Raw genomic sequence first — 288,358 nt, forward strand, 5'->3', positions numbered from 1 at the left:
TTTTTATATGCATAAAACTTGTTGGGGTATTTAGAGACGTAGGAGTTAATTAAGTTCAACTTGGTTCAATGTGTCTATTAGGAAAAATTGTATTTCTTTAGTATGTGTTAGTTGAATTGTAATTTTAAGGTCGTGATATGTTATAGACATGGAGTCATACAAAGGCTCATATTCTCCTCAATATTAATCACTATTGATCTGTAGCTAAACACCTAATTGGTCTATGATGTTTATTTAAAGGGCATGGAGGGTCATTACTGAAGATCGATTATGAGAAACTATCTTGTACAAATTTTCTTTTGCATTAATAAAATTTCCTTGAGTTGGTTATGCTCTTGGTGTTATAGTGGCAGCAATGAGGTTTGATCCTGGGTCTCCCGTGGATTAAACTTGATAGTTACCGATTCACCATGTGGTTAAAAAAAAAAAAAATTTCCTTGAGTGGCCACGTTGATTGTGCCTGTGAAATGTTTCCCTCTTAAGAGGGTTTAAATAATATAAAAACATTGGCTTTATGATCTTTGATTTAGCTGTGTGATTGGTTACTAAAGGTGTTCATCCTATATGGACTACCATGTTTTCTCGAATATGGTATCAGTGCTTGTTTAAAGAGTTGCTCCTATTGTTGATCGAGATCTTGAGCTTATGTTGCCACATTTCTGAGATATTTTATCTTCGTACTTTTGTGGCTTGAATAGAATATTCCATTGTATCCAGAACTATGCTTTCAATTAAGAACACCTTTTGTTTCATCTAAAAAGGTGTTCATTTTCCCGAGATACAACTTTTTTGTTAGATCCAAAGGTATACAATCTAAATATGCCCTCTTATAAACAAATTTTGTTACAAATTTCATATTTTTGTTTTTTTTTTTTTATTCTCAATTTGTTATTCTTTCCAGTTTTTGTATGCTCTTTATCATGCACTTTGGGCAATCTTGGAAAATAAAAGTCAGAGCATAAATTGTTTTGCTTTCTATATATGTTGTTTGTGATCTTAGCAATTCAGAAATAGAGAGAAAAATTACATTTTTGCGTAAGATAACTGAGAGATAACCCCATTGTTGGTGGATTTTGGATTTTTTTGATATTGTTGTTTTTTTTAATGAACACATTTTATTTTGGTAGGCATGCATTTTGAGGAAAAGCCCCAACAAAAAAACATTCCCCATCCTCCTCCATTAGTATTGTTATGTGTTTTGTGCTAGCCCATTTGGTTGAAAGTTACAATATTTAGTAAAATGTCTTGACTTCAAATCTCTGTTTTAAGTTACTTTTTAAAAAAGTTCATACAAACTTAAATTATTTCAACCTTATTGTAAAGTGTATTTCACTTGTATTAGAAAAATAAATCACTATAAAATAACTTCAATAATATTTTTTAAGTTATATTTTACATGCAACTCTCATTTATAAAGTAAATTCATTATAAAAGTAATTTTCACTTGTTTAATAAAAGTGGGTCACTTCATAAAGCAACTTATTTGTAAAAGTGAGCTTAAAGGAAAAGCGAGTAAAAATATTTTTTTTGTTTCTCGGAAACATTCATAACCACGTGGTCTAACTTCTACCTACCATGTGTCACTTTGTTACCATTAATGTCTTTCTTTTAAAAAATAGCATAACTTTCACATTCGAAGTCTGTTTTAGTGCTACTTTTTTAAACAACTTATTTCTTTGAGAATTTTCCATCGATATAGTCAATTCCATCTTTTTAATCCATATTATATGAATATTTTAATATGGCCATTCTAAGTGAGATTATCAGTACCAACTACTTCCCATTGAAATCCCACATGGAGGATGTACTAAGAAGTAAATGATTGTACTAGATTACCTTCGCAAAATAAAAATCTCACACTAATGTCGATAAGAAAACCAAATGAGATAATAAGAATGATGAAGCATGTGGATTAATTTAAATGTCCATTTCTCCTCATTTGTGATTTCATAGTCAAGAAATCAATGACCCTCATGAACCCTGAGAAAAGTTGAAAAATATATTTGGTGAACCTAATGTTATTAAATATCATTAGTTTGAAAATAAAATGATAACATTAAATCCTAATGATTTCTCTTGCATTGAACATTATTTATCTAAGTTCAAAACACAAAGACATTTACTTAAAGATTATCAAGTCAATCTAAAGGAGGACCAATATACACATTATTCTTTCCAAAATTAGTCTTGCATATTATGTTTATGTATCTACGTTTTATGTAGTTAGAGAAGCTCTAGGAGTTGCTTGTAAAGATCCAACTCTTGAATTTGTGTGACTCTCTAATTACAAAGCAAGACAAGATCTTATATATTGGAGTGATTAGCATTGCAAGTTGATCTAACGAGGTCTTAGTGGCCCAACAGAAAGACAATCCAAGAATTTAAAGAAGAAACATCCTCGCAACAACAAGAAAAACAAGGTTCCCAAACCCTCTCAACCGACTTCTACTCCCAAAGGTGACAAATGAACAAAATCAAAGAGTCCAAATGTTTCAAAAAGATGGTCATCTAGAGTGTAATTGTTTAAAAAAGATAGAGGCCTTGGAAGCAACAATGAAGAAGAATCTTGATTCTTCTTCTTCTAACATCGCTTCTCGTGGACATGCACTTTATGCTTATAATTTATCTTTCAATGAAACTTCTACTTCTTTTGATGAGTGGCTTATTTATTATGAAGAATCTTATCATACAACTAAGGATAAAGTCAATTTTCTAGTTGCAATGATTGTAAAACCAAACAAATATTTCTTAATTATGATAGATACCTTAGTGAAGGTATAGAATAGGTAAACTATATAAGGATCGTTCAATGATGTGTTATGTGTTTGAAGTCTTTCCTATAACCTTTTGTCAGTATATCAAATCAGGCATTCATGTGAAGATAAAACAATATAGTTTTCACCTCACCAAGTCATAGTCAAGGATTTAAAAGATCCTAAGCATCATCTTTCCACTAGAATTTTTTATGATATTACTAGGCTATACAAGTTTAACAACTTTGAGTCATCATCTTTTTCCTTAGTTTTTATTTCTCACAACAATGACTTGAGAAAAATTTGGCATGAGTCATTTAGTCATCTAAAGTATTGCTCATTGCAGCAACTATGTAATCAAAATATGGTGATTGGTATTCCTTTTGTTTCTTGTAGAGATTTTGTTTGTGTTGATTGTGTTCTCAACAAACATCATCAAGACATTTTTGGCAAGCATGCATCCGACCATGCCTCGACCCCTTTGCAGCTTATTCATAGTGATTTTTGTGGTTCACTTTCTTCTCCTTTCTCTAGCTGCAAGTACTTCTTAACTTTCACTTGATGACTTCTCCAAATGACCTTGGATTTACTTATAAAACTTAAAGTGAAGTTTTTGACTTTTTCTTGGCATACGAAGCTCTTGTAGAAAATAATTTGGACATCAACTACAAAGGTGAAGAATAGATAATGGAGAAGAATATTCCAAAAACAAATTCACAACTTACTCCACCACACAAGGAATTCAAATGCAACATATTATTCCATGTACATCACATCAAAATGGTGTTTTTGAGAGAAACAAACACACTTTAAAGGAAATGGAAAAATACATGATCCAATCTAAGGGATTAAGTCTTTATTACTAGGCAGAAGCAACCAATTGTGCAAATTACATAGTAAATCGCACTCCTGCAAAGGTTTAAAAAATATATCACTGGAAGAAGCATGGATTAAAATTATGTTAGATGTAAGTCACTTCTATGTAATTGGTAGTGTAGCATAAGATCATATTTTTAATGAGAAAATGAAAGCATTACATCCTAAAAGTGTGCATTGCATTTTTGTTGGATATTCTGAAGTTGTAAAAGGTTATAGACTTCACCTAATTCCAATGAAATAATCATGATAAGAAATATTAAATTTGATGAAAATATCTTGGCCTATGAACTGAATTTGACGTTTGTGCCATATTTGGCTTGTGAGCCATCTTCAATGCTTTTGCCACCTGTTGTTCCTATTTTGATTTCTTCGTCACTTTCTATTCCTATTTCGCTTTCTTCTTCAAATGATGATAGTGAGGATGAAAATTGACCTCCACCTGGTTATCTCTCTCAAAATGAGTCCATTGAACATGAACTTTCACTAAAACATACCTTCCCAAATGGATTCATTCAACACAAGAAGCAACTAGTGGTCCTATATATCAATGTCATACTCATCCACAGTTCCAGAAAGCCTCCTCTCTTTTGGTTCACATTTCAAAGACTTATGATCCAAAAACATTTTCAAAAGATTCATGTCATCTAAATTGGGAAACAATAATGACAGAAGAATAGTGTTCCTTAATGGGGAACAATACATGGGAACTTGTCCCTCTTCCCAAATGAAGAAAAATTGTCAAATGTAAATGGGTACATAGAACTAAATATGTGTCATATGGAAGTGTTGAAAGACATAAGACTCATTTAGTTTCTAAAGAATTATCTTAAGTTGAAGCAGTTGACTACAATAAAACCTTTTCCCTTATTGCCAAATGAATTCCATCAGTCTTGTTCTAGCCCTTGTTACCTCACATGGATGGGAGGTCCATCAAATGGATGTTAAACACACCTTCTTAAATGGGTATCTACAAGAATAAATCTACATGGAACAACCTCTCGGTTATGTTCAGAGTGACTCCAACCTTGTTTGTTGCCATCAAAAATCTTCTTATCATCTTAAACAAACCCCTCAAGCTTGGTATGAAAAAATGGGTAGAATATTTCTTGATACCAGATTTTCTAGATGTCATTCTGACCCTATTGTCTGTTGATAAATCTAGGGAATTAGCATTAGGTGATTTCTCTTCCATTAGTAACTTCTTGTGAATGATTTTTACTTATTTAGATTAGGATCTTCTTCATGTTAGATTATTAGTGTTCATCTTCATCAAACAGTAACCAATGCATGAACATAAATAGACAAGAGACATAACATGTAGGTTATAATCCAGGGCCAAAACCTCTCACTCTTGAGAGGAAAACCCACACAAATTCTTCTTATAGAGATTCCAATTGACGAATACCAAGACCAAGACCCTTGACCTATTAGCTACTCCAAGACCAAGATACAAGTCCTCTAGGTTGTCTTATCTTCCTGTTGACTCCTCTTCCTCTTTGATCCTCTGAGCATTGAGACATTGGTATCACTAAGACCTCATCTAGATCTCTTCTCTTGAGACCTATCTACTGTCATCAACAATGATTTTTGGTTATACCAAACTGTCATGTCTTCAAGACTGCTACTCTGCACTTGATGTGATACCTAGACAGAGAGACTCTTCGTTGCAGGTAACATCTTGTTGTCCCTTCAACTTCCTTCAGAAACTCATCAAAACTTTGAATATGTCTTGCTGCCACTGTGTACCGAGCTTTAGAGATCTTGAACTGTGTTATCCTAGACTATTTCATTGGCACTTCAATACTCCTTGTTGTCATTGTGATCTGAACATAAGAGGGATCCAAATTCCCTACCCAATCTCCATTATTCTGCCTTAGACCGAGCTCCTTTTCTCACATCGAACTATGTGAAATCTAAGAGGTATCTGAAGTCTTCACTGTGATAGAGATCCGAAATTCCCTATTTTTACCCAATAGAAAAGCTCAGATATAGATGTGAAATCTTCTCACTGTGGAATAGGATGAGATGGGTATATATAGTGGTTTGTTTGCATTATAAGCCGACATGAGTTTTTGAACCAACATGTCTCCATAATGTGAGCCAACATGAGCTCCTTCATTCATCTTGAGGCCAACATAGGAAGAGGATTGTGTGCTTGTCATTGGAGGGTTATTCACTATATTACATTTGACATGACATTGTCTCTTTGACAATACTAAGGCTCTCAATGGGAGCCATCTAAAATAAACCTCTTGCTCATGAAACCCATGAAGCAAGGCATTATAAAAATAATTGTATTCTCTTGTTTTCATTATTTACAAAGATCATAATTACATGTCATTATGAAGACCGAACCTAGTTACATTTTACAACACTCCCTCTTAACTAGGGAGGTATTCATATTGGTACTTGGTCATTCTCAATGTGAAGAATTTCTCATAAGAAGATTCAGATTGGTAACCCATCAGTCTAACATCATATCAACCAGCATTGACACATAGCAAGGCATTGACTAACAGATCTATCCACATGATCAGAGCACAATGTTAGAGAGACCAATGATTCATAGACACCATAAGCATTGTCTCTCAAGGTACATACTCCACCTGGGTGTTCACAGAGTATGACCTTATTTGGACTATTCTTATCTTGGGTAGCTAGTCCTCAAAGAATCTTGGTCCACTACGACTACTCTTATCTTGGATGCCCTATCTCATCCTCAAAGAGCATTAGATGCCAGACAATTACCCAATCCTCCATTTTGTCTTCCCAGGTGAAGACCAGAATGATGTGTCTATCTCTCCCTCTCAATTAGGGAGTACATATCAATTCCAACAATGGAATGCACTAATTCCTATAGAAGGAATGCACCTAAGCTCCCTCTTAGCTTAGGAATGCCCAGGTTTCTTCCAAGTAAGAAACTTGTTTTCAGGCTCCCTCTTAATTAGGGACCTACAATAGCTCGTCAATCAATTTCTTTGAAGAGCTCCTTTCTTGGATGTCATGAATTTCTTTGTTAAGGAGTCTTCATCTTTTGTGGCTTCTTTATAGGACACAGACCATCCATCACTTTCATCCATGGGTTAGTCATGTCATTATTCCTTTCATCAGAAAGTGATCCATCAGTCTTCATCTGGATTAGCTTCATGTCATGTTTCTTTCTTCATGCCATATTTTTTTGAAGGATCTAACATCCTTCTATATGGTCCTCTTGGAAGTCATCTGCAGTTCTTCCCTTTGGCAGACCTACATAAGCCCATCTAGATATTTGTTCAAAAATAAGAAATGAACACTTAAATCAAAATTACCTTTGTGATGGTCTTTCATCATGACATCTTCCTATAGGTCTCAGCATCCTTCATACACGTTGACACATTTCCCAAAGATATCCATTGGCAAGAGTCTCCATCTTTTTCAGACTTCCATCAAAGTCTTCATATCTTTCTGGGAGATTTCCTAGTCAAATCTTTCTTGGTCTTCTGGATGTTGATTGCTTTTACCATGGTTGCATATCTCAATATCTCTTCCTTCCATTCACACATTTCATTCCCAGGAGCTTCCAATCAGAGTTCCTCAATTGTAGTCAACCACCTCATACTATATATGAGGACATATTATGTTGATTTCATCTAGTGTGATCTATGCCTTCCTACATCCTTTCAGAGGAGGAGATCATTTTCCTTTGATCATGCTTCTCAAGATATAAGTAGTGATCTATGTTACCTACAACCATACGACATGACATTATAGTATTGAATACAGGCATACATACCTCATTTACCTTTAGGTCATCTAGGCTTATTTTAGCAGCTTCCTTGATTGAAAAGATCTTCAACCCCTTAATCTAGTTCATCTCTTATGTCATCATACCATCATCCCATGAATTCAAAAAGTTGGAGTTCCCAACGAAACAGTTGCTTCCACTCTAGATCAGTGAATCCTCTAATGAGGATTCCACTAGAGAATCTTAAGGATCTTGCATATCCTTATTCAGCAGATGTTTCCCTTCTGACTGATGTATGATGAGACTTGTCCTAGATGACTTCTTCCTTTGATCTTTCAATGAGGTCACCAAGAGTTATATCCTTCAAATCTGACTATCAGACATCCTGCATGTTTCTTATGTTGATGTCACGAGCTCTTACTTCTAATGCTTTTCCTCTTGCTTGGAGTTCCTTCTTTCAGCTTCCTCCACTTTTTCGGTGAAATGAACTTCTTCTCTATTCTTATTGTTATTGCCCTTCTTAAGCTAAGGACAATCTTTCTTGTAATGTACATAGCATTGAATCTTAGTTATGTTCTTTTTTTTCCTTTCGAAAAAATGTCTGAATCATTTCACTAGATTCTTCAACACTTTTTCCCTAAACATGTCTTCTTCTATCTTGCATAGAAACCACAAGTTGTTGAATGGGGTAGCCATCTTATCCTCATAGACATTGTTACATTTTTCATCAGTTAGGGCATTGATGATTATCTCCTTATCATCACTCCCAGATCTTGCAATTGAGATCTTATGAAGATATCCCTTCATTCTTTGATACCTTTAATTTTGTGTAGCTTAGTGATATGACATGCTTTATCACATCTTCAAAGAATAGTCTTACAAGCTTATCATATACATATCTTTAATGTCTCCAATGTTGCCATATGAGGGGATCTTTCAAAAGAATCCCTTTCCATGTATTTAGAGGAGACCTTTTTCATTGATGTTTTCAATGACTTCACTTTCTCCGAGGACCATGTCTATCCTCCTTTTTCCATGCAAGGAATTTCGATGACCCAACTAGCTTATAGATCTCCTTGCAAAATGAATTCATTTTACCAAATTTGATTATAGAATGAAAGATACTTACTTGACAAGTGAAGATGAAATCTTCAGCTTGATCACTTGATGGTGGTTGAAGAATATGTATTAGTGCTCCTTTTGGATGATCTTCTTCCAAATGAAAATCCCTTCTTCAATAAAGGAGATTGCTCCTTCAACACCTTTAGATCTACCTACCTTTTGTTGATGGTGGTTGATGAGGATGTTTTTTATGCTTCCTCGGATGATCTTCTTCATAGATAAGGAGGGGATCCTTGCTGCAATGAGAGGAAATTTGCCTTATAGCATTCGAAGATGATGGCAATGCCTTCTAGCCTTCAAGATGCTTTGACTTCTTTGGTGGTGAATGAGTGTAGATCATAAATGCTTCTAGGGTTTCAACTTTCTCTAAGATGATGTGATATTAGTCCTAGAAAATTCTTCTCTTGGGTGTCTATACTTGGGCTGCCATGCTTTGTAGATCTCTTCATCTTAATGAGGGTCTTTGTGCTCTTTTCATGGTCATGTAGACGATCCAAAACTTTTGCTGGTGTAGATTGCTTCTTTGATCTAGGGTTTGATTCTTCACAGTATATATTGAACTTTTGCTTTGATACCCTTCTACTTGCTCTGATACATTTCTAAAAGACTCGGTCCTTGAGTGTCTCTTGATAAGATGCCCTTCCTTGATTTTGACACCTTAGCTGATACCATGTTGAGAAATCTAGGGCATTAGCATTAGGTGATTTCTCTTCCATTAGTGACTGCTTGTGAATTCTTTTTACTTGTTTAGATTAGGATCTTCTTCATGTTAGATTATTAGTGTTCTTCTTCATCAAACAGTAACCAATTCATGAACATAAATAGACAAGAGACACGACATTTAGGCTATAAGCCAAGGCCAAAACCTCTCACTCTTTGAGAGGAAAACCCACACAAATTCTTCTTATAGAGATTCCAATTGACGAATACCAAGACCAAGACCCTTGACCTATTAGCTACTCCAAGACCAAGCCACAAGTCCTCTAGAATGTCTTCTCTTCATGTTGACTCCTCTTCCTCTTTGATCCTCTTAGCATTGAGACATTGATATCACTGAGATCTCATCTAGATCTCTTCTCGTGTGACCTACTTATTGTCATTAACAACAATCTATGTTATACCAAAATGTCATGTCTTCAATACTGCTACTCTACACTTGATGTGATACCTAGACAAAGAGACTCTTCGTCGTAGGTAGCATCTCGTTGTCCCTTCAACTTCCTTCAAAAAATCATCTGAACTTCGAATATGTCTTGCTGCCACTATGTACTGGGCTTCAGAGAGATACGAACTGTGCTATCCTAGACAATATTTCATTGGCCCTTCAATACTCCTTGATGTCACTGTGATTTGGACATAAGAGGGATCTGAATCCCCTACCCAATGTCAATTCATGTGCCTTAGACCGAGCTCCTTTTCTCACATCTAACTATGTGAAATCTTAGAGGTATCTGAAGTCTTCACTGTGCTAGAGATCTGAAATTATTTGTTTTTACCCAACCGAAAAGCTCAGATATAGATGTGAAATATTCTCACTGTGGAATAGGCCGAGATGGGTATATATAGTGGTTTGTCCGTATATATAAGATTACATGAGTTTCTGAACTGATGTGTCTCCATAATGTGAATTGACATGAGTTCCTTCATTCATCTTTACGCCGACATAGGAAGAGGATTGTGTGCTTGTTGTTGGAGGGCTATTTCACTAGAGTACATTTGACATGACATTGACTCTTTGAAAAATCCTAAGGCTCTCAATGGGATCCATCTAAAGTAAACCTCTTTCTCATGAAACCCATGAAGCAAAGCATTATAAAAATAATTGTATTCTCTTCTTTTCATTATTTACAAAGATCATAATTACATTTCATTATGAAGACCGAACCTAGTTACATTTTACAACATTATCTACACAAGAAAGTAGGAAGCCATCTCATAATCCTTACTCTTTATGTTGATGACCTTATCTTCACTTGTAATGACCCTAAAATTTTAACCCACATGAAATCAAGCCTTAAGAAGAAGTTTGAAATGATAGAGGATATTTTCATTATTTCCTTGTCCTCTAAGTATTACAAACCAATAAAGGAATTCTCTTTCCAAATCTAAGTATGCATGTGACCTTCTTTGTTGCTTTCACATGGGAGATTGTAAACTAACCCCTTCTCCCTTCCAAATTGTTTATTGTATTCCAACTTTGTACTGTCAATTTTTTTTATCCTCTTATATTTGACTTGCACTCATCCTGATGATTCCTTTGATGTTGGTCTTGTTGACTGATATATGCAAACAACCCATGAAAGTCATTAGAAAGAAGAAAAAAGGATTCTTTAGTATATCCAACATATAGTTTAGTTTGGAAAACATGACAATTTTGGGGGAACTCCTTTGTTGGTCAGTTTCATTGATTCATATTAGGTTGGTGACCCTAATGATTAAAAGTTTATTGTAGGTCATATTTTTAGTCTTAGCTATCGACATATCACTTGGGCTTGTAAGAAGCAATAGGTTATTGCTCTTTCTTCAATAGAAGCAAAGTATCAAGAAATAGTTAATGCAAGTCAAGAAGTATTATGGTTTCGACAAATCCTTTTAGATTTTGGTTTCCAGCAACAACATCTAACCACCCTATGGTGTGACAATTAGAGTGTCGTCAATCTCACCAAAGATCCATTTCAACATAAGCACAAAAAACACATTGAGCTACAAATGCACTTCATCAAAAAGTTCATTCATGATCAAGTTATTGAAGTTTTATTTTACCCAATAGATGATCAAGTTTTAGACATTTTTACAAAGTCTCTTATAGAAGCAAGGTTTTATAATTTTTTATTTATGTTAGAAGTTTAGGAAGTGTCATTAAGCGGGGAGAGGCTCTAATGCATCCTTCCTTCTCCTATTGTGTTAGGGTTGTAACTCTTTTGTTGTTATTAAGGGGCAATGTTAGGATAGTCATACACTTAAGAGTTAATTAAGTTCAACTAGGTCTAATATGTTTATTAGGTAAAAGTGTGTTTCTTAGTTTGTTTCTTTAGTATCCATTAGTTGCATTGTAATTTCATAGTCACAAGTTCTAGAAATAGAGTGGATTGATGACTTGTATTCTCCTCGATACTAATAGTTATTGATTTTTGGCTTAAGACTCAATTGATTCATGATCCCTATTTAAAGAGCATGGAGGGTCATTGTTAAAGATGACATTGGTTGTAGTCATGGAGTGTTCCCTTCGTAAAGGGTTTAAGCCACGTGAAAATGCCAGTGTTATGACCATTGATCTGGTTGAGTGAGGGGTTACTAAAGGTGTTTCTTTTATATATAATGCCCTATTTTCCCGAACAAAACCCTCATAAGAGGGGTCATAAAATCTTCGAAAGGGGGTGGAATCCTCCAAAGAAACCCCATAAAAACCTTAAATAATGTCCATTAGCCTTCAAAATATGTCTCAGATAAACTCCTATGCCTATACATTAAATCAAGGCACTTCCATGAAGCATGGGAACAAATTTCTAATTCCAAAATCTAGTCATAAAATCCCCAACAAGTGACGTAAAACTTAAAAGAGCACCAATTTTCTTTAGGAGTGCAATGCTCCAATTGAAATGCATGGAGGAGGCTTCATTTCAATGTAAGAAAGGTTCCTTGTCCACTTCCCTTCTAATTTCTAACAAGAATATATGGAATGGTCTCTCCCAAAGGTAAAAAATAACCCTCACAAGTCGACGACTTCTCTTCTTTGGCCAATTAGTCTTCAAACTATCATTTTAATTCATTTCCACATCATTAAAACACTTCGAGTGAATTCCATGTCATAACATTAACCTAACACCTCACTTAAGTGATATTCACATCATCAAAAAGTCATACTGACTCCCATGGTTGTCATAAATGCCCCAAGTGTAGGTCGGTCCTCCATAGTGATGAAAAACAACTCAAAATACCAAAAGGAGAGCACTCTATCATTTTACACGTGTCATGCAAAGGGGAGGTCCATGTGGATGCAAATACCCCATATTTGCCTTGAAGAGTGTGACCAATGCCTCAAGAAATGTGATATGCCTCAAAAACTATGAGACCATCTTAGGAAATGTGAAATTGTATAAGCATGAGTAGAATCACTTCCAAGGGCTAATGGCCAAAGCATGGAAAATAGACAAGAATGAGGGTGTCTATGCGGGGAAAATAGGTTTGCTAAACCATGGGTGTGGCAAGCCTTACAAAGTGCAATCACCTTTTACATAGCAATAAAGTGAGTGATTAGGGCTCTATAAATCATGTTCCCTAATAGATCCATCCCAAGATTCCCAAATGTCTGCCTAGGACATAAATGTTGAATAATGTAACTAGTGTCGGTATTCATAGTTGTACTTGAGTCATAATGAAATGTATTTATCAAAAGAAAGAAAAATAAATTTTATTATTAAATAAATTGGCTTATTAAAGCACGGGTTTCATGCTTGGGTCAATTGGTTTTAGGTCAAAGTCTTCATTGAAGACTTCTAGGGTTTATGTCAAGTGTCCTTGTCCATATCACAATGTAAAGAAACCTTCTTGGGAATTATTTTAATGTAAATTAGGTCAATTAGGCCTCCTCCACCAAATTGACCTTAAGGAAGGAAAAGTCGACCTCATTAGAAGAATTTTACCACCTAAGATGATTATATATAAGCAGAAAATTAGCCCATTTGGAGGGCATATTACACAAGTTTGAATTGTAGTAGTTGGGAAGCAGAAAAAGTGTGAAGTTCAAGAAGGAAGCTAGAATTGAATATTTTGGGTATCTCTCTCTCTCTCTCATGTGCAACGAAATTCTGAAGTTGCATCAAGGTCGAAGTTGTGAAGTTGTTGCATCAAGGTCGAAGTTGTGAAGCTGTTGGAGGGGTCGAAATTCTGCAGTTGCTGGGGAGGCCGAAATTTTGAAGCTACTGGTGAAGTTGTGCCCAAAAACCTGGGTTGATGTTGGGTTGAAATTGTTGGACAAGAAGAGAATATTAAAGGTTGTTGTATCTCATTCAAAGGATGGCTTGGTGGAGGAGGAAGGTTTGTTGGTAAGGTCTTGGTCGTCTCACTGTCATATGAATCTACCGAAGGAAGAGTTTTTGATTGGGTTTTCCCCTATATAGGGGTGTTGCCCTGGTTGTGTGCCTGCACTAGTGTCCTTGATCTTCGTGTTTTGGTTTTGGTAATTTCTTGATGAACTAAGATAAAAAGAAGAACACAATAAAGATAATAATAAATTAAGGAAATCACAAGTAATTATCAACAAGAGAAAATCTTTCTACCTTTCCGATTTTCCAACATGGTATCAAAGCTAAGGTGAAGAAGGAAGAAAAAGGTAGCTTGAAGATCTACTGAAAGGAGAATTAGGAGAATAAGGAGAATAAGGAGTCTTAAGAAGTTGAATAAGGGTCATCAAGAAAAGGGATCATATAAGGGGATAAGCCTACTATCTACAAGAACTATGTCTAACTCAATGAAGGGAGAAAACAAACTAGAAGGAGCCTCCAACTATAGGGCATGGAAAAAGAGGATAGATCTCATCCTCGAGAAGAATAAAGTTTTGGATCTAGTTCAAGGAAATGTCAAGAAGCCTACAGATGAATCAAGTGAAGCAGAGAAAGCAAAGTTCAGAGAAACTAAAATATTGGCCATGAACCTAATAGTGGATGGAGTAAAGGACAACCTCATTCCATATATATCCAACATAGATTCCGCTCAAGAAATGTATGAGGCTCTATCCAAATTATTCACAATCAAGAACATTGGTCAAATTGCAAGCCTCAAGAATGAATTAAGAACTATGAAGATGACAAAAGACGATATTATGGCATCCTTCTTTATAAGGATATCTAGAATCAGAGATGAACTTCAAGCAATAGATGAAATTGTACAAGAAAAGGAGCTCATGATTACTGCCCTTATAGGACTACCAACATCTTGGAGTGTCTTTTCATCAGGAATCAGCAGTTGAAAGGATACTCCAACATTCGAACAAATAAGGAATGCATGTAGTCAAGAAGAAGCCATAATATCGTTAGTAAGCAACAAGGAGGATGGAGAGGAGAACATCTCAAATGCCTATTCCGCTCATCAAAAGAAGGGAACCTTCAAGAAGTACAAAGGACCAAAGAAGAAGGTTGACCTATCCAAGGTCGAATGTTATAATTGCCATAAGATGGGTCATTATAAAAGCCATTGTCCTGAGAATCCACAGAATAAAATGAGAGACATGGATCAAGCAAATATTTTCGATGAAGCACTGCCTAAGAAGAACAAGATGGAGGAATCTGAAGTCGAAAACTTATTTGCTAGGGACTTTATCCCTCACATATCCTTCCATTCTAAGCTTTGAATTGTTTTCCTTTATGTTTTGATTTCTTGAACTTATAGATTTAACATGTCATGTTAGAACATATTTTATAAGTTGTAGGTTTCCCTCAAGATTCGATTAAGAGGGAGCTCTCACCATTTTACCAAATATAAGTATCTTACTCCTTGTATTGTCTTTTGTGTTTGGTTTCCTCTCTTATCAAGATATGTTTGTATTATATGCTAATAACATTTCTTTTTATACTTTCTTTGTTTAGGAAAACTTGTTGAATGCTCAAGGGTTATGGAGGAGACCTCAAAGGATAAACTTGAAGCATGGTAGAAGTTATGTTGCAAAGTAAGCTCTTCAAGAATTGATGTCCTACAAGGTTTGTTAAGAAACAACTCAAAGTTATGTCTCAGACCATAAGCTTTGTTCTCTTCATAATAAAATTATATTCATTCCTTTTTTTTAAATTTGCTTTATATTACTAGCATTGCTATGTCTAGGGTTTTGAATCTCAAAGATTCTTGTTAGGGTGATTAATCATTAGATTGAATATTGTTAAAATTGGTAACCAGTGCAAAACTTCATGTGCGTCATCTTATTCATGGCTGATAATATTTTTATTAGATTCCTCTCATTGAGAGGTGTAGGATTGATATAAAGATCATCCAATTCTGATAAATATTGATGGAGATATGAATTTATTTTGATTATGGAATTATTATCAAGCCGACCTACAACTCATGTAAGCTCAGAAGCCCAACAGTCGCATCTATTCAAACACCAACGTTGTGTATAAATATAAGAGGAATTTTCCTCATTTGCACTCACTCTTCTCATCACATCTCTCTCTCTCTACTGTGCAGAAATGAGTCTCTTGTCTACTGTGCAGAAATGGGTCTCTCTCTCACATATGTGAAGCCAGAAGCTGTTGAACCTAAAGCTGCAACTGCAGATCCAAAGATTGACCTGCGTGGCCTAGAAGATCTCCTCATCTGAACTGCACTATAGATTCATCTGAACCTCCTCTGAAAGCCGCAACTTTTGGTGGTGGAATGAAGTCAATCCAACGAACAGTTTGCAAGATATCGACTACCCTAGTTTGAAGCCGGAAACTGCTGACACTGAAGCTACAACTGCAAAAGTAAATATTGACCTGCATGGCCTAGAATATCTCCTCATCTAAACTATGTTTTAGGTTCATCTAAACCTCCTTTGAAAGCCACAACTTTTGGTGGTGGAATGAAGTCAATCCGATGAACGGTTTGCAAGATATTGATTGCCCTAGTTTGAAGCCGGAAATTGCTGAAACTGAAGCTACAACTGCAGAAGTAAAGATTGACTTGCGTGGCCTAGAAGATCTCCTCATCTGAACTTCATTGTAGGTTCATCTAAACCTCCTCTAGAAGCCGCAACTTTTGGTGGTGGAATGAAGTCAATCTGACGGTCAGTTTGTGAGATATCGTCTGCCCTAGTTTGATAATGAAGCCGCTAATGCTGATGTTGCTGATCTAGGGTTTGCTACTGCTGGTGTGAATCAGATTTATTGTACTATTTCTCTCTGCTAAATTATTGAAGATAAAAGAAGATTTGATCAAAGGGTTTCCCCACACATTGTGGGGTTTGTCCCTGGCTAGCCGCCACATCTTGTGTCTCTTGTCTTGGCTTGTTTTCTGTCGATCGTTTAATGTTCTATCTGCACTTTAATTTATGTACATGTGATTGCTAATCTATGGAATATAATAAGAAAAAGAAGTAAACTGTTATAAGCATAGAACATACCATAACTTAACATGGTATCAAAGCTGAGGTGAAGACAAAGCCTGAGCAAGAGCAAGAGCAATCACCGAAGAGAAGATTGGCAAGGCTATCCTAAAAGAACTGTGGGGTCCTCAACACTCTTTCCTGCCGAAGACAAGCTCCGTGAGAAAGATGACTATCACGCATGGAATATGTCTATCAATCTAACCCTAGAAGATCCAAGAGTGTTGGACCATGTAAGAGGAAATATTGTTGAGCCTCCGTCAAATGCATCCGTTGCTGCATGGAACAAATGGAAAATCGAAGAAGTCAAAATAGAAGATCATCCGAGACTCTATCGACAAGCACTTGGTGGCCTACATCTCTGAACTAGACACCTCCAAGGAAATCTACGATAGACTTGGAAATGGCACTCATGACTATTGGAGGATTACCATCCGAATGGTACGTGTTCAAGACTACTCTTCTGAACTATAATGTAATTCCTAGTTTCGAGGAATTAATGGCTAGATGTATTCAAGAAGAAACAAGGGAAGAAGACCAAGAAATGCCCATGCCTAAAGGTCCTCCTGCTGCCTTTTCTTCTCATGCTAAGAAAAGAAATAATTCTGGGACTAAATCAAAAGGAAAGGTTGGACCTCAGGGTGGAAGAAAAGGATGATGTTTCATCTGCAATAAAGCAGGTCACTATGCAAGGGAGTGCCCTGATAGAAAGGACTCACACCGGGACAATGATCAAAATCCCTCTGATGGAAAATCAAAGGAATGAAAAATTCAACAGAAAAGGTAAGAGGAGAGCTGGGGATCGAGGAAGAGGACAACCATTCAAGAAGGCTAGAAAGTCCAGGATGTATTAAATGCACCTAACCTCAAAAAGAACCCAGTGTCCATCTCGGCAATGGAAGACAAACGCTACAAGGTAACCTTCAGCAATGGCAAGGTATGTATATGGAAAAATAATGTTAAAGATGCCTTTACTCTTGGGTTTAGTGTTGATTCATTATATCAAGTCGATGGAAGTCCGCTAGATGTCATGTCTTATGACACATCTCTTCAGTCCGAACTTTGGCATCGGAGGTTTGCCCCCCTTCATTACAAAGCTCTACCCGATGTAAGACAGATGGTAACAGGGATGCCCGAATTCCAAGTAGAGAAAGAAGGTGTATGTCCAGGATGTGCCGAAGGAAAGCTCAAAAGGGGATCATTCCCCTCAAGCCAAAGCAAGATCTCTGATATATTACAGTTGGTTAATGGCATTAAGAGGGAGACTACTACACCACGGACTCCTGAGCAGAATGGTGTGGCAGGAAGGAAGAACCGCACGATTGTGGAAGCTGTCCGGGCCATGCGACATGATCAAAGACTTCTGAAGGTTCTATGGGCTGAAATTACAAACAATGCCGTATATGTACAAAATCGATGCCCTCATTAAGCATTGGGTTCCAAGACTCCTAAAGAAAAGTTCACCGGTAAGAAACCTGATGTTTCTCATTTTAGAATTTTTGGAAGCCCTGTATATTTTCATGTTCCGAAAGAGAAAAGAAATAAATTGGGTGCATTTGGAAAGAAGGGAATTTTCTTGGGCTATGGTGAAAATACTAAAGGCTGTAGAATCTATGTAGCCAGTGAAAGGGAAGTCGTAATTAGTCATGATGTCATCTTTGACAAAGATATGGCTCTCAACAAGGTGAACAATCTTCTGACTTTGAGGAGCTCTCAAGAAGCTGACACCAGGGAACCGAAAGAAAAGGATGATGAATCAATGCCTGATGTAGAAGAACCCATGGATCTGATTGATCCTCCTCCCCATGAGCCTTCCTCTTCTAAGAAGAGGCCTTCATGGCTTAGGGGGCTACTTGATGATGCTAAAGGACATGCTCCACCCCGAGGAACCTTTCGTGAAAGTAAGACACCTAATAGGTATCAGGGATACCTGATCATCATGAGCACGATCATACAAAATAAGCCTTCATCATTCTCAGATGCCATCAAGCATCAAGTATGGAAGGATGCTATGACCAAAGAATATGAGTCTGTCATGAAGAATGATGTCTGGGAAGTAGTTCCCAGACCCCGAGACAAGACAGTTGTTACTTCCAAATGGCTTTACAAGATAAAGCATGCAGCAAATGGAAGTATAGAAAAGTATAAGGCTCGTTTTGTTGCTCGTGGTTTCTCCCAGAAGGAAGGTATAGATTATGATGTGATATTTGCACCTGTTGCCAGATATACGACCATCGATCATAGCTCTTGCCGCTTCACAAGGATGGAACCTACATCAGATGGATGTCAAGACTGCGTTCTTACACGGCTCGATCAAAGAAGAGGTCTACATGGAGCAACCCGAAGGATTTGAAATTTATGATCAAAAATCTCATGTATGCAGGTTGAAGAAGTCTCTCTATGGGCTGAAGCAAGCACCCCGAGCATGGTATGAGAGGATCAACAGCTACTTGATGAAGCTCGGATTCACTAGGAGTGAAGCCGATCCTAACCTTTACTTTAAGGTTGAAGATGGCAAGCCTCTCATACTGGTGCCGTATGTGGATTACCTCTTTCTAACAGGTGCAAACCCTCTCATTCACAAATGTAAGAGGGAGTTGGCTTCTGAATTTGAAATGAAGGACCAAGGACTTGAAGTATGGCAGAAGCCAAGGGAAATTTTCCTATCTCAAGGAAAATATGTGGTAAAGATATTGAAAAGATTTGGTATGATGGACTGCAAGCCTGTGGCTACCTCGAGGATCTTAACTTTTAGAAGTTATATGGTAGTGATGGCAAACTAGATTTGGGAAATGCCTCTGAGTTTCAAAAACTCATTCGCATTGATGTTCTTGGTGAACCTCCGTCCTAACATATGTTTTGCAGTTAGCACTGTGAGCTCATATTTGGTTGAGCCTCACTACATTGATGCCAAGAATCTTCTAAGATATCTTCATGGCACATTATTAATGGATTGAGATACACTACCGGAAATATGAAACTGCATGATTATTCGAATGTTGATTAGGCAGGTAGTGTGGAGGATCACTAGAGCACTTTTTAGTGTTGTTTCTCTTTGGATTTTGCTTTGATATAATGGATGAGAAGGAAGTAGAAGTCAGTCGCCATAAGCACCACCGAGACCGGATACATATCTATGAGTATGATCTCGTATGAAGCTGCCTGGTTCGGGAAGCTCTTCAGTGAGTTGTTTGAACACATACCATTGTGATTCTCTGCAACAACCAGAGGTGGTATTCGATTATTGAGGAATCTCATATTCGTCGATTGCTCCAGTAGATAGACATCATCTGGGATATGGTAAGTCGATGAGCAAGGAGGCTCCATCGCATTAAGATGATGTACAGGTCGATACACCTTGTCAAAGCCCCGAGAAAAGATCTAATCTGTGATTTTCCCAAACGACTTGGAGTCATCAAGAAACCCTTGTACAAGGGTCCTGCATGTTGCATATATTGAGCTCTGGGAGCTCTGAGGGCTTACGGTTCTTACTGGAGCAACATACGACCACAGGGTGACTCACCCTCCCCTGGTGGTGTGCACTGGGACAAGATGACTCGCTCTCTTGTGGGACAAGATGATTCGCTCTCTTGTGGAACAGGATGATTCGCTCTCTTGTGTAGCAGGATTGGTGTGTTGTCCTGTGAGGCCTGGATTGATGTGTTCTCCATGGTGGCCTGGATTGATGTGTTCTCCATGGTGATTGTAGCACGATTGATGTGTTCTCCTATGAGGACAGGATTGATTAGTTCTCCTGTCGAGGCATCCTACCCATGTAGTTTGGGACTCATGGGAAGTACCTCTCATCTGATCAATGAGCAGGGAAATGAAGTTAGGGACCATAGTAGTACCGATGGATGCATCATTGTATCTACCGTACTCCCTACGCTAGGATTACCTCCATTTATCTGGGATCAATGATACTGGTTTGGGACCAGTGGTAGGAGTTGTAGCATACTATGACGCTGACTTCGGGTCGGTTGAGACTGGTCTCGGACCAGTGGTACATACTCCGAGACTGACTTCGTGTCAGTGCAGTATTGGTCTAGGACCAGTGAGAGTGGTACATACTATGACGCTGACTTTGGGTCGGTTGAGACTGGTCTGTGATCAGTGGTACATACTCCGAGACTGACTTCGTGTCAGTGCAGTACTGGTCTGGGACCAGTGAGAGTGGTACATACTATGACGCTGACTTCGGGTCAGTTGACACTGGTCTAGGACCAGTAGTACACTCTCTGAGACTGTGATACTGGTCTGGGACCAGTGGTAGGAGTGGTACTTACTATGAAGTTGACTTCGGGTCGGCTGAGACTGGTCTGGGACCAGTGGTACGCACTCTGAGACTGACTTTGAGACAGTGGAGGAGGATACTAGTCTAGGACCAGTGGAGTTGTACTCACTATGACGCTGACTTCAAGTTGGTTGAGACTGGTCTGGGACCAGTGGTACATACTCTGAGACTGACTTTGAGTCAGTATGATACATCCTCGAACATTTCTTCTTCTTCATAATTTGGACAAAAGCAGAGCAGAACAGAACAATGCAAGAGCAGAGCAAAACAAACCAAAATAGTACCGATCAGTATAGGGCAGAACAAGACAAAGCAAAAGAGGCAGAATAGATCATAGCAGGGCAAGGTTCAGGCTGTATAGGGCAGTGCATTTGATGGATGAATAGTAACGACCGACAGACAAATTGCAGATGAAGTTCTCCCTGGTTGAGAGGGAGTGTTAAAATTGGCAACCAGGGCAAAACTTCATGTGGGTCATCTTATTCATGGCTGATAATATTTTTATTAGATTCCTCTCGTCGAGAGGTGTAGGATTGATATAAAGATCATCCGATTTTGATAAGTATTCATGGAGATATGAATTTATTTTGATTATGGAATTATTATCAAGCCAACCTTCAACTCATGTAGGCTCAGAAGCCCAACAGTGGCATCCATTCAAACACCAACGTTGTGTATAAATATAAGAGGACTTTTCCTCATTTTCACTCACTCTTATCATCACATCTCTCTCTCTCTACTGCGCAGAAATGAGTCTCTTCTCTACTGCGCAGAAATGGGTCTCTCTCTCACACATGTGAAGCCGGAAGCTGTTGAACCTGAAGCTGCAACTGCAGATCCAAAGATTGACTTGCGTGGCCTAGAATATCTCCTCATCTGAACTGCACTATAGGTTCATCTGAACCTCCTCTGAAAGCCACAACTTTTTGTGGTGGAATGAAGTCAATCCGACGAATGGTTTGTAAGCTATCGACTGCCCTAGTTTGAAGCCAGAAACTGCTAAAACTGAAGCTGCAACTGCAGAAGTAAAGATTGACCTACGTGGCCTAGAATATCTCCTCATCTGAACTACGCTATAGTTTCATCTGAACCTCCTCTGGAAGTCGCAACTTTTGGTGGTGGAATGAAGTCAATCCGATGAATGGTTTGCAAGATATCGACTGCCCTAGTTTGAAGCCGGAAACTGCTGAAACTGAAGCTGCAACTGCAGAAGTAAAGATTGACCTGCATGGCCTAGAAGATCTCCTCATCTGAACTGCATTGTAGTTTCATCTGAACCTCCTCTAGAAGCCACAACTTTTGGTGGTGGAATGAAGTCAATATGATGGTCGGTTTGTGAGATATCATCTGCCCTAGTTTGATAATGAAGCCGCTAATGCTAATGCTGTTGATCTAGGGTTTTCTACTGCTGATATGAATCAGATTTATTGTACTATTTCTCTCTGCTGAATTATTGAAGATAAAAGAAGATTTGATCAAAGGGTTTCCCCACACATTGTGGGGTTTGTCCTTGGCTAGCCTCCACATCTTGTGTCTCTTGTCTTGGCTTGTTTTCTATCGATCGTTTAATGTTCTATCTGCACTTTACTTTATGTACATGTGATTGCTAATCTGTGGAATATAATAAGAAAAAGAAGTAAACTGTTATAAGCATAGAACATACCATAACTTAACAAATATGCCCTCATTATATTATTATTCTTGTGGAAACCTAAAAGGGTTCACCATAAAACCCTAACCTAAGGGTATGTCAATATTAATTATGAAACCCCAGTCTACTTAGGGTTTGGTATTGTTATGGGAACCCTAGACCTTTAAGGTTTGTTGTTAATATCTAAAGATATGTATTAAAGCCCTAGATCTTCAGGGTTTGATGAATTAGGGTTTATCAAAAAAACCCTTATATCGTAAGCTCCTAGGAATGAAACCCTAGGTGTATGATCATATATATATATATATATATATATATATATATATATGAGTATGTTAACCTAATTGTTGATGCTCATAGTTTGTGAATTCTAGGGTTTGTAACAAAGCCCTAGTAGAAGTCTGATATTCTAGGATATGATGATATTGTTTCTTATATGATCTAGGGTTTGCAACAAACCCTAGTAGAGTTTAACATATAAATTTTGAAAATTGTTGAACCCCTAAGATACATTATATAATTGTTATTTGATTTGTGTCTGTAAAATGGAATCTAGGGCTTTGTTGACAGTGTTCGACCCGCCAACATGTCAGGGGATCTCACTGGTAAGAACTCCCAACTAGACCTCAGACCGTTTGGTGTAGGAGTCCCAACATGGGGTCGTACAGTGTTGCCTTGACCGCAGTTGCGCGCAGAAGCAAGTAAGATGTCCCTGTTGGTAGCAAGGATGTGACATACGCACCAAGTCAAGGAGGGTGCATAAATGGTTCTAACACACGGAGGGTGCGGTGAATGCAGCCCTTGGAAACCTATGAAAACATGGAGTTAAGAAGGGAACATACGAGCAAACATGCATAAAAAATTGGAAGGCAAGATTGTAAGCTAGCAATCCAAAGTGATGGTTAAACCAACAACACATTTCGGTAAAATTCATACATACTTATACAGAAAAGTCCATACATGCATGCGTAAGCAAATTGATACATATATCAATAGAGTAAACAAGTTAGCTGAAATACAATAAAAACATATGCATGAAATGTGTTAGCTTTGTTATATTAAAAAGTGAAAGTTCCAATCATACAATACAACCATGACCAACCACTAGTTCCAACAACGGAACGTTACAGTCACTGCCACCTGCTCTTCCAAAGAGATATACTAGCTCTGCACTGTGGAGAAGCCAAGGCTCGTTACAATACTCTCCAAGATTTCTCTAAGATACTCTTGTCTGAAGCTTGGCTGACCAAAAGCCTCTACAATGAGTTATGAAGGACTATATAGAGAAAAGGGTGGGGTGACCCTTGACATTCCCCTTTGTGACTATTCATCTACCCTCATGACTCTTCATCTACTCTATGACTGTTACATCCAACTATCGACACTTGAACTTCCACTTGACAAGACGTTACATATAATCTGAACATGTACCCATGTGAGACAAAATAGGCTTGATCAAGCCATGCAAGACCAACTCTTCGACATCTTCACGATGGTCAACGGTGGTGAACTGATGCCAAGATTGGTAGTCCGTTATGGTGTCTGTGTACTCTGTGGTGACAACTTTCTGGAAATGAACTATTTCCTCCATTGCATCCAGGTACACTGCTCTGGCTCCTCTTTCCAACTTCTCTAATAACATGCACATCATTTTCTTGAGTGACGCCGAACAAGCAACATATTGATGCATGGTGTCTACACTAATCACCAAGTCTGCACTGGTGGCTATGCGAATCAACTCATCAAAGTACGATTCAAGCTCCAGTCTTAGTTGTGCCTTTATCTTTGCCTCGGTGAGTGTCCCAATAGATGGGATCACATGTGCGCGCACAATAGCATCCATACTCCTGAATACCCATGCATGGGAAGCCTGCAGACTAGTGATGAGCTGCGGGAGATCTTCATAGTTCCGGATCTGACTCCGGATGCATGCCATCAACTCGACTGCTTTGGGCTTCATCATCTTGGGCAAGTGTAACGGGGCTCCCTTTTATCTCATTGTCCATGTTTGCATGTAGTCAACAGCAGTATGCATGTTTGACAAGATATGTGCTCTCCTAACACATCGCTGTTGTCAACCGTTGAGATGGACAACTGCCTTATGCACGGTACCAATATTGGAATACAACATTCGCATGACTGTCTCAAGGGACGATGCTTCGTCCAATATCGCCTTCTTCAACTCTACTTGGGTCAATGTTGTAACTAGTTCTCCTCCCTGCTTGGTCGTATGTAGCTCCTTAGCCATTCACTCGTTCTCGGTTGTCAAGAAGCGACCACTCAAGCTTGTGGCTTTAGCATATGCTCTGGTAGCATCGGCCAATGTTGTTGGATGCTTGCACGTGTTAGACACAATCACTCGTTCCTCAAACTGTGCAGGAGATATGTTCTCATCCAAAGTAGACACTTTGCATGATTGCACAACTCTATGTTGCGACTCATCAAATGATATATTGTGCATCTCTTCTTCCGGATTGTCTCCAAGGATCTCAGTGTCTCCTTGGTCGCTTAGGATTTGCTTTACTTCTGGATCCGGTGAAGCTGGTGGGTCGACCTCTTGGTGACAAGGCATGAGGTCGATGTCTTGCTCTAACTCTTGTTGCTCCATATCCGTATCCATATTCTCAAGTGCTCGTTCAATCTCTTGAGCGAAGTCCTCCTCCTACCACTGCTCACCCTGCCTGCTTTGTGCCAGTTGTTCGGATGAGTCTACTACCTATACGGGTGCAGTTTCATCTGTTTGTACATTTTGTGCCCCCTGTTCTACCTATCCTTGTTGTGCTTCCTTCTCCTGTCTCCACAGCTCTTGTTCCTTCCGAAGTTTCTCCTTCAACTCATGCAACTCCTTCACTGTTTCCTCCATTCTCTTTTTTTCTCTCTGCCTTTGCGTGATCCTCCTGTCACAATGTTGCCTCTTCGCCTCTATTGCCAAAGATGTTTTATGCACAAGTGGGTATGCTCTGAACTTGCATCTTTTTTCTTCCTTTGTGCTCTCGACAATCTTTCTCTTGCCTTTTTCGTGCACTGGTATGTTTACCTTTGTTGTTGGTGCTCTCCTAGATGTTGCTTCACGCTGCTTCGCTAACCATTCCACAACGATGTCGAACAGTTCATTGGGCCTGAAGAAGCTGTGACAATATCTCCATGGGTATTCCTCTGCGCAATGACATGCCCCGTGGATCCACTAAAATTGTACTCTCGCGCAATGATCTTTCAAAACAATGCGGCTCATACGGATTGAAGCTTCGGATGTCGAAAGGATATTTCTTGATCTCCTATGTTTTAGCATCTACATGCTTGAGATTTTGTATCTCGTACAACCCGATCCACAATGGAAGGGTGGGCCAAGGTGCCTTCTTCTTCTGGTGTAGCCTAGCTAACAGTCCTGCCGAGATGTGGTATGATACTTCTTGCATGACGAGTTTGTCCATGGCAAACTTCGGTAAAACATGCGGAGGCTTCTCCGCACTGTACATTCGTATGAAGGTGTTGGACGGTGAGGCATACCAATCCGCTATGTCGATCAGTGCCTCCATTGTTGCCTTTGACATGCAAGGTGGATCTTGCTCAAATATCATCTTATACACCAGGGTGACAAAATGATATGACAGTTGTGTGATGACTCCTCGAAAGTTGCATTCGAAAAACAGTTTACAATAAGTATTCATAGAGGTTTCCGCTGATGTCCATGCCCATTTCAAGCCCAGGAACTCCTGACGGGCACAGATTGCATCCAAGATGTAAGCAGACATGTAAATTTTTGCTTTCTGGCCTTTGAGCAGCGGTCGAGCTCCTGTTACCTATTCCTTCAGCCTGTGAGCCAACATGTCGAACTAGTTGCATGCTTTGCCTTCACTGGCCAGTTGGTCCAACGCGATCACCCAACTCTGTGGGAAGGTCTTCGTGCTCTCTTGGCCATACAAGCGACATGCAAATATGACCAAGTATTGATATGCCTTCCGCAATATCTTCGTCTTGTAAATCTGGTTGAGTGTCATCCTGAATTTGGTCGGCTCCTTCACCCAGTTCTTCAATATATCCCTGAAGTTGGTATTGTTGCTAGCTATGTTGAAGGGTGTCTCCATGGCGATCACTGGCTTCAACAAACAGTACATCTGTTGATAATCCTGTGCCCTAAAGGTAGCAATTTTCATGTCGCTGACACTGCTCAATGTCATCGTCTCGGGATCAGTGTGCGAGACGATCCAATGTATCATGTCCACACATGGGAACGCGGGATCCCTGCATGCAATCTGATACAAGCCGGACTTGTGAATGTTCGCATAGACTTGGCGAGCTTTGAGATCTTCCCCAAATGTGCCTGAGAATGCATCACTGACCTCTTACCATTTCAACTTGATGTCTTTGTCTACAATCAGTTTAATGGCTTCATAAATTGGAAAACTCATAAAAACTTGCTCAATTGTTGCTCCAGTTGTGTTTCCGCTGGTGTCCTTTGACCCTGCTCTCTTAGAGGCCATTAATCCTAAACTGCTGAGAGATGGAAGAACACCTGCTATATTAGGAGACATGGTGACATGCATGGCAAGAAATTTGTCAGTTAAAACCAAAGAAAACTTGAGGGATGACATGCAACATACCTCGGGATTGACTAGCAAGGTTTATGCAATTTTCACTGGGAGGTCGGGAGACTGACTGCTGGAATTGTGCAAAAGGCAGTTCCGACTGTCAGGAGGCTGGTTGACTGTTGGAATTGTGCAATGTGCAATCTAGACTGGGTTGTTGGGTGTTGAGATTGCGTAATGCGCAATTTCAGCTAGCAAGTGATGCAAGCCCAAGTCGCATTACGCCATTTTCTGGGCCAGCAGTCACTGCCTCTCAGAATTGCACAAGGAAATACTAGAGGGAAGTCACTGGCCATAATTGTGCATTTTCTAGGAGGAAGGCAGAGCCTTCCCTCTCAAAATTGTGCAATGTTGTCTTGGTGGGGCAGAGTCTGGGCCAAGGTTGCCCAGACCCGCCGACAAGCAACTGAAATAAAATGAAGATGTGAATGCATGGAGATACTAAATGTAAGCAAGAGTGGATGATCGTGCATGCAAACAGCGAATCCAAGATTCAGAAAACAAAACAATATGCATGTGTGTGAAACAAGTCGTCGAATCAGTGACTGTTTGTGCAAAAAAGTGTCATGCATGCGACAGTAGTGAGATGCTAACCAAAACTGAAACAGTGCTTGTAAATGCTAACATGCATGCAAAAGATAGTAAGCGTTCATAGAAATCAAGAAGACAGCACTCCCACAAGCCAAAACACAAAAAGTGACAGAAATGATGCAAAAGACAAGTAAAGCGGACTTACCCAGAAATAGTTGAGCTGGATGTGTCAAAGACTCCTCTACGTGTTATGGGATGTCAGAGCTCCAAGATTGATGTGAAGAATGAGCTTTGAAGCATCGAATAAATAAGTTTGAGACTCATGATGCACATGCCACAAATCTAGGAAAAAGCGACACTTGGAGGAAGGTTTCTAAAACGATCTTTGCGTGTAACCTCTAGCGGCTAAAAATAGCTCCCTAAAATTTGCATGTTGGTTTTTTCTATTTCGAGAAAAAGCAATCCATGCATGCAAGTCAATTTTTCTCGGTCCCAGGTGGAACCAGGCAACCTGAGGGCACATGCAACAGCCTACTTGACTGTGAGGGATTTTTGCGCAATTTCTAGGAGGAAGTTGGGCTGGTTGTCCAGAGCGATTGCGCAATTTTTGGGAGGAGCAGTTGACTGCTACCCAGAATTGCGCAATTCCTGCGCTAAGCTGCACTGCTGGTCCAGATTGCGCAATTTCTTAGCCCAACAGGCTGCCAATCAGATTTGCGCAATTTATGGAGGGAAGACTAGTTCCCCTCCAGAATTGTGCAATTTTTGGAGGGAGCTTCTCAGCCAGTAGCTGGACCAAGTCCGGAGTAGCAGCCTGTGAGGGGAGTGAAGAAAACCATCTTGCATAAGCTGGCAAGCTGCTGAAAACCTAATGAAGCTTATGTACTTGATAGTGCAAGACATGTTGCTAAGGATGGTTGGTAGGGAGGCTCCAAAACGAAGCTAAGGAAAAATTTTGGAGGGTGGTTGTAGCCGCTACAACACTTGGCGACACACTGGTAGAAATCTAGCTCTCTGAATGGACCTTGTTTGTGAAAAGCAAGTCTAACACCTCTGGAAGTATTGTTCAGTTCTCTGTTCGTCTTGGTTTCCACACTTGCTTGATTGTAAGATGTAGCATCTGCCAAGCTCTTGGTCAATCGACACACATTCCAAGCCAAGCCAACACAGTTGTTTTGATTGGGGATGAGGGGTATATCAGTGCACAAGCAGTATGGTCATCGGATTTTTAGTTTCATCTCTGGTGTTGCTCCACTGCGAGCAGGCCTAGATAGTAACCCGCCGGGGTCACGCAAGAACACAAGCATCGCTCCGCTGCCAGTAAGCCTAGTCAGTACCCCGACGGAGTTACTTGCATCACCTCTCTGCATAGGAAGCCTTTCTCTTCTTTTGCCTTATACATTTTTCCTTTTTTTTTCGAAATTTTTCACTTTTTTTTTTTTTTCATTTCATAACTGTGCATAGCACTTATTCATTTCAGGAAGAGGGATCCTGACTTATTGAGGGCAGAAGAGGTTGTTCCTTCAGAGAATTAGTTTATATATACCTCTGATGTGCTTGTTAAGGTTTTCCCCCTCACCTTACTCTACTTAATTGAGCTTACAAGGATTAACCCAAAAACAACCGACTAGAGTAGGTGACACTAGTTAGCGCGCAAGCGTTGTGTTTTCACCAAGGTTCACTTCGAACAATACGTATTTTCCATTGGCATATCATGGACTGAAGATAACAAGTTCTTCATATAGAGGCAAGATGACAGATAACCAAGTATTGATAACTGCACAAGTTCTCTTGTACTTTACCCAGCTTGTTTCAAGAGTCGTGCACAGTTTCATGTGAAACTAACCTACGAACATAAACAAAAAAACAAACAACAAAACAAAGCGAAACCAGAAGTAAATGTGAAAGCAAAGAAAGTAAGCAAACAAGCATGCAAGCAAACAAACATTCAAGGTAAGAAGAAAACATACGTGCAAGGTAAGAACCAAACATACATGTAAGAAAACAAACCAAAAGCAACCACTATTCCTACTCCTAAGCTAACGGTGCATGGGCTTGATCACGTGAAGTGATACTTCCAAAGCAGCCACTGGCGCATTGGTCGACCCATGTTGGTAAAGGCATGGTTTGCGAACAACGCAGTTGTGTGAACTATCTAACAAGAAAGATATAACCATGAAGAAAAACACACTCCAAGTTTAAATGTGTCCACAGAACATAAGTGAGTGCAAGTGCATGACACGCAGTTCGTGGACTTATCACGGTGTTTTGCAACACTATGTGCAGTTGTTAAAAATATGCATACTCTTGACTGTGACATGCAAGAAAACGAAAGAAACAAAGACAACTTGTGTCGTTCACGCATGCTTACTATGTAAGATTCCTCCAATGCATGAGAGATGGGATCGTGTAGTTCAAGTGGAGGAAGCATGATCTGTGTGTGAGATTGATCTTCAATGCATACAGATGAGTGATGTGGAGCCTCGAGTGTTTCAAAAATTTCCTGATCAGAAGTGAAACCAACCTCAGGACAGTGAGGGCCTGACATAACCATCAGCGCGGGTTGAAGTGCCTCGATAGTCTGGTGGGTTTTGACTTCGTCAACGGATAGATCATCATAAACAGGTGGCTTCAAAAAATCAACTACGATAGAATCATCATCGTGATCGAATACGAGAGTAAATAGATCATAACAACGACGATCAAAAAAATCAATGATTTCATCGACATCCTCATGATCTGATAAATCAAACATAGGGGTAGATGAGAAGCGGAAAAATTCACCCTCTGTGTTTCTGGAAAAAATAGATGAAAAATCAAGTGGATTTTCAATGAATAATTTGTCCTCTTCGTTGTTGAATGATGAACTGACATCGGTGTGTTCTGCGAATGATCAACAATGGGTGCATCCGTAGACGAAGATACACATGCGAAATCATGGATGATAGACTCACCCAAGATGTCAGGAAAAAACGGAGGGGGCTTGGACAGAAGGGAGTCATCCTTCGCCGAGGTTTGATGCTCAAGCTCACAGTCATACTCTTCATGAATGACAATGCAGGCTGGTTGTGCAACACCAACTCCATTGATAGATTGATCCTCATTCACAACAAGTGTAGAGTCTGGAACGAAAGAACACAAGACAGTGCAATCCGAAGGATCAACAGAACACGAAGACAGAGGTTGAGGTAAAAAAGTCATGTGAAAACGCATGGGCTTCGCAACTAGATCTGCATGAAAAATGAGAGAAGTGATGTTGGGAGGATGTGACAGTTGAATAGATGTGTATGTTTGTTCTCCCACATCACTCTGTAGCGGTGGAGTTGTTTGATGAGGGGACAACGGACAGTCACTTGTGGCAGCAACCGTGTCCATCTGTGATTGCGCAGCTCCATCACAGAAGTATGCTGAGCGAGGCTTGATCTTGAACTTCTTCTTGGGGTTGACTGATTTGTTAAGACAGTATTCGAATCTGTCCCAAATATATGGAAATTTCATCTGACTTTTCAGAGCTTGAAACTGCAACACACGGAAGCATTCCCAAAATTCCATAGGTGATTCATGTGGGACCTTCCATTGTTGTAACAGTTTTTTGTCAAGAGGTTCTGGATCAAAATGATGGAAAGTAGATTCAATGAGATCACAGAACTGGTCAAGTGAGTGCACACTGCCAAGAGGCAGACTCCAGCACCACCGTTGTGGGGATTCGCGAAGTGTTTATGATAGCAGCAGACTGACATCTTCTGCATAGAACTCACCTGCATTCTCAAGGAATACATAGAAGTCTTCTCGGTACTCAGGCCAAGCTACTTCACTTTCACCATCATACGTGAATTCGGACAAGAGATCAAAAAACTCCCTCGTGATGTTGAGAGTTTCGACATACAAAAGACATCGTGAAGGGATGTGTGATGCAATCCATGATAGATGTACAAAGGTTCAACACAGGATGAGAGGACACAGCTTGTCATTTGTCCCTCCTAGCGTTAGAAATGTTGACAGTGTTGGACCCACCAACATGTCAGGGGATCTCCCCAGTAAGAACTCCCAACTAGACCTCAGACCATTTGGTGTAGGAGTCCCAGCAGTGAGTCGTATAGTAGCGCCTTGACCACGGTTGCACGCAAAGACAAGTAAGATGTCCCTGTTGGTAACAAGGGTGTGACATATGCAGCAAGTCAAGGAAGGTGCATGAACGGTTATATGACACAGAGGGTGAGGTGAGTGCGCCCCTTAGAAAACTGTGAAAGCACGAAGTTAAGAATGGAACTCACGAGAAAAGATACATCACAAACTAGAAGGCAAGTAAGCTAGCAATCCAAAGTGATGGTTAAACCAACAGCGCATTTCGGTAAGATTCATACATACTTATACAGAAAATTCCATACATGCATGCGTAAGAAAACAGATACATATATCATTAGAGTAAACAAGTTTGCTAAAATACAATAACATATGCATGAAACGTGTTGGCTCTATTATATTAAGAAGTGAAAGTTCCAATCATACAATACAACCATGACCAACCACTAGCTCTAACAGTAGAACATTACGGTCACTGCCGCCTACTCCTATAAAGAGATATAATAGCTTTTCACTATGGAGAAGTCAAGGCTTATTACAATACTCTCCAAGCTTTCTCTAAGATACTCCTATCGGAAGCTTGGCTGACCAAAATCCTCTACAATGAGTTATGAGGGACTATATATAGCAAAGAGTGGGGTGACCCTTGACATTCTCCTTTGTAACTGTTCATCTACCCTCATGACTCTTCATCTACTCTATGACTGTTACATCCAACTATTAACACTTGAACATCCACTTGACAAGACATTACATACAATCTACGCATGTACCCATGTGAGTCAAAATAGGCGTGAGCAAGCCATGAAAGACATCACTACGACTCGGAAAACTGTGGAAAGACCAGCTCTTCGACATCTTCACGATGGTTGATGGTGGCAAACTAATGCCAAGCTTGGTAGTCCTCAATGGTGTCCGTGTACTCTGTGGTGACGTCTTTCTGGAAGCGAACTCTTGCCTTTTTTGCATCCGGGTAAACTTCTATGGCTACTCTGTCCAACTTGTCTAATAACATGCACATCATTGTCTTGAGTTCGGTCGAACCAACAACATATTGATGCATGGTGTCTACACTGATCACCAAGTCTGCACTGGTGGCTATGTGCATCAACTCGTCAAAGTAGGAGTCAAGCTCTACTCGTACTTGTGCCTTTTTCTTTCCCTCGGTGAGTGTCCTAATAGATGGGATCACATGTGCGCACACAATAACATCCATACTCCTAAATACCCGTGCATGGGAAGCATGTAGACTAGTGATGAGCTGCGGGATGTCTTCATAGTTCCGGATTTGACTCTGGATGTGTGCCTTCAGCACGACCACTCTGGCCTTCATCATCTTGGGCAAGTGTAACAGGGCTCCCTTGTATCTCATTGTCCATGTTTACATGTAGTCAACAGAAATATGCACATTGGACAAGATACGTGCTCTCCTAGCACATCGCTGCTACTAACTATTGATGATCTAATAATCACCCTATGAGTGACCTCAGTTTGAAAATTTATTAAACAAAAGGTATTACAGACTCATGTGTTGGTGTGTGTGTTCTGTGTTATTGAAACAACAGATCGATCAGATTTCCAATACACAGAAAATAAGTGGAAAGACAGCAAAGAAACACAGTAAGCAACACAAAGACACAAGAATTTTTAATAAGGAGTTCACCTATTCTCGAGGGCTACATCTCCGGTCCAGCTCTCAGTGGTGGCCTTGTTTTATTGTGTCTTTAAGCAGAGTATTACACATACAGGGACTCAATGCGAGTTCTCCTGAAGCAGGTTTGCTTGGTAGGGTGGTTCTTAGATTCCCCAAGCCACTCAGAGTACACAGACTCTTGTTCGTCCTACCATCTCTATGACTCTTGGTCTACAGTGGAAAGAGCCAACTGTGATGCTCGATCCGGATAGATTCCTCTGTGGGAAGGCTTGAATCTTCAAGCTCTCTGGTGCTCGATGCTGCTTGTGGTCAGCTCGGCCCTCTGTCTCCTCAGCTTGGCTTTACTGCTCTCTGTGTTCACTGTCTCTCTTAGTTGCTTGGACTCCTCTCAATTCAGGTTTCCAATTAACTCTTCTCTTCTCTCTATCTCTTTTTTTCGACTATCTCTGTTCATGGCTTTAGTCATTCGATCCCTATGCCTGTTCGATTCCCCTCCTGCCTGCAACGATTCACCTTTTGTAGCTGCGCTTGGAATTCCTTGTTCGGCGTCAACATGAACGCTCAGGCAGTGGCCACATGTCTCCATCTAACTGGTGCCAGCACACTCTGTCAGTTCGTTTCTTCTGTTACGTCGTGTATGCATTCTTTCTCCACCGTGGCGGTCAAACGGACTCCAAATCTCTTTAGAACTCGGCTTAATCCCCTGTGGATTCTACTTCCTCCATTGGGCGCAATCTCATCCATCCGATCTGGGCTCCTCCAGATCCAATGTCATACGCACGTCGAGCGCGGTTGAGTTGCTCGATCGATAGCGCGCGATCAACGGCGGTTTTTCTCTCACCTCCGCTACCACGCATCGATTGCTGAGTAGGATCGCTCCGCTCTCCTCCAAAACCTCATACCATTCAAGGGCGCCCCGATCAATACCGCTGGTTTTCCAGAGCACGGGTCCCGCCTTTGTCCTTTAGCACTTTTTTGTTTCTCCGCCCGCGGTTCTCCGGCTCCCAATGCGACCGAGTGCTTAAGGCTCTTCCACTTTGGCCCTATTTGCCCAGCGATGCGCGATTAGTGCTAATCACGCATCAAAATCGCCTCCCTTTCCCGATCTGGGGCTCCCAAGGGCTGCTTTGACCTCCTGTGCAGTCTCCATGGGCCTCGGTTAGCGCGCTTTGACCGAGGTCCTCGTCGTTCTACGTCGATGGCCATTGCCACTAGTTCAAGGCATTTTTTATCGCTGTTTTGGAATTTTCAAGAATTTGTTCAACTCGATACAGTCAAGGTTCTCGACAATATTTTGTGGATCCAATTCGGATCATGACCTTCTCACTGAAAAAGCTTTTGGACCACCAAAAGTTGGTTTTCTTCAAGCATTGACTGTGAGGAAACTGTTGACTCACTTGTCCAATCTCAATCCACTTCGCACTGCTCGGCTTCGAACCCTTAAGCCCAATCCTGAGGTATTCCACTTGTCCACTGCGTGTCATCCTTACCTTCATGTCCAGCACTGTATCTTCCTGCAACTCATTAAGATATTCAGGTAGCAGGTCGTCAATAGAAGGTAATTGACTCTGCTCTTCGAGGTCCTCAATTATTGAAGGTTCAAACAACCTCAAACATTTTGCATTTATGACTGAGTAGATGTGCATGTAAGCTGGCAGCTCAAGGCGGAAGGCATTTTCACCAACCTTCTCAAGTATCCTGAAGGGTCCATACCTGATAGGTTTTAGATTTTTACCTTCACCTTGCATCCTGTCCTTGCTGATATAAAGCCAGACTTGGTCTCCAACTTGAAAACCATGCTCCATCTGATGCTTATCATGCCTATCCTTGTACTTGGCCTGGCTCTTTTCCAGTTGTTCCTACACTGCCTGGTGGATCTCCTGGATCTGTTCAATGAACCTAGCTGCCTTGTCCACATCACTGTGTCTATCAACCATGGTATCTTTACCAAAGACAAAATCCAAAGGAGACCTCGGTACGAAACCAAAGCAGGTCTCAAAAGGAGATCTCTGTGTAGAAGAGTGTTTGGCTCTATTGTAAGCATGCTGCACATAACACAAGTGTTCATCCCAAAGCTTAGGGTGTTTGCTGCAATATCCTCTCAGTAACTGGATCACCGTCCTGTTAACTACTTCTGTCTGGCCATCTGTTTGTGGATGAAAAGTTGTGCTTTTCTTTAACTTGGTGTCCATTAGTTCCCACAGACTTGACCAAAACTTCCCCACAAATCAGGTGTCTCGATCAGATACAATAGAAGTGGGTAATCCGAAATGAACCCATACATGTTCAAAGAATAATTTTGCAGTTTGTTCAGCTGTAATCTATTTACTACAGGGTATCAAAATACACATTTTGCTGAATCTATCCACAACAACATACAGATAATCATGACCTTTCCTAGATTTGGGCAGTCCTCCAACAAAATCCATGGAAATGATTTCCCAAGGGTGAGAAGGAACTGGTAATGGAGTGTATAAGCCTAGTTTTCTATTTTTGGGCTTTCTTTTTGCACACATAACACACCCCTTTACATATCTAGAAACTATTTCATTCATTTTTGGCCAAATAGCAGAACCTTTGTAGCTGTGAAACTGTTTTACTTACCCCAAAGTGACCTGATATCAAAGAAGTGTGGGCTTCCCTAATTATCTTTAGTTTCTCAATTTGTGGAATGCAGAGTTTCCCACAATGATATAAGAGTCGGTCCTTCACATGATAGTCCAATTCTTATACTCTTTTGCCTTGACTCAAAGTTGCATATATATCTTGAAAGTCCATGTCCTAAGCATACTATTCTATGTAGCTTTCATGCAGCACAGAATTATGCTTAAGTATGGTAGATGCTTTTATAATGGGTCTCGATAACATATCTACAACCTTGTTATGTATGCCCTTTTCATATCTGATGACTAAATGAAACTGTTGTAGAAAACCCATCCATCTGTAATGTCTTGATTGTTGCAATTTAGTTTGGGAGTGTGGATATTGAAGTGGCTGGTGATCAATGTGTATTACTGTTTCTTTGCCCATTAAGTAACGTTTCCACTTTTTCACACTCTGAACTAATGCATACAATTCTTTATCATAGGTAGGATAGTTAACTACTGCAGGATTAAAAGTGTTAGAATGATAACATATGGGTTTACCGTGCTGTGTCAACACTACTCCCATGGCATAGTCGCTGGCATCAGTTTGGATGTCAAATGGTCTTTGTAGATCTGGCAGTGCTAGTACAGGTGTTGTACTAATCTTTTCTTTCAAGGTGTCGAAGGCTTTCTGTTGTTTGCCTCCCCACTGGAACACCTTGTTCAATCCTGTCAAAGCATGTAAGGGGGATGCAATTGAGGAAAAATTTGAAATGAACTTCCTCCAATATTGTGATGCTCCTAAGAAGCTTCTCATTTCTGTAGCAGACTGGGGTTTAGGCCAGTTTACAATGACCGCCACTTTAGAGGGATCTATTTTCAATTTACCTCCCCCTACTATGTGACCCAAATAATTTAGAGAGGTTTTTCCAAATTCACATTTGGAGAGTTTAACATAAAATTTTTCTCTTCTCAAAACATCTAATCTCTGCTTAACATGCTTTAAATGTTCTTCCCACATTTTACTAAAAATCAGAATGTCATCCAGATACACAATAACAAAATCATCAAGAAAAGATCTGAGTACATCATTCATTAATCTCATGAAAGTAGCAGGACCATTAGTTAGGCCAAAAGGCATAACCAGCCATTCATACAATCCCTGCTTTGTTTTGAAAGCAGTCTTCCATGCATCTTTCTCTGCAACTCTGACCTGATGGTATCCACTGTGCAAATCCAGCTTGGTGAAATAAATAGCTTCCTTCAATTGATCTAAAAGATCATCTATGTGAGGAAGGGGATAACGATTTTTTATTGTTATCTTATTTAGTGCTCGATAGTCAATGCACATTCTCCACGAGCCATCTTTCTTTCTCACCAAGACAATGGGTGACCCACATGGTGATGTGCTAGGCCTAATGAACCCTTTCTCGAGCAACTCCTGCACCTGCTTCTTAATTTCAGCATTCTCTAAAGCAGACAACCTGTACATCCCAATGTTAGGCAAAGGAACATCTTGCTGCAAAATAATATCATGTACTATTCCCTTTTTGGGTGGCAGACCTTTAGGCTCTTGAAATAAGACATCATACTCTGAAACAATACTTTCTATATCAGCTTGTTGATCAACATTACAGCCCCCAAATACATTGGTTTTATCAAATTTCTTTTCCTTTACAACCATTAGTAAGAACTGTTTGCATGAATTTATCATTCTTTTCATCTGTCCTGAGTTGATGAGAGTATAGTTATTCTTGAGCTTATGATACCTTACAAAGTATTCAATTCCATCTTTAACAAGTAGATACTTGTTCTCAGCTCTATAGAAAATAGCTTTTCTATCATACAAGTAGGAACTTCCTAAAACAATTCCACATATATCTAAAGGAATTACATCTAACTCAACCTCATCTACAAATGCTGACCCAAAAGAAAACTTGAGTTTGCACTGTCTAGTCACTTGTAGTTGTGCTTTATCATTCAACCATCCTAATGAGTATGGCTTCTTATGAGGTGTAGTTGCTAATCCCAATTTCTTTACAATTGATTCAGAAATTAGATTTACTTGTGAGCCACTATCAAACAAAGTATCAATCTTTTGATTTTTGGAAACAACTCGAATATGGAAAATCTCATGTCTTTTTCTCTCATGTTCTTCATCAATAACAGATTGAGCAGAATTACTAGTAGATGCTTCAGAATTCTTACATTTTATACTTGTGGCTGCAATTATTGTTGCATCTCCCAAGTCTGACCCCAAATCTTTATAAATAGTTGCAGCAGTCTTCTTCTTCTTGCCCTCAGACTTCTTAGGTCTCAACTCTGGATGCAGAATCCAACAGTGCTCATCATCATGCCCCTCCTTTTTACAGTGAGTGCATGAAGCTTTGCCTTTTTGTGTAGTGTTAGCCTTCCTTTCTTTCCACTTCTGCTTCCTCTTCTCCTTGTTCTTGCTTACAGTGGGTTGGGATGGTCCCCTAACTTCTGGATTTCCATTCTTTCCTCTAGCTTCTAGATGAGTAGCTTGTACAGATACCTCATCTATACTAGTGGGATTAAACATGAGGATGGTATGCCTCATGTAGCTGTGTAGACCACCAATGTACTTCAGAAGAGTCTCTGGTGAGTCTAATGAGATACCCAACATCAAGGCTCTCTTTCTGAACTGTTGAGTATACCCTTGTACACTTTGCCCTTTCAACTGTCGAAGAGTTTTCCAACTCATCATGGCTTGTTGCATGTAGGCCAGTGGATAGAACTGCTTTTTGGTTGCAGCAACAAATTCACTCCAGACAGAGATGGTCTTACCATGCTTCTTCATATCAGCTTGGGTTCTGTCTTCCCACCAAACCAAGGCAGTGCCTCCTAGGCGTAGGCTTGCCAGCTGAATCTTACTCTTGTCTGAGTCTATGTTTTGTACCCTGCAATACACATCAATTTGTCTTATCCAATTGTCCAACTTTTCAGCATTTAGCTCTCCATCATATATAAGAAAATCAAATTTAACATCTAACTTAATCAAAGATGCTTTCTTATTATGCACAGGGTTATTAGGAAGTGTGAGAAAGCTTTCCTCTTTCCCCTTTCCTTTGGAGTAGTCATGGAAATGAGACTCATATTTTTCTTTATCTTGTTTAGAGCCTGATGAATCTTCATCCCTATGCTTTCTAAAGTCCCTATACATCTCTTCTACCATAGACTTTATAGCTAGGAAACTTTCTATGAATTGAGGGTCTGGCCCTATAGAATCTTCCTCTGACATTGTCTTCCGAGAATAAACTCTCGCAATTTCAGGATCAGTTTCCACCAACTCTCCTTCTCCTAACTTGAGCTTTGATCTAGTGAGCATTCACAGCTAAACCAACACAAGCTTGTCTAACCTTACGAACTAGAGCTCTGATACCACTTGATCTGATAATCACCCTATGAGTGACCTAAGTTTTAAAATTTATTAAACAAAAGGTATTACAGACTCATGTGCTGGTGTGTGTGTTCAGTGTTATTGAAACAACGGATCGATCAGATTGCCAATACACAAAAAATAAGTGGAAAGACAACAGAGAAACACAGTAATCAACACAAAGACACAAGAATTTTTAATAAGGAGTTCACCCTATTCTCAAGGGCTACATCTCCAGTCCAGCTCTCAGTGGTGGCCTTGTTTTATTGTGTCTCTAAGCAGAGTATTACACATACATGGACTCAATACGAGTTCTCCTGAAGCAGGTTTGCTTGGTCGGGTGGTCCTTGGATTCCCCAAGCCACTCGGAGTACACAGACTCTTGTTCATCCTACCAGCTCTGTGACTCTTGGTCTACAGTGGAAAGAGCCAACTGTGATGCTCGATCCGGACAGATTCCTATATGGGAAGGCTTGAATCTTCAAGCTCTCTGGTGCTCGATGTTACCTGTGGTCAACTCAGCCCTCTGTCTCCTCTGCTTGGCTTTACTGCTCTCTGTGTTCACTGTCTCTCTTAGTTGCTTGGACTCCTCTCAATTCAGGTTTCTAATTAACTCTTCTCTTCTCTCTGTCTCTTTTTTCCGACTGTCTCTATTCATGGCTTTAGTCATTTGATCCCTATGCCTGTTCGGTTCCTCTCCCGCCTGCGGCGATTCACCTTCTACAGCTGCGCTTGGAATTCCTTGTTCGGCGTCAGCACGAACGCTCAGGCAGTGGCCACGTGTCTCCATCTAACTGGTGCCAACACGCTCCATCGGTTTGTTTCTTCCGTTACGTCGTGTATGCGTTCTTTCTCCACCGTGGCGGTCAAACAGACTCCAAATCTCTTTAGAACTCGGCTTAATCCCCTGTCGATTCCGCTTCCTCCATCGAGCGCAATCTCAGCCATCCGATCTGGGCTCCTCCAGATCCAACGTCATACGCATGTCGAGCGCGGTTGACTTGCTCAACCGATAGCGCGCGATCAACGACGGTTTTTCTCTCACCTTCGCTGCCACGCATCGATCGCTAAGTGGGATCGCTCCGCTCTCCTCCAAAACCTCTTACCATTCAAGGGTGCCCCGATCAATACAGCCGGTTTTCCAGAGCGCGGGTCCCGCCATGTCCTTTAGCGCTTTTTTGTTTCTCCACTCGCGGTTCTCCAGCTCCCAACGCGACCGAGTGCTTAAGGCTCTTCCACTTTGGCCCCGTTTTCCCAACGATGCGCGATTAGCACTAAGGCGCTAATCGCGCATCAAAATCGCCTCCCTTTCCCGATCCGGGGCTCCCAGGGGCTGCTTTGACCTCCTGCGCAGTCTCCATGGGCCTCGGTCAGCATGCTCTGACCGAGGTCCTCGTCGTTCTACATTGGCGGCCATTGCCACTAGTTCAAGGCGTTTTTTATCGCTGTTTTGGAATTTTCAAGGATTTGTTCAACTCGATACAGTCAAGGTTCTCGACAGTCTTTTGTGGATCGAATTCGGATCAATTAAGATGGAAGATTGCCTTATGCACGGTACCAAAATTGGAATACAACGCCCGTATGACTGTCTCAAGGGACGATACTTTATCTAGTATCGCCTTCTTCAACTCTGCTCAGGCAAATGTTGTAACTAGTTCTCCTCCCTGCTTGGCCGTTTGTAACTCCTTAGCCATTTGCTCGTTCTCGGCTCTCAAGAAGCGAACACTCGAGCTAGTGGCTTCGGCATATGCTCTGGTAGCATCGGCCAATGCTGTTGGATGCTTGCGCTTGTCAAACACAATCACTCGTTCCTCAAACTACGCAGGAGATGTGTTGTCATCCGGAGTAGACACTCTGTGTGATTTAACAACTCTATGTTGCGACTTATCGAATGATATATTGTGCATCTCTTCTTCCGGATTATCTCCAAGGATCTCAGTGTCTCCTTGGTTGCTTGGGACTTGCTCTGCTTCCGGATCCGATGAAGCTGGTGGGTCGACCTCTTAGTGGCAAGGCATGAGGTCGATGTCTTGCTCTAACTCCTGCTGCTCCATGTCTGTATCCATCTACTCAAGTTCTCATTCAATCTCTTGAGCGAAGTCTTGCTCCTGTGACTGCTTGCCCTGCTTGCTTTGTGTCAGCGGTTCGGATGAGTCTACTACCGATACGGGCACAGTTTCATCTGTCTATACATGTTGTGCCTCCATATCCATATCCATCTTCTCAAATGCTCGTTCAATCCCTTGAGCGAAGTCTTGCTCCTGCAACTGCTCACCCTGCCTACTTTGTGCCAACTGTTCAGATGAGTCTACTACCTGTACGGGTGCAGTTTCATATATTTGTACATGTTGCGCCCTTTGTTGTACCTATCCTTGTTGCGCTTCCTTCCCTTGTCTACGCATCTCTTGTTCCTTCTGGAGTTGCTCCTTCAAATCATGCAACTCTTTCATTGTTTCCTCCATTCTCTGTTTTTCTCTCTACCTTTACGCAGTCCTCCTATCACGATGTTGTCTCTTCGCCTCTATTGCCAAATCTGCTTTCTGCACAAGTGGGTCTGCTTTGAACTTGCATCTTTGTTCTACCTCTACGTTGCCGACAATCTTTCTCTTGCCTTTGTCGCGTGTCAGTATGTTTACCTCTGCTGCTATTGTTGCTAGTGCTCTCCTGGATGCTACTTTGCTAACCATTCACAGCGATGCCGACTGGTCCATTGGGCCTGTAGAAGCTGTGACAATATCTCCATCGGTCTTCCTCCACCCAATGACACGCCCCGTGGATCCACTAAAATTGTATTCTTGCGCAGTGATCTTTCACAAAACAATGTGGGTCATACGGATTGAAGCTTCGGACGTCGAAAGGATATTTCTTGTTCTCCTCTGTTTCAGCATCCACATATTTGAGATTCTGTATCTCGTACAACCCGATCCACAACGGAAGGGTGGGCCAAGGTGCCTTCTTCTTCCGGTCAACCTAGCTAACAATCCTGCCGAGGTGTGGTATGATACTTCTTGCATGACGAGTTTGTCCATTTCAAACTTCGACAAAACATGCTGAGGCTTCTCCGCGTTGTACATCCATATGAAGGTGTCGGACGGTGAGGCATACCAATCCATTATGTCGATAAGTGCTTCCATTGTTGCCTTCAATGTGCAAGGTGGATCCTACTCAAATATCATCTTGTACACCAGGGTGAAAAAATGATGTGAGAGTTGCGTGATGACTCCTCGAAAGTTGCATTCGGAAAACAGTTTACAATAAGTATTCATAGAGGTTTCCGCTGATGTCCATGCCCACTTCAACCCTGGGAACTCCTAATGGGCACAGATTGCATCCAAGATGTAACCGGATATGTATATTTCTGCTTGCTGACCTTTGGGCGGTTGTCGAGCTCCTGTTACCTATTCCTTCAGCCTATGAGCCAACATGTCAGACCAGTTGCATGCTTTTCCTTCACTGCCTAGTTGGTCCAATGCGATCACCCAACTCTGTGGGAAGGTCTCAGTGCGCTCTTTGCCATTCAAGTGACATGCAAAGATGACCAAGTTATGATATGCCTTTCGTAGTATCTTCATCTTCTAAAAATGGTTGGGTGTCATCTTGAATTTGGTCGTCTCCTTCACCCAGTTCTTCAAGATATCCTTGGAGTTGGAATTGCTGCTAGGTATGCTGAAGAGTGTCTCCATGGTGATCACTAGCTTCGACAAATGATACATCTGTTGATAATCATGTGCTCTAAAGGTAGCAATCTCTGTCTCGTTGACACTTCTCAATGTCATCATCCTGGGATCAGTGTGCGAGGCGATCCAATGTATCATTTCCACGCATGGAAACACGTGATACCTGCATGCAATCCGGTACAAGCTGGACTTGTGAATGTTCACATAGACTTGGTGGTCTTCGAGATCTTCCCCAAATGTGTCTAATAATGCATCATTGACGTCTTGCCATTTCAGCTTGATGTCTTTGTCTACGATCAACTTTGTGTCTTCAAAAATCGGCAAACTCATAGACACTCGCTCAATTATTGCTCCAGTTGCGCTTTCGTAGGTGTCCTTTGACCCTGCTCACTTGGAGGCCATTGATCCTGAACTGTTGAGAGACGGACGAACACCTGCTATATATGGAGACATGGTGACATGCATGGAAATAAATCCGTCAATTAAAACCAAATAAAACTTTAGGGATGACAAGCAACATACTTAGGGATTGACTGGCAAGGTTTGCGCAATTTTCACTGGGAGGCTGGGAGACTAACTGTCTTAACCACACAAAAGGCAGTCCGGACTATCAGGAGGCTAGTTGACTGTTGGAATTGCACAATGCAAAATCCAGACTGGCATGTTGGGTGTTGAGATTGCATTGGCAAGTGATATAGGCGAGGGACTGCATTGTGCAATTTTCTAGGCCAGCAGTCACTGCCTCTCAGAATTGCGCAAGGCAATACTAGAGAGCAGTCACTGGCCAGAATTACGCATTTTCTGGGAGGAAGGTAGAGCCTTCCCTCTCAGAATCGCACAATGCTATCTTGGTGAGGCAGAGTCTGGGCCAAGATTGCCCAGATCCGTCGATGGGAAACTGAAAGTAAATGAAGATGTGAATGCATGGCGATATTGAGTGTAAGTAAGAGTGGATGATCATGCACGCAAACAGCGAATGCAAGATTTAGAAAACGAAACAACATGCATGTGTGTGAAACGAATCACCGAATTGGCGACCGTTCGTACAAAACAGTGTCATGCATGCGACAGCAGTGCGATGCTAACGAAAATTGAAACAGTGCTTTTACAGGTTAACATGCATGCAAACGATAGTAAGCATTCAGAAAAATCAAGCAGATAGCACTAACACAAGCCAAAACACAAAAAGAGACAGAAATGCTGCAAAAGACAAGTAAAGAAAACTTACCAGGAAATAGCTAAGTTGGATGTGTCGAAGACTCCTGGATGTGTTGTGAGATGTCAGAGCTCTAATATCGATGTGAAGAATGATCTCTGAAGCGATGAATAAATAAGTTTGAAGCTCATAACGCACATGCCACAAATCTAGGAAAAAGCGACACTTGGAGGAAGGTTTTTAAAACGATCTTTGCATGTAACCTCCAGCTGATAAAAATAGCTCCCTAAAATCTAGGGATGCTTTTTGCATGTTTATTTTTTATATTTCAGGAAAAAACAACCCATGCATGCAAGTCAAGTTTCCTCAGTCTAGGGTGGAACCGGTCAACCTGAGGGCACATGCAATAGCCTACTTGGCTGAGAGGGATTTTTGCGCAATTTCTGGGAAGAAGTTAGGCTAGTTGTTTAGAGGGATTGCGCACTTTCTAAGAGGAGCAGCTGACTGCAACCGAGAATTGCGCAATTCCTGGGCTGAGTTGCATTGTTGGACCAGATTGCGCAATTTTCAAGAGGAAGGTTGTTTGACAGGATTGCACAATTTTTGAGCCCAGCGGGCTGCTAGTCAGATTTGCGTAATTTCTGGAGGGAATACTGGTTCCCCTCTAGAATTGCGCAATTTCCTGAGGGAGTTGCTCAACCAGCAGTTGGACCAATTCCGAAGTAGCAGCCTGTGAGGGGAGTGAAACAAACCATCTTGCACAGGTTGGCAAGCTGTTGAAAACCCAATGAAGCTTATGTATTTTATAGTGCAAGACATGTTGCTAAGGATGGTTGGTAGAGAGGCTCCAAAACAAAACTAAGGCAAAATTTTGGAGGTTGGTTGTAGCCGCTACAATAGTATTTTAATGTATCATAGTAGAATCTGTCATATATATCTGAAATTAATAATGAGGCCCTAGATAGAATGAGACTGATTTCTTGATTAAGTTGGCCCTAGATAGAATGAGATTGATTTATTGATTAAGTTGCTTTATGTTGTAGTCTAGGGTTTGTAACAAAACCCTAGCAAGAAGTTGAAGTTTAAAAGTATGTGTCTCTTGTTGATTATGAACCTAACTAGGTTTAGGTATTTGATGTCTAAAGTCTAATGCATCCATTATTGTATTAACATGATTCTGATATAGTTAATTTCATATTTCTATACATGTATTTGGTTGTACTTGCTATTAAAGTTTTGCAAGTACACAATCTTCAATAAAATGTCCGTATAAGCATGATGATGAAGTCGTGATGTTGAAGAAAAGTGTAATTAGGTTCGATATTTACAAATGTAATTTTGATCTTTGTACTTGCCAAGAAAAAGAAATATTATTTTTGTAAATTATAAAAATGATTTTCTTGCTCATTTCATAGGTCCAGGAAAGTCAAAGGGTCAAAGTCATGTATAAAGAGCTCTTCTTGAGCCTATGTGTAAATGTATTCTAGTCTAAAAGGTCCTCCAAGACAAGCACAATCCTCCTGAAGACATCAGCTAGCAAAATGATGAAGAGAACAGTCATGTCGGCCTGCAAATGGATTAAAAGAAATGTCAAGTCAGCTCAAATGAAGTGTCACAACGATTCACTGCCATGTCGGCTTATTATGGAAGCATAACACCTATAAATTCGCAGTTAGGGTCACCACAAAGATAGGGAATTCAGACAAGCCTCTGTAATTGCGGAAGTGGACAGAACCTCTGAAATTTCGATAATCAACACAGTGACATCTTCGCATTCCCTTCTGTAATCTCGGACAAGTAATGAGACACAGAAATTGCAGATGGAGACACAGTCGTTCAGGAGAAGGACACCTACAGTATTTCGGATGATGCAGTGCCTTCAAATCTTGGGTAAGTACAATGGTTATGTGTTTCTTGGGTAGTCATCATGATCAATGTCTCTGGGTGCAGTCTCGAAGTAGCATCACAATGATGACAGTCTTGGCACATTAACAAGAATGAACTTGGTGCAAGGAGTGCACAATGATAGTCTTGATAAAGGAGGGAGAAGGATCTTGGTCATCATTGTCACAAGAAAGATCTTGGTTATCCTATAATGACACTCTGTCTCAGCATGTATTCTGGACGATGATGACCATGATCTCAATGAAGACATTGCTTCAAGATCATAATCAGATAATGATATTTATACAACACTCCTATATGTATATCCATACCTCGTTGTTAAAGAAGGTGTAGTAGTGTTGCAACAGAGAAGTAACAACAATCAATATCTTAGTGTTGCCATTATGACACAGGTGTTTTCCTTGATGGCAACTCACTCAGATGATAGATCACATTTCAGCAGGTTAACAGCGCAGAGTTACAAATCAAACTTCACTGAATGAGGAAAGAGAGGTATACGCAGGTTCACCTTGACAAAGTAGCATATACACGCGGATTAACAGACGAAAAGGAGCGTCTATGTACACATGCACTTTCACATAATGAAAGGCGCGTATATCTTGGAAAACTAAGTTTTGGTCCAAGGTATTTGGTCCATGGTATTTTGTTCCATGGTATTGGTCCAAGGTATTTGGTCCATGGTATTTTGTTCCATGGTATTGGTCCAAGATATATGATCTGAGGTATTTGGTCCAAGGTATTGGTCTTAAGTAGTTTTGGTCCATGGTATTGAGTAAGGCCTAAGACTATAAAAGGAGGAGAAGATCATTAGGCAAAGGAACTCAAGCATTGAATATCTGATAAAAAGCAATATCTAGTATACAAGTTATTGGGTTATGGTGCATAGCTGGATCTGAACAAAGGATGAACCTTAGTGCTTGATGAAGGATAAGATCTAATGATGGGTCAAGATCTTAAGGCTTGAAGTGAAGTATCTTTATGTGGTTTGATCATTTATCTGAATAATTGGCGCATGTTGTAGTCTGTAAATATAATGATCTAGGTATAACTGAAGTCTAAAATTGTTGTAAAGTTTAAATCATCATTTACAGATCTGTACGCAAGTTCACTTTAGAAAATGCGTGTATACACATTGGTTTTGCATATAAAAACAGCGTATATATCTTAAATTTGATTTGCAGATCTGTACACAGGTTCGCCTTGAGAAAAGAGCGTATGCACGTAGGTTCGACATAGGGAAGTAGCGTATACCTTATAAAATATGTTTTCGCTGCTTTTGTTTGTTGTTGCAGTGTTCTAGGTTCTGGCTTGGGTTCTGGTTACTGTATTTTGGTTACAACATTATGAAAGATCAGATTGAAGGGTTTTCAAAGTGATTGATTGATTCATTTGTGGTTGTTGCAAAGGAGATTGGTTGATGCAAATATATTTGATGATTAAATGATGTTATTGATGGATCCAGTCTGAAAATTTATGAAACGTGGTCCCTGGAAGAAAAGAGAAGGTTGTAGCCTTCTATAGGTCGGCACCTACGTACTAATAAACATATCAGCGAGTACAAGAGCTAGGGGGTTGTAGCTCCCTTCCATAAGAAGCTATAGAATGAGAGAAGGTTGTAGCCTGCTGCAAGAAGAACCCTGCATACGGGTATAAGTCTGCACCAGTACAAAAATTGTAAAAAGAAGTTTCTTATTCTTAAAAAGATAGAGACGATTGCAACAGGTGGTTTTCACCCACATTGGGTTTCCACTTTACATCTTGTGTTCATATGTGTGATTGTCTGTTTTGTTTTCACTTCACCTGGTTATTGTTTATATGGTTTTGATGCATTGATTAAAGATCAACATATGATGAATTATCTAAATCATAAGTTTGCAGTATATACGCTAGTTGCCTTAAACACAGTTGCGTATACACGCAAGTTCCATTAACTGAAGTAGCGTATATGAATCTGATTATGGGAATGAAAAATTATTGACTTGCTGATATTGATTCACCCCCCTCTCAGTATTATTTCCAACAAATCTTGGAAGTTGTAGCAATGGTGAAGTCGTAATGATATCAGTGATGCAACAGAGATGACCTCGGTATTGCAGCAGTAATGAGGAAGAGGATTGATATCTTAGTCTTGGAGTGGCCTATTAGGTCAAGGGTCAAAGTCTTGGTATTCGTCAATTGGAATCTCTATAAGAAGAATTGTGTGTGGGTTTTCCTCTCCAAGAGGGAGAGGTTTCGGCCCTGGCAGAAAGCCAACATCTTGTGTTCATGTCTCTTGTATTTTGGTAACTGTTTGATGAAGTAAGAAATACACACACTAATGATATCAAGATAAGATTGTGTTAATAAGCAAAAATTAAATACCTCACAAATAGTTATCATGTCAAGAAGAATCTCATTAACTGATTGCCCTAAATTCTTCAACATGGTATCAGATCTATGGTTACAGTCTAAGGAAGGGCAGAAAAGAGACTCTCAAGAATCAAGTGTCAAGCAGGGCATCAAAGTAAGTTGAAGGGTTTTGTCCAAGATTGAAGGATCAAGTATACATGAAGCAGTCTACAACTGCAAGAACTTGTGTCTCCACAGTAGACCCTCATCAAGATGTATACAAAGCAAGGTAACTCAGAGGATCTCAAAATCAAAAAATAGGTTGAAACCCTAGCAGCAATCCTGATCTACAAAAGAAGGCAAAGCATATTGAAAGAGAAAAAGCATTTTCATCATCTTCAAGTTTATAAAAGGTCATTTCCTTGAAGAAAATCATCGAAGAAAAGTAGCAGATCATCTTCATCAAAGGGAGCAACCTTTTCCATTGAAGAAAGGGTTTCCATCAAAGAGAAGATCATCCAAGAGGAAACTCCAATACATCTTCTCCAACCAACATCTAAGTGAACAAGTAGAAGAGTTCATCTTCACTTGTCAAGTAAGTATCTTTCATTTTTATAATCAAGTTTGGTTAATTGACTTCATGATTGCAAGGAGATCTATGGATTGGATGGGTCATCAAAAGTCCTTGCATGAAGTAAGGAGGATTGTCATAATCCTCATAGATAAAAAGAAGTCAGAATCAAGAAAAAGGGTCTCCTTTTGAATTCATGAGAAGGAACTCTTAAGGTCCTCTCATCCCTACATAGCAAGAAAGGAGACATAAAAGAGATATATAAAATGCTAGAAGATATAATCTCTGAAATGCAATGAAGAAGGACATATCACTTAGACCTGATTAAAGGTATCAAAAAATGAAATATATTCATGAGATCTCAATTAGGAGATCTGGGAGAGATGATAAGAAGACAATCATCATTAACTAAATGATAAGCAAGGTAACAAATGTCCATGAACAAGAAGTTTACCTCATTCGACAAGTTGTGGTCTCTATGCCAGATAGAGAAAGACAAGTTGCAGGCAGAAGTGTTGAAGGTGAAAGAACTCAAACATCTATAGAAAGGAAAGGAAAGTCTAGTATAGCTAAAGACTCAATGCTATGAAAAGAAAGCTCATATCGTCGAAAAGATGAAGGAAGTTGAAGAAAAGGGCCAAGGAAAGAGGGAGCAACAAATCTCTACTATGATTAAGATGGTATCCCTCACAAAAGGGTCCTATCATAAACTCCTAAATCTTTAGATATGACCATAATATTAAGATGCATCATGGCATCATGAAAGCATTAGAAGCAAGAGCTCGTGGCATCACCATGGAAATCATGAAGAACAAAATCCATGACAGTCAAACATGAAGAAGGAAAGGAAGAAGTCATCCAGGACAGATCTTATCATACATCAAGTCAAAAGGGAAACATCTGCCAAATGAGGATATACAAGATTCTCTGATAGAATCCTAATCGAAGGATTCACTAATCTAGAGAGGAAGCAAGTGTTTCATCAAGAACTCCAACTCATGGAATTCATGGATGATGTTATGATGACATAAGAAAAGAAGCAGATTAAGGGATTGAAGAAACTTCAATCAAGGAAGTTGTTGGAAGAAACCTAGAAGACCTAAAGGTAAAATGAGGTACGTATGCCTATATTTAATTTTATGATGTCATGTCGTATGGTTAGCGTGGATCATTACTTCTATCTTAAGAAGCATGATCTAGAGAAAAAGGATCTCCTCCTCTGAAAGGATGCAGGAAGGCATAAAGTCACACTAAGATGAAATCAACATAATATGTCCTCATATGAATGAGGTGGTTGACTACAATTAAGAAACTCTGATTGAAAGCTCCTGGGAAAGGAATGTGTGAGGAAGGAAGAGATCATGAGATATGCAAGCATGATGAAGGCAATCAACATCCAAAGGACCAAGAAGATTTGACTAAGAAATCTCCCAAAAAGATATGAAGACTCTGATGAAAGTTTGGAAAAGATGGAGACCCTTGACAATAGATATCTTTGGAGATATGTCAACATGTATGCAAGATGTTGATACCTACATGAATATGTCATGATGAAGAGCCATCTCGAAAGGTACAATTTGATTTAATGTTATGTTTTGATTTCTTGAGTAATATCTGGATGAGTTCATGCAGGGCTACTGGAACAAGAATTGTAAGTACAAGTACAACCAGCATTCATGTGGTGGATGGAAATTCCTGAAAGTAACATGATGAGGAAGAAGTAGCCATATGACGAAGGTTCTAGATATGTATCAAGAAGGCCACTTTCCATGAAGAAAGGAATGACATGAAAAACCAAGAAGGAAAGTGATCAATGGTTGATGCCCTACCAAGAAGTCTGAACAAAAGACTTCATGACATCAAAGAAGGAAGATCAAGCAGCTGAAGGACCCACTAAGAAGAAGTTGTTGATGAATGGACAAGTCCCTAGCTAAGAGGGAGTTTGAATTAGATCACCCCTAATTACAAAGGAGTGACAATTGTGTTTTTCTATTTCATGTGTCATGCACTAGACCAGGACTAACAGCGGTAAGTCTAGATGAAGGCCATGAATAGAAATGTAGACACATGATAAACACATCATTCTTGTCTTCACCTGGGAAGAAAGAATGGAGGGTTGGGTAATCATCTGGCATCTGATACTCTTTGAGGATGTGTAGGGCATCCAAGATAAGAGTAGGCAAGAGGACCAATATTCTTTGAGGGCTAGGAACCCAAGATAAGAATAGTCCTAGAAGGTCATACTCAGTGAACACCCGAGTGGGTATGTACCTTGAGAGACAATGATGAAGGTGTCTATAAGTCATTGGTCTCGCTATCATTGTAGCTCATGGTCTTGTGGAGAGATGGAGTTGTTAGTCAAGGTCTTGCACTATGACAATGTTGATTGATATGATGCTATATAGATGGGAATACCAATCCAATTCTTCTTATGAGAAATTCTTCAGATTGAGAATAACCAAGTACCATTGTAAATACCTCCCTAGTTAAGAGGGAGTGTTGAAGAAAGTGTAACTAGGTTCGATATTTAAAAATGTAATTTTGATCTTTGCACTTGTCAAGAAAAGAAATATTATTTTTGTAAATTATAAAAATGAGTTTCTTGTTGATTTCATAGGTCTAGGAAAGTCAAAGGGTCAAAGTCATGTATAAGGAGCTCTTCTTGAGCCTACGTGTAAATGTATTCTAGTCTAAAAGGTCCTCCAAGACAAGCACAATCCTCCTAAAGACATCAGCTAGAAAAAAGATGAAGAGAACAATCATGTCGGCCTGCAAATGGATTAAAAGAAATTTCAAGTCGGCTCAAATGAAGTGTCACAATGATTCACTGCCATGTCGGCTTATTATGGAAGCATAGCGCCTATAAATTCGCAGTTAGGGTCACCACAGAGATAGTGAATTCAAACAAGCCTTTGTAATTGCGGAAGTGGACAAAACCTCTGAAATTTTGGTAATCAACACGATGACATCTTCGCATTCCCTTTTGTGATCTCAGACAAGTAATGAGACACAGAAATTGTGGATGGAGACACAGTCGTTCAGGAGAAGGACACCTACAATATTTCGAATGATGCAGTGCCTTTAGATCTCAGGTAAGTACAATGGTTATGTGTTTCTCGGGTAGTCATCATGATCAATGTCTCTGGGTACAGTCTCGAAGCAGCATCACAGTGATGACAGTCTTGGCACATTGACAAGAATGAACTTGGTGCAAGGAGTGCACAGTCATAGTCTCGATAAAGGAGGGAGAAGGATCTTGGTCATCATTGTCACAAGAAGGATCTTGGTTATCCTATAATGACACTCTGTCTCAGCATGTATTCTGGATGATGATGACCATGATCTCAATGAAGACATTGCTTCAAGATCATAATCTTGATAATGATATTCGTACAACACTCCTATATGTATATCCATACCTCGTTGTTAAAGAAGATGTAGTAGTGTTGCAACAGAGAAGTAACAGCAATCAATATCTCAGTGGTGCAACAGAAGATGACCTCAATAAAGACACAGTGATAATCTCAGTTAAGGTGTAGCAATGGTGAAGTCGTAATGATATCAGTGATGCAACAGAGATGACCTCAGTATTGCAGCAGTAACGATGATGATCTCAGCAGTAACGAGGAAGAGGATTGATGTCTTGGTCTTGGAGTGGCCTAGTAGGTCAAGGGTCAAGGTCTTGGTATTCGTCAATTGGAATCTCTATAAGAAGAATTGTGTGCAGGTTTTCCTCTCCAAGAGGGAGAGGTTTTGGCCTTGGCAGAAAGCCAACATCTTGTGTTCTTGTCTCTTGTATTTTGGTAATTGTTTGATGAAGTAAGAAATACACACACTAATGATATCAAGATAAGATTGTGCTAATAAGCAAAAATTAAATACCTCACAAATAGTTATCATGTCAAGAAGAATCTCATTCACTGATTGCCCTAGATTCTTCAACACGTGAAAGGTTGAAGCTTCTCTGATGTTATAGAAGAAGAAAGTAGTTGATCTCCCTAAGTTAAGAAGGAGCCTAGATATAAGAAAGGGTATATCTCCCAATTAAGACAGAGGGCACATTATGACAGTGAATACTTTGAATTAAACAAAAGAACTACATATGAATGTTCAAGACCTAAGAAGTACTAAGAATGTATTTGGTGTTGTTGAAAAAATAAAAGAAGAAGAAAGCTTCTGACTAGTTACATATAAATAACTTAGTATTAATTGGCATCAGGATTATTGGGGACACTAAAGGTTTGTGTTTAATTGTATATGTATATTTAATAATTTATTGTCGATTGGGGTTTGTGTTTCTCTCCATAAACAGGTTGAACACTCTCGAAGCATGCTTGGACAAATGGATATATCTAGTTTATTAGGAAGAGTTGAAGCATCTAATGGCAGATGCTTGGGAGGACATTTGGTCGGCCTATGTGCGTTTGATGTCTAGATCATGAAGGAGGGTGGCGTTGGCCTTAGAGCTCTAACTTTGGATACACATATAGATCCATGGGTTGATGGTTAGTTAGTAAGCTTGATGGTACCTAGACTAGGTGAAAAATTTAGTCCATCTTAGCCCCACCCGGATAGATTACTTTGGTGAGGAATCTAGTTTGTGGCACTAAGTTTGCCAGAACTCTTCGTAGTTCAATTTGCCAGAACTCTTCGTAGTTCAATTTGGAGATCTTCCATGTACCTCTATAGATATAGGTAATTATGAATACCTCCCTAGTTAAAAGGGAGTGTTGAAGAATGTAACTAGTGTCGGTCTTCATAATTGTACTTGAGTCATAATAAAATATATTTATCAAAAGAAAGAAAAATAAATTTTATTATCAAATAAATTGGCTTATTAAAGCATGGGTTTCATGCTTGGGTCAATTTCTTTTAGGTCAAAGTCTCCATTGAAGACTTCTAGGGTTTATGTCATATGTCATTGTCCATATCGCAATGTAAAGAACCCTTCTTGGGAATTATTTGTCAAGAAATAAAATTATTTTAATGTAGATTAGGTCAATTAGGCCTCCTCCGCCAAGTCGGTCACATTGGAAGAATTCGATCACCTAAGATGACTATATATAAGCAGCAACTCGACTCGTTTGGAGGACATCTTACACAAGTTCAAATTACAGTGGTTGGGAAGCATAAAAAATGTGAAGTTCAAGAAGGAAGCTAGAATCAAAGTTTTTGGGTCTCTCTATCTCTCATGTGCAAAGAAATTTTGAAGTTGCATCAAGGTCGACGCTATGAAGTTGTTGCATCAAGGTTGAAGTTGTGAAGTTGTTGCATCAAGAGAGAAGTTGTGAAGAAACTGGAGGGGCCAAAATTTTGCAGTTGCTAGGGAGGCCGAAATTTTGAAGCTATTGGTGAAGCTAGGCCAAAATTTCTGGGTTGATGTTGGGTTGATGTTGGGTTGAAAGTGTTGGACAAGAAGAGACTATTAAAGGTTATTGTATCTCATCGAAAGGATGACTTAGTGGAGGAGGAAGGTCTGTTGGTTGAGGTCTTGGTTGTCTCACTGTCATATGAATCTACTAAAGGAAGAGTTCTTGACTGGGTTTTCCCCTATATAGGGGGTTTTCCCTGCCTGTACGCCTACATTTGGTGGATCTTCGTGTTTTGGTTTTGGTAATTACTTGATGAAGGAAGATAAAAAGAAGAACACAAGAAAGATAATAATAAATTAATGAAATCACAAGTAATTATCAACAAGAGAAAATAATTTTTGCCTCTCTGATTTTCCAACAATAAATCCCTGACATGATGGGAGTTACCACCACAAAGGGATAGTCAAATGGAGCAACAAAACCAAGCATCTTGAGAATGGGGACTTTAAAGGACCTACCATGATAGTCCACCATAGGGAATCTAGGCCACCATTGGCCAACACTTGTAAATCAAGTCATCCCACAAGGCCACATACATAGAAATCATCACACTTTGGGCTCATTAGCATGATCGTATTTCATGAAAAAATGTAGGGCACACTACAAAGAGGATATGAAGTAACAAATAGCATGGGGTAGCTTGGAGTTGGCCCAAGGATGCCTAGGTCACAATAGTGTTCATACAAGAGGAGTGAACACAATCATGTACATGGCTTAGGAAGAGAGATGGGGTCAATGTGGACTTGTGATGGGGAGTGTGGACAAACCTTGTTTATCTCCATCATTTTGGAGCCCTTATTGTAAACAACATCACCTGGGAACCTGCCATTTGTGCCCTTGGAGTGAAGCACTTCACTTATGTGAACCTACATGTGATCATCGTAAATTGCTTGCAAGGGAATGTCCACAATGAATTGTTGACCTCCCTTCTCATATATGACTTCACCTTACAACTTGTCATGTGTACCCATAGATTGGAGTGCTTCACTTATGTGAAGCTACATGTGATTATTGTAGATATTTTCTAAGGGCATTGGCCCATATTCTATCGTTGGCCTCCCTTACCTTCTATATATATATAAAGAGGGAGCCCTTCCAATCATCAACGTTGTACTTTTCTCTTGAATGTGGTTGCGTTGGAGTGATTCAATAGGGTTCATGAAGGAATCCTAAGAGAAGTTATGGATGGGAATAGGATATCTTTATTGGAGATTGTTTTGGTGACTAGGATTTATTCGTGTGAAGAATATAACATTGGAGATGTTCATCATTCATTAACAATTTTGTTCATCATGTCATTACAGATGTGAAAGAGGAGTGCATTAATCATCTTCTCTTTCTTGTATCTTTATTTGCACTCGGTCCCTCCCTTACAATTGCTAGTGTCTCTTGATTTCTTGAAGCATCTCGAAATCTAGGGTTAGGGTTTCATCCCATGGAAAATTGAGATTAAAGTTATGAGATGAAGCCTAGGATGTATTTGGTGAAGGATAAGAGAAAATGTTGTCTTTGAATACTTGTTTGAGTGATTCATCCACGCTCCTTGGTTGAACTAGATTTTGCATTTTGTTCCCCAGCTAGGGTTTTGGAGACGTAGAGGTTGTACTAGCCTTGTGATAAAGCTATGATATGTACATGAACTTCATATTATGCATTTTAATGAAGTTTTCAGCTATCCAACACATGTAAATCACAGATTTGATTTTCACCAATTTATGCTGTTCATGGTTTGTAATTTCCAGCTATCTGTGCTTTGATGATTTGATATAAGTTGAATTGTAACCCTGTCAAGTAATTTCACATTGTAGTTGAAGAAGAGAAGGGTTGTTTTGCTGCTATGTTTATAGTTGTAAACAATTGTTTTCCATATTTGGTTTGGGCATGATAAGATTGCCTTAAAATCCTAAAACTCATCATAACACTGATACATTCTCTTGGATTGCCTAGATTTTTGGGGTTGTTAAGTATTAAAATAGTCTACTTCTATCGTTGTTTTAATTATATTTTATAACATCCCTAACGTTGAAAATTCATAGGGTTGAGATCTAGGAAACCTGTGATTTTTCTTTTTTCATCGATTGCTATTTGTCCATACACATTCTACAGCTTAGGTCAATTTGTAAAGTATGTCACAAAATAATAAAATAAAAGTCCAATAAAAAAATAGTTAAAATGTAAGCATGACATCATTGTTTGATGGAGAAGACTTCCTGTAACATCAAGATGATGAATCCAAAAATAAGAGGTACAATCAATTACCCCTGAGTGAAATTTGTTCAGAATCCACAAGGCACAACACAAGACCAACTGTTCAATCAAAGAGCCTTGATGACTTAATATATGCTAATAAAAGAATAGTTCAAGTCAATGCATACCACATACTTACCAAGATGATTTCGCTCTGACAATAGCTCAAGATTGGTAACAAATGAGGGGCTTCTCTTATCTAGATTTACACTGGTTTTCTTCAACGTAGACAAGATGTTTTCAACTAATGATTCTGCAGCATCGTTATTTGAATTGGCTGCTGTTTCTTGAAATAAAACCTGACCTTTTCTATTTTTCATTTGAATGTTGGATTTTCTCATTGTTAATGAACTTCTACCAAGCTCACTAGTGAGGAAGTGACTGAAATCCAGATGATTGTTACAATCAATGAGCATTGATGACTCAATATATACTCATAAAAGAATAGTTCAAGTCAATGCCTCCAAAATACTGACCACGACAATTTTGCTCTGACAATAACTAAAGATTGGTAGCAAATCAGGGGCTTCTCTTATCTAGGTTTTACATTGGTTTTTTTTAACGTAGACAAGATGCTTTCAACTAATGAATCTACAGCATCATTATTTGAATCGGTTGCTGTTTGTTGAAATAAAATTTGACCTTTCCTATTTTTCTTTTGATTTTTGGAATTTCTCATTGTTAATGAACTTCCACCAAGCTCAGCAGTGAGGAAGTGATTAGTGTCCAAATGAGTATTACATCCAGAACAATCAACAAGACCATCCAAATTTTCATAGGACTGCTTTTTCAGGTGAGATTTCTCACTATCCTTACACGGTACATCCAACGTTTGAAGACCAGCATTGTTTTCTTCACTTCGTAGAATATTTTTGCCTTCTACAGCAATACAACTGTCTGCAGACCTGGTCCACTCTGCATCATATACCAGTGTATCAGAATATCCACAAGACTGCAGAGATGATATATCAAAGTCCTCCTGCAGTTGCATTAGCGAAGCAACATCAGGAGAACGATTATCTTGTAAACTCTTTTCATTGGAGGATGAGACTCTTTCTTCATATATTTGCACCACAATTGGCCCTAACTCTCCCCAATTTGCTTCGTCATCATTCACTGTATCCACACTTGTCAGTATGACCTCATTGGTAAAATCATGACTGACTGGCTTGCTCTCGTCTGCATTAATTCTCTTTTGTTTGTCCTTAAAAGCTCTACCACCTTGTTCTTCACTGTCCTGCAAATCATCAATGGGCCCTCTCCTCTCCTCTGTATCACTTCTCTCTGTTGTGTCAATATCCTTTAGAGTTCTGCCTTTCTGCATTTTGCTACTATGCTCCAAATTACCAACCTGCCTTGTCCTTTCTTCTGTGCCAGTATTCTTACGGCTCGCACCTTCTGGTTCTTTGCAACTCTGCTCTAAATGACTACTTGATGTTTTATCTTTATCATGTTCCCTCTCCGGAAACTTTTCACTGGAATATATCAAGTTGTATTGAATCTCCACTCTTGAAATAGCTTTTAAAAAAGAGGACAATTTCCCATACCCTAGCATTCTTTGATCGAGAGTGTATCCATATCTCTGGAAGAATAAAGATTTGAAGGAACTTATATGATATCCATCTGGGTTATTGCATAAAGCTTCATCAAGAAGTTTTTGACAATTGTGAACTACCTCTGTTCTAGACAGCTCGTTTTGGTTATAAATGACCACCGTACTGATTTCATCTGAAATAGATGCAAGTAAGTCTTCTACCTTAGAGAAACCATAAGATTTACTATCAAGCTTCCTATTGAATTCTCGGCTAAAAAGTGTCTCCAATTTGGTTATGGAGATGCTTCCATGATCTTTGTTGACAGTTATCAACCATTCCTTCAATACTTCAAAATTAGGGCACTGAACAGCACCATTTTCTCTTTCTACATTTTTATCATGCAAATAATTGTCAACACTTCTCAGTTCTTTTTCTTTTGTTAAGGACATGTTCTTGTCTTTAGGTTCAGGCTTGCACTTGTCGAAGGTTGAACTCAAAATCTCCACCTTATCTGTAGAAGCTGAATGGCTGTTACTATCTTTTCCAGGGATATTAAGTCTAAATGGAAACTTCCAAGAGCCTTCTTCCAGCCACTTCTTATCTTCAACCAAAATATTGATTAGATGATGGAGATTGTTTTGTCCAAGGTTACACAGCAGAATAGGTCCCTCTTTCTGGAGCATATTGATCATATCTTCTCTGCAAAAAGACAATCAAAATATTTTTATGAGAGTGAATTGTTAAAATAAAAAAAATAAGTGGAAAAAAAGAGCAAAAAATTTTATTGACATGCTGAAAAGCAGAACCAGCCAATCAAATCTCAGAAAATGAGTACTAAACAATATAAAGCATCAAATTTAACTTCAACTTGCCCTGTTTTACATGTTTTAGTTGTATAAACTTAATTATTTACAAATCCACAGCAGTTTTGAAAATGAAGATGCTGATTCCTTAAACAACAAAGCTCCAGTTGAACCTTTCCGCATCAATATAAACTGATTGAATTCTAAAACTAAGAGAGATTTGTGCTCCCAAAAAATTTCCTCTGCAAGAGAAATTTGAGCAGCAGCATAACTTTCACACCTCTTATTTTACTTTACCATACTCAACTAACAGCTACCACTTTAGATCATTGTCAAAAAAATCAGCGTTGGAAAAAAATTACCAAGATTCAAGACACTGGAAAAATCTCCGAAAAATCAGTAAAACCACCGTAATCATTTGAAAAAAAAAAACTTTTTTTTTCAATATTTTAAAAAGTATAAGCCAACAGAGGCATCAAATAAGCATGTTGGCACATAAATATAGAAAATACATCAACATATAAATGTAGTGGATGCCAAATCATGAATGATATATCAAAGTCGATACTAAATCCAGAATCTTAATAATTGTTCAATCAAGGACTCAAAACCGGAAGCTCAAAATCTCACAAAACTGACTCTGTAGCAAGATCTGATCACTGTGATGACTTTGATGCACCTGTAGTGGAACCAACATGATGGAATGTAGCAGGATCTTAACCATCCAATTACGCAGGCAATCTGGGGGTTAATAGGTCTCCCACACTCCAAGGAAGAATGCCACATATGCATCAAGACAAGGTCTAGCAATCAATGAGCAAGCTAACTCTATGGTTATGCTCATCACAGTCAATCAAGGATGATCAATACACCATGTACCGCACGTCACATGGAACACCCTCAAGGATCACGGAAACACTTTCAAAGTAACCCTGAAAGCTATAAAATGGGAGAGGTGTATAATGGAATAGATCATAGATATAATATCAGAGTCTTCGAGAAGATAAGGAGTAATCATGCCAAAAGAATTGGCCTAAAAAGGAGCATTATACAACCAAATTAAGGAAATTGTGACCGAGATATGGACAGAATAACAACTTCATAACGCTCTTTAGCCTTGTTGACCACTACCGGTCAACTACCCATGCAGTACCCCCCCCCTTTTTCTTTGCAAAAAGGGGTAGCACCTGATCGACGTGTCCGTGCCATCCTGCAGTCATCAACAGCTTGATCATCTTAATTGTAAACCCAGTCTGCATGTATGAATTGTAAATAATCTTAGCAGATATGAGTCGTTTATGTAAATTGCCTAGGTGGACCTAACTTTCTAATGATAATCTACGTCCCGGAAGGTTTTTCGTCTCACCGATCTATGATCGGCAGAGTTTTCCTTCAGCCTGACCCCAAAGCCGGGATGCATTTTGTTATTAGAACTTTAGGAGAATCCTAGTGTGTTAATCTGCTAGATTATAGTTGTGTCGCAGAAACTGGGTGATTTATGAGGGTCTATGATAAAGGGGTTTTCCCCCTTAAGATGTAAATTGTAAAAGTCATGATGTAATGTGTCTTGAGGGTTGGAAAATGTTTTAAATCCCCTCATGAGTCCTGAGTCCTAGGTCCTAGGTGATGTTTCCAAAGGCTTAGTTCGATGATCCATTTAAGAAAATAAATAAAATAATAAAATAATAAAATAATTAAAAAATTAAAAAATTGAAATAAATAAAAAATAATAATAAATTATAAAATAAAGCAAAAACCCTAAATAATAAAATAATAATATTTTGAGTGAATGCATGCAAAATATTATTTTTAATAATAAGTTAACAATTTCGACGGATGAGATTAAGAGATGTCTTGATCCTCATCGACGGTCGAGATCATTTCAACATGGATCAATCGAACTAGCCGTTGGGATCATTTCCTTTAAGTAGGGTGCTAGGGGTCATTTCAGATCATTGGATCTGTGAGTCTTGTACTGAAGAAGCTCTCTTGTAAACTGTTTCTGGTTAATAAAAGAAGACTTTGGGGTCCAAATCTAGTTGGTGTTACTCTCGGGAAATGCTGTGAGATTGTTTAATTTTCTGCATATTTTATTTTTCGGCCATTAATAATAGCTTATTGTAGAGTATTGTGAGCACAGGTATCTTGTTCACTTGCTAGGGTTTGAATGGTATTAGGGTTTCTGGAGTAATGGCAGGTATCTCCATTGCTTTCTGAGATCTAATATTGTTTTCTCCCTCTTTACTGATGGTTGAAGTGAGCTGTGCAGGGAACTCTTAATAAAGAAGATTAGTGGGCGTTTGGGGAAGTTCTCGGCTGAACCAGCCAACTCCCGCAAGCATTTTTTGTTGAGCCCAGTTGGATTTAATCCTGGGTCTATCATTCAGTTTATTTTTCCAATTTGCATGAGAGATTTTCTTAAGTGCTTCATAGTGAAAATCTGAAGTTTTTATTCTTTAAAATATTTTTGTGCTTATTGCTGAATCTGGCTGTTAAGGGGCCAAAATCTGTAAATTAATCAAGTTGATCTAGGGTTTCAAATTTTTGCTTTATGCAGTTTTCATTAGGGTTTTGTCTTTTTGCAATTGCAGGACCGCCGTCAATCTTCTCGCCCACTGCACCTGTAATGATAAACGCCAATCCGGTATATTTATGATAAATCAATGACAGTTTGTTCTGGATCCATTTCAAGGAGCGTATGCCTGTGTGTAAAGCAAAATTGCCGACGTAAAAATATTCTTCTCCAGCATTTTGATAAGCAAGTCGATATTCATAGGTATATATCAGTTTCGTGGCCCCGGATCGCATGTATTTTCTATGTAAACACCGCCGTCAAGGATATTTGAGCCGCAGACGAAGATCATTCACCGCAGAGAAAAGCGTTTAACCCTCATGATAATCAAATCTCAGTCGAAGCACTCAGGATTACGATTTTTGGCTCTGGTTATATTATCATTGAGCATTCTGAGCGTATGTGTGATTGATTGCCGTCGTGAACGTCTTCGATTTCCAGCCCCACGAAATCGTAGCAATTTCATTGCATACGGCTTAGCAGTTTCAGATATATCAAAACGAGGGTCAAGACCTTTTCCAATGCCATCCGGTCACTGAAATTTTCAGGCATCAAATTGAGTATGTACGCAGGTATAAAGACGCAGCAGTTAACGTGAAGTCGTGCCAGGATAAACTCAAAATCGTTCAGGTTATCGTTCCATTCGTAAACATTTCAGGTAAGCTTCCTTTCTATCCATTACGCCATTGAAATATCGTGCTACGCTTTCCTTTTAGAGTTTACGCATAGGTATTTTCTCACTGTTTTGGTTTTACGCATTAGTTAGGGTATAATTCTCCTTTTTAGATTCAATCGTTTTCAAATTTTATGTGCCTTCATTTATTTTATCAGAAAACAAAAAATCGTAATATATTTTGATTTACATTACGTTTTGATTTGTTTTTTTTTATTATTTTCTTGCTTTAGACTAAGTAAGATTTTCAATTTAGGCTTAGTTTTATTATTAGGTTTTGATGTTATGTTTTAATTAGTCTTTGATGTTTTAGATTTAGGCATTGTTAATTTGTAATTATTTAAATTTTTTTTATTTTTTAGTTTAATATTTTATTTTGTTTAGATTTTAATTTAATTTCATTTTTTGGAAAAATCATAAAAAATAAAAAATTAATTAATTAATTAATTAAAAATAAATAAATAAATAAAAATTAAAAAAAATTTTGAAAAGCATAAAAAGCATCGTGGAAATTTTTGCCAGATTCAGGGAGTTGTCATGTTATATCTTTATTGCCGAGATTTAAATTTTCAAGTCTGGATGCGAATATGATATCTGGTTAATGATTTGTGATTCTCGTGGTGGTTTGAAGCATTCATCTCTTCAAAATTCTCAGTTGTTGGATATCTTGCATCGTTCAAGTTAAGCTTTGATGATTGCTCTTAATGAGTTCATATTCCTGCAGCATCTGATAATTAATCGATTAAACATTAACTCCACAAGGCACTGGTCTTCTAACTTCTAAATTCTTTTAGTGCTTATCATATCGTGTCTCCCAACCAGCTGGTCGACAGTTGGTCTTCATCATATCATAGGGTCTACCCCCCTTAGCCGCGGGAGACAGGCTTAAACGGAGAGATCGGGGATCAGAGTGACAGCCCCCGGTCTGAGGGTTGTCGTGTCAATCTGCGCGACAACATTTTTTGGCGCCGTTGCCGGGGACACTTTTTTCTCGGTGTTTCAACGACAATCATCCTTCTCATTTCTTATCTTTTCATCTGGCCCGGCAACGCCAACATTTTTTGGCGCCGTCTTCGAGGAAAGAGTTTTTCTGGTCCTGGAGTTTCATCGACATTCATCTTCCCATCTTTCTCATCTCTCATTTGAGCTGGCAGATTCAACCTTTGGGATTATCATTTGGATCTTTTATTGCCTTTCGTCATATCAGCAGCATCTTTTCGGTTTGTTTCTTGTTTGGGTGGCGACTCCATTTTCTCATTTTTCCCAGACAAGAAGCCTTCTTCATATCTGCTTGTTGGTTGATTTTTGGATCTTAGAATCAGATTCATTGTTCAAGTGGCGACTCCACTTCTTTCATCTATTGACTTTCTTGAGCAGAGGTCTCGTTCTATCATCCTTTTAATCCCTTATCATTCATCATGGATTATTCATTTAAACCATGTCGTTTTACTGAACGTCTCCATGATTTTCCGGAAGAGGCCATTTCTAAATTACCTATTTTCTCGGGTGGTGATTCAATCGCTGTTAGAAGGCATCTAGGCTTGTTTACTCGCATAATGATCATATATTGTAGACCCCCTCAGTTTAATCATGAAGATATCAAAATGCGTCTATTTGTCCTTTCTTTAGAAGATGATGCTTTGAATTGGTTTAACAATTTTCCTAAGGATTCTTTCACTTCTTTACAAGACATTGTCAATGCTTTTAAAGATAGATATGGTTATCCAAACAGCGTGCCTTCTGCCCCTAAAATTGTGCAAAAGAAAGAAAGTAATCTTATAAAAGATCCAGCTGTTGAAGAAAGTTTTCAAGATCAGAATGTGTCATCCACCGGAACTATCGCAGACCAAGTTCATGATAGTGGAAAATCAGGGATAAACGACAACGAAAAGGAAGAGCAAAAGCAAATTATACAAGATCTAATGATGCTGGTGAAAAATATGGAAAGCAATCAAACTAATTATGTCAATGATGTGAAAACTTTATGCACCCACCTTGAAAAACGTAATAGGGAGATGGAGATTGTGCAAAATCAGCATGCTAAAGAAATTGAGGCCATGAAAACTAAGTATGAAACAGAAATTAGAATCATGCATAGCAAGATGTCAGGATTAGAGGAAAATATGGTGACCATGAAAACTGATCATGATAGGGAAATTGATTCTATGCAAAACAAGTTATTAACTATGGATGAAGAAATGACTATCATGACGTTTGATCATAATAATCAGTTGGCCGCCATGCAAGCAAATCATAAAGAAGAAATAAACTCCATGCAGCATTGCTTGATGGACATAAAGGAAAAGAACGATAAAGTAATAAAAGATATGGAAGAACACCATGCCAGGCAAATCAGTGCTATAAAGGTTGAACATTCTAGTCAGATGGATGCCATTAAAATACAGGTTCAAAAATTTCAACAATGGTCAGAGGATAAGAGAGACCAGGGGACATCAACAGATCAGGAACCTTCTCATTTGTCGCAACAAGTTCCATCCTATTATGAGGAGGTCATTGGTTTGATTGAAAGATGGCTAATTGAAGGTGATCCAGATAGACTGAAAAATGATAAAGATCAGATGCAGGATAAAGAAAGACATGTCACGCATATCTCACATACTTCATCTGATAGCTTTGAAACAGAAAGTTCCACGTCATCAGTAATACAGCCTGCTTCAAAGAAAAAGCGCAAGAGAAAGAAAATGAGAAGAAGATTTGATGCATCAGACGACCGCGAGCAGCTTGATTTTCGGATAGGAAAAAGTCCTACCTTATGCAGAATTGGACATGGCACATCCGACAAGCAGCCGACAGATTTTCCTGAAAGCAGGCAAATGCTCAATATACACTATATTGAACACATCTGATGCCATGGGGCATCCTTTGTATCGTATTTCTAACCCTATTCCTTGTTTTTTCCGCATTTTCATTTCTGTTTTAGGATTAGATTTACTTTTCTAGATAGTTAATAAGCGAAGAGCTTTTATCTTTCCTGTGCTTAATGTATATGATGATTCTTGGATGAACGCTACTTATGTTTTGTTGTGTGTTGCGTGGATGCAAATTCTGGATTCTCACATTCCTACAGTGCAGCAACGTGTCTCCAAGTAGAGCCAGATGTTGACCACTACTGGTCAACTACCCATGCAGTACCCCCCCCCCCCTTTTTCTTTGCAAAAATGGGTAGCACCTGATCGACGTGTCCGTGCCATCCTGTAGTCATCAACAGCTTGATCATCTTAATTGTAAACCCAGTCTGCATGTATGAATTGTAAATAATCTTAGCAGATATGAGTCGTTTATGTAAAATTGCCTAGGTGGACCTAACTTTCTAATGATAATCTACGTCCCGGAAGGTTTTTCGTCTCACCGATCTATGATCGGCAGAGTTTTCCTTCAGCCTGACCCCAAAGCCGGGATGCATTTTGTTATTAGAACTTTAGGAGAATCCTAGTGTGTTAATCTGCTAGATTATAGTTGTCGCAGAAACTGGGTGATTTATGAGGGTCTATGATAAAGGGGTTTTCCCCCTTAAGATGTAAATTGTAAAAGTCATGATGTAATGTGTCTTGAGGGTTGGAAAATGTTTTAAATCCCCTCATGAGTCCTAAGTCCTAGGTCCTAGGTGATGTTTCCAAAGGCTTAGTTCGATGATCCATTTAAGAAAATAAATAAAATAATAAAATAATTAAAAAATTAAAAAAATGAAATAAATAAAAAATTATAAAATAAAGCAAAAACCCTAAATAATAAAATAAGAATATTTTGAGTGAATGCATGCAAAATATTATTTTTAATAATAAGTTAACAATTTCGACGGATGAGATTAAGAGATGTCTTGATCCTCATTGACGGTCGAGATCATTTCGACATGGATCAATCGAACTAGCCGTTGGGATCATTTCCTTTAAGTAGGGTGCTAGGGGTCATTTCAGATCATTGGATCTGTGAGTCTTGTACTGAAGAAGCTCTCTTGTAAACTATTTCTAGTTAATAAAAGAAGACTTTGGGGTCCAAATCTAGCTGGTGTTACTCTCTGGAAATGCTGTGAGATTGTTTAATTTTCTGCATATTTTATTTTTCGGCCATTAATAATAGCTTATTGTAGAGTATTGTGAGCACAGGTATCTTGTTCACTTGCTAGGGTTTGAATGGTATTAGGGTTTCTGGAGTAATGGCAGGTATCTCCATTGCTTTCTGATATCTCATAGTGTTTTCTCCCTCTTTACTGATGGTTGAAGTGAGCTGTGCAGGGAACTCTTGATAAAGAGGATTAGTGGGCGTTTGGGGAAGTTCTCGGCTGAACCAGCCAACTCCTACAAGCATTTTTTGCTGAGCCCAGTTGGATTTGATCCTGGGTCTATCATTCAGTTTATTTTTCCAATTTGCATGAGAGATTTTCTTAAGTGCTTCATAGTGAAAATCTGAAGTTTTTATTCTTTAAAATATTTCTGTGCTTATTGCTGAATCTGGCTGTTAAGGGGCCAAAATTTGTAAATTAATCAAGTTGATCTAGGGTTTCAAATTTTTGCTTTATGCAGTTTTCATTAGGGTTTTGTCTTTTTGCAATTGCAGGACCGCCGTCAATCTTCTCGCCCACTGCACCTGTAATGATAAACGCCAATCCGGTATATTTATGATAAATCAATGACAGTTTGTTCTGGATCCATTTCAAGGAGCGTATGCCTGTGTGTAAAGCAAAACTGCCGGCGTGAAAATATTCTGCTCCAGCATTTTGATAAGCAAGTCGATATTCATAGGTATATATCGGTTTCGTGGCCCCGGATCGCATGTATTTTCTGTGTAAACACCGCCGTCAAGGGTATTTGAGCCGCAGACGAAGATCATTCACCGCAGAGAAAAGCGTTTAACCCTCATGATAATCAAATCTCAGTCGAAGCACTCAGGATTACGATTTTTGGCTCTGGTTATATTATCATTCAGCATTCTGAGCGTATGTGTGATTGATTGCCGTCGTGAACGTCTTCGATTTCTAGCCCCACGAAATCGTAGCAATTTCATTGCATACGGCTTAGCAGTTTCAGATATATCAAAACGAGGGTCAAGACCTTTTCCAATGCCATCTGGTCACTGAAATTTTCAGGCATCAAATTGAGTATGTACGCAGGTATAAAGACGCAGCAGTTAACGTGAAGCCGTGCCAGGATAAACTCAAAATCGTTCAGGTTATCGTTCCATTCGTAAACATTTCAAGTAAGCTTCCTTTCTATCCATTACGCCATTGAAATATCGTGCTACGCTTTCCTTTTAGAGTTTACGCACAGGTAATTTCTCACTGTTTTGGTTTTACGCTTTAGTTAGGGTATAGTTTTCCTTTTTAGATTCAATCGTTTTAAAATTATATGTGCGTTTATCAGAAAACAAAAAATCGTAATATATTTTGATTTACATTACGTTTTGATTTGTTTTTTTTTATTATTTGCTTGCTTTAGACTAAGATTTTCAATTTAGGCTTAGTTTTATTATTAGGTTTTGATGTTATGTTTTAATTAGTCTTTGATGTTTTAGATTTAGGCATTGTTAGTTTGTAATTATTTAATTTTTTTTTATTTTTTAGTTTAGGATTTTATTTTGTTTAGATTTTAATTTAATTTCATTTTTTGGAAAAATCATAAAAAATAATAAAATAAATAAAATAAAATAAAAATAAAAATAAAAAATTTTGAAAAGCATAAAAAGCATCGTGGAAATTTTTGCCAAATTCAGGGAGTTGTCATGTTATATCTTTATTGCCGAGATTTAAATTTTCAAGTCTGGATGCGAATATGATATCTGGTTAATGATTTGTGATTCTCGTGGTGGTTTGAAGCATTCATCTCTTCAAAATTCTCAGTTGTTGGATATCTTGCATCGTTCAAGTTAAGCTTTGATGATTGCTCCTAATGAGTTCATATTCCTGCAGCATCTGATAATTAATCGATTAAATATTAACTCCACAAGGCACTGGTCTTCTAACTTCTAAATTCTTTTAGTGCTTATCATATCGTGTCTCCCAACCAGCTGGTCGACAGTTGGTCTTCATCATATCATAGGGTCTACCCCCCTTAGCCGCGGGAGACAGGCTTAAACGGAGGGATCGGGGATCAGAGTGACAACCCCCGGTCTGAGGGTTGTCGTGTCAATCTGCGCGACAACAAGCCTTTAAATCGAATCCCATGTATTGTCATGCAAAGGTCATGTAATGACCAAGAAGGAAAGCACCACTGGCAGGGAGGGAAGTGATCCTAGGATAAGTATTCAGAAGCCTTGAAGAAATCAGTTCCAAAACCTAAAACTGTAGTGGAGGTTTGTCATGAGTTTTGCACATTTGTATCCACCAAGGCTATATATGCAGATGTGGATGACGTGGAGGATAAGAAGATCATGGATCTAGTTCAATAGTGGAACTACCATGGTGTGGAGACCAATCATCTTGAATTTCTCCATCAAGCTGTTATCACTAATTGCGAATAACTCATCAACTGAAATGAACCCAAATACAAATGGCTTCATCATTCAATGAAGCAAAACAAATTGGTAGCAAAGAAGATTGAGGAGCTTGTATATGTTCATTTCAACCTCTTCCTTCTATCAAATAAGAGCCCAAATTACCAAAAGAAGCCCACAAAGTAGTGAGAGATGGAGTAAAAGATAGCCAACTCGGTCATGCCCTTGAATGCCATGACTCATCCCAGTTTGACAATGATGAATCAGCAATCACTGCCTTAAGTGGAGCCTATGCATCAAAATCCAATTATGCCACATTTCCCAATATTTTCAGCCTCCCGCAAAAATTAAATGAACAAAGTAGAACTTTAGTATCAATATGATGAAAACATTCTTGATAATATATTACCAGCAGTATGACCAAGGCTCTATCCCCAGCAGGCATGCTCCTCCTAAAACAGTTGAGACAGGTGTTCTAGGTAATTTTGAAAGAAATTAAAGCCCTTAACTTGTGGCACTCTCAATAAAAAGTAGCCCCTCAAAAGGGACAAAAGTTTCCATAGAAAAAGGAAAATTATGTGCATACCATCATGTATATGTGGGTGTGTATACATACAAATCAATAGGAATAAAAATTGTAAGCAACAAGCTTGATATAACCAATAAAAAACTATCTGTTACCTTGACTTTGCTTTTGAGACAATAACAGAACCTCTGTTGCTCTGAAGATAACTCTTAACATCATTCCAAAATTCTGGCTTAGAGAATACATGATCATCTTCTAGTTGGGATAAAACCTGATGATCAGAGGTGTTTCCTTCAATATCAGCAGATTTATTTTGTCTATCAACAGCATCACCATGACAAGGTGAAGTCTGGCCAGCATTCCCTCTGAGAGTAGGTAGCCAACCTGTCCACGGACTCCAGTCCTGTGAAAGCCAGCTAAGAATTTGTGCAGTTGAACTATTAGACCTCTTAGAGTTTCCTTTGTCTTGTCTTTTCAATTCACACCCAACTCCAACTTCTGAAGATGATGAGTTGTAAATTGGAGATTTAGAAATCCATTCCCTGAAGGAAAATCTACTTTTTACTGACTTGTTGAAGGCTTCATCTAGATTGTTTTGGTGCTTCACATTGAGATTTCTTCTATCAACTCCCACGCTACCACTTCTACTATTTCTTTCAACAGCATCTGTGCTAATTTCTTTTATCTCTCCATTCTTCAAACCATGAACCTTTCCACTGTTGTTTACCAACCCTATTCCAAACCAGTTTCCTAAAAATCTGCCAATAAAACTCCATTGTGTCTTGGATGTTTGGTCCTGAATGTCATCAGACTGTCCCCCACTGGCAGCTGCATTTGTCACTTTCTCCTGTGCAAAATGGGTTGATTCTTCACCAATAACATAATCCTTTGAGTTTAATTTAGGAAATGAACTTGAGGATTTCCCTGTAGTCTCCACCTGTTCATCTCTTTTATCCTTCTCTTTGAGTCCATCAGCTGACTCAATTGGTAGTGACTTTGTTTTAGTTTTGGAATTCTTTGTGAATTTTGGATATGCATAATATATCCAAGTTTTACCATCAGTTGAAATACAACGGTCCAATTTTAAAATGTTTGGCATTGCAAGCAAAAAACGTAAGAATTTTTTGTACCCAAAATAATCTTTGTCAACTTTAATATCATTTCTTACAATTTCTGACTGCAGTTCTGCAATGTTTAGACCCTTTGGATATGAATACAAGATATTTTCTATCTGTGCCATCACTGTTTTAGGAATTTGACGAGGCCCACAGATTGATTCTTGATTAGATTCTGTTTCAAATCCTTCAGAACGTCGAGGTACTGTATTACTATTGGCTTCAAACTCTATATCTCGAAAGGCATCTTCAACAGGGCCAACAGGTTCACCATACCAGGAACCCGGAATACCATCAGGAGGATGATTGAATTGCTTGCCTCGAAGCCCTCTTCCTCTAACAAGCGAATTCCACTGCCACACAATGCTTGCAGCATTACAGAGTGCAGTTGAAGAAGTTTCTCTGTTTGCAACTAAAATATTGTAGTTCTTCATCCGCAAGCGGTGTACAATGCTAGAGAAATCTCCATCTCCAGATATCAGGAATAAATGTGCAGGTGGAGGGTTTTGTGAAGTCCAGAGAACCAAATCAACTAACAGAGCTCTGTCAGCACTGTCCTTTCCACCTGTTGTAGTACAAGTTATTACCATTCCCATTTCTAATGCATGTATCCAACATTGCTACAGAAGAGGAATTAAAGCAATTACAGCTTGACAGTGACAAAAACATGTTTCATATTCCACCTCTCATCAATGCTTCTGTCCAAATACAGAAACAAGTCAACAAATGACTTTAAGAAAATTGTTGAATGGTATTTTACTATTTTCCATGTTGGAAACAGTAAATGAAACCCTCCTGAGAAAGAAATATAGAAAAATACACATCCAAATGGTTGCATCAAGAGAAGTCATCTTCAGGGGGTTGGGGGTTGGGATAAACTTGAGAGGATTGCAAGATAAAATAACAATAAAATATAATTTTGAAGAAAAATAAGCAAATCTATCTCATGTTCAAAAAGAAAAGATTTCTTAGAAAAGTGATTAGCAATCAATGTCAAACATGTTATCCTGATTTGAACCCAAAGGACTCATCTCAACTGAATAAGAAGAAATGACATCGAGATAGAGGAATGGGACAATTTCAATTTTGAGGATATGTCACCCTACTGGGAAGATCATAATAGGTCAGAAAGTCTGTCTTCTCAAAGATAACATCTTCAGTGTCTGATATGCTATCTGAGAAGATCACAGGAAATGAGGATGCTGAAGAAGAGAAACACTCGGAACTTGCTATTTGCTAAGACAAGGAAAGATTTGGTTCGTTTCAGGAACATGTTTTAATAGTCATCTCAGAGAGTTCTGTTGTTCAACAACAGTAAATGCTACGATTATCATAACATGGGTGCACCCCTCTGTTATCCCAATGTTCAGGGACTGCAGGAGAGGGAGATGAGGTTCAGATCAGTATAGTTTGACTCGTGGGAGACTCCGCAAATTTGCTGAGTCTATCCAAATCACCGCTGAGAAATTTGTCTGGTTATTAAAGTCAACATGAAAGCTTTTGTAAAATTAAAAAGTTGAAGGTTTTACTAAAATAAGGTCCGAAGTTTGACCATGTTGCTACATCTATTAAAAAACAAAAATGTGATGAAGGATTGTGCAACTGTTCAAAATGTAACTAGTGTTGGTCTTCATAATATAATTCAAAATGTATCATTGACGTATTTATAATATTCATTTATTATACTCATTACTATATTTCATTTTTGGTCAAAGCATGTTCTTCATGCTTATTAGAGTCAAAAAGAAAAATTACTTTGAGTCAAATAAACCATACTTGAGTCATGTCCCATTTGGAAATGTATAGGAAAAAGAACTTTGAATTTATTATTGAGTCAAAGTTGGAATCGGGGCATCTTTCAAGACGAAGTATCAAATCCCTCCAGAGTAGCAGCTGAATCTCTGGTGATTCTAAGCCATTTCCCGCATGACAAGGGCTTAGCTCCTCCTAGGATTATTGTGGAAGAATGTCCAGATCGTAGTGTCCCATGGGCTTATTTCGATGGTGCGTCTGTTGATGATGGGCGCAGAAGCGGAGGGGGGTTCGTTCTTCACCTGTCAGATTCCCACTCATTTCGTGTCAAGCTTGGGTTGGGGAATGGTTCCAACAATTCTGCTGAGCTTTCAGCATGCAAAAGTCTTCTTTCCTTCTCATTAGAAATGGGGATTTCTCGCATCCAGCTGTATGGGGACTCACTCCTGGTGGTCAATTGGCTCAGTCAAACTCAACAGTGCAGGAACCTTTTATTGCAGCCTTTAGTTGAAGAGATCTTGCGACTAAAATTAACGTTCACTTCCTTCTTCTGTGCTCACGTTTACAGGGAGCGGAACCAGGCGGCTGACAGATTATCAAAAGATGCAATTCTAATGGAGCAAGGTCTATGGCATATTACAGAATTTTCAACTGATGGCTCACGTTCACACACTAGACGGCCCTATGGGGCTGAAAACTGACCTTTTTTTTGTAATTCTGAATCCCAGGCAAAGGGTTGTTTTGTGGCTTGCCATGACAAGTAGATGGTCAGGGAACTCTTAATCATCCAGGCAGTTTAGACGAGGATGTCTCATTACCCTCTGTTGGATACAGATTTTTGTTTCGCTTGAAAGCCCTTCGTTGCTTAACAAAAGCAAAATCATTGAAACATACCACAGGTATGTATGCTGAATGTAACAACTTTCCTTGCTCATGAATAGAAGTTACAATTTTTTCCTAGGAAAAAAAAGAGTATTGAGTCAAAGTCCACCAAAATGGTCAAAGTCAGCCCTTCTTGGGACAAGTCAGCCTGGGCGTCCGAGAGCCACCTATTCGACCTCCTGGAACAGCTATATATAAGAAGCCAGTTCGACCAATTGGAGATCATCCATTCAACCTACAAGAGGGATCTGAAATCAGCGAGAAAGAGGAGTCAAAAGAGAAAAAATCGAAGTAAAAGACGAGAAGAAATTCCCAAGTTTGACCAAGAAGAAGCTTGCACGTGTGGACTATAATTCTGTGCACAGAGCCGAAATTCTGAGGTTGCCACAGGGCCGAATTTTGACCTCCTACCGCAGGTCTGCAATTTCAGTACGTTGATCAGAATTTGGACAGTCTGACTTTCGTTGAATTTGACTAGAGTTGACCAATATGGAGGAGACTTGGAGGAGAGTTGGACTTGATATTTTGGCGGCAGTTTTGGGTCTTGGTCTTGAAGTCTCATTTGATCTGATTCGATAAAAGAAGGATTGGTTGGGTTTTTTTCCCTTGTGGGGTTTTTCCCTGGTTTGAAGCCTAAATTTTTGTCTCTTGCTTCTTTGTGATCTTTATATTTTTGAAAGACTGAATATTGTATAATTGTTTGATGAAGACACAATAATTAAAAGGAAGAAGATTAACATTCACAAGTAATTATCAAGATAGAGAAATCAAGCATTAAACTACATAGCCCTTGGTTTCTCAACATGGTATCAGAGCTAAGGTGAAGTAAGAGCACAGTTTGCTGATAATTGGGGACACTCTTACAAGACAAAAATAAGGCTTGAAGATCATCATTGTAGCAGTCATCACTCATTCTTGAAGAAGTCAATGTAGCATTTTGAAGACTTTATTGTAGCAGCCATCCTTGAAGACATCTCTATAACAGCCACAACTTAAGAACATCTTGGAGGCATTCATCAACATTCTTGGAGGCATTCTTTTGACAAGTAAGTACTCCTCTATACACTATGTCCAATCCTACCAATCAAATGAATCTATTTGCAAGGAAGGCAACAAACTTGATGAAGCCTCTAACTTCAAGGCTTGGAAAAGAAGAATTGACCTAGTTCTCAAAGAAAATGATGTCATGCAATGCGTTAAAGGGACAGTTCCAGCACCAGATGAGAATAATGCTCAACAAGTGGCCAAGTACAAGAAGAGATAAATTAGAGCTCAAAGGATTCTCTGAGTCTATAAAAGACCACCATACCACCTTTGTTTCAGATTTGTCTACTTCAAAATAAGTCTATGATACATTGGTTAAATTATACTCCATCAACACCACAGGACATAAGATATCTTTAAGGAATCAACTCTATGGATCGAGAATGGCTAAAGAAGAGAACATTGCTGCATATTTCATGAAGATTTCAAAGATCAAGGATCAACTTCAAGGACTTGGAGAAACTATATCTGATTCTGAATTGATCACCTCAGTCATCAATGCTCTTCCACCAGCTTGGGATGGTTTTGCAAGTGTCATCTATGCTATAAAAGAAACACCAACATTTGAAGATTTATGGGCAGCTTGTGTACTAGAAGAAACAAGATTGAAAGCTAAATATGATACCGAACCAAACAGTGAACACTCTCAAGCATTTGCAGCAAGATCAAGGAGGAAGTTTGGAAAGTTTGGAAGATTTGGACCTCATCACAAAAACAACAACAAGCCTCATGGAAAAAAGGATATGTCTAAAACACAATGCTTTGATTGTCATGAATATGGACACTTTAAGAGATATTCTCCTAAGAATGCTGAGCAACAAAAGGAAGGAAAGAGATGAAGCACATACAGCTGAAGATGAAGAAGCCGAGAAGAAGCCCAAGGTCGATGACAACAGAGATCTCTGTTATTGACAACAATGAAGATTATGGCTAGTTCCAGGTTTTCATTTAAGATTTTTTATTTCTTCTTTTCAAAAATGACAGTTGTAGCAGTTGCAGTCACATCTAGAGGATAGAAGAGTTTTTTATTCACAAACCGAGAAGTCGTGAAGATCAAGATTAAGAGGAAGCACATAGTCTTGGAAATTAGAATCATTGAAGGTGCCTTCACAGAATTCTAGAAGAAGCATTCATCCAGATGCATTCATCATGAGGATTTAGAAGAAGTCAACATCTCTTTGAGCAGCAAAGATTACAGGTTGACAAGTAGAAGCAGAATAATAGAAGAGTCAAAATCAACTTGCAGCATTATAAAGATTTCTATAGCATGGTATTCATCTCAAATCCCAGTAAAGATAAGTTGACTTATTCATCATAGAGTAAGGACAAGTATAGAACAGTTTGGAAGAAAGATAAGCTTTTGACAAGGATAAACAAAGGAGTTAGAAGGATGTATCTATGTAAGAACAGGAAGATTAACAGTATGCATTGAAGACAGTCAATTAGATGGAAGCATAGAAGCAAGCTTCAGAAGAAATTTCTATTATCCCAGATGGAGAAGGTTACTCCTATTTACGTAAGAGGGAGTTTCTTGATAGATCTTGTATTTTAAAATTAGTTGAAGAATCCAACAAGAACTCATGGATTAGGGATATCATCTTCAGAGTGAGTTGGAAGCTAAACATAATATATGTTACTTCTAGATAGTTGGGCAGAGAACACTTTTTAGATCCTTGTAGAAGATTGGCTGACAGTTCTCAGTTATATGGTAACATCACTAAAGAGTTTTTGATCCAGCATTATGGAAGCAGCTGATTGATTCAAATCTTGGACACATCGTTTAGATTGGCAGTTCTGTTATTGATACATCTGATAGTCGTTTCTAGAATTTGATGCAATTTCTTGGAAGAATGTGAAGCTAGAAGTTGAAGAATTTCGATATTGTACTAGCAGCTGATTAGTTCCTTGATATATTCAACAAAGAGATTGGATTGACAGTATGAATGATGATACTACTGATGATTGGGAATTGGTATGATTTCTTGAAGAACATAAAGCAATGTGAAGAAAGAAAATCAGCTATGAAGAAGGTTGGGAATTGGTATGATTTCTTGAAGAACATAAAGCAATGTGAAGAAAGAAAATCAGCTATGAAGAAGGTTGGCTCCGTAAGATGATTGATGAACTACCTGATTGCATGATGGATTTGATTATTATGATAGACTACCAGGGAACCAGGAAGGTCGAGACTCGAAGCACACTCTAATTCATGACATGATGCAGATAGGAGCCGAGGAGCTACAACAGATCTCCACAGACAAACCAGTAAGCCGATGTATTGATGAAATTCTTTTACAAGAAATATTGTGTGACAAGCTTAGGCTTGTATTTATCTTCTCCCAATTTGAAAGGAAGTGAAAATGGACACCTTATTCTCCATGTGTCATGTACAATGGCCAGGATTAACAGTCGTAAGCGTAGTAAAGGCACTAGCTTGGAGAAAGGTGGATTGGATAAGCATCAAGGACATACATTCTTGAGTCATGTGACTAGGATTAACATCCTAAGTTGGATACATGGACTTGGTAAGAATGGTCCAGAGGACGAGCTTTTCCTTGGGATGAGAAGGAAATGGTCCTGTGAGGACATACTCTGGGAACACCTAGGTGGGATATATGCCTAAGAGGCAGTGGTGTCCATGCCTCTCAGCATTGTGCTTTGATCTAGTGGAGAGATAGAGCTTGCTTGTCAAGGCCTTGGTATTTTGACAATGCTGGTTATGATGATGCAAATCATCATTGATGCTTATCAATCCGGATCCTTTTTTATATGAATATTTCAACTTGAGATTGTTCTGACAAGACATTATGAATACCTCCCTAGTTATGTTGGGCATTGGATAATCCAATGCTCCCCGGGTGTTTTTCAAAACGTGTGCTTAACCGCCTCTTGAGGATCCATTAACTCTGGCGATGCGTTCATTTACTAACACCTACGGGCTTTGATGTAACGGGAATCGTGATTCCAACAAGTGGTATCAAAGCCAAAGGTCTCAAGTTCAAAACACACCCAACTCGTGTTAGGGTGGAGATTGTTGGGCATTGGATAATCCAATGCTCCCTGGGTGTTTTTCGCAATATGTACTTAACTGCCTCTCAAGGATCTGTTAACTCTAGTGATGCATTTGATGTAACGGCAACCGTAATTCCAACAAGTTAAGAGGGAGTGTTGAAAATGTAACTAGTGTTGGTCTTCATAATATAATTCAAAATGTATCATTGATGTATATATTATATTCATCTATTATACTCATGATTATATTTCATTTTTGTCAAGGCATGTTCTTCATGCTTATAGAGTCAAAAGAGTCAAAAAGAAAAATTATTTTGAGTCAAACAAAATGTATGAGTCATGTCCCATTTGGACATTTATAAGAAAAAGAATTTTGAATTTAGTATTGAGTCATGTCCCATTTGGCCATTTATAAGAAAAAGAATTTTGAATTTAGTATTGAGTCAAAGTCCACCAAAATGGTCAAAGTCGGCCCTCCTTGGGACAAGTCGGCCTAGGCCTCCAAGAGCCACCTATTCAACCTTCTGGAACAACTATATATAAGAAGCCAATTCGACCAATTAGAGATCATCCATTCGACCTACCACAGAGATATGAAATCAGTGAGAAAGAGGAGTCAACACAAGTCAAAAGAGAAAAAATAAAAGTAAAAGACAAGAAGAAATTCCCAAGTTTGACCAAGAAGTTCACACATGTGGACTATAATTTTGTGCACAGGACCGAAATTTTGAGGTTTCCACAGGGCCGAATTTTGGCCTCCTACCGCAGGTCTGCAATTTTCAGTATGTTGACCAGAATTTGGATAGTTTCACTTTCGTTGACCTTGACTAGAGTTGACAATTTTGGAGGAAACTTGGAGGGGGGGTGAACTTGACATTTTGGTGGCAGTTTTGGGTCTTTGTCTTGGTCTTGAAGACTCATTTTGATCTGATTCTATAAGAGAAGGATTGGTTGGGTTTTTTTACCTTGTGGGGTTTTGCCCTGTCTTGGAGCCCAAATTTTTGTCTCTTGCTTCTTTGTGATCTTTATATTTTCGAAACACTGAATATTGTATAATTGCTTGATGAAGAAGACATAATAAGTAAAAAGAAGAAGATTAACATTCACAAGTAATTATCAAGATAGAGAAATCAAGCATTAAACTACATAGCTCTTGGTTTCTCAATAGCAACAACATGTCGATGACCACAGAGAAACAACTATAAGAAAGACTACTTAACTAGCATATGAAGGCAGGAAAAAACAATAGGGTAGCAAACAAGAAGGATTTTGGGAGCACGCCTACATTGTAGCATACATAGGAAATATTGATTATTTTTGTAGGAGTTGCCAGAACAACCACGAGTCAGGCAACACAAAGAGGGAACATGCATCAACAAATAACATGAGGAATTTTCCCAACATAGTTGTGAAGTCACTAGGGCATAGCAGAGGACATTTGAAGGGGTACCTATTCTTCGCAAGAGTTGCCAAAAGAAGATTGCCTTGAGCATGATCCTGCAAAATTCCCAATAGGAACAGTGTGCATAAACAACATCAAAAGTTTCAGCCAAGAATTTCGATGAAGAAAAGGAACTTTCCAACTATGTCTAGAACTTTGTGTGATTGTAAAACTCAATCTGCAAACAACTATAATTCTGCCCACAAAATCCCACACACACAAATATAGTGCTACTGAGGACACACTATAACCACCTAGATGGCAAGAAACATAGTGTTGAAACCAAACAAAGGAATGAGATGACATGGCTTGTTGTTGCGAAGGATAGTGATTTGGAAAAGTGCATGATATTTTCCCTCCAAGTATACCTGTAATTACCTGATTTTTACAAAATAAAATATGGAGAGAAAAGTGTTAATGTTTGTAGCTTGAGAAGGTATTTCTATACAGGCCTAAGTGTCTAGGAGTCTAGAAGTCACCCATAGTCTCCTTAGATACTTGCTATAGTGTGAGAAAGTTGTTGTAACTTAACCTAAGTTAGACTTAGGAAAAGCACATAAGTATTATGTTGGCTTATTGAGCTGAAGTAAACTAAGGAAAAGTTAGTTATTTTAGTGACTATGTTTTAATCTTAGACCTTGATCTCCAGTGAGGCGAGACCTAATCTCGACTGTCAAACACTTCGGAGATTAGGGTTAGGAATTGAGCTCAATGTAAAGTTATAAAATCAAGGCTAGGGAGAAGAAGAAGACACGCCATACTGCAACACAATATTGAGAGAGGTATATCAATCTCAGGCCATAAGAGGAGTTGAGAAATAACTTTTGGGGTGATTCTTGGAGTCTAAAGGTGGAAGCAAAAATGTGATTTTTGGAGTGAAACCATCTTGGCATTTTCGTTATATCTTTTCGTCAGTGATGTTTCGGACTGTGAAACTTGGAGAGGCTATAGAGAATTTTTTCATGTACCTATGGTTCAAGTTTCAAACCTTGATTTGTTATAATTTCAGAGATATGGCCAAAGGAAGTTAAGCTTCCTGAATGCTCATAAAATCCTCTTCAAACGGGTCAGATGAGCATTTTCATTGTAACTTTTATTCTAGGATGTTTCAGACCATGAAACTTGGAGCATACAGATAGAAGATCTTCATGTACCTATTCAAGTTTCAGACCTTGATCCGCTATAATTTTGGAGATGTGGTTGAAAAACGTTAGGCTTCCCAAATGCTCCTGAAATCTTCTTCAAACAGCCAAAAGCAACAAGTTTTGGGAGAGGAAGACATGGTGAAGGAAGAAGCAGCAGGTAGACCTGGTACGGCAGAAGCAACTAATAGAGTTGGTGAAGACAAAAGCAGCAAACATAGTTTTAAAAATCAATCTGGTCGAACCGAAAATCGGTCAAACCAGTCGGTTAGCTCCCTGAGATAACAAACCGGCCCAATAAATCCGATTCGTTGGTTGGTCAGGTCCGATTAGATACCAAACTAGCCACTTTTGGCACCTGGCCCGCAGATTTTGTAAAAAGTCAGCCAATTAGGAAGCCACATCGTTGGGCATGTTGATGGGACCTGCATGTGGTTTTTAGAGGTGGTTTTCGACAAACCATGGCAGGTTCCCTCCTAAATCTAGCCCCCTAAGCTTATAAAAGGATGCTTAAGCTCCTATTTGCCTCACACATTTGATTTATAGTGTTTGTGAACATATGAGAGCTTGGAAAGTTCTACAACAACATTGAGTTTTGGAGCAATAACAAGTTTGGAGGTTCTTTGTCATCTTGGGGTTGGTTTGGAGCTATCTAAAGGAGTTGGGGGTGTTGATCCTAACGCAAATCTAGTAATTGAACCAAGATCTAAAGGAAGTGAACCAGAAATACCAGGCATGGCACATGGTGACTCGTGAGGGAAGCAGTAGTCGTGCAGCTCAGCGAACTCATGCTTCTAGTTCTGCAAGGCCTAGTGTTGTTACTCATGCTACCACTAGTACTGCTATTGAGGATGGAGAGGAGTATGAGGAGCCCTCAAACTCCGAGCTAGATGATATTTATATAGCTCCTGGTGATGATCCCATGTGTAGTAGTGGTGATGAGTTTTATGAGTGATTTATAGTAGGCTAGCAGCCTAGTAGCTTGAGTTGTAGCATTGTTTTGGACTCTAGATGCCATTTGGGGCCTTATTGTAGCATTGCTTTTGGACTATCGAGGCTATTTAGAGCCTCATTGGTTATGTATTTCGTTGACCATATCATTTATATGTATTGCACTTGATGCCATTTTGATATATGCACCCTTACATGGTTTATAGATGAGAAGACTTTCCATATTTTGTCTCTAATGGTTTGGAATCATGGTTTGTAACTTTAAAAATAACTTCTTCTTTTTCTCCATTTTCAGTTTATTGAAGTCAATTCGATTCCGTTTGACCTGGTTCCAGTACAAGTCACGGTTCGATAGGCGGTCGGTTCGAAACTCGGTTCCAGTTTTTAAAACTATGGTAGCAAGTAGACTTGGTGAAAGCAAATGCAACTAACAAACATTGTGAAGAAGCAAGCAAGTAGGTTGGTGCCTACAAAGCAATAGAGGGGATTGTTGTCTCCTATAGGTTGGTGCCTACAAAGCAACAGAGGGGATTGGTATCTCCCGTAGGTTGGTGCCTACAAAGCAACAAAGGGGATTGGTGTCTCCTGTAAGTTGGTGCTTACAAATTGATGTAATAGTAGGTTGGTACCTACAAGATCTTTCATAATAAGAATTTTTGTGGTTTTATCTCGTACGGGTTTCCACGTATATCCTATGTTACTTGTTCAGTTTATGAGATTGATGTTTTATAATGTTTGAATGGAATTAAATAAGTAAAAGTTGTCATTATACTGATTAAACCTCCCTCTTAGTATAATTGTGAATTCCAACCATTGGAACCAAAGCCAAGTTCCTTCAGAAGCAATCTAACCACTGGAAGGTAGATCTCAAACGGACCAGGCAAGGAAGCGAAGACCGAGACCCATACATGGATTCAAGAGAATAAGTCCCCCAAGAAGGCCTTTTACATCCTGTTATCAAAATCTCTTTTATGGCTATTGTTTTACATGTAATAATTTTGGTCATAAGATAATAGATTGCAAAGCATATGTAAGAAATGACTTTATGAGGAAGAGGACCAAGGGATCATATAAGATCTCAAGGAATGCTTGTTTGAGCAGCAATCCTATAAGTTTTAATGAGAATGATGTCAAAAATTACAATTCATTTGCACCATTATTAGATCATGTTGAATGTTTCAACTGCAATAATTTTGGGCACAAAACTCATGATTGTAAAAGCAATTCATTAAGGCCTCTAAATCAAAGTAGAGAAGAAGATGTTGTCAGAAATGGAAATCAAAGAATAAAGGTATGGAGAAGGAAGCAAGAGAAGCAGCAAGAATGTGGTCTAGCTCTATCTCTAAAGGAGGTCAAAGGTCGTAGGGCCACTCTGGGAGATAATACAACAACTAGAATAATGGAAAAAGGAATAGTTAGCCTTGATAACGAAAAGGATGAAGTTGAAGATGTCCTATTTGTTGAAGGTTTAAAGCACAATATTCTAAGTGTAAGTCAAATGGTTGATAAAGGACATGAGGTCACATTTTATTCTAAAGGTTGTAAAATAAGGAAGGAACGCTCTGGAAGATTAGTCGCAAAAGCAATCAAGAATTCGGAGAATGTATATGTCCTCAATGAAACTAAAAGAAAGAATAACTCCTCTATGGGAGTAATATCCCTAATAGCTCATCAGTAAAAGGAGCAGCATCCAACTATAGTTCACTAGGTGCACTGCAAAAGACAAAAGTGTTGTTCATATACAGCACAGTCACAGGGGAGCAGTCTCAAAAGCACTGAAGAAGGAATGTTGCATACAGAAGTATACAACCTTCACAAGGGGAGTTGTAGTCAAAAGCGAAATCTATCTTTGTTCATCCAAAGGAGAATATGCAGAAATAAGGAGAAATAGCAAGTAGGGGGGGTAATTGCAAAAACCTAGAAAAATTTGCATACAGAAGAAGAGTTATAGATAAGGAGAAGCACAAGTTCAAGGGGAGCATCCCTTTGCCATTGATGTCAAACGGGGCGAAGTTGCAAGCACAAGGAGAATTGCATATAGGAGGAGTTTTATAGTGTTATTGCATAATTAACTAAGGGTTGCCATCAATGACAAAGAGGGAGATTGTTGGAAATATTGCTATCATTGATGTCAATGACAGCGGGAGACTAAATATGTCCAAGGTAAAGATTGAAAATGAAGATTGTTGGAAATATTGTTTTTGGACTTTTGATGCCCCAATTGGATACCCTATCTTTGAAGCCATTTTTACTCTAATTACCTAGTTCAAATGGGAGAACAGGATACATGGTTGGAAAGATTACTCTAATACCTTTCCAACGGTATATGGCACTCCCTCTAATTCCATAGGAATTAGGAGATATGAAATATTTTGTCAAGATGACCTAACCAAAGTACAAGCAAGCCCCATTTGGATGCCCTATCTTTGAAGGCATTTTTCCTTTGATTACTTAGCTCAAATGGGAGCATAGGATATATGGTTAGAAAGCTTATTCTAAAGCCTTTCCAACGATATATGGCACTCCTCCTACTTCCATAAGAATGACGAGATATGAAATATTTTGTCAAGAAGACTCAACCAAAGTACAAGCATACCAATCCAACCAACATAAGCGAACATACAAACACTATAAATAAAGGGCATATGAGTTCATTTTAACATCAATTCATTGAAGAACAGATCTGAGAGGAATAACTTTTGGGGTGATTCTTGGAGTCTAAAGGTGGAAGCAAAAATGTGATTTATGGAGTGAACGAGCCATCTTGGCATTTTCATTATATATTTTCATTTGTGATGTTTCAGACTATGAAACTTGGAGGAGCTATAGAGAAGATATTCATGTACATGAGGTTCTAGTTTTAGACCTTAATTCACTATAAATTTTGGAGATACAGCCAAAGGAAATTAAAATATTTTATTACTCCTGAAATCTTCTTCAAATAGGTTAGTTGGGAATTTTCCCTATAACTTTTGTTCTGAAATGTTTCAGACCATGAAACTTGGAGGATACAGATAGAAGATCTTCATGTACCTGTGGTTCAAGTTTCAGACATTGATTCTCTAAAATTACAAAAATATGGTCGAAGAAAGTTAGGTTTCCCAAATGTTTCTGAAATCTTCTTCAAAAAGCCAAAAGCAACAAGTTTGGGAGAAGTAGACTTGGTGAAGAAAGAAGTAGCAGGTAGCATAATTTTAAAAATCAAACCAATAACCAACGAGTCCACCTATCAAACCAGTTTTTGAACCGAAACTGGAAAAACCAGACTGGTCAAATCTCAATGAATCAGTCTTTAAAAATAGACATGAAATAATTAATTTTTAATTAAAATAATATACTTTTAAGATTTAAAACCATGATTCCAAACCATTAGAGACAAAATATGTAAATTTTTATTATCTATATACCATGTAAGGGTGAATATATCAAAATGACACCGAAGTGCAATACATATCAGCAACAAAATATAGAATCAGTGAGACTCTAAATGGCTCCAAGCTCACAACGAAGCTCACAAAAACTCCAAATAAGATGTGAGGCAAGTGAGGGGAGGAATGAGTTTATAGGCTCAAAGGGGTTATTTTTGGAGGGAAACAACCCCTTGTTTCCCAAAAAACCACTCATAGCCACCCTAAATAGCTTGGTGTCAGTCCACGGTCGTGCACAGTTATCAACAACTTGACCGAGTTATGACTAAACCGACCAATTCATCCTAGTTTGGTACCAAACTGGGGTCTACTTGGCCCAAACCAGAGTCATTGGCTAGATTGACCTTTGAGCCTAATGAACTAGCTGGTTTGACCAGGTAACAATTAAACCTGACTAGGTTTTAAAACTATGGCACGCACACCTGGTTGTTGAGAAATCTAGGGCATTCAATGTTAATAATTTCTCTGCTTGATAATTGCTTGTGATATGCTTGTTCTTCTTTTCTTGTGATCTTTTCACTTTGTTAGCTTATTAGTGTGTTCTTTTCATCAAGACAATTATCAAAGTAAATAAAGACAAGTGACACAAAATATAGGCTTCTCCAGCCAGGGCCAAAACCTCTCACCTCTAGAGAGGAAAACCCGATAAAATTCTTCTTCTAGATCTTCAATTGATAAGTACCAAGACCATGACACTAACCCTTGACTCTAGTATCCTCTTCAAGAACCTTGTCACCAACCTTGTCTTTTCTTGTCCTTCCTTCCTTTTCTTCTTCTAGAGAAACTCGGTCTCTACTTCTTATGTTGCACCTTCACTATTTCCCTAGAGAATCTCGGCCTCTAGGTCTTCTAGAGAAACTCGGTCTCTACTTTTCTATTCCAGAGGATTCCTTCCTTCGCTATCCCAAAAGAAACCTATTCACTGCCTCCCAGAAGATTCCTTCTTTGTTGCCCCAGAAGATATTGCTGCCCTAGAAGAATCTACTTCATTGTCCCAAAAGAATCTACTTCGCTGCTCTAGAAGATTCTGCTTTGATTTACCCAGAAGATTCTTCCTTCGATACCCTAGAAGAGTGTCCTTTTTACCTTAGAGAAAACCCTTTCTTACTGCCTCTTTTTCGCACTTCTTTCTGCACTTCTTCGCTGGAATTGAGTTCAAACTTGATGCTTAGAATGGAGGCCGAGTTCCCCTACTTATACCCCTCTTCTCTGGGTCTTTAGGTCGACTTGACAGCTAGATGTAGGCCGACTTGTTCTGGCAGCTCCAATGTTTGTAGGCTGACTTGAAGAGGTTTGGTGACAAGTTCTTTGGAGGATACTTTACATAGACAAGATGACCTTTTACAAAGTGTAACATGACTTCATTTACATGACAATGACTCTTATATTTTATGACTAGATGACAAATAAATCCTAAAGACTCTCAATGGGAGTCTTGACTCAAAAACAAAATCCTTGCTCATGAAACCCATGAAGCAAGTCAATATAATAATTTTTATTTTTCTTATTTACATCTCTTTACATAAAATCATAATTACATGTCATTATGAAGACTGAACCTAGTTACACCTATCAACACTGGTGAAGACAAACACAACTAACAAAGCTAGTGAAGACAGAAGCAGCAAGCAGACTTGGTGAAAGCAAAAGCAACTAACAGACATTGTGAAAAAGCAAGCAAGTAGGTCGGTGCCCACAAATCTTGCAACATAGGGGATTGATGTCTCCTATAAGTTAGTGCCTACAAAATCACAGAGAGGATTGGTGTCTCCTGAAGGTTGGTGCCTACAAAGCAACAGAGGGGATTGGTGGCTCCTATAGGTTGGTGCCTACAAATTGATGTAATAGTAGGTTGGTGTCCAAAAGATCTTTTACATTAAGAAGTTTTGTGGTTTTCTCCCATACAGGCTTCCACGTATATCTTATGTTACTTGTTTAGTTTATGAGATTGATGTTTTATGATGCTTGAAAGGAATTAAATAAGTAAAAATTGTCATTACACTGATTCCCCCCTCCCTCAATATAATTGTGAATTCTAATACAACGTAGACAACAGCTCGCGAGAGGGAAAATATGGACAAAGATAAGTTGTTAGTCCCCAGCCACTAGCAAGCAAGTCACAACACAAGATGACAACGTAATTTGACGCACAGCTAGAACATAAGGTAGACAAATAGGAGTGCCCAACAAGTCATGGGCAAATATGGCTAAGCAAGTAACACACAACAGGAAACCCAGCAAATCATGCAAGAAGACAGCCAAAGCATGAGTTGTCAAGTGTAGAAAAAGAAAAGTGTTGTGGGTTGGCCAGCAACTAGAGCTGACAGTAGGGGAACCAAGCTATAGCAAGGAGAAAAATCACGCCAACAAGACAGCATGTTTGGCCACCGGAATTACAATCCATAGAAGCCCTTCGCCACCAGGTCAAGTTATCCACAAGGACGTACCAAGAAGGAAATCCATTGTGCACTGGGCGTAGGAGGTTGGCAAGGAAGACTTTCAGTCACCACAAGTACGGAGGGCTAAGCGCAAGGGCGTAGGTGGAAAAGTTACATGCTCAAGGATCGAGTTGATAACCAAAATAGTAGTTGGTTGTCACATGCCAGCCCAGCACTAACAAGTTGCAGCTGCCAAGCGTCATGGACAGAGTCGTCAAGTCAGAGTGGTCGTAAGGTCAGAGTGTGGTTGAGCTAGCAAGCAACCTAGGCAAACAAGCACGCGAGCATGTCAAGGGTGGCTACGTGAAGAGGAGTAGACCTGTGCCAAAGGAAAAGTAGACCTGGCAAGTGAAGTATCCAACCGACAACAGTGATAAGTCACAGGATCGCAGCAGTGTGATTAGCAGGGGTCAACCCTCAAAGGGAAAGAGGGAGACCATACCAATAAGGGTATCAAAATTGGAACCTTTCAATTGATTTTTTGAAATGGAAACAACCGGTCTAAGGTTCGAGAATAGGTTAAATGGGGCCTACAACTTCAATCCATGGAAGGAGAGGATAGCACGAGTTCTCAAGGAGAACAACCTATGGGAGTTTGCAACCACCCAGATTACAACTCCTTCATATGCTACAGCTATGGCAGCTCACAAATTGAAATACATGAAGGTCATACATATCATCATAGATGAGCTGAAGGATCATGTGATCCCTCACACATCAGGGAATGATAGCTCCTTTGAGATGTGGACCGCTCTGATAAACCTATATAAAAGTGACAATCAAAATCGAAAAATGGTGTTGAGGGAGAAGCTCAAGAACACCAAGATGACTAAATCATACATCGTGGCATCATACCTCACAAGGATTCAGAGAGTTCGAAATGAGCTTCGAGTTGTTGGTGTAGCCTTGCAAGATGATGAGATTGTAAGGAAAACCCTAAGCAAGATCTCAAAACCTTATGCTCCCTTTGTGACAGGCATTCTAACAGGAGAAAATCTACTAGATTGGAATGGACTGTGGGATGACTTCACCCAAATGGAGCTGTAGAGGAAATCCTTGTATGGAGGATAACAGAAGAGCGAGATGATGAGAACCTTGCTCTTGCCAGTCAAGCAATGAGGAGCAAAGGTTCGAGCAGCAAAGGTGAGGAGTTAACCTCACAGCCGAAGAAGAAGGACTTGACACTATGCTTCACAATGGCCAAAGAAGAAGAAAGTGGGAAAGGGCACGCAGCGAGTTGTAGCTATACCTCGACAAAAGCTTTGGAGGAGTTTGTCAAGAATTTCAAGGCTAAAAGCATACGTGTTTCCTACCTTACCTTAGGCACATTACCAATGGGAGTGTGGCTACTAAATAGCAAAGCCACAAGACATATGATAGGAGCACAGGATCAATTCGACAGCCTGACCAAGTGGATTCAGAACTACATGTGGAGTTAAGTGATGATGCCAAACAAGCAGTTAAAGGGGTAGGAACAATGATATTCCAACTCGAGTCAAGAGGCAGGATGGAAATGAAGGACGTGTTGTGGGTGTCGAAACTTAAGTGGAGTTTGCTCTCAATCTCCATGATGGAGAAAAAGGGATTTTGCGTTGCTTTCTAGGATGGGAAGGTACTGATTAGACCCAACAGATCTAGCTCTAATGAGGGAAATGTCCTAGGAGTTAGAGAGAGCAACATTTACAAGTTGAAGGGCCAACATATTTGAGCAAAAGCATGAAGCAAAGTAGTGATAAAGAACAAGGAGCAGGCACCTCCGAAGGTTGAGTAGCTCAAAGGGAGTTAGCCTTCAAGTTCGAGAGGCGAGAAGCAGTCGACGGATTCCCCCAAATCTGTCAAGAAGGTCTCTTGGTACAAGATGACCTTACAAGATCTTCAGGAGCAAGAGGCTTCTAAAAACCAAGCCAAGGATAGTAAGTTATTGAGGATGTTTCCAGACGAGAGAGGAGGAAAGGATTCCAATTCAAAGGAAGCATCCATGGCAATGGATGTAGGATCAAAGTGAATTCCAAGTGGTAGAAGTAAATTCATTGCTATGAGGGAGTGTTGATGTTTGCAGCTCAAGCACGTACTTCTACACAAACCTAAGTGTCTAGGCATGTAGAAGTCACCCATAGTCTCGTTCGATATATACTCTAGTGTGAGCAAGTTATTTTGTAACTTAGTCTAAGTTAGACTTAGGAAAAGCACTTAAGCATTGTGTTGGCTTATTGAGCTAAAATAAACTTAAGAAAAGTAAAGTAAATTACTTTAGTGATTATGTATTAATTTCAACCCTTGATCTCAAGTGAGGCGAGATCTAATCTCGATCATCAATAGCTTTGGAGATTAAGGTTAGGGATTTAGCTCAATGTAAAGTAATAAAAGCAAGGCTAGAGAGAAGGAGAAGACACCATACAACAACATGGGATTGACAGAGGCATCTCAGTGAGTGTGTTGAATCCGAGGAAGGGGCAGCAAGGAGATCTAGATCAAACAAGGAGGGTTTAATTTGCTAGATCAGATCCAGTGTTGTATGTAATTCCTTAGTTGGGTCGTTTTCGTAGGAATGGATCCCAAGTAAGTTTAGAAGTTTAATCAAAAACTATGATTGGGTAGAATTTGTGTCATTTTTGTGATTAAGATTGGTAAATTTGCTTTCAGCTGAATTTATTTGGTTAATACCCTCGTTGGTGCTTTTATTCAATACACGTACCTCTGCTTGGAACTAATTGTTGGCTTGCTAGGAGTAAGAAAAACTAACAAAGATTAGTGCATGTGTGTTTGTGTACAATTGTTTGGGGCATCCAGAGAGATAAGAAAGTTATTTGTCTATTTGTGTTTTGATCAAATTTGGAGATATATGAATTTGAATTTTTGAATGATATTAATTGTTTAAAAATTTCTAAGTTTGGTGCTTGGCGTAATTTTGGAGAGATATGAAGGAAGGCACATAACATTGCTCCCTCAAGCTCTGGATAACAACCAGTTGACTTAGTCCAAATGCAGCATGACCACAAGTCTTAGCACAACCACAAAATCTATGGAAGCCTGTAGACACTCCATTAATAGACATAAACCAACAACAACTCAACACACCAACAATGAAAGGTGTGTTAGTTCACCAAAACTACCTTGAAGATATTTTTATCACAGTGGAATTTACTGAAACTGCTCCAAGACACTTTTACACAAATCGAAGTGGCTAAAATTGTGCTCAAAGATATTTTTATCTCAAAACAACCTAGATACATTTCAATTAAACTCAAGCATGGGCCACTTAGTTAAGGCCCTTAAGGCACACTATATTAAGGCCCTAATAAGCATTCACTATTAATTTATTTTCCATATTAAGAGGTCATCTAAAGCCTTTCATTGTACCTTTTAATCTTAATTGTACACTTGATCTCCTATATAAATATATATACTAAGGCGAGCTAGTCTTAGGATCATCAAACCTTGTCTTATACGATGTAATCATTGTAAAAGGAGGTTTCCCCCTCAAAGTGGACTGTAAATATTGATTTTTTATCATTTTTAAGACAAACGGTTTATAACATTTAGTTTCAGAACATGCAAACCTAGAGATTTGTTGCTTCAAACAAGTCATCATGGTATTTTCATCATAACTTTCTCCTGGGGATGGATTCAAACTATGAAATTTAGAGACGATTTAGGTGAGATTTCAAAGTACATCTAGTCAAAATTTCATGTTTTGGTTCGTTATTCTTTGGAGATACGTTGTATGGAAATTAGGGTTTGTGAATGGTCTTGAAATAAGTTTCAAACGAGTGATATTGAAATTTTCTCCATAACATTTCTTTTGGTCAGTTTGGGATGGTAAAACTTTGAGCATATTGATAACAAATATCAAGGAATATCTAGAAAAAAAATCAGATTCAAATTCACTATAATTTTGGAGATATACCTGATAATAGTAAATGACATATATCCAAACTTTACAGGTAAATTTTGGAAATAATTATAGAAGATGAGCGGAACAACACTAGCAATGACTTCAACATATCATCCATAAACAGATGGTCAAACAAAAATAATTAACAAATTTTTAGAGGGTTATCTATGACGTCATTTTTCAAAGAAGAAATCTAAATGGATGAAGTGGCTTCCCCTGGTAAAATGGTGGTATAATACTACCTATCATGCATCTACTAAAATGACCCCAGTTGCGGCTCTTTATGGATATTTGGCTTCCGGTATCTCATATTTTTTACAAAATAAATCCAAAGTACAACATGCATGTTGCATGCAAGCTCCTAACGAGGCAAATCAAGGTCCTTCTAGTCAAGACACAAGACTAGAAGTACCTCCTAAGCTACAAAGCTCAACACTCCCTCTTAGTGAGGGAGGTACTCCTTGAAGAACCTCCTCCACCTAGATTTGTCTCCAAGCCCATCTCAATATCTGTAGTTGCCCCCTCTGACACTGAAGCCTGTCCTGCTACCTTATCTGAAACCTGAGTTGAGAACCTATCACATCCAACCATGCTCCTAGGATCTTGCTCCTAAGCATCCATCAATGTCATATCATACCAGCTGAGGCTCCTGGCAGTACTTGAAGAATCACTCTTCCTCGCCACCTGCTCCTCAGCAACTAACATTGATCCTGTAACGAAGATCCCCTTGGATATAACAACAGGTTATCCCAGCAACCTGTATGCTTGCCCCTGTATGATGCCAAGCACTAAAGTTGTATCCAAGGTCACTCCCTCTGAATATAGAAGCACATGTCCATCTCAAAACAAAACTCTATATCCAACATCCTCCAAGGTTGATACTGAGAGCACATGTACCATCAACCTTGGAACAAACAACATCCCTATCACCTCCAGAAATCCTCCTAACTCTAGTTGGAATCTAACACATCCAACCCCCTTCACTGCATGTGTGGTGCTAGCTCCACTAAACACACTACGGTTTGAGCCTGCCTCTGAAACACTGCAGAACACTAACCTCATCCTCGTCCTGTGATTGGACGTTCTACTATCCACTAGCCATAACCCATTGTCATCATACACAACAATATTACTGTCAAGAATACAGGAAATATAGAAAATTCCTTATCGAATTTCTCTATAAAGTCATCAATCGTAGTTGATGCTGATGCAGCCACCTGACCCTCCTTCTTCTTCTTGTTGTGTGGACATTGGCTCGCATAGTGACCAGTGTTGTGACACGCAAAGCACTTCACTTTGGTCATGTCCTTCACAGAAATAGATACCCCACTTGCCTTTACTTTACCTTTTCCCTTTCCAGCAAGAGCAAAATTCGCCTCAACATCCTTTCCATCATGTTGGCGTGTAGTTTTGGAATGTCTCCTTGTCTCCTCTTGTACCAAGTCAAGGATAATTTTAGGGGCGAATGTTCGCCCTTTGGCGAAATTAAGGGGTTTTAAATTTTTAGTGGGCGAATATTTTGTATCAAAGTACATTTTTACAAATCACCTCAAATAGCCCACCTTATTTTAAGGGAGAGGGTAAAAAAGGTAAATTTAGCCCTTGAAATTAGGACTTACAACCTTCCATTCGCCCATTTTCAAGAATAGGTTTTATTTAAGTGAATCCATTCGCCCATTTTCAAGAATAGGTTTTATTTAAGTGAATCCTATGGGCCAAATACCATATTTATAAAAGAGGTATGGTAAATTAATAAAAATATAAATAAATGAGAGGTATGGTAAATAAATAAAACATTTTTTATATTTACTCCATAAGTCGCCTTATATACATGTAAGGGTGTAAACAAATAAAAATATAAGTAAAGTGGAGGTATGGTAAATAAATAAAACGTCTTTTTATACTTACTCAAAAGTTATGGTAAATAAATAAAAATATAAATAAACTAGACATATCGTAAATAAATAAAACCTCTTTTTATATTTAGTCCATAACCCTCGTTCTATTTATGAAGGCTCAAGAAAGAGGTTTTATTTAAGTGAATCCTGTGGGCCAAATACCATATTTGTAAAAGAAGTATGGTAAATTAATAAAAATATAAATAAACGAGAGGTATGGTAAACAAATAAAACATTTTTTTATATTTACTCCATAAGTCACCTTATATTTACGAACACTCAAAAAATGGGTTATATTTAGGTGAAACCTATGGCCAAAATACTATGGGACAAATACCATGGACTAGATTGTTATTAATACCATGCAAAAAACCATTATTAACCCTAATATTAGAATTAATAAAAAAAAAAATGGCACATGGTATTGACCCATGGTATTCACTAAAATGGCACATGGTATTGACCCATGGTATTCACCTGGAATGTAGCCTATTTAAATGGGGGAATTAAACCAGCATGTAGCCTATGCTAAGATTCACTAGGACTTTACAAAGTTTTATTATTTAGTGAAAGACTCGCCAAGATCTTACAAGATTTTATAATTGAGTAAAATATTCGCCATGCCTCGTGAGAGATTCGCCAAAAAATTATATCTACATATTATATTATTGATACAATCGCCTTCCATTTTTCCTATATACCATGGAGATTCGCCCATTTATTATATTTATAAATTTAGGGGGGGTTCTTAAAATTTTCCATGTACCAAGTCATCCCACAATCTATCCCAACTGGGCATATTTTCCCATGCGACAATCCCACTAAAAAAAGCATCCCACTTCGAAGGAAAGCCACCCAAGGTTGATTTGACGAACTCTTCATTGTCACTAGTTTCCCCCACCGCTGCCAAATCATCTCTAATATGAAGGATCCTGGTGAGGTATGATGTAACTGTGTTAGTTTTAGACATCTTGGTGTTTCTCAGTTTCTCCTTCAACACCATCTTCTTGTTTTGGTTTGTACTTTGGTACAACTTGGTTAAGGATGCCCACATCTCATAGGCATACTTCTTCCCCGTCACGAGGTATAACGTGGTCTGTAATGTAGTCAAGGATTATTCTCTTACTCTTCACGTTTATCTTTTTAAATGCAACCAACTGAGTAGGATCCGCAGGAATTGGGACAACCTTCTCCACAATGACCCACAACACCTATGCTTCAAATAACAAAACAATCTACTCCTTCGACATGCTAAAATTTCTTGCCCCATCCAACCTGTCCTTGTAATGTAGCCTAATAGCCATCTCTGTCAAACTAACCAACAACTAACTTTTCACCCTTTGCACGTTGCCCAGGCCCACTAGCCGAACCTACTGCACGTTGCCCAAAACTACTACCCGCTGCCCGAGCCTACTACTCGTTGCCCTGCCCGGACTCTGCTACCAGCACACTTCAGAAGTATAGTCTAGCAGTGAAATTTTTTTAATTAATTTTAATTGCAGCTCGCTGTCACATGCACAATCCGCAGTGACTCCTTGTCAACTCAAGACACCCTGCACGTGACCAATCACTCCACTGTCGTTGATCCTGTCGTCATTCACGTAGCCTACCCAACTTGTCCACACTTGTTCAACTCACATGTGTACGACATGCCAACCCTATGCCTACAGTTGGCTGCTTTCCTTACCTCTCACAAACGGCCTTGTCGTGAAGCGACTTCAACGACTTCAATTGCACATGATGATTGTCTTTTCTACGAGCCTTGTCTCTTACTGCTCGATCTGACAGGTCCGCCTTCTTAGTTTCAACTTTCAATGGCATTGCACCGTTGACGATTGTGGCTCTCTGCTGATTACTTCCTCGATGACCGATATGCATCCTGCTACTTTGCTTCTTGGCAGTCAATGACAACTCCTCACGCGACCCTTCAAAGCCTGATTGTCCCCAGCGACACTCCACGACTCTATGGCATTCGTTGTGGTGGTTAGTGCTAACACGGCTACTACGATATTGTGGTGGCTACACCGGTTGCAACCCTTCACTACAAGCACTCATGGCCCAACAACCTTGTTGCGACTTCCACCCACTTCATCACCTGACTCTTTTCCTTGCTCCCATAGAGGTTGTTGACCATTGAAGTGTACCCAAAGATTTTTTAAGACTCCACATGCCCAAAGATGTATCAGAGGCGTCATGTATCATCAAAGGTCAACATATCATCAAAGTTTTTCAACTCTACATCTTCACATCTTCTTCTGTTGTACTCAGATTCCATAAGCCCTGAGGGGATGATGTAAAGTGATGCTAATATGATGAGTTGTGTCATGTAACAGGCCTAGGTAAATTGGGACCTTATCATCAAGTGAGTTTACTCTAGGAGGTTTTTTCACTTGATTAATTATTGTATCCTTATGGAGACTTAATAATTAATTGAGTTTTTTCCTCCAAGCATAACCCCAAGCCGGAGTACGGCTTGAAGGCGAGGCCTTAGGTGAGTCCTAGTGTCTAGAGACATTGTATATTATCATACTAGATCACTCATAAAGTTTCGTGGAATTTGATTAGGTCTAAGGGTCATTTTTTTAATTTTATTAATTTCCCATAGGGTAGAAATTTGAATAAAATCTGAATGTAATATGTAAAAAGTGATGTCTAGAGAATTTCTATGGGGTAAGTGTGCTGAAAATTACACCTCTCACCCTCAAATTTTTATTATGAAACACTTTGAGTAAAAAATAAGTTCTAGACCCTCAAAACCCATTTTTCCTAAGTTTAGTGGGAAATCTGACAATAAATTAAACCAAAAATAAATTAAATGGAGAAAAATAAATAGCTCCATGTGACAAAATGACATGGAAATGACTTGGAAATTATCTCAAGTCAAAGGAATGAGTCAAAGGGACAAGTGGAGGATGATTTGGCACCTTGCATCATAAATACATGGCCCACTCAAGGAAATCGAATTTATGGCATTAATGAGGAAGTTGCTTACTTGGAAATTCGAATTTGTGGAGTTAATGCACATTTGGGGGATTTGGGAGAATATTTGGTAGAGATTTTTGTGGAAATTTGTCCCCACATTGGTTCCCACCCATCTACACTTGTCATTCCATCATGAAACACGAGTTTGCTCAAGGATTGTGTGGGCCTCTCTAGAGGAAATCGAATGGCCACTTGGGAAATTCGAATTTGCATGTAGAAGCATTGGGATTGTCACCCATGAATCCCACCATTTGCCTTGGGATTGACTCCCAAACTCCTATATAATAGAACCATGGGCTCTCACTTACGAGTTATTGTGCTTGAGAAAGCTCTGCTCTTATGTACACTTGTTCTCAATTGCAATAAAAGACTTTGGGGCTCATTCATGGCTTGTTGTTCCATTGGAGTATGATGGTTGGCTCACTATTGATATAATTTCCTTTGCTCATGCTTTCATTTATTTTATTTCCATATTCTTTTGTAGATTTGTTAGTGTAAAGCTATCTTGCATTGATAATTGATTTAGCAGTATGCTCTAGGTGTAGAAATCTCTAGCTATTTTCCAATAAATTTCTAGAGTTTTCTTATCATTTATTATTTGCTAAATCTATATGGGACTAATATTAGATTGAAGTTTTGTAGAGGAAAATCTTGTTGGATCAAATATCAAGCGTGAGGGGAAGTCCAAAGAGCTCTCATTGGTTCTTTGAATTCCATAGTCTATCTTAAAAAGTGATTTTCATGCAAGGATTTTCTTTGACATAGTTTGTGTTGATTTGTGGTAGCATCGGATGTGCTCTAGCCATGAAAATTGGTGGAGAGGCTAAAGCACATGAGATCTCCAAGACCCAGAAACGGTTTGGGCAGATTCTAACCAGTTTGGGAGATATTAAAATAATTAATATTTTTAATGGATTTCCTAAGTCTAAACTTAGGAAAAATAAAATATTAATGGGTATTAATATAAAACTGGGTTAGAAGGTTCCAAAAGTCATGGATCAAGCCAAATCTAGTCTTAGCAGTTGATTAGAGATTTAATCTCGGCCTTTGAAGGACCAACAGGAAAAATATAAGAAGAGGCTTGAGATTCAGTGGGAGAAGATACTGAGGGAGACTAGTCAATTCGATTTCTGAAGCGGGGTTAGCTGAGAAATTCGAACTAGTGGTCTGGAGAGCAGCAAGAGGCAACGGGTATGGAACAGAGAGTCAGGAACAGCACCAGAGGACCAGCACAGAGGTTAGAGAGATAGACGCAAAGCCTCTCAGGCAAATGCAGAGGCAGCAGAACTGCACAGTCACTGGAGGGCCTGCGTGGGTGACGCAGAGAGGCCCAGTGCTGACACAGAGAGGCAGGGGCTGACGCAGAGGGTCTCGGAGCTGCGCAGAGGCCAGCAAGCCTGACACTGACACTGGGAGAAGTGCTGGAGAATTTTTCACTGTTGGATAAGCCAGATTGGCACCCAGTTGTGCTGAAGAATCACTGAATAATAAAACCCTCATATCTGTTGCAATGTTTTCCCACATTGGGGTTTTCAGGGGACAATTGTCCAAAATATCTATGTTGATGTGTCTGATTCTTGTGCATATATTTGTTTTTGTATTATGGTGTGATATCTACAGCAGAATTTATTTTAATGTTTACTGAAGGGATTTCGTAAATAACTTATTGGGAAATAAGTAGGTAAAATATATCAGTTGCTGCAGTGATAGAATTTTCACATGGTATCAGAGCAAGTAATCAGAGATAAGAAGGGAAAATCAATTATGGGTCAAGTCCATGATGCAGAGGCATCTACATCAGAAGACTCGCACAAATTTTTAGAATATTGCACAAGAGACAGTAATTTCGATTTCTCTATGTTAGCTTCCCGGCTAGAAGAAGTGGCTTGTGTGACCAGCTTTGCATCATCAGAGGTATGGTATATAGACAGTGGAGCCTCTTGGCATATGACGAGAATCTGAAAATGTTTCTCAGATTATCAGGAGGAAAGGATGAATTTTTAGATCACCATGGGGAATAAGGCAAAGTGTACTCCAATAGGGAAGGGTACTATAGTTTTTCAAACAAAAACGGGAGAACGGTTTCGTGCTACCAATGTGCTGCATGTACCAAGATTAGGGATGAACTTACTTTTCGTGTCGCAACTTCAAGGCAGAGGTTATGATGTTTTCTTCATCAAGGAGAAAGTATACGTCAAACACCCGAGCTGGAAAAAGAAAGTGCAGATCGGAATCAAAAGTAACAGGTTGTACAAACTACAACTAGAATCACCAATGGCACCGATAGGCAGTCGTGGAGACAAGGATTTGAACCAACTATGGCATAGAAGAATAAGACATTCGCACCATGGGGCTCTAAGAATTCTCAGGAACACTGTAACAGGAGTTCTGGATCTTAGTACAGAACGAGATGATGTATGCAGAGGAAGTGCTCTAAGAAAGTATGCCAAAGCAGCATTTCTTAGAAGTAAAAACAGGGCCAAGAGTGTACTAGGATTGATACACTCAGATATCTGTGACCTATGTCCACTAAAGCTCTTTGTGGTGCCTAGTGCTTCGTCACTTTCATTGATGACCACTCAAGAAAAACTTGGATTTATTTTCTGAAAACCAAGGACGAGGTTTTATGTTGATTCAAAGAATTCAAGGCTTTGGTGGAGAATCTGACTGGGAAAAAAATAAAAATTTTGCGCTCAGATAATGGTGGAGAGTATGTCGATAAGGACTTCATTGATTTTTGCGCTAAGGAGGGCATCAAAAAAGAGTGGACAGCTCCTTACAATCCGGAGCAGAATGGAGTAGCAAAAAGGAAGAACAGGACTATCGTAAAAACAGCTAGGGCCATCATGTATGATCAAGATATGCCAAAATTCTTGTGGGCAGAAGCATGAAACACGGCAGTCTATTTTCAAAATAGAACTCCTCATCGGGCATTGGGCAAGATTACTCTAGAGAAAGTCTTCACAGGGAAGACACTTGAAGTCAATCATTTCAGGATATTTGGGAGCTTAGCATATTGCCGCATACCCGAGGAAAAGAGGAAGAAGTTGGATCAAACTGCAAAGAAAGGATATCTAGTGGAATATAGCGAGAACGTTAAGGCATACAGAACCTATCTTCCAGGGAGCAACAAAGTAGTAGTTCGACGAGATGTGAAGTTCATGGAGGACAGGGCTTTCAGAAAATCTCAAGAAATGCCTTCCGAGGAGCAGTCAAAAGAGGAGTCGTTGGTCAAACCTCTTCAACCAACAAAAGTAAAGAATTCTTCCTCGGATCAGGAAGAATCACAGGAGGAGGAGGAGGAGCTAACAGAAGCACCTGCTGGCAGAGGAAGAACGAGCAAGGAACTTCGTCAGATTCTGCGAGATGCAGAGGATTTCATCGGTGCACCAAGGAACAATAAGAGGGAGAGAAAACAGCCAGATAGATATTAGGCATTAGTAGCTCGGGATGGGGAGCCTGCCAGTTTTGAGGAGGTTGTTCAACATCAGGTTTGGTTGGATGCGATAGTAAAGGGGTACAACTCCATAATGGTCAACGATGTCTGGGAGGTAATGCCAAGGCCTCAAGACAGATCGGTGGTAGGTTCGAGATGGATCTACAAGATTAAATACGATGTAGATGGCAGTGTGGAAAAATACAAAGCCATGTTTGTGGCTAAGGGGTATGCTCAGAAGGAAGGAATTGACTACGAAGAGACCTTCGCCCCAGTAGCCAGGTATACATCTATTAGAACCGTGATATCTCTTGCAGCACAGATGGGAGGGGAGATTCATCATATGGATGTCAAAACGACATTTCTGAACGAGGTGATAGAAAAATAGGTACACATTGAACAGCTAGAAGGCTTTGAGACACATGAGAAGAAGTCTCGTGTATGTAGATTGAAGAAAGCCTTGTATGAACTGAAACAGGCACCCAGAACATGGTATGGTCGAATTGATGGCTACTTGCAGAAGATGGGATTTGTCAAGGGTGACCCAGATCCAAATCTCTCCTATCTGGTTGTATAGAATGAGCCCCTAATCCTAGTATTATATGTGGATGATCTATTCCTGACAGATCATCCCGGCTCATTGGGGACTGCAAGAAGAATCTAGCCACAAAAATTGACATGAAGGATTTGGGACAGATGCACTATTTCCTGGCGTTGGAAGTTTGGCAACAAAAGGGGGAGATCTTCCTTGGACAAGGGAGATATGCTACAGAAATTTTGAAGAAATTCAGAATGGAGGATTGTAGACCCATGGCTACTCCAATGATCACCAACTGGAAGAAAATTGATGCATCAGAAGACAAAGATGTTGATCCCACCTTATACAAGCAGCTCATAGGGTCCCTGATGTATCTGGTCAATACCAGGCCAGACATTTGTTACGTTGTCAACACCCTCAGTCAGTTCATGGTGGAGCCGAAGAGGGCGCACTGGGCAGCAACCAAACATGTTCTCAGATATATACAGGGAACAGTGGATTATGGACTCTTGTACACCAGGAGTAAGGATATCAGATTGAGTGGATTTACTGATGCAGATTGGGCTGGAAGTTCAATGGATCAGAAAAGTACCTCTGGGTATTGTTTCAACATTGGATCAGGAATGACCTTCTGGTGCAGTAGGAAACAGAAATCCGTAGCTCCGAGCTCAGCTGAGGCAGAATATATGGTTGCAAGCACAGCTTCGTGCAAGGCCATATGGCTTAGAAAATTGCTTGTGAACCTATTTAGAAGAAAGATGGAGGCAACCAGGATCATGTGTGATAATCAGAGTTGCATCAAGCTCTCTGAGAATCCAGTCTCTCACGATCAGTCAAAGCATATTGATATTCGGTGTCACCTTGTCAGAGACTGTGTCCAACAAGGGAGTTGTACAGTTGAGCTACACTCTTACAAGAGAACAGGTGGCAAACATCCTCACCAAGGCCCTTGGAAGAACAAAGTTTAATTATTTCAGGGAAAAGATGGGGATGATAAAGAATCCATTTCAATAGCAAAAATGGGGGGGATGTTGCAGTGCAGTGGCATGATGCAGCGTGACGAGAAGAGGGTGCAGTGCATATGTCGTGTTGTGAAGAAGGACAAATAGCAGCACGGGTGCAGAGGGAGTTGCAGTGCGGATACAGTGTTGGGAGAAAAGACCAGCAGAGCACGGATGTAGAGGGAGTTGTCGTACGGATGCAGCAGTGACAGAGGCAGAGCCATGGGCAGCATTATAGGATGCAGCAGTGCAGAGGACGTTGGGCAGGGAGGCCAAGCATCAGCATAGGTACCAGTGCCGAATAGTTAGAGTGATGCTCAGTATGGAGTATTACTAGAGCACAGTCCTCGCAAAGAGGGAGTGTTGATTTGTGGTAGCATCGGATGTGCTCTAGCCATGAAAATTGGTGGAGAGGCTAAAGCACATGAGATCTCCAAGACACGGAAATGGTTTGGGCAGATTCTAACCAGTTTGGGAGATATTAAAATAATTAATATTTTTAATGGATTTCCTAATTCTAAACTTAAGAAAAATAAAATATTAATGGGTATTAATATAAAATTGGGTTAGAAGGTTCCAAAAGTCATGGATCAAGCCAAATTTAAACTTAGCCGTTGATTAGAGATTTAATCTCGACCGTTGAAGGACCAACAAGAAAAATATAAGAAGAGGCTTGAGGGTCAGTTGGAGAATATACTTAGGGAGACCAGTCAATTCAATTTATGGAGCAGGGTTATCTGAGAAATTTGAACTAGTGGTCTGGAAAGCAACAAGAGGCAGCGGGTACAAAAAAGAGTCAGGAACAGCACCAGAGGACCAGCGTAGAGGTTAGAGAGGCAGACGCAGAGGCAACAGAACTGCGCAGTCACTGGAGGGCCTGCGTTGGTGACACAGAGAGGCCCAATGCTAACGCAGAGAGGCAGGAGCTTACGCAGACGATCTGCGAGCTGCGCAAAGGCCAGCAAGCCTGACACTGAGACTGGGAGAAGTGCTGGAGAATTTTTCTCTGTTGGGTAAGCCAGATTGGCACCCAGTTGTACTGAAGAATTGTTGAATAATAAAACCCTCATATTTGTTGCACTGGTTTTCCCACACTGGGTTTTTCCGAGGACAATTGTCCAAAATATCTATGTTGATGTGTCTGATTCTTGTCCATGTATTTGTTTCTGTATTATGGTGTGAAATCTGCAGCAGAATTTATTTTAATATTTATTGAAGGGATTTCGTAAATAACTTATTAGGAAATAAGTAGGTAAAATAAATCAGTTGCTGCAGTGATAGAATTTTCACTGTTTGTACACAAGCAAATACTTCTAAATTTAATCTCTTTAAAATTTGTGTTTTCATCGATTTATTTAGCCATTTAAGAGCATTTTCCAAACTAGGCAAGTGATGGGATTCACTCCCATCACTTGATTTGATTTTGTATATTATTTTGTATCATAATTACATGCTCTTTTACACTAATTTTGTCTTAGTTTTGCAGCCCATAGTTGGAGTGCTGACAACAAGTGCTTTGAGGAAAGACTATTGAACTCTTACTAGTTTCCTTGTAGAATCTCTCAAGCATCCAAGATTCATTTCAAGGAGGTCGTGGACACTAGAAGGAGCTGCAAATAAAGATAGGTCGTGGGCCTTTATGGAGATTGTAATTTTCAGAATTTAGCAAGTCTTCATTGGCCCTTGAGGTTGTTATTGTTGGAAGAATATTATATCTATTTCTAGCTCCAAATCTTGTGCTATTTCCCTTCACCTTTTAGGCAACCCTCTAAGAGGCTTTAACTCCATTGTAATATCATAATAAAAGATCTATTTTTCTTGTGGGAGCTTGGCTTCTGTTGTCGCCCGGATTGTACAGGCACCACGACAACGCTCAAGACGGGGGGTTGTCACTCTGATCTCCGTCCACTCCATTCTAGTTGTCTACCAACGGCAGCCTATGGGGGGTAGTCCCTATGGAATGAGATGAAGGAAAACAAGTTGGAAACCAACTTGTTTGGGAGACACGGATGAGTGGCCTAGCCAATTGGTTAAATTCGAGCAAGATTATTAATTAGATTAGATTTTAAAGTATGAGACCAATGATTTAATGGAGTCACCAATTCTTGCTTATACTAAATTGGAACCAAATGGCTGAATGGGCAATTGTTGGGGCCGAAAATTTGTGTTTACTGCAGGTCGAAAATTTTGTTGATGGGGTCGAAGTTCTACTGTTGGGGGGGCGAAATTCTAAACTGAAGTTGTTGTTGGGGAGCTTTCACTTGGAATATTTTGTGAATATCTATTGGATGGAAGGGTTAACTTGGTGGTTGGAGGAGGTCTTTCTCTAGGTCTAAAAAGTCTGGAAGTGTCTCATCTTGAATTGAATCTACTGAAGGAAGAGTTCTTGACTAGGTTTTCACCCTGGTTGTGCGCCTACATCTTGTGTCTCTTGTTCTTATGATCTCCATACACATATAATTTGGTAATTGCTTGAGGAAAGATAAACTAATCAAAAAGTAAAAGAGGCCAACATAATTTACAAGTAATTATTAAGAAAGAGGAATCAAACCCTAAATCCTACTAGTTTTGATTTCTCAAAAAATAATGGGTTGTGGAAGTGTCCACTTACAACGGATGATGCGTTTGAGAAGCAGGGTCTAGACTCTCTCAAGTTTGGCCCATTCTATCTGCAACAAGCTCGATCCCTAGAATTTGAAGTCATAAAGAATTGTGGGTCTAATAATTGCCTCCATGAGGTGAAGCTTGGAAGGGATGTCCTAAAACTTACTCTGAAAACGCTATCCCTCAATGAGGGTTGGGGAACCATATCCTTCACTGAGCCAACGCTGGAGTGTTTATCACATACCAAAATGTGGTCCTGTGAACTGTACCCCCAAGTAGGTGTAAGTGGTGGTGATCTCAACCTCAATGCCCTGATAATAGAAATGTAAATCTATAAGAGATTTAATTGATGCATTGAATACCAAAACCTTGATTTTACCCAAGTTGACCGTCAACTGTCGAAGATCTAAAAAGTTGGACAATGCATCGATCTGTCTCTGTAATCGATCAAGAGAAAAAGCCAACAAGACCAAGTCATTGGCAAAAATGATCGAAATCATCACCTAGTGTAGAAGACAACCATCCCCCTCTAGGTAGCTCATGTAGGAAAGACTCTGGCTCATCAGTATAAATCCAGAAGAGGGTCAGTGAGGGGGCAACCCTATTTGACTCCAACAGTACTCTAGATGAAATAGGAAAGGTCTTTTGCCAACTTGAGTCGTCCCAAAATTGACTCATACAATCTCAAAATGGTTTCCAGGAGGGTCTCAAATATGCCAATGTCGTGGAGCCTTTGGAACAAGGCCTCCCTCAGAATTGTGTCAAATGCTTTCCAAATAAGATAAAATAATTTTTTAATGTCTAACGAATGACCACAAAAGTAGGTCAATGGGACTAGAGGATACATCCAATAAGATTACAATGTGGGAGTGCAAATGTTACTCATAGAAAAGCTAAATCTAATACAAAGTGTATATATATATATATGTGTGTGTGTGTGTGTGTGTGCAAAATGATGTAATGAAAAATACAAACAATGGAACATCCACATGAACTTGAACATGTATAAAACTGTATCAACAGTCCAGTGAAGAGCCCATGGCGAGATAGAGTTGAACATGAGGTCAATGATGTCAAGAATGCCCGAGTCTGATAACCGACAGTGGAGAGGGCGAGGGGGGCGTTGGCTTACTGTCTGAGTCCTCTGGAGCTATCTGTGAATCTGGCTGCATGATCTTGGGGAAAGGAAGGAGCGAGGGATACTCCTAACATCCAAGGCCGAAAGAAAAAATCTTTGGATAAGTCTTTGGCTACTCCGCTACAGTTGGGAAGGAATCTATCCGAGGGGCACCCTGCTCTGGATCCACCTAGAACTGATCCCTCTAGCATTCTAGACATGCATTGTTGATGTGTTATACGGCACCTCTGAACCGGTTTCGAGGATACTGGTCGGTCACCTCTAGTGGGGTGTTGGGAGGAGACCCAACGTCTCACTACTCTACTATCTAAAGTATTATGGAACTCAACTCACCGCTTATTCCTTTGATCAGTCGGATCAGCTTGAAAGTATGATGTGATCGTCCGAGTCACCCCCACCTAATGCGACATATCTAGAGCCAAAGATTTGTATCTATATATCTCCCTGATGAAGAGGGCTAAGCATCTTTTATCTAGGTATCGAAAGAAAGTAGAGAGAGAGACCCCAGAATCCCTATAGAGGCAATGGAAGCGTCCTTTAATCTCATAGTATATGGGGCACCTAAAAATGAAGTGTTGCTTTGTCTTTGGCTCTTGTAGGTGACACATCTAGCAAATCCTGTCAAATCGCAGTATATCATGGTCAGTCTCCACTCGGAGTCGATGAGAACCAACTTGGAGTTGTCCTAAGGGGATCCTGAGTGAGTGCATCCAATGTCTACGTGTGTATGGGGGGCGGACAATGATACCATCCTGCAACTCCAAGAAGTGCTCAAGGTAGAAGGACATCTTCGGGCCCAGGCTCATCAGGGGTGAGGTCCAAGTGACCTGAATGTACAATCTATAGATATCCTCTTTGATGGACTAGTTCAGTATCTTCCTAGGCGGTAGAAGGTGGTTCAGAGCATCGAGGAAGAATCTGAAAGGGGGGAGGCGCTCTAGAGAGATGGTCAGTGACTAGAGAAGCCAAGATACCTATGAGAACCAACCACATGCTCAACCTATGGGCGCTGAAGCAAGGGCCTCCGAGGAACAAAGTGCAAGGTAGGGGTACCGATCTCTCCTGTTAGTTGAATCTCTGAAAGATCTAACTCTGTGAAGGAAGGAAACCAAGCAAAACATAACCTTCAGGCAAAAGAGCCTGAAGAATGGGGTGTAGGACTGTACATTTGCCTTGGATGGGATGATGTGCCTGAGAAGTAATGTCTAGACTCACTGTGTCTGGGCCCAATCTATCTATACCAAGCTCAATCCCCAAATCTCAAATCCATAAAGAACTTTTGTTCTAATAATTGCCTCCATGAAATAGAGTTTGGACAAGATGTCCTAAAACTGACTCTGGAAACATTGTCTCTCTATGAGGGCTAGGGAACCATACCCTTTGCTAAGTCAAGGCTAGAGGGCCTATCGCATACCAAAACGAGGTCCTATGAACTGCACTCCCAGGTAGAGGTATGATGTGGTGATCTCAATCTCTTCCCCCTGATAGTAGAAATGTATGTCCATGAGAGCTTTCTTCGAAGCATTGAAGATCATAACCTTAGTTTTACCAAGGTTGATTGTTAACTGTCAAAGATCACAAAAACTGGCCAGGCATCGATCTGTCTTTGCAGGCCCTCTGGAGTAGAGGCCAACTAGATCAAGTCATTAGCAAAGAGGAGCAAGGAGATTAGTACATCATGCATAAGGCAACCATCGCCCTCTTGTATGTGGTCATGGAGGAAAGATTCCAACTTGTCAATATAAATTTCGAAGAGGGTCAGCAAGAGGGGGCACCCCTATTTTACCCCGATGGTACTCTGAATAAAGTCTACAAAGCAACTATAGACCTTCAAAGAGCGACGACGAGCCTCCTCAATAACGGCTTGGAGAGTGAAGATGTGATCAATCGTCTAGTAGTTTGGCCAAAACTCTGCTTATCCTAGAGCCCTAAGATGACAACGCTCCAATTCCTTGGAGAGCCACTAGTGTAAAACTGTGGCATAAATCTTGGACAATGTTTGATCCGCCAAGATAGTTAGATAGATGTTTAGATCATAACTACTCCCTAATTTATGGATTAGGCAAGTAATGTTTCTTGTCCAAGACGAGGGGAAGCCTGAACATGCCACATGGTTAAATAAATCTGCAATATAAGACTCGAGATATGAGATGCCTTGTTGAAGGAATTCGTCTTGAAGTCCTTCCTCATCAGTATTGCTCTCCTAATGTCCCTCTCAAAAAATAGGTGGCATAAGGAGGGGGAGGGGATATGAATAATCGGTTATCCAAGAATGCCATAGAGAGAGGTTGTGTGAGGGAACAGGGACTAGCAATCGAGGTTGGTGGGATGGCTTAGTGTTTAGGAAAAAGAGCACACCAGAAGGATTTTGGGAAGTGGCGAAGGGTCTTACAAAGTTCCCTTCTCCTCCAAGGAAGAAACATTCAATTTTTGTGGCACGGGAGTTGACGATAAGTTTAGCAAAGGCAGGGGAAAGAAGATGGGTCATGCTTGAGGGTTAGATGAAGTTGTTTATTAAGGGATTTGTATTCATTTCCGAACCAACGGTTCATGGGACAAGATCCAGGGGATTTATGGTCATGTTGACGAGTATAGAGGGGGTAGAGTCCAGGGATGCCTCCACGATAGAGATAATGGTGTATGCGCACACCAACCTTTGTCTTATTACAAGGGGAGGGAGGAGTGGTTGTAGGGAAAGATAAATATGTGAGATATGTTTCCTAATGATATGGGTTTGGAAAATAGCATTGAGTTGGCATTAACCAACCTGGATCTTGTTGAAAGATGTAACTAGGTTCGGTCTTCATAATGACTCACGTACTCTTAATTTTGAATATTTGATGTAAAAAGAAAAAAAAGAAAAAGAAAATTATTCTTGAAGCATGGGTTTCATGCTCCTTTTTATTTGTCAACTAGGTCAAGCATGTTCTTCATGCTTCTAGTTGTTGAAATATGTAACTAGGTTCGGTCTTAATAATGACATATGTAATCATGATTTTATTTGATGTAAAGAGAAAAATAAATTTATTATTGTCATTCTTGAAGCATGGGTTTTGTTACCCACCATTTTGTAGGTAATATCCCTTGGAGGAAAAAAAAATTCTCCAAGATGGTCCTCAGCCAGCAGCCACCAGCTAGCTCATTGTGCCATTTTCTTTGCCACTTGAGCCAGCCATGTGGTCCCTCGCCCATCTGCATGATCGTATGTTTGAAGGTGGGTCTCCCGAATCTAAAGGTATGCTTTGTCATTTGGAAATTGAATATTGTAGTTTGATTATCATGAACACTTCTGGGCATGGATTAATGGGGGGATTCGACGGAAAGAATGGGCTACTATGTCTGTGCTTTTGTCCCCTAGATCCATTTTAGGAATTAACCTCGGATTCTAGTCCCATGGGATCTCGTTTATTGACCATTTGGTTCCAGGGATGGTATTTCACGGGAAACCCCGATTTTGGTTACGTGGTCCCACTCCCTTATCCACTTATATTACCCTCTTTCCATTCATTTTTACCCCATTCATAATTTCTCCCACATGGGTCCACATTTCTCCACTGGGTCCACATAGGGTTAGCATGCCCCTCCCCCTTGCCCACACCATGGGTTATGGCCTAGAATGAAGCCCGTAAGTTGATGCAGCGAAAAAAAAAAAGAAAGATAAAAGCATATATGGCCACATTCAACAAAAAAATGTACCACAAAATGCAAAAGATGGTTGGAATAAACATATTTAGCACGTGGGCAAAAGCCAATACATGAGCTTTACCCTATCATCATGGCCATTACTCTGGTTCCTACAGGTTCTATGAGCCTTCTTCATCATATAAGAACTCATGATTGTCCCAACCCCTGGTGGGCGATGAACGCCCCACCTTAAAGGGGGAATTCACTGCTATATCTTATACATCATGCTCTAACCCCTTGAGCCTCGAGCAGTTAATCAAAGAAAATAATGAAAAGGCAAAAGGCATATAAAGAAGGATGGAAAAATCAGGGTCGGGGCACCTCATGTACCACGATTGCTCCATCCTACACATTATAAACCCAAGTGTGGACTTCCCTCTTATTAGCTACCCTAGTACCCCAGCATGTGACCCAAGGTTGCCCCTTCTCATCCCCTACTCCATTCACCTATCTGTCACATGCCACCACCTCTTGAAGGATGTACCTTGACTATGTTATCTCCTTTAGAATTAGAAACCACCTAATAGGATCATTGGTTAACCCCATTTGGAGTTTAGGAGACATTAGCACATCTCGAATCCCATTATGGAAGGGCAGGCCATTATGAAGTCCCACATGTGGTCCGTGATTAGATAAGCTCATTTACTTGATTTCTGTAATGACTTGTTGTGTAGAAATTTCTCTATAGATCAGCTACCTCTAATACCATGTGGAAATTCTACAAATTCTCTCCAAATCTCGCACTAAGATCATGTAGAAAACCTGACTGTAGATTAACTCGATAATGCAATATACCAAAGCAAAATACTATAATCTACTTCTACTATCAAACTTGCAGAAGCTTAAAGATCGAGCTGAATCAGAGCTGAACACATATAACCAGAAGAAGAAGAATCAATGCACATGAAACACAAAAAATACTCAAGGGAAAGCCTCAGCTAAAAACCCCACTATCTGTATTATCATACAAGGTGGAAATACATAATAATTATACAAAGCCTTAGCTCTCAGTACAATCCTCCTGGATGCTCATAGGCAATCAAAGCTTCTCACAAGCCTTCTCCTCTGCCCTCCAAGCTCCTATTTCCTTGCGCAGTTACCTCTAGGATGATCTCCTTCACCCAATGTAACACTGCTCTCACACATTGTCAGAACTGCACAATCCTTAAGGAACCTTCCCTTGACTGCATGCATTGATTTCCTTTATAGTAAAAACACATGCAAGTGATAGTACACTGTCCTTGACATTTAGCTCAATTGGGTCTTTCTCAGAATAGACATGCATAAGTTTCTAATGAGGGAATCTTCAGTTATCTGGAGTACACTGGTTGAGTGGATGCATGCATCAACTGACTGATAACTCACAATTAGTTCCTCAAATTGTTTGGAACTAATTTAACTGGACTTAACTTAGTAAACTGAGCTAACTAATTACATCTCAAATATAACTCAATCTTATCTCCTTAATTAAGGGATAATCTCCTTAATTTAAGGGATAACTCTTGCATGACTTCAGAAAGACTTCTAACTTGAATTTCTCCAGCTAATTAATCCATAATGAATTAATTAATTATTTCCAAGCAACTGGTGAGACTAAATTCGAATTTTAATTCAATGACAAATTAAAATTGGAATTTCTAGATTCTATTTAAATTATTTCTTGTTGCTATTTTCAACATGTTGTACTAGAAGGCTAGGGGACGCATTGGACCTTATGCAGGATTGCAGATGGTTTCCATCTTGGGTTTGGTCTCCCTATACAGGTCGTAATCCTCCAGAGGGCTACATTGGCATATGTCGGGTGAGCATTGAGATCCATGGGCCTCCACAACAGCAGATTGCACTCCATGGACCCCCACCACAACCCTTCAAAGATTGCTCGTGGTTCATTTATAGGACGAGGAGGATGCACCTGATCCATCATTCCCAATTGGCCCCAGATCTACACCATACACTTGGTAGATGATCTAGGAATTGCACAATGATGTGGCACCACCTACACCATCATCCTAGCCCTTACAAGCGATCTACAGGCATCTTCAATTTGTTTGGAGACCCATGAGGACACTTGTGTGCCCCCACATGTCATTTGGAGCACCACAAGTTATTACAAGGGGCCACCCCCTTGCCCACTGCTTTTGAGGGTCCTTCTCTTCATTTATGGCGCTCGTGGACCTCATTAGGCCTCTTAGAGGGCCCTACGACATGCATGGATTATTATTTGTCCTCTTGAGAGGCTTATCTTTTCATTTATGAGCTAGTTTGGTGGGCTTGTCACCAAAAGTTGTATTATTAGAACATTATTTTATTTTTGGGGCTTATGTAGGCCAAGGAGGCTAATTCGAACTCCTAAGTTGTGTATAAATACAAGTGAGGTGAGATCATTTCTCATCATCACTTTGGTTTTGGATCTCTTATCTCTCTCTTGAGATTTTCACACTTTTTCTAAGGATGAATTGGAGCTTTATGGATGAGTTTTGATGTGTGGATATTGGTCTATCTTCTCTTGGAGCTTCTTTATTGTCAATTGTGAATGGTTGGATATACTCTATTACATGTAAGTACGCACCTTTTGATGTTATTCTTGTTTACTTTTGTCATATATGCTGGATTGGGATTTTCACTATTCTAGGGCTAATTGTTGCATGCATTTACTGCTTAATATTGTAGAATTTGTTTCTATTATAGCATTCCTCCAACGTATGGGCCATGTAATGTGAGCAAAATCTCCTAGGGGTAAAATTTGACCTTGACAAGCCATTCCTCTTGTACATCGAAGTATAAAAGCTGCGAGGTTGCTTCCTCTTGACCTAGAAGGCAAATCGAAGTAATCTTAAGGCCTCCTTGACTAGAAACCAAGAAAACATACTCTTACTCAACATAGACTCCATTCTCCCAAAGATTAAGGCACTGATCTACCAAGGGTGGTCACTAAAATCCATATTTTCTCACATCCTTCCGGGATTAGCCACATTGGGGTGACTAGGGCATCATTTTCCCGGCAAGTTAGCCATCAAAAAAATTTGATCTCCTAGGGTCTCCTGCGCTGGCCTTTCCTCTAGCCCTCCTCCAAATTTGAAATAATAAAGGATACCTAGCGAAGGGAAGGAGAATCTAAGTATGAGGAAAATGAAGTTTTTACAGATTGTTTTTAGGCCATTCACCTCACACGTATGAGATACTTAGGGCTACCATCTGTTGTTGAAGTACCGAATTATAGTCACACAAGGAAGTCGAGATTTATCTCTCAAGAATTCTTCATTGTAAAGTCGAGTTTCCTAGGAGAAGAAGTCACCCCATGTGAAGGAGGAAAAGAGGGTAAAAACACCTTATTCTTCCACACGTGCAGAAACTAGGGTTTCTACAGTAGCCGAAAATTGCAGTCCCAGTTGCAGGTCCGAAGTTGAGGTCAAAGCAAAGAGTTGCAGCAGTTGTGAAGCTAGATTGACTTGGGTTGACTTTGCTAGAAGAAAGTTCTTCAAAGGAGAAGTTTGACTTGGTCTTGGAGGGGTTTTGGTCAAGGGTTATAGGTCTTGGAATTCGTCATTTGAGGTTCTATAAGAGAAGAATTCTTGTGGGCTTTCCTCTCAAATGGAGAGGTTTTGGCCTTAGTTGATTTCCTATATCTTGTGTCATCTTGTCTCATTGTTATTTATGATTTGGTAGTTGTTTAATGATAAGAACACTAATTATAATCAAGTGAAAGAAGAAGCTAATTAAGTTAAGTAAAAATAAATCACAAGCAGTTATCAAAGTAAGAGAAATCATTTTCTCTGTTGCCCCTAGATTTCTCAACACTAGGTTTACTTGAGTCAAAAGAGTATTTATCATGTGTATAACACCCTTCTTGGGTTTTTGTATCATGAAAGAAAAAAATAGTGTCAAGAAAGTCAAAAGTACCTCCTTCACCAAGTCAGCCCTACCTATGACAAGTCGGCCTTGATGTGGCTATTCGACCTCTTGGAAAAGGTATATATTGGAGGAAACTTCGACCTATTTGATTATCCATCCATCACAAGTTCGATCTGCAATAAGAAGAAGAGGACAAGAAGTGTGAAGGTCAAAGGAAAAGAGCACAAGCCAAAGAAAGAAAGAAAATCAAACTTTTGAGCCTCTTATCTCTTACGTTTGAAGCTAGGGTTTTTGTCCTACTATAGGAGGCCGAAACTACGGGTCCGAATTGCAAGTCTAATCCAAGGGGTTGAAAAACAGAGTTGACCAGCGAAGGAAAGCAGTTTGACTTTCCTTGACTTTGGAAACTTTGACTCATCTAAAGGAGGATCTTTTGGAGGGCTGACTTGGTGATTGAGGAAGGTCTTGGTTTTGGTCTAGAGGTCTTGAATGTCTCATTTTGTCTTGGTTCTATAAGAAGAAGAAAATTTTGATTGAGTTTTCCCTTGAGAGCCTACATATTGTGTTCTATTATTCTTGTGATCTGCATGTTCTTTATGGTTTGATAGTTGCTTGATGAAAAGAAAACACAAGAAGATAATATAATTAAAAGGTATCACAAGCTTTTATCAAAGTAAGAAAATATTTCCTGGCGATTTTCTAACAGATCTTAATGATCCAATGCTAGAGTTAGTCACTTTTGATGATGGCAATACTCTTGAGGGGTCATCCTCCACACCAACAAATGCACAATTTGGATTGGACATATAGGAGGAGGAGAGAGCAATGGAAATAATGTTCATTTTGATAATTCTGACATGGTGGAGGACTACTGACAATCACGAGCTATGAGATTCTTCCATCTACATTTCTAGTGTCTACCTTGTTTTGTATTTTCCACCAACATTCCCACCTATAGTATTAGTTACTAAATATCTACATAATACATTTTGATTTCGAAGACTTGATGAGTTTACAACAGTTTATGGTTCTAATTTCTTGTGTGTTTGTCATTTGATCATCATTGATGTAGTACTAGTAAGTAGTCATTAATTGTATGATTGAATTTGTAGCATATAAATGTTCTAGTTTCTAACAAAATTTGAATCTTACGTCTATATTTCATTTTTGCATATATATATATAGATATATATATATATATATATAATGAAAAACAACATAAAATCATAAGAAATCAACCTCAATATAGGAAGAATGATTAGAGTAACATGTATAAAACATGACATCATAAGGCATTGGTAGAAGTGAACCTAAACATTTTTTTTAGGTTTTCCGAATTTCAAACCTCAAGGTTCAAGTTTGGCAAACCCTATGACATTGCATCTAGGTAGAGTTTGTGGCACACCCCTTCCAAATCAAGACTATCTTTATATTGGTTCAACCACTAAATTGCCTTTGGGGTTTTATTTTATTATTTATTCCTTCTTAACAATAAAATAATAAATTAGAAATAAAGGTGGGTAAGATAGAGAAAGAAATGTTCAACCTTTAAATTTATTTATAGTATTTATGAATAAACATTCAAAACCTTTTAATTAGTTAATTAATTTTCCCTGATACTAATTATTATAATATTTTGTTATATATATTTTTATCATTATAATAATCTCCTTAATTACTCAATAATTATTTAATAATTATTTATGACCTTTCTTTTCTTGGTCTTACCCACCCTTATTTCTAATTTATTATTTTATTATTAATTCCTTCTTCCAATTTATTTGAATGTTCAACCTTTAAATTTATTTAAAATTAAATTATTTATGAATAAACGTTCAAAACCCCTTTTAATTAATTAATTAATTTTTCCTCCAACAGCTAATTAACCCTAATCCTCTTTAAATTAATTGATCTTGCTCTCTCTTCACCATGAATTTTCAAGCTTACGGTCCCTAAAGATGGGTGAAGTGTTCACCCGAAACATCGGACATGTAGTTTCTCCACATAGTTTTTACAAAAAATTTGTCTCCAACGTGAATTCGAACTATGAAAATTTGTTTTCTCAGGATTTTCAAATTGGCCAAGGGTCAATGTGTGGTCAAAAGACCTAAGACAAAGAAACTCTAAATTTTTTTATTTTTTTGTGAAGTTAAGAGCCTTGTCAAACAAAGCTTGAAAAGAAGTATGCCAACGGCCAAGATCAAAAAACGAGACTCTCATACCAAATGTGACAACCAAAGATGGCTCACTAATAAAGTATCTTTAAAAAATTGAAAACGATAAAGCAATTCATTGAAGATAAAATATATATTGAATAATGTATGAGAGAATTGCAATAATGATGAGAGTACAATTGAGCCTCGTATATATAGCATATACCTAAGTGTGGAGTGCCCTTTCATAATAGTCATGTCCTTTAAGACATGTCATTTCACTTTACTAATTATTTAATTAAGAGTCATTATATATATATATATATATAACAAAGGACAAGGCAAAAAAAACATTCACAGCTCCAGGGGGAACATTCGAATATATTAGAACGCATTTTAGGTTGCAAAATGCGGTTTGACATTTCAAAGGGCAATGGATTATGCTTTTCACAACATCATTAAAAGGATAATCGAGGTCTATCAAGATGACCTCACCGTTTTCTCAAAGACACGTAGAGACCATGTTAGTCATTTGAGACAAGTCTTCAAGAGATGTATAAAATATGGGATCTTGTTGAATCCCAAAAGGACAGTGTTGGGTGTGACCGAAGGAAAGTTATTGGGTCATATAGTGTCGGAGGAAGGAGGGAGAGTAGATCCCGAAAGAGTTAAGGCCATTCAACAAATTCAACATCCAAGGAATGTGAAATATCTCCAATCATTCTATGGCAAAGTCAACTTCATCAAGGGTCTATCCCAAATATCACTGAAATTATAAAGCCCCTAAACAAGTTGCTAAAGAAGGGTGCCACTTACAAGTGGAATGGGGCAAGTAGAATTGTGTTCCAGAGTTTCAAGTATGCCATCAACCATGCTCCAATCTTGGTGAGTCCTAGTTATAACAAGGAATTCATTTTTTTTTCATTCGCTCTAAATGACACCATTTTTGGAGTCCTTCAAAAGAATGAAGATGGATACAAACAATGCATCGCATTCATGAGCAAGATGCTTAGAGATGCTAAGCTTAATTATACTATCACAGAAAAGCAAACTTATGCCTTAGTCAAAAACTGAAGCATTTTCGTATCTGTGTGGGCTATTCGAAGATAGTGGTGTTTATTTCCGATCCTACAATCAAGGAGATCTTATCACAATAGGATCTCGAGATCAAACCCACAATAGTTATTAAGAGTCAAGGACTCGCTAAACTCATGGTTCAAGGAAATGAGGAAGTGGTAAAATTGGGCAACTTCAGGTCAAATTTCCCCATAGGGAAACACTAAGCCCCATAGAAGCCCATCTCGCCCCAAAGATAAATTCAAGGGAATTATTGTTAATATGATTGGGATACTACTAATGTTATTATTTTTATGACAAATCAATATTGGGGTAAAATTCTCATTAAGAAAATAAATATATATTTAAGAATAAGGGCAAATTTGAATTAAAGAGGTTCCCTCCAAAATTCTTCATGGTTGGTTTTGTTGGTATTAGATGACCCCATCTAATTGTATAAAAAGGGACCCTCGTATCTCATTGTAAAGCATCGATCATTCTCTTCACTCCAAAAGGCTAGCGTACTTATATTTTATGGGGTTTGTATTTGATGAAACAGTGGTTCACATTTATTATGGTACACATAGTGTCGTACATTTTTCTATGCACATAATCTTGCACCTATGTTACAGACCCTCGCTCTTGGCATGCCTGATATATCACATGTCTCTTTGCTCTTAGTTATGGCACAGAACTATTATGTCATGACCCAATGGTCTCGCTCTCGATGTTCCTTTGCACACAAGGCATAATTGTGATCCTGCTAGTATACAGTATGTTCATTCTATGCGATATTGTTGATAGTTATATGTGGCATCGATATGCATAACTCTATAAGATTCTTCTTTGGGTTTGACATTGATTCACAGTGGCTTAGATATATCGCATCTCTGTTTCACTGTATAGTCACACTATTTGGCATCTCTATCTCACAGTATAGTTGCACTGTTTGGCACATTGCATCACTGTTTCGCTCACAGTTTCTCTACATTATATTTGTGGCACTCAGTTCCTCCGCATTATATTCACACAACTCCTTTGTATGGCATACGACTATATGTAAGGTCGATATAATAGTTGATATATGGCCTTGGGTCAGCAAATGGTTGACACAGTAGTTTCTTTTCTACATTCTTTGCACTATGGTTTATATATCTCATCCCTCCATACAGTATGTATGGTCTCTATCTTGCTCCAACGTCTAAGTATGGTTTCTATTTTGCTCAACATATATGAATGGTTCCCATCTCGCTTCAGCGTATGGCATCATCTCTGGTATCCTTGGCATGACAATTCCTTACAATTGTATCTAATAACAGTAGTTGTATTTATATGTTGCAACCCCATTTACAGTTTGACGAGTTATTGGAATTAGCATCTTTGTATCTCAAATCAGTAGGAGTATGGCAGAAAAGTATTAGTATTAGCATGGCACCATCTTATGTGTGTTTGCAGAGCCCTTGCCATCGGCAACCCTAAAGCGAATATTTGATACAGAGATGTTGCAGTGACCCTAATTTCATGTTGACAACGATTTTATTATCACTATCAGTGCTTGAATCTTGTTCACAAACGAAGTTGTGAAAAAGATTTGTTTAGGCCTTAGGTAGCTTGATGTGAAGGATTATCTCATGATAGTGTACTTTGTATCTCAGCTAAACAATTGATGAAATCTAATAGAAGAAGAAGAATTGATTGATGGTTTTCCCCCTTGTGGGGTTTTTCCCTAGTCTCCGACCAATCCTGGTGTTTCTATGTGTGCATGTTTTTCTTCCGATGTTCCTTTTATTGTTTTGCAGCATTGTTGATGATCTTGTTCTTTCTACATAATTGCTAATGATGTGATGATATTATGGGGTGAATGCATATGTAAATAATTTAAAATATATAAATGCAATTATCAAAAGCAAAGAACAATATAGCCCTAAGAGAAATTAACAGGAAGCCCTCAAGATTAAAGAAGAAGTTGGTGCCATGATTAGTGAAATCGCTCAAGAGTTAGAGAATATGAGTGGTATAAGGATATAATATATTATCCAAACATTGAATAGTCCTCAACACCTCACTAAGCATAAACATAGATTGTTGAGGCTAAAGGCCTCTAAATACTATTTCATCGATCAAGGGATGGGATGGCGAAGTCTTGATGGGATAATGCTAAGGTGTGTGAATCTTAAGGAAGCCCAAACCTTAATTAAGGAATTCCATCAAGGATTATGTGGTGGCCATCATGCAACTAGGACTACCACGCATAAGATCCTTAGGGGTGGCTACTTTTGGCCATCTATTTTTACCGATGTTCATAAATTCGTCTGAGAATGACAGTCGTGCCAATGTTTCACAAGAAACAAAAGTAGACAACATTACCTCTGCAATCGGTAATAGTGGAGACACCATTTCAAAAAAGGGCGTTGACTTTAACAGCGAATTCAAGGAAAACTCGTGTAATGGTCACAAGTGGATTATGACCACTACTAACTATTTCACTAAGTGGTTGGAGACCATACCCACTAAGAAGGAAACCAACGAGATCACTATACACTTTCTAGAGGACAAGATCATCCCTTATTTTGTTGTCCCCTTAAAGATCACGACAAATAATGCCAAGGCATTCAGTTCTGTGACTATTTTTTCATTGTGCTTTGATTATGGCATTATTTTGTCCCATTCATCAAATTAATATCCCCAAGGAAACGATCTCATCAAGTCCAATAACAAACACTTTTGAATATCATTAAGAAGACTATAGGTGAGAATAAAAGGAAATGGGATAATCAGATCAAGTACGCTTAGTGGGCCAATAGAATTACCAAGAAAGATTAAATCGGCAAAAGCCCATTCGAGGTCAATAAGAGATGGAACTAACTTTTCCTATCCATCTAAAACTTCTCGTATACCACATCTTACAACATCTTTCAATTGATTCTAACACTACGCAGGAAAGGATTTCACAATTGATCAAGTTGGATGAGAACGGAGGAAAAGCTTATGATTACTTTGTTAAGAGCCAAGAAACTACAAAGAAGAAGTTTGATAGAAGGGCTCATAAACGAGATTTTCACATCGGCTATTTGGTGCTCCTATGGAACAAGTGTTGACTTTTTGGTAGTTGTGGGAGGTATTCCCTAGCTACACAAGGTTAAAAAAATAATAATAATAATAATAAATTTAAATTTAATTCGCAAAGAGATGTACCTCTTGGGCACCCTACAATCACTATAAAAAATATTCGAACATCTCATTTTTATACACACTTGCTCATCACCTATGTGGGTTGCATTGTTTGACTATTTGACCAGTGTTGAAGAATGTAACTAGTTTCGGTCTTCATAATTGTCACTTGACTCTTGTCATGATGTAATTCTTATGTATCTATCAAAAAAAGAAAGAAAATGATGTAAAGAACAAAAAGAAAAATTATTTGTAAAGCATGGGTTTCATGCTCAAGTTATTTGTCACTAGGTCAAGCATCCATTGAATGCTCCTAGGGTTTGTCATGAGTCAAGAGTCCTTGTTATATTGTAAAAGACCCTTTCGGGCATTTGTATCAAAAGAAGGAAAATTATTTTTGTAAATAGAAATGTCTAGAAGGCTCCAAAAGACCAAGTCAGCCAGCCAACAAGAAGTCGGCCTAGAGAGGGTTGTTCGAGCCTCTTGGAAGGCTATAAAAGGAAGGCACTTCGACCTATTTGGGACATATTCAATGACACACATCTTGGATTCGATCTAAAGTTGGAGAAGGGGTGTGAAGGCCTTGAGAAGCAAGAAGAAGGACAACGAAGCAAGGAAGAAGCCCTTAGGAAGTTCAGAAGTCTGAAATCTATCTTTTGTTGGTTACACGTGCGAGTACCCTAGGATATCTAGGGTTACCTCAGGTCCGAAATTGCAGGAAGTATTGCAGGCTACATTGATAACCTTAAAAGGCTAGAAGAGATCTCATCTTGGAGAGATATTGTTTCGCTACCCTTGGAGCGTTTATCTTGCAGATTTGTTGGTTGATTTGGTCTCTTGGTGGTACGCCTGGTCTAGGGTTTGGTCTTGGAAGTCTCCTTTGAAGTAATTCTATAAGAAGAGAAATTATTTTTGGGTTTTCCCCTTGGAGGGGTTTTGCACTGGCTTGGAGCCTATATCTTGTGTTCTCTCTTGTATGGTTATGATCTTCACTGTTTTGGCATTTATTTGATGATTCTTAATTGCGGATCTACCTAGCGCTGAGAAGGATCAAATTTATTTTCACTGTAAAAGAGATTTACATATCAAGGGATTTGATCCCTCTTGACACTTGGTATATCTGAAGTTAAGATTGATCTAGGTTGGTTTAATTTCCCCCTTTAAATAGGCTACATTCCCATGAATACCATGGGTCATTTTTATTTATATGGGGTTATTTTTATTTTTATTTTATTTTATTTTATTTTGACCGAGTTAAAATGTTTATGTTACATTACATTAATCTTTTTATTTAATTTTATTTTTTAAAATTTATTTATTTTTATTTTATGTGATTTGACTTAGTCAAAATGCTAAACATTACATTACATCTCTACCATACTGGGCTGAAGAGCGCCTCTTGGCACAATAAGAACCTAAACATAATCAAGAACATAATATCACAAGTAAATGTCAAGTAAGGAAAAGTAAATTAAATGTTGCCCTAATCAATTTTCCAACATGGTATCAGAGCTAAGGACAAAGACATTGGCCGCTAGAAGATCATTGTTGTTTGAAGGCAAAATGGTTTCAAGTTTAGCAAAAAAAAAGGGACTGGTTACATTAGCCTTCAAGATCGATCCATCTAGAGGTCAACCCAAGAAAGAAAAAGGTCATTTTTGAATAGGATAGACCTATGAAAAGTAGGTCGAAGCCCTATACAATTCTGTGCATGAGACCAAGGTTTTTGCAGAGGCTGAAAAGGTTCATCTCAGGCATCATTCTCATCATTTTAGGAGATCCAAAAAGCAAGGTAATAAGGCCAAAGGTTATGGAATATTAGAAGAGGTTGAAGATAACTCTTGAAGCAGTCCTTTAAGTCAACGAAAGGGTCACCTTAAAGAAGATGGAAGACCGAAGTTGGTAGAAGGATCCTTGCCCTATTTTGGAAAGTTGTTACAATGAATATGAACCTCTAGAATTAGTCAAAATTCTTGTGCAAAAGTTCATGGGTTCTGAGAACTCAGGTGCCTAGCAAAGGAGGGAGATAACACTATTTGGGCTTGTTTTCTTCATGATTGTCTAGGCCAAGTAGGACGCAAACAAGCCAAGCTGGAAAATAAAGGAGTTGTTTTGTGCTCAAATTTGTGTGGTTTATCTTCCTTGAACAGGCCGACAAGGTAGCAAACTTGTGGTGACTAAGCCGAGCTTCTGAAGTGACTTTTAAGAGGGATGAATAGGCCTAAACAGGGTGTTGAAGAAGTCTCTTTGGGTAGCAAGTTACATAGGCTAATAGAAGGAAGAAGGTCGCAGATTTATGAAGGAGGTTTAACCATAGATGATGGGCTAACGTGGGCAACAAGTATGCCCTAACCAGTGATCAAGACTTCAGAAGGTACACACAACAGTTTGTAAATCCTTGTTGAGCTAAAGATGAATAAAATATCTGCATGGATTAGGATTTAGGGTTTTAATTTGTTGAAGGATTTTGGTGTCTAGAGATTGAAAACCCTAGATGGAACTTGGAATAGAAAACCCTAGTGAAAAACCCTAACCCTATTTGTTTTTTCCCTCATAGAAGCCCTAGCTTTTGTTGTCTAGGGTTTTGCAAGAAAAATCTAGGACATGGTAATCTTTATGCAAGGGATGAATTGAATGGAAATGTAGGATATGAAATCAAAACCCTAGGGTTGATGTTTCCAAGTGAAATATCAAGGAATTTAGGGTTTGTGTCTAAGTACCCTAGGAATTTACCTTCTAAGAAATCCATGGAAACCCTAGATCGTCATCATGCTCTTGTACTTGTATATATATTTTGCTTGGTTGCACATATCAGGGAATGTGGCAGGTACATAATGAAGGAAGCAAAATAAGCAAAGCAATCCTTATGCTTGGTAATGATAAGCATGATGGAAGGAGGGAACTGTAAGGACCTGTTGTGGCCAGCAACAACCCCCTTCTTATTTAGTGTTATTACTAATACTAAATAAGTGGGGACCCTTGTCAAAAAATTTAAAAATCAATTAGTGCTTGAATTTCCTTTTTCAATAAAACTTACCATCATAAATTTAGGAGAATACCCTTGAAAAATCTAAAAAAGCTTAAGTTTTATGATAAGGTAGGATAAAATCACTCCTTAAGAAATATCGCATCGCAAAAAGGATAATGGATACCTCCTTACAAACACAATTCTAAGGTTACGAGATCGCGATGCGAAACTTCATCGCATCGCATGCATCAAATATCACTTACGTTGAAAAACCTCAAACTGCTGATATGCAATGACGCATATCGCAAATCACATATTGCAGAAAACACATTAATGAATGATTGTCATATGCTACGCTCCTGCGATATAGCGATATTGCGATAAAGCACTATTGTGATGTTGCGATAAAGCGATATTGTGATGTTGCGATAAAGCGATAAAGCAATAGAGCGATGGAGCGATATTGCGATGTTGCGATCTGCGATATTGCAAAGCAAATCGCAAAATCGCTTCATCGCAAATCTTTCGGGCTCGTTGTTCAAAAAAGTATTTTCATAAACCGAGACCTAGTTATGTGCTTTAATGCTAATTAATGAGTTAGTTGTCAATCATTAATGAAATAGGGTTTCGTGCTTATCGAAGAGCCATTTCATGTAAGGTGGTATATTTTATATGTCTTCGGTATTTAAAGCTTTCCCGTCACCTTTCCCTTATCATGACTCTTACCTCATTTGTAAACTGCAAGAACAAAGAACAGAGAACGATACAAAGCGGTATTCTGAATACTATGGGAAAGAAAGGCAAAGCTCCAAGTTCTGAAGATCAAGAAAGGACGCCCTTGTATATAGACACCACCCGTAACAGAGACGCTAGTGTTACTACTAGGGAAGGCATGTATAGTTTACTTGAGGAAGAGAATCCCAAAATAATGGAGGTTACAGAGACTGCAGGCTCACATGGGTCTTCTGAGGCATCTATTACAGAGCTAACTTGCTCATTCTTACACCGAATAGCAGCAAGGCCCAACATTCTTCCATACACAGACATGGTTAAATGGGTACTAGACAGCGCTGACATCACAAACAGATAATTTAAGACTCAGTGTCAGCAACTTACGGAATCATTATTTTCACAAAATTTAAGCTTTATATTTGCTAACAAAAAGCGCGCAAGAGGCAAAAAATCGCACCAGGGAAGCCCGGATCAAGAAACGGAGGCAGTTTCCGATGCGCTAATCGCGCATCGCTGAGCAAAACCTCTTGAAAGGGAAAGCCTCTAATTGCTCAGTCACCTGTAAGCCCAGAAATTTGTAAGAAAGCAACGCTAGAGGTAAAAAAGTAAAACTTGAATCCTAAAACCAGTGGTATTTATCAGAAATATCTTCAAAATGGTATGTATATATGCTCAGCAACTGTAGACAGGCTGGAGACAGAAGGCTCAAGAAAAGGCAGAATCGATCAAAAGATTAACTAAGTTGAATTGGGATTCTTACTAGGCATATTTGGTAAAACCACACAGCCAGTGCATGACTCTCAAATGTATCATCAATTCTGCCGAGAAGATGGCGCCAGCTCTTGCCGATGTCGTTTTCGCAAGACAGTTAAAGTCGGAAGTCGGCCAGCCGACTCTTCTCAAACAAATGTTGAACACTTGCGATTTCAAGGAACAGATACAGAAATAGTTAGTTGTTAGTTTTAATTTTAGATTCAATGTTAGTATTGATTTTGCTTTATTTTTGCCTGAAATGAGGACGGTCATTTAAACCGTATCCTACATTTTTGTAATAAGTTATTTTTAGATTTAGTTAGTAGTATTTAAACCCTTCTCATGCATTTAGAGAAGGGTCCTAAAATTTTTCAAAAACTTGTCCTCAGAACATGCACTTTTGCACCCTCCGAGGAGGTTTTGATGAATGAATGGAACAGGATTTATTGATATCTGCATTTAATATCTACTACTGATGTTGCACTTCTGTACTCTTAGTGGATGTTGGATTAAGAAGAGATAAATCATTATCGCTTGAAGCTCATGAGTAGAACTAGTTATAAATGGTACTTCTATCTCTTAACTCTTTCTGCCTTTGTGTTAAAGTGATATTTATGTTCAGTTGTTTATATATTGATGCGTGAATGCTTGAGTTATCATTTGGCACTTCTGTATGGTGATAGCTATTTATTTATGCTTCATATATGAGTAGCTTATTATGCAACATGTTTTTCACAACTGTTTCGTCTAACTTTTTATATGAAGTGGTTTATCTCTATTGAATTCTCTTCTTATAACAGTTGAATGATCTTTATTACCAATTGTTATTTGAAATCATTTTAGATCGCATAATGGAAAGATTACACCCCGGGTTAGTGTAGAATTAGATATTTTTGTTTATTAGAATACAATTGCATGTTATTAGATTAGAGTTAAAGTAAAAGCATTTCACTTAGGAACTTTTAGAAAGGAAATATCAAATCTCAACACACACACACATAAATTGGGAAACTGGTCCCATATCCCCAGTCGGACCCACTATACCAAACGGAAAAGGAGCTGCTAACCAAGGTCCGGACCGGGTGGGTATCCCCCTTGTTGTAGACCCGATTTTCGGGGCTTCAACATATTTGGCGCTAGAAGGAGGGCCCTGAACTGTGAATGGCAAATAAGTCTAAATCTAAATACCATTCTGAGAGTAAATCGCCCTCACCATCTCTCCTGACTTCCCCATCGCACTTAGAATCTTTAAATCTAGAGCCAGAAGTCGAAAGAACAACAGCCGCTGCTACAAACCCTGACGTTTTAAAACAATCTACTATTGAACCTCCTGAAGTTGAATCTTTGATCCATAAACTTCAGCGATTTTCTATATCACCTCAGAGATCTGATAAATCTCAAGGCAGCGTGACTTCGCAATATAACCCTACTCATCCTCTTACCAGATTAAAGAGCGAAAAGTTTGGTGTTCAGCCAACCGAGTTACCTCTACCTACAAGAAAGAGAGTAAGGAAATCACCTAAAGGGTCTGATAGCGAGACTCTTTCATCATCATCATCCATCTCCACCTCTCCACCGCGAAGTCAACCATCCACTCCTCCACTTCAGATTATTGTCCACCAGTCCACAGGAACTTCCACACCTTTTTCTCAATCATCTGGAGTCGTAATATCCTCATCTTCTCAATTGCAAGGATCATCTTTTGCACTTTCCTCTGTTAGTAGTTCAGCGATGGCCCAATCTCCATGGAATAACCCAGGGGCAGTCTTAATGCCTGTGCCCTTGAGTCAGTTACCGGCCCATCCTGAAAAATGGTTGCCTAAGTTTAATCCTGAAGCAGGCATGCTAGCGGAAGAACATATAAATAACTTTATGTTATCCATAAATCTCAATGGAGTTACCAACGAAGATGTTGTCGTCCGACTTTTCCCTTATACTCTGCAAGGAGCAGCTGGATCATGGTATTTCTCATTACCGTCTGGATCTATCACTAGTTGGGATATCTTCCAAGAACAATTCCTGACTAAGTTCGGTGATGACAGGTCTACGACGACACTGATCAACGACCTGTCTAACCTTAGGGCCGAGTCAAAGGAACCTATCAAAGATTTTAATTCACGTTTCAATAAACTATTAAATAAAATTCCTACTGCTTCCAAGCCTAGCGAAGAAGTGCAAAGTGAGTGGTACATCTCTGCTTTACCGTCAAACATAGCAATCTTCGTTGATAGGGCTAATAAAACAACTTTAGCCGACAATATGAAAGAAGCAATAGCGATAGAGAAACGTATCATAGCTCTAGAAAAGAAAAACGCAATAGAAGAACGAAAATCCAAGAAGGTTACTTTCAAGGAAGACCCCAAGAAAAAACAATCGAAAGATCCGTTCGATTTAGAAGGATTGCAAAAAGTTTTGAAAACCATGTCTAACGAAATGGTTGACATTAAGAAACAAGTGGCAGAAACTTCTTCTAAAAAGTCGTACAAGCCTTATAGAAGAAACCCTTCAACCGATTCAAAGCCACCAAATGCTATCACAAATGCTGAATCAGAAGAAGAAGAAGAGGAAATTGTTACCGAAGAACATACCGATGAAGAAGAAGTTGTAGAGGTACAAGGTATGTGGGACTTCATCCTCCCAGATGAAGAGGATCAAGAGGCATCCCCGGTTAGTACTCAAAGTAGAAATCAACTTGATCCTCCTCAACCTACTCCTAAGCCAAAGAGCGCAAGCTCAATGACTAAGGATAAAGTCGCAGCCAAGAAAACGACACCTAAAGCAACTCAAACCAGCCCAGTCCAAACAGATTCATCAACTCCATCAAAAACACTGATTGTTTTGGATGAAATGGAGTATAATATCATAGAAGACATGAAAAAGACTAGGGCTAACATCACTTTTTACGAATTGAGCAAGTTAAAACACCAACAAAAGGTACTTTTGAAAGAATTACATGCTATACCAGTTGCACCTTTGCCCGCCGCTAAACTTCCCATGAAATGGGAAGACCTCCAACTAACGTGATTAATAAAGTTGATCCAAACGACATCGCTTTAATTGGAGGAAGGTCGAGATCTCATACTCCCCCATTTCTTCTTACTTATGAAATTTTCAATAAAAATTTGCATAATTGCTTAGTGGATTCTGGAGCTTCATCTAATATTCTACCAAAATCAATATGTGCAAAGTTGAACGTTCAACCGCAAAAATCTGTTGTGCGCATAGTTCAGCTAGATCGATCGCAAGTTGAAGTGATCGGCGAATTAAATCAGGTTACCATAAGGTTGTCATCCAATCCAAAGGTATGTCAAGTTATCGACATTTTAGTTGTTGATATTCCGGAATTTTATGGCTTAATTCTTAGCAGAGATTGGTCAGAAAAACTTCATGGATACTTTGCAACTGACTGGTCGCACATGTGGCTCCCTTACAATGGTAAACCAAATCAGATAAAAGTTGAGCGAGAAAGACATCAGAAATACATAGTAACGGAACTGGAAGGAGAGAATGAACCAATAGCATACAGCAATAACATCATTGGCAACTACTCAGTAGATTCTTTCTTAGGAAATTTTAATGCTCATACTTCACCTTACTTAGAACATTTTGTTTTATCTCAAGTAGAAAATTTCTCTCAAACAGATAGTTCTAAATGTATTAATTTTATAGATAGTCCTGTAAATAAATCTTTATTTTGGAAGTTATTTTTTGACGGTTCTAAGTCTAACGAAGGAGCAGGAGCAGGATGCGTGTTAATCAGTCCAGAGGGAAACAAAACTATGCTAACTTGTAGACTCGAATTCGATTGCACCAATAATACCACAAAATACAAGGCTTTAGTCCAAGAATTATACAAAGCAATCGGATTAGACATCAAATATCTTCAAGTTTTCGGAGATTCTGAAATTGTAATCAGACAGGTATGCAATACTATACATTGTTTATCAGGTCATCTAAAGCATTACCAATCTTTAGTTCAAGATCTAACTGAACACTTTATAGCATTTAATATTTCATCAATTCCCAGACTCCAGAATGCTAGTGCAGACCTCCTAGCTAACGTAGCTTCCAAGCTCATTCCTTCAGAAGACTATAGCCCTGATCGATTTTCAATCGAATTAATCTTTAGACCCTAAATTCCCGATAACATTACCAATTGGAGGATTTTTAACAACGATCCTGATATTGTGAGCTTTCTCACATCTGAAGGATCTTACAGCAATCAGATAATTAATGAGGACCAACATGACAGACAATTGCAACAAGATAACATTAATAATGCTATGCCAAAATCAGTAGTCAAATTAGAAGACCTTTATGATTTGAAAGATCAATTCAAAAGATCTACCAATTCAAAACTGCAAAGTTCAACTTTAAACTATGAATTAATAATCTAGGAACTGATGCCAAACCACAGAATATCAACCTAGGCCTTGGCCTAGCTCTTGAAGAAAAATTAGCGTATATTCGTCTCTTGAAACAATACAAAAGTGTCTTTGCTTGAAACTACAATGAACTCAAAACTTATGACACTTCTATCATCCAACATACTATCCCAATGCTAAACAATGAAAAACCTATCCAACAAAAGCTGAGAAAGATCCATCCCAATCTAGAAAACCAGATCAAATCTGAACTCAATAAGTTATTGAGAGCCAAAATCATTTTTCTCGTTCGACATTCCAAATGGGTTTCCAATATGGTTCCCGTTAAAAAGAAAAACGGAGACATTAAAATTTGCATAGACTTTCGAAACCTTAACAAAGCCTGTCAAAAAGATAATTTTCCTTTACCTCCCATGAAGCAAATACTACAGGCAGCCGCAGGATCAGAATTAATGTCCTTCTTGGATGCATTCTCAGGATACAACCAAGTGTTGGTTCATCCCAATGATCAATTAAAAACCACATTCAGAACCAAATGGGGCACTTACGCATATCAAAAGATGCCCTTTGGTCTGATCAATGCTGGTGCCACATTTCAGTAAGCCATGGACATCGCATTCAAGGGATTAGTTAACAAATCAGTGGTAATCTACTTGGATGATATAACTGTATATTCCAAGAAACGAGGCAATCATCTTAGAGATTTAAAACAAATCTTCCAACGTTGTCAAAGTTATGGAATTTCACTTAACCCGAAAAAATCTTTTTTCGCATTAAGTGAAGGAAAACTTCTTGGATTCATAGTGTCAAAATCTGGAATTCATATTGATCCTGACAGAATCAAGGAGATTTCCGAAATACCCCTACCTCACAACAAGAAAGCTATGCAATCTTTCCTTGGCTAGATTAATTTTGTAAAGAGATTTGTTCCAGATTTTTCAAGAATCGTGTCTCCTTTACAAGCAATGATTAAAAAGAACTCAAACTTCAAATGGGGCCAAGACGAACATGAGGCATTCAATCTAATCAAACAAGCAATTATTAATGCTCCATCTTTAGCAACTCCAAATTTTTCCGATCCTTTTATTTTATATACATTTGCCTCTGATAGATCATATGCTGCGATACTCACTCAAGCAAATCAAGACAAGGCAGAAGCTCCAATTGCTTTTTTCAGTTCAAATTTACAGGGTGCTGAGTTAAATTATTCAGATGTAGAGAAACAAGCTTATGCTGTTTTCAAAGCAATTAAATATTTCAGACCCTTTCTACTTAAAACCCATACAAAAATCATAGTACCGTTTCCAGCAGTAAGAAATCTCTTAGTACAGAAAGATGTGGGTGAGAAAAGAGCCAATTGGGTTACTGCCTTACAGGAATATGACGTAGAAATCAAACCAGCAAGTATTGTAAAAGGTCAAGGCTTTTGCAAAATGCTAGCTGGAGCATCGCTTATTTCCGAAATACCATCTACAGAGATACAAATGTATGAGGTAAGCCTAAACGATGTTGAATCATTATACGCTGATATCATATTTTATCTAAAGAATGGATATGCTCCTTCAAACCTCGATCATACCAAGAAAAGAGCTCTAAGGTTGAAGGCTAAACAATATCAGCTCGTAAATGATGTTCTTTTTAGAATAAACTATGATTCTGTTCTCCTTAGATGTCTTGAGAAATCTGAAGCTGAAAAAGTCTTGCAGGAACTCCACGATGGGCCAGCAGGTGGACACTATGTTGGAGACGCTACTACACATAAAATCTTACGCGTAGGCTATTACTGGCCCACATTATTCAAAGACTCACATAACTACGCAAGGAAATGTCAAGTTTGTCAAACCGCTGCTGGGAAACAAAAGAAACCATCATTGCCACTGCAACCGGTCAACATTGAGCAGCCTTTTGATCTATAGGGATTGGACATAATAGGTGAGATCGTTCCTCACTCCTCTAAACGGCATAAATATATCCTTACAGCAACAGATTACTTCACTAAATGGGTAGAAGTAGTCCCTCTCAAGACGGCTAATGCCGAACACATCATCGAGTTCATAAATCAGTTCATAATCACCAGGTTTGGGTTGCCTTCTGCTTTAATGTTTGATAATGCATCGTATTTTTCTAGTAATGCGATGATTGAATTTGCACTCAAAAGGGGTTTCAAGCTTAAATACTCTGCCAATGATTACCCACAAGGGAATGGGTTAGTTGGATCTACAAATAAAAACTTAATCAGAATCATTAAGCGAACCATTGATCAAAATCACAAAAATTGGCACAAGTCCTTAATATATGCTTTATAGGCAGATCGAATAACGCAGAAAGCCTCCATTGGCACTTCTCCCTTTAATTTAGTTTATGGGAAAGAAGTAGTTCTTCCAACTCATTTAGCAATTCCCTCTTTGGCCTTAGTTCAATATATTGATGAAGCACCAACTTCTTCCTTACAACTAAGGCAACTGGAAATAATTAAGTTAGAAGAGAAACGAGAACAAGCCAAAATAACGCATGCTCATCATCAAGCATTAGTAAAAGCTTCTTTTGATTCAAACATAATATCCAGAAAGGACTTTTAGATGGGAGATCTAGTTCTAAAATGGGACAAAGCTCATGAGGAAAAAATGAAACATACGAAATTTCAACGATTGTGGCTTGGCCCTTTTCAAATCGCAAAAGTCATAGGTCCATCTAACGAACAGTTCCTCAAAAAATATTTTCCATAGGAGATCATTCTTCTATCTTGTAGATTAGTTTTTTATTTTAATTTTATTTTCATAATAAAACCAGTGGTAAATGGTTACATTCGGAATTCACGAAAAAGACACAAATTCCCTGTTAGATTTTGTTTTTTCACTTGTATAAATAGAATTCTTTTAGAAAATTGATCGTTATCACTGAAAGATACAGTTAAAGGCTCTAGGCCTAGAAATGATACTAGTTTCAACCTTGTAAATTTTGATGAAAAACAACCTTTAGTGGGAAATTGTTTTGTATCAGTCCAATGAAAGGTATCAATAACAAAACGAAGATTCTCTGTAGAAAAGCTCTTTCCAAAAACTCTACCATTGTCGTCCAAAGCTATCTTAAGGAAACAATGACTTCCTCCCCACCTAGGAAATTACAATGTTCAAGGAATAATCCAATGATACACTTTAACTTAAAGAGTAAGAGGTCTCATCACGAGCTGACTTATCATGATCATAGATATTATAGCTTGCTGACTTTGTCAATACTGCATACCACAACAGGGCAATGACTCAAAGATTGTTGCAATCAAAAGACAAGGGGTCTCATCACGAGCCAGCTTATTCAGCAAAGTTATAAATCAAGTGAATGGCACTCTCATAAATAGGCTACCAAACCAAGACATTGTTCTTTAAGGGTAAAAAGAAAAATGAAAGTAATAAGTGTGAATATGGATTTCCCTTAGAAAATTGTATATTTCTCTAAGTGGGATACAAGATCATTGCTGGGTAACAGGTAACCCTGTCGAGGCTATAAACGCCTGCTGGCAACAGAGGCTCTACCTACGATAAAGGAGCATATTTAAAATTGATTTACAGAGAAGGCTTTGTTTTTATCTTTATAAACCAAATAGTGATTGATGTAGATACAAGGACTAGCTTGAGGGAGTAAATAATCAAAATTAAAAATAGAAGAAATGAAATATCATTGATAGGTAAAAACATAATGTACTTTGTCTCTCTATAATAAAGTTTGATTTTCTGGAAAATTTTCTGTTTTGGAAGTTTAGAAAATTCAAAAGAAAAGCAGAGATAACTGGTTCTTCCAAGTGAATCGCCAATTGTTGTGGCCAGCAACAACCCCCTTCTTATTTAGTGTTATTACTAATACTAAATAAATGGGAACCCTTTGTCAAAAAATTTAAAAATCAATTAGTGCTTGAATTTCTTTTTTCAATAAAACTTACCATCATAAACTTAGGGGAATACCCTTGAAAAATTTAAAAAAGCTTAAGTTTTATGATAAGGTAGGATAAAATCACTCCTTAAGAAATATCGCATCGCAAAAAGGATAATGGATACCTCCTTATAAACACAATTCTAAGGTTACGAGATCGCGATGCGAAACTTCATCGCATCGCATGCATCAAATATCACTTACGCTGAAAAACCTCAAACTGCCGATATGCGATGACGCATATTGCAAATCGCATATCGCGAAAAACACATTAACGGATGATTGTCATATGCTACACTCCTGCGATATTTCGATATTGCGATAAAGCGATATTGTGATGTTGCGATATTGTGATATTGCGATAAAGCGATGTTGCGATAAAGCGATGTTGCGATATTGCGATCTGTGATATTGCAAAGCAAATCGCAAAATCGCAAATCTTTCGGGCTCGTTGTTCAAAAAATTATTTTCATAAATCGAGACCTGGTTATGCGCTTTAATGCTAATTAATGAGTTAGTTGTCAATCATTAATGAAATAGGGTTTCGTGCTTATCGAAGAGCCATTTCATGTAAGGTGGTATATTTTATAGGTCTTCGGTATTTAAAGCTTTCCCGTCACCTTTTCCTTATCATGACTCTTACCTCATTTGTAAACTGCAGGAACAAAGAACAGAGAATGATACAAAGCGGTATTCTGGATACTATGGGAAAGGAAGGCAAAGCTCCGAGTTCTGAAGATCAAGAAAGGACACCCTTGTATACAGACACCGCCCGTAACAGACGTTGGTATTACTACTAGGGAAGGCATGTATAGTCTACTTGAGGAAGAGAATCCCAAAATAATGGAGGTTACAGCTACTGCAGGCTCACATGGGTCTTCTGAGGCATCTATTACAGAGCTAGCTTGCTCATTCTTACACCGGATAGCGGCGAGGCCCAAAATTCTTCCATACACAGACATGGTTAAAAGGGTACTGAACAGCGCTGACATCACAAACAGACAATTTATGACTCAGTATCAGCAACTTACGGAATCGTTATTTTCACAAAATTTAAGCTTTATATCTGCTAACAAAAAGCGCGCAAGAGGCAAAAAATCGCACCAGGGAAGCCCGGATCAAGAAACGGAGGCAGTTTCCGATGCGCGATTAGCGCATCGCTGAGCAAAACCTCTTGAAAGGGAAAGCCTCTAATTGCTCAGTCACCTGTAAGCCCAGAAATTTGTAAGAAAGCAACGCTAGAGGTAAAAAAGTAAAACTTGAATCCTAAAACCAGTGGTATTTATCAGAAATATCTTCAAAATGGTATGTATATATGCTCAGCAACTGCAGACAAGTTGGAGACAGAAGGCTCAAGAAAAGGCAGAATCGATCAAAAGATTAACTAAGTTGAATTGGGATTCTTACTAGGCATATTTGGTAAAACCACACAGCCAGTGCATGACTCTCAAATGTATCATCAATTCTGCCAAAAAGATGGCGCCAGCTCTTGCCGATGCCGTTTTCGCAGGACAGTTAAAGTCGGAAGTTGGCCAGCCGACTCTTTTCAAACAAATGCTAAACACTTGCGATTTCAAGGAATAGATACAGAAATAGTTAGTTGTTAGTTTTAATTTTAGATTCAATGTTAGTATTGATTTTGCTTTATTTTTCCCTGAAATGAGGACGGTCATTTAAACCGTATCCTACATTTTTGTAATAAGTTATTTTTAGCTTTAGTTAGTAGTATTTAAACCCTTCTCATGCATTTAGAAAAGAATCTTGAAATTTGTCAAAAACTTGTCCTCGGAACATGCACTTTTGCACCCTCCGAAGAGGTTTTGATGAATGAATGGAACAGGATTTATTGATATTTGCGTTTAATATCTACTACTGATGTTGCACTTTAGTATTCTTAGTGGATATTGGATTAAGAAGAGATAAATCATTATCGCTTGAAGCTCATGAGTAGAACTAGTTATAAATGGTACTTCTATCTCTTAACTCTTTCTGCCTTTGTGTTAAAGTGATATTTATGTTCAGTTGTTTATATATTGATGCGTGAATGCTTGAGTTATCATTTGGCACTTCTGTACGGTGATAGCTATTTATTTATGCTTAATGTATGAGTAGCTTATTATGCGATATGTTTTTCACAACTGTTTCATCTAACTTTTTATATGAAGTGGTTTATCTCTATTGAATTCTCTTCTTATAACAGTTGAATGATCTTTATTACCAATTGTTATTTGAAATCATTTTAGATCGCATAACGGAAAGATTACACCCCGGGTTAGTGTAGAATTAGATATTTCTGTTTATTAGAATACAATTGCATGTTATTAGATTAGAGTTAAAGTAAAAGCATTTCACTTAGGAACTTTTAGAAAGGAAATATCAAATCTCAACACACACACACATAAATTGGGAAACTGGTCCCATATCCCCAATCGGACCCACTATACTAAACGGAAAAGGAGCTGTTAACCAAGGTCCAGACCGGGTGGGTATCCCCCTTGTTGTAGACCCGATTTTCGGGGCTTCAACAGGACCCTGAAGAATCTAATGCTATCAAAGTCATTAAAGGAGTAAGCATGTATCCATGTGTTTTCTAGAAGAATCTTGTTTAGGCATGGCATCATAGATAAAAGCAAGTGATAGTAGCATACTGAGAATCTACTTAATTGAATTACTTTGTAAGAATCATCTAGTCTTTTAAGGATGAAAAGCTTAGGGACCATCTTGCATAATGTTCATCCATATATTGTCTAAACATTATGTTAGAGGTAGTGATTTTGCCAAGGTGATCCTCAAGATCCTATAAGAACCATAACTTTAGGAGGTTCTTGGAAAAAGGCATTATGACAAGGATTAGTATATATTTCATATTGTATGGAAACAATAATCTGAAAAAGGATGAAGAAATGCATTTGGTCAAGTTGCAAGCTCATTGTACGATACAAATAACTAGATGATTGTGTAAAAGATTAAAGAATGCAAGTTTAAAGTAACCTTTGGGGACGATTCATATAATCTTGTAAGAAAGGTTGGTCATATGCATAGTGAATCTTTCATTTGGATATATGATGCCTAAGAAGATGAAATTGAATTACTCTAGAATGGATAAAATGCTAAGAAATTTCTCACTAGAATATATTTATTAATTATCAACATCTAGTATAATCTTTGGAAGAGAATGGTAACTTGGTAATCAAGTTCGATCCTTGGGCACTATGATGCATGAAGGAAGAATCGTATGGAGATGGACCTTGAAGATGTTGATGATGAGAAAGTAAAATTTTCATAATGAGTAAGTCTGATGTTAATATTGTTGATTATCTGGTTAACGTATTGTTTTGCTGCCTGGAAAGATGTTGCAGGAATACATAATGATAGTCGAGGTAAGTTCAACTGTATGGATGGAATGTATGAAGAATGTTAAGGAAAGCTCATTATCTGGTACCTGGCAACTGTGAAGTCAAGTTGTGCTCATCTTGGGATTGAAAGGTAGCAGTGCGAAAAGATAACCCGAAGGTCAAAGAAGATCACTTTCTTGAGAAAGCTATAATCAGCATGAAGTCTGGAAAGGCTCAATATAATGCCTTCATTAATGATGACAAGAAGAAAGTGTTGTGCTAGAGTGATGACCTAGAACCTGTCACAAGATTAAGGGAAGAAGATGGCTCTATGATACCTCGGAAGGAAGTTGTTGAGAAATCTAGGGGCAGCCAGAGTAGATGATTTCTCTTAACTTGATAACTGCTTGTGATGTCGTTTTACTTAACTTGATTAGCTTTCTTCTTTCGCTTGAATATTATCAGTATTCCCTTCATCAAACAGCTACCAAACCATAAAGAACAATGAGGCAAAGGACACAAGATATAGGCGATCATCCAGGGCCAAAACCTCTCCAACTGAGAGGGAAACCCACAAGAATTCTTCTCTTCTTATAGACTTTCAATTGACGAATTCCAAGACTTATGACCCTTGACCAAGACCCTCCAAGACCAAGTCAATGCTTTCTAGCAACTTCTGCAATTTCGACTTCCCAGCAGATTCTTCTGCAACTTCGACTTGCCCAGCAAATTCTTCTGCAACTTCGACTTGCCCAGCAAATTCTTCTGCAACTTTGATCTGCCCAGCAAATTCTTCTGGAACTTTGACCCAACAGTTTTCCAACACTTTGACTTTCCCAGCATCTCTTCAAAACTTTAACTTGCCCAGCAAATGTAGAAACTATAACACAAGAGAGAGAGAGAGAGAGGCCCAAAACTTAATCTTGCTTTTCTTCTGCTTCTTCGTCTTTTTCCAGCTTCTATCTTGAGGAGATCGAACTTGCTTGAGAGAATGTCCAAATGAGTTCGAGTTCCTTCTTATTTATAAGCTTTTGAGGGGTACGAATTGCTATCTTTAGGCCGACTTGTCCCTTCATGTAGGTCAACTTGATCTTTGCACCATGACGAGGTCTTGGAGGGTCTTTTGACTCAACTTTGACTCAAATAAATTCTTTTAACAATATATAACATGCCCAAATGGATCTTTCATACATGGCAATGACTTGCTTTGACTTGTAGACTCAATGACAAGCCCTAGAAGCTTTCAATGGGAGCTTGACATAAAAATAAATTTTCCTTGATCATGAAACCCATGCCTCAAGGATAACAATAATAAATTTATTTTTCTTTTTTTATTAAATACATAAAATGATGATTACATGTCATTATAAGGACCGAACCTAGTTACATATTTCAACACTCCCTCTTAACTAGGGAGGTATTCATAATTCATACAAGGTACTTGGACATTCTCAATCTGAAGAATTCTCATAAGAAGAGTCGGATTGGTAACCCATCTGTTTAGCATCATATCATCCAGCATTGTCACATAGCAAGGCCTTGACTAACAACTCTATCTCTCCACAATATCAAAGCACAATGTTGACGAGACCAATGACTTAGAGACACCATCATCATTGTCTCTCAAGGTACATACCCCACCCGGGTGTTCACAGAATATGTCCTTCCAAGACTATTCTTATCTTGGATTCTCAGTCCTCAAAGAATATATGTCCTTTACGACTACTCTTATCTTGGATGCCCCACCTCGTCCTCAAAGAGTATCTGATGCCAGATGCTTACCCAATCCTCCATTCTTTCTTCCCAAAGTAAAGACAAGAATGATGTGTCAATCTCTCCCTCTCAGATAGGGAGGATATACCCATTCCTATAAAGTAATGTACCCAAGCTCCCTCTTATCCAGGGACTTGTCCAAACTCCTTCTTAACCAAAGACTTGCTTCTAGCAACTTTCTGCTCTAGGTGGAGATCGTGGGGCTATCAGCTGTGTTAAAATTGGCAACTAGGGCCAAACTTCATGTGGGTCATCTTATTTATGGCCGCTGATATTTTTCTTGAATCCCTCTCATCGAGAGGTGTAGGGTTGATCTAAAGATCATCCGATTTTGATACGTATTCATGGAGTTATGAATTTATTTGTGTTATAAGACAATTCGTCAAGGTCAGCCAGCAACCAAATAAACTCCACATGTGCTCAACGTTTTAGAATAAAAGGAGATGACTTGAGAGTTATTTCTCACACACACTTCTATCTTGATTTCTCTCCACTTGTCTTGGGTTTTAGTGTAAGAGAAATCTAGGAGTGGAAGCCCTAGACGTTGGAGGAAAGAAGACTAAAGGAGCTGCCCTAGCCCTAGACGTTGTCAAAGAAGAAGTCTAAAAAGATGTCAAGGAAGCATGCCCTAGCCGCAGTCTTGGAGGAATCTTATCAAAGCTAAGAGAGGCCCTAACGTTGTCCAAAAGGCAGCCCTAAACGTAGTCTAAGGGCAACCCTAAACGTTGTCTAAAGGGAGCCCTAAACGTTGTCCAAAATGCAGCCCTAAACGCAGTCTAAGGGCAGCCCTAAATGTTGTCTAAAGGAAGCCCTAAACGTTGTCCAAAAAGGCAGCCCTAAACGCTGTCTAATTGTAGCCCTAAATGCAGTCTGAAGGGAGCCCTAGCTACCTCATTTTTAAGATCTGAAGGTAGCCCTAGCTACGTCATTTTTAAGATCTGAAGGTATACGACCTTTATTTGCAGTTTTAGTTATTTATCTCTCTGTTTATTTCGGTTTATTTATCTCTCTATTTTTATTACTGGATCTATACCTTTCATTTCTACGTATGCTCTTTGCCCCACGACTCTGTGCGATCTAGGCAAATCAGAAACAGAAAAGAAAGATTTTTCTCATGCGTATGCTCTTTTCCACCGCACCTTAGTGTGATCTCAGAAAACCAAAAACATTGAGGAAAATATTTAGTTTTCAGTGAAAGCTAACTTCAAGCCATAAGGCTTTGTCTTTTTTTGTATGTCCGTGTGTGGTTTTTTGTTTCGTAGACAAAAATGGCTTTTTCAAATAAGCACGCACCCCAAAGCTTCAATGACTAAAAAAAAACCCTTCCTCTTTTCCAAAAATTACTAACCTTTTAAACTAACTCACTTGGTCCAAAGTTACTTTATGAGAATAGAGGTCTTGAGTTCAAGTCTTTCTTTTTGTTTGAGTTACTTTTTCAAAAAGCACATTTAACTTGTGTTTTAAAATTACTTTATGTAATTGTGTTCTCACCCATTATAAAAAGTGAGTCACTTATAATTCTAAAGTATCTTTATCTTTTATTTAAGTTACAATTTAGTGGGTAGTTCATAAAGTACCATTGTAAAAGTGACTTTCACTTATTTATAAAAGTGGGTCACATAAAATCTTTTTTTTTAAAGTGAGCTAATTAGATTAAGTTTGGGAGGGGGGGGGATGGGGTTTAAATATAACATTATCATTCACTTCCGCACATTCACGCACTTCGTCGGCATCTTCAACAACATTTCTTCAAAAAGCCATAACTTCTTCATCCGGAAGCCGTTTTCAGAGCTGTTTTTTTTAATCGGCCTAATTTTTCGAGATATTTCCATTGGAACACTTAGTTTTAGCATCTACAACTTCAATTTCTGTTAAAATAGAAAGTCCATGCCAAGTTATTCTTGATAGCACCAATTACTTCCAATGGTGGTCCTACATTTTGGATTTAGGGGGCGGGATGGGGTTTAAATCACTTCCGCACATTCACGCACTTCGTCGGCATCTTCAACAACATTTCTTCAAAAAGCCATAACTTCTTCATCCGGAAGCCGTTTTCAGAGCCGTTTTTTTTAATCGGCCTAATTTTTCGAGATCTTTCCATTGGAACACTTAGTTTTAGCATCTACAACTTCAATTTCTGTTAAAATGGAAAGTCCATGCCAAGTTATTCTTGATAGCACCAATTACTTCCAATGGTGGTCCTACATTTTGGATTTACTTAAAAATAGCCTCAGGCCAAGAAATTAAACCTAAAGATGAAGATAAGGCAGCCAAATGGGAAAATAGGCAAGATCAAGCACGTGGGTTGATAGGGATGTCTATTTCTCCAGACCTTAGATTCCATATCACAGAACTTAATACCCCTAATGAAGCAATGAAACAGCTCAATAAAGTTTTTGGAAATTAAAAATGAAATTAGAGCACATCAACTCGAAAATGAGTTGCTGACGTTGGACCCCAATAATTTTTCTTCCATTGAAGATTTTTTTGTTCAAGTTCAAGACCCTTAGACTTCTCTTGGAAGGTGAAGGTTAAGAAAGAAGATGGTAGCCTTATCTATTCCATTCTTACTAAGTTGGGACCAGCCTACTCTGTGTTTGTTTCTACCTTCCATTCTACTAGAGAAGCTTCTATTTCTCAAGGACAAAACTACAAGTCCCCCTCTTTTGATGCCTTTTGTGATTCTTTAATAAGAGAACAAGAGAAACTCTTACATCTTGGTCATCTTAATCTTGGAAACTCTTCTAAGAAAGCCTTAGCTGCCCAGCAACAACCAAATTCAAAGAATCTTAAGAAGCAGTATCCTAAAAAGAATGGTCCTAAACCAAAGGGTCATAAGCAATTTCAATCTCAAAATGAAAAATCAGTTCAATAGAATGATAAGGCAAATAAAAAGAAAGGGAAGAAGACTGATAGACATTGCCACTTTTGTAATCGAGATGGCCACTTAGAATCCAAATGCTTTAAGAAATTGGAAGCCTTGGAAGCAGTAATGAAGAAGCATAACATCCATTTGGAGCACTCTTCAACTTGAACTTCATCTTCAAGAATAGCATTTTCTGCATGTGGTTGTCAAGCATCTCAGTCTGGTTATGCACTAAATGTATCTTCTTCTTCTCATTCTCATGAGTGGCTCATTGATTCTTGAGCTTCTTATCACATCGCCAAAAACAAAGCCATGTTTTCTTCTTTAAATGATTGTAACACCAAAAATATATATGTTGGTGATGATAGATCTCTTAGTGTTGTAGGGACTGGAACTGTTCATCTAGACAATGGTCAATTTAATGATGTATTATGTGTTCCAACCTTATCCTGCAACCTTCTATCTGTATATCAGATAACTCATTCAGGGGGAGGTAAAACCGTTGAATTTTCACCTCATGATGTTGTAATTAAGGAACTAAGAGATCCTAGACAGATTTTAGCTATTGGCATTGCTAATGATTCTACAAGGTTATATAAGTTTAACAACTTTGGGTCATCAACTCTTCCCTCGATATTTGTTGCTCATAATGATGAAGTGAGCAAACTTTGGCATGAGCGATTCAGTCACTTAAACTATCGCTCCCTTCAAAATCTATGTAAAGAAAATATGGTGACAGCTCTTCCTATGGTATCTTGCAGAGATGGTGTTTGTTACGGATGCGTACTTGGAAAACATCATCGGGATAGTTTTGAAAAACGTGCCTTCAGTGCCTTTACAGCTTGTGCATAGTGATTTATGTGGTCCACTTCCAATTGTTTCATTCTCTGGCTACAAGTATTTCTTAACATCCATTAATGATTTCTCCAAACGCACTTGGGTATACTTCTTAAAACTCAAGAGTGAAGTATTTAACATGTTCTTGGCCTTTAAGGCCTTTGTTGAGAAACAATCTAGACGTCAAATTCTTAAGCTAAGATCTGATAATGACGGAGAATATGTTAACAACAAATTCATCAACTTTTGCACTAAGCATGGAATTCAAATGCAACATATTGTTCCATATACTCCACAACAAAATGGTGTAGCTGAAATGAAGAATCGCACCTTAAAGTAAATGGCTAATTGTATGCTTCAATCTAAAGGACTTAGTCTTAATTTTTGGGCAGAAGCACTTAACTGTGCAAATTACATAGTAAATCGCACTCCTACTAAAGTTTTAAAGAATATCACTCCAGAAGAAGCATGGAGCTCAATTAAACCAGATGTAAGTCACTTTCGTGTTTTTGGAAGTGAAGCATGGGCCCATATTCCAGATGAGAAACATAAAGCTTTAGAACCTAAGAGTGAAAAATGTATTTTGTTGGGTATTCTAAAGATGTCAAAGCATATAGACTTCCTTCACCTAAGTCAAAAAATGTTATCATTAGAAGAGATGTAAAGTTTGCTGAAAATATATCGACCTACGAGCCTAGTTCGGCGAATGTGCCACCTCTCTCTATCCCTTCTTCTTCTGAAAATATTTCTTTTTCAAATGATGACAGTGAGGATGACAATCCTTCCCCACCTTCTCAGGATCCTCCTTCAGCTCCTCAGCGTCCAAAATGGGTTCGTGCTACTCGGGATGTAGCAGGTGCTCTTGCAGGTGATCCTACCGATCAGCGACGTACACGTTCTCAGTTCGATAGAGCCTCTTCTTTACTAGCTCACGCTTCAGCGAATTATGACCCTGACACCTTTGCAGAAGCTTCAGGCCATCCATAGTGGGACGCAGCTATGAATGAAGAATATCGTTCATTATTGGCAAATGATACATGGGATCTTGTTCCTCTTCCAAAGGGACGAAAACTTGTTAGGTGCAAATGGGTTTACAAAACCAAGTTTGGACCAGATGGAAAAGTTGATAAACATAAAGCTCGTCTTTTTGCTAAGGGTTTTTCACACGTTGAAGGCATTGACTATACTGAAACCTTCTCCCTTATTGCCAAAATGAAATTTATCCGCCTTGTTCTTTCCCTTATTGCCTCTTTCAAATGGGAAGTCCATCAAATGGATGTTAAATCTGCCTTTTTGCATGGGGACTTGCATGAAGAAATCTATATGGAACAACCTCCTGCCTTTATACAAACAAACTCTAGCCTTGTATGTCGACTTAAGAAATCCCTTTATGGTTTCAAGCAAGCCCCTCGGGCTTGGTATGCCAAAATGGATAGCTTTCTTTTAGATACTGACTTTTCTAGGTGTCATTCTGACAATACTGTCTACACCAAGAAAGTGGGTAAGTCTCTTATCATTCTTGTTCTTTATGTTGATGATCTTATCCTTACTAGTAGTGATCTCAACCTTATAAACCATGTGAAGTCCAGCGTTAAAAAGAAGTTTGAAATGATAGACTTAGGATACTTGCATTATTTTCTTGGTCTTCAAGTCTTGCAATCCAAGGAAGGTATTTCCCTTTCCCAGTCCAAGTATGCATGTGATCTTCTATGCCACTTTCACATGGAAGACTATAAGCCAACCCCTTCTCCCTTTCAATCTGGAGCCAACTTTCAGTCACTTGTACTTCCCCTGAAGTTGACGTTACCTTATACCATCAGCTTGTAGGAAAACCTTTGTATCTGACCCATACTCGTCCTGACCTTTCCTTTGTTGTTGGCCTTATTGCTTGATTTATGCAAAACCCACATGAAAGTCATTGGAAAGCAGCTAAAAGAATACTTCGTTATGTTCGAGGTACAGTTCAGTTTGGGATTCATTACAGTGCAGAAGCATCTCCTCTATTGGTTGGTTTCACTGATTCCGATTGCACTAGTGACCTTGATGATCGGAAGTCTACTGTCAGTTATGTCTCACTCTTGGTTCTAGACCTATAACATGGGCTTGCAAGAAACAAAGTACCATTTCTCTTTCTTCAGCAGAAGCAGAGTATCGTGGCACCGTAGAAGCTAGTAAGGAAGCCCTATTGCTTCATCAGATCCTGTCAGAGTTTGGCTTTCAGCAGCAGCATCCGATTACACTTTGGTGTGATAATCAAAGTGCCATTCAACTATGCAAAGATCTAGTCCAACATCAGCGCAGAAAACACATTGAACTACACATGCACTACATTAGAAAGCTCATTCATGACCATGTTCTTGAAGTGCAATATTGTTCAACAGATAATCAAGTTGCAGACATCTTTACAAAGACACTCACAGAGGCGAAGTTTACTAAACTTAGATTTACGGTTGGAGTTCAGGAAGTTGTCACTAAGGGGGGATAGGCTCTAATGCCTCCTTCCTTCTCCTATTGTGTCAAATTTATACATCCTTCAATCTTATCCCAAGTTGTTCTTAAGGGGGGATGTTCGGATATTTCGACACATAGGAAATAGTTAAGTATAACTTGGTCTAGTGTAAAGTTAGGTAAAGTGTGTTTCTTTACTATGTACTTTTGTAACTTACAATCTGACGGTCACGATATGTTCTAGACATGAAGTGATCTGACGGTTCATTCTCTCCTCGGTATTACCGACACTTGATCTGTGGCTTAACACCCGATTGGTCCATGATCTCTATTTAAAGAGCATGGAGGGTCATTTGCAGGGTGATCGTTCATGAGAGAAGCTTATGTAAATTTTCTTTCTTTAACGTTAATAAATTGCCTGAAGTGGCCACGTTGGCTTAGGCTGTGGACTATTTCCCTCTTTGAGGGTTTTAACCACGTCAAGAATACTGGTGTATGATCTGCGATCTGTTTGTGAGCGGTGTCCTTTGGTGTTCTATCTGAGGAACCTACCTCTGAGTTCGAGATGAAGGATCTAGGCTTGAAGCATTACTTCCTTGGTCAAGGGAAGTATATTATTACGATCCTATATAGATTTGGGATAATGGACTGCAAGTCCATGGCCACTCCCATGGTGACCATTTAAAGAAGCTGAGAGGCTCTAACTCAGATTTTATGGACCCCTCTATGTATCGACAGGAAGAGCACATCAGGATGTTGCTTTAGTTTGGGTTCTGCTATGATATCCTAGATGAGCAAGAACCAGACATCTGTCACACTCAGCACTACAAAGATTGAGTATATTGCAGCTAGTCTCGCCAGTTGTGAAGCAGTGTGGCTTCGGAAGCTACTCGCAGGCTTGTTTGATCAAGTATTAGAAACAACTATGATGACAAGTCGAAGTAGAGTGAGATCAAGTACGACTACATCTGAGACATGGTATAGAAGGGAGCAGTGAGACTCCAATACATTTCTACGGACGAGCAGGTTGCTGACATTCTCACAAAGCCTTTGTCCCAGATGAAGTTTGTATACTTCAAGGACAAGCTTGAAGTGGTTGAGAATGCCTCCCTCTGCTGATGTTGTGGCATCAGCACATACATTCTCCCTAGGTCAAGGGTATTGACTGGGTGCCATGTAATGTGGCTAAGGAGAATGGCCCAGATAGCATCAAGACCCGAAGTGCTCCCCCGGTTAGAAGGTTCTAACCATATTGCCAAGGGTTACTTGGCTAGTGGGTAGAGTGAGTGCCTCAAAGCATCAAGCAAGTATTTTTACCATTCAAGTGCCATGTGACGACATGGGGGAATGGTAAATGGGCCCAAGGTTTCACAATTGTTCAAGGAGAATTTGACCTTGTTCAAAGTGACAACTTGGTTAGTTGGTGACCCGAGACTAATTATACCCTAGTCAGGGGATACCTGACCATATCGCCAAGGATATCTGGGTAGTGGATGATTCTAAGTCTACTAGTTAGAAACCCTCCATGCACTTTATCTGATTTATTCCTACCTACTTGTTTCGTTACTTAACAAGTTATTTACAATGTAAATACTGAAAATAAACACTAGTGCATGCTCAACATATTACAGATCAACAACTGAAGGAAACAGAAACAAACACACCAAATACGCAGTTATTTTTGGAGCAATGTCCCCAGAAAAACCCAATGTGGGAAAACCGGTGCAGCTATCTGAGGGTTTTCTTATTAAGCAATATCAAAGTACAATCTGGGTGCCAAATCCGGCCTACCCAACAGAGAATTTCCTTGGCAGCAATACCTCTCAGTCTGAGACAAATGTCCCGGCTGAAACCCCGGATAATCCTTCCGGCATCTCCTCCGCTCCAATCTGCCCCAGAAACCCCAGCGTCTGCCTTTTTGGACTGCGTCAGCCTCTCTTTGCCCAGCGCTGGCCCTATGTCACCCTGAATGGGTATGCATCAGCCTCAAGAGGCCCTGTGTCAGCCTTTTGGCCCTCTGCGTCAACAACGTTGGCCTCTCTGAAGCACTGCGCAACTCCTGGCTGCCTCTGCATGGCCCTGCGTGAGCCCTGGCTACCACTGCGTCACTCTCTCTGGCTCCTGCACTGCTCTCCCGACACTATCTCTGCCTCTCTGTCTCTTAGTACTCAATGCCCCTCAACTGCAACTCCAATCACTGATTTTATCTCTCTTAGCAAACTCCACTCTAGAGAATAGAATGACTGATCATCTGGTGTGCTCTCCAAGTGACCCTCAAGCCCCCTCTTATACTTTTCCCTTTGACATATCAACGACCAAGATTAAATCCCTAATCAACGACTAAGATTAGATCTGGCTTGATCCATGTCTTTTGGACCATTCTAACACAGTTTCATATTAATCCACATTAATATTTTAATTTCCCTGAGTTTAGACTTAGGGACTCCATTAAAAATATTAATTATTTTAATATCTCTTGAACTATTTAGAATCTGCCCAAACCCATTATGGATATTGGAGATATTATGTGCCCCAACCTCTCCACCAAATTTCGTGGCTAGAGCACATCCGATGCTACCCCAAATCAACACTCCCTCTTAGCGAGTAGTGTCTCTAGTAATACTCCTCACTGAGTATCACCCTGATCATGCGACATCGGTCCTTATGCTGATGCTAGGCCTACTGCCCATCATCCTCTGCACTGTTGCATCCTATATTGCTACAGGGTGGCTCTGCCACTGCCACTGCTGCATCTGTACAACAATTCCCTTTGCATCTGTGTTGTTGCTGGTCCTTTCTCCCAACACTGCATCTGCACTGCAACTCCTCTCATCATGCTACATCGTGTTTCCCACTGCTGCACTACAACTCAATTGCTAAGAAGTAAGTAACTGATCTCCTAACGCTAACCTCTCTGTTGGGCTAGAGACCCTCCTGATGTTGAAGCTTCCTCTGCCGCTGACAAGTGCTCCCTCTCTGACCTCTGCGCTGCTGCAACAACTCCTTGCACCTCGCACCATTACACACCTCTATGTGCCATCCTGCTCTGGTGCAACACTCCCGTGCCTCTCGCACTGTTGTAGCTTGCTAGCCTCGCGTTGTCTCGGGACTCCTGTACTGTAGCTCTCTTTGTTGCTCCATCCGCATCCATCTCTACCTACATCAGCCAGTCCTGCTACTCCTCTTCGAGGCTCCCATAGCAAGGTCTAATACAAGAGGTTGGATACCTTTCGGATCCTGCCCCTCATTGCATGTAGTCCTCCTGACTACAACTCGATGTCTCCCCACTTCTGCTCAAGTGGTGCGTGTGCACTCATGGCACAGTCATCGTCTGTCTCCACTTCCTTCTCTGCCCTTGTTGGCGCTGCCTTAGTCTTGAAAGACTCTCCCTTACTCTTCTTCCTTGGACACTAGGTCGCACAATGACCCAACTCCCCACAGTGGAACCACTTGATCTTGGAGAGATCTTTCTTCTTCTGCTTTTTTTGCTTTCCCTCAGATGCTAGGGCAACATCTTCCTCCTCTTTGACTTTGATCCCCTTACTACTGCTTCCCGCCTTTAACTGTCGTCTTATCTCTTCTTGGCGAAGAGCCACCCACATCTCATCCCAAGGTGGAAGTGTCCCTCTGCCCAGTATACTTTGGACAAATACTTCCCAGTCTTCTGAGACTGCACTCAAAGCTATCCTCACCATCAATTCCTGTTCCGGCGTGGCTTCTATAGCAGTCAACTAGTCCCGGATCTCATTCAATCCTTCGAGGAAGGTGTCAATCGGTTGTCCCTTCTTCATCTGATATGACCTCAACTGATTTTCTAGTAACATTCTTCTCTGCATAGAAGTATGTTGGTACAATTTCTTTAGGGCCTCTTGTTGGAAATAATACTGAGAGGGAGGGTGAATCAATATTATTAAATCAATTATTTTTCATTTCACAATCAGATTTGTATACGCCACTTCAGCTATGGGACACTGTGTATATACACTACTGTGTCTAAAGAAACCAGCGTATATCAGAAAACTTAAGATTCATTAATTGTTGATCTTTAATCAGTGCATCAAGTCTTCATTAATCACAAGAACAGTAAATAGGAGCAGTAAAACAGAACAGATCATCACACACATGGACACACAAATATAAGGTGGAAACCCAATGTGGGTGAAAACCACCTGCTGCAATTCGTCTCTATCTTCTTTCAATTAGAAACTTCTTTTTACAATGATTTTGTACTGGTGCAGTCTTATACCAGTACGCAGGCTGCTACCTGCAGAAGGCTACAACCTTCTCTCGTTCTCCAGCTTCTCCTGGAAGGGAGCTACAACCCCCTTAGCTCTTGTACTAGCTGAGGTACTAGTACGTAGGTGCTGACCTACAGAAGGCTACAACCTTCTCTTTTCTTCCAGGGACCACGTTTCATAAATTTTCAGACTGGATCCATGAATAACATCAATCAAACATCAAATATATCTGCATCAACCAATCTCCTTTGCACCAAACAAACTGAATCAAATAGTCACTTCTCTGAATGCTATACCCAGAAAACAATAACAATAACCAGACACCAATTCTGAACCCAGAACACTGCAGCAATAAAGAAAAGTAGCTAAAACATATTTCAAGAGACGTACGCTACTTCAATATGCAGAAACCTGCGTGCATACGCTTCTGTATTAAGGCCAACCAGCGTATACGCTGTTTTGATTTACTGAACCAGCGTGTATACGCGCCTCTGATGTGTCGAACCTGCGTACAGATCTATAAAAGATAATTCACTCTTTCAAATATTCAGACATCAGTTATACCTAGATTATTAGATTTATAGATCAAGTCATGCGCCAAATATAACAGATCAAAATCACACAAAGATACTACTATTCAAGACTTGAGTTTTGACCCATCAATAGAACTTATCCGTCTTCTTGTGCTCAGGTTCCTCCTTGATTCAGATTTAGCTATGCACCATAAACTGATCACCAGTATTCCAGATCTTGCTCTTCATAAGATATTCAATCCTTAAGTCAATACCTTTGCCAAATGATCTCCTCCTTTTTATAGTCTTAGGCCTTACTCAAACCATGGTCCAAAACCATAGAGAACCAATACTAGGGACCCAAAACCTCGGTTCAATACTTCGGACGCAATACCAAGGTCCAAAACCATAGGTCCAAATACCATGGTCCTAAAAATAAGCTTTCCCACATGTATGCGCTTTTCTGTGCATGAAAGTGTGTGCATACGCATACGCGACTTTTGATCGGCAATCCCACGTGTATACGCGACTTCGTCAAAGGAAACCTGCGTATACCTCTTTTTCTTTCATTCTGAGAGCCTGAACAGTGATTTGCCATCTGAGTGAGTTGCCATCAAGGACAACACCTGTGTCATAGAGCCAAACCTGTGGCATAATGCCAACAATCTCCCCCTTTGGACTTGATGGCAACCCCAAGTCACTTAAAGTCATTCTCCCCCTTTGACATCAAGGGCAAAGGGTTATGCTCCCCCTAAGTTCATGCTGAAATCTCTGCTCTGCTGTGCTGTCCATGCTCCCCCTGACTGTAGGCAAGGTCTGCAAGAAGATGTTCTACAAGAAGATTCATAACTTTATACATCATAAGTGACCTTCCTACCACCAAAGACTCATACATACATCCATCTCCCATCCAAGTGGGAATTGACTCACCCACCCAACCAAGTGGGGATACACCAAAAGTTTACACAAGATAAAACAAGAACATTACATTATCCATCCCAGGCATAGTGGGGAAATCAAAGAAGGTCGTTACATGACCTTGATAAGAAAAGAAATACATGACATAGAGACGAAATATCTACAACCAGACTATGATAGTTATCAACAAATATCATCAGCAGCATCTGTCAATCATCATTCAGACCAGCAACCATGTTCTCCTTCTGCACCTGTTCCTCCTGAAACCAAAACACTGAGATCTTGAACCAAGATCTTCTAGGATAATGCCAACAATGCATTATTAGAAGAATATATATGCTCCCCCTGAACCTGTGCCAGATGGTCTCTGTCAGACCCATATCAGACTCCTTTCATCTTAAGCCTGGCCCACTGTTTGTCTTCAAACCAACATATACGCAACTGTACCCACATAAACCGGCGTATGTACGCGGATCCTCCTCATGAAACTCGCGTACACCCACTTTTCTCTGAAATAGACAAGTTTCAACAGCAAGATGATGCTTCGACTACTCCCAGCTTCTGTCTAAGGTATTCAAATGTTTCCCTAGGCAGTGGTTTGGTGAGTATATCAGCAACTTGTTCCTTGGAGGGAACATACTCTAATTTAACCTTTTGTTCAAGCACTTGTTCCCGGAGAAAGTGATATTTGATAGGTATGTGTTTTGTCTTTGAATGCATGACGAGATTCTTTGAAATACTGATTGCACTTGTATTATCACAAAAAATGGAGATAGGTGGAGTACAAGTGATTTGCATGTCTTGCAATGTTTGCATCATCCAAAGGAGTTGTGTGCAGCAAGATGCAACAGCTACATATTCTGCTTCAGCTGTAGATAATGCAATTGAACTCTGTTTCTTGTTGAACCAAGATACTAATCTAGGACCCATGAAGAATGCACCACCACTAGTGCTTTTTCTGTCATCCACGCTCCCTACCCAATCTGCATCTGTATATGCATGAAGTGTGAGATCTATACTTTTAGGATACCATAAGCCATAGTTTTGAGTTCCTTGAAGATACTTGAAAATTCTCTTAACTGCTTGAAGATGAGTTTCTTTTGGATTTGCCTGAAACCTTCCAACTATTCCCACTGCATGCATAATGTCTGGTCGGGTACCTGTTAGATAGAGCAGACTACCAATCATGGATCTATAGGTTGGTTGATGCACTGCTGTTGATTCATCATTTGCGCTGAGGCTGCATCCTGTTACCATAGGGGTACATACTGGTTTCGAATCCTCCATCCCATATTTCTTCAAGATCTGCTTGAGATACTTGGTTTGTGATAGAAAAATACCGTCTTTGTTTTGTTGGACTTGTAAACCAAGAAAATATGTGAGCTCACCAAGCATGGACATTTCAAATTCTTTTTGCATCACCAAGGCAAAGTTTTGACTCACGTCTTCGTCATTGCTACCAAAGATGATATCATCAACATATACAACAAGTATTAGCAACTTATCATTGTCAATTTTTATATATAAATTGTTGTCTGTTGATCCTTTTGTAAAACCTTGTTGATGGAGGTACTTATCCAACCGATAATACCAAGCCCTTGGAGCCTGTTTAAGGCCATAGAGAGCCTTTTTGAGTCTACATACTAGTTTTGGATCATTTCCAAGGATAAACCCATCTGGTTGCTCAATATACACTTCTTCATCCAAGTCTCCATTTAGAAAAGCAGACTTCACATCCATTTGAAATACTTTGAACTTCTGAAAGCTAGAAAGTGCAAGGAACATTCTTATGGCCTCAAGTCTAGCAACTGGTGCAAAATTTTCTTCAAAGTCTATGCCTTCTTGTTGAGCATACCCTTTACAAACAAGTCTTGCCTTGTTTCTAATAACATCTCCATTTTCATTCAGTTTGTTTTTGAATATCCATTTTGTGCCTATTACATTTTTATCGTTTGGTCTAGGAACCAGCTCCCAAGTGTTATTTTTTTCAATCTGCTCCAGTTCTTCATTCATGGCCTTGACCCAGCATTCATCTTTGCATGCTTCACTTACATTTTGTGGTTTAGTGGAGGAGAGCAATGCTAGGTAGCTTGAAGCTTCTGAAATAGTTCTTCTTGTTTGTACACCTGCCTCTTTCTGCCCCAAAATTTGAGTTTCTGGATGATTCTTCTGAACATACCTGGATGGAGTCTTTTCTTCTATCCTTATCTATTCTTCTGGTGCCTCATGCGTTTCTTCTTCATCATGAATCTGATTTGTTGTTGAAGGATAGTCCTCATCATCTTCAAAATCTTCAGATTTTACTTGCCTAGGAATGTTTCCTTCTTCATCAACCACTACATCAATACTTTCAACAATTTTTCCAAGTCTTTTATTGTAACACTTATATGCTTTGCTGTGGGGAGAGTAACCAAGAAGAATGCCTTCATCTACTCTAGGTTCAAACTTACCAAGGTTTTCATCAGTCTTTTTGATGTAACATTTGCTTCCAAAAATTTTGAAGTATTTTACTGTGGGAGTCTTACCATACCAAAGTTCATGAGGAGTTTGAGTGTTGTTTACCCGAACGTTTGTCTTGTTGAGAATAGTAACTGCAGCAAATGCGGCTTCACCCCAGAAGGTTGCAGGAGTTCTAGACTCATCAAGCATAGCACGAGCCATTTGTTGAACCGTTCTATTCATCCTTTCCACTACTCCATTTTGCTGAGGAGTCCTTGCCGTAGAGAATTCCCTTCTAATTCCATGTTCTTCACAAAAATTGAAAAATTCATCCGAGGTAAATTCCCCACCTCTATCAGACCTGAGGCATTTGATTCTGCGATCTGATTCGTTTTCAACCAAGGCTTTGAATGCTTTGAACTTTTCGAAAGCTTCGTCTTTATGCTTCATAAGTCCTATCCAACACATCCTGGAAAAGTCGTCAATGAACAATATAAAGTATTCTTCTCCTCGAGGTGACCTTTTCCTAGATGGACCACATACATCAGTATGGACAAGTTCAAGTGGCCTACTAGCTGATCCTTCCTTCTCAGGGAAATTAGTTCTGGTTTGCTTCCCAAACTGACATGATTTGCATATTGTATTGTCTGGAATTCTGATGTCAGGGAGATCACGAACCGCCTAATATTTGCATGCTTTCCTTATTTGAGAGAAGCTTAGATGCCCCAATCTTCTGTGCCATAGCCAGTGTTCATCATTCTTGCTTAGATAGCATTGTTGTTGTCCTCCCTTGAGTATGTATAAATTATTTGGTGTTCTTATGCCTTTGATCACTGTTTCTCCTGTATCAAGCTCACGAACAATACATCCATTTGATCGAAATATTACCTCATTTCCTTGATCACACATTTGACTGACACTTAATAGATTATGCTTTAAGCCATCAACATACATAACATTCCCAGCTTTGACCTTTTCTTTCAAAAGAACAGAACCTTTACCTTTTATGAATGCAAGAGTGTCATTTCCAAATGAGACCTTCTTTTCTTTTTCTAAAGCACTATATGATTGAAGTTTTTCTTTATCACCTGTCATATGTTTCGAGCATCCACTGTCAATGTACCACTGGTTTTCCTACCCTTCCGCATATAAGGCTATACCACATCTTTCTGGTTGCGGTTCTTTCTTCCTCCATGTTTTGGGGCTCAATGAAGCTTGCTCCTTCTGAGTTGTTTGCCGAAACCTACTCCTGCATTCAGAATCTTTATGACCAAAGTTGTTACAAATAGAACATTCTATTTCATTTTCAAGAGTAGAAAAGTTATTGTAGGTTCTTTTCACGATTCTAGTCACACTCCTTTGATTTCGTGCTTCTTTGGTCATGATGGTCTTGTAGGCAACACATTGAGCTGCTTTATGTCCAAAGTTATGACAAGAGAAACATTGGCCATTGAAGAAATTCCTGCGATCATCAAACCTTCCGTCTAGGCGATTGTAATAGCCATTCGTTCTTGAGGCAAATTGAGAATGATTTACCTGCGGTTGGTTGTAGCTTCTGTTCATCCTTGAAGTAGATTGCCCTCGATTTACTTGGTGATCTCTGTTCATTCTTGAAGTAAATTGTCCCTGATTTACCTGATGATCTTCATTGTGCCTTTGCTGTCGATTGTCAACCTGTTCACTTCTCCTTGCTGCTTCAAGATAACTTTTGGAGGTAGATGGCTTCTGTGCTTGAGATGTTTCTTCAGTATACCCAAGACCAGTCTTGATTAGAGGAGAACGTTGCACTTTGATAATCTCATCTAAAGTTTCAGATCCTTTAGCAAATCTAAGATTAAGAGCTTTTGTTTTCTCAATGTCCTTTCTAAGTCCCACAATTTCACATTCTAACTTTTCATTGTGTTTTTCCCTTTCAACAAGTTGGAATGTCAGAGTATCTATAATCATATTCTTTTCTTCTAAACAAATTTTGAGTTTAGAAATTTCTTCATAAAGACCTTCTTCATCTATAGCATCCAAGAAATCATCATCTTCAAAAACCATCAAAATTCTATAATCATTACCTTGTTCATCTTTATCACTATTTGAAAATACATCACTGTCTTCATGTGTGTAGTAGCTCTTCTTACTTACATTCTGTTTTCTATTCCATCTAACTGGTTCCTTACCTTTATCAAACTTATCTTTATGAGGACACTTGGCAGCATAGTGACCAACTCTTCCACAAGCAAAACATTTGAAAGGTAGCTTACCTCTGAATCTTCCAGAACCCCGTTGAAGGTTCTTGACAAAATTTGATTCTTCCTCTTCTTCCGACATATGTCCTGAGTCAATGTAATCTCATTTTCCTGAGGCTTTGAATGCGGCTTCTCTCTTGTCTGATGGTCCCCCTTTTCTCATTTCGTAAGTGGTTAGGATTCCGTGTAGCTGTGACATGGTAATGCTCTGTAGATTCTATTTTTTTTCTATGGCAGAAACTTTTGATTCAAACTTAGAAGACAAAGATCTTAGAACCTTTTCAACCAAAACAACTTCTTTTATTTCTTCACCCAAATTTTTATACAATTAACAATCTCATCTATACGTAGGAAATAGTTAGCCACACTTTCATCATTGTGCATTTTGAGATTTTCATATTGAATTCTGAGAGTTTGTAGTTTTGCTTCTTTTACCTGAACATCTCCTTCATAGCTCAGAACGATCTTGTCCCATATTTCTTTTGCAGTTTTGAGCTGCATAAACTTGACGAATTCTGATTGAGATAGACTCCCTAATAGAGTATTGACAGCCTTTGCATTTGTTTCATACTGCTTCTTACCAGCCATATCTGTAGGAGTTGTTGATGGAAATGTGTATCCTGTTTCCACGATATCCCAAAATTCTGTACCAAGAGATTGAAGATATGTTGTGATTCTTACCTTCCAATAGACGAAGTTGCTCCCATCAAAAATTGGTGGCCTGATCGATGCTTCTTTCTCGTAGTTGCTCATGATGATAGATCTTCCTTCAAGCGATCAAGCTTCTTCTGAAGGACCTGCTCTGATACCAATTGTTGGAAATAATACTGAGAGGGGGGGTGAATCAGTATTATTAAATCAATTATTTTTCATTTCACAATCAGATTTGTATACGCTACTTCAGCTATGGGAAACTGCGTATATACGCTACTGTGTCTAAAGAAACCAGCGTATATCAGAAAACTTAAGATTCATTAATTGTTGATCTTTAATCAGTGCATCAGGTCTTCATTAATCATAAGAACAGTAAATAGGAGCAGTAAAACAGAACAGATCATCACACACATGGACACACAGATATAAGGTGGAAACCCAATGTGGGTGAAAACCACCTGCTGCAATTCATCTCTATCTTCTTTTAATTAGAAACTTCTTTTTACAATGATTTTGTACTGGTGCAGTCTTATACCAGTATGCAGGCTGCTACCTGCAGAAGGCTACAACCTTCTCTCATTCTCTAGCTTCTCCTGGAAGGGAGCTACAACTCTCTTAGCTCTTGTACTAGCTGAGGTACTAGTACGTAGGTGTTGACCTACAGAAGGCTACAACCTCTCTTAGCTCTTGTACTAGCTGAGGTACTAGTACGTAGGTGCTGAACTACAGAGGGCTACAACCTTCTCTTTTCTTCCAGGGACCACGTTTCATAAATTTTCAGACTGAATCCATGAATAACATCAATCAAACATCAAATATATCTGCATCAACCAATCTCCTTTGCACCAAACAAACTGAATCAAATAATCACTTCTCTGAATGCTGTACCAGAAAACAATAACAGTAACCAGACACCAATTCTGAACCTAGAACACTGCAGCAATAAAGAAAAGTAGCTAAAACATATTTCAATAGACGTACACTACTTCAATATGCAAAAACCTGCATGCATACGCTTCTATATTAAAGCCAACCAACGTATACGTTGTTTTGATTTACTGAACCAGCGTGTATACGCGCTTCTGATGTGTCGAGCCTGCGTACAAATCTATAAAAGATAATTCACTCTTTCAAATATTCAGACATCAGTTATACCTAGATTATCAGATTTATAGATCAAGTCATGCGCCAAATATAACAGATCAAAATCACACAAAGATACTACTATTCAAGACTTGAGTTTTGACCCATCAATAGAACTTATCCGTCTTCTTGTGCTCAGGTTCCTCCTTGATTCAAATTCAGCTATGCACCATAAACCGATCACCAGTATTCCAGATCTTGCTTTTCATAAGATATTCAATCCTTAAGTCAATACCTTTGCCAAATGATCTCCTCCTTTTTATAGTCTTAGGCCTTACTCAAACCATGGTCCAAAACCATAGAGAACCAATACTAGGGACCCAAAACCTCGGTTCAATATTTCGGACGCAATACCAAGGTCCAAAACCATAGGTCCAAATACCATGGTCCTAAAATAAGCTTTCCCACATGTACGCGCTTTTCCGTGCATGAAAGTGCGTGCATACGCATACGCGACTTTTGATCAGCAATCCCGCGTGTATACGCGACTTCGTCAAAGGAAACCTGCGTATACCTCTTTTTCTTTCATTCTGAGAGCCTGAACAGTGATTTGCCATCTGAGTGAATTGCCATCAAGGACAACGCCTGTGTCATAGAGCCAAACCTGTGGCATAATGCCAACACCTCCCACATCTCATATGTCGTTTCCTTCTCAACAATGTATGGGACTACATGGCCCTTGACCCCGTCAAGGATGATGCTCTTGGCCTTCGCCATTGCCTCCTCGTACTTGTCGTTATCAATTGGGTCGCCTGGGATAGCTATAATCTTCAAGGTGAAGTTCTTGACACGATTTCTGTCAAGTACGGATAAGATTCTAGTCTTCTAGACTGCGAAGTTTGATGCTCCATCCAGCTTGTCCTGGTCTCTTACTTCGTGTAGTGCCATGATGCTCTTTTACTTCCCTCTTGGAAGTTCTCAATCTGACTCCCTCTGAGTCTCGATTTCCGTCCTGGAAATCCTTTTGTCGATATCGAGATGCCCACTACTCTGATCGTCTATGCAACCGCACCACTGATCCGGGTTTCTCGGCTAGAAACCCTCGGTAGCAACTCCCTCCTCTTGGCCTTGCTCTGTCAAGTACTGTTCTGACTACAGTACCTCACCAGCTCCACTCTGCAATGTTCCCACAGCCTTCTAAACCCCAGCAACCTGAAGGTGAGAGCTCCTAGGCTCTGCACAATCTCGGCACCAGCAACCCAACCTCCTCAGCCAACTATGTCAGCCCTCCTAGCTTCTGCGTGGCTCTGCGTGAGGCTCCCTTTGCCTTCCTTAGCTTATGCGCTGCCTCTTCCTGGCTCACCCTTAATGACGTAGGCACTGCATCACCCTTCCCTTGTTGCTGCTCTTTTATAAACAGCGTTTGTCACCTCGGGACAGCTGTTTTCTGCTACTATTGCTCGGCTCGGTTGATGTCCTCAGTTCTCCTGTGATCTGCAATCATGCTCTGATACCATGTTGAAGTTTCTAAGTCTACCAATTAGAAACCCTCCATGCACTTTATCTGAGTTATTCCTACCTACTCGTTCTGTTACTTAACAAGTTATTTACAATGTAAATACTGAAAATAAACACTAGTGCATGCTCAACATATTACAGATCAACAACTGAAGGAAACAGAAACAAATACACCAAATGACACAGTTATTTTTGGACCAATCTCCCCAGAAAAACCCAATGTGGGAAAACCGGTGCAGCTATCTAAGGGTTTTCTTATTAAGCAATATCAGAGTACAATCTGGGTGCCAAATCCGGCCTACCCAACAGAGAATTTCCTTGGCAGTAATACCTCTCAGTTTGAAACAAATGTCCTGGCTAAAACCCTAGATAATCCTTATGGCAGCTCCTCAACTCCAATCTGCCCCAGACACCCCAGCGTCTGCCTTTCTGGACTGCGTCAGCCTCTCTTTGCCCAGCGCTGAACCTGCGTCACCCTGAATGGGTTTGTGTCAGCGTCAGGAGGCCCTGCGTCAGCCTTCTAGCCTTCTGCGTCAACAATGCTAGCCTCTCTGAAACACTGCGCAGCTCCTGGCTGCCTCTGCTTGGCCCTACGTGAGCCCTGGTTGCCACTGCGTCACTCTCTGGCTCCTACGCTGCTCTCCCTGCACTATCTCCGCCTCTCTGTCTCTCAATACTCAATGCCCCTCAACTGCAACTCCGATCACTGATTTTATCTCTCTTAGCAAACCCCTCTCTAGAGAATAGAATGACTGATCATCTGGTGTGCTCTCCAAGTGACCCTCAAGCCCCCTCTTATACTTTTCTCATTGACATATCAACAGCCAAGATTAAGTCCCTAATCAACGACTAAGATTAGATCTGGCTTCATCCATGTCTTTTGGACCATTCTAACACAGTTTCATATTAATCCACATTAATATTTTAATTTCCCTAAGTTTAGACTTAGGGACTCCATTAGAACTATTAATTATTTTAATATCTCCTGAACTGTTTAGAATCTGCCCAAACCCTTTCTGGGTATTGGAGATCTTATGTGCCCCAACCTCTCCACCAAATTTCGTGGCTAGAGCACATCCAATGCTACCCCAAATCAATAGGTTAGTTGGTGACCCGAGACTAGTTTTACCCTGGTCTGGGGATACCTGACCATATCGCCAAAGGGTATCTGGGTAGTGGGTGATTAGATCCTTTGCATGACGCCGATGCAAGATGCTTTCCACATGATTCTAGAATGGAACATGGAGTGGATGGATAAATTAACATAGTGGACTCATTAAATCTTTTCTTGGAATGGAGAAATTTTCGGCTAAATGGACCTCTTTAGGAAGTTAAGGTGAATGCCTCCCTAGCTAAGAGGGAGTGTTGATTTTTGGGTAATTGCGAGGGTATTCCCCAGCTACACAAGTTAAAAGAAAGAAAAATTAAATTTTAAATTAAAAGAAAAAAAATTTAATTTAATTTTAAATTTAATTTGCAAAGAGACATGCCTCTTGGGCACCCTAAAATCACTATAAAAAGACACTTGAACTTCTCATTTTTATACACACTCATCACTCACATATTTCTCTCTCTCTCTCTCACGTGTGGGTCGCATTGTTTGATTGTTAGACCAATTGAATTTTCTGCATATAATTGCTTAATGATTTCCTGGGGTGTGCTAACATAATATCATATATCATTGGAAGTAATTACTAGATGTAGAAAATTGTGCTTATCTAATTAGCACTAGAAAGTCAACAACAAGAAGGGCGAAAAACTAAGTAATCAAGCTAAGTTTGAAATTTTATGGTTAGGCCCTTACTTTATTGTTGAGATTGCAAATGAAAACTCCTTCCACATTGGTCATATGGAAAATAAGATACTTACATTGCATGACAATGGGCAATCTCTCAAGCTCTACTACAAATGTATAAATTGATGTTATCCGGGGCGTTTCGCCATTCTTAGTTGTCATTTTTGTTTGTGCGATTTTCATTTATTGATGTGATGTTATCTACATGCTTTAGTTTAATTACACAAATTGATTTGTCATTTGTATTTCATTTATTTCAATTTCATTACTTAGTTGTTAGTTCATTTTGATTATTGCTATGTTAGGAAGGGATAAGACTTTAGTTTGATTCTCTCCCTCTAATTTGCATCGTCTTGTTTGAGATTTTCAAGTTACAAGTGTAAAGATTATGGGGTTCTCACATCCTCCCAAGAAGAGCATGTGGAGCCAATTTTTACCCCTCGTGTCAGCGAGAGTACATATATTTTTGTAGCATTTTTCACCACTATTGTAAGCCCAAGGTCACAAGTCAAAAGCCATGTAACAACCATGTGAGGCCTTGTATTAGGTGTCCTAGACCTTATGATTAGTTGGTCATGTCCTATCCCTTTGGGTTCATCTTTGGTTCCTCTCGTCCTGTATAGGATTGGAGAGCCTTAGGTGCGCATACTTGGTGACTCATGGTTTTATAGAACCCTGCATTTGTAGGGGTGATCACCGATGTATAGGCCAGTCCAGCCCGTGTCAAGGTGCCCTATGTCTTACCGCATGGTTATGAATCTATAGGATCTGTAGGTGGCCTTGGCTTTGGTGTAGTATCCCTCAGACGGTTCTCATGCACGGCACATAGACAACTTTCACATTTCTTGAGGTAGTTCACATTTCCCAATGCAAGTGATCCCAGAATGTCAAAAAGTCAACTTGACATCATTTTGTTCATCTTGATCAAAGGATGTCATGGCACATAAAAAAATTTGATCAAAGCAAGTAGTGGCAAGTTACAGTTGGTTAGAGGTGGTCAAACAGGCCATACAAGTTTCCAAGTGACAAAGAGTTAGCATTGGGTAGTTTGGTACATTCATTATGTCGAAACTATTCTATGAAATGAGAGAAACAAAACCCAAGTCTCGGAATCCTCAAGTTCCTTAGCGCGTTAGAGAAACAGCACCAATGCACTGATAATGTGGCAAGGCAGTCATGATGTGGCAATGTTAAGCAGGATCAAGAAAAAAGGAGACATGTAGTTCAGATCAAGGTAGGTTACAGCAAACCCAAGTGTCAAATTGGTCAAAATCATCAAGGCGTTGAAGATCGTAGTCACAAGGGGCTAAGTCAAGTTTACTATTGAGCAAAAAGTTAAGTGAACTTAGAAGTGTCTGGCTAGAGAGGTACCTTGGACCGAGAAGTTAGAGGATGGACCAACAAACTAGTCGTTATGAAGTCAAACAAGTATCTCAATGATCAAGTCTAGTTCCCTCCCAAGCAAGTCAAAATGTCAACAACCAAGTCAAGCCCCCACTTAGACATTGGAGAGAGACGTTGGGATACTATTTGTTATTATTTTTCTATTTCAAGTCACTTTCAAAAGGAATGTTGGATTAACTTGGGTATTGTGGATCAATTCGATCCTTTAGTGGGCAAATCAAATTTTGTAATGAAATATTTTATAAATTTACTAAGTCTCCAATGTGGATAACTAGTAACAAAATAGATTTCTAGAGGAGTCATCCAAATAGATGTTATCTATCCGTTAGAAAAAAATTATAAAAGGCTAGCCCCCCCAGCAAAAGGTTGTTGTTTTCTTATGAAATAAGTTCCATCAATGAAGCACTATTACAATTATTGTTATTGGTAGTTTATCGCCAAGGGTCTGAAATTTAAATTATCAACGATATCAGAGAAAATATTGAAAATTATCGATAAACTTTAAAAAAAATACAAAAATAATCATTCTTTTTTCAAATTTTTATTCTTTTAAAGCTACATCAACATCAAACAAAAGCATTGTCACGCAAATAAGAAAATAAAACTACAATATAAAATGTATAAGTTGTCAAGTGGTATATCAATCATTGATACTAAAATATGATATATGTCATGAACCATAAGTTCTAACAAGATAATACAAAATCACATTAAAGCAAAAATAAATGTATCTCATGAGTTGATCATCATGAGGCATCTAGATAGTATAACAGTAATCCGGTAATCATAATGCACTAAGAAGGTGTGGCCAAGAATTAGGTTTCCCTCGCCCTTGAGAAGCTTGTGTTTCCCATGCAATTCCTCAGTTCCTCCTCCTAACCTTTCTTTCTAGCAGTGTCAAGAATCAAGTTTTTTGCAATAAAGTCAATGTTTGGGGTAGCTATAGAGCAAATATCCACTTCATGCCTTCGAATTTTGGCAATGTGGCATATCAAGCGGGTAATTCTACCAAACATTTCCATTCCACATAGCTTCAACTCAGCTTTGTTCTATTATCACTCTCACATGGTTCGCCATACTCCCACATTTGGTCCAATGGCTTTGCCATTTTGTATACTTCTAATTAAACTTTTAGAATTTGGACATACAACACAAAACAAATGTGGAAATTCAAAATCCAAATCCACAAAAAACTAGAAGAATGTTACAATTAAAATATTACAGTTATATAAGTATTAAATCTCTCATTAGAAGCCCATGGGGTGTAGAGCAGACAGTGACAAGGTGTTATGTTAAGGCACTTTGTGGTGTAAAAGTCATCGGTTTCAAACTCCATGGGAAAAAATCCAACCATGCTAAGGGCTAGTGTGGCCCAGGCTAGGTGCAATCCCCATATGATTTTGAAGGCTTAGATGCCCCTGCGTCGCAGCTGCTCGAGCCAAATGTTAGGCATGCTAGTCATCTCAAGACACATAACCTAGCAAAAAAACAAAATCTCTCACTAAAAAATGTCAAGAAGAGGCAAAGTCTAAATTTATACTAATCTTGGAAAACAAACAAAATGAAGGCAAAAAAAAAATTACATACCTAAAAATATGGATATGGTATACTAGAGTAGATCTCCATTCCAAAAATGCTCAACTGATGGCAAAGAAAACTATGGATTTTCTCTTGCCTACTTGATGAAAAATGGTCACAAGACTCACACTATCCTCAAAGCTCAATCTCGGCACAATAAAAAAAACAAAAATAACCTGAACCAAAACGTTATATCGTCATTTACAGCAACAGGGTGATAATTTCCCTTCAACTCGCAATAGTTTCAACTGGGCAAATTATCACAATAATATCGGCAACTTGGGTTTCAACAATAATATCATGATAATTTGAATATTATCATGATATGTCCAACACTGCAATAAAGAAATTTCAGTTACAAACCTGTGTTCATTTTGACACTAGGTGAGTTCATTTTTACTATCATTTCTTTTCTCAATTAATTATTGCATTTGGGGTTTAATCTAATAATTTTTCTAACAAGATTACACAAAAGCTAATGGATTGAGCCATCAATAGACTACATAGTCACGTGGACCATTCCAACAAGGAGCTGCAACCAAGAAGGGAGCTTGCACCCCATCACACACTCAAATAGAAAGTTCAAAAAAGTCACACTAGGGGCCGCTCCTAGTTGGGCCTGAAAGTGGAAGAATTATTAAGTCACAAGTGGGGGTCATTTCTTTTGAAAAATGTGTAACTAGGTTCAATCTTCATAATTATGAAATGGACTTTTGATTCTTGTAAATTGTAAAATGAAAGAAAATTATTATTAATATTTTTGGAAGCATGGGTTTCATGCTCAAGGTCTTTTATTTTATAGGTCAAGCACCCATTGAGTGCTTCTAGGGTTTGTCCTAGGTCAAGAAGTCAAAAGAGTCATTGTCATAAGTTGAAGACCCCTTCGGGCACATTGTAACTTGTAAAGAAAATTATTTTTGTCCTTAAAAGTGTCAAAATACCCTCCAAGATCAAGTCGGCCTGGCAACTGGCAAGTCGGCCTAATTTGAGGAGCCACGTCCACCTTTGAGAAGCCTATATAAAGGAGGAAACTCGACCTCCTTGAAGCAAATTCATCTCTCTCATTCAAGCGAAGGAAGAAGAGAGAAGGCATCGAAGAAGGAAGAGGACGAGAAGACTTTGTTTTGGGCTATTTCTCTCTCACACGTGCGAAGGAAGGTTAGGGTTTCTGTAGCAGATCTAGGGTTTTCCTCTACAAGTTCGATCTTGAAGAAGAGAAGGCAAGAAGGTCAAGTGAAGGTCACAAGAAGCCATCCTCAAGCTCCAGAAGTTAGAGAAAGCCAAGCAAAGGTCTAAGAAAGTCCTGCGAGGCTAAAAATAAGCTCACACGTGTGGCAGCAACAATTGCAGGACGGCTGAAAATTTCAAGTCTGCAATGGAGGCCGAAATTCTGTAGTTGGAAGTAGAAGTTGCGCTACTAGAAGAGATTTGACTAGGTTTGACTTGGACAAGGACAGCACATCATCCAAAAAAGGTTGGACTTGGTCTTGGGGGGTATTGGTCTTGGTCTAAAGGTATTGGAATTTGTCAATTGAAGAATTTATAAGAGAAGATATTTGCGGGTTTTCCTCTCAAGTGGAGAGGTTTTGGCCCTGGCTTGCAGCCTATATTCTTTGTTCTTATTCTTCTTGTTTTTGGTAGTTGTTTGATGATACACAAACATAATAATAATAAGAGAAACTAATAAGTAAGTAAAAATACATCACAAACAGTTATCAAAGAAAGAGAAATCACTCTAATCATTGCCCTTTAGATTTTTCAACAATTTCTACTGTATACTAAGCCCACTTCCCTGACAAAGTGCAATATCAACTTAAAGAGACATGTGTTTCAAAACCCAACAAGTGAAATATATTTATTTTGGTACATGGTATAAATTACAACAACCATTCTATTTCAAAAAACTCAAAAAAAAATATGTTTTAGATTAGGAAATTTTACTTGCTGAACTTTTTTTAATTGTCATATCATATAAAGCAAGTTTTTACCTTGGGATGTTGAAAACAAAGTAAAATCTAAGCCAAGGTTAGATACAATGAATTGGTAAGATTACTGAATATCTGTACCCTTGTGTATCTAGTGATTTTAGCGCAGATCTAGACATTTTACTAGTTGTAACTCAAGAAATATGCAACAAATATAAGGATTTCACTCTTATGTAATGTTCTCTACGAATTGAGGATGAATGAAGGACGAAATAGCCTATCGATCCCCATAGGCTACAATCCTCAATAAAGGCGAAAACACCCAAAATAGCTAATGTTTGGGTGAGTTTTGAGGTAGTTGGGCAAAGAAACCCAAAATTGGGGTTTGGAGTAAAATTTACTCAATCAATTAAGAAGAGACCCCTCTAGGAAATCTATAAATACAAGAGGATTGAATTCATTTGGAACATGACGTGGATCAACTCAATTGTTTTCTTGAGCATTATCTCTAAGGTTTTTAAGACCCCTTTCCTTCTTGTCAATTTCGATGGTGAAAGAATCCATCCTAGTTGACACAATTCTATCTTTTCCCTCTGTTCTGGCACAGAAATACCGTTTGGAGAGACAATGAAGTTCTATTTGGTATGGCACAAGAGTACCATTGGAGAGACAGCGAAGATTTGTTTGTTCATGATTCTTTGTTCTGGCACAGAAACACTACCTGGGAGGCAGCAAAGTTCTCTATTATGTTTTCTTTGTCTTATCCACAGGGAACCCACTGCAAAGAAGCAGCGAGATCTATAGCAGCCCGACTTCAACTCTAGGGTAGGGCATGTTGAAAATTTGGCAGCTCGGGGATGAATGTCTAAAAATAGAAAGACTCAAGTATAACTTTCCAAAAATAGTAAATCACCTTGCATGAATTGGTAATCAAGTATTGTTGATGGAAAATACCTTCTGATCATCAATCAATCCTAATAGTTCAATTTCGACTTAATCACCAATATTATCATTAATATTATTATTATTATTCTTATGATACTATTATATTATTATTATTATTATTATATTATTATTAAAAAGAAATTCAAGTCACTCAATCATGGCTCTCAATAATGTTCTCCTATACTCTCATTATTGGCGTGGCATATTCCTCTCACACTCTCATTAATGCTCTTACACTCTCTTACACTCATTAAAGCATGTCATAAAACATTCCTCATACGCACTCTTTAATGCATATGTTACACTCTCTCCTTTATGGCATAAGTTACTAAGGCAAGCAATTCTCTAATTAATGGCATAAGTTACGGTCCCTAATTGGCATATGTAACTCTCCCTCAAGGCATGTAAGTTACTCCTCTTTTATGAATCAAACTCCTTGCTCCTCCTATATACATGTGCCTCTCATCCTCACATCTTACTACTTGTGCATTGTGAAAGAAGACTTTGAACTTGAGAGAGAGTTGGAGAGAGTTGAAGAAGATTGTGTGAGAGAGACTTGGAGAGTAAGAGTAGAAATTGGTGAGCCAAGGTTGATTCAGTGCTTCAATGTTTCAATGTTGATTCAATTGAAGGGAAGGTTGATTCAATGTGTGCATCTGTTGTTGCTACTAGTGATATTCATGCTACAACTTGTTTAGATTTGGGTGAACTTACTCATTCTCTTGATCTCTCACTGTACTGTATATTGAACAATTGATTTCTAATAGAAGAAAAATCTGGTTGGGTTTTCCCCTTGTGGGTTTTGCCCTAGTCATTGGACCTAAATTCTCTGTGTCTCATTGTATTCTTGGTTGTCTTCTATTGTGCATTTGATTTATGTTCTATCTACAATTGTTTATCTAATATTGCAGCATAACGAAGTTTTGTAATAAGTGATTGTTACAGCATAGAACATCAGAATTTCAATAGGAAAAGGGATTCAGTGGTTGATTTACAAATCGATTTACGAATCAATTACAGGTTCTGTGTGGTTCAAGATTTCTGGTGGGAAAGGCAGTGGCAGCTTTCCTAAATTATGTTTTGCAATTGAAGATAGGAATATCATGAGGCAAGGGACTTATAGTACTTTATTGCAGATTCGTAGCGAGTTTTTCTGAGCACAGTCAAGCGAAAATCGTGTTTTTCTCTAGCGGTGCGAATACAAATTTTGTGGGTTCTTTAGCATATCTTTGTGATCGTCATGTAATGCACAAAGTCTTGAAGAAAGGTGCAGGTCCCGCAATAGAGTAACAAGGGCTCTAGTGGAGGCACGAAAGTAATTCTAGCAATCAGACTCAAAACTATTCAAGTGTGGACCTAAGGCGATTTGTTCAAACAAAATTCGCATAAGATTTCCTGCTTGTGGATTGGATGAGTACTTGGTTAGGGCAATTGTCGCATTGTTGAATTAAGTAGTTTTATCACTGTTGAATAGAGATTTTTCTATTGTGTGGATTTATAACATGAAACTAGCATGAACTATACAGTCGTATGGATTTGTTGACAGTGGTATTGTACTGTTGATTAACTACATCGTGCTTAATTGGTTAAATCTATTGAATGTTCCATTGAGTTATTACATTGTTAAGAAAGCATTATTCATTGAAGGAAGTATCGATTGTATTAAATTGTCGTATCAGAAGAAGGGATTTGTTGAAACCCTAGTGTCCCCCAAAGAACTATAAACAGTGTAAGGAAATCTAGTGGAAAATTGCCCTAGCACTTTACATTTTAACAAGTAACTCATTTAGAACCTTGCACTAGACCCCAGATTGAATTTACGTTGTTGATTTATAAAATTAGAATCAAAAATACATCTATCTCCGATTGTTTTCCAAGTAAATTTAAATCTAAAAAATTTCTGATATAGTACCCAGTGGAACTTGATAACCAGTTTGCAGAAATATAATTTCCAAGTTGCTAGAAATTGCTATTTTCTTTTGTCCAATGTTTGGAAGTGGTTTTATAAGACCTATATTTCATCCTCCAACCTCCTGAACCCTAAACCAGTGTTGTGAAAATCGCGATAATATCGCGATATTGTCATTTTATCGCGATTTTTTCGCAATTTATCACCGATGGTCAGGGCAGCGCGGTTTTATAAGGCAAAAGTCGATTTTTTTTAATTTCATTTGCACAGTTAGGCGCGCAGAGGGCAGTGGAGTGTTGGAGAGGGCTTGGAGAATTTGCTTGGAGAGGATTGGAGCTATTTGAAGTGCGTGGAGGAGAAAATCAAGAGGAGGAGACCGATTATCTCCATAGAAACGGTATGGGCACCAATTTTTTTTTGTTTTCATTGTTTTGAAACTTTGTTTATGTTTTTTTTCATTGTTTTTGGTTGGGTAACTTGGGTTTGGAATGGGGTTTATGAAATTTGCCCAATGTAAATTTTTTTTAGTTTTTTTGGTTGGGTTTGGAATGGGGTTTTTGATGTATTGTTTTTTTAGTTTTTTTGGTTGGGTTTGGAATGGAGTTTCTTAAAAATTAAAATGTATGTAATTTTTTTTGTTTTTGTACAATGTAAAAATTAAAATACTAAATTGTAAGTTTGTAACTTGTAAATACTAAATTGTAATCCTTATTTTCCCATAGGTTCACAACTTCACCAAAACACCATTCAAGTTTTCAACTTCAAAGTTCAAAAACAAACATGCCAAGGAAATTGGACCCTTTCTGGGAATTTGGTGAACCTAAAGCTCTGAATGATAGACTAAACTTGACTTGCAAGTTGTGTGGCCACCCTATGTCCGAGGGGGTGTACAGATTGAAGTATCACCTTGCACAAATCCCTGGATTTGATGTGGGGCCTTGCACAAATCCCTGGATTTGATGTGGGGCCTTGCACAAATACAAATCCTGAACTCATCCGAAGAGCCATGAAAGCATTGGAAACTTTAGACCAAAATAGAGAGGCCAAAGAAGAAATGAAGAGGCAACTAAAAAAGTCAGTTGAAGCAAGTGGCACTGGTTCTACTGCAGCATCAACCAATCCGGTAGCTGCCACATCATTTTTTGTTCCTCGAACCACACCTGGTTCACAGCCATCTATCAATTCAATGCTAAAAAGAACTGAGAAAGAACAAGCTGAGAAGTCGCTGGCAAAATTTATCCTCTGGAGTGATATTCCTTTCAGCATTGTAAGGAATAATCCATTTTTCCAACCTGTTATTGATGCTATTGCAAGTGTTGGCCCAAGGTACAAAATCCCTTCTTATCATGATTTCAGAGGCCGGATTCTTCAAAATGAAAAGCTTGACTGCACCCAAAGATTGGAGGATTTTAGGGCATCATGGGCACAAACAGGATGCACTGTTATGTCAGATGGTTGGACTGACCAAAAGGGGAGAACCCTTATAAACTTCTTGGTTAGTTGTCCCAAGGGGACTATGTTTATCAAATCTGTTGATGCATTTGCACAAATCAAAGATGCAAGAACTTTATGTGATTTGCTAGATGTGTTTATTTTGGAGGTGGGTGCAGAAAATGTTGTCCAAGTCATAACGGACAATGCTGCAAATTATGTTGCTGCTGGCAGGATGCTTATGGACAGGCATCCTAGTTTATTTTGGACACCTTGTGCTGCACACTGTATTGATTTGATGTTGGAGGACATAGGGAAAATTCCCTTTGTCAAAGATATTGTTGATTCATCCAAAAGCATTACAAAATTTATATATAACCATACATTTGTCCTTAGCTTGATGAGAAGATTCACCAACAACAAAGAGTTGGTGCGCCCCGCCATTACACGGTTTGCCACCAGTTTCATATCTCTTCAATCCCTCTTGAATTCTATGTGGGATGTGAAGAGAATGTTTCTTTCAGAGAAGTGGCGTGCTTTGCCAATGAGCCGCAAACCAGAGGGAGAGGTCATATGCAGACTAGTTTCATACCAGGTAGACTTTTGGGTGGGAGTGTAGGAGGTGTGCGCCGTTATTGAACCTTTGGTAAAGGTTCTTCGGTTGGTCAACGGTGAGAAGCCCGCAATGGGCTATTTGTATGAGGCCATGGACAGTGCCAAAGAAGCCATTCGGGCCCACTATGATGATAAGAGAAATGATGGGTTTCAAAGACAACTTCTCCTATGGGGAATGATTGATGAGCGATAGAACAACACACTCCATCGTCCCATTCATGCTGTTGGGCTTTTCCTGAACCCCACATCTTCTTACGCATGTGGTTTGTATTTGATACTGAGATCATGGATGGATTCTTATCCTGTGTCCAGAAGATGGTGTGATCTCCAGCAGAACGTATAGAGATCTCTAAAGAAATTGAGACATATAGGATGGCAGGTGGCACATTTGGCCTTACGATGGTTGTCATTGATAGGACGATTAAAATGCCAGGGATTTTTTAGTTTGTAACTTTGTTTCAAATTTCATTGTCTCTTCAAATTCCATTTTTTTCTTATGTTTATTTAAAATTTTATTTGTAATTTTGTTGTAGATGCATGGTGGAGAATGTATGGTGGCAGGGTACCGCTTTTGCAAAAGCTTGCCATTTGCATCCTCCGCCAAACATGTAGCTCCTCAGGATGCGAGCGCAACTGGAGTGTATTTGAAAAAATACACAACAAGAAGCGCAACAGGTTAACACTTAAACATTTAAAATATCGCAAATTTCCAAATAAATTTTTGAATTCATTAAACAATAATTTTTTTATAATTATTAATTGTTATTTCATGATCTTTGTACAGGTTGGAGTCCCAGCGATTTAATGACATGGTCTACATCTATTACAATCTTCAATTGTGGGTGAGACAACTTGAGAGGCCACCTGATGTGGAGGCCATCTCATTGGATGGGATTGACACCACTGCTGCATGGAGGGTTGAGGCCGAGAGGCCTCTCATGGAGTCTTGAGGCCGAGAGGCCTCTCATGGAGTCTGCTGATGATTGGTTAGTGCAGGATGTAGTGGAGGGGGAGGAGGAGCAGGAGGAGGAGAAGGAGGAGGAACAAGAAGAGAAGGTGACACCACCTGCTCGGGCTACCTCTGCCACCAGTAGAGGACGTGGTCTACCTCCTATAGCTCCTACTTCTAGTTCTTCAGCTTCTAGAGCACAGCAGACTCCACTGCCAACTCCACCAGCACCAGCATCTACATCTAGAGGGAAAGGGAAAGCTGTGGCATTTTCTCGCAAGAGGGGCAGAGGAAATCAATAGGATTAGACTTTAGTTATTTTCTTCATTTTATTGTATATGACATTATGACATGATGAGATACACTATTATATTTTTTGTTGATATTTTGAGGCTACGTTGGGACTCAGGAGTCAGTACTTACTATTCAGGGCATGATTCAATGTTATGTGTGATTTTAGCACTAGAAATGATATTAAACATCTTATATATTAGTTCTTTTATAATATTTATGTGTCAATGTATTTATTTTATGTTGTAGATGATTTAGATATTAAAAAAATTGAAAAAAAAATGAATATTTTTGTACCAAACGATTTTTTCCCGATTATTTCCCGATAATTACGATTTTTTCCGATTTTTTCCTCGTGCTGATATTATCCCGATAACGATTGATGCAACATTGCCCTAAACAACTATTGATTTAGGAGTGGTTTGGCACTCATTGGGTGGTTTGTTTGAGTGAAACAGGTTGTCCCTATTGTTTAGGGCAGATTTTGCAGTATGTTTTAACAGGGCAGCAAGTTGATTTATTCTATAGCCCCCATAACCAACAACCTTAACTCAAAAAAACTCCATAGATGGTTAGGAAATTTTCTCTGGACCATTTTTGAGTATTTATACGTCATATTTAACATCAATTGGTGTAGTTTTATGATGGTTTTAACTTTTTGCTGCACATTTAAACTCAGAAATCGACAGGGAAACCTTCATAATTAAATCCTCCATCTCTTCTTGACCGCATTTAAGGCACTAGTCTTATCTGAGGTTGGTTGAAGTATCAAGTGGGAATCCTCCCTTGGCCTTTAAGGAGAACGTTGGGCCTAAAGAGCGGGGTATTGGGCCAAGTTGGCAGTGGGCCCTTGCCCTATGTGTGCCAATCCTAGAATGTTGCACAAACCTTTGCAACCTTGCTAATAAGATTGGTAACAATAAGTAATGTCAAAATTCACCAATATCATTGCATTTCTATTTTTATAATTCCTTTAAGCTTTAAGGTCTCCTGTTATAATCTCCCTATCATGGTTGTGGGTGGAATTACAGGTTTTGTTTCCTCTTTCCTTGCAACTTTGGTCTTATCAACCTACCTTAGATGAGACCAAATATATTTTGTAGTCAATTCTAATATTTGTTTTTAATTAATAATTTCTATTGGGGATACCCCATCTTCGTTTTATTTTGATCAATGCCTATTGAAGCTAATGATATTTTTCGCACTGCTTCATTATTATCAGATTTTGAATTGTATCTAATAGTGAATCAGTGATTCTGTTAGCTGGGTTCAAATTTCCTACTTCATTTTCCTCCACTATTTTCAAATAGTGTATTGACTTGTCTTCATATCGATGTTCCAGAATCCATCACCTACCACTTCTGTGAAAAAAAATTCCACTGTAGTTTATCTCTTCCATGTTTTGGAGGGTTTTCCAGCATATTTTCCAATCTAATTTGTCCAAAATCCAGCAGGTATTTCCTGGAATCACAAGTTTAAGTTGTAAACTCTCCACAATCCGAGTGCCCCAGGGGTTTTTTAGAGAGTTGAATCCATATATGTAGTCAAAAACCCATTTTAAACAACAAAAATTAAGATTTAGACAAAAAAAAATCGTCGGATTCCGGCCAAAAACTCCAAAACCTAGCATGTTTAGAGAATGCCATTTTTTTCCTTCTTTGTTAATTCTAGCAATCAACTTTCTTAATCTTCTATTGACTTGTCAATTCCGTCACCTGATATCTTTGGTGTATCTTCTATTAATTTATCAATTTTGCCTCCTAGATCTTTTTACAACTTCTCAATTTTATTCATAAGTTATGTGGCATAAATGGCTTATCGTCATAAACGTGAACATCTAGTTGTAGGTTTCTAATGCCATTTTGGCATTTGTCCTCCTTGAGGAACCCACATTATCTTTAATTTTATATATTATGCATATAAAGTTATGAAATCAATTTATTTTAATTATACCTTTTCCAAAGTTTAAAAAATTAAAAATCAAAATAGAACAATAAAGGGATGCGACCTTAACGTGTACATATTGATAAAGTTGATCAGTGAAATCACGTGGGGATAAAACATTGGAATAAATGCAGCTGGAAATGAAAATGTATATGGATGTATAAAGAAGGAGAAGAGCAACGGGAGGTATGGATGCTAGAATATAGCATATTGATTTTTCCAGAGGAAGGACAGCAATGTACATGGAATTTTGTCCATTGTTGGATGTATGACGATACAAATGTATGGCAGAAAGGCAGAAAACAATGGCAGCATCATATGAACTGCATTTATTGTGGTAGCTGTATGGAATTTGTTGTGGTGGCTGTACAGAATTGCTATGACAGCTGTACAATAACTTCTTTTTGTGCGCAGATATTAATTTGAGATATAACAGTCTAAACATTCTACATTTTGGACTTTATCCAGGCACATTTTTCCGACCAGTTTGCCCAAAACCCAGTCAGAAATTTAGAGCAATCGATGGAATTGCATATATCCATTGTTGAGATTGCACAATCCGGGTGTAATAGGGATTTTTCCAAGGTGCTGAATCCATTTACGCACTCGAAAATGTAATTTAACCGAAGAAAAATTGCAATTTCACCAACAATTACATAGCTGGATTCTGATGATGGTTGTCCAAAAAAGTCCACAAAGTAAAATTTTTAGACTTGTACATTTGAGATGGTAGTTCTGTTGTATAAAATTTGCACATTGATGTGCAAAGTACAAGTCGTATGGTTGAAAATGGAATAAATCTATGGCAAGAGGATTCTCCCAGGACACAAACTCAGCTTGAGTGATTTGTGTTCAAGAGGAAGAAATGGATCAAAGACATCAAGATTCATGCCAGATGACCAGAAGAGTGTCCAGTTCAGAGGGAGCAGACAAGTTAGCAAGTTCAAAGGATGTCATGATGAAGGGAAGTGTGCTGAAGACCTGAAGAGAAGTCTGTGGTGACTTCCAAGTAAATCTACAAGATCTAGCATGCAGCAGATGTCAGCATAAAAGCGAGACCCATGGCAAGAGGCTTCTCCTAGTAAGAGGGAGAAGACTTACTTCAATTGTCAGGTACACTTCTATTAGAATTATTGTCCCTATGGTTTCTGTTGAAGGTTACATCAGATGGATGTAAATATTGTTTTTCTTTGATAAAGTAATTGAAGAAGAAGTGTACATAGAGCTACCTCAGGGTTTTGAGGTACATAAAGGAGTCTCTTGCTTACAAACAAAAGAAGGCTTTGTACATGCTCCTCAGATTTGGTATTCTTAGATTAATGGATCAAGATTGATTTTGTTATCACATGACTTGTTACTAACAATTGTCACAAGGACTCACGTGATAGAGGAAGTGGTCAAGCCCTCTTCAGTGACGGGGGGAGTTGACCTCTGGATTCGAAAGAAAGGATCTTGATCGTCGGACTTGATAGTTGATGCGCTTCAATGACTAGATAGCAACAGTGGCAGAGGAAGCAACCAGGGTTGCCACAGTACGATCTATTTTAGAGTGAGCACCCAATTAGGGTGACCAGAAAGCAGTGATGATGATGGCTCCAGCAAAGGAATTCGGTCAATTTATGGTTGAGCCAAGATATGCAACTCAGCATGTATTGAAGTACCTACATGGTACATTTGGACATAGATCGAGTGATGAAGTAGAGTTAAAGGGATACACAAATTTTGATAGGGCAGTGAGTGCAAAAGAAAGTAAGAGTTCATCAAGATATTGCTTCAATTTGAGCTTCATTATGATTTCTTGGATGAGCAAGAAGCAAACATCTATCGCACTCAATACTACAGAGACCGAGTTTATTGCAGCTTGGTTGGTGAGTTGAGAAGCAATATGGCTTCAGAAACTACTTGCAGGATTTTTTGATCAAGTGCAGGTGACAACCATGATGACAGGTCAAAGCACAGTGAGATCTAGTACCAAGACATGGTACAGAAGGAAGCAGTGTGGCTCCAGTACTATTCTACAGTCAAGCAGATTGTTGACAAAACCTTTGTCCTGGGATGAAGTCTATATACTTTGAGGACAAGATTGGAGTGATTGAGCATGTCTCTCTCAGCAAGAGGGAGTGATGAAATTGCAGCATCAAGGATAGTCATTCTCCCTAGGTCAAGTTGACCAGGATTAGGGAGAATGGTCCAAAGTGTTGATGTGACAGCATCAGGGACAATCATTCTCCCTAGGTCAAGTATGTTGACCAAGATTAGGGAGAATGGTCCAGCAGAGGACAATCATTCTTCCTAGGTGAAGTATGTTGACCAAAATTAGGAAGAATGGTCCTAGAGGCCCAGAATTACTCAACCATAGAATTGGGTGGGTGCCTTTTAGCATCAGCGTCAAGATTACTCTCTAGATAGGTTGAGTGAGCCCATTTAGCATCATGGCCTAAAATGATGCCTTTGGATTTGGGAGGAGGATTACTTAAATGGATTGAGTGTGTCCCTAGGGTTTCACCATGGGTCAAAGAGATTGACCAAGATGATGGTAAACTAGGACTAGTCTATATACCATGGGTCAAAGGCGTCGACCAAAATCATGGTGACTAGTTGAAGCTAATGATATACCATGGGTTACAGATGCTAACCAGAATTATGGTACCTAGTTGATGTTGTAGATTTTACCATAGGTCAAACTTGTTGACCAGGATTATGGTAATCAGATGAAGTTGATGTTTATGATGAGTTGTTTTAACCTTTTCTTAGTGAAATTTTTCAACAAGAGAACATCTGGATAGTCATTATGAATACCTCCCTAGTGGTGAATTTTTGTAGCTAAGGTCAGTCTTCATAATTGATATTTTAGCCCTCCAAATATATGTAAGACATGTTCTTCATGTCAGCTTCAAAAGGAGGGAATTTCGAATTTTCAAATATTGAATTTTTTTGCCTCCAAGTGTAAGGTCGGCCCTCCTTCAAGTCAAGTCAGCCCCAGTTAAAGAGACACCCATTTAGCCTCATAGAAGACTATAGAAAGGCTTCGACCTCCTCCTCAAAAGACAATTTGGATCACCATCTAAGACAGAGAGAAAAGGACAGATCTGAGGTAGATTATAGGATGGATCTAAGGCAGAGTATAGGATGAATCTGAGGCAGAGTGAGGACATATGTGAAGAAGAGTTTATGGGCATACTTAAGCAGCACGACCAATATTTTTAGGTGCAAAAGTAGACCAAATTTCGGCCCTAGCAGATTAGACTAGGACGAATTGTTTGGGCAGCAGATTGACTTGTCTAGAGGGCAATTTGACCAGGTGTGACCAGGGTTGTGTCACAAGTCAGTTTGTCTTTATGTTTGACTTGAAGAATTAGATGTATCTCTATTGAACTGAATAACTTCTCTAAGGAAAAGGTTGTTGGCTTTTTCTCCCATGTGAGTTTTCCTAAGATAAAATATTTGTGTCTCTTGTTTGGTTGTCTCTTTATGATCCTACTGGCATTTTGTTTCTACTATTGAGATCTTTTGTGTAATTTCTTTATGATGAATGTGAATGCAAGAAAGATCAATATAAGAAATCATAAGAAGTAATTATCAGATTAGGAGATCCTTGAAAATCAACAATACTAACCCACAGTTGGCCAAAAGGTTGGCTCTGATACCAAATGGAATAAAAAATTTATGTCTATCACTGAGATTGGCAAAATATTTCTACACTTGTAAATTAGAATATTGAATAATGATCATTTGTTATATTGATCATTCTTACAATGAGCCTCATGAATGTAGAGGAGTGTTTCCTTTGACCTTTCATTAACCTAATGATGATGATGATTATTATTATAACATTTTTGTATTGTTATATTTATTACAAACCTAAGTAAGTGGCATCTAAACATAGGAAAATTGTCGAATGTATTAAAATCATTTATCTTGTATTTAATGAAGGTTTGTAGAAATATGGCAAAGAGATTATTGTTGGGACTTAAACATTTTCAACGTTCAAAGCTATGTTGCAGGAAACGTGGGGCAGAAGGGCGTTTCCGTATGGAAACGGGTACGAAACGCTGAAACGCGTATGGTACGGCCCTGAAACGCGTTTCAGGGCCGTACGACCCACGTTTCAGCATTTACTTATGTTTTATTTTTTAATTTTATTTTTTATTTGTTTTCTAATCTATTGTTACGTTAGCCTAGTGACTTCTAGTTGCTTCCAGATGCCTGTCTAAAGTTATAAAAGTGAACTTTTGCCCTAGTGTTGATATGCAATTCATGGTAATGTTAAATTCTTAAAGTAAAAGTGATATTCTCCTTTATTTTTCATTTTCATCCTTTTACTTAAATTTTTAACATTACCATGAAATGACTCAGGATGTTTGAGAGTGGTTTCGCCCTCATTGGATTTCATATGGAGAAAGTAGAATTTTAGATCTCACTCAAAATCTAGCAGACTTATCTATTTTTCAGGATTTCAGGATTGGGGGGATTGCAATGTTTCCATTGGATTTTATCATGTACTAGGGTATGGAACTTGTATTTAATCAAGAGAACCAAGCCCTCCATGCAAGGGAGACTCCCAATAATCAAGAGAATGTAGGGTACTAGGGTATGAAACTTGTATTTAATCAAGAGCATTAAGGTCGTTCGACTATGTAGGAGGAGACTCCCAATCAAGCACGAGACAAGAAATTAGAAATTTCTCGTGGCTGATTTTGGATATTTCTATTTTCATTATGTGATTATTCATGAGTAAATGTGATGCAAATTTAGATACTTATAGTTTATGCATTGACAATTGACAGTTTTATCATAATGTAATAAATTAGAATGTATCATATATGCTTTATGATTGCACATATTTCTTAAATGTCCTAATATATATATATATATATATATATATATATATATATATATTCGCGTTTCCCCGTTTCCAAAATTTGGGGAGGTCGCGTTTCGTATCGCTTCCCGTTTCGGAAACTCGTACCCGTTTCCCCGTTTCGTGCAACGTTGGTTCAAAGTCAAAATTCATTTCATTTTCAAATTTCATTTATTTTGAAATTCAAATGTTTGACAATTGACTTCGAAATTCAAAAATGGTTGATGGTGACAAACACACTATGAGTTACATTAGCAAGGCAATGAATCTTGCCAAGGAGGCCATCAAAAGAAGGTATCAAAATGAGGACGCTAAATATATGCCTCTTTGGAATATTACTGATGAGCACTAAAATAGGCACATCCCCACTTAAATGTTGTTGGGTACATTATAAACCACATATATTTTATGATAAGACCATATTTAATAAGGACAGGGAGGTTGGTAGAGAGCTTATGACATGCACCAAAAGGTGCTTCGTTGATCAAAAAAGCCAAAGTTGTGTCCTTGGTCAGCTATAGGATGATTGGGCACGCAATATTGTTTGCCTATGCCAGTGCAAAGCTCAAAAAGAAGATTATCTTACCAAGTACCCTTGAAGGCTTGATCAATTCAATAAAATGACCCTATTTTGTTTGGTTTATTAAATTTTGTTATCTTTGTATCATCTTTGGCCTTCACTCTTGAACCCCAGCCACTTGCTAGCTCTTTGGTGGTGAAACTTTGGCAGTGATATGCTAGATCTTTAGAGATTTTCCACTTGAATCTTAAATCAGACCCACTGTGCTTTAGGTTGCAAGCACATTTGGAGCATTTTAGAGAAAATACATTCCAAGATGTGCAACCAATTAATGTGAAAGCCACTTCAATGGCCTTGAATGTCTATTACAATCTTCTATTCCACAACATGTAAACACAAGGTGAGATATGCGAGAGTTGGCTTAACTTATCTAATTTTTCAATTTGAAGGTTTGATTTAAATTTTAAAGTTTAATTAGTAGAGTTCCCGTGTCAATGTTTCATAATGATAACAGGTCTGAATGATGCAGTGATTAACCTAGAAGAGCTAGATCCTAGATTGGACTAGCTTTTATCAGAAAACTCCTCTTTTTCACCTTGAAGACATGGAGAACCATGAGAGTCAAGCAACCTCATACATAAGAGAAGTCGCTTCTTAGATTTCCTTTACAATTTAATATTAGTATTTAGTTAACTTTTATAAATGGATGCTTGCAGTCCTTGGTTTTGATCATTTTTGGACTACTACAATATATGAGATTGTTGGATTTTTACCTTGTTTAGATCCAATAATTTACTTCACAACACAAGGGCGCACTGAATGGGTAGGTATAGCAACAGATATGAACAGCAGCATTAAAGGTTCACTTATTGCAGATCCATACAACTGCAGTTTGTCTTGGTTCTGGTGCACACTAGTGTTTGAGGGAGGTGCAGTTATGTAGGAGAGTAGAGGGTGCATGCATGCTTTCAACATGCATGTGCCTATCATTGTATATTTTCAGTTTTTCCACCTTCAATTAATTCCAGTTTGCATGTTGTTTCAAATTTAGCAATCCCAATGTTACTTCAGTTCAACTTAGTTTCTAGTGCGGATTCAGCGTTACTCAGTTCTGCATGCATGACTTATTATTTGGAGGGCATAGATTCCTCATTAACTAGAGTGCTCTTGCATGATAAGGTTCCAGTTTAGGTAGAGGACATAGTTGCCAAGGAAAGGGATGCATGCTTGCATGCTCTAGTTCGTCTTCCAATTCAGACACACATACCTGGCACACTTATCCATGCAACTAGCGCTCACTAGGCGATTAGACCAGCGTTAGGGTTTGACTAAGTCACCTTGAGCACTTCATGCATGTGAACAAATACATTGAATCTTCCCTTGTCATCCTATTCTATGAAGGAGATGCAAGGTGCACCATTATGTTGCTTGGCAAGATTTGGTTTGAACTATTGCAGAGTATCTTCTTGTTTTTTGTATTCAATGCAAAATAGATGTGATTGAAATTTGAGAATTCAGATTTGTGTACTTGTTATTATTTGCTTGTAGATTCCAATATTTGAAAATTGTTGTTTTCAAAGGTTTCAAGATTTAAACTAACCAAGGTCTTTAGGATTATTCTTTGAGTGCCAAATCTGCTTACCATGGTTTGAAAAACAACATGGTATTAGAGTGGTTTTGCTAAAGGTTTCCAAGCATCAGCGCATGGATAGAACTGCAACTAGTGAGATAGAGTTGTCAAAGGGTTTCGGGAGTGGAATGTATGCTTCAGTAAATGAACCAAATCGAGACCTAAGAAGGGTTAAGAGGTGAGATGCCTAGGATCCTTCAATAATTGCAAGGTTGTGTTTGATCTTAATCGTTGCTTTGTTTTCATTTTTGTTTTGAGAGTTGCAATCATGACCAGTCGCTATCTCTAAGATTGTCACATGTCGGCGGGTGCTTCCAACATTGTTCCATGGGAGTGCAGCCTACAAAATCTCTTGGAAGAGGTTTAACCATGGTACCATGTGGAGGAGGAGGTCGCACTTCTTACAGATCCCATGAAATTGGTTGAGCACGATACGAAATTGGTCAAAGTGAAATGACTCATTCTGGAGTCAATGAAGGATCATTTAATCCCTCACATCACAAAGAAGAAGATAGCTAGGGAAATTCATATTTCACTCATCACCTTGTACTAGAGTAAGAACATGTCTAGGAAAATGCTCTTGAAGAACAAAATATCCAATACCAGCATCAACCAGTAGCCAACTATCTACTGAAGATCACAGAGTTGAGAGACCAACAATCTGCAATTGGTGATAAGATAAAAGAAAATGAGCTAGTTTGAGCCAGTCTAAACGGCTTTGGCCCATCTTGGCATCGTTTCATACAATGTATATTATGCTTGCAAGAAGCTGCCCTCATTCAAAAGCTTGTGGGATGCATTTGTCAAGGAGGAAAATAGATTGGAGATGATTCCAACCAACTATGAGGATGGACCAGACCTAGCCCTCATCGAAAAGGTGAGGAGAGGAGGAAAGAAAGAAAGATCCTGAAAGGGTCAAAAGAACAAGGAAGACTCAGGGTTTTCTAACCAACAGAAGAAGGATTTGGTTTATATCAAGTGCTTCAAGTGCAACAAGCATATCCACTATGCTTCTCAGTAACCTAAGAAAAAGGGGATGGGTAAGCAACAGCAGCAGCAAAAACAATCGTAGGAACCACAAAAACTTCAAGTGTGGACAAGTTGACTACCAAGCTTGATACAACATTTGCCATGGCATCATGACTTCCCACAAATACAGTTTCAAGAGTTGGGTGTTATGTTAATAGTGGAGCCTCAAGACATATGACAGCAGACAAATCAAATTTTCTTTAAGTTAGAGGAACAAGACATTGGTATGAAGGTTGAGTTTGGTGATGATGGCAAGTGCCCAGTGATTCTGGTTTCATCTCATTTTGCATGCTAGTGGGAACCACGTGAGGTATTGTAAGCACCTGGAATGACTAAAAAGCTGCTTCCAGTTTCTTGTTTAATAGATTTGAAGTGCAAGGTTGAGTTTCATGATCGTGGAGTGATCATCTAAAGTCATATCCCTGATCCTAGTCAAGTTTTGGCTAAAGGAGTTAGAGAGGGTAGACTTTATCAATTATACTAAAGTGGAAAGCTTTGTTGACTAGTAGTGACTGTCTGTATGAGCTTTGGCACAAAAGATTGGATCACTTCAACTATGGATCTTTGTCTCTATAAAAAATATGGTGATTGGATTCACTGACTTCAAGGTGGAAAGGCAAGGAGTATGCAAGGGATGTGCACTTAGCAAGCATGACAACGCTACTTTCCCAAGCAATGAGCACATAACAAGATGAACTCTTGATCTAAATCATTCATATTTTTGTGAACCTGTGTCATCAACTTCATAGACAAGAACTCTTCAATATAATGCTTTTCTTAATGATTCTTCTAGGAAAACTAGGGCATATTTTATGAAAAACAAGGATGACATCTTCAACAAGTTCTAAGAATTCAAAGCTCTTATCGAGAACCAAACGAGTAGGAAAACCAAGGTACCAAAATCAAACAATCAAGTGGAGTATACCTCCAATGGTCTTGTTTCCTTTTGTAGAAGGATCAAGAAGGAGTTTACAATGCCTAATAGTTCATAGCATAATGGGGTTGCAAAGAGAAAGAACAAATCCATTCTAAAGACTGCTAATTCTATGGTTCACAACTTCGATCTACCTATGTTTCTCTAGGCAAAAACATGTCGTACAACAATCAACATACTGAACAAGTGTCCTGATAAAATGTTGAAGGACAAAACTCCAAAAGAAGCTTTCATAGAGGAGAAACCTGGTGTTTCTCATGTTAATGTGTTTGGAAGTCTTGTTTACATTGATGTTCCAAAGTAGAAGAGGACACAGCTTGGACCCTCTAGTTTGAAGGGTATTCTAGTTGGCTACAGTGGGCCCTCTAAGCTTACAAGGTATAAGTTCCATCTCAGAGGAAGAGAGTAGTGAGTAGAGACGAGAAGGTTGATGAACATACATGGTATTAAAGGTTACAAGGACTTCTACCAGATGTTGAGGAGGTAGAAATAGTTGTTTTCCCAATTGCTGATTCACAAAAGTCAACAAGTACAAATTTAGATTGGGATGGTTCTAATACAAGTAGAGAGACATTTTTACCTTCTAAGACAGCTAGGAAGCCAAGGTGACTTACTGATACATTGCAGGAGAGCAGCAAGTTGATGCTCCAAAGACTTCTTTTCGAGCAACTCATCCTTCAAAGAAATTTCCCAGTTATGTTTCATTGATGCCTTCCATCATTTAAGAAGAACCTTCCAATTATGAGAAGGTAGCAAGTGAACAAATATGGCAAGGTGCCATGGTGGAGTACAATTCCATCGTGAAGAATGATGTGTGGAAGATTGTGCCTAGACCAGAAGGAAAATCAATTGTTGATTCTTGGTGGTTGTACAAGGTGAAGCATGTAGCTGATTGTGGCAAAGAGAAGTACAAGGCTCGATTTGTAGGAAGGATTTTCTCAGAGAGGGAATTGACTGTGAGGAGATTTTTGCTCCAGTTGTAAAGTATACTTCTACCAGGACTATTATGTCTTTAGCATCAGTTTTTGGTTGGCAATTATATCAGATTGTACCAGCTTTATGATAAAAGTTGTGGTATGTATATAGTACATTATTTCTTATATATATATATATATAAATATGAAGTTTTCAGCTGTCCAAAATTTGTAATTGCAAATTTGAATTTCAGCTTGCACTGTCTTTTTGATTGGTTAAATTCCAGAACTTCTTGTTAATTTTGATTTGGCGTAACATGGCTGGAATTCTTAAGTGATTTAACATATAACTTGAAGTTAAGAGAACACATTTTCTGCTGTAAAATCTGTTGTAATAAAGTGATTTTCAGAGCTGGTATATGCTTGGATAAGTGTGCCGTAAGGGCTATAATTTGTTGGCATTGAAGCACATTTGTTTGGTATTGTTTCTCTTGAGTTGCTTACTGATTTGGACTGAAAGGAAGTGTATTTCATGATGTTCCCTTCCGTAATTAAAAAAATAAAGAAAATAAAAAATAAAAAATAAAAAACAAAAAGGCAGCACTAAGGTTGAAAATTCACAAGGATTAATTAAGTACTCAAAACCTCCATTGAGGGGTTGAATTTCTGAATTTGAATTAAAATTCAGAATCTAGAGATTGCTACACGCCAAAACTTCTGCAAATCCAATTATTTGTTATTTCTTTGATAGATCTGATCTGCTTGTTTGTGTCATGTGTGTAGATGACCTGATAACATAGGGAGTTCTAAGAAGATCATAGCAAGGTGCAGGGCAGAGTTGGCACATGAGTTCGAGGTGAAGGAAATTGGATTGATGCACTATTTCTTGCGTCTAGAGGCACAAAAAGGTCCAGGTGAGGTGTTCCTTGGACAAGATAAGTATGCAGTTGAGATTCTAAAGAGGTTTCCGAGACTATAAACCTTTAGCCACTCCTATGGTACCAAATCTGAAGTTGCATGCTTATTTGGATTCAGATTCAGTAGATCCTCTAATGTATAAACAGTTGATTGGTTCTTTGATATATCTATAATTTGATTGAATTCCAAACCTGATATATGTTTTTCAATGAACTCCTTGAGCTAGTATGCGGTTGAGTAGAGGCAGATTCAATAGGTCATTGCAAAACATTTGCTCCAAGATTGTGAGGATGGTAAGTTGATGTTGCATGGGTTTGTTGATTTTAACTGGGTAGATGATGCTAGTGACAGGAGTATTACAGGCTGTTGCTTCAGTTTGAGATTAGGAGTGATATATTGGTTCAGCAGGTGGTAAGAATCAGTGGCATTGAGTCAGATTCGGCTAAGTACATGTCAACCAACATTGCTAGTTGTGAAGCTACTTGAATCCACAAGTTGATAGTATCATAGTAGAGCTAATAGATGAGATGTTGGAGCATCCTAAGGTCCACTATGACAATCGAAATCGTATCACTCTTTGAGAATCCAATACTCCATGACTAGTCCAAACACACCGATGTCAAGTACCATTTTCTCCAAGATAGAGTTTAGAAGGTGTAAAGTTTTGTAGATGTTCTATGCTAAGAGCAATTTCACTTTTCTCACAGCAATCATACAAGTAGATAAGCAAAATGCAAATAGAACATATAAGCAGATCTTACAGAAGACAAATCAGAAACAAGAAAAATGTATTTGTTTGTTTCGGCGGTCAACAGGATGCTTCAACCAGCAAAGTCTCCTTTGGTCAGCCAGCCCAGCATGTGTCACAACAACCCTCCAACCAGTAGATGAGTCAACCCAAGTCAGTTCTACAAAAGTCAACGCTGTCCTGAAAAACCAACGCAGGAGCAGCAAGCTAAAAGTCAACGCAGCAGCAAAACGGTCAACCCTTTGACCTCGATTTTTTGTGCCAGGTAGTATGGCCTTCAAAAATCGAACCTCCCACAAGTTTTCAGCTTGATTGGACCAAGCGTTGACCAAAGTCAACGCTGGTCAAACTTCTGCAAAACCCTAGCAGCAGAAACCCTAGCAGCAGAAAAATCCTCTTCGTCCTTCCCACGTGTGGCTGAAATTCGTCCTCCAGGTAGCTCGTACTTTTTAGGATGAGAGAGGAAGATGTGAGTTGTGTTGTGAATAAATTCTCTCCAACTTTTCCTGTATATATATATCCATCAATGAGGGTGTGTGACACATCTGTTGGGCATGTGAGCCTACATTACAAAACTGGCTGACCTTTGCACATATAATTTATTAAGAATAATAAATTCAAAATATAAGTTCTGCTCATCGGATTAAGACTATTTTTATATGGATTTTACACCTCTCAGAAAGAGGAATCCAACAAAAATATTAGCCTCTTAATCTGAGCATCAGAACATGGAGTTTGGACCTAGTTGTCCAAATTTAACAGAAGGAAGCAACAGCTTTAGAGTATGTTCAGACAGATTAACGGGTTCCAAATATCGTGACTAAGCCACTGGAAAAGGAGCAGTTCAAGATGCTCAGGGAAAGACTTTGTTTGATTGAGGACACTTTCCTCACTCAGAGGTTGTATTAGATTTTTACCTTGTTTAACTCCAACAGTCTTCTCCATAGTGTTAGGATGCACTCAGTCAACAAGTACAGCAGCAGCGCTTATTGCAGGTCAGTATAGCAGTAGTAAGAGCAGCAATTTGTCTTGGATCTTGTGCACAGTAGCATGTGAGGGAGACTCAATAAGTAGGAAAGTATTGGGTGCATGCACCTATCTAAGTATATTCCCAATTTTACTCACATTCAATAAATTCTAATTTGCATGTTGTTTCAGATTTAGCAATTCAAGTTTTACTTTAGTTCAACTTTCTCTAATTTAGTTTGTAGTTCAGATTCAATTTTCTTCAATTCTGCATGCATGATCCCTTATTAGAAGGGCGTAGATCTCAAATTAATCAATGTGCTGTTGCATGGTAAGGTTTCAATTTAGGTAGAGGACATAGTTTGTTGAAGGAGATCTGATAGGATCTACCAGGTGTGTCACCTTCAAGAGCCAGAGACAGAGATGTACCTTATCTTTCAGTGTCCCCTATACTATGAGATGAGAGGACGCTATCACCACCTCTATAGAGATTCAGAGAGCTCCCTCTACTTTCTTTCAGTACCAGGACCAGAGATGCTTAGCCCTCTTCATCAGGAAGATCTTCTGCCATGGATCTCAGATCTTGCACACCATGCCCCATCCTAGGAATGAGGATGACTAGACCAATCACTTCCTACTTCCCTATTGATCTGTCAAATAGGAGCAACAAACGGCAGGCAGAGATCCAAAGTGCAGCAGATAACAAAATGGTGAGACCCCAGGTTTCTCCTCAGCCTCCCCCTCTGGAAGACCAACTGATATTTATCAAGACTGGTTCAGCAGTACCGATCCTTGCATCAAGGCACAAATTCTCAGAATGTTAGAGAGATCAAGTCCAAACGGATTCAGAGTAGAACACCTCCTGCCCATCAATTTTTTTTCCAGACCCAAAGGAAAAGCCAAAGATCCATTTGAAGTTTCCTTCTTTTGAACTTGGATGCTAGAGCCTAGGAGTATCCCTCGCTTGTACATCCCCCCAGGATTATACAACCAGACCCCCCAATGGTTCCAGAGAATTCCGAAAACTAGCCAGTGCCCTGTTCAACTTCCTCGCCCTCAACCTTCAAACTCAAGAGTCTTTGACATCATCAGCATCATCATCTGATCTCTCTCTCTCTCTCGATAGGTACTTGAGTTATCCAAATTAACTCAGTGTCTTGTATCACCATACCTCTGTCACTGTATTGTAGTTATCCGTGCAGGTAGGATGCACTGGGTGATTAGACTAGGGTTAGAGTTTGACTGAGTCAACTTGAGTGCTTCATGCATATGACTAGATACAGTATATCTACCATCATCTTCCTATTTTGTAAAGGCACTGTGTTGGTTAGCTAGTTTTGGCTTTAAACAATCGCAGTGTATTTTCTTATTTTTCGTATTTGATAGAAAATAGATGTGATTGAGAGTCAAATATGTGTACTTTCTGTTATATTTTTATGCAGTATGTGTTTCTAAATGCTAATATACAGATATTGTTGTTTTGATAGGTTTCAAGCTTCAAAGTTAACTAGGGTTTTAGGATAATTCTCTGAAAGCAAAGTATGCTTACCATGGTTTGAAAAATAATAAAGATACCCAATAATCGTTTAAATTTTGGACATCTATTGATATTGTGCATTCTATGGACATGCATTTATTGACTATCAATGAAAAATGTTTTTTCATCAAAGCATCTATATTTTTGTACTCTTTTGTGTTTTTCTCAATTTTTCCTCTCTCCAATCTGATTAAAACTCTTGGTTCTTTTGCATTGTTGAGTTTTTGCCCATTCCAAGTCTAGGGACTTTACTTTGAAGTATTCTTCAATAGAAATTGCATCAACAGAAGTAGAATACAAAGCAATTGTTGGCACAACATGCAAAGCGGTCTAGCTCCAAAGAACACTACACGATGTGAAGATCTGATATCTGGCCAGCACCTTTTTGTGCAACAATCAAAGTGAGATGAAGTGATTAAAAATCCAGTCTTCTATATGTGGATGAAGCAAATGGAAATACACCATCACTATATCAAGTATCGAACAAGGTAGCCCTGAGGATTAGCTTAATCAGTTGGTACCACTATTACCGGACATTGCCAGTAATCTAGAACACTATGTAGGTCCCAGGTTCAATTCCCACAAGGTTAGGTGCACTAATTCTACGCCGCCTGCTTTACCTTAGGTACCATTCTCAGTATGAGAGGAAGTGCCTGAGAGTTTCCTGGGGATTTATTTCCAAGGAAAATGTACAGAATAAGGAATTCCAATTGGTTTTATGTAGGGCATAGGAACAAGCAATGGATATTTTCATTAAATTACTCAACATAGAAAATTTTGAAAGGTTTTGATATATGTTGGCTGTAATTAAACACAAACTAAACATTAAAGGGGGTGCTAAATACTAAATTATTTTAATGTTTCCTGTATCGTTTTAAGGGTTGTGTTAGTCCCCGGTACTTTACTGTTATTGGGCACTTATTAGGATTATTATTGCTCCATAAAGAGAATCATTAAGCATTAAATCAAGTCAAATAATGTTTAATTGATGACACAATTAGATAGTGGCATCCATCATTAAGGATATGAATCTTGTATCCATACTCATTTGTACAATGAATATGAATCCTAGTTTGGGCCACTCTCCAGATGAAATTATCAAGCTCAGTATTGATGACTTTAGAATGATTGATCGAAATACAAGCTCCTCCTCTACTTCAGGCACTGACTAAAGACTGATTTTCACCCGTGGTTGCTTTATTTGCTCTCTCCGATGTGATAGCACTTGCACTCTCTTAGTCTTCCTCTCCGTGGTTGTATTGCTTTATTGCTTTGTCAAGGGCTCCCCCAATCTAATTTCTGAGTCTAATTCCATTCCTGTTTGATTACTGTGTCATTTGATCTTCTATCTTTTAGGCAAGAAATATCCTTGGCACTCCTTATGTTTGCTATTATTACTTGCTGAATTCTCTAATCCCATTGACCTACTGCTTTGGTCGTTGGTGGACATTAAAATAATTAGATTTCATTTATCTATGTCTATAAATGCAATATAAAACTCACAGCAGAGGTCTGTTAAGAGTCTAGACTGCTGAATATCAACAAACAAAATGTATGTCAGATTGAGTAAGACTTTAACTGGATATTAACAAAATTGAATTCGATAAGTTTCTATGCCTAATTCCATTCAATGACCCGTATATTGTAAACATAAACACAAAGTGATCAACCACTCTCAGGCAGGCTCCCAAACAGGAACCTTATGAAATGGGACTGAGACACAAACAAAAAAAGTCCTAATGGACTGGATAAAAAAATAAAGAACTTAAAAAGATGATGAAGGCTGAACATCCAATGGTTTTTTTGATCTGGAGTTTCTATACCTTTTGTACAAATCAAATCATTTGAATTGGAACTCTCATCAAAGAAGTTCTCAAAATACTAGATGCTGATTTTGATAATTATACAATAATCTCATACCATTGAAGGGAAGAGGAGACTAAAATGTGTGAATAACCGATCCACTGGAACTTAGACTTACAAATCCTGCTAAAAATTTTGTTGCACTCCCCCTGCAATCCTATGTTTTCCAAGCCCATGCCCACACTTAGTGAACTTGCATAAAGAGTGGCTTTCATCTACTTGTTAGTAGGTAGCATTTGCTGACCGATAGTCAACAGATTGATACCAATGCGTCTGCTGCCATTCTAATACAGAACATGAGCCCCAAACCAACGGCAAATTGTATACAGGTAAATGGTCTCAATTACCTAGATAGTTCAGCTTGTCACAGGTCGCTTTATATCAATAGATTTGGAAATAACCAATAACATAAGCAAATGCCCAATACAGACATTTTCCACATTGCAGAGATCTTACCAGCTTATTTCTATGAAAGTTTTTATAATGGAATTCATTATGCCAGAAACTGTTGTAAATTGTGCAGTCTAAATATTCACAATTTTGTGGGAAGCTCGTGGTACGCACAGCTTCAACTTGGGGCCTTCCTGTAAGCACTGCAAAACAAGCTTGTACGTATCGCACTGCTCCATGATACCACAAGGCTCACTCAATTTGGAGTTGCAGTCAAAAGTTATATACACTCTCAACATTTGATGATTTTCACCGTTACCTGGAAGCGCAGATGTTCATCTGAAAACTCCTCCAATTTTACACTAAAAGTTGCAATTTTTGGACCTATAGTTGTCTGTTGTGGGTACCACATTTGTGGGCATAGCAAGATCTGCAGATACAGTGATGGGGCTTGTAGTTTGTATTTGATCCGCAAGTCCACAAGGCGTCAGTTCATTTGGCCTTGTGGAATTGTGGACGTGGGTGTTCAAGGAATGGAAGCTGAACAAGACACAAAATGGGGAAGGTCGAGAGACTACAGGAAGTCGAAAAATTAATTCTACTGTCGGTTTGGAATATGGATTCCGTGAACAGTTCTGCAATTGGGATGATTAATTGCACAATTTATTTACTGGTTAATGCAATAAAAGGAACAAAAACACTTGTGGAAGGTTACCGTTCTTAGTCAGTACTCTGAATCTGCACACTCAAATGCAATGCATAATTTCCAACAGAATCCTACTACAACTTATCCCCTTTGTAAAAATTAAGTATGTGTGATCATTAAGGTGTATATTTGGGCTTCCACTGCTGTTGGGGGTCACCGTTGAGACATAAAATGCAAAGGCAGTTTAGCACACACTTCTCAGACGCCTCTCATTCAACAATACATTCTAAACATAAACTGACGCCACTAAAATCTCATTAAAAGTAGAAAGGATATAAATGTGTACCTCTGGGAACATGGTTGAGGCGTATCCCGGATGCAACCAATGCCTCTTGTGAAGAACGAGATAACTGTACGACATCACCATAAGCATAGATTGCGATGGGACCCTTCACTCCACTGGTTCTGAGAGCAGCTGTTATACGAGGAGAGACCTTATGTACATTGACCCCAACAGGCACAGAGCAGTTCTCAAAATCCCACCACACAGAAACCCTTATATGACGACCTTCGTCCCCATGCCACCCGATTGTTTCTCTGGCACTTCCACCCGTCTCCTCTTTGCCGCTGCTCTGTGAAGCTGCTGAATACCTTGGACTCGCATTGCAGGTCATCCATGGATTTATAAGTCAATGGCAGGAAATGACAAACAATGGAGATGTGAGATACCCGACCGGTAGAAGAACAGATTTAGGCGTTTCATGATAACTAGATTACATTGGCAAAGTTGGTGGTGTTGTGGGACTTAAACCTCTCTTAAACCCTTTTACCCATTCTGGTGTCACATGACAAGCGAGCAATGTAGTGGAATGATATTTGGGTTGAATGATTTATGTTTGAAATAAACTCGAGAAGGCACACTCCGTGTGAAGTTGTTTACAAGAGATAACAGGAAACAAACCATGAAAGCTACTCGATGAATACTACGCTACCAAACCGGGAAGCCTGAATATATTTTTCTTTTATTTATAAAATTTTACAGGTTAACACCTAAATTTTGAAGGTTAACATAAAAAAGGGTCGTAGAATACATCAAGCTTAGAGTATATCAAGCAAATGAAGAAGCAATCTGTCTCAATGTTAAAATAATTTCTTTCTTTCTTTCTTGTATTAAGTTTCTTTGAAACTAATTTAGAGATGAAACACAGCTCAGGTGAGGCAGCCCACTTGATGGTGGCTATGGTGAACTGAGTACGTTGTTTCTGATGCAATATAAACATTTCTTAATTTAGAGGTCTAAGATATATTATATTTCTATCTTAATGAAGTTTACTATAATATGTCTTTTTATGGCATCTTATACAATTATATTTAATATTTATAGTTTAGAATCGATGCAAAATTTTTTCACTTTAAAAGAGATCTACATCTCAAAAGCTTTGATTCTTTTTGGTATTTGATAAATTTAAAATTGAATTGTTATTTGATAAATTTAGAACTAAAGTGGATCTAGGCTTGATTTAATTATTAATTATAATTATAATTAACAATTTTCTATTTTTTCTATTTTGTTTTTTTAATGTAATTTGAGTAATTCAAAATGTCTACATAACATATCAACATCTCTTCCATGTTGTGTAGGATAATTCAAAATGTCTACACAACATAAGAACACCTCTTCTATATTGTGTTGGGGAGTGAGTCTAAAAACTTTACACTTATTATATGAAATTTATTTCAAAATATTTTTTTCATCTTTAATTTTATTGAATCAACGTAGATCCAACTTAATTTTGAATCTACCAAGGGTCGAGGGATCAAATCTCTTGAGATGCAAACATCTTTTATAGTCAAAAGGAATGTGATCCATCTCATGGTAGATCCGGAGTTAAGAAATATCTAAATTGGTATAATATATATAGTTGACATGGAAATACACGCCCCCTCAATTTTTTCCCTGTAAACATACATTTAATTAATTTTATTCCTGGCTTGTTTTCAAGTCATTTGAGATAGGAACAAATGAACAGATGGATAGTGATGTCATTTGGGATAGGAACAGATGGATAGTGATGCAGAGCAGCGTTGGTTCCTCTACGAGTTAATATGGAGAGCCAAAGGGACGATTGCTCCAGATGTGAAAGTAGTGGAGTTTGCTCCAGATGTGAAAGTAGTGGAGTTTCAAAAGGATGCCCTGCCAGGGCTTGATTGTTAAGGAGAGGATGCTACAGCATGACTCGATATTTTTTAAAATATTACATATCAAATCCATATTAAGCACTGAAAGAATTAGAAATATCTCTCATACATTGAATTAGAAAGCAGTAATTAATGGAATAAGAACTCTCTCAATTTTTCTCTCTATATGTTTCATCTTAAAATCTTTTATTGAAATATTTATTTATAACTTAAGTTACATTTTTCATTGAATTAGAAAGCAGTTATTAATGGAATAATAATTTTCTCAATCTTTCTCTCTATATATATGTTTCATGTTAAAAAAATTATTGAAAATATTCTATTTATAACCTAAGTTTACACTTTTCTTTCTTATTTGATATTTTTAAAATTTTATATATCAACTCCATATTAGAAATAAAATAACTTGCACATCTTCCTAGCTATGGAAATGGAAAATATAAGAAAAAAAATCATTTAAATTACTTTATTTTTCTCTATATAAAATAGATATAAAATTATGTTATTTAATATGAACATTGAAATATTTTACTTATGGTTGGCAATAAAATCTTTTTGGTTATTAATATAGTTTTGTTTTAAATATCACATGTAAACTAAACATAGAATTAATTACACATCATGTAATATGAATAATACTATTTTATGTCATCTCCATATTAAGTAGTGAAGAAATTACATTTCTTCTTCGTAGTAAAAAGTAAATTAATAATTTTTGCTCATCTTCACATTAAGTAGTGAAGAAAATACTTTTCTTCATCATACGAAAAAGGTAAATTATTGCTTTTTACTTTTGGTTATTTTATATCTCTATATAAAGTCATATAAAATTGAGATGCAAATTGAAGAATTTTAATTGTGGTCTACATTAATTTCATTTGTTACATGACAACATATCTCCCATATTCTCCCATATTGGGTTGTTGAACTCGCGCAAAAATTCTCAATATCATCTCACATCTCACTTTCATTTTAATTATTATCTCATTCTTATCTTTATCTTCTAATATCCTCTTCACTCCTTTCATCACCTTTATTTTAATTTTTTAGCTATTTACATAATTCACAGAGTTATTTGTGGTTGATGAACATCGATAAGTGACGACAACAAGAGAGTGAAGGAGCCTGTCACCAAATGTAATGCATACATGTAGTGTGAAATGTGATGCAAAATCATAAATATATAGATGGTAAGGATCTGTTAACCTTGTAGGCACAGGCCGGGGATTACCCTAGCATAAAAATCATAAACGTAGAGCTAGTAAGGATCTCTTAACCTCCCATGTTAACCTTGTAGGCATAGGCCCGGGATTACCCTAGCATAAAAATCATAAACGTAGAGTTGGTAAACGATGATTGCCCGAGGTATTTCTCCTGTGAATTCGTTGTTAGAAAGGATACATCATCCAATGCAGAGACCTCATGGATTCAACCTAATGAAATTGTTGCCCCAAATGTCCAACACAATGAGCTTTTGACTTCTACCAAGCTTGTAGGAATGGGTTCCCATGGAGAGTTGTCCTAGAATATGAGAGTTTCTAGATTTTGTAGGCCTATGATTCAACTAAAAACCCTTTGGCTCGTCATTGTTCAACAAGTTTGACAAAAGTAGGTTTTTGAGTTATACGAAGGCCTTCAAAATAGGTCTCCTAAGCTTGTTTTCTGATAGATCACGGAAAAGAAATAATTCCTATTATAATTCGTAACACCATTGCCCATCATCGTCTATTAGAGTGGTGAGGAGTTGATTATGTTGTTTGAAACATAAGATAACTAAGAGGAAACACTAACCAACACGTGGTGCAAATATGGTAAGTGCCATGTATAGCTAGCTTGTATTTTGAAGAGGTAAATCCACGTAAATGTTGTGTATGCTTGTAATAGAAAGAGGTAAATGCCCAGTAACCTTGTTAATCACTAGTAATTAGCCTCAACAATGACAAACTCTCATATTGATAAATGAAAGGGAATTAAATCCATATATCTCAGCCTTTCATTCACTGGACATGATGAAGAATATGTCGATATCAATCTTACCTGCACGATATGATTTCGTGATTAAAAGACAGTTTAGCATAACTCCTTGTTTCCAACATAAAAACACCTATTGATGTAATTCAACCAATACTAAAGCTATAAATAGTTTATACATGAAAAAAATAAGTATAAACACTCACAAACCATAATGACAAAAGATATGCTTTGGAAAAACCTTACGAGAGAAAACCCAACTAGAAGGTGAGGTTACTCTGCTCTCTCTTTCTCTGAATGGAAATTGATGCAAGTACAAAGGAGTGAGACTTGTGGCACGTGCGCTGCTACAAAACACAAACTCTTTCTTTGCTCTCTTTGTATCCACTCCTAGCTATTCTACTCATATATAGAACAAAATGCACTTGAATAGAATGGAACCCTGTTTTCCTCTTAGTGGCATGGTTATAACATAGCCTAATAGTCTACTAGTGGTTAAGTTTTACTCCTTCAAGTCTTAACTAGGGCCACATTATTGACCCTTCTAGAGTCTTCTCCATCATGTTCACATTGCTAGCCCACTTTCCATGAGTAATGGGGTTGACATGACATCCTCTTGAATTAATGTGGTCAAAATAAGTAGGTTAACTTTCGAGTGGTATAACTTTTGCATATGAACTCCATTTGAGGTTTTTCTTCTGTCATTCTGAGTATATAATAGTGCCATGGGGTATAGCACTAGCAAGACCTTTTGGACCCAAAAAAGCTTCAGAAAATGCCTCAAACTACCTTTGAAAGGTTTAAAACCCCAATTTGCCAAATTGGGATCTATCGGTAAAAATGGTCTTGTGAGTTGATTCCTCAAAATTTTCCACCATAAAAGCATCAAGATGAATGGCCAATCATACAATGATCCAATCCAAATCATACCTCCCCATTTTGGTAGGATTTTGGTTCCCAAAAGCTTTTACGGAATGAAGTGACAAATTTTTTCATCTAGCTTCTCCCTAGAGTACCATTTAGCCTTTCTTGGAAGTTGTCCTTTCAACGCAATCTACCAAAGGTCATGTTGCCCATGTCTTGTAGTTATAGACCACTTTAGGAAAACTATATCCCCTATCAACTTTTCCTAAGCATCTAGTGCTAAATGTTGGAAATTTAGTAGCCATGGTCCGTATTTTCATATATAAAAGAAAATGACTAATTTGAATTTAATTTGTGACTCCCACAAGTGTTTGTAACAACCCCGGATTAAAATTTCATGTAGTAAAGTTAATAAAGGCAAAATAAGACCAAGGTCATGGGACATGTATTCCAAGTTGAATGTCGGGCAAAACATCATAGTGGGTGTCACTTTGATTTATTATGGCCAAAGAAATTGGCAAAGGCATTGGCAAAGGAAAAGAGGCATTAATTGGGATTTTATCTATGAAAATAAAGGAAAACATGAGAAAAGGGAGATGAAAGGTCACAAATTTGCATGAGAGAAAAATTGAAGGAAAAATAGAGGAAAATGAAGAAAATAGAGGCCTCAATGGTAAAAAGGCTTTTGAGGATCAGTTCACAGCTTTTGTCAGTTTAACTTTTGTCAGTTCGGTTTTGGAGCTCTCTCTATTCTCTCATACTATTGCACACAGAGAATTCTTGGAGCACTCTAGCATTCGAGAAAGGAAGGCAAGGAAAGAAAACCACAAGCAAAGAAGGTTGGATCAAGCAGCTTCAGTAAGAGGATTTGCAGGTAACAGGTTGCATGTATGATTTCCTAATTGGTTTGTGAATTCATGGTACATGCATTTGTGTATTTGGTTCTTTTGTTATAATTGGCATGGGTTTTTCCTGGTGTGACATTGGTTTCACCCTTGCCTTGCCATTTCTGGATAGCCAGGGTGTGATGGGATTCTTTTCTGATTGAGATTTGGATTGCTAGAAGAGTTTAGAACCGAGTGAGGTGGTCTCAGGAAAATTCCCAAGGGTTGGGGTGAAGGTCATTTAATCTATAGGAAGCCCTCAACAGGTGGGTGGAGACATGAAAATTCCTCAAGGTATTGGGGAAGAAACTCTGAGGCATCAAATCTTGTTTTTGGTTTAGTGATTTCTTGACCGGTTTTGGAAGGATTGCGGTAGCCTGAGGGTGGAGGTGCTTTAATCTCTAGGAAGCCCTAGTTGTTTATGTCTTGGTTTGCTAACATGATCTATTGATCGGTTTTGGCAAGATTGTGATAGCATGAGGGTGGAGTTGGTTTAATCTCCGGGAAGCCTTGGTTGTTTATGTCTTAAGATCCCACATTCATGCTTGGAATATGGCATGGGGTTGATTGGCTGAAAGAAAGATTTGGTTCACCCCAATCTATGCTTAGGTGGTACGTGGAAGTCCCTGGCTTGGTTGGCTTTTTCATAATTTAATAAGAGTTATTTTCCTATTGTAATTGTTGAGCACTTGTACTTGTTCTTATGGTGATTTGATGGTTGTTGTGTCATGGTTAGTAATTTGGTTATATGTTGGTTATAAGCATGGATTTGCAATATACTCTAGCTCTGTCTTATCCAGGATTTGATAAGTATTTGATGGTTAATGAATACATGGGATAACAGATGTTATTGCAACTATTATGAGAGGGCATTAGACCTTCTTGGTGATTCTCAGATAAGTTTCAGACTCCTATGTTCAGGTATGCATTCATGACCTCTAGATTACATGTTCGTCATATGCGTTGATGAAATGAATATCATGGATAGGATTCTGGTTAGGTCAAGACCTTGATTAAGTTATAACACCCTCCTCCCACGTTTACCCAAGTTAACCGATCCATTGGGGTAAACATGTGACGAGGGGTTACTGCAATCTTATTCAACTCCCCATGTACAGTTAAGGAAGTGGAATCAACACAACACAACCAATCTAACCTTCTACACATGTCACGAAACCTACAGGAGCCAACCAACCCTTCCAGATGATCAACCCATAAGACAACTTGACACTTCACTTCCCTAGAGCCTCAGTCGTTCTCATAACATGGGCATGCAAGTGATTGGGATCTTTTGCAGCTAGTTCTGAGCTTGCAACCCCAAATTTTGTGCCACCTTTTCAGGCTCAGGACTCAAGCCATTGCCTAGAACTCCATGAAACCTTCAAGAATAAAAAGTAACATCGAGACAATGATACAAATGCAAATATTTGAATAAAAGACTTGACTGGACCCCTACTAGCCATGACATGAATTTCGTCAAACATGTTACAAATATGCAATCGACATGTCATAAGAACATATCTGAGCATAGGGATCTCATACTTATATGAGAATCACTAAGAAGCATTGATGCCTTACCACATTAGCTACATTATCATCTATTAGGTCATGTATTCATTGTTCATTCATTTATAAATCAAAACATGATGAAAGCCATACATCATTATTGTCATAAAACATACTCATAACCAACATATAAACAACAGAGATAATAGGGATACATCAACCATAAATGCCACATATGAACCAATAGATTTGCGCATAAAATACCAAGGGAATGAACTCTTATTAATGGATGCAAAAGCCAACCAGGTATGGGACTTCCAAGAAACACCCAACCATAGATTGGTTGAACCAAATCTTTAATTCAACCAATCACCCCTGTGCCATATTCCAAGCATGAATGTGGGACTCATAACCAAAACTAAATCAAGGCTTCTCGAGGCTACACCACCTCACCCTCAGCAATAGAACCAGGCTTTACCACAATCCTCATCAGATCATTAAGCCCTAAATGAGCATGGATGCCACCAGATTTTCTCCATCTACATCGTGAGGAATTTGCATGTCTCCTTATCTTTAGGCTTTACCACAATCCACGTCGTATCACTAGGCCCTAACCGAGACTCCAGTCTTTGGACTTTACCGTATATCCCATCCCGGGATTCCTAGGCCCAATTGAGACTCCACCCTCCAGGCTTTACCGTATATCCCATCCCGGGATTCCTAGGCCTGATGGAGAGCACCCACCTCTAAGATTTACCATATATCCCACCATTCACCGGTTGAGGACACAGTCTGGTTCAGGGGTCACTAGGCCATGTGTTCTTTCTTTCAAAGATCCACCTCACTCAGTTTCGAATCCATCCGGCAATCTAGCTCAACCAAAAACATGAGAACCCATCACACCATGGCTATCCGAAAATGGCAAGGCAAGGCTGAAGAACACTGTCACACCTAGAAAAACCCATGCCCATGACAATAAGAGAACCAAGTACACACATGCATAACCCTGCATGCCAAAAATAGCAAGGAAAGCATACATGCAAATCGATACTTGAAAATAATCTCGTTGTAGTTGCTTGATCTTTGCTTCCTCTTACCTTCTTTGCTTTCCTTGATCCAATGCTTAAGTGCTCCAAGAAAACTCTAAGTGTCCAAGAGTGTGAGAGAGACAAAGAGCTCCAAAACTAAACTGACAAAAGGTACCAATTGATCCTCGAAAGCCTTTTTATTAATGAGGCCTTTATTTTCTTCAATTTTTCATTATTTTCCTTCATTTTCCTCCTCACATGCAACCTATGACCTTTCATCTTCATTTTCTCCTAATTTCCTTTATTTTCATAAACAAAATCTCAATTAATGCCTCATGCCTTTCCAAAGCCTTTGCCATTGCCTTTTCCATTTTCCTTAGCCATAATAAACCAAATGAACAACCACAGTGGGATGTTTTGCCCAACATTCAGCTTGGAATAAGTGTCCCATAACCATGGTCATTATATTTTCTTTATTAACTTTTATTACATGGAATTTTCACTAGGGTTGTTACACAAGTTTTGTATGTTTAACATTGCCTTCAAATCATTTATCATTCTAGAAAATCTCAAGAAGTTCTGGGCAGTGGTCTGGAGGCGAGGCTGGACTCGTGGCTCAAATCTCAGGACTGCACCCTTTGAACTGAGGATTTAGGTTACAACCGCACTCAGGCAGGCTTGTGCATGCAATTGGAGGGTCACAACCACACTCATGCAGGCTTGTGTATGCAGTTGGGAGTCTAGATCGCTGAAAAAGAAGTCTACCTCAAGGTTGGGTCACTTGGGGTGGTTGTTTGACACCTAAGTGTCATGTAAGCCCTATAGGCAGTCAGGTTGTGGTCAGTAAGTCTCAGTTTTCGGCCCCACTTCCATAATTGAAGCTTGGAGGTCAGGTCATGTCATGTTAACTCTTCATCTCATGTTTTCCCTGGCAGGCCAGTGAAATTGGGTAAATGTGGGAGGGAGGCTTTACAGATTTGTATCAAAGCGAGGTTACAACACTGAACTTCAGGGTAAAAGTGACTACCATACATGCATGTCAATGTCTATGTTGTTTTGATGCATGCATTATCATGGTTATGGTTGTTGTGCATGAGGTCATTGTATGCAGTTAGTGTTATCATGCATGATGTTGATATATTTATATGATTATGTATATACATGTATCATGTTAATCTGGATTGATTTTGCAGATGAGATAACCACCCCTAAACTTCACTAAGGTATGTTGATTATTTTTATATTTGGTTATTTGAAATGTTATGTTTGCGGGAAGAAGAAGATCAAAGATGACTAGCAAAATGGTGAATTACAATTCACATGACTCTCCTTATAGATCATATGAGTAACCAAGAGATGAATACTTTCCTGACATAGCAGATACCTTGAGAAGTCTAAAGGCTGAAATCAGAAGTTGCAAGGCAGATAATGACGAGATCATTTAGTCGCGGGAAAGACTTTCCAGGGAAAAAAAAACAAGCAGAGTTCAATGCATTTATCCTTTAGAGTTGATCAAATTTTCATAGATAGTGACAACTATGGATCAATTATAGGCAGGAGGACAGGACTAATGGGGCATATGGTGGCAAGTCTAATGGAGGGCACAGGTCGGGTAGGGATGACACAGTTAGAGATGGTAGGTTCTTGGATACACCTAACAGAAGAGGTAGTGGCTACGACTCTATTCTAGTTCTGGTTCAAACAGGTATTATGGTCATCATCATTATCATCCTTATGGGAAGAGTGAGAGGGGATACTTGCTATATGAGTTCACAAAAGTCAAGCCACCTACATTTGATGGAGAGTTGAAGAAACTGGAGGATGCAGAGGCATGGCTGTTTGGAATGAAGAAGTTCTTTGAAATGCGTGATTATACGGATAACATGAAAGGAAAGATAGTTATTTCAGTCTCAAAGGGAAAAAAAACATCTGGTGGGAAGATGTGAAGAATGTTAGAGACATCAGGACAAAGGAGTTGAGTTGGCATGAATTCAAGAGACTCTTCAGGAAGAAGTACTTGTCAGAAAGGTACTATGATGGTAAGGCTAAGGAGTTCTATGAGTTGAAGATGGGATCTATGACAGACAAGGAGTACATGACTAAGTTCCTGGAGTTGTTGAGGTATGTGCCTTATCTTAAGGATGAGAAGACAAAAGTTCAAATATTTATCAGTGGACTTCCATTAGCATTTAAGGATCAGATTGAGTATGATGACCCTCGATTGCTGGAAGAAATCATTGGAAAGTTGAAGCACTGTTATGAGAAATCAAAGTGTAAGACCGAATCTAAGAAGGATTGGAAAGGGAATGAAAAGAATAAAGGAAAGTGGCCACCAAAGCATGGAAGACATTAGGATGTAGATGAGAAGGAAAATGTTGCTCCTTACAAGAAGTTTAATGTGGTAGAAAGGGACATGGACCTCAGCTTGGAGAGAAATAGAATAAGGGTAGTGGCAGAGAATCATTGTAGTGTTGGATATGTGTCAAAGGTCATTCCAAGAAGGATTGTTCGTTGTATTAGGGTGGCATACCTCATATCTATAGTGCTCAAGAGGCGCAGATAGTTGGGGATGTTGGTGAGAGCATTACTCGAATCTATGCATTTTTTGATAACAAGCAGAAAGATCACCAGGCATCCATTATCAAGATGGAAGGTAAGCTTTGTGATTAAGTTGTTTCCATTTTGATTGACCCTAGATCTAATTATAGTTATGTTAATATTGAACTAGTGGATAAGTGTGATTTGAGAAAAGAAGTGCATGCAGAGTCTTGGTTGGTGCAGTTGGCTACAAGTACTAAGAAAAGAGTTCATCATTGGGTAAGAGCTTATGCATTTGATTTGAATGGTATGCCTACATCAACACATCTAAATGTACTTCCAATGGGATCATACAGTATGCTTTTGGGTATGGATTAGTTGTACCTTCACAAGACTAAGGTGGATTTTTATGAGAAGGCTATTGAGTGTTTGGATGATGATAGAGAAAAGAAAATCTTATAGGGTAAGAAGAAGACAACATTGGTGACAATGGTTACAAGTATGTAGGCTAAGTGCAGTTGCAGGAAAGGGTGTGTATTGTTCGCAATGCATGTTTCCAGTGATAAAGGTAAGGATGTTGAGGATGCAAAAGTCTTGAAGAGCTACCCGGTTTTGCAGTAGTTTCAGGACGTATTTCTAGCAAAGATTTTAGAATTGCCTCCTCAAGGGAAGTAGATTTTCCATTGAGTTGGTACCATGAGCAACACCAACATCAAAGACACCTTATAGGATGAGCATGCTAGAGTTAGTGGAATTGAAGTTGTAGTTGAAGGAAATGCTTGACAAGGGATACATAAGGCCAAGCATGTTTTCTTGGGGAGCACCAGTGTTGTTTTGTGAAGAAGAAGGATGGTACTCTCAGGTTGTGTATTGATTGTAGGTAGTTGAACAAGGTGACAATCAAGAACAAATATGTGTTGCCTCGGATCGATGACTTGTTTGATCAGTTGAAGGGAGCAGTGGTATTCTCGAAGATTGATTTGAGATCAACATATCATCATGTACGCATCAAGGAAGAGGACATTTACAAGATTCTTTTTCAAACTAGGCATGGGCATTATGAGTTTGTTGTGGTTCCTTTTGGTTTGACTAATGCTCCTACTACTTTCATGTGTTTGATGAATAGTGTGTTTCATCCTTATTTGGACAATTTTGTGATAGTATTTATTGACGATATATTGATATATTCTAAGAATGAGAAAGTGCATGTGGAACACCTCACAACAATATTAAGACTGTTGAGAGAGCATTGATTGTATGCCAAGCTTAGTAAGTGCAGTTTATTTCAGATAAAAGTTGATTACTTGGGACATGTTTTCTCCAAGAAAGGCATAGCAATGGACCCAGAAAAGATCAGAGCTATCATGGAATGGGCAGCTCCTAGGAATGTGGATGAGGTTAGATCATTCATGGGGTTTGCAGGTTATTACAAGAGGTTCATCAAGAACTTATCATTGATTTCTTATTCGATTACATCTTTGTAAAGGAAAAAAATTTGAATGGACAGAGGAATGTGTAGCTAGTTTTGAGAAGTTGAAGCAGTTGCTTACAAACGCTCTAGTTCTAAAGATTACAAATCTAGACAAAGAGTTTGTGGTGTGTATAGATACTTGCAAGAGAGCACTTGGTCGAGCCCTAATGCAAGAGGGATAGGTGGCATGCTACGACTCAAGGAAACTAAATGAGCACAAGCAGAACTATGTTACACATGATCTTGAGTTGGCAACGATCATTCATGCATTGAAGATGTGGAGACGTTATCTTCTTGGTAGATGGTTTGTATTGATGAGTGATCACAGTGGGATGAGACAGTTGTTTGACCAACCTAATATGAATTCCATGTAAGCTATATGGTTGGCCACGCTCAGTGAGTTTTCCTTTGAGATTAGGTACACTAAGGGAAAGGAGAACAAGGTTGCAGATGCTCTTAGTAGAAGAGTGTAGGTGAATCACATAATAATTATGAGTTCATATGGGACATATTTACATGATAAAATATTACATGTAGGACAACAGGATGACAGGTACCAGCAGCTTAAGCACAGGTTTCAGTAGCAAGGTACAGGTGATCAATATGTGGATTATCATCTCATGGCAGATGGTTTGGTAAGATTTAGGTACAAGATCTATGTTCCAGACAACAGTGAGCTCAAGAAGCCTATCTTGAGGGAATTTCAAGCTAAGCCATATTCAGGTCACCTGGGATATCAAAAGACATCGATACCTGTGAAGAAGTTTTACTATTGGGAAAATCTAAAGAAAGAGATGGTTGAGTTCGTCGCAAGGTGTTTGGATTGTCAACAGGTAAAAGTAGAATGTAAGCATACAGGTGGTCTATTGCATCCGATTCCAATTCCGGAGTGGAAATGGGAGGTCATTTCCATGGATTTCATCATAGGTTTACTAAGGACATCTAGAAAACATGATTCCATCATGGTTGTGGTTGACAAGTTGACCAAGGTATCTCACTTCATTGCAATAAAGTCTACAAATTCAGCTAGTGAGGTAGCTCAGGTCTTCATCAGGGAGATAGTAAGATTGCATGGTGTTCCTAAGAAGATTGTATTAGATAGATATGATAAGTTCACTTCTAGGTTTTGAAATGAGTTGTTTGCAGGATTGGGTATAGAGTTGGCTTTTAGTACAACATATCATCCACAGATAGAAAGGGTTAACAAGATTCTTGAGGACATGTTGAGAATGTGTGTTATTCAGCAACAATGGAAGTGGGAAGAGTATCATCATCTTGTAGAGTTTGCTTACAATAATAGGTATCAGGAGTCCTTAAGGATGAGTCTAGTTGAGGCTCTTTATGGGTGGAGTTGTAATACTCCCATCAGCTGGAGTGATCCAGTGAACAAGGTACTGATTAGACTGGACATGTTGGCAGAGATGGAACATGAAATGCAGGTCATCAAGAAGAATATAAAGAAACACAGGACATGAAGAAGAGTTATGCATATCAACATATGGCATTTAAGGAGTTTCAGGTTGGGGAGCATGTGTACTTGAGCATTAATCCCAAGAAGACTTCCTATAGAATTGTGCTGCCACCGACAGTGAAATTCCATTGTGTTTTCCATGTTTCATTGCTTGAAATATATGTGAAGGATGTTAATCATGTGAGTGACTGGTCTATATTGCAGGTGGAACTAGAAGGAGAATTCCAACTAGAACCTCAATGCATATTGCAACTTAAATAGCTCATGCTCCAGAACTAAGCAATTGAGCGAGTTAAAGTGTAGTGGAAGCACTTTGGGCCCGATGAAGTTACATAGGAGATGGCTAGTCATATGCATGTTATGTATGATTCATTGTTTGTCGTTTGAGGCAAAGGATTTTTGGTATATGTACATATTTTTGTATGGTTGTTATTGTAAATACCGCAATGAGTTGTTTTATAAAGCTCCAATAAGCGGTATGATCATCATGTTGTCATGTTTGTCATGATGGTTTTGCTTTTTAGCAGGCTGTTCATTTTAAATACTGCATAGAGCTAAGTTATAAAGCTCCATGGGCAGTATGTTTTGGTTTTTAGCTGTCTTGCTAGTTATAGGTGTGACAAAACACCAAGGACATTTCTCCCCCAAGGGGGAGGGGTTTGTAAGAGCCCTGAATTAAAATTTCATGTAATAAAGTTAATAAAGGAAAAATAAGACCAAGGTCATGGGACATGTATTCCAAGATGAAAGTTTGGAAAAACATCCTAGCAGTTGTCACTTTAGTTTATTATGGCTAAGGAAATTGGCAAAGGCAAAGAGGCATTAATTCGAATTTTATTTATGAAAATAAAGGAAAATAGGAGAAAATGGAGATGAAATGTCACATATTTTCATGACAGGAAATTGATAGGAAAATAGAGGAAAATAAAGAAAATAGAGGCATCGATGGTAAAAATACTTTTGAGGATTAGTTCATAGCTTTTGTTAGTTCAATTTTGGATCTCTCTCTATTCCCTCATACTATTTCACACTTAGATCATTCTTGGAGCACTCTAGCATTGGAGAAAGGAAGACAAGGACAAGCAAGGAAGGTTGGATCAAGTAGCTTCAACAAGAGGATTTTCATGTAACAGGTTGCATGTGTGATTTCCTAGATGGTTTGTGAATGCATGGTACATGCAGTTGTGTAATTGGTTCTTTCATTGTCATTGGAATGGGTTTTTCCTGGTGTGACAGTGGTTTGGACCTTGCCTTGCAATTTCCGGATAGTCATGGTGTGATGGGATTCTTTTCTGATTGAGTTTTGGATTGCCGGAAGATCTTGGAACTAGGTCAGGTGGTGTCAAGAAAATTCCTAAGGGTTGGGGGTGGATGTGGTTTAACCTTAGGGAAGCCCTCAACAGGTGGGTGGAGACAAGAAAATTCCTCAAGGTATTGGTAAGGAAACTTTGAGGCATCCAAGCTTGTTTTGGTCTTAGTGATCTCTTGACCGATTTTGGTGAGATTGCGGTAGCCTGAGGGTGCAGGTGGTTTAATCTTCGGGAAGCCCTGGTTGTTTATGTATTGGTTTGCTTATGTGATCTTTTGACCAGTTTTGGCAAGATCATTGTAGCATGAGGGTGGAGGTGGTTTAATTACAGGAAGATCTGGTTGTTTATGTCTTGAGACCCCACATTCATGTTTGGAATATAACACGGGGGTGATTGGCTGAAAGAAAGATTTGGTTAAGCCCAATCTATGGTTGAGTGGAACGTGGAAGTCCCTGACTTGTTTGGCTTTTGCACAATTTAATATCAGTTATTTGCCTATTGTAATTGATGAACATTTGTACTTGTTATTATGAAAATTTTATGGTTGTTATGTCATGGTTAGTAATCTCATTATATGCTAGTTATAAGAATGGATTTACAATATACTCTAGCTATGTCTTGTTCAGGATTTGATAAGTATTTGATGGTTAATGAATACATGAGATAACAAATGTTATTTCAACTAGTATGAGATGACATTAGACCTTCTTGGTGATTCTTATAAAAGTTTCAGACTCTTATGTTCATATATGCATTCATGACCTCTAGATTACATGATCACCATGTGTTTGACGAAATGACTGTCATGGTTAGGCTTGGTTAGTTCAAGACCTTGATCAAGTTTTTCATGTGTTGGCATTGTCTTCAAGTCATTTATCATTCTGGAAAATCTTAGGAAGTTTTGGGCAGTGGTCTGGAGACTAGCATGGAATTGTGGCTTAGATCTCAGGACCACACCCTTTGAACTGAGGATTTTGGTTTACAACCACACTCAGGAAAGCTTGTGCATACAATTGGAGGGTCACAACTACACTCATGCAGGCTTTTGCATGTGGTTGGGAGTCCAGGTCACTGAAAAATAAGTCTAGCTCAAGGTTGGTTCACCTGGGGTGGTTCTTTAACCCCTGAGTGTCCTGTAAGCCATGTAGGTTGTAAGGTTGTGGTCAACAAATCTCAATTGTTAGCCCCACTTCCATAATTGAAGCTTGGAGGTTGGGTCATGTCATGGTAACTCTTCATCTCATGTTTACCCTGACAGACTGGTGAAATTGGGTAAATGTGGGAGGGAGGCATTTTATTGTCTAATTCGACCTCCTAGATCAAGTCAATTTGACCCCTTGGAGGCACCTATTTGACCCCCTTTTGAGACTATATATGTGATTACTCATTCAACCATCTCTTGTTTATCTATATTCCAATGATAGAGGGAGGAGGAAGAGGCCAAAAATCTGAAGCAAGAAGGAAGGAAAGGCTTAGCACTTGTGGGAGGTATTGTTATTGGTTAGATTTTGTTTTGATGATTTGATGAACATTGAACATTCTCTCATAAGGAAATACTTACCACATTTTCCCCCTTGTGGGGTATCGTTCCATGAAAATTATGTGTCGCTTGTTTCATTGTCTCATTGTGATTTCTACTACTCTTTCATGTTTAATGGTTGAAATTTTATTATGTATAATTGCTTGATGATATTGAATGTTATATGGATTTAATACTAATGAATCATTTTAAGTAGTTACCTCTGAAGAAAATTGATGTAGTGTTGTATGCTACTATAAAATCAATATTGTATCAACGCTATGGGTGGAAGGGCATCCAACTTAGGAAGTTTGTAAAAGGTCCAATATGGAGAAGTGAAACCTTAATCAGCCTCAGAATTCATGATAGAAAAAGACCTCAGAACAAATTTTAAAGGAAGGCTTCACAAATAAAATCTTCTACAGGTAGATTGAAGCTTAGCTTGAGTCTCATTTTTGTATCTTATTCCTAAGCCTGGGAATAGGTTGAAATATTTGAAATCGAAGTTCTAATTATTGTGGGCTGAAAAAGGCGTTAGAGCATATTCATAAGGTTGAAACTTATTTCCTCAGACCAAAGGTTTAGAATTCCGAGAACCTTAGTAATATTAAGTCCTAATCAATTGCTTCAAAAATTTGAGGTTGTGATGTTTTTAGAGCTCCAGATTAATGGTGGAAGAACTCTAAGAGTTATAGCATTTTCAAGAAGTCTTTGTGCAAGCATTTGAAAGGAAAATAATTATTGTTGAATTGAGTTACTTCAAGAATGAGTTCAAAGAATCCAAGCCTATGTTTGGTGCCTACTTCATGCAAGGTATGTATCAAAGTTTTCCCTTGGATCATATATTAAAATGCTTATTCGTGCAAGAATATAGTTACTTCCTCAATAAAGGATTGTGTCAATATTGGTTGATAATCCTTGAAGGGTCATCTAAAGGAATCGATCATTAAAATGTCTGATTGAAAAGTCTTTTTTCTTAGCTATGACTTGTGATCCTTAAAGAATCCATCAAGTGTGTATTTAAAGAAGTTGAGAACTTATGTCCTGAAGACCATAATACCTTTGTCAAAATATGAAATTCCTCAGTAATGTTGCATTCCAACTATATCTTTGTTCAGATACCTCATGTAATGTCAATCAAAATACAAATATGTTTGGTGTTTGTTGTAACCAAAGGAATAGAAAGTAAAAGTTACAAATGGTACCTAGAACCATGAGGCAAAGTACAAATAAACAATATTCTTGAATTTACTAGAAGAAGGGATTGAAAATGTTGCCCTTGTTTGATAGTTAAAGGTATGTTACAGTGATCGAGTACTTCTAGATTCAATAGTCTAATCATTGTTTGAAATCTAAGTATAATATGCCAGATCCAAGGAGCTTAAAGACTCTATTTACACTTGGATTTCATGGTTCATAGATGCTTAAAGGGGATCATTGTCGTTAGAATAAAGCACATATTGATAATTAAAGTTCACAATAGTGGTAAGAAAGTCACGAGACCTTGAAAAAATTCTCTAAGCCGACTTGATATCTTTTTGATGTCTCTATACTGAAGCGAGGTCTGATTTTACTGAATACAATTTGAAGCTTTAGACGTGAAGGAGTTTGTCCTTTGATAAATTAATATGCCAAGAAGAAATGACATTAAAATATGATGATTTGAAAAGGTGCTCAATATTTGAAAGAAAATATCTATGTCACTTCAGTATAGGTTGATCCTCTCTTCAGAGTTAAAAGGTATAGGTCACGTGCAAATCTAGCATATCTAAGACAATGGATTAAATAAACTTATTGTTGCTAAGATCCAATTCCCTTGATGTAATGTGTGTCTTATTATTGATATGGATTCTTGGTTACTGATATATATATTAAAGAAGTTGATCCTCTTAGTTTGATGAAACCAAGGATGAATTTCATCACATACACAATCAAGTCTAAGGTTCTGGATATTTTAGATAAGTAGAGTTAGAACCCTAGCAAGCATAAAGGATTTGGTCTATGGTTTGAAGTTAAAAACCCTAACTAGACATTTGTAAACCCTAATAAGACTTCAAGAAGAAACCATAGGGTCTATGTACAGACCCTCGGATTAGATGTTTCCGCTGAAAGTATAAACCCTAACCTTTGCAAGGAAAAAAAGACATTAGGATGATGGCATGGATAAAGTGCAATATCGATGCAAGGAGCCTAAAAATCAAGAGGGAGTTTATGTTCCTCTTAAAAGATAAGTATTTTTATATCTTTCTTTCATGCTTATTACTACTGTTGTTATTTCTATTAATCTCTTGTCTTTGTATATCTTACTTGGTTGTAATTATTATTCAATGCCTTCCTGTGCGGATTGCAGGTTCATGATGAATGTTGCCATAGGTGTAGCAACAAATGGAAAGAATGGAAGTAAAAAACAAATATAGTGATGAAGAGACTCATGTTGAGCTATGGACTCAGAGGGTGCATATTTGGAGTAATGTTGATCTGAATCTATTAAAGATGAGCCCGTGATTTTTTTGCTATATGTTGATGATTTGTTTCTAACAAGGACCTCTTTGTCCAACTTAAAAGTGGGAGACTTGGAGGATCTTAGTCTAATGCATTAGTACCTAAAATTTAAAGTGTGACATAAGCCTATTTAAATCTTTGTGTATATCCTTTAGAAATTTGGCATGATGGATTGTGATTCTATGGACACCTCCAATAAAACAAATTTGAAGAAGTTGTGAGATTCTGTTGTTGACTCGTTTAATCCTATTGATTGGCTTGTTGAACTATCTTTTTCATGGATTTGCATACTCTAATTGGGATGGATGTTCTAAAGACAAAAAGAAAACTTTTAGACATTGTCTTAGCTTGGATACCATGGGTGAGTATTGTGCAAATCTCTGTTGCATTTAGCATGACTGAAGCTAAGTATATAGATGATTTTTTAGCTTATTGTGAATCATTTTACTTTTGAAAGTTGTTTTCTAGTTTGATTGATTAGGTGTTGGAATCCACCGTGATATATCAAAAGTTGTGTGAATATTTATGAAAATCTACCTTTTCATGATATTTCAAAGCACATTGAGATCAAGTATCTCAGATGTTATCTAAAGAAGAGCTATGAGGCTCGAATACATTTCTATTTATACGCATGTTGTTAGTGTTTTTGACATAGACACTATCCCAGATAAGAATTTCTTTTGAAAGAATCCTGAAGTGGTTGAGAATCCCTCTCTTGGAGAGAGGAAGCATTGATTGCATAACATCATGAATCTCCCTTAGGCTTGGCAAAGAAACCATGGTTTATGGTTGGGACGTTATGGTTGGGGAGGTTGGTTTTGAGCCTTGGAGTGAACCCTTAGGTCATTATGTTTGATCGAGAGACCAATAGGATTGGTTAGGGACACTGGTTTTGAGTACTCTCCCTTGGGTCATTGTATTTGGCTAAGAGACAATGTGGTTGGGGAGATTGGTTTTTTTGACATCAAGATCAATATTCCTCCCTTAGGTCATGGATAGAGAGGCTATATAGTCAGGGAGTTTGATAGTGAGATAAGAATTCCTCCTTTAGGTCATTGAGGTTGTCCGAGATAACCTTATTTATGGCCAGGGAGATGGACCCAACGTACTCTCTTAGGATATTGGGACCATTGATATGCTGATAGAGTTTGATCCTGATTTAAGCTATGGCGTTTGACTAAGAGACCAATGAGATGGTTGTAGAGATTGAATTTGATTACTATCTTGGGTCATTGTGCTTGACTGAGAAACCATTGCTTATGGTTGGAGAGTTTGGCTTCATGAACGATATTGATTGATCCCATGGTCAGTTGGGTGTTGACCTTGATGCCATTGGGTTTTGGCTTATGGGAAGAGTTTTATGCTATTTATCTTTCCTTATGATGAGACTTGTATATATGATCTCTCCCTTGGGTTATTATTGAGAGACCAATGGATTGGTTGGGGAGATTGATCTTGAGAGAGAATGAAAAGTACCTCTTTGGCTAAGAGGGAGTGTTGGAAATCTATTAGCCATGGTCGGTATTCTCATTTATAAAAGAAAATGAATAATTTGAATTTAATTTGTGACTCCCACAAGTGTCCAAGTTGGCCTCCTAGATAAATTAGTCCTAGCCCCTTAGAGGAACCTATTGGACCCCCCTTTGGAGACTATTTATATGTGATCACTCCTCCTCATTTGGGCATCGAACCTTCTCTTGTTTATCTCTGTACCGACGTAGATAGAAGGAGCAGGAAGAGGTCGAAAATCCGAAGGAAGAAGGAAGGAGAGGCTTGGAACTTGTGGGAGGTATTGTTACTGGTTAGATTTTGTTTTGATGATTTGATGAGTATTGGACATTATCTCATAAAGAAAGACTTACTGGGTTCCCCCCTTGTGGGATTTTGTCCCATGAAAATTTTGTATCTCTTGTTTCATTGTCTCATTGTGAATTCTACTGCTCTTTCATGTTTAATGGTTGAAATTTTCTTATGTATAATTGCTTGATGATATTGAATGCTATATGGAATTAATACTAATAAAGCATTTGAAGTAGTTATCTTTGAAGAAAATATCTTTAGTGTCATATACTACTAGAAAATGAACACTAAATCCATCACATAATGTGGAACTTGTTCCTCTTCTTAATCCACCATGGAAGGCTCATAAATTTCTATATTATCTACATTCACCATTGAGTAAATGTGCATGTATCAGGGTAGACTGAGTCTATAGGCATTATCTCCCAGATTTTCTATTATCTCAAAGGGATCACATTGAAAAGCCTTGATTTTCTTATCAAGACCCTATAACATCTCCTTGTTCAACTATAATCATACTCTATCTCCCACTCTGAATGACTTCTTTGTTTTGTTGATCATGCATGGACTTGTATTTTTCCTATGACTTATATAGTGTCTCTTATACCTATAGATGAATCTACCTGATATTCTCAACAATTCTTTATGCCCTTAAGGCATTACTTGTAAGATCCTCCCTTACTCCTCCTCAATGTCCATATGCAATATCCAAAGGTGAAGGTGGAAAATATCCAAAACAAGTTTTAAATGGGGACTTACTACTAGAAGTGTGGAATGGCCTGTTATAAAAGTGTTCTATACATACCAATTTTTCATCCAAAATATTTATATGCTTCTAATTATAACCCCTCAAAATCTACACCAAAGTCTTGTTAATTACTTATGTTTTCCCATTCATATGTCGATGGAATGTTGTAGACCTCTTCAACTTCATGTCCATTTTCTTTTGCAGTGTAGTCCAAAATGCATTAAGAAATATTATGTCCCTGTCTGAAATGATGCCCCTTGGGATTTCAAAGTACACCCAGACTTTTCCAAAGAACAACTTTCTTATGCCTTTCCCATTGATGATCTTTTCACAGGGCATGAGAATGCACATTTTATTGAACAAATAAACCACCATGAATAGGTAGTCATGTCCGTTTTTGGTTGTAACCTCTCACAAAGTCCATGGAAGTGCTTTCACAAGGATAAGTGAGTATAGGTAAGGGATGGTATATAATGTGTTTCCTATTACTAGGCTTGTTGGTACAACAAAGCATACATCCTCTTATGAACCTAGCTACATCTTCTTACATCCTAGGCATTTCACATACCTCTACAAGTTGGACATTACCTTTCTTACACCAAAATTCCCTACAACCTTGGAGGTGTGAGCCTCTTTGATTAGCTTGAGTCGCTCACCTTTAGGAACACGCAACTTGTCCAACCTGTAGAGTAACCCATTATGGATATGGTAGTAAATTGTGTTTCCACCACCATGCATATGACTCTAGATTTGCAACTATTGAAACACCTCCTTGAAGTCCTCATCCTCCATGAATGCCTCTGTGTAAGCATCATGGGTGAAAGGCTCCATGTGCATTAAAGTTCCAAAGCTATGATCTTTGGTGTGGGTGGCCTTGAAAACATATCGACCAACTCATTTGTGGTTCCCTTCTTGTACTTTCACCAAGTGAAACTGCTATAAAAACTCCATCAACTTGTAATTCTTGTTCTATTGTAAATTGCTATGGGATTGCAATTACTATAGCGATTAGTGATCTATGTGGATTATTATCTCCTTTCCCATCAGATAATGTTTCCACTTTTTCACAACTTGCACTCTAAGAGCATAAAGCTCCTTATCATAGGTGGGGTACAATTGAGAACCACTACATGAAACACTTTAGAATGGTAGCATATAGGGCCTCCCTGCATCAATACTTCTCCCATAACATACCCACTTGCATCTATCTCCACTTCAAAGGGTTTTTGCAACTTTGGTAATGCAAGAACCAATGCTTTACTGAATTTTCTTCTTTACACTGACCCTATCCCTACTAAAACTCTTGCCACTTGCTATGATGGCATGGAGTGGTGCTGATACTGCTAAAAATGAGGATATGATTTTTTCAATAATTGTGTTTCCCCAAAGAAACTCCTAACTGTTGGGTTGTGTTATATTCTTTCCACGACTAGCCTACGTAGTTAACCAGGGGGCAGAGCCCCCCCTTCGTTGTGTCGATTACGCAGCGGGGGGGTCACAAGGGGTTTGAGGGGGTGGGTAGCCCCCCTCTACAGGGTCTGGGGCAGCGCCCTAGGCAAAAAAATTTTGGACCATATATTAGGTTGGGAGGACCTAGTTATGGTTTTATGCATGGTTTTCGTAGATGGTTTTGGGCGCGATGGTTTTTGGTCCATGGTATTGGATGCTTCAGCATGTATAAATATGTATTATAACATTGAAAGGAACATAATGAAAAATCAAGTTTATAGTCCCGATTTTGGGATCCAAGGGAAAATCTCTGTGTATATGTGTTTTATGTGTTATGCTCTCGCATTGTTTATTTTCTGCGTTTTAGAATTCGTATGCAGGTAATTTCTATACAGGGTTAAAACCTACACTGACCTGATAGCGATCGACCACTTCATGATGGCCTCCATCTCGGAAGGATCTATCTTCAACTCTCCTCCACCTGTCACGTATCTTAAATAAACCAAAGGCTATTGTGCAAAACATATCTTAAATACACCAAACGCTGTTGTGCAAACTCACACTCCTTGAGATTTTCTCGCAATTGGTGCTTCTTCAATTTCTATAACAACTACACCAAATGTTAGATGTGCTTCTCCTAGGTAGCAATTTATACCAATATATCATCCAAATAAACAATAACAAATGAATCTAGAAAAGGGTGCAATATATTATTCATTAATTTCATGAATGTAGTTGGTGCATTACACAGGCCAAATGACACAACTAACCACTCATGCAAACCTTGTCTGGTTTTGAAGGCGGTATTCACTGTATCTTCTTCTCTGACTTGAACCTAGTGATACCTTGAATTTAAGTCCAACTTGGTGAAGTGTTTTGATTGTTCCAACAGGTCCAACAAATCATTTATCTTAGGAAGGGGGTACCTATTCTTAAGTGTAATTTTGTTTAAAGCCATCTAATCAATACACATATGCTAATTCCCATCCTTCTTTGGTACAACTATGATGGACGACTCACATGGTGAGTTACTTGGTTGAATGACACCCTATTCTAGCCATTGTTGTTACTACTTCTTCGCTTCATTTTCTTTTATATCAGATAGTCTATGCAACCAAATGTTTGGCAATAGAGAGTTCAGTAACAACTGGATCTTGTGCTACACTTATTTCTTGGGTGATAGCCCTTTAGGCTCTTCGAACTTGGCAATAAATATTTTGATAACAACTGGATATTGTGCTCTGCTTCTTTCTTGGGTGGTAGTCCTTTAGGCTCTTGGAACACACCCCTGTATGAATGTATAAACTCTTTTAGTTGTTTTTTATTTTTCTTAGTACACCCCTCCAGGGACGTGTTGTCGCTGCGATAAACACCCTCCAAAATTTTTCCCATACTTGAATTTTGGAGCATATCATGGATCTTGTGATTGCCCTTTTCGTAGTCTCTTCTAGCTCTGTTAAGTCTTTGAGCTCCATTTTTTATTGTAAGTGTCGAAGTCGCCTACTTGAACATTCTCATTCCACAGTGAATTCATGGGTGCACTCCTACACACAAGATTGAATAAGCCTAGCACAACCTATCAAGATAGTGCTTGCGCTATTTTCAGTCCATGTCAACAATCAGTGCATACTAACATTGACAATTTCTCACTTCTAGCTATGTTTGTACTTCTATTTCGGCGAGTTTTGCAAAATGTCGCTTAATATGTGCACCCTTGCTTTCACAAGTGTCGTTTTCATGCTTTTCACTGTCATTTTTTCTTTCTCTCACTCTAATTAGTGTCATTTTCATGTTATCTTCACTTTGGCATGTGTTGCTTTCATTGTCGTTCGCATTTCGCAAGTGTCGTTCGTACTTTTCTTGTCATATTGCAAGTGTCATCGTTGGGCGTGGGAACTATCTCTTATCATGTAAAGTGGAGTTTTGGATTGTTTCAAGGGGAAATATTGTGATAATGAGTTGTTCCTATCATGTAGACATGTCACACACTCATTTCCAATGTTTCAAGCGTTGTTACACAAGTGTTACCACTTTCGTCGCAAAGTGTATATTTTGTGTCGCACTTGGTAGGAGTCATTGCAAAGTTGTTGCATTGAGGAATGTATGTGTTCATATGTTCTAAGTGTTCCTTGTCATGTCGTTAAGTGATTTAAATGTGTGATCATGCTCAAATTCTCTCTCTTGCTTATCTTTATATCATTGATCCAAGACTTAGTCTAACTAGGAAAACTCCTCGACCTGGGCACTCAGGCTCATCTTGCCTAGCCTGAACTATGCATTACGTAGTCTCAAGCCTCAAGCGACACCCTTGTCCCTTGGGACTATGCAATGCGCAATATCTTCCTTTCAAGATTGCACATTGCACAATCATAGTGCTCAAGCTCAGCGTCTGACCTTCAAAATTGCGCAATCTATCTCTCCTTCCCAGCCAGAACTGCACATTATGCAGTCTCAAGGCTCAGCCTCAGTCTTGAGCTCTTGAACTAAGCAATTTCGCAATCACCCAACCTCCTTTGCCTTCTAGAACTGTGCAATTGGATGAATCAGTGGTCAACCCCTTAGCATGGTTCATTGAGCTCCCAAACTGTGTAATCTTCTTCCTCAGTCCAGCTTGAACTTCACATTGCGTAGTCTCAAGGCTCAAGCCTGACCCTTGATTGCCTGAGCTGTGAAATTGTGCAATCATTTAGCCTCTCCCACAGCCTATCACTCGAGTGTGGCTCAGTCAATGGATCACCATGAAACATCTTGGACTAGGGTTTTACTAGAATGATGTTGTCTTGTCATGAGTGAATTGCAGATGCAGGTACCTCGTCATACAATGACAAGATGATGATGAAGGAGATGGAAAAGGAGGCCATGTGAGAAGACACTTTATTAGTTGTAAAGACAAGCTTATCAATAAAAAGAAAGAAAAGGGACATCAAATTGAGACAATAGTTGGAGATACAGTTCCACTGAAGACTCCTCATCTATAATCCATTTAGAGGACAAAGAAGAAGATCATGATCCATCTTTTAGAATACAGAGAGCAAGCAACAACAAAGAATGGCTTGACATTGCCATGTCATCATGCAATCCCATGTCATGTCATATCATCATGTGCCCCATCATTTTGTGGAATATGTAATTTGATATTAGAGAAATATAATGTAAAGTGGAAGTCCAAGAGTCATTCATGTAATGTGAAAAGTCATGTAGGAAGTCAAAAGGTCATAGAGAAGTTCAACAATCATGAGGATAGCCCAAGATTCACAAGGGAGGTGAACGATCACCTATATAGACACCCTCATGGTACAAGCAAAGGAATTTTCACCTTGGCTTCTCCCACAAGGCATCAAAGAGATATAGTTAGTACTTTTGGAGAGAAAGTAGTGGCTCCAATGCTCCACTATTGGAGCTAGTGATGCTCGTTGTATTCATGTATCTTGGGACTTTTACTTAATACTTGAAGCCTGATGGCATACACGTTTTCATGCATGGATTGTGAAAATTTGTAAGATTGTTTTGTAAATATTTACGATTCATGTTTTCTTTCACTTATACTAAAGAATTTGAACTATTTCGATTATTTTAGTGCTTATCATATTGAAAATGTGTTATAATGGTTGCAACAATCGACGCATATATGTGAACTACTCTGCTTGATGTTAGGCTATTATCTTTTCGCTTGTGTGCACCTCTACTAGGGTGGTATTGTTACCCCCTCTTCGAGGCTCACCTATCCTCCCTTTGCAGTAAAAGAACCATGATACACTTGCAATCGAACATTCACCAGGCATACTTACTTTCTTTTTGCAAAAGGCACATACACGCTTCTCTCTCTTACCGACAGCTAAAGCCAAGGAAAATCTATAAGAATACATGGCCATTGGTTCGATACTCCGGATGGGGATCCTATTCCAAATGGTGTTATGTATAATTGAGACTTCACATCAGGGAGACCCCCTTGGTTGATGGATTTCCAACACCAAAAACAGGATGACTTGGCCCTCATTGACTATCCTACAAACCAATTTTCTCTTAACAATTACATAACATACTTCTTGCTGGAACTCATCGATATCTTAGCTTAGTTGGCACTTACCCGTGAAGTTTTAGACGTGCCCTTGTGCATGTTGATGGTGAAGGATTTTCCATCCTTGATGAGGTGGTACTAATTGGCTCTTCACATGAAGTTTGCATCATGCATGTACATATAGGTACTCCGAAACACAATTTCACATACATCAAGTGGAACTACATCCAATTATACTTCATCAATAAAATCAAAATTGATAGTAAATCTGATTTTACACTATTTGGTTACCTATATTTTTGCATCCTTATATACCCATCCCAATGGATATGGGTTTGGATGATTATGAACCTCCAATTCCAATTTATTGACTCACTCCACTACAATGAAATTCACTTGTTATCTTGAGTCTAAGAGAGCATCAATTTTGTCTTCTTGATATGTATATTTATATAGACGAGTTTGGTTATCTCCTTTTGTTCCTATTGTTGCAGGATACTCAAATTCACCCCCTTTTACACGGGTGTGCGAATAATATTCTCATCCATGTAAGAGCTTCTTTCCACTTGATTACTTGACTATGCGGCCATGAGTTTTTTATTCTTCCCATCCTTCTTCCAATTCTTTGGGTTAAGTTATGGATGTAGTTTCCAACACTACTCTACTATATGACCATCAAATTTATACTGGTTGTAGTGGTTTTTGGGATATTTGCACTAACATGTTGTAGTTTTTATCTTTTTATCCTTCCTCGTTTCCATTACTTCTTCCCTTCTTTAGAAGTTTCTTGATGTTCCTTCTCCTTTGACCCACTTAATTTCCCTTTCTTCTCGCTTATGTTTTCCAAGTATTGTGCCTACGCACAAGCCTCATCCATCGTTCTGGGTTTAAACAACGCCACTTGCTTCCACGTTGTGTGTACCTCCCAAATACTTGAGGAGTGAATCTAGGTTCTTGGGAGAGATACCTAACATTTTTGCCATCTTCTTGAATTTCATGGTGTACTCTTGTACACTCTACCCTTGTCTCTACTTGAAGTAATGTCCTTGGATCACTAGTCCTCTACATATCATATAAGGTATAACTGAGACTTTATGAGAGTTTTTAAATCCTATGACTTAGTCACTGGAGTATCCCTCTCTAACCTCAATGTTTTTGTATGACTTTCCCACCAGGTCAGGGCATGGCCTTCTTATTTCAAATGAGTAAAAGTGATTTTTTGTTCTTCCTTTATGTGATGAACACTAGAATAAACCTCTAATTGTTGCAGCCAGTGATTTAATTTCAAAGCATCAATCTCACCTTGATATGACTAAATGTCGACCTTTGATTCCGCCTTGAATAGGAACCGTGATTGATTCATGGAACTTGAACTAGGTTCTCTTAGCCTCCTTTGGTCCTTCTCGATCCTCATATTTTCCCTCTAATTCAACCTCTGAGTTGGAACCTCCATCTTCTTTGATTCTAAGCTTATTTTCCATAGTTGCCATGAGAAGGTTCATATTAAGGTTAATATCAATGACTTGCTCTTCTAGCCTTGTGAATCTCTCCTTTTCCATATCTTGAGGGTCATTAATAAATTCGTCATCCATGGATCGAGTTTGATGAATTTTAGATTAATCGATATGGATCACATGCAAATCCCCACAATACACCCAAAGAAAGATGCTTTGATACCAATATGATCTGTAAACTACCATAGATATTCCACTGGATAGTTTGTCACAACATAATTGATTAAATATATAAAAAATCTGAAATCTATACAATGAGGGTTAGTTTTCCTTAGATTCTTGGATCCATTAGATTATTGTTTATGCTTATGCATGCAATATATGAAATACAGAAAATAGAGAAAAATGAGAAAATGAACACTCAAAAACCATAATGGAACAAGATATGCTATAGAAAACCCAACTAGAAGGTGAGCCTGCTCTGCTCTCTCTTTCTCTAAATGGAAATGGATGCAAGTACAAAGGAGTGAGACCTATGGCCCATGGATTGCTACAAAAAACAAACCCTCTTTGTTTTCTCTCTCTCTCCCTCTCTCTATCCACTCATATCTATTCTTCTCATCTATGGAACAAAATGCTCTTGAATATAATGGAACCCCTTTTCCTCCTAGTGGTTCGATTAAAACACAAACCAATAGTCTACTAGTGGTTAAGTTTGATTCCCTAACTCTTAACTAGAATTTCAATATTAACCCTTCTAGAGTCATCTTCATCATGTTCATGTGGATAACTCCTTTTCTATGAGTAATGGGGTTGATGTGGCATCCTCTTGAATCATGGTATTTCTTGCGCTATTGGGAAGGTATCTGAGCGCAAAATAGTGCTAGGGGGTCTAATGCAAGCAAGAGTTTTTTGACCCAAAAAAAAATCAGGAAATGCCTCAAACTTCCTCAAGAAGGTTTAAAACCTCAATTCATCAAACTAGGAACTACCAGTAAAAAGGGTCGTGAGAGTTGATTTCCCTAATTTTTCCATGTTGAAAGCATCAAGATGATTGACAAATGATACACTATTGTCCAATATGGAAATATTAGAGGAATCATATTCAAAAAAATTAGAGGAAAGCATTGAGATGGATGACAAATAATATAATGGTCCAATCAAGATCATGTAAATATTTTTATCATTCAATTCAATGCCATGTAATAATTCCTTCATATAAAACAATAAAAAATTACAACTTAAGAAATTTGATCTCTCTAGGTGCTTAGATTTGATTTTAAGATGAATCTACATTGCTTTGTTTCTCTAGGTGTTGTCATATACATATGTACATAAGTAATTATTTATTTTTTGCCATGTAGATATGTATTTATTTAATTTTCAGTTGTCATGTAATGTTATGTGACAACAACTTATTATTATTAACACATGATAAAATTAACAATCTTTTCAAATTTTAGTTCTAACTCAAAAACAAAAAAATAAATTTACTTTATAGGCGACTCATATTTTTTTGCAAAGTGAAACTTTGTTATTATTATTAATATCATATGGTAAAATTAACAATATTTTCTATTTTTAATTCTAATTCAAAAGCATAAATTTAAATTTACTTTAAAAGCACCTTATATATATATATATATATATATTTTAAAGCATATTTTTTATTTTATTTTTTAAAGTAGGTATTTTTTTATTATCCTTTTATCTAACATCACTTGACAACATCTTCCCAAAATAGGCTATAAAGCACCTCTCAGTGTACTAAAATAAAAAATAGGCTACAAAGCATCTCTGAATGCAATAAAATAAAATTGACCTTATTAATAAAATAAACCAGTAAAGATCCATCTGACCTTGAGTCTTTTAGGCATTGCAAAGGTTATGCCTCGTTTTATTTCTTATCCCTCGTGATGGTTAATAGAATAAAGGTTAATAAGGATCTATGCTGGTTTTGTAATTTTGAAGACATGGCTTCAACCCAACAATCGTTACTTTTGGAGCAGTTCATTTACCACCATAACAATGAAAATTAGCCACATATGCACAATTCTTTTGTGGAAAAGTAATTTATTATGATTTTGTAATGACCCTAGTAGGGGTATGTCGTGTTACTCTTTATATAGGTTAGATCATTATATAATTTGTCATCCATCTCGATGCTTTTAAAGTGGAAAAAATTGAAGGAGTCATATATGGGAGCAATTTTATCGATGGGACCCAATTCAGAGAATTGGCATTAGAAACCTTTCTAAGCTAGTTTGAGGCCTTAAATGACATTTTTGGGAGTAAAAATTTATTGATTAAGTGTAAGGCCCCATAACACTATTCTACAATTAGGTACCTTTACAATGATGCAAGAAATATGTCAATCAAAGTTCAAATGCAAAATTTATGCCTCTTGCAAGTTGACCTGTCGTGATTGACCACCATAATTTGAGAGGATGCCACATTAGCCCCTTTTATTCATGGAAAAGAAGCTAACCATGTGAATAATTTGAATAAGACTTTAGAAGAGCCAAATTTGCAACTTTAATTAAGAGTTGAAGGAGTCAAACTTAACCCATAGCTGGTTGTTGGGTTGTGTTATAATTGGGCTACTAAGAGTATAAGAGGTTCCTATTAGCTTGCATTTTGTTCCATAATAGAGTAGAGCAGCTAGGAGTGGATAGAAGGAGAGCATAACACAAGGGGGTTGTCTTATCTAGCAGCTCATTGGCCATAGGGCTCACATAATGCTACAGAGAGTCCCTTCTCCTTTGTACTTGTTTTATTTTCATTCCAAATAAAAGATAGTTGAGCAACCTCACCTTATAGCTAGGTTTTCTCCCAAAAGGTTTTCACATACCATATCTTGGTGCTCATTAAGATTAGTGCATGTTTATACTTCACTATTCTCGATTTACCACCTTAGGGCTTACAACCCTTGGTATATTGCCATATTAGCCTTATTGTTAAAAGTGTAGAGTTTACAATTTGCTAATATCTTGATATTCAGTAAGCCCCTAGTTACAACCCTAGTCATGGAGGCCCATGGTTATAACTACTAGGGCTTAAGGTCCTTTGCATATCACCATATCAATAAAGCTCAATTTGATAATTTGTTAACATCTCGATAACCAATAGGCGATTGGCCCCAACACTTGGTTGCAAAGGAACTTGGTTATGACACCTAGGGGCTTAAAGTCCTCGATATATAGCCTATTGGGAGATTAATAAGTGTAGTGATCATAGAACCTCCAATATCCTGATATCCCAGTGTTTGAGCCCATCAATTGATAGAAAGGTTATTGACACTTGACAAAAATATTTCTTTATTGTGAAATCAAACTTTTGTGATTCATAATGATTGAAAACTTTTTTTCGAAATAATCACTTATCAGTCATTTGTCCTGATGATGAACCCCAGTGGTGGGTTCAAAACACTGACACTAAATAACTGATATGCGATTATTTCAAAAGAAGTTTTCAAAATATTTCTTGTCATCTAGGTCCAAAAGATCTTGGTTTTGTAGCAATTTTCAATGTTAGCGATTTTGGGTATTTTTCTGATATGTTGACAAACATTATTCGTCACACCAAACTTTTCCACATTAATAGTTTATGAAGCTAAACTTTCATCAATCCTATGATATTCCAATATCCCACAATTCTCGAGCTTGTCATCTAACAAGAAGTTTCACAACATATGACATAAATATTTCCCATCTAAGAGAACAGAAAGAAAGTTGTTTTGAAGGTATTTCTAGCGTTAACAATTTTAGGCATTTCTCTTGATATCCTGGTATATGGCCAAAATATGGTGTTTTGACCCTTAGTACCCTGATGATGTTGATTGATATGGAATTTGAGTTTTAGTGTCTTTCATCACATCAAAGTGAACCACACTTGGTATTTTATGAAGTATAGCATTCACAAGTCCTCTAATATATCAATATTCAATACATGGTGCTGCCAACTGATAGTAATCCCGACGATAATTGATGGAAATGTTTCCCGTTTAAAGGAGTAAAAAGAATTTTGTTTGGTGATTTTTTCAATGTTAATGATATTCAATCCAATATTCCAATACAAAGTGCGACCTTGGAGTTTTACCTCTCTGTTTCTTGGCAAGATCAACTATATCATTGGTTAAGTTTTTCACATTGGTGTAAAAGGTTTTGTGACTTGCCAATGTTTGATGGCACGAAGTGACAGAGAGTTTGTCGAGTGTTGTTCATTACACAAAAAAGGGCTATGTATCGAAATTTTTGGTGTTCAGAAGTGCGATAAGCGCTTAGGTATAACACATCATTGTAAGTGGAGTTTGTATATAAGCAATGGGGTGCTACTGATTCCGAACTAGCGACAATAACACATTATGATTAATGTTAAGCTCTTGGTTTTATGAGTGGCAATGTTTCAAAATTTTGGGTTAATGGAAGTGCTTGGTGCAAAACAACACTATGAGGGTTAACTTCATAGAATTGATGTATAAAGAAGATTGCATAGAACCAATTGATCATTGAAGTAAAGAGTTGATAACAAAGTATCGGTTTACCATTGATGATCTAGATCTCTTCAGCTACCAGAATTATCTAAGATCTTTTACTTTTGTGATGTTATCAGAATTGCATATAAAAGAGTATAAAACCGTAAAGAAGATGAAACATAATAACAACCATCAAATCATAGGACACAAACACATTGATAACGAAGTTCACCTAGTGTGGGTTACGTCTCTGGGACTTCATGTCAAGAGTGGGGAGGTCGCTTCATTGAATGCTGCAAAATGATGACGATGTACATGGCATATTCTTTGTCATTACAAGGATAAATACCCTCAACCATAGTGGCATGTATCTCCATGAGACGTTCTTAGTAACTCATTCACATGGGCAAATTCCGTCAACAAGAGTGGCATGTCTCTCCACGAGACGTTCTCCTCATAGGAACTCTCAATCAAATGGGTCTTCCTTCAACATGACAAGCTAACAAATTTTCACAATATGTGGCATACAAGTATCCCTCAACATAATAGTAAAGAGGGATCTCAACAACAAAAACATCATCTCAGCAAATCAGAAGAAAAACATGGCATAACTACATCATATACCTCCACTTTTGGGGATGGCCAAAAAATGCAAAGCTCAGCTACTAAAATAGACATCACTGCTGAATTCGTGGTGCGAAATCATGTCAAACAGTTATAAACTTTTCCCATTTTTGACACCATCAAATTCTGGACCCTCGGGCATCTTGAAGATTCCCCTAAAGATTCCTTCTTGAAGATGGCCGAAAAATCCCTTGCTCAAATGAATATTCTGAGCACACCACTTCATTCCTTGTAAAATTCTATGAAAAATGACTATAAAGTTGGTACCATTCTGCCTCGGTAAAAAATCAGCCTCCAAGGGAATCTTTTAGATTCCACAAGATTCTCCAAAAGATTCCTTGTTGCTGGACACCTAAATTTATGCTGCTTAGTTGGAGATTCTAACTGCATGGTTGGAATCCTAGCAAGAAAACGTGCAAAAATGACTATAAGCTTGACAAATTCTGACACTGGCACCTCTGGCCCTCTAAGGGAATCTTTTTGACATCTCTTGATTCTCCTTGTTCAGGGTTCCACACCCTTAGCATGCTTAGGGTTCCACCTGGACCTCCATGGTCTGCCCCCGTCGAATGATTTTGGTGGCTTGATTAATAATGTTTTCGACGAACGTTCCAACGTGAGGCTGTTTGGCCTATTGGCAAAGTTCGAAATTGGGTTCCCACCAAGTCAGGGTTCAAATCCCCGCTCATCCAAAATAGGGTGCATTTGTTTTTAATGGAGATGGCGGTTATCACATTATCTAACAGTGACTTTCCGGTTAAGTGGCATATCCTTTTAATGGTCGACGGTTGAACGTCGTTGGAGTTGACTGTAACTGTTGGTATTAAAAATGATGCGTTACATAAATTATAACAGTGGCGGCATGGATTAACTCCGACGGTTGCGATAATGTTTTGGCGTTACATGTATTTTGGTGCGACATAACATATATTTGGTCACGGTTTGTGGAATCGCCTGGGTGGCGGTCCGACCCCACCGGGCCAGGTGGGTTCAAGCCCCACTAGTTTCAACATTATAACATGACATGTGTTTTGGGTCGGGTAGGTCTGCCGGGGGTGGCCCGCCCACCTGTTACATTTGTTTGTAAATATAGTGTGAGTGTTTTGATATGGTAAGGTTTGGGGTTGGCGGGGTTTGACCACCCACTGACCAATCACATTTAATTTGTTTTATAACATGATGATGTCGGGGGTGGCAACGCGCCACCCCTATTTTAATACCTTTTTTTTTAGTTTTATAATCAATATGGTTTTTTTATAATCCATCAAAAAATAAGGGTCATTGGGAAAAAAAATTTCCCATTCCGGTGGCTGGATTCCGTGCGTTGGGTCACTACCAAATTGTTGCCTCGTTAAGCCTACCACTTGGCCAAGTAAGACTAGAACTTTGACTGTGAATATTTGGAGCATACGAATTCGGATTTGAGTGTCGTTCATAACGTTGGAATTAGGACGATGAGCACTACGGTATGGTCCTAGTTTCACTTCAATACGAGGACTTTTATTTTTGAGTTTTTGAAGAGGGTGGGCCATGGTTGATCTAGACTTTCCCTCCTCAAAATGAAATGAATGAAAAGGAGGGTTGAAGCGAGGGGACGTTGTTGATCCTCATGGAGATGCTGGGCAGAGGGAAGTATCTTGCATGATAGATGGAATGTTTGGATGTCGGTTGTATTCTTAATTAAAACGGGGACAAGGCAAGTCTTCACTTGAAGATTCGTTACTCTGAGTTAAGCCACTTCTGAATTTTGAGTGTGTCTGAAGCCACCTGGATCATTCCTCCCCATTGAGAAGCTTTTGGTCCTCCAAAAGCATGAACATAATCTGAAACTATTGTGTTACATTGTCTGCACCACAAGTGTCCCGACAGGTCACCCTTCCTTCTCCTTCACCCTTTTCCTTCAGAGCCATAAGTGATGACCAACACCTGCATCCTTTGCAAACTTGCAGTACATCTTTGCAAATTACATGCTCAATTACATGACCAAGAATGACCCAAGCATCCCCATACTTGCCAAGAGTTTATAAGACATACTCTTTGGTCAAGTTTACACCAGAATAAAATTCAATACCCCAACTATCAATAAAAGGCAAAAACATCATCGTTACTTTAATAAGTAATGAAAAACACATCATCACTTTTACAACTTAAATTGCAACACAAGATTTACAAAATGCAGCCATGACAAGCTACCATATCTAGTAAAACCATCTCTTACTCAACAAAGTGAACCATGAGGAATGTGGTGGATTTGATTGTCAAACTTCTTCACTAATTGGTTTCTGCACGGGCGCTTTTTCCTTACGACGCTGCTCTGGATGAAGCCTCCATCATGTGGCTCTTTTATGTCCACCTTTATTGCAATGACTGCAAAAAGTCTTCTTCCTCTAGACCTGCTTTACCATCTTCCTTCCCTGATGTAGAGAAGGCTTTTCATGCCTCATCCTCTTTCTTGTTTCCATTCTCTTCCAACACTCAACAATCACATGATTATGTAAACCACAAAAACTACATGGTTTCCTACACCATGGTTTCTATTCATCATCAATAATATGTTTGTAATCAAAACAAGCTCTAGAATACTGAGATTGTTTATACTTCTCTTGGCTGTCTTTGGTGCAATTTTGGCGATGAGAGCTTCCCCTAACTCTCCCTTTGTGATGTGCACTGTCATGGGAGGATGGTGGTATGTTCCCATCATCCTCTTTCCTCAACAGTTTTAACAATGTCTTGGAAGCTTCTGACACCTTTGAGCACTCTCTCTCAGTATATCCCAAACCTACAAATCGAGGTCTTTGTACCACCTCCAATGGTTGATTCATTCCTTGGCCATTAACACCAAGTCCTCCTCCTTTATATCCCAACTTGGTAAGGAGTCTCATGCCAGTTCCTAAAATGGGTACCTCCATGTTTCCAACATAAATAGTATCATGTGAAAATGAAACTAAAGAACTATCAACATTGTTTACCTCAGTTGTCGATTCTAAAACAGGTGATGATGGCTTCGTTAAGCCTTCGTTGCGATTCAATTTTTCCAAGGCCTCTTCCGTGGCTCGTAGTTGAAGCTACAGTCTCTGCTTCTCCTCTTTTTCTTCTCATAGAAGTCTCCTCAATTCAACATTCTCTGCTTGAAGGCTTTGATTAGTATCCTCATATAAATGATGTGAAGACGATAAAGAAGATGAATGTACACTCGAGGGGGTAGATGGAGCGATGTCCTCTGCTTTTTCTTTCTCCCATTCCTCTCTTGCCATCTTCTCCTCATATTATGCATACATTATGTCTACCATTTTTGACATCCTGTAGAAGGCCTCGTACATATCTCTATCATCCTCCATTTTCTTTCTCGTTGCACGTTCAATCATTCACACTCGCAAATTACATCAGTCAGAAGACCGCTCTGATATCAAATGTGATCTAGATCTCTTCAACTACTGAAATTATCCGAGATATTTTAATTCTATGATGTTAACATAATTGCATATAAAAGAGTATAAAAATCCACATGTGCATACTTTAAAGAAGATGAAACATAATAAAAACCATCAAATCACAAGACACAAATGCATTGATAACGGAGTTCACCTAGTGTGGGTTATGTCTCCGGGCACTGGTGTCAAGAGTGGGGAGGCCACTTCATTGAATGCTACAAAATGATGATGATGTACATGGCATATTCTTTGTCATTACAAGGATAAATACTGTCAACCAGAGTGGCATGTCTCTCCACGAGACATTCTCAGGAACTCTCACTCACATGGGAAAATTCCCTCAACAAGAGTGGCATGTCTCTCCACGAGACATTCTCCTCATAGGAACTCTCACTCAAATGGGTCTTCCTTTAGCATGACAAGCTAACAAATTCTCACAAGATGTGGCATACAAGTATCCCTCAACATAATGGTAAATAGGGATCTCAACAACAAAACATTGTCTCAGCAAATCAGAAGAAAAGCATGACATAACTGCATCATATAGCTCCACTTTTGGGGATGGCCGAAAAATGCAAATATCAGCTGCTGAAATGGACATCACTGCTGAATTTTTGGCACGAAATCATGTCAAACGACTATAAACTTTTTCCCTTTCTAACACTGTCAAATTTTGGACCCTCGAGCATCTTGAAGATTCCCCCAAAGATTCCTTTGTGAATATGACTGAAAAATATGCTGCTCGATGAAGATTCTGAGCACACCACTCTTCTCCCTACAAAATTCTATGTAAAATGACTATAAAGTTGGCACCATTCTGCCTTGGTAAAAAATCAGCCTTTAAGGGAATCGTCTTTTAGATTCCATAAGATTCTCTAAAGATTCCTTACTGTTGGACCCTTGAATTTCTATTGCTCATTTAGAGCTTCTGAATGAATGATTGGACTCGTAGCGAGAAAATATGAAAAAATTACTAGAAGCTTGACAAATTCTGACACTAGCACCTCTGGTCCTCTAAGGGTACCTTTTTGGCATCTCTTGATTCTCCTCTTCAGGGTTCCACACCCTCAGCCTGTTCAGGGTTCTACCCGAACCTCCATGCTCCGCTCCCGTCAAATGATTTGGGTGGTTTAATTAATAATGTTTTTGATGGACATTCCAACATGAGGTCGTTTGGCATATTGGCAAAGTTCGAAATTGGGTTCCCACCAAGTCGGGGTTCAAATCCCCGCTCGTCCAAAATAGGGTGCGTTTGTTTTTAATGGAGCTGGTGGTTAGTGTGTTGCCTAACGATGGATTGGAGGTTAAGTGGAATATCCTTTTAATGGTCAACGGTTTAATGTCGTTGGAGTTGACCGTAAATGTTGGTATTAAAAATGACGCGTTGCATAAATCATAACCGCGACGACATGACTTAACTTAGACGGTTGCGATAATGTTTTGGCATTACATGTATTTTGGCGCGACATAACATATATTTGGTCATGGTTTGTGGAATCTCCTGGGTGGCAAGCTAGCCCCATTGGGCCGAGTGGGTTCAAGCCCCGCTGGTTCTGACATTGTAACAGGACATGTATTTTGGGTTGAGCGGTTCTGTCGGGGGTGGCCCGCCCACCCGTTACATTTGTTTGTAAATATAATGTGACTGTTGTGATATGGTAAGGTTTGGGGTCGGTGAGGTTTGACCAGTTGCCGACCAATCACATTTAATTTGCTTTATAACATAACAATGCTGGGGGTGGCAGCGCACCACCCTATTTTAATAAAAAAAAATTAGTTCTATAATCAATATGGTTTTTTTATGATCCATAAAAAATAAGGGTCACTGGGCAAATTAAGTAAGCAATGAATTTTCTCATTCCGACAGCCAGATTCTGTGCGCTGAGTCGCTGCCAAATTGTTGCCTCGTTAAGGCTGCCACTGCGGCCAAGTTTAACTAGAACTTTGACCGTGAATAGCTGGAGCATACGAACTCGAATTTGAGTGTCGTTCACACTGTTAGAATCAAAGCGATGAGAACTACGATCTAGTCATGGTTTCACTTTAATCTGAGGAATTTTATTTTTGAGCTTTTGCTGAGTCACTTCTGAATTCTGAGCATGTTTGGAGCCACCTAGATCAATTGAAGTATATATTAGATTACAGAGAATCACTTGAAAATTGAAGAACGTATTAAATAATATATCACATAGGGGATTTGGTGGCTTCGGTAGGTTGGTGCCTAGAAATCTTTGTTAAGCAAATTGGTGCCTCTAGAAGGTTGGTGCGTGCAAATATTTGTTCAACAGACTAGTGCCTTCTATAGGTTGGTGCCTAAAATATTACATCATAGGGGATTAGTATCTCATGTTGGTTGATGCCTACAAATGTTGTAGCAAAGTGTATTTGTGTCTCTTGTAGGTTGGTGCCTACAAAATTTGGGATTGATCCCAATTTTCAAACTATTTGAAATTTGACCAAGTCAAAACCTTTTCAAGAGCCCAACTTTGCAATTATCCACAATATACAAATTGGGCCTCATTTACAAATCAAAATTCCTTTTCACCTACTTAATATTTACTTGCTCTAATTTGGTAGTCGTCCCTAATTTCCAGGTTGTATCCTCTCACCATTAGTCACATTGTACGAACTTTAGGATTTCCAAACCCGTTTAATGAGATTTTCTTAGTTATCTTATTTTCAAACCTTTTTCAGTAATCCCCTTTAACATTTTTTTTGTCAATGATTGAGCCAAAACTACAAAATCAAAGTATTCAATTACTAACATGGTGTGGACAAGTCCTAATTCAGTGATTGGTTTCAACATCTAGATTAAGACTTCACTTTATAAATGTATTGTCCCAAGGTCTCGATATCTTGAGTAGTTTTCTTTCTCGTAAATTTATGCTCACATGTGTGGAAACATCTTATGTATTTTTTACATGTTTGAAAACATTTTCATATGTGTGACATCTTTCCACACTTTTCATACATGCAAAACCATTTTTAAATTCAGTTGTATTTGGACCTTTCCTTTATAAATGTTGACGAGATGAGATATTAATTTCTCAATTAGTCCCAATGACCAACTCAAGTATCCTCCAAATGGACTTGTTTCCCAATTTTTGGATCCATCCTGATTTCAAAATTGGACCTGTCCTCACCAAACAATGGTGATGAGGGGTCCCAATTTTCAAATAGGTCTTGATTTGGAAAGCAATCCCTATTCAGTTTTAGGATTCTATCACATATGACTTCAAAATATTTAAATTATATACTTAATGTGTACAATTCACCATGCATTAATATTGCTTCTTTAATACACAACTCACCTTACCCTGATTTGATGATGCCACAACTCGAAATCATCACCCTTTCAAACTTAAGAATAAATGGATCTTACACTTAGTCATTTGATTTAAAAATTTGGAAGTGGACACAAAGGTTTACTTGTTCAGATATTCTATGCCATGAAATGGTGATTAAACTCTCCTTCGTAATGCTTAAATAACTAATTGAACTCGAGAATGTCACAACCCAAGAAAGGTCCCATGTCTATCATATTCACCAACCAAGTGTTTGATTTCAAAATGCTCTTGTTTGAATTTAAACTTCTTGAGATGGGTCCATGTTTCATTGTTTAGATAGTAGGGACATATGTGCACATTTAATTTTTTTCTTATTTCAAATTTAGTTAGCATTCACATAAGCCCCTGATTTCTTTTCCTTTTCTTGCACATTAATCATTGACAAATCCAAGTTTGAAGTGTAAGCTCTAATACAACGGCATCTGCCTTAGGATGATATTAACATTTCAATCTTAAAATTGGTTTTATATACCAAATTAACAAAATATTATTTATTCACACATTTTAATGCAATTTTCAACTAAACTTTACCTACCTTAGTTTTATGTTGTCCTAACTTATAAGGATTTCCAAGGGTTGATAAAGAGCATCACAAGAAAAGAGAAGGTGAATAGAGAGATCAATCGCAAGCCAACCAAAGGTTCATATGAATATTCTCAAGAAACAACACCAATAGTCGAACATACCCTTGGCACTGCAGAGTTATCAAGTAAAAGGGAAAAGAAATGTGCTGAAGGTAAGTAGGCATTCATGGAAACCCAAATTGATAGAGATGCTAAATTGCCCATTTATGTAAAAACTTCATATACCACTAACTTTGATGGATCCCATAAATATATGAATTGTCTTGACTAATAGAAAATGGGGAGAGGCTCAAGGATGATGAAAAATTAGATGAATAAAATAAGAAGATCTCTCTATAACACAAAGTTTAAAATAATATCATATACACCTTGCGGTAGCCATATCTCTACTAATGCCTTGTGCATAAATAATTAGGTACTTGACTCAATATACAAGGGTCACCACAAGGATAATTATTAATTATTAAGGAATATGTGTTGGACCTTCATAACAACTACTTTTAACTCTTATTATAAATTATCAAAGGTTGAAACTCATTTTACCATTGACTGGATGAAACTTTTCATGCATAGACATATCTGCGATGACATCTTGGCTGAGTGGTATGAGGAAGAGGACACTTTCAAAGCCTTAAGTAGAAAACTCTTCCCAACAATAAACCTTAGGTTAGAATACATGTGAGTAGTTCAATTGAACAACATAATCTTTGGTGAAAGGGATTAAACTCATGTGAAGATAGGTTACGTACCAATTATGCATGAAATCATTGAATGAGTAGAAATTTCAACTGATATTCAATCCTTTCTAATTCACTTGTAGAAGCCAATATCAAATGTCAATTGGTGTTTCCTTAGGAACCATGGAATTGAACATGTCTTCCTACCTGTTATATGTGATATGAGCTTCTAATATGTTCATGGAGTTAGGGTGGTCTTGGTCTCCACACCAACCTCATGTTCATGTTAATTGAAAATATTTATGGAAGACCGAGTACCAATTTCAATATGCACTTATTTGTGATAGTTTCCTACCAATACCATACAAACTCAAGCTTTATAAAACCTAGCAAATAATATCTCCAAAATTAATAAAGGTGTTGAAAAAATAGGAAACTAATGTTTGGAAGAGCACTTTACATATATCAATACTTATTGTACCACACAAGCACGTCTCTCACTTTCATAATATGTTCCAAATCAATTAGTCATTCAAAAAGATTGAGTATCAAACAAGTCTACATAGATTTAACATCTAGCTAATTGAACATCAAAAGAAGCGATGCCTAGCCTATCCACTATATATTGGCATGTATCGGCTAACAAATTCTACTTGGGTAAGGATGGAAGGATAAAATATTGAGGCATATCATTTCATTTTGAAAAGAGCTCAAACACATGATTCCCTAGGGTTTGTTGCAAAACATAGATTAGAGGTGAGGATATATTTCCCTTACCAACATTAAGATAATGAACGCGAGAAACCTCACAAAAGAGCATTGAACTGTGTAGAATTTTTGAGTAATTTTTAATTGATTATTGAGGATAAAGAAAGGAAAAAAAAAAGGAAGAATCTAGAGAGGCCGCTGAAGAGAAACAATCACTTCAACAAAAAAGGGTAGGAATGAGAAAAATAAGATTAGAAGCATTAGAAAAGGTCAAGGTAGAAACTGAAGAAACAATAAAAGAACAAGCACAAAAGTGTTATGTTCTATATAAGCCCCATGTTAACCTTAAAACCCCTTATTAAACCCTAGATGTTGACTGATTACATTTCTATCGTTATATTGTAATGTAGGCTAGAACCTTTCATGGTCCCATTTTATTATAATTGTGCCCTTTGTCTCCTATATATGTACTAAGGATACCTAGTCTTAAGATCACCAAATCTTGTCTTGTACATTCTATTCATTGTAAAGTGAAGTTTCCCCCTCAAACAGGACCACAACTATTTGTTTCTTATCAATTTTAAGGCACAAGGTTCATTACATTTTGGTATTAGAGATCATGATCCTAGGGTTTTGCAACTTCAAATAGGTCATTGTGGCATTTTTTCTATAATTTTTTTCTAGGAAGTTTCATATAGTAAAACTTGAGGGAAATCATGGAAACATCTTGTTCAAATTTTAGATCTTGGTTTGCTATATTTTCGAAGATATCCTCTAAGGAAATTAGGCTTCCCGAATGTTTCTGAAATAAGTTTCAAACATGCTAGTTTTGAATTTTCATTGTAAATTTTTTTTCTTGAGGTTTCGAATGGTGAAACTTGGACCATATTGAGGAGAAATTTTGGGAACATCTAGTTCAAATTTCAGATCTTTGTTTGCTATAATTTATGAGATATTCTTTAAGGAAGTTAAGGTTCCCAAATTCTCCTGAAATCAATTTGAAAGAGGTTAGTTTGGAATATATATATATATATATATATATATATATATATATATATATATATATATATATAAAATAAGAAATTGATTCCTTCTATGAATCTTCCTCTCAAGCAGTTGGTAAGACTGAATCATATTCTGGAAAGGCTCGGCCGAACCGAATCTGAGTACGGGTATGTCTGACTTCAACTTTTTATTTATTTATTTATTTATTATTATTATTATTATTTTTATTATTTATTTATTTATTTTTGTAGTATAAAATTGTGAAACTGTGAAAATATGGGAAATGTCTTCTACTTGGGATTTTTAAAATGGGAATCTAGGCCATTGACTCCTTGCTTGGCAAGATTTTCAACATTCAATTTTTTCAATGCGCAAGGAGCCAACAAAATGAGTTCACATTTGGTTTACAATTTATTTTCCAAAGAATGTGCTAGGGAGGGATCATGGGTTGGAAGAGAAAGTTATCATACCCTTTTTTCACTGAATACACTAAGGATTTCCATCCTGGAGTGTCCTCCTCATTTATTTTCCATGGTGCACATCCTGTGAGGTATTCTCTAAGATTAACAACTTCTTGCTTGAGAATTAATGGGAAATTTTCCAGGTCCTAGTCTATCCAATCACCATTTTCATTCCAAATCAAGATATCAACTAATGAAGATTTGTTTTGTGCACAAAGGTATTCTTGAAGAGGTAGGAATTCCTGATATTTTTGAGAGGTTGCTATTGCATTATCTTGTCTAACCAAATATTGATCTTAGAGCCATTTCCTGACTTCTAATACATACCAGAGAAAACCAAAGAGGATGTTGAGACAATAAGCTTCCAAATCAAAGATCAACCTTTGACCACTTGAATTGAATCTAGGCACCTCACTCTGTCTCCTTGTATATATTTAGATATCATAACATATTTCCACCACTCTTCTTGCTAACTTATAAGCCTCCACACTACTTTAGCCCCAATTGCTTGGTTCATGAGAAATGGACCTCTTGCTTTCCTTGTCTCGTTCCCACAAAAAAATGCATATTATTTTTAACATTATGTTGAGAATGTCGTGGGGATCCAAAAGAGCCAAAAATAGATTAAGTTGTAAAGAAAAAATGATCGCTTTGATGAGGACTATTCTGCCTGCGAGATTGAGCCACTGAGCTCCCCTATGGAGAGATTCCTTCTAAATTTTGTTAAAACTTCATCCCAGGCTTGGAGGGAGTGCATTTTTAGGCGTTTAGGAATTCCTAGGTATCGAAATTCCTTCCGCAAATTTGTTGTTTGAAAGCCCAAAATCCTGCCAATTTGGAGCTTCTTTGATGCTCAAATATTCCATGCATAAATATGAGATTTTCCTGAATTATTTTGGGCTCAAGAGGCATCCACAAAGAGATCCAAAATTTTTTTGAAGCAGTGAGCAATGGTGGTAGAATCACCTCCATTTAACAGTGTGTCATTCAAAAATTGCGAATGGTTAATGCTTCTGATGTCCCTGGAAAATCTATGTAGAAATTATGGTGTAGATTTGCAACTTCTAATGAAATTTTAAGCAAAATCACAAGACACAAACCCACTCAACTGCTCTGCAGAATTCAATTCACAATTTAGAACATCAATCACAAACATGAAATGAGAAATAACACATATGCACACAATATTTTTCCAGGGGAAAGCAATCTGCTAATAACCCCTTTGCCTACTTGCATTAATATGATGAATATAGATGTTTTACAATTTCTTTGTTCAACTGAGCACAACCTACAAGTGAATAACCTATCTCTCTTGTCACTGAGAAGCTCTAATCCATACTTATTCAATTTCTGCCTCTACTTGAGACCCTATTTCCTTGCACAATTCTTGATGAAATTAGGTCCCTATTATTTAGGAATTTCCTCCAAAATGATTGCACAATTCCCTAGGTTGATCATCTCACTGCGTGCATCACTTGTACACTCAAGACTAGTCTACAAATGATGTTACATTGCCTTGGAATCTCCACCATAGTTGGGGAATTTGAATTCTTTGCATGCATTGGCTATTTTGGTCTGATTTACTAGTTAACTGGATGATCACTGAGTTAGACTGAATTCTCACTACACCACTGACCTTCCACTAGTTGCTCCAATAGTTAGAACTAGTTTAACTGAAAACAACTTGAAATAACTGACCTCGATTGCTACAAATTAACAATCACACAAGCTTAATTGAACTCCAACTCCTCTAACTTGAATTTATTGAGTAAAATGTGTGACACAATCCATGTCACCCAAGTTAACTACATATAAGTTGTCTGCTGAATCATGTGGAAATTTGAATTTTGTCAATTTGACGAAGTCAAAAAATATTGAGACTTTCTTGTTGCATATTTCCACAATTTAATTCTTTAGAGGGTTCCATTTCTTCTCTCAAATTCTAGCCTTCAACTTAGAGAGTTTTCCATGAGAATACATAGAAAAGGAGAAAGTGGGTAGCCTTGATGAAGCCCTCTAGAGGCTTGAGAAAACCCAATAGCCCTCCCAATGACTAAAAGAGAAATCCATGGAGATTTTATACATAATGTTGCCTAATTGACAAACTGTAGAGTAAATTCAAATTTGACTATAAATTTTACAAAGAAGTCGCGACTCACTCATTCTAAGACGTTCACCATATCTAGTTTAATAATCATTATTTATCCTCCTAGTGTTGGTTGGAGTTAATGAATTCTTGCACCAAAATTCTACTGTCAAAGATTTGCCTCTGATTGGAAAAGCCTCCTTGGTTGTCAAAAAATAATTCTTGTTAAAACAGGTTTGAGCCTCATAGCTAAAATCTTTGAGATCACCTTGTAGGAGACATTACACGATTAGATTAATCAGAATCTCAAGAATGAAACTGGATTTTACAATTTTTGGATAAGAGCTAGAAAAGAGGAATTAATTCCCCCTCCCATACAATTGTTGTAGAAGATATACCCCACCATTCTACAAAAATCATATTTTATGGTCTCCAAAAACTACTGAAAAAAATGTGTTGAGAAATTTTTCAGGTCTGGGGCTTTGTTGGGGTTAAATGAGAAAACAACCAAGTAGATTTCATCTTCTGATGATGATTTTGTCAAGTTTCATTGTGTTGCTGCCGAAATAAGTTCGAGAATGTGGGAAAGAATTAAGTGTTCTGCAACAGGACAACAAAAACTACTTTCACTATACAAATCGTTGAAATAGAGGGTCACCTCTTCCTTTAATTGAGAGCATTCTAATATCTTAGCTTCTTTGGAAGATATTCTTTGATATTATTCTTCCAATTTCATTTTTTTGCTTGTTTGTGGAAGAATTTGGTATTCATGTCTCCTACTACTAACCAAATATTTCGAGATTTCAAGCATCAAACCTCTTCCTCTTATTTGAGGGCTTGGAGATAAGCTGAAAACTCCACTCTTTCTTCTTTAAGTTGCTTAAAGGCTATTGGACCATTTTCCAAGTTCTTATGCACAATTTCCAATTTTTTTTCATATTGATGTATGTTTCGTGTTCTTTCTGATTGTTGATTATTTTCCCATTATTTGATGGCTTTCTTTAGGCATTTGATCTTCAATTCCCAAATCGTGACCGAGAATTCTGGTCACTCAACCTTCCCACACACTCTTTACTAGCTCATTGAAGTTTGGCATGCTTACCTAAATTGAGTTGTAGTGAAAAGGAAGGGAACCAAATTCTACCTCCTCTGTGATGTCGAGTTCGATTGGCCTATGATCTTTTCTATTCCAAGGAAGAATTCTGGAGCTGACCAAAATTTTTTTAGAGAGAAAGGAGTTTGAGATTAGAAACCAATCTAATATGGCAGTGTGTGTCTTGGGACAAAGAAGTTTATTCCAAGTGAATTTAATGACACCAAAATTGATGTCCAACATGTTGAAGTTCTGGATGATGTCCTCTAAGTTCTCTTGAAATTGATCTCGAACCAACTATATATTTTCCTGTAGATTCACAACTCATGTAATGTACTAAAACACAAGACAAGAATCTACTCTACTCTTTAAACAGTGGAAACCAATGATCGATGAAAACAATAATCGACAAGAGGAAGATAATCAAAGACACATAACACAATTGTTTCTCTAGGGAAATCCACTGCTCAAAACCCTGACTATCTATTGCATTAATAAAAAATCTAAGTGATAATACAAAGCTTGTTCTCACAAGAACAATTCCGCACAAGTATGATCAACTCTCTGCCTCACAAGCCCGCACTGACCAACACTTAGCCAATTTTTTCTACCTACTGAGCCCCTATTTCCTTGCGCAATTCCTGAGAGGAATAGCCCATATTTAATTGGGAATTCCTTCTTCCATAACTATGCAATCCAAATCTAGGTCCTCTTCTGATTGCATGCATGATCTGTACAACTCAGATCATTCTACAACTGATAGTACAATGTCCCTGCACTCTAGTTTCAAATGGGTATCTATTTGAACTGACATGCATGACTTTCTCATGAGGGAATCTTCAGTTAGTTGGAGTAGCACCGACGATGCACTAGTGCACCAACTCACTACTAGACCTATACTAGTTCCACAAATAGTTAGAACTAGTTTAACTGTCTATAACTCAGTCAAACTGTGTTATCTAACTACAACTCAAATAAACTCATCCCGAACCCCTAAAATTTAGGGAGAACATATACATGACTATAGAAAGACTTCCACCTCGAAAAATTCATAAGCTAATTAAACTTAATTAACTATTTACAAGTTGCTATGAGAATAGAATTCGATTTTAATTCACAGTTTAATTCAAGGACAAATTAAACTGGAATTTCTTGTTGCCATTTCTCAACACCAATAATCCACCTTTTCTCTCCCATTGATGGAGGGTAGTGTTAAAGTCTCCCCCTATATACTGTTGTAGTCTTGGAATGATTATCCCAAAGTTGTCAAGGAATTCTAGCAAGCTATCTTTTCATTGTATTGAACATGCATATAATTATTGACTACCAAAAATACCATGTTTGATGGGATGTGAATAAAAGGAGATACCAACTAATGGGGCAAAGAACTGTAATCCAACAATATGATCAAGGATTGGGACCATAGAGTAGATATCCCACCAAATTCACCACAAGCACTCACTAAGAGGATCTCAGTTCCCTTCCATATTTTAAATTGATTGTGGATGATGTCTTGCTCCTCCACTTTTGTCTCTTGGAGTAGGAGAATTGAGGGTCTCTACCTCTGGATTAATGACTTCACTTCCTCCATCATTTGTTTTACCCCAATCCCCTGTAGTTCTAAGAGAGGAACCATATTATTTACTTGTTGAGATAGTGGCCCCTTGATGGGAGCCTGAATTACCTCCTTATATTTTATGCCTTAGAAGTTTTAATTTGGGATCCAATATTGCTTGTGTTCCAATCTCCTTATCATTTTCTATTTTTTCATGTCTTACCTACTTGTTTGGGCATGTACCAACCTTTCGATGGATCCTTTCCATATCCTTCTCTTTTTTAGCCTCTGATTTTTCATCCATAGAGCTTGGGATGGACGAACCTAGTTTAGCACTTTTGGGGGAGAGAAAATCCTCTTCTGACTGGGAATCACTAGAGTGAATATGTGGATATTCCTCTAAGGGAGGCATAGGTTCATCATTCTTTTCTAGGACGTGCTCAGATCTAGATTTTAGTGCCTTCTCATTAGTTACTAATATTTCTCCTTCTTCTATTGCAGAGTTAAGGGATTCAAAGTTGTTATCATTCCCCGAGTGCCCCTTACACATGCCTTCTCCTCCCTTAGAAGGGGGTTACTTGGGGGAAGTTGGGCCTTTCCTTTTGTTTCCGGCTTGACCTGGCTACATCGCAGGATTACCTTATTGTTTGGTTGGACCTCTCCTTCTCTTCTGCTATTTGCATTTCTCTCTTCACTACCTTGTTTTCATTGTTGTTCCTCTTGCCTCATTTTGCAGCGTCTTGCAAAGTGGCCATATTCATGGCATACCTTGCATTTGAAGGGGATATGATAATAATCCACTTCTTGTATATGGGTCCAATTATCTAGATTGAGTGACACAAACATATACCTTCAGGATCTCCTCTAGTTTCTTGACGAATCCTGAGGGCTTGGCCTTCGCGCATCTCAACCCATTTGCCACCAAAGAGTTAAAGGTGACAATGTCAGGCATTAAGGGAGGGGTGGAGGAGAGGAGCCCCTCAATCTAGCAATCAAAACACAATAGGTGCCGATCCACAATCACTAAGATGCATGAACCAACATTGTAGAACAAACAAAGCACCATATAGCGATTGAATTGAAAAACTAAATTCACCCATCTTTACCCATACACATATAAATTATTTAAATAAATATTATCTAATAAATTTAAAAGTGAATAATTTATTTTTGGATAGATATATATAAATATATAAGTTATTTTTATAAATATTATACCATACCAAAAGAGCAAAGTGTATTATTCATTTTTTAATATTTAAACAATTATTTATCATTAAAATTAATAAGTTTCTCTAATTGCATAAAATATGTTTTAATATTAAAAAAGAGATATATTCTCCTTTTTTTTTTTTAATCACATATGTAAGCTTAATGAAAGTATACAAATAAACAAAATAATATAAAAAATATGTAAACATATTTATTTATAATATATTGATATTTAAGGTCAATTCTTTTCAACACCCTTAGGGTTAGGCTCTGATTAGTTTGGCTTACGGGATGTGATTTCTTCCGGTATTTTCCTTAGATATACACACACAACATGTTTATTTTTATAAAAAAAATTAATCAATTTTTAATTATTTAAATCCAATTATAATAATAAACTTATATATATATATATATATATATATATAGATATATATATAATAATAATAAACTTATATATATATATATATATATATATATATATATATATATATATATATATATATATATATAAACTTATATATATATATATATATAATTTTATTATATATATATATATCATAACATTTTAAAAGGAAATATACATCATAAAGGCTTGTAGGTCTGTCTTGAGCTGTAATAATTTCATATATTGACAAAAAAATAAAATAAATAAATAGAGATTACAAGAATGATTATCTATGTTTATTCTCTGACCTGTACCAACTGTCTCATTTTCTTCGATCCCATGTAAAAGACTAGAAGTTAATCAAGATGGCCTCGAGGGCCTGACCTTCCTTGAACTCGTGACTCTCAAGTATGCCCACTGGACTTTGGATAACATATTTTGAAATGTGATCTGCTAGAATGTTTAATTCCCTATAGATGTGTTTGCATGTGTATCATTCCAACTTTTGGATCTCCCTTTTGAAAACACCGAGGAGATGGTACAGGTGGGGCTCAAATATGCCTATTTTTTCATTGATCCAATCAACCACCATCTTTGAGTGACCTAAGATTTGCAATTTCTTTAAGTTGTAGTAGTTTTTTTGTGTGAACCAGTGCCCAAATGGCTAAAAACCCAGCCCTAGAGTTGGATCTCCTTCTCGGAGAATATCAAATGTGCATGTAATGGAGTCTACTGAAAAATAAAAATGCACCAGCACCGCAAATAGAAGGCTATCCCTGGCTTGCTTCGTAAAAAAATCCCCAGGGGATCTCAAACTCCATAACATACATGATCGAGACTCTTGTTTTCTTCCGCTTTGTCTCACATTTGTTTTGCATGTTGAATCGATGGCACCCATCACAATCTATTTAGGAATGTACTTTTCTTCGAGTAATGCTAGATTTCTCACCCACAAAATGGTGTGGACAAAAGAAGCAGGGAAGACAAGTAATTCACGAACTGATGGATCTGATACCCACTCCAGAGCACAATCCTCTGATAAGGTTTATCCCAACTAGCTTGCATGGGATTAAAAGAGGTTTTTGCAAGAGACCAAACCTTATGTAAGTAGGCACATTCAACAAATAAATAAAAAATCATTTTTGCATTTTTGCAACACACAACAAGCAACATCTTGGGCCCTTCCAACCCTATCTCAATCCATTATTCCAAGTTAATGAACAATTGTGCAGAGCTAACCATAGTGTGATTTTTCACTTTGGTGGGCTATGGTGTTTCCAAACAAAGTCCCACCACAAAATTGGATGGTCAATGAGTACCTCTTCCATTTGTGTCGTATATCCTAACTTTATTGTGAAAATACCCGAGATGATGTTTTTTTGACCAGAACAGACTATCTTCATTCTCCTTGGACATCCTAGCTATAATATTAGCTAAAAAATCAATAAAATATTTCCATTAATTGGACTCGACACCTGACAGTTCAAAGGATTTTTCCAATCACCATTCTTGACTTCCCCAAATCAAGATTGGCTATGAGCAAACATCTACCAGGTGGAAGATGCCTTTTGAGTGTAAATATCTTATTAGGTTGTTTGAAAATTTGTTTTTGTCAGCTACACTGGCCCAAGGATCTTGGCCAATCCCGATGCTCCTACCATCCCCAACCTTTTAGACAATGCAATCACCAATCAACAAGAAGGTTGAGGATAGTGCTTTCCACATTATGCAGCAATTCAGAACTTGCTTAGTTGGATCCCTAATCCATTCTATAACCATTTTTCTAATGAAATATTTATTTCTCATGTTGTATATTCCATTTGAGAAACATGCAAATTCTGTCAATGCTGTGAACATCCATCATGTCAATTGCGGGAATTGAACCTGAGAGGGGAGGATTCTATCCCTACCTCCCAACTACCTGGGATACACTCAATTGACACACACACACACACACACACAATTTTTACATATATATTGTGTTATGTTGATAAGTATGTCTATTTTGAAATAGAGTTTATAATTTTTTTTAAGGCTAACACTCATGGGGGATTTAAACTGGTGACCTATCGCAAGGAGTGCCTTAACAATTCACTCATTCATCATCAATCTAAAGCCCTATGGGCAGAGTTTACAAAATTTTAATTTAATTATCAATAATTCTTAGGTGAATAATAGAGATTTAACCTCCATAGAATATTATAAAATATTCTTAGTAGTATACACAAATCAAAGGCTGAAATTTGTTTTCAATTAGTTATGCATTTTTTGCTCTTTTAATTAAATTCATTAATTAAATAAAAAGGTCATATGAACAAGTGTCATATGAACTAAATTTGGTATTGATTATCCATGGTATTGGTCCATGACGTTGTAGCAAATGTTATTTACAGATGAAGAATCTCCATAATAAAATGGGGGTGAATCTCCATGGTTAAAAATTTGGTTGGATGCTTTTTTCATATATATATATATAAACAAAAAGGTTAGATTTCTATTATAAAGGCTAGATTGTATGGCCAAAACCATTTACACTAATGACTACAAAACTTGCTTCTGTTATCTTTGCTGCTTCAACATTCCAATATATCCATAACAAAGCCTTTTTACCTTTACGGACCCTCTGGACTATAATTCTACATTGAAACTTTCCATATATATATAGTTTTAAACAAAACAATTAGATTTCTATTATAAAGGATAGATTGTATGGCCAAAACCATTTACGTTAATGACTACAAAACTTGCTTCTGTTATCTTTGTTGTTTCAACATTCCAATATATCTATAACAAAGTCTTTTTGCCTTTACAAAGTCTGTGGACTATGATTCTACATTGGAACTTTCCATAGATTCTAAAAAACTGACCAAAAAACATATTTACAATACATTAAAGCTCAGAAATTTACTCAGAAATTTAAACAAGTTTTAAAAGACCACCTTTTTTCTTTTGCTCTTTCCGATGCTCGAAGAAGCATCTCTAATTTAAACAAGTTTTAAAGGCCCAACCTAAGTGGTTGTAGTCTAGAACACCTTTTTTCTTTTGCTCTTTCCGATGGTTGAAGAAGCATCTCTAACTTTCTCTTGCTACTCCTCAACACTAGACCTCTTTGCGAGTCACAAACTCCTAAACGTATGGAAAGAGCTTGAAGCTTGAAACCTCCATGTTGACAGGAATATCAATAAACTATGCCTCCGACCTTGCAAAATTTCTCTGAACTTTACCTTCAAGCCCTTCGAAATTTTCCTTTGTCAGACTAGCTCTTATTTCCCTTTCGGTCTCCATGAGATGAGATCTAGCCTTTGGAGAGAATCTCCACTTGAACCATCAACAATTTAAGCAAAACTCCATGGTTTTCTTCCAATGCACCAACTTAGGCTGTGGGACTTGATTCTCTTTCGACACCATAGCCAAACGCTCCAAGCTCGAGTAAAGGCGATGAGTGCACCTACAAAGATGAAAAGGTAATGACCATATTTCGAAAGTTGTCTGTTTAAATAGTTGGATCTCATCATTTCTCTCGAGAATGAACGCCCTTGTCTCCACTAAAATTTGATCTCCATCGATCCACGGTTCCGATGTGAATTTGATCCTCACGAGGCACCAGAGCAGCATTCCTTCCTTCCTGTGCATTTAAGAGTGACATAGAAAGGACATTCATTCAGCTCTGCAGTATTAATGAGTCCAAGGGAGTTCCAGTATCTCCATGGAACGAGACCGTCCATCTCGCCATAGAGCACTGGGTACAATAGGTAACCACGTATTAACCTTGATTTATTAACTTCTACAGGTGGACAATCTTTGATTATCATGGACAATCTTTGATTATGATGGAAAATTTTTTGCGCATGCGAGGTTGAAAATATTTAGAATGATTTTTCGTGAGGCAATTTGCTTTCAGGATGAATCACACTAGTTGGTTCGAAACGCGTCAACAATGATTTTCTGAATTTGATTTATGCCGAAATTTCTTCATAATTATATCAGATCTTTTATCCATGCTCGTTCATGGTGGGCTAAGGCATGGAGGTGAACGCCTTACCCTCCTCACATCCTAAGAATATGAAATAAAAAGACACCTTCAAAGTTTTTCAATTGCACAACAATTCTTTTCATTGGGAAGGGAATGTAGTGTCATAAGACAAAATTGCTTTAGAGATCATTCTAATAATCATCAAATTTCTTAATAATTTTTTTTTTTACTCTTTTATTTTTAGCAATCTCTAAGCTTTTCCACAATGCTAGAAATTCAACTCTATTATTTGATGTTGTATTTAGCCCCAATCAAATCTATACTTTTCATGTTCTTCAAGGTAATAGATTAGCCCTCCCACTCCTACCACTCTATATAATTTTTTATTATTAAAAAATAATAATAATATTAATTTTAAATAAAGTTATAATTTAGTATTTATTTTTTTATCAACTTGAGATGTATGATGAAGTAAATATTTTGATGTTTATTGTGGATTGATGCCTATCGTCATTTATCAATCATTTAATTTATATAGCTATACTAGTTTTATTTTATTTCAATTTTTGCTTATAGGATATAGCATTGTTGGTGACAGAGTGTTTTGTTCTTTGTAGTGAAACAATCATTTATTTGAAATCCCATGGACATATATACAATTATGAATGTGGGTGAGTGTGGTCCAAGCTAAATGAATCCCCATATGATTTTGACAATTTAGATGCCCTTAAGTTTTATAGACAAAGTAACAAATTTAAAAAAAAATCAATTTAAAAAAATATGAAATAGTTATTCCCCTCCACTGGATTTTAAATCCCACGGGGATGTTTCTAGCCCGTAGTGATATGACTCAAGGTCTAGCTTCCCTCGCCCTCTTGAAGTCTTAGCACTTGCTAAGTCATAAATTCTTGATATACTAAGCTTACACGGTGTTAGATATACTCTTTATATTATAGTCGCAACCACTAAATTTGATTTTATGCCTCACTGAAATTTCTTCAAAAAATTATTAAATCAATTTATTTTCACTTACAAATAATTATTATATTAAAAATTAAAAAAGAAAACCACAAATAAATAACTTCTAATATAATTTCAGTAATTACTACTATTATTATAAATAAGAAGATAATTTCCATTTCATTTTATCTAGATACTCACATTCGACAACTCTCGCGTGTTTGGCCATCCAAGTGTGGTTGGTTTTCCGTTGAACCAGTGACAAGCATTTTTGCCGATGGACGTTAAATTGTTCCTGTGTTGAGGTATATATTATTAATTTAAACCTCAAAATAGAACATGTAGACCGCATAGCGCAGTGGATTAGCGCGTTTGACTTCGGATCAAAAGGTCGTGGGTTCGACTCCCACTGTGGTCGTGTACAATTTTCAAATTCCTTTTCTCCTGGTATAAATTGTTTCTTTACGCTTCTTTCTCCTGGTATAAATTGTTTCTTTACGCTTCTTTCTCCTGGTTTTCCGTAAGCTGTGCCCACACCCTGAATCTCCTGGTTTTCCGTAAGCTGTGCCCACACCCTGAATCTGGCATGTGATAAGGCGTACTTTCTTTTGTCCTGGTTTTCCATAAACTGTGTAATGTTTAGTTTATAAAATTTGGTGGTATTTTCTTCTGTCCTGGTTTTCCATAAACTGTGTAATGTTTAGTTTATAAAATTTGGTGGTATTTTCTTCTGTCCTGGTTTTCCATAAACTGTGTCGACACTCTGAATCTCACATGTGACAAGTCGTACTTTCTTTTGTCCTGGTTTTCCATAAACCATCTAATATTGAGTTTATAGAATTTGGTGAAATTTTATCATCATACGAATGTGTTTGGTTCAGTTTCTGGAAATGGAACAATCGCATTTATTGCATTTGCCTTTCAGAGATGACATCACCGCATGTCCATAATCAACACTAAATCTAGATTAAAAGTCAATGCATTCATAGTCCAAAAAGTCATGTTCAACTCTTTACTAGTCTTTGGTTAAGAAGAACTTGTTTTAAATCAATGAAAACATGGAATGAAGATATTATAAACATAGGTATGGATTCCTGGAGCTAAGGTAATAAGCTTATTTAATATGTTATTAATGTTTTGTGGAATTTGGCAGCCCTAATTTTCTAAGGGAAGATCTGGTAATTTAACCAAGCACAAAACTTGCAACAAAGATTTTGTATACAAGTTGAAAGATGGGCATCATGGCTTCATAAAGAAGCCTACACCGTCAATCAATTAGTACCCTCAATGAAACACTGTTCTCTTAGTAATTTATTGTCAAGATTTCTATAGTTAATCATATTGTTAAGAGAATTTTGAAATAAATTATTTGCTAAAATTTGAAATATTTTAAACCTTGACACACAGTGTATTCCTAAATTCTTTCAACTCTTTTATTATTATTATTATTTAATCTCAAATTAAATAAAAATTGTATAAGTAGATGAATCACTAATATATCTTAGATAAAAAATTACTCTAACCACATCATTCTATGTTTGCAACCTTTTTAATGAGAGTCATAAACTATTTAAAGGTCAAGCTTCCCAACACTAGCATGAACATTACCTTATTTGTATGCCTATGCTTCAAAATTAGGAAGAGTTTGGTGAAATTAAGTGAAACAAGTTTTGAAATTGCGCTTAATCTTCTTGAATGAAAAGAATGTTTCTTAAGAAAGATTATTCTTAATAATACAAATGTTATTATAACATTTGGAGGTGGAAGAACTATGTTAAATTTGTAACTATGATTGGTATTCATAATGTATATTTGGTCACTTGATGTATTTGTATTTATCATTGTAAAACATATTTATAGATGTTAGAGTCAAAGGAAAATTTATTTTGAGTCAAATTCCTGTTGCGACTTTTTAAAATTGAAAATTGAAAATTTTGAAATGTAATTTTTGGCTCCAAAAGTGACAAGTCGGCTTCCCTCCAAGTCAAGTCGGCCCTAGCCAAGAGACATGCCCACTCGGCCAACACAAACTACTATATAAAGGCAACTCGACCTCCTCCACTTGGGCATTTGCATTCTCTCACACACAACAATTTTTGGGCAAGCAAGGAAAGGACAAGAAGGACGAATAAGACGAATTGAAGGACATATTCTCTCTCTCTCTCTCTCTCTCTCTCTCTCTCTCTCTCTTATATTTCTTGCAACTTGCATGTGTGAATTGGCTATTCTCTCTGCGGTTCACATTTTTCTGGGCATTCTATTGTGGGGGGCTGAAATTTTCTAGGTAATTGGGCAATTGTTGTTGGGCCAAAATTTCTAGGGCAACTGGCAATTACAGGAGGGCCGAATTCTAGGTCAGATAGACAAAACAAATTGTTGGATCAGATTGGGTGACTTGACATGGAGGAGAAGACCAGGTTTGACCATAGGTCTAGGCGTGTCTCTCATTAAACAAGAATAATTTCTCTATTGAAAAAGATTGTTTTGTTTTTCCCTTTTGTAGGTTTTCCTAGGGTAAATCTTATCTTCTTTTGTGTATTGTGAGCTCTATTGTTCTACTGTTCTTTATGGTTGAATTTATGAAGTATAATTGTTGAATAATATATTGAAATAAGTTAAAAGAATATCTACAACAAAAGTAATTATCATAATTTCATAAATATTGTGCTAATCTCTATTGCACTAAAAAAATCAACATGGTCTCAGAGCTTTAGTGAAGGATGGAAGGAACATTGAGATCACCCTTACAAAAACCATAGAGAACAATTTATTGAAGTCCTTCTTGTAGATTGGGATCTATGGCTTCCTCTATGGAATCCGAGAACAAATTAGAGGGAGCATCAAACTTCAGAGATTGGAAAGTTAGAATAGTTCTTATTCTTGCCAAGAACAACGTTTTGGATATTGTGATAAGAAATACTATTGAACTAGCTGATACAACAAAAAAAGAGAAGTTCAAAGAGGATGACATCATTGTCATGAGTCTTAGAGTAAACTCCATTAGAGATCATTTGGTTCCATACATTGTGAAGCATGATACTTTAAAGGAGATGTACAATGCCCTAACAAATCTATACACTATCAAGAATGTTGGCCAATCCATGGGCTTGAAGAACAAACTTCGAAATACAAGGATGACTAATGATGGCACTGTAGCTTCATAATTCATAAGGATTCCCAAATTAGAGATCAAATGATCCGGATTTAAACAGGAACACAACAAATTACAGAGATAACCATATACAAAAAGATGCAGCGGAAATAATACTTCATTTCAGTAATGGAAAATACTGAAATATGCTTACAACCAGAAATAGAAACAAACTAGCTAGGGCGATGGTAGCTTATCTCTGAGAAGATATGTGATGGCTACATGCCTCTGAACTGTGTTACAATGAGGCTCGAAGGCCTATTTATTGTTGAGAAACAATGGAAACAACCCTTAACATTCCAAAACCTAACCCTAGGAGATGAAACGCCAAACTGTGGGCCCCGTTTGGGGGTAAGTTGGTACATCAACTTCCCGGGGTCGTGACTTTGGCATATGATCTCTGTTTGACGCGTACAATAGCTCATTAGAAAGATCTATCCGAGCACTATCATTGTTGGAACAGGCAACATCGGTCCATTCCATTCCATGGACCCATGTTGCCCCCGGATTCCCCAAAAAACGTCGTTTAGGGCCTCAAAACGGCTCCGGAAGTTTAGGACCCGAAAAACTGCTAAAAATAGTAAGTTGTGCTACAATTAAGGAAACTGAAAATGCTGAGAAAGACAATGTTGGGGGTCCAGGTGGACTTGGCAGGTGGCCACCAATATCCACCTGGATCATCAAATTCAAGCCTTTGGAGAATCCATTCCAGATCAAGAACTTATGATCGCAACACTCAATGGTATTCCCAGATCATGGGACACATTTGTAGCAGACATAAGCAATTGGAAAGAATCTCCTTCATTTGAACAACTATGGGCATCTTGTGCTCAAGAAGAATCAAGGTTGATGTTAAGAGATCGTTAGGAAGAAGAACATCAAGCCTTTGCAACTCGTTCCAAAAATAAGGGAAAGAAGAAGTTTGGTCCTTGACATAAGAAGTCAAGAAAGGGATCCTCTTCAAAGAAGAAGGATTTATCAAAGACACAATGTTATGGATGTTAGGAATATGGACATTTCAGGAGATATTTCCTAATATGGCTAATAAGAAGAGAAAGGGGGAAAAACATGCTTCCGTAATAGATGTTGAAGATGAGAAACCAAAGAAGACTAAAGGTGACAAGGATTTATTTTATTTCTTTGCTCTAATAGGTTCCATTGTAGATGATGATGACATGTGGCTGGTATATACTGGATCATCAAGACACATGACCAGAGAGTGTGGAAATATTTCTAACATTATGGAAAAGAGGCTATCCCAAAGAGTTGAATTTGGAGACAATCATAGCTATGCAGTCAAAGGAATTGGAAAGGCCTCTATAGAAAAGGAATATGTTAAGAATATGTATCTCAAAAATGTTCTTTATGTACCAAGTTTGAAAAATAATATTGTTTCTATTTCTTGTTTGGAAGATAAAGGAGATATAGTTGCTTTTGTGGATGGAAAAGTACTTGTTTGATCCAAGGGATCTAGTATAGATGGTGATAGGGTTATTGGGATTCGTGATGAAATGATATATAGATTTGTGAGTCCACGATCTCAAGCACTAATACATGATTAGATCAATCCAAGTGAACTTTGACACAAAAGGTATGGACATCTACATTATAGATCATTTCCTGCGTTGAGTCAAATAGTTTCAAGAGTCCCTGAATTGCAGATGACGAATGATGGTGTTTTCCAAGGTTATGTTCTTAGAAAGAACATGATCACGTGCTCAAGTTTATGCTCAAAAATCAAATTTCATAGAATGGAATTGAAACTGTATGGTTGGATAGATCTCAGCAATCTGAATCCAACGTAACTCGTTTCATCGAAAACAGAGTTCGGGTGCTCCCAGAAATGAGTTCTGATCAGTTTGCTAAACAGGAAAAATAAGTGCACAACGAACAAGTTCAAGTCTCTTCAGCCAATCGGGAGGCGCCAAGTGTCACTCTGTCACTGGCTCCGCAAATCGGACCATCACATCGCATCGACATAAGTTTTCTATTAAAAATCGGCCCCCGGTCTTGCTGAGATGCGATATGCGATATCGCATCGCAAAATTGCATCGTAGTAGGAAGTCTTGTTAAGAATCACCCTGCCCACAACGATAGCGAAACACTGATGGAACCAGATGCGAAAAGAGAATAGGTTGCAATGTATGGAATGTTCGGGTCTGACAATTCATCGCAGTTCGCACTTCGCAGTGGCAAACGACAAGTTGTTAAGGAATTCCCCGATCCCACGCCGATTGCGACAAGCTGATATATACCGGATGTGAAATTGTTATGAACCATGGTGCATAAATCGTTAAGTCCGCCATTGCAAATCGCTCATCACAGTTTCAAAAGTGTGGCATATTATGTGATCCCATTTCTCCGCTAATAGCCGATTGCGATGTGTTCCGCTACCGATCGACGATCACAGTTTTTAAAAAGGAGTTGTTTCGTCTGTCTCTCCGCCAACACCGATTGCGACTTCCGAAACCATCGGGAAGTATGGCTTTGGTAGCTGAAATGTGGAAAATTTGGTGGATTTCAGGCAGAATTTGATGGTTAGTGGCTGGAAAAGGGGATTTTGTTGAGCAAATTGTGGGAGAAATGGGAGAGGTCATAACTTCTTCAGTTCTTATCCAAATTAGGTGCAAAAAAGAGCTATTCTAACAATTTTGGCTATTATGAACTCATTGAGACAAGTTTAAGAGGAATTTGAGCATTGTAAACGTTCTTTTTTTTGTAATTTTGAGCATAATAGAGAGGCCCAAGCATTAGAAGCTGGACCAAGGAGATGTAGCCTAGGAGGGGTGAACTCCTCATCAAATCTATGTGTTGTGTGTTGTATTTTGATGTTCTTTGTTGTTATTTTGCTACTGTTCAACATATGTTTTATGTTAAAAGTTGTATAACATTTACATGAGAAACTCTCATGGGAATTAGTTAATTAAGAAAAAATGGAGAGTCCTTAAGCACTTGATAAGAAAATGATAAGCATCTTGGGTTTTATTCTAAATGGGGAATTAGCACAACATTACTAATCTACTCCATTTCAGATCAAGTTGGTATCAGAGCACTGGTTTTTGCTTACTAGATTTGCTTGTGCAAAGAAGGAGTATTGTTTGCTAGTTTTGTGTCATGCTAACAAGGTTAAAACTCAAAAGAGGTGAAGGAAATCTGGTTGGAAGCCCTGAAGTTGGGTCAAGGGGAAGAAGAGAAAGGTTGCCACAATCTCCAACACCAGTTCAGCCTCAAGTTGCAGTTGAGACTCCAGAGATCATGTCTCATGAAGGAGAACCTACAAACATGACAGAAGATGAGAAGACCTTCAGAAAGGCTTTCTTTGATATGAAAAAGATGGTGAAGGTCCTCTATGAAGAGAGGAATAGCAGGTTGCAAGGAGAAAGTTCCAAACCTCCCAAAGGAGAAGGCTCTTCAGGAGGAGGTAATGGAAAAGGAGGTAATGGGAATGGAGACAAACCTCCACCCTCTCCACCATATTCTTCATCTTCTTCTTCACAAACATCTTCACACTCTTCCACTAATACAACCCTTACTCATACTCATCATCATTCTTCAAAAGGAGTTGGAAAATCACCTCTACTTAAACTAGATGTCAAATTCGAGTTGCCCATGTATAATGGTGAAGGAATACAAAGAAGATTGATAATTGGATTCATCAGTTGGAGGTGTATCATAGAATTCAGAACCTTCAAGACGATGATATCAAAATTCAGTTGGATTCATTGAGAATGGAGGGTGAAACACTCATTTGATGGGAATCAAGGACTCAAGATGAGATCAAAATAGATGGCAATATCTCTATCTTTGGTATGATTCCATTGTTGCTATAAAAATATAATTCTACCCTTAAACTCATATGCAAAAAGCCATCATGAATTAGAAAATTTCAGACAGTTAAAAGCTCAAAATGTGCAAGAGTATACTGTTGGCTGGATAAATTGATCTTGCGGACAAGGTCGATCTCCTTAGTATCAGAAGATAGTCTAGCAACAAACGGACAAACAAACCCATCTTTCTCTAGACATATGCGATTTATAAGTAAATACTACAAAGGTGTCAAGATCCTACCTTAGATCCAATGCTTGTTCATAGTAGTCATCCCCTGGTCGTTCGAAAGAGTTACCTTTGAGGACCGGCAATCACAAACAAGCAAACATTAAATAGCACCTGCATAGAAAATACTATAAATCATGTCTATTATGGTGATCAAGGAATCCATAAAATAAACCATGAATCAACAACTTATTGAGAAAAAAAAAATTATTTGTATTAACTTTGAAGTAGAAGAACCTTACAACCTTTTCAGCCTTGATGTTGAACAAGCTCTTCCTGGGGTCCGAAACAGGAATTTCCTTTACTTTGACAAGCCTTGCACTCTTCCAAATGAGATCTTAGAGGTATGTAATCTCTCCTCATAAAAACTCAACTAAAGAAGACTAAGTTCCAGCAGCATTTCACCTCAAAAATATTCAGCTTCTAACCTCCCAAGTAACCAGCCCAATGCTTCTTTTTATAGTGCAGAGGAGGAGGTTACAGGTCCACCTATGAAGGGATAAAATCCTCCTTCAAAGGGATAAGCTCCTCACATCAAGGGGTTAGCTCCTTAAGGTATGGGATACATGAACCTTAAAAGAGTGAACTTGCCACCTCAAGATTCCTTCCAGAAGCTTCTAGAAATGACTGAAAGTGAGTTTTTCAGAGTATACTCGCGCCTTTTTAACTTTTACAGGGGTCCGCACCCTTAACACAGAGACAGTGCGGTTAGGTGCGCAGGAGACATGACCATTAGGTGCGGGACCGCAGGTAAGACAAAGATAAAGTGCGGAACCAGAGTTTTAAAGATTTTTGAGGGCTTTTTTCTCATTTTCAGACTTGATATGAGGAACTGATGCTTTTAGAATTGCAGAGGAGGAAAATATGAGTGGTAATGGACTCACACAGATTGCAAAATGTCAAGTTGAAACTTTATAGTGCAACAGATTACCCCCTAAAGTGCGAAGTTTGTAATAGATGAAGATAGAGTTTGTCATTTATGAAGAGTGAAGTACTTTATCATTTCAAGGATCATCCTGTGGACGCCCCAGTCGGAACATGTAAAAACATTCAATGCAAAATATATATATGTAGACATATCATCGCTGAGGTAGGCATTCCCATACTCAGATCAAAACTGACTAGAAAACTGACTAAATTGTTCTGATACAGGAATGATTTTGTAATACATCAAGAGTATAGACATGTGTAGACACAGTATGGATGCAGCCATCTGTTTATGAATAGTCCATTGTATAATGAATAATAAAATTCCTCATAGCCTGGATGGTAAAAACTAGATCTAGGGTCTTGATTTCCGCTTCTCGAACTAGTACGATTCTATCCATGTGAATGAATGTGTCAAAGTCGAACATGGTAGAAACCACTTGATTACTAGTCAATGATGTGGACTATTAACAAGTGTGAGAGAAACCACCAGTAATGTCAATGGCTCTCAAAGTACCCAGTACAATCCATGAAATGTGAATAAATGAGCTGAAGTCGAACATTTCATAGAATCATTCGATCTAAGGTCAACGATGCAACCTATCGACGAAGGCAAGAAAACTGCCATTACGGCATGCAATTTTCAAGGTACTGATGATTTCTAGATCAACTTCCTAGATAATGAGCTGAAGTCGATAGAAAACGATCCGTCGTAGGCAAGCCCACAACACAAAATCATAAATCAAGTTTTGAAGAAATATATTGGCAAGGATTGACTCAGGGATGGTCAAAATGGATGATAGATATTTTGCAGATGAATGGTTTGTTTGAACTGTCCTCTTGAACACATAAAAACACTGCAGATGGCTTGGTGACAATTAACCCAAAGCTAATACCCAGAAACCGGCTGAAGACTCTCAATGTGGTTTGATTAACTATTAGGCAAAGGATTTTCCCAATCCAGGTGAACAAAAAGTGTCATGTTCAAGAGTGGTTGACGGCTTTTTCACAAAACAAAGTGTAACAAACAAGTTCATTTTTCTCTCTTTTCTCCCACCATTTCTGGCAAGTACCTCTTTATTTTTGACAAGCTTGAGGAGGATAACATTTTCTTGTTTATAAGCTCATCCTTCGGATGAGTCCAACTTAGTTTAAAATTCAAACCCTAAGAAGGAGTGGTTCGTTCCTGTTTAAAATTGAACAGGTCCTTTACTGTTAAATTTTAATGAGTCCAGTATAGGAAAAACTCGGTGTTTTTCAATTTTAGGGAGTCAGAAGAAAAAATTAAGAAAACTCCATGGGGGTACTTTTTCGTAAAATAATCCCTCAGGTCCGAAAAAGGATAAAATAATACAGAAGGGATGACATTTCCAATACTTTAATGAGCTGGAAAAGACAAGTGCTCGACAATCTTTTCATATTTAACGAGTCTGAAAAGGGTTTAAAGAGGACTCTATTGACTGTAATTAGTCAACGTATACCTTTTTCATAAATAGTCCATTTCAGTCCGTAAAAGGGGTAAACTTATACTGAAGGGACGATTATTCATTTATTTTAACGAGTTCGAACAATCAAGTGCTCGGCAATCTTTTCAATTTTCGAGAGTCTGAAAAGAGCTTAAAGAGGACTCCAATGTTTCGCTTTTTCGTAAATTTTTGAAAGAGTCCGAAAAAGTGATAAAAGTATGCTCTTTGTTGAAAAATGATCAATTTCCCCGAAAAATCCAATATTCTGCACAAAAACTCAAAACATTACACATACCTGTTTAAGATAAATAAAAATGATTTAAAAATTTACCTTTTTAAAGTGAAAAATAAATAAATTAAAAATTCATTTATTCAAAAAAACTTATAAAAAGGGCTTTTCTAACTTCATTTTTACCATTTGAGTTCAGAGTGAGAAGTGAGAGCTTTTGGGTAAGAAAGTTCCTGTGAAGATTCTGGAAAATCCGTCCGTCGGAATCGAAAACTGTCAGCTCCAGGTAATCCACGTCCTCCTTAACTTGCATTTCATCCGTTTACATTTCGTTTTTAGGCTTTAAATTTGATTTTTGAAAGAAAAATAGGTTTAAAAGGTCGCTCACGGGGGTTTGCAGGTGCAACATGCGGCCCCTGCAGACCTCGAATTTTTTCTATAAAGAAAAAGTCGTGAGTTCGCACCTATTGCTCACAACCCGTGCGGACCTACGCACTGTTTGTAAGCAGCGGGTGCGGACCCTGTGAAATGAATTTTAAAAACTTAAATTTCTCCATTTTTGCCCAAAAATTTTCAAACTAACTTGTTCTAATATGTATTTTCATGCATTGTAGGAAATTCAAAATGCTTATTTGGCAAGAACGCGAGCACGAGGATGTAGATTTTGCCACACTAAATCACATGCCCACATTGCAGGCACTGAGAGCATGCAGATTGCTTAAGTTCTGGGGCATACAGGGCATGAGGGCCCAAGTAGACCTCTTGTAATGGCTGGTAGACAGATGGAACACACAGGACCAGTGCTTCGTGATTGGTGGCCATCGGCTCGAAATCAAGCTGGAGGACATATAATTTTTGACTGGTTTGTCCAAAAGGGGCGAACAATTATCTCTTTTCGGGACTAGGCCAGGTGGCCAGTCTGTCGCTAGTCTCCAATTGGAGTTTTGCGATGATCAAACAAAGGACAAACATATTGATATTAAAACTATCAGCCATCCTGAGCTTAAAGTTATTGCATTCACTGTTACCAGACTATGCGGCAGTGCAGCATTGCATGTGGCTACTGGATCCCAGATGTAGATGGTTGTAGACTATTTTCGAGGCACCATATTCAACTGGTGCGAGGTTGTGTTGGCAAATGTGAAAGGCCAACTAACCAGAGCAAAGAATGGACAGCTGAAGAGCTTTGGATATGGATTCATCGTAGTCAGCTTTGTTTTAGAGAGGATCCCCATGTTAGCCCTGCAGCATATTCCTATTGATGCTGGTCTTCCTCGAGAGCCTAGGATAGTTCGCTGGGTTGCTTTGATGGCCCGTCACCCTAAGGAGGGTACAGAGGTTATTCGATTTCTGCCTGAATATTTTCGTTGGTTGGACAACCAAATTTTTGTGATTCAGGACTTTCCATATGCCGAGATGGATTATCACGGTGACTCAGACATGATTCTTCCACAAGGAGAACAATGGGATGATTCAGGTAAAAACCATTTTCAACACTTTCTAAGTTTTATTTTTATTTTTATTTTTTAAATCGTCAAAAACTGATAATCAAACATTTAAATGTAGATGTGGGTCCACATCGACCAGCTGCTCTCCAGCCTTACGAGAGGAGACAACCAACTGCAACAGCACTAGCCCCACAGGACCAATCAGCAGAGATCCTGACCGACTTGGAGCATCATCTAGAGCGTTTGACAATAGATATTCCAGAGATTGATATAGATGATATTCCACTTAGGTTACAGAGATATGTGATTGGGGTCCCAGGACCTTTTAGGAGGTTCCTATGTAGGGTGGCCCGAGCAGTGGTTTCTTATCGTGATCATCGCTAGGGATAGGATGATCGATTTTGTAGAACATTTTTGACTTTTTGTATTATCATTTTTGCCGATCATAAGGTGTTTTTCAACCTATGATCGAAGACGATGTATATTTTGAAACACACTTCTATGCTCTGTTATATCATTATTACCTGCTATCTCGTGTAACATGTTATTGAATGTTTATAAATTTACTGTTTTGATTATTGCAAATGTCTATTTATCATACTAGAAGCAACTGCATTTGCTAATGTATTTAAATGTCTTGGAATATGCTGATATTCAATGTAATAAAATTCACGTTCCAAGAGATGAACTCTCAAAAATAACCTTAACAATACTGGGTTTCTAATGGCATAAACCCTGTTAAATTGTAATACAACGAGTTCAGAATCCAACCTAACAATCAAACTCTGAATCCTAAATGAGATGGATTCAGATAATAACTCAATCACTGCACTATACTCTACAATTTTATTTGTTGTTTGATCGAGGCTTACCCCATGCATAGATACTAACTCGTCAGGGGGTGAATAGATAACCCAAGCTGCGGAAGAAATGTTCCGTGTACTACGACAAGCACCATCAGCAAAACCAATGTATGTTTGAAGAGACGTCGACATCTGCAATATCAAGAGTAAAATCAAGATAAGCAAGAATAATGATAAGAGCACTCTCTAAACTAGGCACAATTTTGTAATCTAAAACACACCAGTTGTAAAGAAACTAATCTAACAAAAAATCTCCACACAGAATTTAAGCATAGCATCTCTTTAGATAAAGTCCATTTCTGGGTTTACCTAAAGATACACCATCAAAATCTATCAATTCATAAGCCCCTTTTGCCAGATTTCGCTTAACAATGTAAGGACCATGCCACACAGGTACAAATTTTCCAGCTCCTAGCTTATCGTTCGCTTGATCATATAGTAAAACTAGGTCTCCCTCTGAAAAATTACGAGGTGTAACAATTCTGTCATACTGAGCTTTCACTCGTTTCGCATGAGTCTCGTTTGCTATTGCAGCAGTGCGTCAATTCTCATCTAGCTAAGCTAAGTACAAAAAACGTTTCTCTTCTTCAGAAGTAGTTGGGAGTAATTCTATGGCTAATTGTAATGAAGGAATTTCACATTCAATAGGTAACATTGCTTCTAAACCGTAGACTAGTTGAAAAGGAGTGAAACCAGTCGATGTTTTCACTGAGGTCTGATATGCCCAAAGCGTTGAAAATAGCATGGTATGCCAATTCGACTTATGAATACCAATGATCCATTTGATCATAGTGACTAAAACTTTAATGATAGCTTCAACGAGACCATTAGCCTGCGGTAATATGGAGTATAACTATCGTGACACAGGCCAAGTTGATCTGTTATTTCAGTCATCATGATGTTTCGAAAGTGACTTCCATGATCAGTAATAATAGCTTGAGGAACACCGAATCTAGAAATTATATGATTGAATACGAAAGTTGCAGCAATCTTACCGTCTGCCGAAAATGTAGGCATCGCCTCGGCCCACTTAGTAAAATAATCTACCGCTAGGATAATATACACATGCCCCTTGGCCGAGTGAGGGTTACATGTAATAAAGTCAATACCCCACTTTGCGAAAGGACCGACAACAATTATAGGGTGAAGATCAGTTTCAGTTGAACAGGGATCAGAAAACGACTGTACAGCCTGATATGAAATTTCAAAGGGACTTAGAGGCATCGCGCCACCAAATGAATCCACCTCAGAATCGAAAGGTACGATCCAAGGATCATCAAAAGTAATAGTATTCGATGAAATCATATGAATAGTTGCAATAGAAGGCGATACGTTAGGAGGAGGGAAGGAAAAAGTTCCCAGTAAACCAAAATCTTTAATCAAACCTACGCCAACATCCTTGTAAGGGATAGTCGTTTTACCGATGTGCTGAATACTATCTGTAGAGGCTGGGTCGGATGAGAAATAAGTCAGCTGGTCTATCGTAACGATCTTTCTATTATGAGGAAACTTGATAAGCCAAAAAACCGATGAAACAATAGCAGTCATAACATAAGACCAACTGCGACCCAGGAGAAGGTTGTAGTCTAGAGGGGCATCAACCACTTCCACATCTAGATTTACGGTTTTACCTTTGACCCCTAGTGGTAAATCCTGCAAAATACCAAAAGGATGGAACCCTCGGCCATCAAAAGCCTTTAGAATTGTCGGAGACTGATTGAGTGTGGGAGAACCAAGCGATTTCCAACACTAGATCGACATAATACACGTAGAAGCCCCTTCATCAATCACAGTCCGAAAGCAAGGTCTGTTTTTGACTAAAATTGGAATCGGGAAATTTGATGAGGTAGGCGGGGTGTACTATTCTCTAAATCGAATATTATTAGGTTCGAATCCTGAATATTGACAGCTCCTATAGCAGATAATAGTAATTTACGCTGTGCTGGGCACGATTGCAACACTTCCAAAGCCGACATTGCTGAAGGGGAAATAGCTAAGTCTTCAAAAATGTTGTAATTCTGAGCAGCTCTCGCATGTGGATTGAACGCTGATTTCCAAAGTACACCTTTAGCAGGTAGTTTGATTACTAATTCAGGGTTGGGTTTCTTGATCTGTAGTGGACCGGAACGAAGAGGAGGTGTAGTTGATGTGTTTGAATTAGAAGATTCTGCTTCTTTACCACCAACAAGATTTTTACTACCATAATCTTGTGATGACGTCGCCATCCTGACATGAGACATCATCATAATGGGTTCTTCGGAGGCATTCGAGGAAGAACCAATCATCTTACTATCTTGAGTAGGAAAAGGATCCTTCAAGACAGCAGGCGTTTGAGAACCTTTAACGAATTTTGAAACCTCTACTCGATGTGGGCAGCCTTTGGTAAAATGATCCTCGTCACAAATGAAACAAGGACAACAAGTTTTCCATTTTTCGTCAGTAGATTGATTTTTATCCATTTTATCTTTTGAATTTTGTTTGTTTTTCTTCTTCCCCTTCTTTTTACTACCGAATTTTGATTTGGTCGTAGATGATTCTACGACATGGATGTCGGCAGAAATTTCAGCGGAAGAATCTCCTGTTGGGGAATCAGGTAAAGTTATTATAGGAGAAGAATTCTTTGAAGATTTCTTCTTACTTTTAGTACTAATTGAACCAATCATACCATTAGCAACATGAGACCCTGAAGGAGCTGTAGTTATTTGACCGTGTTTTGGAAGATCAGGGATTTTTTCATGTAAAGTACATGACTGCGTATAGACGAGGTCAAGGTATTGAGCGTAAGTAATGAATTTCTCTTCAGTAACAACTCCTCCCTTAGCTACATCTTCAGTGATTTTGGGTAACAATGATTTAATGAACCATTCCGCTAAAATTTGATCCGGAATGAAAAATTTCACTAAACGCCTTCTACGTCGCCATTCATGAATATGATCAGAAATATATGTGGACGTGGATTGTTTCAGTGAAGTTAACAGTTCTGTGCCATTGTCGTATCTGACAGGCAACTGAAAATGAGTTAAGAAAGAAGTGGCTAACTGATTGAAATTATAAAAAGAAGCTCGTGGTAACTCAATGTACCATTTGGCGGAAAGACCAATAAGAGTTCGTTGAAAAAGACGCAGTCGATTTGAATCATCAATGATGGAATTAGATGCACACCATAGGTGATAAGTCATAACATGATTTAACGGATCCTCTCCTGACTTACCCTCGAATTTCGGGATATCACTAGGCAACTTACTAGGCATTGGCGGCCAATACGGAAGATAGTAAATCAGATCGTTCGTAAGGCGTGACAAATCAGGTAAATCCAAAGTTGCAATAAATGGTAACTAACGGTTAGGGTCACGAAAACCTTGAGTAATGAGACTAGTTCCAGGAGGAGGATATCCAGGATAACCTGGAATCGGATTTGCATTAGGAATGTTATAACCTCCTGGAAAACTAGGATTAACCGGACCAAACTGAGGTTGTTGAGGCTGTTGATAAGTATAGCCAGGATACGATTGATACTGATAAACTGGGTTTTGTATAGTAGGACTGAATTGATACTGTCCCTGGTATGGTTGATAGATGAATTGCGGTTGACTTGTGGCAATTGTACTTGTACTAGCTTGTCCTGCAGGCATCTGGACCAAAGTCTGAACTGTAGGTCCTAACTGTGGCATAGAGACTTGAGGAATTTGCATTGATGCAGGGGTAGTAGAAACTAGAGTTGCAGATACTCCAGAAACAAGTGTTGTAGGTTGAACAGAAGTTGCAGTAGTTGCAGCAGTTTGAGGCGGAGTACGAGGTGAGCTAGGCCTAGGTTGCTGAACTGTACCAGATGCAGGGATTTGAACAGTAGGTTGGACAGGTTGCTGGGTGGAACCAGAAACCAAAGGCTGTCCAGGTTGATTAAGTAACTGCACATTAGGTTGCAAAGTCTGTTGAGTTTGAGATAGATCCCACACCATGTTCATTCTAGAGTATGGACCCATAAAAGGTTGTGCATATGGAGGACCATAACCTGGTTGAACGTAGGGCTGATAATTAAGCGGTACATTTCTAGCTCCTTGAAAAAATGATTGACCAGAAGGCGGTTGGAAACCTTGAGTTGGGTACTGACCTTGAGGTTGATAACCCTGAGGCATGTACTGAAACTGGGGTTGACCTTGAGGTATGTACTGAAACTGGGGTTGACCTTGAGGTATGTACTGAGTCTGAGGTTGACCTTGGGGTATGTACTGTCCTGAAGGTTGAAAAACTTGAGGTAGCCCTTTAGGCGGTAACTGACTACCTTGGGGTTGCCCCCCAGGCGGTAACTAACTACCTTGGGGTTGCCCCCCAGGCGGTAACTGACTACCTTGAGGTTGCCCCCCAGGCGGTAACTGACTACCTTGAGGTTGAGGATTTGGAATACTACCAGACATCATAAGGATTTGCTCTGCGTTCAACGTTTGAGTTCCATTACTACCAAATGATAACTCTTGTTCAATCAGTCGAGGAGTTGCTCCTGAAAAAGTACCAGAGAGTGACTGGTACCTTGAAGGAACAGAAGGACCACCAGATAAAAATGTTTCCGGTGATTGGGAAAACATAGATGACTGTCTTGACATGATCGATGAAGGATAATAACCTCTTGGTGTAGGATGAAAAGGAATTCGAGGTGGTGAAAAACTAAGACCCGAGTTTTCTAAAAAATTTGTCAATGATACATACCAAGCATCACTCCTAAAAGGACTATAGAATATTGATTCACGCTCCCTAAGATTTAAAGTCTGTTGGTTTTCGGGAAGAGTTACGTCTTCTTCTGGACTAACAAGTTCTTCAATAGAAATGAGGCTAGAAGGAAGATTTTGAGTAATGATATTTCTTACCCTAGGTGAACCAGGACCACTAGAAGTTGGAGAAGCAAATCCTGAAGTTGGAGTAACAGCAGGTTCAGTGTCAGGCTCAGAAATTTCAGGTTCTTCAGCTAATTCATTGGAAGGAGAAATACTACCAGTAACTTCGGAAAATGAAATTGGCTCTTGAATATACTCTGTTGTTTGTATTTGATAATCAGGATGAACAATTAAAGATGACTCTTCGACTTTTGGTGATCCAACTCTACTATCACTAGGTGATACGAGAGCTCGTAGCCCTTCAAGCTAGCTTGGTGTATACTCAGGAGGTTTCCCCTGAAGTCTACAAGATTGTCTCAGTAATTCGGCCATGATTAAATATTAATTAATCACATGCAAACAAAGAAATTTTCAATAAAAACACCTGAAGTCTCTAAAGAAACAAACAACTGAATCACACACCTAAAAAATCTAAGAGTTCAAACCACACACAAACAGTAACTTCCCGTACTAAAAAGACTAGTTGGTGATGAAATCCAACTTAGTAGAAGTTTAATACAGAAAGGGCGGTTGGAACAGTTACCCTAACAACCTGCTTAATGAAACAAACTAGCACAAGTTTCTTCACAAAACCATCTCGAGTGAAGAGAACCCCCCAGAGAGTCCAAGTGAGTCTAGTCGACATCTGCTCTAGGTACAGTGAGATCCTTCCTTCACCGTCACCTTAGGAAATAATCTTAAGTTTATGGACACTAAGGTTACCAACAACAACAAATACAACTGGGGGAACAGTCTATGATCCGATCTACACACAAGGGTAGAGTAACAAAGCTCAATCCCCTTGAAGGCTCCTCGACATGGTCAATCCGAGGTTTACCAACAAGTGACCCCAGGCTCCTCGACAATGGTTAATCCGAGGTTTACCATTTATAATACGCGCAAATCTTCTATCTTTCCCAATGAAATAGAATTGATTGTCTCAAAGGTTCGGACATGATCTCGTGATTGACTCCTTTAAGAGAAGCTTCCCAGAATGTATCAATTACAATTGGATTTATTTCCTATCGCAAGTTGTAAGTACTTGTCTGTTTTAACTATCTTGGAGAGTTAATTACTACCTACTCCAAGATACTAGCCTAAGCGATATTGGTGATGAGAGCCCTAGAAATAGAAAAGATTACTAGATCAATTTTAATTAAGCGTTGGTTTTATGGGTTGTTCTTTAAGTCAATAGGTATGGAAATGAAACTTTGATGGTGTGAAGACTCGACTCCAAAAACACTAAAAAAATGCACCTAAAATGATAAGCAATTTGTTTTTCCTTCAATGAAATTATAGCTAAAAGAAAGAGTTCGAGAATGCAATTCTTTAAGAAACAATTCTTTCTTTCAACATGGAAATGGAAAGAAAATATTTTTGTCTTTTTCAATAAGAACTCATAATGAGACTAATAATTAATGCTCACAATAAATCCCTTTCCTTTTTCAAAACTCGAAACTACAAGAAAACAATTTGCTTCAAAAGACATCTACAAGTTCTAGAAAAACACTCAAAACTACAAAAACTAATTTTGAGATCTAAAAAATTTAAAAATCTAATTGAATAAAAGCTTCAATTCTTTTTGAGGACGTTTTACTTAGTTGTTCAGTAAACTAAGGATTCATTTGTTCAGAATAACAAATCAATAAAAAAACATCCAGATATGTTTTCTTTTGTAAAAATGAAATTCAAAACTTATAACAAAGTTTGTTCAAAGATTTGCAAGGAGAAAACTAAATCTATTTCTCACAAAGGATAGATTTCACAACCAAGTCAGACTCATCAAGAAGACTAAAAGACACTAGGGTGATCTAAGGTTTCTCAAGCTTATGATCTTTGAGTCACTACAGAGACAAAGCGAAAACCACTCCAAGCATGCAAAACTTATAGAAAATCATCCAAAACAAAAATACTATTGGAACTCACTCACAAGAGATTTTTGACAGGAAAAATACAGATCTGGGTAGACACTAAAAATCATAAATGAAACCTAAACTTAACTGGAAGAAGATATTTTAGGTTTTTCAAAAAAATTTACAGGGTCCGCAGGCTCCAGAAGTAACATGTGCGGTTCTGCTCTGTTTACTAAAGGAAAAGTGCGGAGATGCCCGCACTGTCTGTAAAGAGAAAGTGCGGTCCCCCGAAAACTTCAAAAAAAAAACAAAAATACTTCCAGATTCTAAAAGCTACCCAAGCCAGTATACATCAATCAAAAACCAGAAAAGAAAACAATTTTCTCAAGTCAAAACAAAACCAAAAACCAAATACCATTCCCCAGTGGAGTCGCCAATTTGTTGGCCGGATAAATCGATCTTGCGGACAAGGCCAATCTCCCTAGTATCAGAAGATAGTCTAGCAACAAACAGACAAACAAACCTATCTTTCTCTAGACATATGCGATTTATAAGTAAATACTACAAAGGTGTCAAGATCTTACCTTAGATCCGCTGCTTGTTCGTAGTAGTCATCCCCTGGTCGTTCGAAAGAGTTACCTTTGAGGACCTGCAATCACAAACAAGCAAACATTAAATAGCACTTGCATAGCAAATATTATAAATCATGTCTATTATGGTGATCAAGGAATCCATAAAATAAACCATGAATCAACAGCTTATTGAGAAAAACAAATTTATTTGTATTAACTTTGAAGTAGAAGAACCTTACAACCTTTTCAGCCTTGATGTTGAACAAGCTCTTCCTGGGGTCTGAAACAAGAATTTCCTTTACTTTGACAAGCCTTGCACTCTTCCAAATGAGATCTTAGAGTTATGTAATCTCTCCTAATAAAAACTCAACTAAAGAAGACTAAGTTCCAGCAGCATTTTACCTCAAAAATATTTAACTTCTAACCTCCCAAGTAACCAGCCCAATGCTTCTTTTTATAGTTCAGAGGAGGAGGTTACAGGTCCACCTATGAAGGGATAGAATCCTCCTTCAAAGGGATAAGCTCCTCACATCAAGGGGTTATCTCCTTAAGGTATGGGATACATGAATCTTAAAAGAGTGAACTTTCCACCTCAAGATTCCTTCCAGAAGCTTCTAGAAATGACTGAAAGTGAGTTTTTCAGAGTATACTAGTTCCTTTTTAACTTTTACAGGGGCCTTCACCCTTAACACAAAGACAATGCGGTCAGGTGTGCAGTAGAAATGACCATTATGTGTAGGACCGCAGGTAAGACAAAGATAAAGTGCGGAACCAGAGTTTTAAAGATTTTTGAGGGCTTTTCTCTCATTTTCAGACTTGATATGAGGAATTGATGATTTTAGACTTGTAGAGGAGGAAAGTATGAGTGGTAATGGACTCACACAGATTGCAGAATGTCAAGGTGACAATCAAGGACTGAAGATGAGATCAAAATAGATGGTAATATCTCTATCTTTGGTATGATTCCATTGCTCCTATAAAAATAGAATTCTACCCTTAAACTCATATGCAAAAAGCTATGATGAATTAGAAAATTTCAGACAGTTAAAAGGTCAAAATGTGCAAGAGTATACTTAGGAGTTTAGGAGAAGAGCTCTTATGCTAAGAGTAGATTTGCAGTCACAAGATACTTTGCTGAAATATACATGAGGTTTGCATATCTATCTTCAATGCACCATTCTTATGTTTAATCCCACGAATATTGATGATGTCTGTGTTCAAGATACACACCTCAAAGCAAGAGGGAAAAATGTACAAGAAGAAGGTAAGAAGAAGCCATTCCAGAGTGGTGAAAAAGGAAAGAAATTTAAAGGAAAGCATAAGAAAAATGCTTCTGTTAAGAAAGAAGGGGAGAAACCCATGTGCAAGAATTGTTCCAAAGAGGGCCATGATGAAGCACATTGCTGGAAGCTTCATCCTAAATTAAGACCAAAGAAATTTAACAATAAAGGGAAACAGAAGACAAACACTGTTGTACAACAAGACTTGGGTTCTAACTCAAGTGATGAAACAAAGATTGCAACCACAATCACTAAAGGAAAAGTCGTGGCAAAAACAAGCAAAGAGGAAGCTGTGGAAAGCAACAGCATAGCAAATAAACCCAACAACGCTTCAAATGAAGAAAACATAATTGAGCTGTTCCATATCAGAGTTATTTCCAAACACACCAAGATTGATACGCTGTTTGATAGTGGATCCTAGGAAAATTTAATTTCTACAGACTTGGTCAAGAAGTTGAATCTGGAAACTGTGCCTCATCATAAACCGTATCCATTGGGTTGGATAACCAAGGATGCAAATCTTCAGGTCACAAGGAAATGTGTTTTCAGGTTTTCTATTACTACCAATTTCGTTGATGAAGTTGAATTAGATGTAGTGCCATCGGATATTTCTGGAATTGTGTTGGGAAGCCCGCATCTGTATGAACGGAAAGCCATTTTCCATAGATTTGAGAAAAAATATCATTTGTTCAAAGATGGAGTGGAGTATATTGTGAGAGCCCATCATAGAAAGCTTAATCTGTCTTTAGCAAGCGCAGGGAAAATGAAGTGACTGGTCAATTCCAACAAGAATCTTGTGCTCCTTATGATCAAGTAGAAGAATGACATAGAGTGTGAATCCTTTGCACGCTGTGACGTGAAGATGAAAGCCAAATTGGTTGATTTGGTTAATCAATATGGAGATGTGTTTCAAGAACCAAAGGGATTTCCACCAAAAATGGGAATTCAACATGAAATTTAGCTACAACAAGACTGTCCACTCCCAAATATCGGTATGTATTGAATGCCAATTTTGGAAAGTTTAGAAATTAAGAAACAAGTCCAAGAATTGTTAGATAAAGGTGTAATTTGTCCCTCTACTTCGCCATGTGGTTCACCAATTGTTTTGGTACCCAAGAAAGATGGAACCTGGTGCATGTGTGTAGATTATCGATCTTTGAATAAAATTACCATAAAGAATCGATACCCACTGCCCAAAATAGATGATTTTCTAGATTAGTTGAAGAATGAAAAATATTTCACTAAATTAGACTTGAGAAGTGGATTACATCAAGTTAGAATAGCTGAGGAGGATATTTGGAAGACCGTTTTTAAAACCAAACATGGATTGTTTGAGTGGCTGGTTATGCCTTTCGGTCTTTGCAACGCTCCAACTACATTCTTGAGAGTTATGAATGATGCTTTAATATCCTTTCTTGATGAGTTTGTAATTGTCTATTTAGATGATATTTTGATATTCAACAAATCACGAGAAGAGCATGTCAAGCATGTGAGGAAAGTGTTGGATTTGTTGAAAAAAGAATAGTTATTTCTGAATATATCTAAATGTGAATTTAGGAAAATTCCTTAGTGTATTTGGGCCACATAGTTGGAGGAGGTGAGCTGAAGATTGACCCCTCTAAAGTTTTGGTCAGTGTGAATTGGCCAAAACCCAAATCAGTCACAAAAGTAAGAAGTTTTCTGGGAGCAGCGAAGTACTGGAGGAAGTTCATTGCCAATTTCTCTTCCATAGCAGCTCCACTACATGCTTTGACCAGCATGGAGGCAAACAACAAAAGTCATTCGATCTTTAAAACAAAAGATCAGTTCAGCCGCAGTTTTAGCATTGCCGATTTGAAACAACCATTTGAAATACAAACATATGCAAGTGACTATGCCATTGGTGCAGTTCTTTTACAACATGGTAAGGCCATTTCATTTCATTCTGATATTTTTAACATGGTAAGGCCATTTCATTTCATTCTGATATTTTTAATGATGCTGTTATTAACTATCCTACATATGATAAAGAGCTTTACGCATTGTTGCAAAGTGTGAAGAAATGGAAGCATTACTTAATGGGAAAATAAACCATTATTCAAATCGATCATCAACCTTTGCAATATCTGCAATATCAAACAAAATTGCAGCAATTAAGGCACTTTAATTGGATGGGATTCTTACAGCAATTCCACTTGGTAATCAGGTACAAGAAAGCTATTTATAATAGAGTTGCTGATATGCTTTCTAGACCAGTTGTTAATGTAGCCATTTTACTCAAGAATCATTCTGTTTTGTCTCAAAGTTATGTTGAACAATACACACATGATTTTGAATTTCAAGAGGTATATTCAAACTTGAGTCAAGGCCACCAAGTTGAGGAATTAGACTACCATGTACATGATAATCTGTTGTATCATTTGGGAAAACTTTGTGTTCCACAGGGAGAGAGAGTAAATGTCACAAGGGAAGTGCACACTTCTCTTATTGTTGGACATTTCAGTGTAAGTAAAACAATGGCAAATCTTCAGAGGTATTTTTACTGGCCTCATATGCTTGAAAGTGTGTCACGTTTTATCAGAGGTTGTTCATTGTGTGTAGTCAATAAGCCTAGTAATAGGAAACTAGGATTGTACACACCACTTCCAGTGCCTTCACGTCCATGGGAGAGTGTTTCTATGGATTTTGTAGGAGGTCTTCCTTTATCAAGAAAAGGTCATGATTATTTGTACGTAGTTGTGGATAGGTTCAACAAGATGTGCATATTAATGCCTTGTAAAAAACACGTTACAACTGAACAAATAGCTCAACTTTTCTTTCAAAATGTATGGGTTCAATTTGGATTACCTACTTCTATTGTAAGTGATTGTGATTCCCGATTTGTTGGGAATTTTTGGTCAAATTTATGGAGCTTGATGGACACAAAGTTGAAGAAAAGTACAGCCTTCCATTTGCAAGCAGATGGTCAAACTGAAGTGGTTAATAGGACAATTATTCATTTGCTAAGAGGATATTGCAGCAAACATCCTAAGTTGTGGGATGAACATTTGCATTATATTCAACATGCTTACAACCGAGCAGAACACTCTTCTACTCTAACTACACCTTTTGAGGCATGTCTTGGTTACTTGCCTAAATCACCTTTGGATTTCATCTTTGAGAAAGCTGTAGCTGTAGATGGACATAGTGACATAGACAGAGCAAAGAAATTCATTGAGAAAATTCAGTTGATTCAACAAACAGTTCAACAACAACTAGAAAAGAGTCAAGGTAAGTATAAGTCAAGGCATGATAAGCATCGTATGGATCATCAGTTTCAAGAAGGTGATGAAGTTTGGCTTTACATTATCAACGAAAGGCTTCAAGGTGAAGGTAAAAAGTTGAAATCAATTCGTTATGGTCCAATTAAAATTTTGGAAAAGATTGGTAATAATGATTTAAAGCTTGATTTGCCTTCATATATGCAAATTTATTCCGTTTTTAATGTTGAAATTTTGAGATTGTATGAGCCTCCTTTGATTTAAGATCAAGGAGAAAGTGTACAAATCCCATCAATTGAATATTTTTCTCCATAATTTCTTGATGATCCTCAGCAAAACACCATACTTGACAGAAGAACGAGGTCAACAAAGAGGGGAAATGTTGATTATCTTTGAGTGGGTCTCTAAGGTACAAATTCATCAAAGGACAAATGGATTGAAGAGGGGAAGGTGAGGGAACAATACCCTCATATGTTCAATAATTGAATATAATCATTTGGGGTCAAAAAGCTTCTAGTGGGGAGGAGTGATCAGGTGCTCAAGTTTATGCTCAAAAATCAAAATTCATAGAATGGAATGGAAACTATATGGTTGGATAGATCTTGGCGATCTAAATCCAACACAACTTGTTTCATCGAAAACGGAGTTCAGATGCTCCCAGAAATGAGTTCTGATCAGTTTGCTAAACAGGTAAAATAAGTGCACAGTCAGCAAGTTCAAGTCTCTTCAGCCAATTGGGAGGCGCCAAGTGTCACTCTGTCGCTGGTCCCACAAATCGTCCCATCGAATTGCATTGGCATAAGTTTTCTATTAAAAATTGGCCCCCGGTCCCGCCGAGATGCGATATGCGATATCACATGGATCGCATCGCAAAATCACATCGCAACAAGAAGTCTTGTTAAGAATCACCCTGCCCGCGCCGATAGAGAAACACCGATGGAACCAAATGCGAAAAGAGAATAGGTTGCAATGTATGGAATGTTCGGGTCTGACAGTTCAACGCAGTTCACACTTCGCAATGGCAAATGACAAGTTGTTATGGAATTCTCTGGTCCTGAACTGATTGCAACAAGCTGATATATACCAGACGTGAAATTGTTATGAACCGTGGTGCATAAATTGTTAAGTCTCCCGTTACAAATAACTCATTGCAGTTTCAAAAGTGTGGCATATTATGTGTGCCCATTTCTCTTCCAATAGTCGATTGTGATGTGTTCTGCCGTCGATCGACGATCACAGTTTTTGAAAGGAGTTGTTCCGTCCGTCTCTCCACCAACGTCGATTGCAACTTCCGAACCCGCAGGGAAGTATGGCTCTGGTGGCTGAAATGTGGCAAATTTTGCAGATTTCAAGCCGAATTTGATGGTTAGTGGCTGGAAAAGGGGAATTTGTTGAGCAAATTGTGGGAGAACTAGGAGAGGTCATAACTTATTTAGTTCTTATCCAAATTAGGTGCAAAAAAGAGCTATTCTAGCAGTTTTGGCTATTCTGAACTCATTGAGACAAGTTTTAGAGGCATTTTAGTATTGTAAACACACTTTTGTTGTAATTTTGAGCATAATAGAGAGGCCCAAGCATTGGAAGCTGGACCAAGGAGACGTAACCCAGGAGGGGTGAACTCCTCATCAAATCTTTGTGTTGTGTGTTGTATTTTGATGTTCTTTGCTATTATTTTGATGTTGTTTGACATATGTTTTATGTTAAGTTGTTTATAACATTTACATAAGAAACTCTCATGGGAATCAGTTAATTAAGAAAAAATGGTGAATCCTTAAGCACTTGATAAGTAAATGATAAGCATATTGGGTTTTATTCTGAATGGGGAATTAGTACAACATTACTAATCTACTCCATTTCAGATCAGAAAATTAAGAAACCATTTCCAAACAATGACAATAGATCTAAGGAAACCTTGGACTTAATTCGTTTCGACATGTGTAGTTCAATGCATGTGAAATCACTTAGTGATTCGTTGTATTATGTGACATTTATTGATGAATTTTCTTGTAAGACGTGGATATATCTCTTGAAGACTAAGGATGAAGTTTTAGACAAGTTCCAATAATTCAAGTTCAAAACCGAGAACTTGATAGGCAAGAAGATCAAGATATTGAAATCTGACAATGGAGGAAAATACATCTCAAAGGAGCTTGTTGCTTTCTGCAAGCAGTTTGGGATTAAGAGGGAGATAACTGTCCCCTATAATCCACAACATAATGGTGTAGGAGAATGAAAGAATAGGTCCATCGAAGAGTCTGTCAAGGCCATGATGCATGATTTTGACTTGTCGTTATTCTTATGGGGTGAAGCATCATGGGCATCTTTGTACATTCAAAACAAAAGTCCTCATAAAGTTTTGGAAGGTATGAATCCTTAAGAAAAATTCTCTAAAAGGAACCCAGAGGTTGCAAACATGAGAATCTTTGGTTGTCATGTATCTATCCATGTTCTTAAGGATAAGACGAATAAGATTGAGCCTTCAGGAAAGAAATATATATTTGTTGGTTACATCAAGTCATCTAAGGCCTACGAAATAAACATTCCATAGCAACAACAAATAAAATTCAACTGAGATGTCACCTTTGATGAAAAAGTGGCATATTGGAAGTCTAAGGAAGTCTCTATGGATTCTTTAGATGAAGTGAAGAAGGAGGTATCAAAAGAAGAGCATTTAAGTTCTATAGAATGTACCAAAAGATCAAAAGGGCCTCAAGATCTAGTAGAATTAGTCATAGTTCCAAAGATCAAGAAGATACAAACATGGCTTAGATCTACATTATAAGAGGCCAAATGACATGCAGGTCCTGATAGCGCATCTAGAGAAGTTAAGAAACCTAAGAGTTTTTCTAGCTATGCAACTCTCATGACAAGACTTATTAACACAAAACCTTCCACTTATGAAGAATCAACTAGCCAACAAGTATGGAAGGAATCAATGATTGAAGAATGCCAATCAATCATGAAGAATGATGTCTGGGAGATTGTGCCAAATCAATGGTGACTTCCAAGTGGATATACAAAATCAAGCATGATAGATATGGAAGTATTGACAAGTACAAGGCGTGATTGGTGGCTAGAGTGTTATCCCAGAAAGAGGGAGAATATTACGAAGAGACCTTTTCTCCAGTTTCTAGGTACACCTCTACTAGATCCATCATTTCTCTCACTACTTCGTTGGGATGGAACTTGCACCAGATGAATGTGAAGATTGTTTTCCTCATTGGCGTAATTGAGGAAGAGGTGTACGTAGAGAAACCTTAGGGCTTTGAGATACATGGAAAGAAATCTCATGTTTACAGGTTGAAGAAGGCCTTGTATGAACAAAAAAAATATCCAAGATCTTGGTATGCTCGCATTAACAATTATTTGACGAGATTGGGATTTACCAAGAGTGATGCCAATCCAAACCTTTAATTTTAGGTTGTAAAGAATGCACCTATGATCTTATTATTATATGTTGATGACTTGCTTTTGACAAGTGTTGAGCCTCTTATCATTCAATGCAAGAAGCAGTTGAATTTTGAGTTCGATAATAAGGATTTTGTGTTGATGCGTTATTACTTGGGATTAGAAGTGTGGCAAAACTTGGCGAAGTCTTCTTTGGTCAAGGAAAATATGTGTTAGAGATACTTCAAAGAAGTGGTATGATGGATTGCAAATCCATCACAAATCCCATAATTACTAACTTGAAGAAGTTAAGAGGCTCCGAATCCAGATTAGTAGATCCATCTATGTATCGATGGTTGATTGGTTCGTTGATGTATTTGGTTAACACTAAGTTAGACATATGCTTTGCTGTGAACACGTTGAGCTAGTTCCATATTGAACAAAGGCATGAACATTGGATTGTAGGAAATCACATCTTGAGATATTCTCATGGTACGATGAACTATGGATTGAGATATGTTGCAAAAAAAGATGTACAACTTTATGGTTATACATATGCTGATTGGGCCGAAAGTGTTGAAGGTAGAAAGAGTACCTAGAGAGTGTGCTTCAGTTTGGGATATGTTATGATATCATGGATGAAAAGAAAGCAGAGGTTGATTGCACTCAACATTGTTGAAGCAGAGTATATCACAAGCAATGAGGCATGTACTGAATAAATATGGCTCCGAAAGTTATTTGCAGGATTGTTTGGCCAAGAGTTGGAACCAACATTGATATACTGCGATAATCAATGTTGTATGAAGCTTTCATAAAATCCAGTGTTCCATGACAAGTCAAAGAATACTGAGATCAAATACCACTACATCCGTGGCATGGTGTAGAGGAGAGTGATAAGGCTAAAGTACATCTCCATTGATGAGTAGGAAACTGATGTTTTGATGAAGTCATTGCACATGGAAAAGTTCATGTACTTCAGTGACAAGCTAGGGCTCATGGATATTACCCCTCTCGCTAAGAGGGAGTGTTGATATGTCTGCAGCACAGATGGACATTCTCCCGATAGGGAGAATAGGTTCAAGAGGCATATAGTGCTCAACAGGTAGGGTTGAGAGAGTGCCTCTTGGAGGAGGACCTTGATAACACACCAGAAATGGTTGATTGAGGTCTTGGATCCTGATCACACACTAGGAATGGTGGAGTGGGGTTCTTCAACATCTGGACCTTGATCACATGCCAGGAAGGGTGGAGTGAGGTCCTAGACCTTGATCAGACACTAGGTAGGGTGGAGTGAGATCCTTTTAGCATCTAGACCCGATCGCCATCTAGGAAGGGGTTGAGGGAGGTTTTGGAGTAGAGTGCTCACCAGGAAGGGTGAGTGAGTGCTTGCTAGTTGAGGGTGTCAACATTTTTTCCTAGGTAGAGGCCATGGGATTCAAGGACTGATCACTCTAGAAGAGTGAGTCCTGATATGCTGATGAAATTTCCATGGATTTTGTATCACCCAAGGTATGGCCACTAGAAGATGTAGATGATGATGGATACCCATTTTTTTAGATAAATTTGTTAATTTGAGAACACTTATGACAATGATTATGAATACCTCGCTAGTTAAGAGGGAGTGTTGAATTTGTAACTATGGTCAATATTCATAACGTATATTTGGTCACTTGATGTACTTGTATTTATCTTTGTAAAGCATATTTGTAAATGCTAGAGTTAAAGGAAAATCAATTTTGAGTCAAAGTCCCATTGCAACTTTTTAAAGATGAAAATTTGAATATTTGAAATGTAATTATTGGCTCCAAAAGCGACAAGCGACTTCCCTCCAAATCAAGTTGGCCCTGGAAAAGAGACACACTCATTTGGCCAAGACAAACTACTATACAAAGGCAACTCAACCTCCTCCACTTGGGAATTCACATTCTCTCACACAAGACAATTTTTGGGCAAGCAAGCAAAGGACAAGAAGGACGAATATGGAAAATAGAAGGGTGCATTCTCTCTCTCTTCTCTCTTGCATGCGTGGATTGGCTATTCTCTTTGCGGGCGTGGATTGGCTATTCTCGATGGTTTTCATTTTTTCTAGGCATTTTGTTGTAGGGGCCGAATTTTTTTGGGTAACTGGGAAATTGTTGTAGGGCCAATTTTTTTGGGGTAGTTAGCAATTGCAAGAGAGCCAAAATTCTAGGTCAGATAGACCGAACTAGTTGCCGAATCAGATTGGGTAACTTGACTTGGAGGAGAAGATTAGGTTTAACCATAGGTCTAGGTGTGTCTCTCATTGAAAAAGACTCAATTTCTCTATTGAAAAAGGTTGTTGGGTATTTCCCCTTTGTGGGTTTTCCTAGGGTAAATCTTGTTTTCTTTTGTGTATTGTGATCTCTACTATTCTACCGTTCTTTATGGTTGAATTTATGAAGTATAGTTGTTGAATGATATATTTAAATGAGTTAAAAGAAGATCTACATCAAAAGTAATTATCATAATTTTCTAAATATTGTGCTAATTTCTATTGAATTAAGGAAATCAACAAACTCAACCCTTTGTATAGGAAATATAACAAAGTACCAAGTATAAGTTAACCTTAAGAATGTAAATAAATAATATTGTAGATGTTGAATTTAAAGTAAAGTTTCATTTAAATTTTTGTTGTAAGAAGGTGTAGTAGGGAGTTAGGAGAGAGCTTATACAAAATTAAGTGGTTCTAATGGTTAAGAGCACGTGTTTCCTCTGACCTCTGAAGAGGTTAGAAAGTCAAAACTAGAGGGGGTAGAATATGTACAACTTCGTAGATTTTAACAATGAAATTGTTGCACAGAGGCAGGTCCTTTGTCCCAAAAACAAAGAGGTCTCATACACCAATTTGTTGTTTGACTTGGATATGAACTTAAAAAATAGATTATTATTTTTATTTTTATTAACAGCTAGACATAAATATGATATACTAAAAATTATATTAACAAGGTTGATTCATAATATTTGTGATAGCCATATTTCAAATTAATGTAGAATAACCGAGTAGTTTTTAATATCGATATATTTAGTTGTAACCTTTAGTTTTAGTTTATTTGGAATTTGATTAACTATTTTATAGTTTATATTTTAATAATAATTTTAATTTTGTAAATTTAATTATCAAATTTTAAATTAAAGCCTTAATTTTAAATTGTCACAATTTAACCATATTTTTAATTTTGAGATATCATTTACAAATAATAAAAGTGGAAAACAAAAGATGTTATTATTATTTTTTGACATAATCGGATGCTGTATTATATTTCAGAAAAAAGAGAGGAGGCTGAACTCCTGCGGTACAAAAAGTTATGCCAGGAAGAGCAAAGGGAGGAAGTGTTACAAGATGAGCAAAATTCCTCTTTGTTCCTGCATTTTGGACCTTTGAAAAAAACTAGACAAGAGTAAATCCTAACAAACTGGAACAACAGAAAGCAACATTTACAAAACATGATCAATCTATGTTGATGTGGCTAATTTGCCGAGCTGTAGATTCTTCAGGCTTGTTATCAATGTCGGCTTGCTTGATGCTTGACGAGCTTGTGTGAACTGCATTTCTATTTTCCATCATATATTTCAGAATTTCAATGGATTCCTCTGCGTGACTGCATCTGTTGGAGAGCTGATTGAACTGTTCTTGCAGCGAAGAAATTCTGTGGAGGAACAAGTTAAGGTCAACCTCATATTTTTCACTGATGAGATGGTTGTGGTTGTCTATCTTGGCATCCAGGATCTTCTGGTGGGCACGAATTTGCTCCAACTCGGCTTGAAGGTCGGCGCAGTGGAGACAATCCTCGCTCCTTGCCATTGCTACAGAAGGAAGATGAAACTTGGAGCATTGAAAATACCAGGGAGTTGACAAAGGATGTTGCACTTGGAAGCGCACTGCGGGAACAAGAAAATACACGGTGCAAGGAAGTAAAGCCAAGAAATCGGGGGGCAGCTCAGAGTCTTTAGCGTATGATAGAAGAGAGGGCAAATGCAGGCAGGAGGACTCAGAACAAGGGCTCAGGGCGAAAGGAGGAAAAGAACGCAGGGTGCGGGAAATGGAGGGAGAAGGGGGGTATAAGAAGAGGGAAGAGCGTAGAGGGCCCGTCAAGGGAATGAAGGGCGGAGCAGAGAAGAAGCAAGGGAGATCACAGGTGAGGGAAGGTCGAGGCAGGAAGGGATGGGCGAAAAGAGATAAGGTGGCTAAATAAATGATTGCGAGCAGATTTGTGAGGTATTCTAGGAGCTGCCGGATCTCAAGGCAGATTTTGGCAGTTAAATGGATCTGATGGATCTTTGACTAGTCACAAATGTCAGATTTCTCAGAATTACTGCAGGTCTGGTTGAAACAAAAATAATTTTTTGTCATGGTAAATGGTGCTGGGTTTCCACTGCGTTGCAAAGGAGGCTGCCCAATGGTCTGGTACAAGCTCTGTTGGCATGGAAGTTGGCTTCCTTGTTGAGGGTGCGAAGGACGTGGATGAAACGCAACTCTGTCATTGATTGGGCCATAATTTGACATTAGCTAATGGTTTGTTGGAGGAAAACATTGGGAGATTTTCTGTTATGAGCCATTAGGCTGATGACTACAGCCGAATCACTGAATATCAAAGCTGTACTTATGCCAATTTTACTAAGCTGGACGAGTCCCTGATATAGAGCCAAGGCTTCGGCCCTATTGTTGGAGATGGGCCCAAGTCCCCATTCATAAGTGATTATGCATTCCCCATTGGCGTTAAAAATGACCGCTCCTGCTCCTGCAATTCCGGGATTTGATTTTGAAGCATCATCAAAAAAGAGATAATAGCTGTTACAATTTTTGAGCCATGTTGAAAACTCTTCCTCCTTTAATCTTATTTTCCAATTATGACTTGCATTGTTGTGTCTGTTGCTGGTGATGTTTCCATTCTGGTTACTGTTATTTTTATCCAGTAGGCAACCAATGAAGTTCCGCTCTTCAACGTTGAGAGCAGTGATATCAATATTTCTTTGATTTTTGGCAGAGATGGCTTCTAGAGCGAGGCTCCTTGCCTTGTTGCAGAGTTTTCTTGTGGTAGATTCCTTGTCTTTGAAAACTTTGCGATTTCTAGCCAGCCAAATGTTCCACAACATAGTATAAGGAAGGGTATCCCAGACCCTTTTAAATATGTTATTATTCCTATGCTACCAAGGATAATTCTTTTTCCATTGATGCAGAGCTTCTCCTATGGTGTTCTGAATATTCCAAGGAATATGGTCAGTGTAGGATAAATCTCTCCAGCAGGTGATAGCAAAAGGACAAGCAATGAAGAGATGCTGAATGGATTCTTCAGCTTCTTGACAATTTGGGCAGCGTGAAGGGCCATTAATGCCTCTCTTTTGCAAATTTTCTGCAGTAAGCATTTTCCCCTCAAGCAGAGCCCAAAGAAAGAATTTAATTTTAGGAAGGGCCTCAGATTTCCATACTGTTTTCTAGTGAGTCCAGATGGGTGTGGGATGGTTATTGTTGCAGATGTACTGATGGGCGGCTTGGATAGTATAATTAGATCCAGATGGATCCCAGCAAAAGTCATCTAATTCATTCTTTTTTGTAGGAGCTATGCTATGAAGATGAGTTTGGAGAATAGAGAATATTGCCTTGAGATCATTGGGAATGGCTGGAAAGGACCACCCTAACCATAATTGGGATTGAGGATCCCACTGGGAAATCTGATCCAAGTGTTGGATGCCTATGTTGTCAAAATAAGAGAGAATTGGATTGACTCCATCATGACTGTTCATAGGTTGCTGGCCCATAATTTTATCAGATCCAATTTTAATATTAGCACCTCCCTTGGGGACTTTAGAAGTATTCTGAGCCATGAAGGGAATTGCTTTTTTGCACAGTCTCCAAATTTTGGAGCAGTCTCTGTTAGGAATGTCGTGGTCAAGAAGATGCTGCCTTGGGAAGTTTAAATATTTAACTTCCAACACCCTTTTCCACTAGGCAGAAAGGCCGGTGATAAATCTCCAAGCAATCTTGCCTCCGAATGCTAGATTGAGGAATTTGGGAGATCTGATTCCAAGACCTCCTCGGTCTTGGGACTGAATGACCTGCTTCCAATTAACCAAATTGAACTTCTTTTTGTCATTTTTCCCTCCTTGCCAAAGGAATTGGCGGAGGATGACTTCCATTTTATGATGAAAAGAGGCCGGAGCTTGGAGGAGAGTGAATTGGTATAAAGGCAGAGAGGAAATACCAGATTTTAAAAGGATGAGGCGGCCAGCTGGATTGAGCCAAATGGAACCCCATTGCTGCACTTTTCTTTTCATCTTGTCAATTACGGTATCCCAAACTTCCGCCTTTAAAGGACCTGCACTCACTGGCATGCCCAAATAAGTGAAGTGTGTCCAATCATAATTGCAAGAAACTCCAAAGATATTGGCAATATTGTGAAGGACTTGAGTTGTAGCATTCCATCCATAAATGCAGCTTTTCAGCTGGTTGACCATTCCTCCAGAGTATTGCATATATTTATCTAAAAGAACTTTGAAGTGCCGAGCTATTATGGTGGAAGCTCCTCCAATTAGCAAGGTGTCATCAACAAATTGTGAGTGATTTATATTCTTGACCCCATTCCCAAATTTAATGTCTGTGATGAGGCTAACCCTCCGATTGAAATCCAAAGCTTTGCTAAAGGATTTTGCCATCAAAATAAAGAGATAAGGTGAGAAAGGCCACCCTTGTCTTAGATCGCAAGTTGATTGGAAAGCATTTCCAGGTCTTCCATTGACAAGTGGGGAGATCCAGGGCCCAGAAATGCAAGCTTTGATGAGGTTTAAAAAGACCATATCGAACCCCATCTTCTTTAGAACAACCATGAGGAAAGAGTGCCTGACTCTATCAAATGCATTAGCCAAATCAAGTTTAAGAATAAACCCTTTCTCATTTCTAGATTGACTCGAGTGAATAGCTTCTTGGACGAGGAGGATAGAATCAGAGATTTGTCTATTGGCCAAGAACCCCCCTTGGTTTTCAGAAATAAGTGAAGGGAGGAGGGATTTGAGGCGGGAAGCAAGGATTTTGGTCAGGATTTTGTAAGATGAGTTACAAAGGGAGATGGGCCGAAATCGAGCAAAAGATGAGGGTCGATTTTCTTTGGGAATGAGAGCAAGGTGAGTGGCATTGGTGAAGCCCCCAATTTTACCCTTGCGTTGGACCCATTTGAGCATTTTGGTTAAATCTTTTTTAATAATTCCCCAATAAGCTCGATAGAAGCAGATGGGGAAGCCATCTGGGCCTAGAGCTTTGTCAGGATGGAGGGTCCAAATCGTTCTTCTTATTTCTTCCTCATCGATCTCCTTGTTCAAACTGTCATTCATTTCCTTGCTGATCCCGCTGGGAAGATATTGTAGCAGATCTGAATAATCCTCTTCTTCTTTTGTTTCAGTTAGGAGAGCTCTGTAGTGATCTGTGGATACCTTTCGTATGGCAGCTTGTGTGCTCTGTCGATTTCCCTCAACATCCAAAATAGAGTTTACATTATTCCTTATTTTTCGAGCGGTGGTCTGCTTATGAAAAAAGGTTGAATTCTTATCTCCTCCTTGCAGCCAAAGCTGCCTCGACTTTATCCTCCATTTAAGTTCCTCTTCTCTGTTTGCACGACACAACTGTAAATAAAGATCACTTTCTTGTTCTTTGCTCTCCTGGGAGAGGCCGTGCTCTTCTATTATTCTATGAATGCAGTCTAGTTTGCTCTTGATCTCCTTTTTTATCTTCTCGGGCTCCTTGTAACAAGATTTTTCCCATTCCTTTAAGGCCTGCTTGGTTTTTCTTAGCTTGGTTTCCCAAATGAAACCAGGGGATCCTTCAACATGCTGGCACCAAGTGTTTTGAACAATTTCTTTGACTGCTGGAATGCATCTCCACAGGGAACTGTACTTGAAAGGAATGGGTCCGAGAGAACAATGCGTTTCCAGAGTAAGGGTTATAAGATAATGGTCAGAGGATGAGAAGGGAAGGATGGAGGCATAACCTACAAAGAAGGAGGAGAGAAGCGTAACATTAATTAAAATTCTGTCAAGTCTTTCCATAATATTTCCTTTGCCCAACCTACGATTGCTCCAAGTATATCTTCGGTTTTTTGGAGCTACATCGATGAGATCATGATCTTGCATAATGTTTTCTAAGTGATTTCTGTAGGGATCAGGGGAGAAACTACCCACTCGTTTCTCATTGGAGTGGAGAACAAGGTTGAAGTCTCCCCCTAAAATGATGTTATAACTTCCCTTTGCATAGATGTTGGCTTTGAGATCATCCCAACAATGCTCCTTGTCTCTGTAGTGATTAGGGACGTAGACATTATAGATGACTATGATTTGATTGTCTGCTTTGTTTTCTAATACAATTTTGTTCCAATGCTAATTAACAGTTTCGGATATGTATTTCCATGTGCTGTGGTTCCAACGAGTTGCGATTCCTTTGGAGGCTCCTCTTGATTCACTAATGTTGCCATTATATTGCCTCTGCTGTTTAATAATTCCAATCATTTCCTGCTGGCCTTGTTTTGTTTCCTGTAACATAAAAATTTCTGGTTTTTCACAATGAATAAGATCTCTTAGGGCTGCAACTTTGGAGGGGTGCCCTAGACCCCTACTATTCCAAGACAAAAACTTCATCATTGAGTATGTGGGGTACGCGGAGTTGCTCGCCCCCCTTGGTCCTTGTGGAATGTCTCTTTATCATATTATCCTAGAATATAAGATTCTATGGGGTTCTGGATGCCCATTACTATATCTTTTTGAGCGTTCTCATCTCTATGTTGCTTAGCAGATTTCCTACCTGGCCTAGGTTTTTTATAAGAATCACTGGTAGCTCCATGATCTTTGGAGGAACTCTTGGTTATCCTAATAAGAGGAGGATCAAGGGAAGTCTGAGAGGAGATAACCAGAGGAAGAGGGGGTTCAGAGGCATCTATTTGGATCAATGGAGAGGGGAGGAGTCTGGGGGAGGGATTTCGGGAGGGGATAGAATAGAGAAGGGATTGGATGAAGATGGGGGCAGGAGATTAGATAGAGGGGGGAGGGCAGAAAAGGAAGGGGAGGAAGAGGAAGGGCGAGCTGCATTGGAGGCTGGAGGGCCTGCTTCAAGGGGAGCTTTGGCCATGGGGGCCGACTTCTTTTTCTTAACTGTTTCCCATTGTTCATCTTGTGAGCCATTCTCAACATCAACGAGTTTAGTACAACCATTGGAAAAGTGGCCATATTCATGACATACCTTACACTTGAATGGGATCTGCTCGTAATCCAGCTGCTAAATATGGCTCCAGTCGTCCACTTTGAGTTTGATGGCTTCAGGAAGGCCTTTGCCTAGGTCCACTTCAACATAAATACATGCACAAGCTTGCATATTATCTTTTGGCTCGCTGCAATCAATGAATCTGCCAACTGCGTTTCCGATTGCTCGAATCGATTCGTCTCCCCAGCAATGAAGAGGGAGGTGAGGGAGCCGAACCCAAACCGGAACAACACTGGGGACGTCCAGTTCAGGGTCAAAATTAGGGGTCCATTTATTGAGATACAGACCTCTGGAATCCATGAAATAGGGCCCATTCTTGAAGATTAAGTCCTTGTCTTCTCTAGATTCAAAATGAAAGGTAAAGTACCCCTTCCCACAAAATCTAATGGATATTTTTCCTTGAATTTTATCGGTCCAGTTTCTTTCAACCCATCTTTGCACAGTCTTTGGAGATGGCCAGAGGCCCGTGAATTGACCAATGAGTCCCTTTTCTGCCAGAGAAAGGGCAACCATGCGGGGAAGGGCTGGAGGTAAATTAACTTCCTGTAACACATCCAGCTTTTTGACGAACTTGGAAATGGCTGGACGAGGGCGTTGCAGAGGCAAATATTTAACTAGGTCTGAGAAAGCTTGTTGAGCATCAGCCACCCCCGGTGTAGCGTCTAGAGGGGCCATGGTAGAGAGCCGAAGGCCACGGCAGGCGCGCGGCTGGGTAACCTAGCAGAGGTAGAGCAGGGTGCGCACAACAGCAAAAAAACAACAATAACATGATATTTGTGGAGGGGCAGGGTTTGACCACCTGACCTCCTCCACGGAAAACAAAAGATGTTATTAATAGTCATTCTTCACTTACAAAAATTATAAGAAGTAGAGACCTATTTTAAGTGATAAAAGTTGTTTGTTTTCCATAAGTAGTAGCCTTATTGCTTGAGCAAGCACATGTAGAATCCTCAATTTAGGCATGCTAGTCTACATTGAGAAAATTGAGTTGGTAGGAAGTTTCATCCAATGCCATACATCATAGGCACATTTCAAATAATGGCATTCATTAGACACGTTTTATCTAATGGAATTACAGGTGGAGTCGACACTAAAGCTAAGTTGGATAGATTAGTGACTTTCAAAACTTAGGAACCAACAATGATGTTTGTATGTACTTAGAAATAAACTTAGATGTTTTAAGTGCCCTCCATCATAGACATGTTCCATCCAATGGACTTAGAGGTGGAGTAAAAAATAAAGATAAGTTGGATAGATTAATGAATTTCAAAGCTTATGAACCAACAATGATGTCTGTATGTACTTTGAACTAGACTTAGATGCGATTTTGAAGAACAAAATTCTTAGAAATTACTCTCTTCAAAATAGAGGAACCTTGAATGTAAGCTTGAACAATGGAGTTGTTAGAGATGATTTATCTCACAAGGATAATATATCAAAGTCTCGTAAATAAACATTTGTAACATTAGTTTAATAGAAGATCATGCACATTTTTAGGAAAAGGAAATAGTATGCAAACTAACTACATCAAAGAGACATCACAACATCACATATTGTCACATTGTTATTTAACCATATCATCTTACTAGATAATATGGATAACACAAAAATAATTCCACTATATGTGTGTGTGTGTGTGTTTAGAGGAAGTGATAACTAGGTCGAGCTCCCGTTCACATAAAATAGGTCAATTCCATCTATTACAACTATAGTCTCTATGTGCACTACACACACCCAAGCATGTCACATGGACTAGGCGAGGTTTGAACTACTTACATCATAAGAAGTGCCTTAACATTTTACTTTATTGCCTTTGGAAGTCAGGAAAGATATTTTCTTTTTGAAGGGTAAAGAGGTTGAGGACCGCCCTTATCACTCATATTTTGAGGTGATGGGGGAGGATTTGAAATTTGTACCAAACCCTAGCAACTGGGAAGAAATCACTTAATTTTTTGAATTGGCTAGCCTTACACCAACAAATGGAATTTTTCTTCACTTGATATTTAAGGATAAAAAAATTGAGACCTACAATCTCTTATTTTCCTTGGAAGATTTCAAAAGAATGATTCATAACCTTAGGTATTGTTTGGATAGTGTGGACTCCTGCTTGGCTCCAGTCAAAGGTTTTCTGGCGAGTGACCCTACCTTTGGAGACCTTACTGATCCTTTAGTTGATCATGGAAAAACTCCCACTATTATTTCCTCTAATCAAGATTAAGGATGGTAGAATTCAGAGTTTTTCTATTATTTTTGGTTTAAATATCTCTTGGCTACAAATAGTATGATAATATGCTTTTCTCAACGTTTTCAGAAGAGCTCAAGTGATGAAATCATGTTTTATTGTCACCTGTATGTGACTGTATGGATTTTTAAGGTCTTGTTGATGGTGAAGATAGTATATAGAGTGGCTCTTCATTTGGTATCATTGTACATGTTTTTGAGGAGGCCACCCTTCGTTTTCATTGATATAATGATTACATGGTATTTTGTTGGTGGTTTATGTTTCTATGCTACCTGCTGGTGTGCTAGCATCATATTATACTTTGTTTCCACTCATTACATATGATACAAGTGGATATTGGTGGCCACCTGCCTATTCCACTTGGACCCCCAACACTATTTCCTTTCAGTTTCCTAATTTTGCACAATTTACTATTTTTGGCAGTCTTTTGGGTCCTAAACTTCGAGAGTCGTTTTGAGGCCATAAATGACGTTATTTTGGAAAACATGCAGACCCATAGCTCGCAACACAGGTTTATAGTCAAAAGTTGTTGTACTTGAATATATATTCCTAACAAGGCATCGTATGCACCAAACAAAGACCATATGTTAAAATTACGACCCCGTGAAGTTGATGTACCAACTAAACCCAACGGGGCCCACAAAATTTTGGCGTTTCGTCTCCTAGGGGTAGGTTTTTGGATGTTTAGGGTTTTCCATTGTTTATTGATAATAAAAAGGTTTGTGAGTCTCATTGTAATATAGTTAAGAAGGCGTGTAGCCATCACATTTCTTCTTAGAGATTAGCTACCATCACCTGAGCAAGTTTGTTGCTCTTATGTATGTAAATAATTATCAACAGTTGCTTTTTATCAAGTTGAAGTTTTGTTTTGATGTATCTCTATATTTTGGTATGAATATGTATTTCATTTCATTCCTTCATAAATTCGGATGAGTGGTATCATAGTAGTCTGCTCTTTCTCTGTTATTCTATGCATGTATCCAACGAGTTTGGGGTATAAGGAGTTGGGACTTGAACTGGTTGAACCCTTGCAAGATTGGCCTTGCAGACCCCAATGATCTCCCATAATAGAAGAAAATAAAGATGAGGGAAAAATATATCCTTTCAAAATGTTACTCGAAGAAGCCCTCGATCAACAAAGGAATGAGATGATGGACAACTTTTCCTAGATCCTTCGATGGGTATCAATGAGCGAAGCATCTTCATGCAACAATCACTTCGAATGCACCACTCTATTGAACATACAAGTTAACTTTGACATTCTTATATTTGAAGGTCAAATATATGCAGATAACTTGGATAAATGGTTAAATCTGCTGGCATGATATTTTTCGGTCCATAATTTTTTCAATAGGGAAAATATTAGTTTTGCACTCCTCAAAGATGATCCCCGTGTCAAGGAATAGTGGGAAACTTACTGTGAATAGAGGGATGAGGAGGAACCCTCACTCTTTTCAGCCGCACCCTCTTGGAATTATTTTTAAGATGCCATCAAGGAATAATATTACCATGTTAGAAGCAATGAAGATAAGTACATAAAGTGGACCACACTATGAAAAGGAAGGGACCAAGATGTGCTAGAGTTCACAAACATTTTCTATACCCTGAGCACAAAGTTGGGTATTGAGGATTCTAATAGACATATGATACTCAAGCACTGTGGCTATTTGAAAAAACACATCCAGGAAGAAATGTGGTACCTGGACATTTTCTCACTTGGCGCAGCGTACCGATATGCTGTGAGTATTGAGAAGAAATTTAAACAAAAGAAGAGAGACTTTGGATCTACAAATCTGAAGTAGGGAAAAGTACTTTCAAACCACATAACAAAGGATAGAGCCAAGGTGGAGTAACCTAGGACAACACATAAAAGCCACAAGCAAAGAATAACACCATGAAGACGAAGAAGGATATCGGAAAGTGGTGTGAGTTCCATAAGATCCCCACCCACAACATAAATAAATGTCCTGCGAAGCAGTCACTACTGGCCGAGCTAAAAGCTTCAGAGTCAGATGCATGTTCTGGCTCTGATCCATAACCTGATTAGGGGAATAACAAGGGGAAGAATATTATTGATGCAAAACCTAGTGCCACCGTTGTCACCACCAAGGTTCATAAGATTGAGCCCGAAGATCTAGAGGAGGGGGAGCGTCTCTTCCACTCACAAATGTGGGTGAAGGGGTCTCTGATGCAACTCATTATCAATAGTAGGAGCCAAACGAACCTCATATTAGAAGATGTCATTAAGTGGTTGGGCTTGCCGACCACACCACACTCACAACCATACATCATCAGTGGATTCACCAAGGATGAGATCTCAGTGTTAGCTAGCAGTGCCACCTTTCCTACAGCATTAATTGCTTCATAGATGAGGCATTTTGTGATGTTGCTCCTCTTGAAGTCTATGATGTTTTATTAGGCCAACCATACTTATGGAAGCGTCATGTTGTGTATGAGTACATACCTCACACTGTTATTATTACTTTGGTTATAAAACTATACATGATACCAGAGGTTGCCCTTCCTACCACCATTTCTTTGATCTCTGCTAAGCAATGCAATAAGATCATCTCCCAGAATGAGATTTATTTATTTTTATTATTTATTTATTTTTGTTTGTTTGTTTGTTTGTTTGTTTTTGTTTTTTTGTTTTTTTGTTTTTGTTTTTTGTTTTGTTTTGTTTTGTTTTGTTTTTTTGTTTTTTTTTTTTTTTTCTGATTTTCTCTAAAATTAAAGGGAAGATCATGGCTCCTAGAAAGGGTTGCCTTGCTCACCATAAGAAATTTGACAAGGTCATGGAGGAGTATAGGGACATTATCTCCTCAGCCATAGGGGTACCCTTTCACTTTCAGGTCAAGCATTCAATTGATTTGACTCCTGGGGAACCTCTATCCAATGGGCTAATATACTATTGCTCCCTTCTAGAAAACAAGGAAATCAAGCGACAAATCTAGGAGTTGCTACAAAAAGGGCACATCCGACCAATTTCCTCACCTTGTGGGAGCCCAATTGTACTCGTACGAAAGAAGAATGGGACCTGGAGACTCTACAATGGTTATCAAGCAATGAATAATATCACTATCAAGAATAGATACTCGATCCCATAGATTTATAACCTTCTAGACTAGCTCAAGGGGACCATGTACTTCAGCAAGATTGATCTGAAGTCTGTCTATCACTAAATTCCTACAGAACCCACATATGTATGGAAGACCACCTTCAAATCCAAGGAGGACCTCTTTGAGTGGTTGGTCATGCCCTTCGGGTTGAAAAAATTCCCTGCAACTTTTATGAGGCTAATGGATGATATATTACAACCTTTTACCACCTCATTTGTGGTTGCGTATCTAGACGACATCCTCATATTCAACAAGAGTTGGGTAGAGCACTTGCAACATATTCAAAAAGTCCTTCAGACCCTGTAACAACACAAAATATGTGCCAATTTGGAGAAATGATCCTTTGCATGAACCGGGTCCAATATATAGGCTACATAATTGATGAGAAAGGTGTGCATGTGGACCTGACTAAGATCCAAGTCATTTGGGATGGCCAACCCTAACAACTCTCGCAGAGCTTCACAACTTTTTGGGCCTTGCCAATTTCTATCAAAGGTTCATGTTGGGATTCTCTCATATCACTTGGCCTTTGAGTGAAGTTACCAAAGGTAGAGCAAAAACCAAGTTTTTTTTTGTCCAAGGCACAATGAAAGGAATTTGTTGAGACAAAACATTACCTTTGATCTGTGCCAGTACTCACATTGCCAGATTTGCAACAAACATTTGAAATCGAGACAGATGCCTCCGACTGTGCTATTGGTGCATTTCTCACCCAACAAGGGTATCCGGTGCCTTATCATAGTGAGACATTCTTTGATACTATTTGGAAATACCACATCTATGATAAGGAGATGTACTCCATCATGCAAGCTTGTCGACAATGGAAACATTACATTCATGGGAAGGAGGTGATCATCCACATAGATCACCAACCTCTTCAGTTTATATAGACACAAGGGAAATCACAAAATGATCGCCATCAAAAATGGTCCAGATACCTACAACAAGTCCATTTTAACATTAAATACAAGAATGGAAATACCAATAATGTTGCAAATTACCTCAATGGACCCCCGGTTATGGATTTGACCACTGTTCTCAACTCTTGTGGGCACGAGATTTATGGATGGCCGCAACTGTATAAAAATGATCCAAAAATTTCCACCACATACCAAATGATGATGGATGGAAAGAAAGTACCAAATTTCCACCTCCAGAATGCATTGCTATGCTACCTGGGGCACCTTTGTGTTACTTCAAGCGAGCGTGCCAAGCTAATTTTGGAGGCACACTATAGTAAGGTCACATGACACTTTTGTTTGGAGAAAATCGTGGTAGTAACGAAAAAGTATTTTTATTGGCCAAAACTATGAAAATATGTTGGAAAATATATCAAATCCTACATTGCGCGTGCCATCGCTAAGCCAACCATTAAGAAGCAAGGCCTGCACACTCCTCTTCCTACTCCTATCTAGCCATGGGAATCCATCTCCATGGACTATATGTCTTCCCTTCCTTCTACCAATCATGGTAAATACTTTGTATTTGTGGTCGTTGATAGATTTTCTAAGATGGCTATATTGATGGCTTGCAAGAAGAGCATCAAAACAGAAGACATTGCAAAAATATTCTTTGAATGAGTATGGGTACATTTTGGGATTCCACATACCATTATATTAAATCAATATAGCAAGTTCCTAAGTGCATTTTGGTCGAGCCTTTGGTCGTTGTTGGACACTAAGCTTACCAAGTTGACTGCATTCCATCCTCAAACTGATGGCTAGACAGAGGTTGTCAACATGATGATAATGCACATACTACACATGTACAACTCGAAGCATCCACGAACATGGGATGTGAATCTTCCCTATGTGCAACACAACTATAACAGAGCTCTCCATTTCTCGACTAGCCACAAATACTTTCAAGTGGGCATGGGATGTCAATGATTGTGTCCCATTGATGTTGTAATGCCTCTTACGACTACACACACATAATATGCCCATGTTCATTCTGAAGCTAATAAAGCTACTAGGTTTATTGAATGCATCCAACACATCTGCTAGTAGCTTCATGAGATCCTAGACAATGCCAATTCCATGTACAAACAATGTCATGATCAACATTGGGTGTTATATAAGTTACAAGTGGGCGACAAAGTCTAGTTGCATTTGTAGAAGGAACACCTTACCAGAGCCCATCAAAAACTTCTACCACTATGATATGGGCCTTACACCATCACTAAGGCTATGGGTGACAATTATTTCAATCTCAACATTCCCCCATTCCTTGGATTGCACCCAATGTTCAATGTGGACCACCTTTGGCCATAATTTCCACCATTGGTGGACACATCAGACATTGTTGAGCAACTGAACAAACCACGACTGATCGGATCATGAAAACACAAATTAATAGCACTCACCAATAAAGGATCCAACTGTACCAGGTTGTCAAATCTAGCCAACTCTTGCACCAAGGTAAGTGGCTAACTAGGGACCAAGTTCAACAAAAGTTTCCCCATCTCATGGAGGCACTCAACATAATGGGGACCATTACTTCCTAAGGGGGGGTGGGGGACTAATCTAGGTGGATATTGGTGGCCACCTGCCTATTCCATTTGGACCGTCAACACTATTTCCTTTCAGTTCCCTAATTTATAGAACAATATACTATTTTTGGTAGTTTTTTCAGGTCCTGAAATTCTGGAGTTTTTTTGAGGACCTAAACAACATTATTTTGGGAAATAGGTAGACCCAAATCCAACAAAATAAGATTGTAGTCAATTTTTTTTGTCCTCGAATGTATATTTATAACGAGGTAATGTACACACCAAATGGAGATCGTATCCCAAAGTTATGACCCTAGGAAGTTGATGTACCAACTAACCCCAACGGGGCCCACAAAATTTTGGCGCTTCATCTCCTAGGGTTAGGTTTTTGGATGTTTATAGTTTTCCATTGTTTCTTGACAATAAAAAGGCTTGTGAGCTTCATTGTAAAAGTTCATAAGGCATGCAACCGTCACATATCTCCTCAGAGATAAGCTACAATTGTGTGAGCTAGTTTGTTTATCTTATGTATGTAAACAATTTTCAACATATGCTATTTATTAAATTGATTTTTGTTTGTTTGTTGTATATTTATGTTTTGGTTTGAATCTGTATTTCATTTTGTTCCTTCATAAATTTGGTTCAGTCTATGAACCTGTAACTTGTATTTATCCAATTGAACAACATATACTTACAACTTGTTTTATCTTGGGATTGATGGACATGTTGGCCTTTGCCTTTAAGTAAGTGGTTACTCTTTCATGCTGGATGGATTTTGAGGGCAAGTATGGATGGCATGGTTTTTTGCAGAGGATGCTCTGGAAGACTATAGCTCAATTTACAAACATTTCCCTCTATCAATGATTGATCTTCCCTAGTTACGATGCTTTTGTTTCTTCTTGTTTTCATGACACTTGTTAGTGAAGCACACTCATTCTCAGTTTATGCACACTCATTCTCTGGAATTGTCTTATTTTGACGAGGGGTCTAAACTACAGTTGCATATATTTTGTTGTTGTTGTAATGGGGGTTTTGGGATTGTTGTAATGGAGTTTATGTGGTTTTGGGGTTATGTGGTTGTTAGAGAAGCTAGTGTTTATGGAGTATATGAACTTGATGATCAAGGTGTCAATGTAAATCTCCTATTTTGATTATGAATATAAATCACTTTAATTCACAAAAAAATAATATACTTTACTGCCAACTAATCTACCCCGAGGGCATTGAAAATGAATATTAAACATTTATCCAAATAGAATTTATAGGTTCAATGAATCCTCCAAAATAACTTATAAAAGGAAACCCAAATTTAATGAAAACATGAACCTTTTTTTCCAAAAAAATATTTATTAGTTAATGAATATTTAAAACATAAATATTTAATTAAAATTTAATTTATGAAAAATATTGATATTTAATTTATTAAATATATATTTATGTAATTGTTTATCAAATTATTTTAAATTTTACATATT

The 288,358-nt window shown here is 38.4% G+C and overlaps 1 protein-coding gene and 1 non-coding gene across 4 annotated transcripts; one reads left to right on the forward strand and one right to left on the reverse strand.

Annotated features, from left to right (window-relative positions):
• Nucleotides 1-56,580: 56,580 nt before the first annotated feature.
• LOC149179881 (uncharacterized) lies at nucleotides 56,581-187,815 on the reverse strand. 3 transcript variants are annotated; one of them, XM_089415835.1, is made up of 4 exons: nucleotides 187,473-187,595; nucleotides 78,407-78,453; nucleotides 69,307-70,831; nucleotides 56,581-58,829 (listed from the first exon to the last, which is right to left on the reverse strand). In XM_089415835.1, exons 2-4 carry the CDS (start codon nucleotides 78,447-78,449, stop codon nucleotides 57,128-57,130), a joined length of 3,270 nt encoding a protein of 1,089 aa, XP_089271961.1. In that variant the 5' UTR covers nucleotides 78,450-78,453; nucleotides 187,473-187,595; the 3' UTR covers nucleotides 56,581-57,127. The 3 variants fall into 3 exon arrangements, with proteins under 3 accessions (XP_089271961.1, XP_089271962.1, XP_089271959.1); XM_089415836.1 differs by lacking the exon at nucleotides 78,407-78,453 and adding an exon at nucleotides 187,196-187,329 and having other exon boundaries at nucleotides 56,583-58,829; nucleotides 187,473-187,611; XM_089415833.1 differs by lacking the exon at nucleotides 78,407-78,453 and having other exon boundaries at nucleotides 56,583-58,829; nucleotides 187,473-187,815.
• A 54,965-nt stretch (nucleotides 187,816-242,780) lies between these two features.
• On the forward strand, nucleotides 242,781-242,854 carry TRNAR-UCG (transfer RNA arginine (anticodon UCG)). Its single transcript has one exon. It is a non-coding gene; the product is annotated as a tRNA-Arg (tRNA).
• Nucleotides 242,855-288,358: the final 45,504 nt, after the last annotated feature.

Source organism: Pinus tabuliformis, chromosome 3_2 (genome assembly GCF_031772625.1).
Source record: "Pinus tabuliformis cultivar Carrire ecotype Pingquan chromosome 3_2, CPIR1, whole genome shotgun sequence".
Lineage (NCBI taxonomy): Eukaryota > Viridiplantae > Streptophyta > Pinopsida > Pinales > Pinaceae > Pinus > Pinus tabuliformis.

Coding starts and splice junctions, on each gene's coding strand:
- LOC149179881 (XM_089415833.1), bottom strand. CDS start 187,800: ATGACCTGCAATGCGAGTCCAAGGTATTCAGCAGCTTCACAGAGCAGC. Junction 70,832..187,472: donor CCTCAACCATGTTCCCAGAG/GTACACATTTAT, acceptor GTACTACAACAG/GTGGAAAGGACAGTGCTGAC. Junction 58,830..69,306: donor GTCTCAAAAGCAAAGTCAAG/GTAACAGATAGT, acceptor GTCTTTTTGCAG/AGAAGATATGATCAATATGC.